General features: G+C 44.2%; 13 protein-coding genes and 3 gene segments (V, D, J or C); 7 read left to right on the top strand and 9 right to left on the bottom strand.

Annotated features, from left to right (window-relative positions):
* Positions 1-46,591: 46,591 nt before the first annotated feature.
* On the bottom strand, positions 46,592-47,053 carry LOC311274073 (Ig kappa chain V region 3547-like). The segment is given in 2 exons: positions 47,008-47,053; positions 46,592-46,899 (listed from the first exon to the last, which is right to left on the bottom strand).
* Positions 47,054-90,236: 43,183 nt separating this feature from the next.
* On the bottom strand, positions 90,237-90,695 carry LOC311274072 (Ig kappa chain V region 120-like). The segment is given in 2 exons: positions 90,650-90,695; positions 90,237-90,541 (listed from the first exon to the last, which is right to left on the bottom strand).
* A 9,002-nt stretch (positions 90,696-99,697) lies between these two features.
* On the bottom strand, positions 99,698-100,159 carry LOC311274071 (Ig kappa chain V region 3547-like). The segment is given in 2 exons: positions 100,114-100,159; positions 99,698-100,005 (listed from the first exon to the last, which is right to left on the bottom strand).
* A 9,822-nt stretch (positions 100,160-109,981) lies between these two features.
* LOC311273820 (serine/threonine-protein kinase PAK 2-like) lies at positions 109,982-123,958 on the bottom strand. Of its 4 annotated transcripts, none has more exons than XM_084381067.1 (15): positions 123,708-123,958; positions 118,166-118,359; positions 117,978-118,084; positions 116,562-116,709; positions 116,453-116,469; positions 116,234-116,347; positions 115,874-115,997; positions 115,712-115,775; positions 115,535-115,583; positions 114,610-114,722; positions 114,406-114,523; positions 113,361-113,460; positions 113,078-113,274; positions 112,809-112,946; positions 109,982-112,657 (listed from the first exon to the last, which is right to left on the bottom strand). In XM_084381067.1, exons 2-15 carry the CDS (start codon positions 118,341-118,343, stop codon positions 112,571-112,573), a joined length of 1,554 nt encoding a protein of 517 aa, XP_084237193.1. In that variant the 5' UTR covers positions 118,344-118,359; positions 123,708-123,958; the 3' UTR covers positions 109,982-112,570. The 4 variants fall into 4 exon arrangements, with proteins under 4 accessions (XP_084237193.1, XP_084237194.1, XP_084237196.1 ...); XM_084381068.1 differs by lacking the exon at positions 123,708-123,958 and adding an exon at positions 121,561-121,673; XM_084381070.1 differs by lacking the exon at positions 123,708-123,958 and adding an exon at positions 120,162-120,434.
* A 569-nt stretch (positions 123,959-124,527) lies between these two features.
* Positions 124,528-133,594, top strand: LOC311274514 (helicase-like transcription factor). 2 transcript variants are annotated; one of them, XM_084382243.1, is made up of 25 exons: positions 124,528-124,640; positions 125,341-125,543; positions 125,634-125,800; positions 125,963-126,108; positions 126,256-126,347; positions 126,683-126,754; positions 127,190-127,381; positions 127,630-127,704; positions 127,872-127,932; positions 128,049-128,106; positions 128,354-128,418; positions 128,743-128,790; positions 128,897-129,007; positions 129,106-129,197; positions 129,335-129,484; positions 129,626-129,758; positions 129,871-130,006; positions 130,677-130,856; positions 130,986-131,101; positions 131,514-131,695; positions 131,794-131,916; positions 132,190-132,302; positions 132,392-132,572; positions 132,898-132,978; positions 133,193-133,594. In XM_084382243.1, exons 2-25 carry the CDS (start codon positions 125,346-125,348, stop codon positions 133,334-133,336), a joined length of 2,916 nt encoding a protein of 971 aa, XP_084238369.1. In that variant the 5' UTR covers positions 124,528-124,640; positions 125,341-125,345; the 3' UTR covers positions 133,337-133,594. The 2 variants fall into 2 exon arrangements, with proteins under 2 accessions (XP_084238369.1, XP_084238370.1); XM_084382244.1 differs by lacking the exon at positions 124,528-124,640 and adding an exon at positions 125,176-125,263.
* Positions 133,595-134,221: 627 nt separating this feature from the next.
* On the bottom strand, positions 134,222-144,007 carry LOC311274515 (glycogenin-1-like; the record flags this gene model as incomplete). The annotated part of the gene is made up of 7 exons (XM_084382245.1): positions 134,222-136,588; positions 138,125-138,362; positions 139,023-139,149; positions 140,179-140,341; positions 140,558-140,732; positions 140,829-140,964; positions 143,866-144,007. The coding sequence occupies 7 exons, from the start codon at positions 144,005-144,007 to the stop codon at positions 136,421-136,423; spliced, it is 1,149 nt and encodes a 382-aa protein (XP_084238371.1). The 3' UTR covers positions 134,222-136,420.
* A 1,486-nt stretch (positions 144,008-145,493) lies between these two features.
* On the top strand, positions 145,494-155,769 carry LOC311273715 (plastin-1-like). The gene is made up of 18 exons (XM_084380924.1): positions 145,494-145,677; positions 145,796-145,997; positions 147,635-147,833; positions 148,841-148,932; positions 150,693-150,853; positions 150,942-151,071; positions 151,247-151,379; positions 151,776-151,857; positions 152,541-152,706; positions 153,040-153,182; positions 153,266-153,361; positions 153,475-153,670; positions 153,958-154,036; positions 154,379-154,493; positions 154,586-154,719; positions 154,802-154,925; positions 155,024-155,157; positions 155,243-155,769. The coding sequence occupies exons 4-18, from the start codon at positions 148,863-148,865 to the stop codon at positions 155,379-155,381; spliced, it is 1,902 nt and encodes a 633-aa protein (XP_084237050.1). The 5' UTR covers positions 145,494-145,677; positions 145,796-145,997; positions 147,635-147,833; positions 148,841-148,862; the 3' UTR covers positions 155,382-155,769.
* An 817-nt stretch (positions 155,770-156,586) lies between these two features.
* On the top strand, positions 156,587-173,508 carry LOC311273966 (serine/threonine-protein kinase ATR-like). Of its 2 annotated transcripts, none has more exons than XM_084381317.1 (48): positions 156,587-156,787; positions 156,938-157,029; positions 157,340-157,492; positions 157,610-158,514; positions 158,611-158,750; positions 159,018-159,194; positions 159,350-159,513; positions 159,745-159,897; positions 159,990-160,188; positions 160,266-160,522; positions 160,626-160,822; positions 160,953-161,053; positions 161,267-161,438; positions 161,600-161,755; positions 161,876-162,070; positions 162,480-162,575; positions 162,683-162,772; positions 162,918-163,013; positions 163,168-163,298; positions 163,482-163,625; positions 164,773-164,866; positions 164,966-165,091; positions 165,207-165,413; positions 165,500-165,613; positions 165,706-165,821; positions 165,903-166,023; positions 166,287-166,424; positions 166,516-166,687; positions 166,919-167,085; positions 167,236-167,400; positions 167,647-167,738; positions 167,913-168,004; positions 168,105-168,282; positions 168,381-168,566; positions 168,773-168,932; positions 169,140-169,319; positions 169,506-169,648; positions 169,744-169,841; positions 169,928-170,157; positions 170,469-170,603; positions 171,020-171,220; positions 171,329-171,472; positions 171,598-171,748; positions 171,843-171,999; positions 172,152-172,305; positions 172,480-172,631; positions 172,827-172,932; positions 173,077-173,508. In XM_084381317.1, exons 1-48 carry the CDS (start codon positions 156,735-156,737, stop codon positions 173,248-173,250), a joined length of 7,824 nt encoding a protein of 2,607 aa, XP_084237443.1. In that variant the 5' UTR covers positions 156,587-156,734; the 3' UTR covers positions 173,251-173,508. The 2 variants fall into 2 exon arrangements, with proteins under 2 accessions (XP_084237443.1, XP_084237442.1); XM_084381316.1 differs by having other exon boundaries at positions 168,102-168,282.
* Positions 173,509-173,785: 277 nt separating this feature from the next.
* LOC311273725 (endophilin-B1-like) lies at positions 173,786-180,286 on the top strand. Its single transcript, XM_084380939.1, has 10 exons — positions 173,786-174,644; positions 174,760-174,901; positions 176,067-176,195; positions 176,293-176,426; positions 176,552-176,644; positions 176,807-176,890; positions 176,995-177,018; positions 177,319-177,408; positions 177,498-177,598; positions 178,023-180,286. Exons 1-10 carry the CDS (start codon positions 174,588-174,590, stop codon positions 178,597-178,599), a joined length of 1,431 nt encoding a protein of 476 aa, XP_084237065.1. The 5' UTR covers positions 173,786-174,587; the 3' UTR covers positions 178,600-180,286.
* Positions 180,287-185,331: 5,045 nt separating this feature from the next.
* Positions 185,332-187,172, top strand: LOC311273924 (pentraxin-related protein PTX3-like). Its single transcript, XM_084381218.1, has 2 exons — positions 185,332-185,512; positions 186,453-187,172. The coding sequence occupies exons 1-2, from the start codon at positions 185,377-185,379 to the stop codon at positions 187,055-187,057; spliced, it is 741 nt and encodes a 246-aa protein (XP_084237344.1). The 5' UTR covers positions 185,332-185,376; the 3' UTR covers positions 187,058-187,172.
* A 2,466-nt stretch (positions 187,173-189,638) lies between these two features.
* LOC311273509 (solute carrier family 35 member G2-like) lies at positions 189,639-195,231 on the bottom strand. Its single transcript, XM_084380616.1, has 2 exons — positions 194,846-195,231; positions 189,639-191,219 (listed from the first exon to the last, which is right to left on the bottom strand). The coding sequence occupies exon 2, from the start codon at positions 191,197-191,199 to the stop codon at positions 189,829-189,831; it is 1,371 nt and encodes a 456-aa protein (XP_084236742.1). The 5' UTR covers positions 191,200-191,219; positions 194,846-195,231; the 3' UTR covers positions 189,639-189,828.
* A 10,103-nt stretch (positions 195,232-205,334) lies between these two features.
* Positions 205,335-249,028, top strand: LOC311274121 (cohesin subunit SA-1-like). Its single transcript, XM_084381542.1, has 32 exons — positions 205,335-205,546; positions 235,968-236,175; positions 236,409-236,529; positions 236,677-236,832; positions 237,059-237,155; positions 237,260-237,336; positions 238,762-238,966; positions 239,104-239,255; positions 239,401-239,474; positions 239,583-239,706; positions 239,844-239,942; positions 240,064-240,143; positions 240,271-240,378; positions 240,551-240,665; positions 240,860-240,977; positions 241,145-241,248; positions 241,477-241,569; positions 241,862-242,155; positions 242,273-242,343; positions 242,556-242,724; positions 243,365-243,457; positions 243,788-243,962; positions 244,079-244,218; positions 244,881-244,982; positions 245,102-245,250; positions 245,863-245,991; positions 246,127-246,329; positions 246,441-246,609; positions 246,695-246,811; positions 246,950-247,064; positions 247,180-247,260; positions 247,401-249,028. Exons 2-32 carry the CDS (start codon positions 236,147-236,149, stop codon positions 247,422-247,424), a joined length of 3,783 nt encoding a protein of 1,260 aa, XP_084237668.1. The 5' UTR covers positions 205,335-205,546; positions 235,968-236,146; the 3' UTR covers positions 247,425-249,028.
* Positions 249,029-249,990: 962 nt separating this feature from the next.
* LOC311274046 (propionyl-CoA carboxylase beta chain, mitochondrial) lies at positions 249,991-256,767 on the bottom strand. The gene is made up of 15 exons (XM_084381463.1): positions 256,433-256,767; positions 255,022-255,141; positions 254,831-254,899; positions 254,667-254,723; positions 254,353-254,466; positions 254,116-254,226; positions 253,794-253,902; positions 253,348-253,468; positions 253,156-253,237; positions 252,936-253,059; positions 252,653-252,760; positions 252,214-252,314; positions 251,996-252,094; positions 251,799-251,898; positions 249,991-251,678 (listed from the first exon to the last, which is right to left on the bottom strand). The coding sequence occupies exons 1-15, from the start codon at positions 256,676-256,678 to the stop codon at positions 251,557-251,559; spliced, it is 1,683 nt and encodes a 560-aa protein (XP_084237589.1). The 5' UTR covers positions 256,679-256,767; the 3' UTR covers positions 249,991-251,556.
* A 679-nt stretch (positions 256,768-257,446) lies between these two features.
* On the top strand, positions 257,447-262,878 carry LOC311274258 (E3 ubiquitin-protein ligase MSL2-like). Its single transcript, XM_084381792.1, has 3 exons — positions 257,447-258,303; positions 259,243-260,645; positions 260,910-262,878. Exons 1-3 carry the CDS (start codon positions 258,162-258,164, stop codon positions 261,210-261,212), a joined length of 1,848 nt encoding a protein of 615 aa, XP_084237918.1. The 5' UTR covers positions 257,447-258,161; the 3' UTR covers positions 261,213-262,878.
* Positions 262,879-263,384: 506 nt separating this feature from the next.
* On the bottom strand, positions 263,385-269,780 carry LOC311273644 (tumor necrosis factor ligand superfamily member 10-like). The gene is made up of 6 exons (XM_084380780.1): positions 269,543-269,780; positions 267,786-267,926; positions 267,305-267,350; positions 267,095-267,211; positions 264,953-265,185; positions 263,385-264,290 (listed from the first exon to the last, which is right to left on the bottom strand). Exons 1-6 carry the CDS (start codon positions 269,654-269,656, stop codon positions 264,081-264,083), a joined length of 861 nt encoding a protein of 286 aa, XP_084236906.1. The 5' UTR covers positions 269,657-269,780; the 3' UTR covers positions 263,385-264,080.
* A 4,842-nt stretch (positions 269,781-274,622) lies between these two features.
* On the bottom strand, positions 274,623-280,189 carry LOC311274148 (neutral cholesterol ester hydrolase 1-like). The gene is made up of 5 exons (XM_084381588.1): positions 279,879-280,189; positions 277,937-278,192; positions 277,779-277,848; positions 277,473-277,644; positions 274,623-277,397 (listed from the first exon to the last, which is right to left on the bottom strand). Exons 1-5 carry the CDS (start codon positions 280,017-280,019, stop codon positions 276,789-276,791), a joined length of 1,248 nt encoding a protein of 415 aa, XP_084237714.1. The 5' UTR covers positions 280,020-280,189; the 3' UTR covers positions 274,623-276,788.
* Between the last annotated feature and the right edge of the window lie 6,307 nt (positions 280,190-286,496).

Below are 286,496 nucleotides of genomic sequence, written 5' to 3'. Positions count from 1 at the left end.
ACCAGAGGAGACAGTTGACTCCCTTTTGTCCAACTACGTTACCTTAAAACAGAAAAATACAACTTCTGCCCTGAGACCAGGAGGGATTCACCTGCCCTCAGACGATTTCTGCCCTGAGACCAAGAGAGATTCACCTGCCCTCAGACAACTTCTGCCCTGAGACCAAGAGAGATTCACCTGCCCTCAGACAACTTCTGCCCTGAGACCAAGGGAGATTCACCTGCCCTCAGACAACTTGTGCCCTGAGACCAGGAGGGATTCACCTGCCCTCAGACAACTTCTGCCCTGAGACCAGGAGGGATTCACCTGCCCTCAGACAACTTCTGCCCTGAGACCAGAGGAGACAGTTGACTCCCTTTCGTCCAACTACGTTGCCTTAAAACAGAAAAATACAACTTCTGCCTGAGACCAGGAGAGAGTCACCTGCCCTCAGACAAAGTTGTGGGAAACAATGGTCTCTGCCCTGGGACCAGATGAGACTAAACAGCCATGAGGAAAATCCTACAAAACAACATCTTCCCTGAGACCAAAGGAGACAGTGGACTCCCTTTTGTCCAACTACGTTACCTTAAAACAGAAAAATACAACTTCTGCCCTGAGACCAAAGGAGACAGTTGACTCCCTTTTGTCCAACTACGTTACCTTAAAACAGAAAAATACAACTTCTGCCCTGAGACCAGGAGGGATTCACCTGCCCTCAGACAACTTCTGCCCTGAGACCAGAGGAGACAGTTGACTCCCTTTCGTCCAACTACGTTGCCTTAAAACAGAAAAATACAACTTCTGCCCTGAGACCAGGAGAGAGTCACCTGCCCTCAGACAAAGTTGTGGGAAACAATGGTCTCTGCCCTGGGACCAGATGAGACTAAACAGCCATGAGGAAAATCCTACAAAACAACTTCTGCCCTGAGACCAGGAGGGATTCACCTGCCCTCAGACAACTTCTGCCCTGAGACCAGAGGAGACAGTTGACTCCCTTTTGTCCAACTACGTTACCTTAAAACAGAAAAATACAACTTCTGCCCTGAGACCAGGAGGGATTCACCTGCCCTCAGACGATTTCTGCCCTGAGACCAGGAGGGATTCACCTGCCCTCAGACAACTTGTGCCCTGAGACCAGGAGGGATTCACCTGCCCTCAGACGATTTCTGCCCTGAGACCAGGAGAGATTCACCTGCTCTCAGACAACTTCTGCCCTGAGACCAGGAGGGATTCACCTGCCCTCAGACAACTTCTGCCCTGAGACCAGGGGAGACAGTTGACTCCCTTTCGTCCAACTACGTTGCCTTAAAACAGAAAAATACAACTTCTGCCCTGTGACCAGGAGAGATTCACCTGCCCTCAGACAACTTCTGCCCTGAGACCAGAGGAGACAGTTGACTCCCTTTCGTCCAACTACGTTGCCTTAAAACAGAAAAATACAACTTCTGCCCTGAGACCAGGAGGGATTCACCTGCCCTCAGACAACTTCTGCCCTGAGACCAGAGGAGACAGTTGACTCCCTTTCGTCCAATTACGTTGCCTTAAAACAGAAAAATACAACTTCTGCCCTGAGACCAGGAGAGATTCACCTGCCTTCAGACGATTTCTGCCCTGAGACCAGGAGAGATTCACCTGCCCTCAGACAACTTCTGCCCTGAGACCAGGAGGGATTCACCTGCCCTCAGACAACTTCTGCCCTGAGACCAGAGGAGACAGTTGACTCCCTTTTGTCCAACTACGTTACCTTAAAACAGAAAAATACAACTTCTGCCCTGAGACCAGGAGGGATTCACCTGCCCTCAGACGATTTCTGCCCTGAGACCAAGAGAGATTCACCTGCCCTCAGACAACTTGTGCCCTGAGACCAAGAGAGATTCACCTGCCCTCAGACAACTTCTGCCCTGAGACCAAGGAAGATTCACCTGCCCTCAGACAACTTGTGCCCTGAGACCAGGAGGGATTCACCTGCCCTCAGACAACTTCTGCCCTGAGACCAGAGGAGACAGTTGACTCCCTTTCGTCCAACTACGTTGCCTTAAAACCGAAAAATACAACTTCTGCCCTGAGACCAGGAGAGAGTCACCTGCCCTCAGACAAAGTTGTGGGAAACAATGGTCTCTGCCCTGGGACCAGATGAGACTAAACAGCCATGAGGAAAATCCTACAAAACAACTTCTGCCCTGAGACCAAAGGAGACAGTGGACTCCCTTTTGTCCAACTACGTTGCCTTAAAACAGAAAAATACAACTTCTGCCCTGAGACCAGGAGGGATTCACCTGCCCTCAGACGATTTCTGCCCTGAGACCAAGAGAGATTCACCTGCCCTCAGACAACTTGTGCCCTGAGACCAGGAGGGATTCACCTGCCCTCAGACAACTTGTGCCCTGAGACCAGGAGGGATTCACCTGCCCTCAGACGATTTCTGCACTGAGACCAGGAGAGATTCACCTGCCCTCAGACAACTTCTGCCCTGAGACCAGAGGAGACAGTTGACTCCCTTTCGTCCAACTACGTTACCTTAAAACAGAAAAATACAACTTCTGCCCTGAGACCAGGAGAGATTCACCTGCCCTCAGACGATTTCTGCCCTGAGACCAAGAGAGATTCACCTGCCCTCAGACAACTTCTGCCCTGAGACCAAGAGAGATTCACCTGCCCTCAGGCAACTTGTGCCCTGAGACCAAGAGGGATTCACCAGCCCTCAGACGATTTCTGCCCTGAGACCAGGAGAGATTCACCTGCTCTCAGACAACTTCTGCCCTGAGACCAGGAGGGATTCACCTGCCCTCAGACAACTTCTGCCCTGAGACCAGGGGAGACAGTTGACTCCCTTTCGTCCAACTACGTTGCCTTAAAACAGAAAAATACAACTTCTGCCCTGAGACCAGGAGAGAGTCACCTGCCCTCAGACAAAGTTGTGGGAAACAATGGTCTCTGCCCTGCGACCAGATGAGACTAAACAGCCATGAGGAAAATCCTACAAAACAACTTCTGCCCTGAGACCAAAGGAGACAGTTGACTCCCTTTTGTCCAACTACGTTACCTTAAAACAGAAAAATACAACTTCTGCCCTGAGACCAGGAGGGATTCACCTGCCCTCAGACAACTTCAACTTCTGCCCTGAGACCAGAGGAGACAGTTGACTCCCTTTCGTCCAACTACGTTGCCTTAAAACAGAAAAATGCAACTTCTGCCCTGAGACCAGGAGAGAGTCACCTGCCCTCAGACAAAGTTGTGGGAAACAATGGTCTCTGCCCTGGGACCAGATGAGACTAAACAGCCATGAGGAAAATCCTACAAAACAACTTCTGCCCTGAGACCAATGATGACAGTGGACTCCCTTTTGTCCAACTACGTTACCTTAAAACAGAAAAATACAACTTCTGCCCTGAGACTAGGAGGGATTCACCTGCCCTCAGACAACTTCTGCCCTGAGACCAAGAGAGATTCACCTGCCCTCAGACGATTTCTGCCCTGAGACCAGGAGAGATTCACCTGCCCTCAGACAACTTCTGCCCTGAGACCAGAGGAGACAGTTGACTCCCTTTCGTCCAACTACGTTGCCTTAAAAGAGAAAAATACAACTTCTGCCCTGAGACCAGGACAGATTCACCTGCCCTCAGACGATTTCTGCCCTGAGACCAGGAGAGATTCACCTGCCCTCAGACAACTTCTGCCCTGAGACCAGGAGGGATTCACCTGCCCTCAGACAACTTCTGCCCTGAGACCAGAGGAGACAGTTGACTCCCTTTTGTCCAACTACGTTACCTTAAAACAGAAAAATACAACTTCTGCCCTGAGACCAGGAGGGATTCACCTGCCCTCAGACGATTTCTGCCCTGAGACCAAGAGAGATTCACCTGCCCTCAGACAACTTGTGCCCTGAGACCAAGAGAGATTCACCTGCCCTCAGACAACTTCTGCCCTGAGACCAAGGGAGATTCACCTGCCCTCAGACAACTTGTGCCCTGAGACCAGGAGGGATTCACCTGCCCTCAGACAACTTCTGCCCTGAGACCAGGAGGGATTCACCTGCCCTCAGACAACTTCTGCCCTGAGACCAGAGGAGACAGTTGACTCCCTTTCGTCCAACTACGTTGCCTTAAAACAGAAAAATACAACTTCTGCCTGAGACCAGGAGAGAGTCACCTGCCCTCAGACAAAGTTGTGGGAAACAATGGTCTCTGCCCTGGGACCAGATGAGACTAAACAGCCATGAGGAAAATCCTACAAAACAACTTCTTCCCTGAGACCAAAGGAGACAATGGACTCCCTTTTGTCCAACTACGTTACCTTAAAACAGAAAAATACAACTTCTGCCCTGAGACCAGGAGGGATTCACCTGCCCTCAGACGATTTCTGCCCTGAGACCAGGAGGGATTCACCTGCCCTCAGACAACTTGTGCCCTGAGACCAGGAGGGATTCACCTGCCCTCAGACGATTTCTGCCCTGAGACCAAGAGAGATTCACCTGCCCTCAGACAACTTGTGCCCTGAGACCAAGAGGGATTCACCTGCCTTCAGACGATTTCTGCCCTGAGACCAGGAGAGATTCACCTGCTCTCAGACAACTTCTGCCCTGAGACCAGGAGGGATTCACCTGCCCTCAGACAACTTCTGCCCTGAGACCAGGGGAGACAGTTGACTCCCTTTCGTCCAACTACGTTGCCTTAAAACAGAAAAATACAACTTCTGCCCTGAGACCAGGAGAGATTCACCTGCCCTCAGACAACTTCTGCCCTGAGACCAGGAGGGATTCACCTGCCCTCAGACAACTTCTGCCCTGAGACCAGGGGAGACAGTTGACTCCCTTTCGTCCAACTACGTTGCCTTAAAACAGAAAAATACAACTTCTGCCCTGAGACCAGGAGAGAGTCACCTGCCCTCAGACAACTTGTGCCCTGAGACCAAGAGGGATTCACCTGCCCTCAGACGATTTCTGCCCTGAGACCAGGAGAGATTCACCTGCTCTCAGACAACTTCTGCCCTGAGACCAGGAGGGATTCACCTGCCCTCAGACAACTTCTGCCCTGAGACCAGGGGAGACAGTTGACTCCCTTTCGTCCAACTACGTTGCCTTAAAACAGAAAAATACAACTTCTGCCCTGAGACCAGGAGAGAGTCACCTGCCCTCAGACAAAGTTGTGGGAAACAATGGTCTCTGCCCTGCGACCAGATGAGACTAAACAGCCATGAGGAAAATCCTACAAAACAACTTCTGCCCTGAGACCAAAGTAGACAGTTGACTCCCTTTTGTCCAACTACGTTACCTTAAAACAGAAAAATACAACTTCTGCCCTGAGACCAGGAGGGATTCACCTGCCCTCAGACAACTTCTGCCCTGAGACCAGAGGAGACAGTTGACTCCCTTTTGTCCAACTACGTTGCCTTAAAACAGAAAAATACAACTTCTGCCCTGAGACCAAAGGAGACAGTTGACTCCCTTTTGTCCAACTACGTTACCTTAAAACAGAAAAATACAACTTCTGCCCTGAGACCAGGAGGGATTCACCTGCCCTCAGACAACTTCTGCCCTGAGACCAGAGGAGACAGTTGACTCCCTTTCGTCCAACTACGTTGCCTTAAAACAGAAAAATACAACTTCTGCCCTGAGACCAGGAGAGAGTCACCTGCCCTCAGACAAAGTTGTGGGAAACAATGGTCTCTGCCCTGGGACCAGATGAGACTAAACAGCCATGAGGAAAATCCTACAAAACAACTTCTGCCCTGAGACCAGGAGGGATTCACCTGCCCTCAGACAACTTCTGCCCTGAGACCAGAGGAGACAGTTGACTCCCTTTTGTCCAACTACGTTGCCTTAAAACAGAAAAATACAACTTCTGCCATGAGACCAGGAGCGATTCACCTGCCCTCAGACGATTTCTGCCCTGAGACCAAGAGAGATTCACCTGCCCTCAGACAACTTCTGCCCTGAGACCAGAGGAGACAGTTGACTCCCTTTCGTCCAACTACGTTGCCTTAAAACAGAAAAATACAACTTCTGCCCTGAGACCAGGACAGATTCACCTGCCCTCAGACGATTTCTGCCCTGAGACCAGGAGAGATTCACCTGCCCTCAGACAACTTCTGCCCTGAGACCAGGAGGGATTCACCTGCCCTCAGACAACTTCTGCCCTGAGACCAGAGGAGACAGTTGACTCCCTTTTGTCCAACTACGTTACCTTAAAACAGAAAAATACAACTTCTGCCCTGAGACCAGGAGGGATTCACCTGCCCTCAGACGATTTCTGCCCTGAGACCAAGAGAGATTCACCTGCCCTCAGACAACTTCTGCCCTGAGACCAAGAGAGATTCACCTGCCCTCAGGCAACTTGTGCCCTGAGACCAAGAGGGATTCACCAGCCCTCAGACGATTTCTGCCCTGAGACCAGGAGAGATTCACCTGCTCTCAGACAACTTCTGCCCTGAGACCAGGAGGGATTCACCTGCCCTCAGACAACTTCTGCCCTGAGACCAGGGGAGACAGTTGACTCCCTTTCGTCCAACTACGTTGCCTTAAAACAGAAAAATACAACTTCTGCCCTGAGACCAGGAGAGAGTCACCTGCCCTCAGACAAAGTTGTGGGAAACAATGGTCTCTGCCCTGCGACCAGATGAGACTAAACAGCCATGAGGAAAATCCTACAAAACAACTTCTGCCCTGAGACCAAAGGAGACAGTTGACTCCCTTTTGTCCAACTACGTTACCTTAAAACAGAAAAATACAACTTCTGCCCTGAGACCAGGAGGGATTCACCTGCCCTCAGACAACTTCTGCCCTGAGACCAGAGGAGACAGTTGACTCCCTTTCGTCCAACTACGTTGCCTTAAAACAGAAAAATACAACTTCTGCCCTGAGACCAGGAGAGAGTCACCTGCCCTCAGACAAAGTTGTGGGAAACAATGGTCTCTGCCCTGGGACCAGATGAGACTAAACAGCCATGAGGAAAATCCTACAAAACAACTTCTGCCCTGAGACCAATGATGACAGTGGACTCCCTTTTGTCCAACTACGTTACCTTAAAACAGAAAAATACAACTTCTGCCCTGAGACCAGGAGGGATTCACCTGCCCTCAGACAACTTCTGCCCTGAGACCAAGAGAGATTCACCTGCCCTCAGACGATTTCTGCCCTGAGACCAGGAGAGATTCACCTGCCCTCAGACAACTTCTGCCCTGAGACCAGAGGAGACAGTTGACTCCCTTTCGTCCAACTACGTTGCCTTAAAACAGAAAAATACAACTTCTGCCCTGAGACCAGGACAGATTCACCTGCCCTCAGACGATTTCTGCCCTGAGACCAGGAGAGATTCACCTGCCCTCAGACAACTTCTGCCCTGAGACCAGGAGGGATTCACCTGCCCTCAGACAACTTCTGCCCTGAGACCAGAGGAGACAGTTGACTCCCTTTTGTCCAACTACGTTACCTTAAAACAGAAAAATACAACTTCTGCCCTGAGACCAGGAGGGATTCACCTGCCCTCAGACGATTTCTGCCCTGAGACCAAGAGAGATTCACCTGCCCTCAGACAACTTCTGCCCTGAGACCAAGAGAGATTCACCTGCCCTCAGACAACTTCTGCCCTGAGACCAAGGGAGATTCACCTGCCCTCAGACAACTTGTGCCCTGAGACCAGGAGGGATTCACCTGCCCTCAGACAACTTCTGCCCTGAGACCAGGAGGGATTCACCTGCCCTCAGACAACTTCTGCCCTGAGACCAGAGGAGACAGTTGACTCCCTTTCGTCCAACTACGTTGCCTTAAAACAGAAAAATACAACTTCTGCCTGAGACCAGGAGAGAGTCACCTGCCCTCAGACAAAGTTGTGGGAAACAATGGTCTCTGCCCTGGGACCAGATGAGACTAAACAGCCATGAGGAAAATCCTACAAAACAACATCTTCCCTGAGACCAAAGGAGACAGTGGACTCCCTTTTGTCCAACTACGTTACCTTAAAACAGAAAAATACAACTTCTGCCCTGAGACCAAAGGAGACAGTTGACTCCCTTTTGTCCAACTACGTTACCTTAAAACAGAAAAATACAACTTCTGCCCTGAGACCAGGAGGGATTCACCTGCCCTCAGACAACTTCTGCCCTGAGACCAGAGGAGACAGTTGACTCCCTTTCGTCCAACTACGTTGCCTTAAAACAGAAAAATACAACTTCTGCCCTGAGACCAGGAGAGAGTCACCTGCCCTCAGACAAAGTTGTGGGAAACAATGGTCTCTGCCCTGGGACCAGATGAGACTAAACAGCCATGAGGAAAATCCTACAAAACAACTTCTGCCCTGAGACCAGGAGGGATTCACCTGCCCTCAGACAACTTCTGCCCTGAGACCAGAGGAGACAGTTGACTCCCTTTTGTCCAACTACGTTGCCTTAAAACAGAAAAATACAACTTCTGCCATGAGACCAGGAGCGATTCACCTGCCCTCAGACGATTTCTGCCCTGAGACCAAGAGAGATTCACCTGCCCTCAGACAACTTCTGCCCTGAGACCAGAGGAGACAGTTGACTCCCTTTCGTCCAACTACGTTGCCTTAAAACAGAAAAATACAACTTCTGCCCTGAGACCAGGACAGATTCACCTGCCCTCAGACGATTTCTGCCCTGAGACCAGGAGAGATTCACCTGCCCTCAGACAACTTCTGCCCTGAGACCAGGAGGGATTCACCTGCCCTCAGACAACTTCTGCCCTGAGACCAGAGGAGACAGTTGACTCCCTTTTGTCCAACTACGTTACCTTAAAACAGAAAAATACAACTTCTGCCCTGAGACCAGGAGGGATTCACCTGCCCTCAGACTATTTCTGCCCTGAGACCAAGAGAGATTCACCTGCCCTCAGACAACTTCTGCCCTGAGACCAAGAGAGATTCACCTGCCCTCAGACAACTTCTGCCCTGAGACCAAGAGAGATTCACCTGCCCTCAGACAACTTCTGCCCTGAGACCAGGAGGGATTCACCTGCCCTCAGACAACTTCTGCCCTGAGACCAGAGGAGACAGTTGACTCCCTTTCGTCCAACTACGTTGCCTTAAAACAGAAAAATACAACTTCTGCCCTGAGACCAGGAGAGAGTCACCTGCCCTCAGACAAAGTTGTGGGAAACAATGGTCTCTGCCCTGGGACCAGATGAGACTAAACAGCCATGAGGAAAATCCTACAAAACAACTTCTGCCCTGAGACCAGGAGGGATTCACCTGCCCTCAGACAACTTCTGCCCTGAGACCAGAGGAGACAGTTGACTCCCTTTTGTCCAACTACGTTACCTTAAAACAGAAAAATACAACTTCTGCCCTGAGACCAGGAGGGATTCACCTGCCCTCAGACGATTTCTGCCCTGAGACCAGGAGGGATTCACCTGCCCTCAGACAACTTGTGCCCTGAGACCAGGAGGGATTCACCTGCCCTCAGACGATTTCTGCCCTGAGACCAGGAGAGATTCACCTGCTCTCAGACAACTTCTGCCCTGAGACCAGGAGGGATTCACCTGCCCTCAGACAACTTCTGCCCTGAGACCAGGGGAGACAGTTGACTCCCTTTCGTCCAACTACGTTGCCTTAAAACAGAAAAATACAACTTCTGCCCTGTGACCAGGAGAGATTCACCTGCCCTCAGACAACTTCTGCCCTGAGACCAGAGGAGACAGTTGACTCCCTTTCGTCCAACTACGTTGCCTTAAAACAGAAAAATACAACTTCTGCCCTGAGACCAGGAGGGATTCACCTGCCCTCAGACAACTTCTGCCCTGAGACCAGAGGAGACAGTTGACTCCCTTTCGTCCAATTACGTTGCCTTAAAACAGAAAAATACAACTTCTGCCCTGAGACCAGGAGAGATTCACCTGCCTTCAGACGATTTCTGCCCTGAGACCAGGAGAGATTCACCTGCCCTCAGACAACTTCTGCCCTGAGACCAGGAGGGATTCACCTGCCCTCAGACAACTTCTGCCCTGAGACCAGAGGAGACAGTTGACTCCCTTTTGTCCAACTACGTTACCTTAAAACAGAAAAATACAACTTCTGCCCTGAGACCAGGAGGGATTCACCTGCCCTCAGACGATTTCTGCCCTGAGACCAAGAGAGATTCACCTGCCCTCAGACAACTTGTGCCCTGAGACCAAGAGAGATTCACCTGCCCTCAGACAACTTCTGCCCTGAGACCAAGGAAGATTCACCTGCCCTCAGACAACTTGTGCCCTGAGACCAGGAGGGATTCACCTGCCCTCAGACAACTTCTGCCCTGAGACCAGAGGAGACAGTTGACTCCCTTTCGTCCAACTACGTTGCCTTAAAACCGAAAAATACAACTTCTGCCCTGAGACCAGGAGAGAGTCACCTGCCCTCAGACAAAGTTGTGGGAAACAATGGTCTCTGCCCTGGGACCAGATGAGACTAAACAGCCATGAGGAAAATCCTACAAAACAACTTCTGCCCTGAGACCAAAGGAGACAGTGGACTCCCTTTTGTCCAACTACGTTGCCTTAAAACAGAAAAATACAACTTCTGCCCTGAGACCAGGAGGGATTCACCTGCCCTCAGACGATTTCTGCCCTGAGACCAAGAGAGATTCACCTGCCCTCAGACAACTTGTGCCCTGAGACCAGGAGGGATTCACCTGCCCTCAGACAACTTGTGCCCTGAGACCAGGAGGGATTCACCTGCCCTCAGACGATTTCTGCACTGAGACCAGGAGAGATTCACCTGCCCTCAGACAACTTCTGCCCTGAGACCAGAGGAGACAGTTGACTCCCTTTCGTCCAACTACGTTACCTTAAAACAGAAAAATACAACTTCTGCCCTGAGACCAGGAGAGATTCACCTGCCCTCAGACGATTTCTGCCCTGAGACCAAGAGAGATTCACCTGCCCTCAGACAACTTCTGCCCTGAGACCAAGAGAGATTCACCTGCCCTCAGGCAACTTGTGCCCTGAGACCAAGAGGGATTCACCAGCCCTCAGACGATTTCTGCCCTGAGACCAGGAGAGATTCACCTGCTCTCAGACAACTTCTGCCCTGAGACCAGGAGGGATTCACCTGCCCTCAGACAACTTCTGCCCTGAGACCAGGGGAGACAGTTGACTCCCTTTCGTCCAACTACGTTGCCTTAAAACAGAAAAATACAACTTCTGCCCTGAGACCAGGAGAGAGTCACCTGCCCTCAGACAAAGTTGTGGGAAACAATGGTCTCTGCCCTGCGACCAGATGAGACTAAACAGCCATGAGGAAAATCCTACAAAACAACTTCTGCCCTGAGACCAAAGGAGACAGTTGACTCCCTTTTGTCCAACTACGTTACCTTAAAACAGAAAAATACAACTTCTGCCCTGAGACCAGGAGGGATTCACCTGCCCTCAGACAACTTCTGCCCTGAGACCAGAGGAGACAGTTGACTCCCTTTCGTCCAACTACGTTGCCTTAAAACAGAAAAATACAACTTCTGCCCTGAGACCAGGAGAGAGTCACCTGCCCTCAGACAAAGTTGTGGGAAACAATGGTCTCTGCCCTGGGACCAGATGAGACTAAACAGCCATGAGGAAAATCCTACAAAACAACTTCTGCCCTGAGACCAATGATGACAGTGGACTCCCTTTTGTCCAACTACGTTACCTTAAAACAGAAAAATACAACTTCTGCCCTGAGACTAGGAGGGATTCACCTGCCCTCAGACAACTTCTGCCCTGAGACCAAGAGAGATTCACCTGCCCTCAGACGATTTCTGCCCTGAGACCAGGAGAGATTCACCTGCCCTCAGACAACTTCTGCCCTGAGACCAGAGGAGACAGTTGACTCCCTTTCGTCCAACTACGTTGCCTTAAAAGAGAAAAATACAACTTCTGCCCTGAGACCAGGACAGATTCACCTGCCCTCAGACGATTTCTGCCCTGAGACCAGGAGAGATTCACCTGCCCTCAGACAACTTCTGCCCTGAGACCAGGAGGGATTCACCTGCCCTCAGACAACTTCTGCCCTGAGACCAGAGGAGACAGTTGACTCCCTTTTGTCCAACTACATTACCTTAAAACAGAAAAATACAACTTCTGCCCTGAGACCAGGAGGGATTCACCTGCCCTCAGACGATTTCTGCCCTGAGACCAAGAGAGATTCACCTGCCCTCAGACAACTTGTGCCCTGAGACCAAGAGAGATTCACCTGCCCTCAGACAACTTCTGCCCTGAGACCAAGGGAGATTCACCTGCCCTCAGACAACTTGTGCCCTGAGACCAGGAGGGATTCACCTGCCCTCAGACAACTTCTGCCCTGAGACCAGGAGGGATTCACCTGCCCTCAGACAACTTCTGCCCTGAGACCAGAGGAGACAGTTGACTCCCTTTCGTCCAACTACGTTGCCTTAAAACAGAAAAATACAACTTCTAACTACGCCTTAAAACAGAAAAATACAACTTCTGCCTGAGACCAGGAGAGAGTCACCTGCCCTCAGACAAAGTTGTGGGAAACAATGGTCTCTGCCCTGGGACCAGATGAGACTAAACAGCCATGAGGAAAATCCTACAAAACAACGTCTTCCCTGAGACCAAAGGAGACAGTGGACTCCCTTTTGTCCAACTACGTTACCTTAAAACAGAAAAATACAACTTCTGCCCTGAGACCAGGAGGGATTCACCTGCCCTCAGACGATTTCTGCCCTGAGACCAGGAGGGATTCACCTGCCCTCAGACAACTTGTGCCCTGAGACCAGGAGGGATTCACCTGCCCTCAGACGATTTCTGCCCTGAGACCAAGAGAGATTCACCTGCCCTCAGACAACTTGTGCCCTGAGACCAAGAGGGATTCACCTGCCTTCAGACGATTTCTGCCCTGAGACCAGGAGAGATTCACCTGCTCTCAGACAACTTCTGCCCTGAGACCAGGAGGGATTCACCTGCCCTCAGACAACTTCTGCCCTGAGACCAGGGGAGACAGTTGACTCCCTTTCGTCCAACTACGTTGCCTTAAAACAGAAAAATACAACTTCTGCCCTGAGACCAGGAGAGATTCACCTGCCCTCAGACAACTTCTGCCCTGAGACCAGGAGGGATTCACCTGCCCTCAGACAACTTCTGCCCTGAGACCAGGGGAGACAGTTGACTCCCTTTCGTCCAACTACGTTGCCTTAAAACAGAAAAATACAACTTCTGCCCTGAGACCAGGAGAGAGTCACCTGCCCTCAGACAACTTGTGCCCTGAGACCAAGAGGGATTCACCTGCCCTCAGACGATTTCTGCCCTGAGACCAGGAGAGATTCACCTGCTCTCAGACAACTTCTGCCCTGAGACCAGGGGAGACAGTTGACTCCCTTTCGTCCAACTACGTTGCCTTAAAACAGAAAAATACAACTTCTGCCCTGAGACCAGGAGAGAGTCACCTGCCCTCAGACAAAGTTGTGGGAAACAATGGTCTCTGCCCTGCGACCAGATGAGACTAAACAGCCATGAGGAAAATCCTACAAAACAACTTCTGCCCTGAGACCAAAGGAGACAGTTGACTCCCTTTTGTCCAACTACGTTACCTTAAAACAGAAAAATACAACTTCTGCCCTGAGACCAGGAGGGATTCACCTGCCCTCAGACAACTTCTGCCCTGAGACCAGAGGAGACAGTTGACTCCCTTTCGTCCAACTACGTTGCCTTAAAACCGAAAAATACAACTTCTGCCCTGAGACCAGGAGAGAGTCACCTGCCCTCAGACAAAGTTGTGGGAAACAATGGTCTCTGCCCTGGGACCAGATGAGACTAAACAGCCATGAGGAAAATCCTACAAAACAACTTCTGCCCTGAGACCAAAGGAGACAGTGGACTCCCTTTTGTCCAACTACGTTGCCTTAAAACAGAAAAATACAACTTCTGCCCTGAGACCAGGAGGGATTCACCTGCCCTCAGACGATTTCTGCCCTGAGACCAAGAGAGATTCACCTGCCCTCAGACAACTTGTGCCCTGAGACCAGGAGGGATTCACCTGCCCTCAGACAACTTGTGCCCTGAGACCAGGAGGGATTCACCTGCCCTCAGACGATTTCTGCACTGAGACCAGGAGAGATTCACCTGCCCTCAGACAACTTCTGCCCTGAGACCAGAGGAGACAGTTGACTCCCTTTCGTCCAACTACGTTACCTTAAAACAGAAAAATACAACTTCTGCCCTGAGACCAGGAGAGATTCACCTGCCCTCAGACGATTTCTGCCCTGAGACCAAGAGAGATTCACCTGCCCTCAGACAACTTCTGCCCTGAGACCAAGAGAGATTCACCTGCCCTCAGGCAACTTGTGCCCTGAGACCAAGAGGGATTCACCAGCCCTCAGACGATTTCTGCCCTGAGACCAGGAGAGATTCACCTGCTCTCAGACAACTTCTGCCCTGAGACCAGGAGGGATTCACCTGCCCTCAGACAACTTCTGCCCTGAGACCAGGGGAGACAGTTGACTCCCTTTCGTCCAACTACGTTGCCTTAAAACAGAAAAATACAACTTCTGCCCTGAGACCAGGAGAGAGTCACCTGCCCTCAGACAAAGTTGTGGGAAACAATGGTCTCTGCCCTGCGACCAGATGAGACTAAACAGCCATGAGGAAAATCCTACAAAACAACTTCTGCCCTGAGACCAAAGGAGACAGTTGACTCCCTTTTGTCCAACTACGTTACCTTAAAACAGAAAAATACAACTTCTGCCCTGAGACCAGGAGGGATTCACCTGCCCTCAGACAACTTCAACTTCTGCCCTGAGACCAGAGGAGACAGTTGACTCCCTTTCGTCCAACTACGTTGCCTTAAAACAGAAAAATGCAACTTCTGCCCTGAGACCAGGAGAGAGTCACCTGCCCTCAGACAAAGTTGTGGGAAACAATGGTCTCTGCCCTGGGACCAGATGAGACTAAACAGCCATGAAGAAAATCCTACAAAACAACTTCTGCCCTGAGACCAATGATGACAGTGGACTCCCTTTTGTCCAACTACGTTACCTTAAAACAGAAAAATACAACTTCTGCCCTGAGACTAGGAGGGATTCACCTGCCCTCAGACAACTTCTGCCCTGAGACCAAGAGAGATTCACCTGCCCTCAGACGATTTCTGCCCTGAGACCAGGAGAGATTCACCTGCCCTCAGACAACTTCTGCCCTGAGACCAGAGGAGACAGTTGACTCCCTTTCGTCCAACTACGTTGCCTTAAAAGAGAAAAATACAACTTCTGCCCTGAGACCAGGACAGATTCACCTGCCCTCAGACGATTTCTGCCCTGAGACCAGGAGAGATTCACCTGCCCTCAGACAACTTCTGCCCTGAGACCAGGAGGGATTCACCTGCCCTCAGACAACTTCTGCCCTGAGACCAGAGGAGACAGTTGACTCCCTTTTGTCCAACTACGTTACCTTAAAACAGAAAAATACAACTTCTGCCCTGAGACCAGGAGGGATTCACCTGCCCTCAGACGATTTCTGCCCTGAGACCAAGAGAGATTCACCTGCCCTCAGACAACTTGTGCCCTGAGACCAAGAGAGATTCACCTGCCCTCAGACAACTTCTGCCCTGAGACCAAGGGAGATTCACCTGCCCTCAGACAACTTGTGCCCTGAGACCAGGAGGGATTCACCTGCCCTCAGACAACTTCTGCCCTGAGACCAGGAGGGATTCACCTGCCCTCAGACAACTTCTGCCCTGAGACCAGAGGAGACAGTTGACTCCCTTTCGTCCAACTACGTTGCCTTAAAACAGAAAAATACAACTTCTGCCTGAGACCAGGAGAGAGTCACCTGCCCTCAGACAAAGTTGTGGGAAACAATGGTCTCTGCCCTGGGACCAGATGAGACTAAACAGCCATGAGGAAAATCCTACAAAACAACTTCTTCCCTGAGACCAAAGGAGACAGTGGACTCCCTTTTGTCCAACTACGTTACCTTAAAACAGAAAAATACAACTTCTGCCCTGAGACCAGGAGGGATTCACCTGCCCTCAGACAACTTGTGCCCTGAGACCAGGAGGGATTCACCTGCCCTCAGACGATTTCTGCCCTGAGACCAAGAGAGATTCACCTGCCCTCAGACAACTTGTGCCCTGAGACCAAGAGGGATTCACCTGCCTTCAGACGATTTCTGCCCTGAGACCAGGAGAGATTCACCTGCTCTCAGACAACTTCTGCCCTGAGACCAGGAGGGATTCACCTGCCCTCAGACAACTTCTGCCCTGAGACCAGGGGAGACAGTTGACTCCCTTTCGTCCAACTACGTTGCCTTAAAACAGAAAAATACAACTTCTGCCCTGAGACCAGGAGAGATTCACCTGCCCTCAGACAACTTCTGCCCTGAGACCAGGAGGGATTCACCTGCCCTCAGACAACTTCTGCCCTGAGACCAGGGGAGACAGTTGACTCCCTTTCGTCCAACTACGTTGCCTTAAAACAGAAAAATACAACTTCTGCCCTGAGACCAGGAGAGAGTCACCTGCCCTCAGACAACTTGTGCCCTGAGACCAAGAGGGATTCACCTGCCCTCAGACGATTTCTGCCCTGAGACCAGGAGAGATTCACCTGCTCTCAGACAACTTCTGCCCTGAGACCAGGAGGGATTCACCTGCCCTCAGACAACTTCTGCCCTGAGACCAGGGGAGACAGTTGACTCCCTTTCGTCCAACTACGTTGCCTTAAAACAGAAAAATACAACTTCTGCCCTGAGACCAGGAGAGAGTCACCTGCCCTCAGACAAAGTTGTGGGAAACAATGGTCTCTGCCCTGCGACCAGATGAGACTAAACAGCCATGAGGAAAATCCTACAAAACAACTTCTGCCCTGAGACCAAAGGAGACAGTTGACTCCCTTTTGTCCAACTACGTTACCTTAAAACAGAAAAATACAACTTCTGCCCTGAGACCAGGAGGGATTCACCTGCCCTCAGACAACTTCTGCCCTGAGACCAGAGGAGACAGTTGACTCCCTTTCGTCCAACTACGTTGCCTTAAAACAGAAAAATACAACTTCTGCCCTGAGACCAGGAGAGAGTCACCTGCCCTCAGACAAAGTTGTGGGAAACAATGGTCTCTGCCCTGGGACCAGATGAGACTAAACAGCCATGAGGAAAATCCTACAAAACAACTTCTGCCCTGAGACCAATGATGACAGTGGACTCCCTTTTGTCCAACTACGTTGCCTTAAAACAGAAAAATACAACTTCTGCCCTGAGACCAGGAGGGATTCACCTGCCCTCAGACGATTTCTGCCCTGAGACCAAGAGAGATTCACCTGCCCTCAGACAACTTGTGCCCTGAGACCAGGAGGGATTCACCTGCCCTCAGACGATTTCTGCCCTGAGACCAGGAGAGATTCACCTGCCCTCAGACGATTTCTGCCCTGAGACCAGGAGAGATTCACCTGCCCTCAGACAACTTCTGCCCTGAGACCAGGAGGGATTCACCTGCCCTCAGACAACTTCTGCCCTGAGACCAGAGGAGACAGTTGACTCCCTTTTGTCCAACTACGTTACCTTAAAACAGAAAAATACAACTTCTGCCCTGAGACCAGGAGGGATTCACCTGTCCTCAGACTATTTCTGCCCTGAGACCAAGAGAGATTCACCTGCCCTCAGACAACTTGTGCCCTGAGACCAAGAGAGATTCACCTGCCCTCAGATAACTTCTGCCCTGAGACCAAGAGAGATTCACCTGCCCTCAGACAACTTGTGCCCTGAGACCAGGAGGGATTCACCTGCCCTCAGACAACTTCTGCCCTGAGACCAGGAGGGATTCACCTGCCCTCAGACAACTTCTGCCCTGAGACCAGAGGAGACAGTTGACTCCCTTTCGTCCAACTACGTTGCCTTAAAACAGAAAAATACAACTTCTGCCCTGAGACCAGGAGAGAGTCACCTGCCCTCAGACAAAGTTGTGGGAAACAATGGTCTCTGCCCTGGGACCAGATGAGACTAAACAGCCATGAGGAAAATCCTACAAAACAACTTCTGCCCTGAGACCAAAGGAGACAGTGGACTCCCTTTTGTCCAACTACGTTACCTTAAAACAGAAAAATACAACTTCTGCCCTGAGACCAGGAGGGATTCACCTGCCCTCAGACAACTTGTGCCCTGAGACCAGAAGGGATTCACCTGCCCTCAGACGATTTCTGCCCTGAGACCAAGAGAGATTCACCTGCCCTCAGACAACTTGTGCCCTGAGACCAAGAGGGATTCACCTGCCCTCAGACAACTTGTGCCCTGAGACCAGGAGAGATTCACCTGCTCTCAGACAACTTCTGCCCTGAGACCAGGAGGGATTCACCTGCCCTCAGACAACTTCTGCCCTGAGACCAGGGGAGACAGTTGACTCCCTTTCGTCCAACTACGTTGCCTTAAAACAGAAAAATACAACTTCTGCCCTGAGACCAGGAGAGAGTCACCTGCCCTCAGACAAAGTTGTGGGAAACAATGGTCTCTGCCCTGGGACCAGATGAGACTAAACAGCCATGAGGAAAATCCTACAAAACAACTTCTGCCCTGAGACCAAAGGAGACAGTGGACTCCCTTTTGTCCAACTACGTTGCCTTAAAACAGAAAAATACAACTTCTGCCCTGAGACCAGGAGGGATTCACCTGCCCTCAGACGATTTCTGCCCTGAGACCAAGAGAGATTCACCTGCCCTCAGACAACTTGTGCCCTGAGACCAGGAGGGATTCACCTGCCCTCAGACAACTTGTGCCCTGAGACCAGGAGGGATTCACCTGCCCTCAGACGATTTCTGCACTGAGACCAGGAGAGATTCACCTGCCCTCAGACAACTTCTGCCCTGAGACCAGAGGAGACAGTTGACTCCCTTTCGTCCAACTACGTTACCTTAAAACAGAAAAATACAACTTCTGCCCTGAGACCAGGAGAGATTCACCTGCCCTCAGACGATTTCTGCCCTGAGACCAAGAGAGATTCACCTGCCCTCAGACAACTTCTGCCCTGAGACCAAGAGAGATTCACCTGCCCTCAGGCAACTTGTGCCCTGAGACCAAGAGGGATTCACCAGCCCTCAGACGATTTCTGCCCTGAGACCAGGAGAGATTCACCTGCTCTCAGACAACTTCTGCCCTGAGACCAGGAGGGATTCACCTGCCCTCAGACAACTTCTGCCCTGAGACCAGGGGAGACAGTTGACTCCCTTTCGTCCAACTACGTTGCCTTAAAACAGAAAAATACAACTTCTGCCCTGAGACCAGGAGAGAGTCACCTGCCCTCAGACAAAGTTGTGGGAAACAATGGTCTCTGCCCTGCGACCAGATGAGACTAAACAGCCATGAGGAAAATCCTACAAAACAACTTCTGCCCTGAGACCAAAGGAGACAGTTGACTCCCTTTTGTCCAACTACGTTACCTTAAAACAGAAAAATACAACTTCTGCCCTGAGACCAGGAGGGATTCACCTGCCCTCAGACAACTTCAACTTCTGCCCTGAGACCAGAGGAGACAGTTGACTCCCTTTCGTCCAACTACGTTGCCTTAAAACAGAAAAATGCAACTTCTGCCCTGAGACCAGGAGAGAGTCACCTGCCCTCAGACAAAGTTGTGGGAAACAATGGTCTCTGCCCTGGGACCAGATGAGACTAAACAGCCATGAGGAAAATCCTACAAAACAACTTCTGCCCTGAGACCAATGATGACAGTGGACTCCCTTTTGTCCAACTACGTTACCTTAAAACAGAAAAATACAACTTCTGCCCTGAGACTAGGAGGGATTCACCTGCCCTCAGACAACTTCTGCCCTGAGACCAAGAGAGATTCACCTGCCCTCAGACGATTTCTGCCCTGAGACCAGGAGAGATTCACCTGCCCTCAGACAACTTCTGCCCTGAGACCAGAGGAGACAGTTGACTCCCTTTCGTCCAACTACGTTGCCTTAAAAGAGAAAAATACAACTTCTGCCCTGAGACCAGGACAGATTCACCTGCCCTCAGACGATTTCTGCCCTGAGACCAGGAGAGATTCACCTGCCCTCAGACAACTTCTGCCCTGAGACCAGGAGGGATTCACCTGCCCTCAGACAACTTCTGCCCTGAGACCAGAGGAGACAGTTGACTCCCTTTTGTCCAACTACGTTACCTTAAAACAGAAAAATACAACTTCTGCCCTGAGACCAGGAGGGATTCACCTGCCCTCAGACGATTTCTGCCCTGAGACCAAGAGAGATTCACCTGCCCTCAGACAACTTGTGCCCTGAGACCAAGAGAGATTCACCTGCCCTCAGACAACTTCTGCCCTGAGACCAAGGGAGATTCACCTGCCCTCAGACAACTTGTGCCCTGAGACCAGGAGGGATTCACCTGCCCTCAGACAACTTCTGCCCTGAGACCAGGAGGGATTCACCTGCCCTCAGACAACTTCTGCCCTGAGACCAGAGGAGACAGTTGACTCCCTTTCGTCCAACTACGTTGCCTTAAAACAGAAAAATACAACTTCTGCCTGAGACCAGGAGAGAGTCACCTGCCCTCAGACAAAGTTGTGGGAAACAATGGTCTCTGCCCTGGGACCAGATGAGACTAAACAGCCATGAGGAAAATCCTACAAAACAACTTCTTCCCTGAGACCAAAGGAGACAGTGGACTCCCTTTTGTCCAACTACGTTACCTTAAAACAGAAAAATACAACTTCTGCCCTGAGACCAGGAGGGATTCACCTGCCCTCAGACAACTTGTGCCCTGAGACCAGGAGGGATTCACCTGCCCTCAGACGATTTCTGCCCTGAGACCAAGAGAGATTCACCTGCCCTCAGACAACTTGTGCCCTGAGACCAAGAGGGATTCACCTGCCTTCAGACGATTTCTGCCCTGAGACCAGGAGAGATTCACCTGCTCTCAGACAACTTCTGCCCTGAGACCAGGAGGGATTCACCTGCCCTCAGACAACTTCTGCCCTGAGACCAGGGGAGACAGTTGACTCCCTTTCGTCCAACTACGTTGCCTTAAAACAGAAAAATACAACTTCTGCCCTGAGACCAGGAGAGATTCACCTGCCCTCAGACAACTTCTGCCCTGAGACCAGGAGGGATTCACCTGCCCTCAGACAACTTCTGCCCTGAGACCAGGGGAGACAGTTGACTCCCTTTCGTCCAACTACGTTGCCTTAAAACAGAAAAATACAACTTCTGCCCTGAGACCAGGAGAGAGTCACCTGCCCTCAGACAACTTGTGCCCTGAGACCAAGAGGGATTCACCTGCCCTCAGACGATTTCTGCCCTGAGACCAGGAGAGATTCACCTGCTCTCAGACAACTTCTGCCCTGAGACCAGGAGGGATTCACCTGCCCTCAGACAACTTCTGCCCTGAGACCAGGGGAGACAGTTGACTCCCTTTCGTCCAACTACGTTGCCTTAAAACAGAAAAATACAACTTCTGCCCTGAGACCAGGAGAGAGTCACCTGCCCTCAGACAAAGTTGTGGGAAACAATGGTCTCTGCCCTGCGACCAGATGAGACTAAACAGCCATGAGGAAAATCCTACAAAACAACTTCTGCCCTGAGACCAAAGGAGACAGTTGACTCCCTTTTGTCCAACTACGTTACCTTAAAACAGAAAAATACAACTTCTGCCCTGAGACCAGGAGGGATTCACCTGCCCTCAGACAACTTCTGCCCTGAGACCAGAGGAGACAGTTGACTCCCTTTCGTCCAACTACGTTGCCTTAAAACAGAAAAATACAACTTCTGCCCTGAGACCAGGAGAGAGTCACCTGCCCTCAGACAAAGTTGTGGGAAACAATGGTCTCTGCCCTGGGACCAGATGAGACTAAACAGCCATGAGGAAAATCCTACAAAACAACTTCTGCCCTGAGACCAATGATGACAGTGGACTCCCTTTTGTCCAACTACGTTGCCTTAAAACAGAAAAATACAACTTCTGCCCTGAGACCAGGAGGGATTCACCTGCCCTCAGACGATTTCTGCCCTGAGACCAAGAGAGATTCACCTGCCCTCAGACAACTTGTGCCCTGAGACCAGGAGGGATTCACCTGCCCTCAGACGATTTCTGCCCTGAGACCAGGAGAGATTCACCTGCCCTCAGACGATTTCTGCCCTGAGACCAGGAGAGATTCACCTGCCCTCAGACAACTTCTGCCCTGAGACCAGGAGGGATTCACCTGCCCTCAGACAACTTCTGCCCTGAGACCAGAGGAGACAGTTGACTCCCTTTTGTCCAACTACGTTACCTTAAAACAGAAAAATACAACTTCTGCCCTGAGACCAGGAGGGATTCACCTGTCCTCAGACTATTTCTGCCCTGAGACCAAGAGAGATTCACCTGCCCTCAGACAACTTGTGCCCTGAGACCAAGAGAGATTCACCTGCCCTCAGATAACTTCTGCCCTGAGACCAAGAGAGATTCACCTGCCCTCAGACAACTTGTGCCCTGAGACCAGGAGGGATTCACCTGCCCTCAGACAACTTCTGCCCTGAGACCAGGAGGGATTCACCTGCCCTCAGACAACTTCTGCCCTGAGACCAGAGGAGACAGTTGACTCCCTTTCGTCCAACTACGTTGCCTTAAAACAGAAAAATACAACTTCTGCCCTGAGACCAGGAGAGAGTCACCTGCCCTCAGACAAAGTTGTGGGAAACAATGGTCTCTGCCCTGGGACCAGATGAGACTAAACAGCCATGAGGAAAATCCTACAAAACAACTTCTGCCCTGAGACCAAAGGAGACAGTGGACTCCCTTTTGTCCAACTACGTTACCTTAAAACAGAAAAATACAACTTCTGCCCTGAGACCAGGAGGGATTCACCTGCCCTCAGACAACTTGTGCCCTGAGACCAGAAGGGATTCACCTGCCCTCAGACGATTTCTGCCCTGAGACCAAGAGAGATTCACCTGCCCTCAGACAACTTGTGCCCTGAGACCAAGAGGGATTCACCTGCCCTCAGACGATTTCTGCCCTGAGACCAGGAGAGATTCACCTGCTCTCAGACAACTTCTGCCCTGAGACCAGGAGGGATTCACCTGCCCTCAGACAACTTCTGCCCTGAGACCAGGGGAGACAGTTGACTCCCTTTCGTCCAACTACGTTGCCTTAAAACAGAAAAATACAACTTCTGCCCTGAGACCAGGAGAGATTCACCTGCCCTCAGACAACTTCTGCCCTGAGACCAGATGAGACAGTTGACTCCCTTTCGTCCAACTACGTTGCCTTAAAACAGAAAAATACAACTTCTGCCCTGAGACCAGGAGGGATTCACCTGCCCTCAGACAACTTCTGCCCTGAGACCAGAGGAGACAGTTGACTCCCTTTCGTCCAACTACGTTGCCTTAAAACAGAAAAATACAACTTCTGCCCTGAGACCAGGAGAGATTCACCTGCCCTCAGACGATTTCTGCCCTGAGACCAGGAGAGATTCACCTGCCCTCAGACAACTTCTGCCCTGAGACCAGGAGGGATTCACCTGCCCTCAGACAACTTCTGCCCTGAGACCAGAGGAGACAGTTGACTCCCTTTTGTCCAACTACGTTACCTTAAAACAGAAAAATACAACTTCTGCCCTGAGACCAGGAGGGATTCACCTGCCCTCAGACGATTTCTGCCCTGAGACCAAGAGAGATTCACCTGCCCTCAGACAACTTGTGCCCTGAGACCAAGAGAGATTCACCTGCCCTCAGACAACTTCTGCCCTGAGACCAGGAGGGATTCACCTGCCCTCAGACAACTTCTGCCCTGAGACCAGAGGAGACAGTTGACTCCCTTTCGTCCAACTACGTTGCCTTAAAACAGAAAAATACAACTTCTGCCCTGAGACCAGGAGAGAGTCACCTGCCCTCAGACAAAGTTGTGGGAAACAATAGTCTCTGCCCTGGGACCAGATGAGACTAAACAGCCATGAGGAAAATCCTACAAAACAACTTCTGCCCTGAGACCAAAGGAGACAGTGGACTCCCTTTTGTCCAACTACGTTACCTTAAAACAGAAAAATACAACTTCTGCCCTGAGACCAGGAGGGATTCACCTGCCCTCAGACGATTTCTGCCCTGAGACCAAGAGAGATTCACCTGCCCTCAGACAACTTGTGCCCTGAGACCAGGAGGGATTCACCTGCCCTCAGACAACTTCTGCCCTGCGACCAGGAGGGATTCACCTGCCCTCAGACGATTTCTGCCCTGAGACCAAGAGAGATTCACCTGCCCTCAGACAACTTCTGCCCTGAGACCAAGAGGGATTCACCTGCCCTCAGACGATTTCTGCCCTGAGACCAGGAGAGATTCACCTGCTCTCAGACAACTTCTGCCCTGAGACCAGGAGGGATTCACCTGCCCTCAGAAAAACTTCTGCCCTGAGACCAGGGGAGACAGTTGACTCCCTTTCGTCCAACTACTTTGCCTTAAAACAGAAAAATACAACTTCTGCCCTGAGACCAGGAGAGATTCACCTGCCCTCAGACAACTTCTGCCCTGAGACCAGAGGAGACAGTTGACTCCCTTTCGTCCAACTACGTTGCCTTAAAAAGAAAAATACAACTTCTGCCCTGAGACCAGGAGGGATTCACCTGCCCTCAGACAACTTCTGCCCTGAGACCAGAGGAGACAGTTGACTCCCTTTCGTCCAACTACGTTGCCTTAAAACAGAAAAATACAACTTCTGCCCTGAGACCAGGAGAGATTCACCTGCCCTCAGACGATTTCTGCCCTGAGACCAGGAGAGATTCACCTGCCCTCAGACAACTTCTGCCCTGAGACCAGGAGGGATTCACCTGCCCTCAGACAACTTCTGCCCTGAGACCAGGAGACAGTTGACTCCCTTTTGTCCAACTACGTTACCTTAAAACAGAAAAATACAACTTCTGCCCTGAGACCAGGAGGGATTCACCTGCCCTCAGACGATTTCTGCCCTGAGACCAAGAGAGATTCACCTGCCCTCAGACAACTTGTGCCCTGAGACCAAGAGAGATTCACCTGCCCTCAGACAACTTCTGCCCTGAGACCAGGAGAGATTCACCTGCCCTCAGACAACTTGTGCCCTGAGACCAGGAGGGATTCACCTGCCCTCAGACAACTTCTGCCCTGATACCAGGAGGGATTCACCTGCCCTCAGACAACTTCTGCCCTGAGACCAGAGGAGACAGTTGACTCCCTTTCGTCCAACTACGTTGCCTTAAAACAGAAAAATACAACTTCTGCCCTGAGACCAGGAGAGAGTCACCTGCCCTCAGACAAAGTTGTGGGAAACAATGGTCTCTGCCCTGGGACCAGATGAGACTAAACAGCCATGAGGAAAATCCTACAAAACAACTTCTGCCCTGAGACCAAAGGAGACAGTGGACTCCCTTTTGTCCAACTACGTTACCTTAAAACAGAAAAATACAACTTCTGCCCTGAGACCAGGAGGGATTCACCTGCCCTCAGACGATTTCTGCCCTGAGACCTAGAGAGATTCACCTGCCCTCAGACAACTTGTGCCCTGAGACCAGGAGGGATTCACCTGCCCTCAGACAACTTGTGCCCTGAGACCAGGAGGGATTCACCTGCCCTCAGACGATTTCTGCCCTGAGACCAGGAGAGATTCACCTGCCCTCAGACAACTTCTGCCCTGAGACCAGAGGAGACAGTTGACTCCCTTTCGTCCAACTACGTTACCTTAAAACAGAAAAATACAACTTCTGCCCTGAGACCAGGAGAGATTCACCTGCCCTCAGACGATTTCTGCCCTGAGACCAAGAGAGATTCACCTGCCCTCAGACAACTTCTGCCCTGAGACCAAGAGAGATTCACCTGCCCTCAGGCAACTTGTGCCCTGAGACCAAGAGGGATTCACCTGCCCTCAGACGATTTCTGCCCTGAGACCAGGAGAGATTCACCTGCTCTCAGACAACTTCTGCCCTGAGACCAGGAGGGATTCACCTGCCCTCAGACGATTTCTGCCCTGAGACCAGGGGAGACAGTTGACTCCCTTTCGTCCAACTACGCTGCCTTACAACAGAAAAATACAACTTCTGCCCTGAGACCAGGAGAGAGTCACCTGCCCTCAGACAAAGTTGTGGGAAACAATGGTCTCTGCCCTGCGACCAGATGAGACTAAACAGCCATGAGGAAAATCCTACAAAACAACTTCTGCCCTGAGACCAAAGATGACAGTGGACTCCCTTTTGTCCAACTACGTTGCCCTGAGAACAGAAAAATACGACTTCCTCACCTGCCCTCATACACAATTCTGGGAAACAATGGTCTCTGCCCTGTGACCAGATGAGACTAAAAAGCAAGGGCATACATTTGGTCTCAGCTTTGGTAGGGACACTGACCTGATTTTCAGGCTGATATCATTAAATTTGACCATTACAGCAGGGAGAACGCATCCTGACAGCTTGTAATATTACTGTCAGATACTGTTCCCCCTCTGTTCAATAGGAAGGAGGCTCACACATCTTTCAAATTCATACTGCTGACTTCTTTCCCCACAACAGATAAGTCCTGTGATTTTCAGGTTGATATCATTAAATCTGACCATTACAGCAGGGGGAACTCATCTTCGGGCCATTTTGGACGGGAGCGGGACGAGGGGAAACAAATCTGGACGAGGAAACAGAGCTCGATACAACATCGGCAAACATTACAGAACCCACAGTCAGTTAGCTTCAATACTAGCCTACGTTCACTACACTAACACCCTAATAACACTTTTCCATAGTAGAATGAGTGTTAATGTTTGGCTAGGAGGCTTGCATTGTGTGTGTGTGGGTAGTTAGCTAACAAACAACAGCCTAGCAGCTAGGCTACTACTTATGGTGAAGTAGCTTCGGATGTCTCTTCGGACGTCTCTTTCCCTGAGAACAGAAAAATAGGACTTCTGCCCTGAGACCAGGAGGGATTCACCTGCCCTCAGACAAAGTTGTGGGGAACAATGGTCTGTGCCCTGGGACCAGATGAGACTAAACAGCCATGAGGAAAAGCCAAATTTATGAATTAGACTACACTGCCCTAAATAGCCATTGTTTGTTTTTTTAATAGTAGTACAGTAAAGCTTCATGCAATGTACACTGACAGACAAGCTTTCTAGCTCACCTGATTAGCTTGACTAGCGAGCCAGCTTAGCTAGTGCTTATGGTTAACATGTATTGGCAGACATAATGTTGATAGCACTAGCTCATTAATACTGAAAACGTGATGTTTTCTGAATTATCTTGTTCTTCTACCTTTCTGTGATAAGAACCAGTTACATAAGTTATGTAACAGGGTTTTGTATATTTGGATTTATATGTGATACACTTTTCATATATTTAGCTTATTTCAGATCTTGAAAATATGAGGTGAAAATAAACATTGTGGGATGTTGGTTATCATAACAGTGTTAATTTTGAATGTGATATTTTATATATTAATATATTTATATTAATAAGTATTGTGTGCTTGGTGAGGCTCCTGTCAGCTCTGTGTTCAGTGGTCTGTGTCAGAGTCTCTTCCTCTTCAGCAGCTGCAGTCGGTTCCTGCTGTAACAGCTCAGTGTCTCTGCAGTCTGACTGAGGGAGGTTTTTGTACGACGACAAATCACTGTGTGAACACAACATCACTGCTGATATAATGGGCACTCTGACAGTAATAAACTGCTGCATCTTCAGTCTGAACTCCACTGATGGTCAAACTGAAGTCAGTCCCGCTTCCACTGCCACTAAACCGAGCTGGTGTTCCTGATTCACGTGTGCTCACAAATTGTATTAGGAGCTTTGGAGTCTGTCCAGATTTCTGTTGATACCAGTGCAGACGATTACCACTGTAAACAGCTGGGTTGGTCTTACAGGTGAGAGTGACAGTGGATCCTGGAGCAGATGTCACTACTGGAGGCTGAGTCACAGTCACCTGACCGCTGCATCCTGCACACAAAAACAAATCATTGATTTATCAGCAGAAATAAATGAGAGAAAAGGCAGCACATCATGTCTGAAATGTTGCTGAGTGAACCAACCTGTAAAACAGCAGCAGGCCAGCGTCCAGATGAGGATGGTGATGAGAGTCATGGTGGTTGTGCTTTCTGCTGTGTTGACTGACAGATCTGAGTCCTGCAGTGTTGAACTCACAGGACTATAAACCTTCTCAGTTCACTGGAGGATCAGCTGACCATGCAAAGCCTCCTCTCTATGGAAATCATTTCTCTGCTCTCAACACACTGAAGGCAACGTGGGACACAAAATCAGGAGAAATACTGCTTGGATTTACACCATCTATGATCTTAATGGAACAGAGGAAAATATTTATATTAGAAGTGCAGTTGAGGATTTAAGGATGAGTTTGTGTCCACTGTGGTTGGTATGATATGTCTGTTTGTCTGCCTTTCATTTACTCACAGGGTTTACTGGAGATAAATAACATATTTAATATCTGTTTAATATGAGTTATCAGTAAATTATGATTATTTAAAAAGCATCATGTTAATTTAACCATGTATCAACTGATATAAACTGTGAAGAAATGACTTTGTTTCAAGGAGACTGTGATCGTTTCTCTGTCAGGAGTAGAAAAGTCAAGAAAAATGAAAGAAATGATTCTTATTTATTCAATATTTTCAATCCATAACATTGAACAATCTTTATAGATTCAACAAATTTAAATATTTCTGTGTTATTATGAAAAGCAGAGAGTGTTTTCAGTGGATAGATGCTTGTTCACAGTGCAGGAGGTTTTTGTACGGCCACTTAATGAGTTTGTATCACTGTGGAGGACTTTTGGTGGAGGAACCAAACTCATCGTTGACTGTAAGTACCAGAGATTTTTATTTTATACAACATGTAGCAAATATAACTTTTATCAAATATTGAACAAGATTCTGATCAAGTTTAATGTTTGTATGTTATTGGAAATGTTTATTTTTATCTGAAGTGAGGCTGATCTCTCAGTCTGAGACAAAAGTTTGCTGAAATCAAAATGTATTCAGTGTTCAGTATAATTTTGAGGAACATAAAACTGCTCAGATATTTTTATATTCTTCTTTATCATTACTTTGAATTGGTTTCTGATTAAAAATGTTCAAATTATGTTTTTTTCATTAGGAAAACCTTAAATGCTCAAAACATGAATCAATTTCTGAATTTAATTTAAATGTTTTTACTTTAAAGATTCAAACTGTTTTAGAATAAAATCTGATTCCTGTTTAACACAAATAAGATTTTATCGGTAAATGCAGCTTATCTTTGTGTTCATGCTTCATTCATTCTACATGTGGTTAAAAGGAAGTGAAAGAGACAGATGACAAAGGTTTGAACTGTGTTCACATGAGTGTTTCAGCTCTGTCAGCTTCAACAGAAGAAAATCATCACAGGGACGAGTTATTCACTGTCACACATTATGAAACACACATGAAGATGTCGTCAATAATCATCATCAGTGAACCTTTTTAGTTGCATTTCCACTTGAATCATGTGTCTGATGGTCTGATACTGAGTGATTTATGAGAGCAACAGCAGCACAACTTATTCTGTTTGATCTGATCAAATATAAGAAATGAGCAGTTTGTCATGTTTCTTTATTACCAAGCCTTCACTCTCATGACTTTGTCTTCTCTCCCCCTCTCCTCCCCCCTCTCTCTCCTCCAGTGGGTGTGGTGCGGCCCACCCTGACCGTCCTCCCCCCCTCCAGTAAGGAGCTGCAGCAGGGCAGTGCCACACTGGTGTGTCTGTCCAGCGGGGGCTTCCCCTCCACCTGGAGGCTGGGCTGGAAGGTGGGGGGCAGCAGCAGCTCCTCGGGGGTGTCACACAGCTCGGAGGTCCTGGGGAGTGACGGCCACTACGGCTGGAGCAGCACCCTGAGCCTCTCTGCAGACCAGTGGAGGAAGGCGGGCTCAGTGAGCTGTGAGGCCAGTCTGAATGGACAGAGCCCTGTCACTCAAAGCCTGGAGCCTGAGCGCTGCTCAGAGTAGAGCTTCAGCAACACTTCCTGTCTGGAGATGATGCTGCTGCTTTGATAGAGATCTTGATGAAGCTACAGATCTCCTCTGTTCACATGTTTCTGCAGGTTTCACAGCTCTCTGCTCAGTGTTTCAGTCTGCATGTTGCTGTCTAATACTGATCTTCTGCATATTCTTCTTCATCTTCTTTACTTTCAAACTGAACATGATCAGTTTCACTCCAAGAGAAACTTCATCTGTGAACTATCATTTAATAAAACAGTGAATAATGAAGAGTCAGTGTCTTTGTATTTCTTTTATTGTATATTCATCATGAAAAATACCTTCTTGTTCATCTCAGTATAGCTGATATTATTGCACACTGAAGAGTCCAGAAAATTATAATTTTTTTATTTCTTTCTGACAATTAAACACAAAATCATAGATTTTGAAAATGAAATCATTTGGATTAATACAATGAAATGTATTAAATATAAAAGACAAAATGTGTTCCTACATGTTGTTATTTCAGACTGTTTTGTGTCGCTGTCAGAAATGATTTTGTGACATCACTGGTTATAGTCCAACAAGAATTTAACTTTCACAGCTTATTTATGAAGAAACTGAATGAACTGACAGGAAAATAGAGTTTAAACTGTATATGGAAGAGTGTCTGTGAGTCTGTTTCAGCTTTATTTAGATTCATCGTGGTTCTGCTTGATGACTCTTGTGTTCACTGGACCAGTTCTCCTCATCACAGTCTCTTCACCAACCCTCTGCACCTGCAGCAGGCCGTTTTCACTTCAGTCAAACTGAAGGAGGTTTTTGTACGGCTCTGAATCACTGTGTGAACGTGAGATCACTATGGTAGCCCAGACAGTAGTAATCTCCTAAATCTTCAGCCTGAACCCCACTGATGGTCAGAGTGTAGTCAGAACCAGAATAGCTGCCACTGAATCGAGACGGCGTTCCAGAGTTTAGAGATGTTGAAGAGTATATGAGAAGTTTGGGAGCCTGTCCAGGTTTCTGAAGGTACCAACTGAGATCAGCATCAATATCTGAACTCCCTGTGGCGCTGATGGTCACAGTCCCTCCAAGACTAACAGACTTGGATTTGTCAGCCTGAGTCAGAAAATTGTTTGCAGAAGACTCTGAAATGTGAAATGACAAATCTTGTGAATAAAAATCAAACAAGTTAAACAAAAAATAAGTTGAAGGAACAAACTGAATTTGCACCAAACGTTTTCAAAATGTCTCACCCTGACTCAGAAAACCCAACATGACAATCAGAGTTATTGGCGACATCATCCTGATGCAGTTTTCAGTGTGAGTGCATGAAAACAGTTCAGACTCTCTGTGACATAAGAACTTAAACTCTGAGGAGCAATGATGCATTAAAATCATGCAAAATATATTTAAGAAGGCAAACACACACCTGTTCATGTGAAACAGAAAAAGAGGAGGTGAGGTGGAGTGACAGCTCATCATCTTGAGGATCATTGGACAGTTTAAAGTCCATCTAGAAAATTTAGACTTTGAGCTGTTTTACATTTCTACTCCTCATTTTAAACATCCTGCATTTCACATCTTTATGATCTCACATGACTTTGTCCTCATTAACAGGTCTATATCACCCCCTGCTGGCACATTTCAGCTTAGCTTAGCTTAACACTGAGGCTGATAACATGTGGAAACAGCTGGCATGTCCCTATAGGCAAGTAAATCTGACCATCAACACCTCTAAAGCTGTCGTGGTCCTGACATTTCTTTCTGCTTTCATTGTGTGTTCTGGATGTTTGTGGTCTGTCTGCACTTTGTTTCCCTCCTGTGTTCCTGTGCTCCTCCCCGGCCTGCTTTTCCCTCCACACCTGCCCTGCTTCAGCCTCGTTAGCTCTGCCCTGTTCCCAGTGTTTTCACCAGCCAATCAGCTCCTTTCCTGTTCTCCTGTTTCTTCACCTCATTCTCCTCACCTGAGCTTCTCCACCTGTCTCTCCACCTGCAGCTCATTACATCTTCAGTTTTTTTTTCCATTTGCGTCCAGTTTTCAGTTTCATGTTTGAGGAGTTGTCTGCCTGTTCTTGTGTCAGGGTTTTAGTTTTTTTATATTTGGTAATTTCAATGTAAATGTGGATTTTCTAGCACTTGGATCGAGCCAAGCAACCTGTGTCCCCCTACTTTCTGTCTTCATGCTAAGCTAAGCTCACCAACTGCTAATGGACTGATATAAGAGTGATATCAGTCAGCACACGTCTGAAAATTTTGAATGTATAATTTTAAAGTTTTGTAAGAGGGTTTTGTATATTTGGATTCATATGCATGTCCAAACAAGGAGCATGGACCAGGTGGGACCATGCAGATCCCCGCAAGATCACCTGGGCAGAGCTCTGGAAAGCAGAACCATCTCGCATCAAGTTTCTCGTCCAGTCAGTTTATGACGTCCTCCCAAGCCCGGACAACCTGCACACCTGGGGCCTAGTAGACACTCCCGAGTGCAAGCTGTGTCAGAAGAGGGGCACCCTGGAGCACATTCTAAGCAGTTGCTCGAAAGCGCTAGGGGAGGGCCGGTACCGCTGGCGCCATGACCAAGTGCTAAGAGCTTTGGCGTACTCCATCTGCACAGCGATCCAGCACAGCAAGACCCAGGCAACCCCCAAACAGTCAATCACCTTCATTAGAGCGGGGCAAAAGGCACAACATCACCAGTCTAGCGCTACAGGGGGGCGCCTCTCTCCCGCTCGTGACTGGCAGCTTCAAGTCGACCTCGAAAGAAGAAGTTCCCAGAGAACATCGCAACCACTGCTCTCCGCCCAGACATGGTACTAACATCAGAGTCCACCAAGCAAGTGGTCATCTTGGAACTGACTGTGCCTTGGGAAGACCGGGTTGAAGAGGCCAACGAGCGGAAGAGGGCCAAGTACGCAGAGCTCAGCACAGAGTGCCGGTACAACGGCTGGAAAACCCACTGCCAGCCAGTCGAGGTTGGGTGCCGAGGCTTCGCTGGCTACTCACTTCTGCAAACCCTCAAACTCCTGGGAGTGAAAGGACTGCAATCCAAGAGAGCCATCAGGAACATCTTAGAGGCCGCAGAGCGGGCCTCGAGGTGGCTGTGGATCCGTAGGGGGGATCTGTGGAGCAACACGCCACTTGGACACAAGCCGGGGACTGATCACCCCCGGCTGGGTGGCCCGGGCGAGGGTGTATGAAGATTAAAGACCCGAAACACCCTATGGCCCCGGGTCCTTCACTGATGACGTGTCCAAGTAGCACCAGAAGGTGTATTCAAACCCTATATCTGATAGACTTTTCCTATATTTTGCTCATTTCATACCTTGAAAATGTAAGGTGAAAATGGACATTGTGGAATGTTAGTTATCATAAGTGTTAAATTATTATTAAGTATATAACTCCTGTCAGCTCTGTGTTCAGTGGTCTGTGTCAGAGTCTCTTCCTCTTCAGCAGCTGCAGTCGGTTCCTGCTGTAACAGCTCAGTGTCTCTGCAGTCTGACTGAGGGAGGTTTTTGTACGACGACAAATCACTGTGTGAACACCCAAGCACTGTTGATACTATGGAGACTCTGACAGTAATAAACTGCTGCATCTTCAGTCTGAACTCCACTGATGGTCATCGCAGCATTCACCCCATCTCCTCTGCCAGAGAATCGAGATGAAAACTCACTTGTAGGATTTTTACCCAAGTTGATGACCAATTTGGGGGCTTCTCCAAATTTCTGTTGGTACCAGTGTACTCTACTATCTCCATCTGAGTAAACATGGAACTGTGGGTTTACTTTACAGGTGAGAGTGACAGTGGATCCTGGAGCAGATGTCACTACTGGAGGCTGAGTCACAGTCACCTGACCGCTGCATCCTGCACACAAAAACAAATCATTGATTTATCAGCAGAAATAAATGAGAGAAAAGGCAGCACATCATGTCTGAAATGTTGCTGAGTGAACCAACCTGTAAAACAGCAGCAGGCCAGCGTCCAGATGAGGATGGTGATGAGAGTCATGGTGCTTGTGCTTTCTGCTGTGTTGACTGACAGATCTGAGTCCTGCAGTGTTGAACTCACAGGACTATAAACCTTCTCAGTTCACTGGAGGATCAGCTGACCATGCAAAGCCTCCTCTCTATGGAAATCATTTCTCTGCTCTCAATACACTGAAGGCAACGTGGGACACAAAATCAGGAGAAATACTGCTTGGATTTACACCATCTATGATCTTAATGGAACAGAGGAAGATATTTATATTAGAAGTGCAGTTGAGGATTTAAGGATGAGTTTGTGTCCACTGTGGTTGGTATGATATGTCTGTTTGTCTGCCTTTCATTTACTCACAGGGTTTACTGGAGATAAATAATATATTTAATAAATGTTTAATATGAGTTATCAGTAAATTATGATTATTTAAAAAGCATCATGTTAATTTAACCATGCATCAACTGATATAAACTGTTAAGAAATGACTTTGTTTCAAGGAGACTGTGATCGTTTCTCTGTCAGGAGTAGAAAAGTCAAGAAAAATGAAAGAAACGATTCTTATTTATTCAATATTTTCAATCCATAACATTGAACAATCTTTGTAGATTCGACAAATATGAATATTTCTGTGTTAATATGAAAAGCAGAGAGTGTTTTCAGTGGATAGATCCTTGTTCACAGTGCAGGAGGTTTTTGTACGGCCACTTAATGAGTTTGTATCACTGTGGTGGACTTTTGGTGGAGGAACCAAACTCATCGTTGACTGTAAGTACCAGAGATTTTTATTTTATACAACATATAGCAAATATAACTTTTATCAAATATTGAACAAGATTCTGATCAAGTTTAATGTTTGTATGTTATTGGAAATGTTTATTTTTATCTGAAGTGAGGCTGATCTCTCAGTCTGAGACAAAAGTTTGCTGAAATCAAAATGTATTCAGTGTTCAGTATAATTTTAAGGAACATAAAACTGCTCAGCTATTTTTGATATTCTTCTTTATCATTACTTTGAATTGGTTTCTGCTTAAAAATAATCAAAATGAACGTTTCGTGAAGAAAAATAAAAAATGCTCAAAACACAGTATCAATAGTTTATTTTAATTAATTAATTTTTAACATTTAAAAACTTTTTAGATTTAAAATCTGATTCCTGTTGAACACAAACATGATTTTATCGGTAAATGCAGCTTATCTTTGTGTTCACGCTTCATTCATTCTACATGTGGTTAAAAGGAAGTGAAAGAGACAGATGACAAAGGTTTGAACTGTGTTCACATGAGTGTTTCAGCTCTGTCAGCTTCAACAGAAGAAAATCATCACAGGGATGAGTTATTCACTGTCACACATTATGAAACACACGAAGATGTCGTCAATAATCATCATCAGTGAACCTTTTTAGTTGCATTTCCACTTGAATCATGTGTCTGATGGTCTGATACTGAGTGATTTATGAGAGCAACAGCAGCACAACTTATTCTGTTTGAGCTGATCAAATATAAGAAATGAGCAGTTTGTCATGTGTCTTTATTACCAAGCCTTCACTCTCATGACTTTGTCTTCTCTCCCCCTCTCCTCCCCCCTCTCTCTCCTCCAGTGGGTGTGGTGCGGCCCACCCTGACCGTCCTCCCCCCCTCCAGTAAGGAGCTGCAGCAGGGCAGTGCCACACTGGTGTGTCTGTCCAGCGGGGGCTTCCCCTCCACCTGGAGGCTGGGCTGGAAGGTGGGGGGCAGCAGCAGCTCCTCAGGGGTGTCACACAGCTCGGAGGTCCTGGGGAGTGACGGCCACTACGGCTGGAGCAGCACCCTGAGCCTCTCTGCAGACCAGTGGAGGAAGGCGGGCTCAGTGAGCTGTGAGGCCAGTCTGAATGGACAGAGCCCTGTCGCTCAAAGCCTGGAGCCTGAGCGCTGCTCAGAGTAGAGCTTCAGCAACACTTCCTGTCTGGAGATGATGCTGCTGCTTTGATAGAGATCTTGATGAAGCTACAGATCTCCTCTGTTCACATGTTTCTGCAGGTTTCACAGCTCTCTGCTCAGTGTTTCAGTCTGCATGTTGCTGTCTAATACTGATCTTCTGCGTATTCTTCTTCATCTTCTTTACTTTCAAACTGAATATGATCAGTTTCACTCCAAGAGAAACTTCATCTATGAACTATCATTTAATAAAACAGTGAATAATGAAGAGTCAGTGTCTTTGTATTTCTTTTATTATATATTCATCATGAAAAATACCTTCTTGTTCATCTCAGTATAGCTGATATTATTGCACACTGAAGAGTCCAGAAAATTGTAATTTTTTTATTTCTTTCTGACAATTAAACACAAAATCATAGATTTTGAAAATGAAATCATTTGGATTAATACAATGAAATGTATTAAATATAAAAGACAAAATGTGTTCCTACATGTTGTTATTTCAGACTGTTTTGTGTCGCTGTCAGAAATGATTTTGTGACATCACTGGTTATAGTCCAACAAGAATTTAACTTTCACAGCTTATTTAAGAAGAAACTGAATGAACTGACAGGAACTCAGAGTTTAAAACTGTATATGGAAGAGTGTCTGTGAGTCTGTTTCAGCTTTATTTAGATTCATTGTGGTTCTGCTTGATGACTCTTGTGTTCACTGGACTGGACTGGTTCTCCTCATCACAGTCTCTTCACCAACCCTCTGCACCTGCAGCAGGCCGTTTTCACTTCAGTCAAACTGAAGGAGGTTTTTGTACGGCTCTGAATCACTGTGTGAACGTGAGATCACTATGGTAGCCCAGACAGTAGTAATCTCCTAAATCTTCAGCCTGAACCCCACTGATGGTCAGAGTGTAGTCAGAACCAGAATAGCTGCCACTGAATCGAGACGGCGTTCCAGAGTTTAGAGATGTTGAAGAGTATATGAGAAGTTTGGGAGCCTGTCCAGGTTTCTGAAGGTACCAACTGAGATCAGCATCAATATCTGAACTCCCTGTGGCGCTGATGGTCACAGTCCCTCCAAGACTAACAGACTTGGATTTGTCAGCCTGAGTCAGAAAATTGTTTGCAGAAGACTCTGAAATGTGAAATGACAAATCTTGTGAATAAAAATCAAACAAGTTAAACAAAAAATAAGTTGAAGGAACAAACTGAATTTGCACCAAACGTTTTCAAAATCTCTCACCCTGACTCAGAAAACCCAACATGACAATCAGAGTTATTGGCGACATCATCCTGATGCAGTTCTCAGTGTGAGTGCATGAAAACAGTTCAGACTCTCTGTGACATAAGAACTTAAACTCTGAGGAGCAGTGATGCATTAAAATCATGCAAAATATATTTAAGAAGGCAAACACACACCTGTTCATGTGAAACAGAGAAAGAAGAGGTGAGGTGGAGTGACAGCTCATCATCTTGAGGATCATTGGACAGTTTAAAGTCCATCTAGAAAATTTAGACTTTGAGCTGTTTTACATTTCTACTCCTCATTTTAAACATCCTGCATTTCACATCTTTATGATCTCACATGACTTTGTCCTCATTAACAGGTCTATATCACCCCCTGCTGGCACATTTCAGCTTAACTTAGCTTAACACAAAGACTGATAACATGTGAAAACAGCTGGCATGTCCCTATAGGCAAGTAAATCTGACCATCAGCACCTCTAAAGCTGTCGTGGTCCTGACATTTCTGTCTGCTTTCATTGTGTTTTCTGGATGTTTGTGGTCTGTCTGCACTTTGTTTCCCTCCTGTGTTCCTGTGCTCCTCCCCGGCCTGCTTTTCCCTCCACACCTGCCCTGCTTCAGCCTCGTTAGCTCTGCCCTGTTCCCAGTGTTTTCACCAGCCAATCAGCTCCTTTCCTGTTCTCCTGTTTCTTCACCTCATTCTCCTCACCTGAGCTTCTCCACCTATCTCTCCACCTGCACCTCATTACATCTTCAGTTTTTTTTTTCCATTTGCTTCCAGTTTTCAGTTTCATGTTTGAGGAGTTGTCTGCCTGTTCTTGTGTCAGGGTTTTAGTTTTTTTATATTTGGTAATTTCAATGTAAATGTGGATTTTCTAGCACTTGGATCGAGCCAAGCAACCTGTGTCCCCCTACTTTCTGTCTTCATGCTAAGCTAAGCTCACCAACTGCTAATGGACTGATATAAGAGTGATATCAGTCAGCACACGTCTGAACATTTTGAATGTATAATTTTAAAGTTTTGTAAGAGGGTTTTGTATATTTGGATTCATATGCATGTCCAAACAAGGAGCATGGACCAGGTGGGAGCATGCAGATCCCCGCAAGATCACCTGGGCAGAGCTCTGGAAAGCAGAACCATCTCGCATCAAGTTTCTCGTCCAGTCAGTTTATGACGTCCTCCCAACCCTGGACAACCTGCACACCTGGGGCCTAGTAGACACTCCCGAGTGCAAGCTGTGTCAGAAGAGGGGCACCCTGGAGCACATTCTAAGCAGTTGCTCGAAAGCGCTAGGGGAGGGCCGGTACCGCTGGCGCCACGACCATGTGCTAAGAGCTTTGGCGTACTCCATCTGCACAGCGATCCAGCACATCAAGACCCAGGCAACCCCCAAACAGTCAATCACCTTCATTAGAGCGGGGCAAAAGGCACAACATCACCAGTCTAGCTCTACAGGGGGGCGCCTCTCTCCCGCTCGTGACTGGCAGCTTCAAGTCGGCCTCGGAAGAAGAAGTTCCCAGAGAACATCGCAACCACTGCTCTCCGCCCAGACATGGTACTAACATCAGAGTCCACCAAGCAAGTGGTCATCTTGGTACTGACTGTGCCCTGGGAAGACCGGGTTGAAGAGGCCAACGAGCGGAAGAGGGCCAAGTATGCAGAGCTCAGCACAGAGTGCCGGTACAACGGCTGGAAAACCCACTGCCAGCCAGTCGAGGTTGGGTGCCGAGGCTTCGCTGGCTGCTCACTTCTGCAAACCCTCAAACTCCTGGGAGTGAAAGGACTGCAATCCAAGAGAGGCATCTGGAACATCTTAGAGGCCGGAGAGCGGGCCTCGAGGTGGCTGTGGATCCGTAGGGGGGATCTGTGGAGCAACACGCCACTTGGACACAAGCCGGGGACTGATCACCCCCGGCTGGGTCGCCCGGGCGACGATGTATGAAGATTAAAGACCCGAAACACCCTATGACCCCGGGTCCTTCACTGATGACATGTCCAAGTAGCACCAGAAGGTGTATTCAAACTCTATATCTGATAGACTTTTCCGATATTTTGCTTATTTCATACCTTGAAAATGTAAGGTGAAAATGGACATTGTGGGATGTTAGTTATCATAACAGTGTTAAATTATTATTAAGTGTATAACTCCTGTCAGCTCTGTGTTCAGTGGTCTGTGTCAGAGTCTCTTCCTCTTCAGCAGCTGCAGTCGGTTCCTGCTGTAACAGCTCAGTGTCTCTGCAGTCTGACTGAGGGAGGTTTTTGTACGACGACAAATCACTGTGTGAACACAACAGCACTGTTGATACTATGGAGACTCTGACAGTAATAAACTGCTGCATCTTCAGTCTGAACTCCACTGATGGTCATCGCAGCATTCACCCCGTCTCCTCTGCCAGAGAATCGAGATGAAAACTCACTTGTAGGATTTTTACCCAACCTGATGACCAATTTGGGGGCTTCTCCAAATTTCTGTTGGTACCAGTATACTTGACTATCTCCATCTGACCAAACATAAACCTTTGGGTTTGTCTTGCAGGTGAGAGTGACAGTGGATCCTGGAGCAGATGTCACTACTGCAGGCTGAGTCACAGTCACCTGACCGCTGCATCCTGCACACAAAAACAAATCATTGATTTATCAGCAGAAATAAATGAGAGAAAAGGCAGGTTCTGCTTGATGACTCTTGTGTTCACTGGACCAGTTCTCCTCATCACAGTCTCTTCACCAACCCTCTGCACCTGCAGCAGGCCGTTTTCACTTCAGTCAAACTGAAGGAGGTTTTTGTACGGCTCTGAATCACTGTGTGAACCTTCCACTGCCATGGTAGCCCAGACAGTAGCAATCTCCTAGATCTTCAGCCTGAACCCCACTGATGAATCGAGACGGAGTTCCAGAGAAGAGAGTTGATGAAGAGTATATCAGGAGTTTGGGAGTCTGTCCAGGTTTCTGAAGGTACCAACTGAGGTAGCTACCAATATTTGAACTCCCTGTGGCGCTGATGGTCACAGTCCCTCCAAGACTAACAGACTTGGATTTGTCAGCCTGAGTCAGAAAATTGTTTGCAGAAGACTCTGAAATGTGAAATGACAAATCTTGTGAATAAGAATTAAACAAGTTCAACAAAAATTAAGTGGAAGGAACAAACTGAATTTGCACCAAACGTTTTCAAAATCTCTCACCCTGACTCAGAAAACCCAACATGACAATCAGAGTTATTGGCGACATCATCCTGATGCAGTTTTCAGTGTGAGTGCATGAAAACAGTTCAGACTCTCTGTGACATAAGAACTTAAACTCTGAGGAGCAGTGATGCATTAAAATCATGCAAAGTATATTTAAGAAGGCAAACACACACCTGTTCATGTGAAACAGAGAAAGAGGAGGTGAGGTGGAGTGACAGCTCATCATCTTGAGGATCATTGGACAGTTTAAAGTCCATCTAGAAAATTTAGACTTTGAGCTGTTTTACATTTCTACTCCTCATTTTAAACATCCTGCATTTCACATCTTTATGATCTCACATGACTTTGTCCTCATTAACAGGTCTATATCACCCCCTGCTGGCACACTTCAGCTTAGCTTAGCTTAACACAAAGACTGATAACATGTGGAAACAGCTGGCATGTCCCTATAGGCAAGTAAATCTGACCATCAGCACCTCTAAAGCTGTCGTGGTCCTGACATTTCTGTCTGCTTTCATTGTGTTTTCTGGATGTTTGTGGTCTGTCTGCACTTTGTTTCCCTCCTGTGTTCCTGTGCTCCTCCCCGGCCTGCTTTTCCCTCCACACCTGCCCTGCTTCAGCCTCGTTAGCTCTGCCCTGTTCCCAGTGTTTTCACCAGCCAATCAGCTCCTTTCCTGTTCTCCTGTTTCTTCACCTCATTCACCTCACCTGAGCTTCTACACCTGTCTCTCGACCTGCACCTCATTACATCATCAGTTTATTTTTTTATATAAGTTCAGTTTTCATTTTACTGTTTGAGGAGTTGTCTGCCTGTTCCTGTGTCAGAGTTTCAGTTGTTTTATATTTGGTAATTTCAATGTAAATGTGGATTTTCTAGCACTTGTAGCCAAGCAACCTGTGTCCCCGACTTTCAGCCTTCATGTCAGGCTAAGCTAATTGACTGCTGATGGACTGATTGATATAAGAGTCATATCAGTCAGCACACTTCTGATGTATAATTTTAAAGTTGTGTAACAGGGTTTTGTATATTTGGATTTATGTGTGATACACTTTTCATATGTTTTGCTTATTTTATAATTTGAAAATGTAATGTGAAAATGAACATTGTGAGATGTTAGTTATCATAACAGTGTTAATTTTTCATATGGAATAAAGATGTATAGAAATTATAAAATATAATATATTTATATTAATAAGTATTGTGTGCTTGGTGAGGCTCCTGTCAGCTCTGTGTTCAGTGGTCTGTGTCAGAGTCTCTTCCTCTTCAGCAGCTGCAGTCGGTTCCTGCTGTAACAGCTCAGTGTCTCTGCAGTCTGACTGAGGGAGGTTTTTGTACGACGACAAATCACTGTGTGAACACATAAGCACTGCTGATTACATGGAAACTCTTACAGTAATAAACTGCTGCATCTTCAGTCTGAACTCCACTGATGGTCAAAGTGAAGTCAGAGTTTCTTCCACTGCCACTAAACCGATCTGGTGTTCCTGATTCACGTGTGCTCACAAGTTTTATTAGGAGCTTTGGAGTCTGTCCAGATTTCTGTTGATACCAGTGCAGATCATTACCACCGTTAACAGCTGGATTGGTCTTACAGGTGAGAGTGACAGTGGATCCTGGAGTAAATGTCACTACTGGAGGCTGAGTCACAGTCACCTGACCGCTGCATCCTGCACACAAAAACAAATCATTGATTTATCAGCAGAAATAAATGAGAGAAAAGGCAGCACATCATGTCTGAAATGTTGCTGAGTGAACCAACCTGTAAAACAGCAGCAGGCCAGCGCCCAGATGAGGATGGTGATGAGAGTCATGGTGCTTGTGCTTTCTGCTGTGTTGACTGACAGATCTGAGTCCTGCAGTGTTGAACTCACAGGACTATAAACCTTCTCAGTTCACTGGAGGATCAGCTGACCATGCAAAGCCTCCTCTCTATGGAAATCATTTCTCTGCTCTCGACACACTGAAGGCAACGTGGGACACAAAATCAGGAGAAATACTGCTTGGATTTACACCATCTATGATCTTAATGGAACAGAGGAAAATATTTATATTAGAAGTGCAGTTGAGGATTTAAGGATGAGTTTGTGTCCACTGTGGTTGGTATGATATGTCTGTTTGTCTGCCTTTCATTTACTTTAATAAAACAGTGAATAATGAAGAGTCAGTGTCTTTGTATTTCTTTTATTATAAATTCATTTTGAAAAATACGTTCTTCATCATCCAAGTATGATAACTGATCAAACTATACTTTAGAGTAATTTGTTTCTGCTTTGGACTGTATTATTTCAGACTGTTTTGTGTCGCTATCAGAAATGATCTTTTGACATCACTGGTTAACAAGAATCTAACTTTCACAGCTTATATATGAAGAATTTGAACAAACTGACAACTCAGAGTTTAAAACTGTATATGGAAGAGTGTCTGTGAGTCTGTTTCAGCTTTATTTAGATTCCTTGTGGTTCTGCTTGATGACTCTTGTGTTCACTGGACCAGTTCTCCTCATCACAGTCTCTTCACCAACCCTCTGCACCTGCAGCAGGCCGTTTTTCACTTCAGTCAAACTGAAGGAGGTTTTTGTACGGCTCTGAATCACTGTGTGTACGTCTCCCTGACCATTTTTCCAGCCCATACAGTAGTAATCTCATACATATTCAGCCTGAAAACAACTGATGGTCAGAGTGTAGTGAGAATCAACCTTGGTTGATAACCTTGGTAACCTTGGTTCCGTGAGTGAAGCAACTATCTGTCCGCTTCACTCTCTTTAAGACCACGAGAGGAGACGGTGCAGCCCACAAGCCAAAAAACAAATATGCAACAAAAGAAGTATTCACAAATATCCACTATTACATACAAGCTGATCAAGGCCCAGCCTGAGAGGCTGAGGGACTGCTGAGGTCAGGGGGACACAAGACTGGGAACAGAGTGGCCTCTCAGATCAGCATGTTGCTAACTGACCGAGGGAGTCAACAAATGTTGGAAAAGGGGCATTGACTAATCATCTCCCATGGAATCAGATCCAGCACTCAACCCCCAAAGAAGGGACTTGCTGCTTCATTTAGAAAGCAGAATCTTAACATGTGCTGCACATGTGGTAGAGAGAGAGCCAGATGACTGGAGTCGAAGCAGATGGAGAGTGGGAAATAAACATTGTGGTATTGTTATGATAGCAATGTTACTTTTGTGACAATAAAGGAAAAATAAATACATTAACAATTTGAAATATATATGTATATTTTGTCAATAAGTATTGTGTGCTTGGTGAGGCTCCTGTCAGCTCTGTGTTCAGTGGTCTGTGTCAGAGTCTCTTCCTCTTCAGCAGCTGCAGTCGGTTCCTGCTGTAACAGCTCAGTGTCTCTGCAGTCTGACTGAGGGAGGTTTTTGTACGACGACAAATCACTGTGTGAACACTCCACCACTGTGGTAACTCTGACAGTAATAAACTGCTGCATCTTCAGCCTGAACTCCACTGATGGTCAAAGTGTAGTCAGATTGTGATCCACTCCCACTAAACCGAGCTGGTGTTCCTGATACACGTGTGTTTACAGATCTTATTAAGAGCTTTGGAGTCTGTCCAGATTTCTGTTCATACCAGTGCAGACATTTATTGCTACCACAATTCACATTAACACGTTGGCTGGTTTTACAGGTGAGAGTGACAGTGGATCCTGGAGCAGATGTCACTACTGGCGGCTGAGTCACAGTCACCTGACCGCTGCATCCTGCACACAAAAACAAATCATTGATTTATCAGCAGAAATAAATGAGAGAAAAGGCAGCACATCATGTCTGAAATGTTGCTGAGTGAACCAACCTGTAAAACAGCAGCAGGCCAGCGTCCAGATGAGGATGGTGATGAGAGTCATGGTGGTTGTGCTTTCTGCTGTGTTGACTGACAGATCTGAGTCCTGCAGTGTTGAACTCACAGGACTATAAACCTTCTCAGTTCACTGGAGGATCAGCTGACCATGCAAAGCCTCCTCTCTATGGAAATCATTTCTCTGCTCTCAACACACTGAAGGCAACGTGGGACACAAAATCAGGAGAAATACTGCTTGGATTTACACCATCTATGATCTTAATGGAGCAGAGGAAAATATTTATATTAGAAGTGCAGTTGAGGATTTAAGGATGAGTTTGTGTCCACTGTGGTTGGTATGATATGTCTGTTTGTCTGCCTTTCATTTACTCACAGGGTTTACTGGAGATAAATAACATATTTAATTTCTGTTTAATATGAGTTATCAGTAAATTATGATTATTTTAAAGCATCATGTTAATTTAACCATGTATCAACTGATATAAACTGTGAAGAAATGACTTTGTTTCAAGGAGACTGTGATCGTTTCTCTGTCAGGAGTAGAAAAGTCAAGAAAAATGAAAGAAATGATTCTTATTTATTCAATATTTTCAATCTATAACATTGAACAATCTTTGTAGATTCAACAAATATGAATATTTCTGTGTTAATATGAAAAGCAGAGAGTGTTTTCAGTGGATAGATGCTTGTTCACAGTGCAGGAGGTTTTTGTACGGCCACTTAATGAGTTTGTATCACTGTGGTACACTTTTGGTGGAGGAACCAAACTCATCGTTGACTGTAAGTACCAGAGATTTTTATTTTATACAACATGTAGCAAATATAACTTTTATCAAATATTGAACAAGATTCTGATCAAGTTTAATGTTTGTATGTTATTGGAAATGTTTATTTTTATCTGAAGTGAGGCTGATCTCTCAGTCTGAGACAAAAGTTTGCTGAAATCAAAATGTATTCAGTGTTCAGTATAATTTTAAGGAACATAAAACTGCTCAGATATTTTTTGATATTCTTCTTTATCATTACTTTGAATTGGTTTCTGCTTAAAAATAATCAAAATGAACGTTTCGTGAAGAAAAATTAAAAATGCTCAAAACACAGTATCAATAGTTTATTTTAATTAATTAATTTTTAACATTTAAAAACTTTTTAGATTTAAAATCTGATTCCTGTTGAACACAAACATGATTTTATCGGTAAATGCAGCTTATCTTTGTGTTCACGCTTCATTCACTCTACATGTGGTTAAAAGGAAGTGAAAGAGACAGATGACAAAGGTTTGAACTGTGTTCACATGAGTGTTTCAGCTCTGTCAGCTTCAACAGAAGAAAATCATCACAGGGACGAGTTATTCACTGTCACACATTATGAAACACACATGAAGATGTCGTCGATAATCATCATCAGTGAACCTTTTTAGTTGCATTTCCACTTGAATCATGTGTCTGATGGTCTGATACTGAGTGATTTATGAGAGCAACAGCAGCACAACTTATTCTGTTTGAGCTGATCAAATATAAGAAATGAGCAGTTTGTCATGTGTCTTTATTACCAAGCCTTCACTCTCATGACTTTGTCTTCTCTCCCCCTCTCCTCCCCCCTCTCTCTCCTCCAGTGGGTGTGGTGCGGCCCACCCTGACCGTCCTCCCCCCCTCCAGTAAGGAGCTGCAGCAGGGCAGTGCCACACTGGTGTGTCTGTCCAGCGGGGGCTTCCCCTCCACCTGGAGGCTGGGCTGGAAGGTGGGGGGCAGCAGCAGCTCCTCAGGGGTGTCACACAGCTCGGAGGTCCTGGGGAGTGACGGCCACTACGGCTGGAGCAGCACCCTGAGCCTCTCTGCAGACCAGTGGAGGAAGGCGGGCTCAGTGAGCTGTGAGGCCAGTCTGAATGGACAGAGCCCTGTCGCTCAAAGCCTGGAGCCTGAGCGCTGCTCAGAGTAGAGCTTCAGCAACACTTCCTGTCTGGAGATGATGCTGCTGCTTTGATAGAGATCTTGATGAAGCTACAGATCTCCTCTGTTCACATGTTTCTGCAGGTTTCACAGCTCTCTGCTCAGTGTTTCAGTCTGCATGTTGCTGTCTAATACTGATCTTCTGCATATTCTTCTTCATCTTCTTTACTTTCAAACTGAATATGATCAGTTTCACTCCAAGAGAAACTTCATCTATGAACTATCATTTAATAAAACAGTGAATAATGAAGAGTCAGCGTCTTTGTATTTTTTAAAATTATATATTCATCATGAAAATACCTTCTTGATCATCTCAGTATGATAACTGACATTATTGCATAAAATAAAAAGTGTATTAAATATAAAAGACAAAATGTGTTCCTACATGGACTGTTGTTATTTCAGACTGTTTTATGTCGCTATCTAAAATGATTTTGTGACATCACTGGTTATAGTCCAACAAGAATTTAACTTTCACAGCTTATTTATGAAGAAACTGAATGAACTGACAGGAACTCAGAGTTTAAAACTGTATATGGAAGAGTGTCTGTGAGTCTGTTTCAGCTTTATTTAGCTTCATTGTGGTTCTGCTTGATGACTCTTGTGTTCACTGGACCAGTTCTCCTCATCACAGTCTCTTCACCAACCCTCTGCACCTGCAGCAGGCCGTTTTCACTTCAGTCAAACTGTAGGAGGTTTTGGTACAGCTCTGAATCACTGTGTGAACGCTCCACCATGGTTGCCCAGACAGTAGTAATCTCCTACATCTTCAGCCTGAACCCCACTGATGGTCAGAGTGTATTGAGAACCAGATCTACTGCCACTGAATCGAGACGGAGTTCCAGAGAAGCGATTTGATGAAGTGTATATCAGGAGTTTGAGAGCCTGTCCAGGTTTCTGAAGGTACCAATCGAGAGTGCTACCAATATTTGAACTCCCTGTGGCGCTGATGGTCACAGTCCCTCCAAGACTAACAGACTTGGATTTGTCAGCCTGAGTCAGAAAATTGTTGGCAGAAGACTCTGAAATGAGAAATGACAAATCTTGTGAATAAAAATTAAACAAGTTAAACAAAAATTAAGTGGAAGGAACAAACTGAATTTGCACCAAATTTTTTCAAAATCTCTCACCCTGACTCAGAAAACCCAACATGACAATCAGAGTTACTGGCGACATCATCCTGATGCAGTTTTCAGTGTGAGTGCATGAAAACAGTTCAGACTCTCTGTGACATAAGAACTTAAACTCTGAGGAGCAGTGATGCATTAAAATCATGCAAAATATATTTAAGAAGGCAAACACACACCTGTTCATGTGAAACAGAGAAAGAGGAGGTGAGGTGGAGTGACAGCTCATCATCTTGAGGATCATTGGACAGTTTAAAGTCCATCTAGAAAATTTAGACTTTGAGCTGTTTTACATTTCTACTCCTCATTTTAAACATCCTGCATTTCACATCTTTATGATCTCACGTGACTTTGTCCTCATTAACAGGTCTATATCACCCCCTGCTGGCACATTTCAGCTTAACTTAGCTTAACACAAAGACTGATAACATGTGAAAACAGCTGGCATGTCCCTATAGGCAAGTAAATCTGACCATCAGCACCTCTAAAGCTGTCGTGGTCCTGACATTTCTGTCTGGTTTCATTGTGTTTTCTGGATGTTTGTGGTCTGTCTGCACTTTGTTTCCCTCCTGTGTTCCTGTGCTCCTCCCCGGCCTGCTTTTCCCTCCACACCTGCCCTGCTTCAGCCTCGTTAGCTCTGCCCTGTTCCAGTGTTTTCACCAGCCAATCAGCTCCTTTCCTATCCTCCTGTTTCTTCACCTCATTCTCCTCACCTGAGCTTCTCCACCTATCTCTCCACCTGCACCTCATTACATCTTCAGTTTTTTTTTCCATTTGCGTCCAGTTTTCAGTTTCATGTTTGAGGAGTTGTCCGCCTGTTCTTGTGTCAGGGTTTTAGTTTTTTTATATTTGGTAATTTCAATGTAAATGTGGATTTTCTAGCACTTGGATCGAGCCAAGCAACCTGTGTCCCCCTACTTTCTGTCTTCATGCTAAGCTAAGCTCACCAACTGCTAATGGACTGATATAAGAGTGATATCAGTCAGCACACTTCTGAAAATTTTGAATGTATAATTTTAAAGTTTTGTAAGAGGGTTTTGTATATTTGGATTCATATGCATGTCCAAACAAGGAGCATGGACCAGGTGGGAGCATGCAGATCCCCGCAAGATCACCTGGGCAGAGCTCTGGAAAGCAGAACCATCTCGCATCAAGTTTCTCGTCCAGTCAGTTTATGACGTCCTCCCAAGCCCGGACAACCTGCACACCTGGGGCCTAGTAGACACTCCCGAGTGCAAGCTGTGTCAGAAGAGGGGCACCCTGGAGCACATTCTAAGCAGTTGCTCGAAAGCGCTAGGGGAGGGCCGGTACCGCTGGCGCCACGACCATGTGCTAAGAGCTTTGGCGTACTCCATCTGCACAGCGATCCAGCACAGCAAGACCCAGGCAACCCACAAACAGTCAATCACCTTCATTAGAGCGGGGCAAAAGGCACAACATCACCAGTCTAGCTCTACAGGGGGGCGCCTCTCTCCCGCTCGTGACTGGCAGCTTCAAGTCGGCCTCGGAAGAAGAAGTTCCCAGAGAACATCGCAACCACTGCTCTCCGCCCAGACATGGTACTAACATCAGAGTCCACCAAGCAAGTGGTCATCTTGGAACTGACTGTGCCCTGGGAAGACCGGGTTGAAGAGGCCAACGAGCGGAAGAGGGCCAAGTACGCAGAGCTTTACAAACCCACTGCCAGCCAGTCGAGGTTGGGTGCCGAGGCTTCGCTGGCTGCTCACTTCTGCAAACCCTCAAACTCCTGGGAGTGAAAGGACTGCAATCCAAGAGAGCCATCAGGAACATCTGAGAGGCCGCAGAGCGGGCCTCGAGGTGGCTGTGGATCCGTAGGGGGGATCTGTGGAGCAACACGCCACTTGGACACAAGCCGGGGACTGATCACCCCCGGCTGGGTCGCCCAGGCGAGGTTGTATGAAGATTAAAGACCCGAAACACCCTATGACCCCGGGTCCTTCACTGATGACGTGTCCAAGTAGCACCAGAAGGTGTATTCAAACTCTATATCTGATAGACTTTTCCGATATTTTGCTTATTTCATACCTTGAAAATGTAAGGTGAAAATGGACATTGTGGGATGTTTGTTATCATAACAGTGTTAAATTATTATTAAGTGTATAACTCCTGTCAGCTCTGTGTTCAGTGGTCTGTGTCAGAGTCTCTTCCTCTTCAGCAGCTGCAGTCGGTTCCTGCTGTAACAGCTCAGTGTCTCTGCAGTCTGACTGAGGGAGGTTTTTGTGCGACGACAAATCACTGTGTGAACACCCAAGCACTGTTGATTTGATGGGCACTCTGACAGTAATAAACTGCTGCATCTTCAGTCTGAACTCCACTGATGGTCATCGCAGCATTCACCCCGTCTCCTCTGCCAGAGAATCGAGATGAAAACTCACTTGTAGGATTTTTACCCAAGTTGATGACCAATTTGGGGGCTTCTCCAGATTTCTGCTGGTACCAGTGTACTCTACTATCTCCATCTGACCAAACATAAACCTTTGGGTTTGTCTTGCAGGTGAGAGTGACAGTGGATCCTGGAGTAAATGTCACTACTGGAGGCTGAGTCACAGTCACCTGACCGCTGCATCCTGCACACAAAAACAAATCATTGATTTATCAGCAGAAATAAATGAGAGAAAAGGCAGCACATCATGTCTGAAATGTTGCTGAGTGAACCAACCTGTAAAACAGCAGCAGGCCAGCGTCCAGATGAGGATGGTGATGAGAGTCATGGTGGTTGTGCTTTCTGCTGTGTTGACTGACAGATCTGAGTCCTGCAGTGTTGAACTCACAGGACTATAAACCTTCTCAGTTCACTGGAGGATCAGCTGACCATGCAAAGCCTCCTCTCTATGGAAATCATTTCTCTGCTCTCAACACACTGACGGCAACGTGGGACACAAAATCAGGAGAAATACTGCTTGGATTTACACCATCTATGATCTTAATGGAACAGAGGAAAATATTTATATTAGAAGTGCAGTTGAGGATTTAAGGATGAGTTTGTGTCCACTGTGGTTGGTATGATATGTCTGTTTGTCTGCCTTTCATTTACTCACAGGGTTTACTCGAGATAAATAATATATTTAATATCTGTTTAATATGAGTTATAAGTAAATTATGATTATTTAAAAAGCATCATGTTAATTTAACCATGTATCAACTGATATAAACTGTGAAGAAATGACTATGTTTCAAGGAGACTGTGATCGTTTCTCTGTCAGGAGTAGAAAAGTCAAGAAAAATGACAGAAATGATTCTTATTTATTCAATATTTTCAATCTATAACATTGAACAATCTTTGTAGATTCAACAAATATGAATATTTCTGTGTTAATATGAAAAGCAGAGAGTGTTTTCAGTGGATAGATGCTTGTTCACAGTGCAGGAGGTTTTTGTACGGCCACTTAATGAGTTTGTATCACTGTGGTTGACTTTTGGTGGAGGAACCAAACTCATCGTTGACTGTAAGTACCAGAGATTTTTATTTTATACAACATGTAGCAAATATAACTTTTATCAAATATTGAACAAGATTCTGATCAAGTTTAATGTTTGTATGTTATTGAAAATGTTTATTTTTATCTGAAGTGAGGCTGATCTCTCAGTCTGAGACAAAAGTTTGCTGAAATCAAAATGTATTCAGTGTTCAGTATAATTTTAAGGAACATAAAACTGCTCAGCTATTTTTTTATATTCTTCTTTATCATGACTTTGAATTGGTTTCTGCTTAAAAATAATCAAAATGAAAGTTTCCTGAAGAAAAATTAAAAATGCTTAAAACACAGCATCAATAGTTTATTTTAATTTATTCATGTTTAACATTTAAAAACTTTTTAGATTTAAAATCTGATTCCTGTTAAAAACAAATAAGATTTTATCGGTAAATGCAGCTTATCTGTGTGTTCACGCTTCATTCACTCTACATGTGGTTAAAAGGAAGTGAAAGAGACAGATGACAAAGGTTTGAACTGTGTTCACATGAGTGTTTCAGCTCTGTCAGCTTCAACAGAAGAAAATCATCACAGGGATGAGTTATTCACTGTCACACATTATGAAACACACATGAAGATGTCGTCAATAATCATCATCAGTGAACCTTTTTAGTTGCATTTCCACTTGAATCATGTGTCTGGTCTGATACTGAGTGATTTATGAGAGCAACAGCAGCACAACTTATTCTGTTTGAGCTGATCAAATATAAGAAATGAGCAGTTTGTCATGTGTCTTTATTACCAAGCTTCACTCTCATGACTTTGTCTTCTCTCCCCCTCTCCTCCCCCCTCTCTCTCCTCCAGTGGGTGTGGTGCCGCCCACCCTGACCGTCCTCCCCCCCTCCAGTAAGGAGCTGCAGCAGGGCAGTGCCACACTGGTGTGTCTGTCCAGCGGGGGCTTCCCCTCCACCTGGAGGCTGGGCTGGAAGGTGGGGGGCAGCAGCAGCTCCTCAGGGGTGTCACACAGCTCGGAGGTCCTGGGGAGTGACGGCCACTACGGCCGGAGCAGCACCCTGAGCCTCTCTGCAGACCAGTGGAGGAAGGCGGGCTCAGTGAGCTGTGAGGCCAGTCTGAATGGACAGAGCCCTGTCGCTCAAAGCCTGGAGCCTGAGCGCTGCTCAGAGTAGAGCTTCAGCAACACTTCCTGTCTGGAGATGATGCTGCTGCTTTGATAGAGATCTTGATGAAGCTACAGATCTCCTCTGTTCACATGTTTCTGCAGGTTTCACAGCTCTCTGCTCAGTGTTTCAGTCTGCATGTTGCTGTCTAATACTGATCTTCTGCATATTCTTCTTCATCTTCTTTACTTTCAAACTGAATATGATCAGTTTCACTCCAAGAGAAACTTCATCTATGAACTATCATTTAATAAAACAGTGAATAATGAAGAGTCAGTGTCTTTGTATTTCTTTTATTATATATTCATCATGAAAAATACCTTCTTGATCATCTCAGTATGATAACTGATATTATTGCAAATAATTAAAAGTGCATTAAATATAAAACACTAAATGTGTTCCTACATGAACTGTTGTTATTTCAGACTGTTTTGTGTCGCTATCAGAAATGATTTTTTGACATCACTGGTTATAGTCCAACAAGAATCTAACTTTCACAGCTTATTTATGAAGAAACTGAATTAACTGACAGGAACTCAGAGTTTAAAACTGTATATGGAAGAGTGTCTGTGAGTCTGTTTCAGCTTTATTTAGATTCATTGTGGTTCTGCTTGATGACTCTTGTGTTCACTGGACCAGTTCTCCTCATCACAGTCTCTTCACCAACCTTCTGCACCTGCAGCAGGCCGTTTTCACTTCAGTCAAACTGAAGGAGGTTTTTGTACGGCTCTGAATCACTGTGTGAACGTGAGATCACTATGGTAGCCCAGACAGTAGTAATCTCCTAGATCTTCAGCCTGAACCCCACTGATGGTCAGAGTGTATTGAGAACCAGATCTACTGCCACTGAATCGAGACGGAGTTCCAGAGTTTAGAGTTGATGAATCGTATATAAGGAGTTTGGGAGCCTGTCCAGGTTTCTGAAGGTACCAACTGAGATCATCTTCAATATCTGAACTCCCTGTGGCGCTGATGGTCACAGTCCCTCCAAGACTAACAGACTTGGATTTGTCAGCCTGAGTCAGAAAATTGTTTGCAGAAGACTCTGAAATGAGAAATGACAAATCTTTTGAATAAAAACTTTAAAAAGTTAAACACAAATTAAGTTGAAGGAACAAACTGAATTTGCACCAAACGTTTTCAAAATCTCTCACCCTGACTCAGAAAACCCAACATGACAATCAGAGTTATTGGCGACATCATCCTGATGCAGTTCTCAGTGTGAGTGCATGAAAACAGTTCAGACTCTCTGTGACATAAGAACTTAAACTCTGAGGAGCAGTGATGCATTAAAATCATGCAAAATATATTTAAGAAGGCAAACACACACCTGTTCATGTGAAACAGAAAAAGAGGAGGTGAGGTGGAGTGACAGCTCATCATCTTGAGGATCATTGGACAGTTTAAAGTCCATTTAGAAAATTTAGACTTTGAGCTGTTTTACATTTCTTCTCCTCATTTTAAACATCCTGCACTTTATGATCTCACATGACTTTGTCCTCATTAACAGGTCTATATCACCCCCTGCTGGCACACTTCATCAACACTGACCTCACTATGAACTGACACCATTATTGACTGATTTTGAATGCATACACTTTTTCCCTGAATCTTGTTATTTAGACTTCTTTCTCACTAGTTGTGACTTGTGATAGCATAGCATCCTTTTCCATGATGGAAACATAGAGCTGTGTGAATCTTGTGGCAGTGAGACACAACTATCACAGGTTATAGTGAGAAAAACACTGAATCTCATTTGTATCTCCAGGTCAAGATGCATCAGAAAAATATCATCATTCTTTAAAATAAAACAAGAGAAAGCCTGAGCCCTGTCCTTAGTCAGGAAATTGAAAGTGCAAGAGGTAGGTTATCTTAATTCAGATTTACGGTAGCTTAGCTTCACATAGACACTGATACATGTGTGTTGTGTCGACACACTGTGTGGAAAAACTACCTCGGGTGAAAAACGACAGAGAATCCAGGCTAGCGAACGTTAGCTTCTTCATTGCCCGACTGCTGGGAAGAACACCGCCATCAGCACAAGCGCCCCCTATAGGCATGAACAGGTTACAACACAGCACCCTGTGAACATCAGTGGCAACACAGTACAAAAGTACCTTCTTCTCACTGTTATACTTTTTATCTTGCTTTGTTTCTTTTAAACACCACAGCTCCTCCCCTGTAGCTTAGACTTAACACATTTTTTTTCTTTTAAAGTTCCCTTCTTTTGAACAAAGTTCACCGTACAAGGTAAAAACATCAACGCAAACCTCAGATACTTACAAGGTCTCTAACTTAACCACCTTGTGTGAAATAGGATCCATGTCCATAGTATGAGACTTTGAGTCCCTTTCTCGAAGTCCATTATAAGTCCAAACGTTGAGGAGGACGCACATTTCTTTTAGGGCGCTCCATGCATCCTGAGCTTGAGGAATCATTCAGAGCTCGGTCAGTCTCCACTGAGCTGTGGTGATCCTCAGGGATCTGCTCACAGACCACAGTGACAGTCTCAGTGTCTCCAGGATCAATGGGGTAATCCCAGACTCCTTCAGTGTTAGTCACAGTTTGTTCTGGAGTCACATTCTTTCTCTTTGCATCCAGCATCTGATTTACATTTCTTTTTACACATGTACACCAAATATGTTACCGGACCCAAAACATCAGTTACTACACCATCCAACCACTTCTCCCCTCCCCTGTAGTTCTTTACAAGCACTCATAGGCTCCGGCCAGTGTCAAGTCTTTAGTATGGGCGGCATTCAGCATGTGGTCGCGGAGCTCTGCACTTTAACCCCCGCACACAAATAAGCTCCACCAACTTGTGCTCGGACTGTTTTAATGGCGCACACAAGTCCATCAGCAAAGTATGATTCTTTTTTGCCCACAACTGTCGGGAACACGGCTTTTAACTTATCATCCCCATCACTTCTGCCCTGAGACCAGGAGGGGTTCACCTGCCCTCATTGTGGGAAACAATGGTCTCTGCCCTGAGACCAGATGAGACTAAACAGCCATGAGGAAAATCCTACAAAACAACTTCTGCCCTGAGACCAGGAGGGATTCACCTGCCCTCAGACAACTTCTGCCCTGAGACCAGAGGAGACAGTTGACTCCCTTTTGTCCAACTACGTTGCCTTGAAACAGAAAAATACAACTTCTGCCCTGAGACCAGGAGGGATTCACCTGCCCTCAGACGATTTCTGCCCTGAGACCAGGAGAGATTCACCTGCCCTCAGACAACTTCTGCCCTGAGACAAGGAGGGATTCACCTGCCCTCAGACAACTTCTGCCCTGAGACCAGAGGAGACAGTTGACTCCCTTTCGTCCAACTACGTTGCCTTAAAACAGAAAAATACAACTTCTGCCCTGAGACCAGGAGAGAGTCACCTGCCCTCAGACAAAGTTGTGGGAAACAATGGTCTCTGCCCTGCGACCAGATGAGACTAAACAGCCATGAGGAAAATCCTACAAAACAACTTCTGCCCTGAGACCAAAGGAGACAGTTGACTCCCTTTTGTCCAACTACGTTGCCTTAAAACAGAAAAATACAACTTCTGCCCTGAGACCAGGAGGGATTCACCTGCCCTCAGACGATTTCTGCCCTGAGACCAGGAGGGATTCACCTGCCCTCAGACAACTTCTGCCCTGAGACCAGAGGAGACAGTTGACTCCCTTTTGTCCAACTACGTTGCCTTAAAACAGAAAAATACAACTTCTGCCCTGAGACCAGGAGGGATTCACCTGCCCTCAGACGATTTCTGCCCTGAGACCAGGAGGGATTCACCTGCCCTCAGACGATTTCTGCCCTGAGACCAAGAGAGATTCACCTGCCCTCAGACAACTTGTGCCCTGAGACAAAGAGAGATTCACCTGCCCTCAGACGATTTCTGCCCTGAGACCAAGAGAGATTCACCTGCCCTCAGACAACTTGTGCCCTGAGACCAGGAGTGATTCACCTGCCCTCAGACAACTTCTGCCCTGAGACCAAGAGAGATTCACCTGCCCTCAGACAACTTGTGCCCTGAGACCAGGAGGGATTCACTTGCACTCAGACAACTTCTGCCCTGAGACCAGGAGGGATTCACCTGCCCTCAGACAACTTCTGCCCTGAGACCAGAGGAGACAGTTGACTCCCTTTCGTCCAACTACGTTGCCTTAAAACAGAAAAATACAACTTCTGCCCTGAGACCAGGAAAGATTCACCTGCCCTCAGATGATTTCTGCCCTGAGACCAGGAGAGATTCACCTGCCCTCAGACAACTTCTGCCCTGAGACCAGGAGGGATTCACCTGCCCTCAGACAACTTGTGCCCTGAGACCAGAGGAGACAGTTGACTCCCTTTCGTCCAACTACGTTGCCTTAAAACAGAAAAATACAACTTCTGCCCTGAGACCAGGAGAGAGTCACCTGCCCTCAGACAAAGTTGTGGGAAACAATGGTCTCTGCCCTGGGACCAGATGAGACTAAACAGCCATGAGGAAAATCCTACAAAACAACTTCTGCCCTGAGACCAAAGGAGACAGTGGACTCCCTTTTGTCCAACTACGTTACCTTAAAACAGAAAAATACAACTTCTGCCCTGAGACCAGGAGGGATTCACCTGCCCTCAGACGATTTCTGCCCTGAGACCAAGAGAGATTCACCTGCCCTCAGACAACTTCTGCCCTGAGAGCAAGAGAGATTCACCTGCCCTCAGACAACTTGTGCCCTGAGACCAGGAGGTATTCACCTGCCCTCAGACGATTTCTGCCCTGAGACCAGGAGAGATTCACCTGCCCTCAGACAACTTCTGCCCTGAGACCAGAGGAGACAGTTGACTCCCTTTCGTCCAACTACGTTGCCTTAAAACAGAAAAATACAACTTCTGCCCTGAGACCAAGAGAGATTCACCTGCCCTCAGACGATTTCTGCCCTGAGACCAGGAGAGATTCACCTGCCCTCAGACGATTTCTGCCCTGAGACCAGGAGAGATTCACCTGCCCTCAGACAACTTCTGCCCTGAGACCAGGAGGGATTCACCTGCCCTCAGACAACTTGTGCCCTGAGACCAGAGGAGACAGTTGACTCCCATTCGTCCAACTACGTTGCCTTAAAACAGAAAAATACAACTTCTGCCCTGAGGCCAGGAGAGATTCACCTGCCCTCAGACGATTTCTGCCCTGAGACCAGGAGAGATTCACCTGCCCTCAGACGATTTCTGCCCTGAGACCAGGAGAGATTCACCTGCCCTCAGACAACTTCTGCCCTGAGACCAGGAGGGATTCACCTGCTCTCAGACAACTTGTGCCCTGAGACCAGAGGAGACAGTTGACTCCGTTTTGTCCAACTACATTACCTTAAAACAGAAAAATACAACTTCTGCCCTGAGACCAGGAGGGATTCACCTGCCCTCAGACGATTTCTGCCCTGAGACCAAGAGAGATTCACCTGCCCTCAGACAACTTCTGCCCTGAGACCAAGAGAAATTCACCTGCCCTCAGACAACTTGTGCCCTGAGACCAGGAGGGATTCCCCTGCCCTCAGACGATTTCTGCCCTGAGACCAGAGGAGACAGTTGACTCCCTTTCGTCCAACTACGTTGCCTTAAAACAGAAAAATACAACTTTTGTATTTTTGTTGTCTCACCTGCCCTCAGACAACTTGTGCCCTGAGAACAGGAGGGTTTCACCTGCCCTCAGACAACTTCTGCCCTGAGACCAGAGGAGACAGTTGACTCCCTTTCGTCCAACTACGTTGCCTTAAAACAGAAAAATACAACTTCTGCCCTGAGACCAGGAGAGAGTCACCTGCCCTCAGACAAAGTTGTGGGAAACAATGGTCTCTGCCCTGGGACCAGATGAGACTAAACAGCCATGAGGAAAATCCTACAAAACAACTTCTGCCCTGAGACCAAAGGAGACAGTGGACTCCCTTTTGTCCAACTACGCTACCTTAAAACAGAAAAATACAACTTCTGCCCTGAGACCAGGAGGGATTCACCTGCCCTCAGACGATTTCTGCCCTGAGACCAAGAGAGACTCACCTGCCCTCAGACAACTTCTGCCCTGAGACCAGGAGGGATTCACCTGCTCTCAGACAACTTCTGCCCTGAGACCAGAGGAGACAGTTGACTCCCTTTTGTCCAACTACATTACCTTAAAACAGAAAAATACAACTTCTGCCCTGAGACCAGGAGAGATTCACCTGCCCTCAGACAACTTCTGCACTGAGACCAGGAGGGATTCACCTGCTCTCAGACAACTTCTGCCCTGAGACCAGAGGAGACAGTTGACTCCCTTTTGTCCAACTACATTACCTTAAAACAGAAAAATACAACTTCTGCCCTGAGACCAGGAGGGATTCACCTGCCCTCAGACGATTTCTGCCCTGAGACCAAGAGAGATTCACCTGCCCTCAGACAACTTCTGCCCTGAGACCAAGAGAAATTCACCTGCCCTCAGACAACTTGTGCCCTGAGACCAGGAGGGATTCCCCTGCCCTCAGACGATTTCTGCCCTGAGACCAGAGGAGACAGTTGACTCCCTTTCGTCCAACTACGTTGCCTTAAAACAGAAAAATACAACTTTTGTATTTTTGTTGTCTCACCTGCCCTCAGACAACTTGTGCCCTGAGACCAGGAGGGATTCACCTGCCCTCAGACAACTTCTGCCCTGAGACCAGAGGAGACAGTTGACTCCCTTTCGTCCAACTACGTTGCCTTAAAACAGAAAAATACAACTTCTGCCCTGAGACCAGGAGAGAGTCACCTGCCCTCAGACAAAGTTGTGGGAAACAATGGTCTCTGCCCTGGGACCAGATGAGATTAAACAGCCATGAGGAAAATCCTACAAAACAACTTCTGCCCTGAGACCAAAGGAGACAGTGGACTCCCTTTTGTCCAACTACGTTACCTTAAAACAGAAAAATACAACTTCTGCCCTGAGACCAGGAGAGATTCACCTGCCCTCAGACAACTTGTGCCCTGAGACCAGGAGGGATTCCCCTGCCCTCAGACGATTTCTGCCCTGAGACCAGGAGAGATTCACCTGCCCTCAGACAACTTCTGCCCTGAGACCAGGAGAGATTCACCTGCCCTCAGACAACTTCTGCCCTGAGACCAGAGGAGACAGTTGACTCCCTTTCGTCTAACTACGCTACCTTAAAACAGAAAAATACAACTTCTGCCCTGAGACCAGGAGGGATTCACCTGCCCTCAGACGATTTCTGCCCTGAGACAAGGAGGGATTCACCTGCCCTCAGACAACTTCTGCCCTGAGACCAAGAGAGATTCACCTGCCCTCAGACAACTTGTGCCCTGAGACCAGGAGGGATTCACCTGCCCTCAGACGATTTCTGCCCTGAGACCAGAGGAGACAGTTGACTCCCTTTCGTCCAACTACGTTACCTTAAAACAGAAAAATACAACTTCTGCCCTGAGACCAGGAGAGAGTCACCTGCCCTCAGACAAAGTTGTGGGAAACAATGGTCTCTGCCCTGGGACCAGATGAGACTAAACAGCCATGAGGAAAATCCTACAAAACAACTTCTGCCCTGAGACCAAAGGAGACAGTGGACTCCCTTTTGTCCAACTACGCTACCTTAAAACAGAAAAATACAACTTCTGCCCTGAGACCAGGAGGGATTCACCTGCCCTCAGACGATTTCTGCCCTGAGACCAAGAGAGATTCACCTGCCCTCAGACAACTTCTGCCCTGAGACCAAGAGAAATTCACCTGCCCTCAGACAACTTGTGCCCTGAGACCAGGAGGGATTCCCCTGCCCTCAGACGATTTCTGCCCTGAGACCAGAGGAGACAGTTGACTCCCTTTCGTCCAACTACGTTGCCTTAAAACAGAAAAATACAACTTTTGTATTTTTGTTGTCTCACCTGCCCTCAGACAACTTGTGCCCTGAGACCAGGAGGGATTCACCTGCCCTCAGACAACTTCTGCCCTGAGACCAGAGGAGACAGTTGACTCCCTTTCGTCCAACTACGTTGCCTTAAAACAGAAAAATACAACTTCTGCCCTGAGACCAGGAGAGAGTCACCTGCCCTCAGACAAAGTTGTGGGAAACAATGGTCTCTGCCCTGGGACCAGATGAGATTAAACAGCCATGAGGAAAATCCTACAAAACAACTTCTGCCCTGAGACCAAAGGAGACAGTGGACTCCCTTTTGTCCAACTACGTTACCTTAAAACAGAAAAATACAACTTCTGCCCTGAGACCAGGAGAGATTCACCTGCCCTCAGACAACTTGTGCCCTGAGACCAGGAGGGATTCCCCTGCCCTCAGACGATTTCTGCCCTGAGACCAGGAGAGATTCACCTGCCCTCAGACAACTTCTGCCCTGAGACCAGGAGAGATTCACCTGCCCTCAGACAACTTCTGCCCTGAGACCAGAGGAGACAGTTGACTCCCTTTCGTCTAACTACGCTACCTTAAAACAGAAAAATACAACTTCTGCCCTGAGACCAGGAGGGATTCACCTGCCCTCAGACGATTTCTGCCCTGAGACAAGGAGGGATTCACCTGCCCTCAGACAACTTCTGCCCTGAGACCAAGAGAGATTCACCTGCCCTCAGACAACTTGTGCCCTGAGACCAGGAGGGATTCACCTGCCCTCAGACGATTTCTGCCCTGAGACCAAGAGAGATTCACCTGCCCTCAGACGATTTCTGCCCTGAGACAAGGAGGGATTCACCTGCCCTCAGACAACTTCTGCCCTGAGACCAAGAGAGATTCACCTGCCCTCAGACAACTTGTGCCCTGAGACCAGGAGGGATTCACCTGCCCTCAGACGATTTCTGCCCTGACACCAGAGGAGACAGTTGACTCCCTTTCGTCCAACTACGTTGCCTTAAAACAGAAAAATACAACTTCTGCCCTGAGACCAGGAGAGATTCACCTGCCCTCAGACGATTTCTGCCCTGAGACCAAGAGAGATTCACCTGCCCTCAGACAACTTGTGCCCTGAGACCAGGAGAGATTCACCTGCCCTCAGACAACTTCTGCCCTGAGACCAGGAGGGATTCACCTGCCCTCAGACAACTTCTGCCCTGAGACCAGAGGAGACAGTTGACTCCCTTTCGTCCAACTACGTTGCCTTAAAACAGAAAAATACAACTTCTGCCCTGAGACCAGGAGAAATTCACCTGCCCTCAGATGATTTCTGCCCTGAGACCAGGAGAGATTCACCTGCCCTCAGACAACTCCTGCCCTGAGACCAGGAGGGATTCACCTGCCCTTAGACAACTTCTGCCCTGAGACCAGAGGAGACAGTTGACTCCCTTTCGTCCAACTACGTTGCCTTAAAACAGAAAAATACAACTTCTGCCCTGAGACCAGGAGAGAGTCCCCTGCCCTCAGACAAAGTTGTGGGAAACAATGGTCTCTGCCCTGGGACCAGATGAGACTAAACAGCCATGAGGAAAATCCTACAAAACAACTTCTGCCCTGAGACCAAAGGAGACAGTGGACTCCCTTTTGTCCAACTACGTTCCCTTAAAACAGAAAAATACAACTTCTGCCCTGAGACCAGGAGGGATTCACCTGCCCTCAGACGATTTCTGCCCTGAGACCAAGAGAGATTCACCTGCCCTCAGACAACTTCTGCCCTGAGAGCAAGAGAGATTCACCTGCCCTCAGACAACTTGTGCCCTGAGACCAGGAGGGATTCACCTGCCCTCAGACGATTTCTGCCCTGAGACCAGGAGAGATTCACCTGCCCTCAGACAACTTCTGCCCTGAGACCAGAGGAGACAGTTGACTCCCTTTCGTCCAACTACGTTGCCTTAAAACAGAACAATACAACTTCTGCCCTGAGACCAGGAGAGATTCACCTGCCCTCAGACGATTTCTGCCCTGAGACCAGGAGAGATTCACCTGCCCTCATACGATTTCTGCCCTGAGACCAGCGGAGACAGTTGACTCCCTTTCGTCCAACTACGTTGCCTTAAAACAGAAAAATACAATTTCTGCCCTGAGACCAGGAGGGATTCACCTGCCCTCAGACGATTTCTGCCCTGAGACCAAGAGAGATTCACCTGCCCTCAGACGATTTCTGCCCTGAGACAAGGAGGGATTCACCTGCCCTCAGACAACTTCTGCCCTGAGACCAAGAGAGATTCACCTGCCCTCAGACAACTTGTGCCCTGAGACCAGGAGGGATTCACCTGCCCTCAGACGATTTCTGCCCTGAGACCAGAGGAGACAGTTGACTCCCTTTCGTCCAACTACGTTACCTTAAAACAGAAAAATACAACTTCTGCCCTGAGACCAGGAGAGAGTCACCTGCCCTCAGACAAAGTTGTGGGAAACAATGGTCTCTGCCCTGGGACCAGATGAGACTAAACAGCCATGAGGAAAATCCTACAAAACAACTTCTGCCCTGAGACCAAAGGAGACAGTGGACTCCCTTTTGTCCAACTACGCTACCTTAAAACAGAAAAATACAACTTCTGCCCTGAGACCAGGAGGGATTCACCTGCCCTCAGACGATTTCTGCCCTGAGACCAAGAGAGACTCACCTGCCCTCAGACAACTTCTGCCCTGAGACCAGGAGGGATTCACCTGCTCTCAGACAACTTCTGCCCTGAGACCAGAGGAGACAGTTGACTCCCTTTTGTCCAACTGCATTACCTTAAAACAGAAAAATACAACTTCTGCCCTGAGACCAGGAGAGATTCACCTGCCCTCAGACAACTTCTGCCCTGAGACCAGGAGGGATTCACCTGCTCTCAGACAACTTCTGCCCTGAGACCAGAGGAGACAGTTGACTCCCTTTTGTCCAACTACATTACCTTAAAACAGAAAAATACAACTTCTGCCCTGAGACCAGGAGGGATTCACCTGCCCTCAGACGATTTCTGCCCTGAGACCAAGAGAGATTCACCTGCCCTCAGACAACTTCTGCCCTGAGACCAAGAGAAATTCACCTGCCCTCAGACAACTTGTGCCCTGAGACCAGGAGGGATTCCCCTGCCCTCAGACGATTTCTGCCCTGAGACCAGAGGAGACAGTTGACTCCCTTTCGTCCAACTACGTTGCCTTAAAACAGAAAAATACAACTCTTGTATTTTTGTTGTCTCACCTGCCCTCAGACAACTTGTGCCCTGAGACCAGGAGGGATTCACCTGCCCTCAGACAACTTCTGCCCTGAGACCAGAGGAGACAGTTGACTCCCTTTCGTCCAACTACGTTGCCTTAAAACAGAAAAATACAACTTCTGCCCTGAGACCAGGAGAGAGTCACCTGCCCTCAGACAAAGTTGTGGGAAACAATGGTCTCTGCCCTGGGACCAGATGAGACTAAACAGCCATGAGGAAAATCCTACAAAACAACTTCTGCCCTGAGACCAAAGGAGACAGTGGACTCCCTTTTGTCCAACTACGTTACCTTAAAACAGAAAAATACAACTTCTGCCCTGAGACCAGGAGGGATTCACCTGCCCTCAGACGATTTCTGCCCTGAGACCAAGAGAGACTCACCTGCCCTCAGACAACTTCTGCCCTGAGACCAAGAGAGATTCACCTGCCCTCAGACAACTTGTGCCCTGAGACAAGGAGGGATTCACCTGCCCTCAGACGATTTCTGCCCTGAGACCAGGAGAGATTCACCTGCCCTCAGACAACTTCTGCCCTGAGACCAGAGGAGACAGTTGACTCCCTTTCGTCTAACTACGCTACCTTAAAACAGAAAAATACAACTTCTGCCCTGAGACCAGGAGGGATTCACCTGCCCTCAGACGATTTCTGCCCTGAGACAAGGAGGGATTCACCTGCCCTCAGACAACTTCTGCCCTGAGACCAAGAGAGATTCACCTGCCCTCAGACAACTTGTGCCCTGAGACCAGGAGGGATTCACCTGCCCTCAGACGATTTCTGCCCTGAGACCAGAGGAGACAGTTGACTCCCTTTCGTCCAACTACGTTGCCTTAAAACAGAAAAATACAACTTCTGCCCTGAGACCAGGAGAGATTCACCTGCCCTCAGACGATTTCTGCCCTGAGACCAAGAGAGATTCACCTGCCCTCAGACAACTTGTGCCCTGAGACCAGGAGAGATTCACCTGCCCTCAGACAACTTCTGCCCTGAGACCAGGAGGGATTCACCTGCCCTCAGACAACTTCTGCCCTGAGACCAGAGGAGACAGTTGACTCCCTTTCGTCCAACTACGTTACCTTAAAACAGAAAAATACAACTTCTGCCCTGAGACCAGGAGAAATTCACCTGCCCTCAGATGATTTCTGCCCTGAGACCAGGAGAGATTCACCTGCCCTCAGACAACTCCTGCCCTGAGACCAGGAGGGATTCACCTGCCCTCAGACAACTTCTGCCCTGAGACCAGAGGAGACAGTTGACTCCCTTTCGTCCAACTACGTTGCCTTAAAACAGAAAAATACAACTTCTGCCCTGAGACCAGGAGAGAGTCCCCTGCCCTCAGACAAAGTTGTGGGAAACAATGGTCTCTGCCCTGGGACCAGATGAGACTAAACAGCCATGAGGAAAATCCTACAAAACAACTTCTGCCCTGAGACCAAAGGAGACAGTGGACTCCCTTTTGTCCAACCACGTTACCTTAAAACAGAAAAATACAACTTCTGCCCTGAGACCAGGAGGGATTCACCTGCCCTCAGACGATTTCTGCCCTGAGACCAAGAGAGATTCACCTGCCCTCAGACAACTTCTGCCCTGAGAGCAAGAGAGATTCACCTGCCCTCAGACAACTTGTGCCCTGAGACCAGGAGGGATTCACCTGCCCTCAGACAACTTCTGCCCTGAGACCAGAGGAGACAGTTGACTCCCTTTCGTCCAACTACGTTGCCTTAAAACAGAACAATACAACTTCTGCCCTGAGACCAGGAGAGATCCACCTGCCCTCAGACGATTTCTGCCCTGAGACCAGGAGAGATTCACCTGCCCTCATACGATTTCTGCCCTGAGACCAGAGGAGACAGTTGACTCCCTTTCGTCCAACTACGTTGCCTTAAAACAGAAAAATACAATTTCTGCCCTGAGACCAGGAGGGATTCACCTGCCCTCAGACGATTTCTGCCCTGAGACCAAGAGAGATTCACCTGCCCTCAGACGATTTCTGCCCTGAGACAAGGAGGGATTCACCTGCCCTCAGACAACTTCTGCCCTGAGACCAAGAGAGATTCACCTGCCCTCAGACAACTTGTGCCCTGAGACCAGAGGAGACAGTTGACTCCCTTTCGTCCGACTACGTTACCTTAAAACAGAAAAATACAACTTCTGCCCTGAGACCAGGAGGGATTCACCTGCCCTCAGACGATTTCTGCCCTGAGACCAAGAGAGATTCACCTGCCCTCAGACAACTTGTGCCCTGAGACCAGGAGAGATTCACCTGCCCTCAGACAACTTCTGCCCTGAGACCAGGAGGGATTCACCTGCCCTCAGACAACTTCTGCCCTGAGACCAGAGGAGACAGTTGACTCCCTTTCGTCCAACTACGTTGCCTTAAAACAGAAAAATACAACTTCTGCCCTGAGACCACGAGAAATTCACCTGCCCTCAGATGATTTCTGCCCTGAGACCAGGAGAGATTCACCTGCCCTCAGACAACTCCTGCCCTGAGACCAGGAGGGATTCACCTGCCCTCAGACAACTTCTGCCCTGAGACCAGAGGAGACAGTTGACTCCCTTTCGTCCAACTACGTTGCCTTAAAACAGAAAAATACAACTTCTGCCCTGAGACCAGGAGAGAGTCACCTGCCCTCAGACAAAGTTGTGGGAAACAATGGTCTCTGCCCTGGGACCAGATGAGACTAAACAGCCATGAGGAAAATCCTACAAAACAACTTCTGCCCTGAGACCAAAGATGACAGTGGACTCCCTTTTGTCCAACTACGTTACCTTAAAACAGAAAAATACAACTTCTGCCCTGAGACCAGGAGGGATTCACCTGCCCTCAGACGATTTCTGCCCTGAGACCAAGAGAGATTCACCTGCCCTCAGACAACTTCTGCCCTGAGACCAAGAGAGATTCACCTGCCCTCAGACAACTTCTGCCCTGAGACCAGGAGAGATTCACCTGCCCTCAGACAACTTCTGCCCTGAGACCAGGAGGGATTCACCTGCCCTCAGACAACTTCTGCCCTGAGACCAGAGGAGACAGTTGACTCCCTTTCGTCCAACTACGTTGCCTTAAAACAGAAAAATACAACTTCTGCCCTGAGACCAGGAGAAATTCACCTGCCCTCAGATGATTTCTGCCCTGAGACCAGGAGAGATTCACCTGCCCTCAGACAACTCCTGCCCTGAGACCAGGAGGGATTCACCTGCCCTCAGACAACTTCTGCCCTGAGACCAGAGGAGACAGTTGACTCCCTTTCGTCCAACTACGTTGCCTTAAAACAGAAAAATACAACTTCTGCCCTGAGACCAGGAGAAATTCACCTGCCCTCAGATGATTTCTGCCCTGAGACCAGGAGAGATTCACCTGCCCTCAGACAACTCCTGCCCTGAGACCAGGAGGGATTCACCTGCCCTCAGACAACTTCTGCCCTGAGACCAGAGGAGACAGTTGACTCCCTTTCGTCCAACTACGTTGCCTTAAAACAGAAAAATACAACTTCTGCCCTGAGACCAGGAGAGAGTCACCTGCCCTCAGACAAAGTTGTGGGAAACAATGGTCTCTGCCCTGGGACCAGATGAGACTAAACAGCCATGAGGAAAATCCTACAAAACAACTTCTGCCCTGAGACCAAAGATGACAGTGGACTCCCTTTTGTCCAACTACGTTACCTTAAAACAGAAAAATACAACTTCTGCCCTGAGACCAGGAGGGATTCACCTGCCCTCAGACGATTTCTGCCCTGAGACCAGGAGAGATTCACCTGCCCTCAGACAACTTCTGCCCTGAGACCAGGAGAGATTCACCTGCCCTCAGACAACTTCTGCCCTGAGACCAGAGGAGACAGTTGACTCCCTTTCGTCTAACTACGCTACCTTAAAACAGAAAAATACAACTTCTGCCCTGAGACCAGGAGGGATTCACCTGCCCTCAGACGATTTCTGCCCTGAGACCAAGAGAGATTCACCTGCCCTCAGACGATTTCTGCCCTGAGACAAGGAGAGATTCACCTGCCCTCAGACAACTTGTGCCCTGAGACCAGGAGGGATTCACCTGTCCTCAGACAACTTCTGCCCTGAGACCAGAGGAGACAGTTGACTCCCTTTCGTCCAACTACGTTGCCTTAAAACAGAAAAATACAACTTCTGCCCTGAGACCAGGAGGGATTCACCTGCCCTCAGACGATTTCTGCCCTGAGACCAGGAGAGATTCACCTGCCCTCAGACAACTTCTGCCCTGAGACCAGGAGGGATTCACCTGCCCTCAGACAACTTCTGCCCTGAGACCAGAGGAGACAGTTGACTCCCTTTTGTCCAACTACGTTACCTTAAAACAGAAAAATACAACTTCTGCCCTGAGACCAGGAGGGATTCACCTGCCCTCAGACGATTTCTGCCCTGAGACCAGGAGAGATTCACCTGCCCTCAGACAACTTCTGCCCTGAGACCAGGAGGGATTCACCTGCCCTCAGACAACTTCTGCCCTGAGACCAGAAGAGACAGTTGACTCCCTTTCGTCCAACTACGTTGCCTTAAAACAGAAAAATACAACTTCTGCCCTGAGACCAGGAGAGAGTCACCTGCCCTCAGACAAAGTTGTGGGAAACAATGGTCTCTGCCCTGGGACCAGATGAGACTAAACAGCCATGAGGAAAATCCTACAAAACAACTTCTGCCCTGAGACCAAAGGAGACAGTGGACTCCCTTTTGTCCAACCACGTTACCTTAAAACAGAAAAATACAACTTCTGCCCTGAGACCAGGAGGGATTCACCTGCCCTCAGACGATTTCTGCCCTGAGACCAAGAGAGATTCACCTGCCCTCAGACAACTTCTGCCCTGAGAGCAAGAGAGATTCACCTGCCCTCAGACAACTTGTGCCCTGAGACCAGGAGGGATTCACCTGCCCTCAGACAACTTCTGCCCTGAGACCAGAGGAGACAGTTGACTCCCTTTCGTCCAACTACGTTGCCTTAAAACAGAACAATACAACTTCTGCCCTGAGACCAGGAGAGATTCACCTGCCCTCAGACGATTTCTGCCCTGAGACCAGGAGAGATTCACCTGCCCTCATACGATTTCTGCCCTGAGACCAGAGGAGACAGTTGACTCCCTTTCGTCCAACTACGTTGCCTTAAAACAGAAAAATACAATTTCTGCCCTGAGACCAGGAGGGATTCACCTGCCCTCAGACGATTTCTGCCCTGAGACCAAGAGAGATTCACCTGCCCTCAGACGATTTCTGCCCTGAGACAAGGAGGGATTCACCTGCCCTCAGACAACTTCTGCCCTGAGACCAAGAGAGATTCACCTGCCCTCAGACAACTTGTGCCCTGAGACCAGAGGAGACAGTTGACTCCCTTTCGTCCGACTACGTTACCTTAAAACAGAAAAATACAACTTCTGCCCTGAGACCAGGAGGGATTCACCTGCCCTCAGACGATTTCTGCCCTGAGACCAAGAGAGATTCACCTGCCCTCAGACAACTTGTGCCCTGAGACCAGGAGAGATTCACCTGCCCTCAGACAACTTCTGCCCTGAGACCAGGAGGGATTCACCTGCCCTCAGACAACTTCTGCCCTGAGACCAGAGGAGACAGTTGACTCCCTTTCGTCCAACTACGTTGCCTTAAAACAGAAAAATACAACTTCTGCCCTGAGACCACGAGAAATTCACCTGCCCTCAGATGATTTCTGCCCTGAGACCAGGAGAGATTCACCTGCCCTCAGACAACTCCTGCCCTGAGACCAGGAGGGATTCACCTGCCCTCAGACAACTTCTGCCCTGAGACCAGAGGAGACAGTTGACTCCCTTTCGTCCAACTACGTTGCCTTAAAACAGAAAAATACAACTTCTGCCCTGAGACCAGGAGAGAGTCACCTGCCCTCAGACAAAGTTGTGGGAAACAATGGTCTCTGCCCTGGGACCAGATGAGACTAAACAGCCATGAGGAAAATCCTACAAAACAACTTCTGCCCTGAGACCAAAGATGACAGTGGACTCCCTTTTGTCCAACTACGTTACCTTAAAACAGAAAAATACAACTTCTGCCCTGAGACCAGGAGGGATTCACCTGCCCTCAGACGATTTCTGCCCTGAGACCAAGAGAGATTCACCTGCCCTCAGACAACTTCTGCCCTGAGACCAAGAGAGATTCACCTGCCCTCAGACAACTTCTGCCCTGAGACCAGGAGGGATTCACCTGCCCTCAGACAACTTCTGCCCTGAGACCAGAGGAGACAGTTGACTCCCTTTCGTCCAACTACGTTGCCTTAAAACAGAAAAATACAACTTCTGCCCTGAGACCAGGAGAAATTCACCTGCCCTCAGATGATTTCTGCCCTGAGACCAGGAGAGATTCACCTGCCCTCAGACAACTCCTGCCCTGAGACCAGGAGGGATTCACCTGCCCTCAGACAACTTCTGCCCTGAGACCAGAGGAGACAGTTGACTCCCTTTCGTCCAACTACGTTGCCTTAAAACAGAAAAATACAACTTCTGCCCTGAGACCAGGAGAAATTCACCTGCCCTCAGATGATTTCTGCCCTGAGACCAGGAGAGATTCACCTGCCCTCAGACAACTCCTGCCCTGAGACCAGGAGGGATTCACCTGCCCTCAGACAACTTCTGCCCTGAGACCAGAGGAGACAGTTGACTCCCTTTCGTCCAACTACGTTGCCTTAAAACAGAAAAATACAACTTCTGCCCTGAGACCAGGAGAGAGTCACCTGCCCTCAGACAAAGTTGTGGGAAACAATGGTCTCTGCCCTGGGACCAGATGAGACTAAACAGCCATGAGGAAAATCCTACAAAACAACTTCTGCCCTGAGACCAAAGATGACAGTGGACTCCCTTTTGTCCAACTACGTTACCTTAAAACAGAAAAATACAACTTCTGCCCTGAGACCAGGAGGGATTCACCTGCCCTCAGACAACTTCTGCCCTGAGACCAGGAGAGATTCACCTGCCCTCAGACAACTTCTGCCCTGAGACCAGAGGAGACAGTTGACTCCCTTTCGTCTAACTACGCTACCTTAAAACAGAAAAATACAACTTCTGCCCTGAGACCAGGAGGGATTCACCTGCCCTCAGACGATTTCTGCCCTGAGACCAAGAGAGATTCACCTGCCCTCAGACGATTTCTGCCCTGAGACAAGGAGAGATTCACCTGCCCTCAGACAACTTGTGCCCTGAGACCAGGAGGGATTCACCTGTCCTCAGACAACTTCTGCCCTGAGACCAGAGGAGACAGTTGACTCCCTTTCGTCCAACTACGTTGCCTTAAAACAGAAAAATACAACTTCTGCCCTGAGACCAGGAGGGATTCACCTGCCCTCAGACGATTTCTGCCCTGAGACCAGGAGAGATTCACCTGCCCTCAGACAACTTCTGCCCTGAGACCAGGAGGGATTCACCTGCCCTCAGACAACTTCTGCCCTGAGACCAGAGGAGACAGTTGACTCCCTTTTGTCCAACTACGTTACCTTAAAACAGAAAAATACAACTTCTGCCCTGAGACCAGGAGGGATTCACCTGCCCTCAGACGATTTCTGCCCTGAGACCAGGAGAGATTCACCTGCCCTCAGACAACTTCTGCCCTGAGACCAGGAGGGATTCACCTGCCCTCAGACAACTTCTGCCCTGAGACCAGAAGAGACAGTTGACTCCCTTTCGTCCAACTACGTTGCCTTAAAACAGAAAAATACAACTTCTGCCCTGAGACCAGGAGAGAGTCACCTGCCCTCAGACAAAGTTGTGGGAAACAATGGTCTCTGCCCTGGGACCAGATGAGACTAAACAGCCATGAGGAAAATCCTACAAAACAACTTCTGCCCTGAGACCAAAGGAGACAGTGGACTCCCTTTTGTCCAACTACGTTACCTTAAAACAGAAAAATACAACTTCTGCCCTGAGACCAGGAGGGATTCACCTGCTCTCAGACAACTTGTGCCCTGAGACCAGGAGGGATTCACCTGCCCTCAGACAACTTCTGCCCTGAGACCAGAGGAGACAGTTGACTCCCTTTCGTCCAACTACGTTGCCTTCAAACAGAAAAATACAACTTCTGTCCTGAGACCAGGAGAGATTCACCTGCCCTCAGACGATTTCTGCCCTGAGACCAGGAGGGATTCACCTGCCCTCAGACAACTTCTGCCCTGAGACCAGGAGGGATTCACCTGCCCTCAGACAACTTCTGCCCTGAGACCAAGAGAGATTCACCTGCTCTCAGACAACTTGTGCCCTGAGACCAGGAGGGATTCACCTGCCCTCAGACAACTTCTGCCCTGAGACCAGAGGAGACAGTTGACTCCCTTTCGTCTAACTACGCTACCTTAAAACAGAAAAATACAACTTCTGCCCTGAGACCAGGAGGGATTCACCTGCCCTCAGACGATTTCTGCCCTGAGACCAAGAGAGATTCACCTGCCCTCAGACGATTTCTGCCCTGAGACAAGGAGAGATTCACCTGCCCTCAGACAACTTGTGCCCTGAGACCAGGAGGGATTCACCTGTCCTCAGACAACTTCTGCCCTGAGACCAGAGGAGACAGTTGACTCCCTTTCGTCCAACTACGTTGCCTTAAAACAGAAAAATACAACTTCTGCCCTGAGACCAGGAGGGATTCACCTGCCCTCAGACGATTTCTGCCCTGAGACCAGGAGAGATTCACCTGCCCTCAGACAACTTCTGCCCTGAGACCAGGAGGGATTCACCTGCCCTCAGACAACTTCTGCCCTGAGACCAGAGGAGACAGTTGACTCCCTTTTGTCCAACTACGTTACCTTAAAACAGAAAAATACAACTTCTGCCCTGAGACCAGGAGGGATTCACCTGCCCTCAGACGATTTCTGCCCTGAGACCAGGAGAGATTCACCTGCCCTCAGACAACTTCTGCCCTGAGACCAGGAGGGATTCACCTGCCCTCAGACAACTTCTGCCCTGAGACCAGAAGAGACAGTTGACTCCCTTTCGTCCAACTACGTTGCCTTAAAACAGAAAAATACAACTTCTGCCCTGAGACCAGGAGAGAGTCACCTGCCCTCAGACAAAGTTGTGGGAAACAATGGTCTCTGCCCTGGGACCAGATGAGACTAAACAGCCATGAGGAAAATCCTACAAAACAACTTCTGCCCTGAGACCAAAGGAGACAGTGGACTCCCTTTTGTCCAACTACGTTACCTTAAAACAGAAAAATACAACTTCTGCCCTGAGACCAGGAGGGATTCACCTGCTCTCAGACAACTTGTGCCCTGAGACCAGGAGGGATTCACCTGCCCTCAGACAACTTCTGCCCTGAGACCAGAGGAGACAGTTGACTCCCTTTCGTCCAACTACGTTGCCTTCAAACAGAAAAATACAACTTCTGTCCTGAGACCAGGAGAGATTCACCTGCCCTCAGACGATTTCTGCCCTGAGACCAGGAGGGATTCACCTGCCCTCAGACAACTTCTGCCCTGAGACCAGGAGGGATTCACCTGCCCTCAGACAACTTCTGCCCTGAGACCAAGAGAGATTCACCTGCTCTCAGACAACTTGTGCCCTGAGACCAGGAGGGATTCACCTGCCCTCAGACAACTTCTGCCCTGAGACCAGAGGAGACAGTTGACTCCCTTTCGTCCAACTACGTTGCCTTCAAACAGAAAAATACAACTTCTGTCCTGAGACCAGGAGAGATTCACCTGCCCTCAGACGATTTCTGCCCTGAGACCAGGAGGGATTCACCTGCCCTCAGACAACTTCTGCCCTGAGACCAGGAGGGATTCACCTGCCCTCAGACAACTTCTGCCCTGAGACCAAGAGAGATTCACCTGCCCTCAGACAACTTCTGCCCTGAGACCAAGAGAGATTCACCTGCCCTCAGACGATTTCTGCCCTGAGACCAGGAGAGATTCACCTGCCCTCAGACAACTTCTGCCCTGAGACCAGGAGGGATTCACCTGCCCTCAGACGACTTCTGCCCTGAGACCAAAGGCGACAGTGGACTCCCTTTTGTCCAACTACGTTACCTTAAAACAGAAAAATACAACTTCTGCCCTGAGACCAGGAGGGATTCACCTGCCCTCAGACGATTTCTGCCCTGAGACCAAGAGAGATTCACCTGCCCTCAGACGATTTCTGCCCTGAGACCAAGAGAGATTCACCTGCCCTCAGACAACTTGTGCCCTGAGACCAGGAGGAACTCACCTCCCCTCAGACGATTTCTGCCCTGAGACGATTTCTGCCCTGAGACAACTTCTGCCCTGAGACCAGGAGGGATTCACCTGCCCTCAGACAACTTGTGCCCTGAGACCAGGAGGAACTCACCTCCCCTCAGACGATTTCTGCCCTGAGACGATTTCTGCCCTGAGACAACTTCTGCCCTGAGACCAAGAGAGATTCACCTGCCCTCAGACAACTTCTGCCCTGAGACCAAGAGAGATTCACCTGCCCTCAGACAACTTGTGCCCTGAGACCAGGAGGGATTCACCTGCCCTCAGACAACTTCTGCCCTGAGACCAGAGGAGACAGTTGACTCCCTTTCGTCTAACTACGCTACCTTAAAACAGAAAAATACAACTTCTGCCCTGAGACCAGGATGGATTCACCTGCCCTCAGACAACTTGTGCCCTGAGACCAGGATGGATTCACCTGCCCTCAGACGATTTCTGCCCTGAGACCAGGAGAGATTCACCTGCCCTCAGACAACTTCTGCCCTGAGACCAGGAGGGATTCACCTGCCCTCAGACAACTTCTGCCCTGAGACCAGAAGAGACAGTTGACTCCCTTTCGTCCAACTACGTTGCCTTAAAACAGAAAAATACAACTTCTGCCCTGAGACCAGGAGAGAGTCACCTGCCCTCAGACAAAGTTGTGGGAAACAATGGTCTCTGCCCTGGGACCAGATGAGACTAAACAGCCATGAGGAAAATCCTACAAAACAACTTCTGCCCTGAGACCAAAGGAGACAGTGGACTCCCTTTTGTCCAACCACGTTACCTTAAAACAGAAAAATACAACTTCTGCCCTGAGACCAGGAGGGATTCACCTGCCCTCAGACGATTTCTGCCCTGAGACCAAGAGAGATTCACCTGCCCTCAGACAACTTCTGCCCTGAGAGCAAGAGAGATTCACCTGCCCTCAGACAACTTGTGCCCTGAGACCAGGAGGGATTCACCTGCCCTCAGACAACTTCTGCCCTGAGACCAGAGGAGACAGTTGACTCCCTTTCGTCCAACTACGTTGCCTTAAAACAGAACAATACAACTTCTGCCCTGAGACCAGGAGAGATTCACCTGCCCTCAGACGATTTCTGCCCTGAGACCAGGAGAGATTCACCTGCCCTCATACGATTTCTGCCCTGAGACCAGAGGAGACAGTTGACTCCCTTTCGTCCAACTACGTTGCCTTAAAACAGAAAAATACAATTTCTGCCCTGAGACCAGGAGGGATTCACCTGCCCTCAGACGATTTCTGCCCTGAGACCAAGAGAGATTCACCTGCCCTCAGACGATTTCTGCCCTGAGACAAGGAGGGATTCACCTGCCCTCAGACAACTTCTGCCCTGAGACCAAGAGAGATTCACCTGCCCTCAGACAACTTGTGCCCTGAGACCAGAGGAGACAGTTGACTCCCTTTCGTCCGACTACGTTACCTTAAAACAGAAAAATACAACTTCTGCCCTGAGACCAGGAGGGATTCACCTGCCCTCAGACGATTTCTGCCCTGAGACCAAGAGAGATTCACCTGCCCTCAGACAACTTGTGCCCTGAGACCAGGAGAGATTCACCTGCCCTCAGACAACTTCTGCCCTGAGACCAGGAGGGATTCACCTGCCCTCAGACAACTTCTGCCCTGAGACCAGAGGAGACAGTTGACTCCCTTTCGTCCAACTACGTTGCCTTAAAACAGAAAAATACAACTTCTGCCCTGAGACCACGAGAAATTCACCTGCCCTCAGATGATTTCTGCCCTGAGACCAGGAGAGATTCACCTGCCCTCAGACAACTCCTGCCCTGAGACCAGGAGGGATTCACCTGCCCTCAGACAACTTCTGCCCTGAGACCAGAGGAGACAGTTGACTCCCTTTCGTCCAACTACGTTGCCTTAAAACAGAAAAATACAACTTCTGCCCTGAGACCAGGAGAGAGTCACCTGCCCTCAGACAAAGTTGTGGGAAACAATGGTCTCTGCCCTGGGACCAGATGAGACTAAACAGCCATGAGGAAAATCCTACAAAACAACTTCTGCCCTGAGACCAAAGATGACAGTGGACTCCCTTTTGTCCAACTACGTTACCTTAAAACAGAAAAATACAACTTCTGCCCTGAGACCAGGAGGGATTCACCTGCCCTCAGACGATTTCTGCCCTGAGACCAAGAGAGATTCACCTGCCCTCAGACAACTTCTGCCCTGAGACCAAGAGAGATTCACCTGCCCTCAGACAACTTCTGCCCTGAGACCAGGAGGGATTCACCTGCCCTCAGACAACTTCTGCCCTGAGACCAGAGGAGACAGTTGACTCCCTTTCGTCCAACTACGTTGCCTTAAAACAGAAAAATACAACTTCTGCCCTGAGACCAGGAGAAATTCACCTGCCCTCAGATGATTTCTGCCCTGAGACCAGGAGAGATTCACCTGCCCTCAGACAACTCCTGCCCTGAGACCAGGAGGGATTCACCTGCCCTCAGACAACTTCTGCCCTGAGACCAGAGGAGACAGTTGACTCCCTTTCGTCCAACTACGTTGCCTTAAAACAGAAAAATACAACTTCTGCCCTGAGACCAGGAGAAATTCACCTGCCCTCAGATGATTTCTGCCCTGAGACCAGGAGAGATTCACCTGCCCTCAGACAACTCCTGCCCTGAGACCAGGAGGGATTCACCTGCCCTCAGACAACTTCTGCCCTGAGACCAGAGGAGACAGTTGACTCCCTTTCGTCCAACTACGTTGCCTTAAAACAGAAAAATACAACTTCTGCCCTGAGACCAGGAGAGAGTCACCTGCCCTCAGACAAAGTTGTGGGAAACAATGGTCTCTGCCCTGGGACCAGATGAGACTAAACAGCCATGAGGAAAATCCTACAAAACAACTTCTGCCCTGAGACCAAAGATGACAGTGGACTCCCTTTTGTCCAACTACGTTACCTTAAAACAGAAAAATACAACTTCTGCCCTGAGACCAGGAGGGATTCACCTGCCCTCAGACAACTTCTGCCCTGAGACCAGGAGAGATTCACCTGCCCTCAGACAACTTCTGCCCTGAGACCAGAGGAGACAGTTGACTCCCTTTCGTCTAACTACGCTACCTTAAAACAGAAAAATACAACTTCTGCCCTGAGACCAGGAGGGATTCACCTGCCCTCAGACGATTTCTGCCCTGAGACCAAGAGAGATTCACCTGCCCTCAGACGATTTCTGCCCTGAGACAAGGAGAGATTCACCTGCCCTCAGACAACTTGTGCCCTGAGACCAGGAGGGATTCACCTGTCCTCAGACAACTTCTGCCCTGAGACCAGAGGAGACAGTTGACTCCCTTTCGTCCAACTACGTTGCCTTAAAACAGAAAAATACAACTTCTGCCCTGAGACCAGGAGGGATTCACCTGCCCTCAGACGATTTCTGCCCTGAGACCAGGAGAGATTCACCTGCCCTCAGACAACTTCTGCCCTGAGACCAGGAGGGATTCACCTGCCCTCAGACAACTTCTGCCCTGAGACCAGAGGAGACAGTTGACTCCCTTTTGTCCAACTACGTTACCTTAAAACAGAAAAATACAACTTCTGCCCTGAGACCAGGAGGGATTCACCTGCCCTCAGACGATTTCTGCCCTGAGACCAGGAGAGATTCACCTGCCCTCAGACAACTTCTGCCCTGAGACCAGGAGGGATTCACCTGCCCTCAGACAACTTCTGCCCTGAGACCAGAAGAGACAGTTGACTCCCTTTCGTCCAACTACGTTGCCTTAAAACAGAAAAATACAACTTCTGCCCTGAGACCAGGAGAGAGTCACCTGCCCTCAGACAAAGTTGTGGGAAACAATGGTCTCTGCCCTGGGACCAGATGAGACTAAACAGCCATGAGGAAAATCCTACAAAACAACTTCTGCCCTGAGACCAAAGGAGACAGTGGACTCCCTTTTGTCCAACTACGTTACCTTAAAACAGAAAAATACAACTTCTGCCCTGAGACCAGGAGGGATTCACCTGCTCTCAGACAACTTGTGCCCTGAGACCAGGAGGGATTCACCTGCCCTCAGACAACTTCTGCCCTGAGACCAGAGGAGACAGTTGACTCCCTTTCGTCCAACTACGTTGCCTTCAAACAGAAAAATACAACTTCTGTCCTGAGACCAGGAGAGATTCACCTGCCCTCAGACGATTTCTGCCCTGAGACCAGGAGGGATTCACCTGCCCTCAGACAACTTCTGCCCTGAGACCAGGAGGGATTCACCTGCCCTCAGACAACTTCTGCCCTGAGACCAAGAGAGATTCACCTGCTCTCAGACAACTTGTGCCCTGAGACCAGGAGGGATTCACCTGCCCTCAGACAACTTCTGCCCTGAGACCAGAGGAGACAGTTGACTCCCTTTCGTCTAACTACGCTACCTTAAAACAGAAAAATACAACTTCTGCCCTGAGACCAGGAGGGATTCACCTGCCCTCAGACGATTTCTGCCCTGAGACCAAGAGAGATTCACCTGCCCTCAGACGATTTCTGCCCTGAGACAAGGAGAGATTCACCTGCCCTCAGACAACTTGTGCCCTGAGACCAGGAGGGATTCACCTGTCCTCAGACAACTTCTGCCCTGAGACCAGAGGAGACAGTTGACTCCCTTTCGTCCAACTACGTTGCCTTAAAACAGAAAAATACAACTTCTGCCCTGAGACCAGGAGGGATTCACCTGCCCTCAGACGATTTCTGCCCTGAGACCAGGAGAGATTCACCTGCCCTCAGACAACTTCTGCCCTGAGACCAGGAGGGATTCACCTGCCCTCAGACAACTTCTGCCCTGAGACCAGAGGAGACAGTTGACTCCCTTTTGTCCAACTACGTTACCTTAAAACAGAAAAATACAACTTCTGCCCTGAGACCAGGAGGGATTCACCTGCCCTCAGACGATTTCTGCCCTGAGACCAGGAGAGATTCACCTGCCCTCAGACAACTTCTGCCCTGAGACCAGGAGGGATTCACCTGCCCTCAGACAACTTCTGCCCTGAGACCAGAAGAGACAGTTGACTCCCTTTCGTCCAACTACGTTGCCTTAAAACAGAAAAATACAACTTCTGCCCTGAGACCAGGAGAGAGTCACCTGCCCTCAGACAAAGTTGTGGGAAACAATGGTCTCTGCCCTGGGACCAGATGAGACTAAACAGCCATGAGGAAAATCCTACAAAACAACTTCTGCCCTGAGACCAAAGGAGACAGTGGACTCCCTTTTGTCCAACTACGTTACCTTAAAACAGAAAAATACAACTTCTGCCCTGAGACCAGGAGGGATTCACCTGCTCTCAGACAACTTGTGCCCTGAGACCAGGAGGGATTCACCTGCCCTCAGACAACTTCTGCCCTGAGACCAGAGGAGACAGTTGACTCCCTTTCGTCCAACTACGTTGCCTTCAAACAGAAAAATACAACTTCTGTCCTGAGACCAGGAGAGATTCACCTGCCCTCAGACGATTTCTGCCCTGAGACCAGGAGGGATTCACCTGCCCTCAGACAACTTCTGCCCTGAGACCAGGAGGGATTCACCTGCCCTCAGACAACTTCTGCCCTGAGACCAAGAGAGATTCACCTGCTCTCAGACAACTTGTGCCCTGAGACCAGGAGGGATTCACCTGCCCTCAGACAACTTCTGCCCTGAGACCAGAGGAGACAGTTGACTCCCTTTCGTCCAACTACGTTGCCTTCAAACAGAAAAATACAACTTCTGTCCTGAGACCAGGAGAGATTCACCTGCCCTCAGACGATTTCTGCCCTGAGACCAGGAGGGATTCACCTGCCCTCAGACAACTTCTGCCCTGAGACCAGGAGGGATTCACCTGCCCTCAGACAACTTCTGCCCTGAGACCAAGAGAGATTCACCTGCCCTCAGACAACTTCTGCCCTGAGACCAAGAGAGATTCACCTGCCCTCAGACGATTTCTGCCCTGAGACCAGGAGAGATTCACCTGCCCTCAGACAACTTCTGCCCTGAGACCAGGAGGGATTCACCTGCCCTCAGACGACTTCTGCCCTGAGACCAAAGGCGACAGTGGACTCCCTTTTGTCCAACTACGTTACCTTAAAACAGAAAAATACAACTTCTGCCCTGAGACCAGGAGGGATTCACCTGCCCTCAGACGATTTCTGCCCTGAGACCAAGAGAGATTCACCTGCCCTCAGACGATTTCTGCCCTGAGACCAAGAGAGATTCACCTGCCCTCAGACAACTTGTGCCCTGAGACCAGGAGGAACTCACCTCCCCTCAGACGATTTCTGCCCTGAGACGATTTCTGCCCTGAGACAACTTCTGCCCTGAGACCAGGAGGGATTCACCTGCCCTCAGACAACTTGTGCCCTGAGACCAGGAGGAACTCACCTCCCCTCAGACGATTTCTGCCCTGAGACGATTTCTGCCCTGAGACAACTTCTGCCCTGAGACCAAGAGAGATTCACCTGCCCTCAGACAACTTCTGCCCTGAGACCAAGAGAGATTCACCTGCCCTCAGACAACTTGTGCCCTGAGACCAGGAGGGATTCACCTGCCCTCAGACAACTTCTGCCCTGAGACCAGAGGAGACAGTTGACTCCCTTTCGTCTAACTACGCTACCTTAAAACAGAAAAATACAACTTCTGCCCTGAGACCAGGATGGATTCACCTGCCCTCAGACAACTTGTGCCCTGAGACCAGGATGGATTCACCTGCCCTCAGACGATTTCTGCCCTGAGACCAGGAGAGATTCACCTGCCCTCAGACAACTTCTGCCCTGAGACCAGGAGGGATTCACCTGCCCTCAGACAACTTCTGCCCTGAGACCAGAAGAGACAGTTGACTCCCTTTCGTCCAACTACGTTGCCTTAAAACAGAAAAATACAACTTCTGCCCTGAGACCAGGAGAGAGTCACCTGCCCTCAGACAAAGTTGTGGGAAACAATGGTCTCTGCCCTGCGACCAGATGAGACTAAACAGCCATGAGGAAAATCCTACAAAACAACTTCTGCCCTGAGACCAGAGGAGACAGTGGACTCCCTTTCGTCCAACCACGTTGCCTTAAAACAGAAAAATACAACTTCTGCCCTGAGACCAGGAGAGATTCACCTGCCCTCAGACAATTTCTGCCCTGAGACCAGAGGAGACAGTTGACTCCCTTTTCTCCAACTACGTTGCCCTGAGAACAGAAAAATACGACTTCCTCACCTGCCCTCATACACAATTCTGGGAAACAATGGTCTCTGCCCTGTGACCAGATGAGACTAAAAAGCAAGGGCATACATTTGGTCTCAGCTTTGGTAGGGACACTGACCTGATTTTCAGGCTTGACCATTACAGCAGGGAGAACGCATCCTGACAGCTTGTAATATCACTTTCAGATACTGTTCCCCCTCTGTTCAATAGGAAGGAGGCTCACACATCTTTCAAATTCATACTGCTGACTTCTTTCCCCACAACAGATAAGTCCTGTGATTTTCAGGTTGATATCATTAAATCTGACCATTACAGCAGGGGGAACTCATCTTCGGGCCATTTTGGACGGGAGCGGGACGAGGGGAAACAAATCTGGACGAGGAAACAGAGCTCGATACAACATCGGCAAACATTACAGAACCCACAGTCAGTTAGCTTCAATACTAGCCTACGTTCACTACACTAACACCTTAATAACACTTTTCCATAGTAGAATGAGTGTTAATGTTTGGCTAGGAGGCTTGCATTGTGTGTGTGTGGGTAGTTAGCTAACTAACAACAGCCTAGCAGCTAGGCTACTACTTATGGTGAAATAGCTTCGGATGTCTCTTCGGACATCTCTTTCCCTGAGAACAGAAAAATAGGACTTCTGCCCTGAGACCAGGAGGGATTCACCTGCCCTCAGACAAAGTTGTGGGGAACAATGGTCTGTGCCCTGGGACCAGATGAGACTAAACAGCCATGAGGAAAAGCCAAATTTATGAATTAGACTACACTGCCCTAAATAGCCATTGTTTGTTTTATTAATAGTAGTACAGTAAAGCTTCATGCAATGTACACTGACAGACAAGCTTTCTAGCTCACCTGATTAGCTTGACTAGCGAGCCAGCTTAGCTAGTGCTTATGGTTAACATGTATTGGCAGACATAATGTTGATAGCACTAGCTCATTAATACTGAAAACGTGATGTTTTTCTGAATTATCTTGTTCTTCTAACTTTCTGTGATAAGAATCAGTTACACAAGTTATGTAACAGGGTTTTGTATATTTGGATTTATATGTGATACACTTTTCATATATTTAGCTTATTTCAGATCTTGAAAATATGAGGTGAAAAAAAACATTGTGGGATGTTGGTTATCATAACAGTGTTAATTTTGAATGTAATATTTTATATATTAATATATTTATATTAATAAGTATTGTGTGCTTGGTGAGGCTCCTGTCAGCTCTGTGTTCAGTGGTCTGTGTCAGAGTCTCTTCCTCTTCAGCAGCTGCAGTCGGTTCCTGCTGTAACAGCTCAGTGTCTCTGCAGTCTGACTGAGGGAGGTTTTCGTACGACGACGAATCACTGTGTGAACACTCCACCACTGTGGTAACTCTGACAGTAATAAACTGCTGCATCTTCAGTCTGAACTCCACTGATGGTCAAAGTGAAGTCAGAGCTGCTTCCACTGCCACTAAACCGAGCTGGTGTTCCTGATTCACGTGTGCTCGCATATGTTATTAGGAGCTTCGGAGTCTGTCCAGATTTCTGTTGATACCAGAACAGATAACTACCACCGTGAACAGCTCGGTTGGTCTTACAGGTGAGAGTGACAGTGGATCCTGGAGTAAATGTCACTACTGGAGGCTGAGTCAAAGTCACCTGACCGCTGCATCCTGCACACAAAAACAAATCATTGATTTATCAGCAGAAATAAATGAGAGAAAAGGCAGCACATCATGTCTGAAATGTTGCTGAGTGAACCAACCTGTAAAACAGCAGCAGGCCAGCGTCCAGATGAGGATGGTGATGAGAGTCATGGTGGTTGTGCTTTCTGCTGTGTCGACTGACAGATCTGAGTCCTGCAGTGTTGAACTCACAGGACTATAAACCTTCTCAGTTCACTGGAGGATCAGCTGACCATGCAAAGCCTCCTCTCTATGGAAATCATGTCTCTGCTCTCAACACACTGAAGGCAACGTGGGACACAAAATCAGGAGAAATACTGCTTGGATTTACACCATCTATGATCTTAATGGAGCAGAGGAAAATATTTATATTAGAAGTGCAGTTGAGGATTTAAGGACGAGTTTGTGTCCACTGTGGTTGGTATGATATGTCTGTTTGTCTGCCTTTCATTTACTCACAGGGTTTACTGGAGATAAATAATATATTTAATATCTGTTTAATATGAGTTATCAGTAAATTATGATTATTTAAGAAGCATCATGTTAATTTAACCATGTATCAACTGATATAAACTGTGAAGAAATGACTTTGTTTCAAGGAGACTGTGATCGTTTCTCTGTCAGGAGTAGAAAAGTCAAGAAAAATGAAAAATGATTCTTATTTATTCAATATTTTCAATCCATAACATTGAACAATCTTTGTAGATTCAACAAACATGAACATTTCTGTGTTAATATGAAAAGCAGAGAGTGTTTTCAGTGGATAGATGCTTGTTCACAGTGCAGGAGGTTTTTGTACGGCCACTTAATGAGTTTGTATCACTGTGGTGGACTTTTGGTGGAGGAACCAAACTCATCGTTGACTATTAGTACCAGAGATTTTTATTTTATACAACATGTAGCAAATATAACTTTTGTCAAATATTGAACAAGATTCTGATCAAGTTTAATGTTTGTATTTTTTTGAAAATGTTTATTTTTATCTGAAGTGAGGCTGATCTCTCAGTCTGAGACAAAAGTTTGCTGAAATCAAAACATATTCAGTGTTCAGTATAATTTTAAGGAACATAAAACTGCTCAGATATTTTTTTATATTCTCCTTTATCATGACTTTGAATTGGTTTCTGCTTAAAAATAATCAAAATGAACGTTTCGTGAAGAAAAATTAAAAATGCTCAAAACACAGCATCAATAGTTTATTTTAATTTATTCATGTTTAACATTTAAAAACTTTTTAGATTTAAAATCTGATTCCTGTTGATCACAAATAAGATTTTATCGGTAAATGCAGCTTATCTTTGTGTTCACGCTTCATTCATTCTACATGTGGTTAAAAGGAAGTGAAAGAGACAGATGACAAAGGTTTGAACTGTGTTCACATGAGTGTTTCAGCTCTGTCAGCTTCAACAGAAGAAAATCATCACAGGGATGAGTTATTCACTGTCACACATTATGAAACACACATGAAGATGTCGTCAATAATCATCATCAGTGAACCTTTTTAGTTGCATTTCCACTTGAATCATGTGTCTGATGGTCTGATACTGAGTGATTTATGAGAGCAACAGCAGCACAACTTATTCTGTTTGAGCTGATCAAACATAAGACATGAGCAGTTTGTCATGTGTCTTTATTACCAAGCCTTCACTCTCATGACTTTGTCTTCTCTCCCCCTCTCCTCCCCCCTCTCTCTCCTCCAGTGGGTGTGGTGCGGCCCACCCTGACCGTCCTCCCCCCCTCCAGTAAGGAGCTGCAGCAGGGCAGTGCCACACTGGTGTGTCTGTCCAGCGGGGGCTTCCCCTCCACCTGGAGGCTGGGCTGGAAGGTGGGGGGCAGCAGCAGCTCCTCAGGGGTGACACACAGCTCGGAGGTCCTGGGGAGTGACGGCCACTACGGCTGGAGCAGCACCCTGAGCCTCTCTGCAGACCAGTGGAGGAAGGCGGGCTCAGTGAGCTGTGAGGCCAGTCTGAATGGACAGAGCCCTGTCACTCAAAGCCTGGAGCCTGAGCGCTGCTCAGAGTAGAGCTTCAGCAACACTTCCTGTCTGGAGATGATGCTGCTGCTTTGATAGAGATCTTGATGAAGCTACAGATCTCCTCTGTTCACATGTTTCTGCAGGTTTCACAGCTCTCTGCTCAGTGTTTCAGTCTGCATGTTGCTGTCTAATACTGATCTTCTGCATATTCTTCTTCATCTTCTTTACTTTCAAACTGAATATGATCAGTTTCACTCCAAGAGAAACTTCATCTATGAACTATCATTTAATAAAACAGTGAATAATGAAGAGTCAGCGTCTTTGTATTTCTTTTATTATATATTCATCATAAAAAATACCTTCTTGATCATCTCAGTATGATAACTGATATTACTGCAAACAATAAATAGTGTATTGAATATAAAAGAGAAAATGTGTTCCTACATGGACTGTTTTGTGTCGCTGTCAGAAAAGATTTTTTGACATCACTGGTTATAGTCCAACAAGAATTTAACTTTCACAGCTTATTTATGAAGAAACTGAATGAACTGACAGGAACTCAGAGTTTAAAACTGTATATGGAAGAGTGTCTGTGAGTCTGTTTCAGCTTTATTTAGATTCATTGTGGTTCTGCTTGATGACTCTTGTGTTCACTGGACCAGTTCTCCTCATCACAGTCTCTTCACCAACCCTCTGCACCTGCAGCAGGCCGTTTTCACTTCAGTCAAACTGAAGGAGGTTTTTGTACGGCTCTGAATCACTGTGTGAACGTTGAACCAAGACCCATACAGTAGTAATCTCCTACATCTTCAGCCTGAACCCCACTGATGGTCAGAGTGTAGTCAGAACCAGAATAGCTGCCGCTGAATCGAGTCGGAGTTCCAGAGTTTAGAGTTGATGAATCGTATATCAGGAGTTTGGGAGCCTGTCCAGGTTTCTGAAGGTACCAACTGAGATCATCTTCAATATTTGAACTCCCTGTGGCGCTGATGGTCACAGTCCCTCCAAGACTAACAGACTTGGATTTGTCAGCCTGAGTCAGAAAATCGTTTGCAGAAGACTCTGAAATGAGAAATGACAAATCTTGTGAATAAAAATCAAACAAGTTAAACAAAAATTAAGTGGAAGGAACAAACTGAATTTGCACCAAACGTTTTCAAAATCTCTCACCCTGACTCAGAAAACCCAACATGACAATCAGAGTTATTGGCGACATCATCCTGATGCAGTTTTCAGTGTGAGTGCATGAAAACAGTTCAGACTCTCTGTGACATAAGAACTTAAACTCTGAGGAGCAGTGATGCATTAAAATCATGCAAAATATATTTAAGAAGGCAATCACACTGTTCATGTGAAACAGAGAAAGAGGAGGTGAGGTGGAGTGACAGCTCATCATCTTGAGGATCATTGGACAGTTTAAAGTCCATCTAGAAAATTCAGACTTTGAGCTGTTTTACATTTCTTCTCCTCATTTTAAACATCCTGCATTTCACATCTTTATGATCTCACATGACTTTGTCCTCATTAACAGGTCTATATCACCCCCTGCTGGCACACTTCAGCTTAGCTTAGCTTAACACAAAGACTGATAACATGTGAAAACAGCTGGCATGTCCCTATAGGCAAGTAAATCTGACCATCAGCACCTCTAAAGCTGTCGTGGTCCTGACATTTCTGTGTGGTTTCATTGTGTTTTCTGGATGTTTGTGGTCTGTCTGCACTTTGTTTCCCTCCTGTGTTCCTGTGCTCCTCCCCGGCCTGCTTTTCCCTCCACACCTGCCCTGCTTCAGCCTCGTTAGCTCTGCCCTGTTCCCAGTGTTTTCACCAGCCAATCAGCTCCTTTCCTGTTCTCCTGTTTCTTCTCCTCATTCACCTCACCTGAGCTTCTCCACCTGTCTCTCCACCTGCACCTCATTACATCATCAGTTTTTTTTCCATTTAAGTCCAGTTTTCAGTTTTGTGTTTGAGGAGTTGTCTGCCTGTTCCTGTGTCAGGGTTTTAGTTTTTTCATATTTGGTAATTTCAATGTGAATGTGGATTTTCTAGCACTTGGATCGAGCCAAGCAACCTGTGTCCCCCTACTTTCTGTCTTCATGCTAAGCTAAGCTCACCAACTGCTAATGGACTGATATAAGAGTGATATCAGTCAGCACACGTCTGAAAATTTTGAATGTATAATTTTAAAGTTTTGTAAGAGGGTTTTGTATATTTGGATTCATATGCATGTCCAAACAAGGAGCATGGACCAGGTGGGAGCATGCAGATCCCCGCAAGATCACCTGGGCAGAGCTCTGGAAAGCAGAACCATCTCGCATCAAGTTTCTCGTCCAGTCAGTTTATGACGTCCTCCCAAGCCCGGACAACCTGCACACCTGGGGCCTAGTAGACACTCCCGAGTGCAAGCTGTGTCAGAAGAGGGGCACCCTGGAGCACATTCTAAGCAGTTGCTCGAAAGCGCTAGGGGAGGGCCGGTACCACTGGCGCCACGACCAAGTGCTAAGAGCTTTGGCGTACTCCATCTGCACAGCGATCCAGCACAGCAAGACCCAGGCAACCCCCAAACAGTCAATCACCTTCATTAGAGCGGGGCAAAAGGCACAACATCACCAGTCTAGCGCTACAGGGGGGCGCCTCTCTCCCGCTCGTGACTGGCAGCTTCAAGTCGACCTCGGAAGAAGAAGTTCCCAGAGAACATCGCAACCACTGCTCTCCGCCCAGACATGGTACTAACATCAGAGTCCACCAAGCAAGTGGTCATCTTGGAACTGACTTTCCCCTGGGAAGACCGGATTGAAGAGGCCAACGAGCGGAAGAGGGCCAAGTACGCAGAGCTCAGCACAGAGTGCCGGTACAACGGCTGGAAAACCCACTGCCAGCCAGTCGAGGTTGGGTGACGAGGCTTCGCTGGCTACTCACTTCTGCAAACCCTCAAACTCCTGGGAGTGAAAGGACTGCAATCCAAGAGAGCCATCAGGAACATCTTAGAGGCCGCAGAGCGGGCCTCGAGGTGGCTGTGGATCCGTAGGGGGGATCTGTGGAGCAACACGCCACTTGGACACAAGCCGGGGACTGATCACCCCCGGCTGGGTCGCCCGGGCGAGGGTGTATGAAGATTAAAGACCCGAAACACCCTATGACCCCGGGTCCTTCACTGATGACGTGTCCAAGTAGCACCAGAAGGTGTATTCAAACTCTATATCTGATAGACTTTTCCGATATTTTGCTTATTTCATACCTTGAAAATGTAAGGTGAAAATGGACATTGTGGGATGTTAGTTATCATAACAGTGTTAAATTATTATTAAGTGTATAACTCCTGTCAGCTCTGTGTTCAGTGGTCTGTGTCAGAGTCTCTTCCTCTTCAGCAGCTGCAGTCGGTTCCTGCTGTAACAGCTCAGTGTCTCTGCAGTCTGACTGAGGGAGGCTTTTGTACGACGACAAATCACTGTGTGAACACCCAAGCACTGTTGATTTGATGGAGACTCTGACAGTAATAAACTGCTGCATCTTCAGTCTGAACTCCACTGATGGTCATCGCAGAATTCACCCCGTCTCCTCTGCCAGAGAATCGAGATGAAAACTCACTTGTAGGATTTTTACCCAAGCTGATGACCAATTTGGGGGCTTCTCCAGATTTCTGCTGGTACCAGTGTACTCTACTATCTCCATCTGAGTAAACATGGAACTGTGGGTTTACTTTACAGGTGAGAGTGACAGTGGATCCTGGAGCAGATGTCACTACTGGAGGCTGAGTCACAGTCACCTGACCGCTGCATCCTGCACACAAAAACAAATCATTGATTTATCAGCAGAAATAAATGAGAGAAAAGGCAGCACATCATGTCTGAAATGTTGCTGAGTGAACCAACCTGTAAAACAGCAGCAGGCCAGCGTCCAGATGAGGATGGTGATGAGAGTCATGGTGCTTGTGCTTTCTGCTGTGTTGACTGACAGATCTGAGTCCTGCAGTGTTGAACTCACAGGACTATAAACCTTCTCAGTTCACTGGAGGATCAGCTGACCATGCAAAGCCTCCTCTCTATGGAAATCATTTCTCTGCTCTCAACACACTGAAGGCAACGTGGGACACAAAATCAGGAGAAATACTGCTTGGATTTACACCATCTATGATCTTAATGGAACAGAGGAAGATATTTATATTAGAAGTGCAGTTGAGGATTTAAGGATGAGTTTGTGTCCACTGTGGTTGGTATGATATGTCTGTTTGTCTGCCTTTCATTTACTCACAGGGTTTACTGGAGATAAATAATATATTTAATAAATGTTTAATATGAGTTATCAGTAAATTATGATTATTTAAAAAGCATCATGTTAATTTAACCATGTATCAACTGATATAAACTGTGAAGAAATGACTTTGTTTCAAGGAGACTGTGATCGTTTCTCTGTCAGGAGTAGAAAAGTCAAGAAAAATGAAAGAAATGATTCTTATTTATTCAATATTTTCAATCCATAACATTGAACAATCTTTGTAGATTCAACAAATATGAATATTTCTGTGTTAATATGAAAAGCAGAGAGTGTTTTCAGTGGATAGATGCTTGTTCACAGTGCAGGAGGTTTTTGTACGGCCACTTAATGAGTTTGTATCACTGTGGAGGACTTTTGGTGGAGGAACCAAACTCATCGTTGACTGTAAGTACCAGAGATTTTTATTTTATACAACATGTAGCAAATATAACTTTTATCAAATATTGAAGAAGATTCTGATCAAGTTTAATGTTTGTATGTTATTGAAAATGTTTATTTTTATCTGAAGTGAGGCTGATCTCTCAGTCTGAGACAAAAGTTTACTGAAATCAAAATGTATTCAGTGTTCAGTATAATTTTAAGGAACATAAAACTGCTCAGCTATTTCTTTATATTCTTCTTTATCATTACTTTGAATTGGTTTCTGCTTAAAAATAATCAAAATGAATGTTTCGTGAAGAAAAATTAAAAATGCTCAAAACACAGCATCAATAGTTTATTTTAATTTATTCATGTTTAACTTTTAACATTTTTTAGATTTAAAATCTGATTGTTGATAACAATTACAATTTTATCGGTAAATGCAGCTTATCTGTGTGTTCACGCTTCATTCATTCTACATGTGGTTAAAAGGAAGTGAAAGAGACAGATGACAAAGGTTTGAACTGTGTTCACATGAGTGTTTCAGCTCTGTCAGCTTCAACAGAAGAAAATCATCACAGGGATGAGTTATTCACTGTCACACATTATGAAACACACATGAAGGTGTCGTCAATAATCATCATCAGTGAACCTTTTTAGTTGCATTTCCACTTGAATCATGTGTCTGATGGTCTGATACTGAGTGATTTATGAGAGCAACAGCAGCACAACTTATTCTGTTTGAGCTGATCAAATATAAGAAATGAGCAGTTTGTCATGTGTCTTTATTACCAAGCCTTCACTCTCATGACTTTGTCTTCTCTCCCCCTCTCCTCCCCCCTCTCTCTCCTCCAGTGGGTGTGGTGCGGCCCACCCTGACCGTCCTCCCCCCCTCCAGTAAGGAGCTGCAGCAGGGCAGTGCCACACTGGTGTGTCTGTCCAGCGGGGGCTTCCCCTCCACCTGGAGGCTGGGCTGGAAGGTGGGGGGCAGCAGCAGCTCCTCAGGGGTGTCACACAGCTCGGAGGTCCTGGGGAGTGACGGCCACTACGGCTGGAGCAGCACCCTGAGCCTCTCTGCAGACCAGTGGAGGAAGGCGGGCTCAGTGAGCTGTGAGGCCAGTCTGAATGGACAGAGCCCTGTCACTCAAAGCCTGGAGCCTGAGCGCTGCTCAGAGTAGAGCTTCAGCAACACTTCCTGTCTGGAGATGATGCTGCTGCTTTGATAGAGATCTTGATGAAGCTACAGATCTCCTCTGTTCACATGTTTCTGCAGGTTTCACAGCTCTCTGCTCAGTGTTTCAGTCTGCATGTTGCTGTCTAATACTGATCTTCTGCATATTCTTCTTCATCTTCTTTACTTTCAAACTGAATATGATCAGTTTCACTCCAAGAGAAACTTCATCTATGAACTATCATTTAATAAAACAGTGAATAATGAAGAGTCAGTGTCTTTGTATTTCTTTTATTATATATTCATCATGAAAAATACCTTCTTGATCATCTCAGTATGATAACTGATATTATTGCAAATAATAAAAAGTGCATTAAATATAAAAGACTTTATGTGTTCCTACATGGACTGTTGTTATTTCAGACTGTTTTGTGTCGCTGTCAGAAATGATTTTGTGACATCACTGGTTATAGTCCAACAAGAATCTAACTTTCACAGCCTATTTAAGAAGAATTTGAGTAAACTGACAACTCAGAGTTTAAAACTGTATATGGAAGAGTGTCTGTGAGTCTGTTTCAGCTTTATTTAGATTCATTGTGGTTCTGCTTGATGACTCTTGTGTTCACTGGACCAGTTCTCCTCATCACAGTCTCTTCACCAACCCTCTGCACCTGCAGCAGGCCGTTTTCACTTCAGTCAAACTGAAGGAGGTTTTTGTACGGCTCTGAATCACTGTGTGAACGTTGTACCAACACCCATGCAGTAATAATCTCCTACATCTTCAGCCTGAACCCCACTGATGGTCAGAGTGTAGTCAGAACCAGATCTACTGCCACTGAATCGAGACGGAGTTCCAGAGAAGAGAGTTGATGACCTGTATATCAGAAGTTTGGGAGCCTGTCCAGGTTTCTGAAGGTACCAACTGAGAGTGGTACCAATACTTGAACTCCCTGTGGCGCTGATGGTCACAGTCCCTCCAAGACTAACAGACTTGGATTTGTCAGCCTGAGTCACAAAATCGTTTGCAGAAGACTCTGAAATGAGAAATGACAAATCTTGTGAATAAAAATGAAACAAGTTAAACAAAAATGAAGTGGAAGGAACAAACTGAATTTGCACCAAACGTTTTCAAAATCTCTCACCCTGACTCAGAAAACCCAACATGACAATCAGAGTCATTGGCGACATCATCCTGATGCAGTTTTCAGTGTGAGTGCATGAAAACAGTTCAGACTCTCTGTGACATAAGAACTTAAACTCTGAGGAGCAGTGATGCATTAAAATCATGCAAAATATATTTAAGAAGGCAAACACACACCTGTTCATGTGAAACAGAGAAAGAGGAGGTGAGGTGGAGTGACAGCTCATCATCTTGAGGATCATTGGACAGTTTAAAGTCCATCTAGAACATTTAGACTTTGAGCTGTTTTACATTTCTTCTCCTCATTTTAAACATCCTGCATTTCACATTTTATGATCTCACATGACTTTGTCCTCATTAACAGGTCTATATCACCCCCTGCTGGCACACTTCATCAACACTGACCTCACTATGAACTGACACCATTATTGACTGATTTTGAATGTATTCACTTTTTCCCTGAATCTTGTTATTTAGACTTCTTTCTCACTAGTTGTGACTTGTGATAGCATAGCATCCTTTTACATGTTGGAAACATAGAGCTGTGTGAATCTTATGGCAGTGAGACACAACTGTCACAGGTTATAGTGAGAAAAACACTGAATTTCATTTGTATCTCCAGGTCAAGATGCATCAGAAAAATATCATCATTTTTTAAAATAAAACAAGAGAAAGCCTGAGCCCTGTACTTAGTCAGGAAACTGTAGTGTGATCTGCTCACAGACCACAGTGACAGTCTCAGTGTCACCAGGATCAATGGGGTAATCTCAAACTCCTTCAGTGTTAGTCACAGTTTGTTCTGGAGTCACATTCTCTCTCTTTGCATCCAGCATCTGATTTACATTTCTTTTTACACATGTTCCATTTACCGACACCAAATATGTTACCGGACCCAAAACATCAGCTATTACACCATCCAACCACTTCTCCCCTCCCCTGTAGTTCTTTACAAGCACTCATAGGCTCCCGCCAGTGTCAAGTCTTTAGTATGGGCGGCATTCAGCATGTGGTCGCGGAGCTCTGCACTTTTAAACCCCGCACACAAATAAGCTCCGCCAACTTGTGCTCGGACTGTTTAAATGGCGCACACAAGTCCATCAGCAAAGTACGATTCTTTTTGCCCACAACTGTCGGGAACACGGCTTTTAACTTATCATCCCCATCACTTCTGCCCTGAGACCAGGAGGGATTCACCTGCCTTCGTTGGGAAACAATGGTCTCTGCCCTGAGACCAGAAGAGACTAAACAGCCATGAGGAAAATCCTACAAAACAACTTCTGCCCTGAGACCAGGAGGGATTCACCTGCCCTCAGACAACTTCTGTCCTGAGACCAGGAGGGATTCACCTGCCCTCAGACAACTTGTGCCCTGAGACCAGGAGGGATTCACCTGCCCTCAGACGATTTCTGCCCTGAGACCAGAGGAGACAGTTGACTCCCTTTCGTCCAACTACGTTGCCTTAAAACAGAAAAATACAACTTCTGCCCTGGGACCAGGAGAGATTCACCTGCCCTCAGACGATTTCTGCCCTGAGACCAGGAGGGATTCACCTGCCCTCAGACAACTTCTGCCCTGAGACCAGAGGAGACAGTTGACTCCCTTTTGTCCAACTACGTTACCTTAAAACAGAAAAATACAACTTCTGCCCTGAGACCAAGAGAGATTCACCTGCCCTCAGACAACTTCTGCCCTGAGACCAAGAGAGATTCACCTGCCCTCAGACAACTTGTGCCCTGAGACCAGGAGGGATTCACCTGTCCTCAGACAACTTCTGCCCTGAGACCAGAGGAGACAGTTGACTCCCTTTCGTCCAACTACGTTGCCTTAAAACAGAAAAATACAACTTCTGCCCTGAGACCAGGAGGGATTCACCTGCCCTCAGACAACTTCTGCCCTGAGACCAGGAGGGATTCACCTGCCCTCAGACGATTTCTGCCCTGAGACCAGGAGGGATTCACCTGCCCTCAGACAACTTCTGCCCTGAGACCAGAAGAGACAGTTGACTCCCTTTCGTCCAACTACGTTGCCTTAAAACAGAAAAATACAACTTCTGCCCTGAGACCAGGAGAGAGTCACCTGCCCTCAGACAAAGTTGTGGGAAACAATGGTCTCTGCCCTGGGACCAGATGAGACTAAACAGCCATGAGGAAAATCCTACAAAACAACTTCTGCCCTGAGACCAAAGGAGACAGTGGACTCCCTTTTGTCCAACTACGTTACCTTAAAACAGAAAAATACAACTTCTGCCCTGAGACCAGGAGGGATTCACCTGCTCTCAGACAACTTGTGCCCTGAGACCAGGAGGGATTCACCTGCCCTCAGACAACTTCTGCCCTGAGACCAGAGGAGACAGTTGACTCCCTTTCGTCCAACTACGTTGCCTTCAAACAGAAAAATACAACTTCTGTCCTGAGACCAGGAGAGATTCACCTGCCCTCAGACGATTTCTGCCCTGAGACCAGGAGGGATTCACCTGCCCTCAGACAACTTCTGCCCTGAGACCAGGAGGGATTCACCTGCCCTCAGACAACTTCTGCCCTGAGACTAAGAGAGATTCACCTGCCCTCAGACAACTTCTGCCCTGAGACCAAGAGAGATTCACCTGCCCTCAGACGATTTCTGCCCTGAGACCAAGAGAGATTCACCTGCCCTCAGACAACTTCTGCCCTGAGACCAAGAGAGATTCACCTGCCCTCAGACAACTTCTGCCCTGAGACCAGGAGGGATTCACCTGCCCTCAGACGACTTCTGCCCTGAGACCAAAGGCGACAGTGGACTCCCTTTTGTCCAACTACGTTACCTTAAAACAGAAAAATACAACTTCTGCCCTGAGACCAGGAGGGATTCACCTGCCCTCAGACGATTTCTGCCCTGAGACCAAGAGAGATTCACCTGCCCTCAGACAACTTCTGCCCTGAGACCAAGAGAGATTCACCTGCCCTCAGACAACTTGTGCCCTGAGACCAGGAGGAACTCACCTGCCCTGAGACAACTTCTGCCCTGAGACCAGGAGGGATTCACCTGCCCTCAGACAACTTGTGCCCTGAGACCAGGAGGAACTCACCTCCCCTCAGACGATTTCTGCCCTGAGACGATTTCTGCCCTGAGACAACTTCTGCCCTGAGACCAAGAGAGATTCACCTGCCCTCAGACAACTTCTGCCCTGAGACCAAGAGAGATTCACCTGCCCTCAGACAACTTGTGCCCTGAGACCAGGAGGGATTCACCTGCCCTCAGACAACTTCTGCCCTGAGACCAGAGGAGACAGTTGACTCCCTTTCGTCTAACTACGCTACCTTAAAACAGAAAAATACAACTTCTGCCCTGAGACCAGGAGGGATTCACCTGCCCTCAGACGATTTCTGCCCTGAGACCAAGAGAGATTCACCTGCCCTCAGACGATTTCTGCCCTGAGACAAGGAGGGATTCACCTGCCCTCAGACAGCTTCTGCCCTGAGACCAAGAGAGATTCACCTGCCCTCAGACAACTTCTGCCCTGAGACCAGGATGGATTCACCTGCCCTCAGACAACTTGTGCCCTGAGACCAGGATGGATTCACCTGCCCTCAGACGATTTCTGCCCTGAGACCAGGAGAGATTCACCTGCCCTCAGACAACTTCTGCCCTGAGACCAGGAGGGATTCACCTGCCCTCAGACAACTTCTGCCCTGAGACCAGAAGAGACAGTTGACTCCCTTTCGTCCAACTACGTTGCCTTAAAACAGAAAAATACAACTTCTGCCCTGAGACCAGGAGAGAGTCACCTGCCCTCAGACGATTTCTGCCCTGAGACCAGGAGGGATTCACCTGCCCTCAGACAACTTCTGCCCTGAGACCAGAGGAGACAGTTGACTCCCTTTCGTCTAACTACGCTACCTTAAAACAGAAAAATACAACTTCTGCCCTGAGACCAGGAGGGATTCACCTGCCCTCAGACGATTTCTGCCCTGAGACCAAGAGAGATTCACCTGCCCTCAGACGATTTCTGCCCTGAGACAAGGAGGGATTCACCTGCCCTCAGACAGCTTCTGCCCTGAGACCAAGAGAGATTCACCTGCCCTCAGACAACTTCTGCCCTGAGACCAGGATGGATTCACCTGCCCTCAGACAACTTGTGCCCTGAGACCAGGATGGATTCACCTGCCCTCAGACGATTTCTGCCCTGAGACCAGGAGAGATTCACCTGCCCTCAGACAACTTCTGCCCTGAGACCAGGAGGGATTCACCTGCCCTCAGACAACTTCTGCCCTGAGACCAGAAGAGACAGTTGACTCCCTTTCGTCCAACTACGTTGCCTTAAAACAGAAAAATACAACTTCTGCCCTGAGACCAGGAGAGAGTCACCTGCCCTCAGACAAAGTTGTGGGAAACAATGGTCTCTGCCCTGCGACCAGATGAGACTAAACAGCCATGAGGAAAATCCTACAAAACAACTTCTGCCCTGAGACCAGAGGAGACAGTGGACTCCCTTTCGTCCAACCACGTTGCCTTAAAACAGAAAAATACAACTTCTGCCCTGAGACCAGGAGAGATTCACCTGCCCTCAGACAATTTCTGCCCTGAGACCAGAGGAGACAGTTGACTCCCTTTTCTCCAACTACGTTGCCCTGAGAACAGAAAAATACGACTTCCTCACCTGCCCTCATACACAATTCTGGGAAACAATGGTCTCTGCCCTGTGACCAGATGAGACTAAAAAGCAAGGGCATACATTTGGTCTCAGCTTTGGTAGGGACACTGACCTGATTTTCAGGCTTGACCATTACAGCAGGGAGAGCGCATCCTGACAGCTTGTAATATCACTGTCAGATACTGTTCCCCCTCTGTTCAATAGGAAGGAGGCTCACACATCTTTCAAATTCATACTGCTGACTTCTTTCCCCACAACAGATAAGTCCTGTGATTTTCAGGTTGATATCATTAAATCTGACCATTACAGCAGGGGGAACTCATCTTCGGGCCATTTTGGACGGGAGCGGGACGAGGGGAAACAAATCTGGACGAGGAAACAGAGCTCGATACAACATCGGCAAACATTACAGAACCCACAGTCAGTTAGCTTCAATACTAGCCTACGTTCACTACACTAACACCTTAATAACACTTTTCCATAGTAGAATGAGTGTTAATGTTTGGCTAGGAGGCTTGCATTGTGTGTGTGTGGGTAGTTAGCTAACTAACAACAGCCTAGCAGCTAGGCTACTACTTATGGTGAAATAGCTTCGGATGTCTCTTCGGACGTCTCTTTCCCTGAGAACAGAAAAATAGGACTTCTGCCCTGAGACCAGGAGGGATTCACCTGCCCTCAGACAAAGTTGTGGGGAACAATGGCCTCAGCCCTGGGACCAGATGACACTAAACAGCCATGAGGAAAAGCCAAATTTATGAATTAGACTACACTGCCCTAAATAGCCATTGTTTGTTTTTTTAATAGTAGTACAGTAAAGCTTCATGCAATGTACACTGACAGACAAGCTTTCTAGCTCACCTGATTAGCTTGACTAGCGAGCCAGCTTAGCTAGTGCTTATGGTTAACATGTATTGGCAGACATAATGTTGATAGCACTAGCTCATTAATACTGAAAACGTGATGTTTTTCTGAATTATCTTGTTCTTCTTACTTTCTGTGATAAGAATCAGTTACATAAGTTATGTAACAGGGTTTTGTATATTTGGATTTATATGTGATACACTTTTCACATATTTAGCTTATTTCAGATCTTGAAAATATGAGGTGAAAAAAAACATTGTGGGATGTTGGTTATCATAACAGTGTTAATTTTGAATGTAATATTTTATATATTAATATATTTATATTAATAAGTATTGTGTGCTTGGTGAGGCTCCTGTCAGCTCTGTGTTCAGTGGTCTGTGTCAGAGTCTCTTCCTCTTCAGCAGCTGCAGTCGGTTCCTGCTGTAACAGCTCAGTGTCTCTGCAGTCTGACTGAGGGAGGTTTTTGTACGACGACAAATCACTGTGTGAACACTCCACCACTGTGGTAACTCTGACAGTAATAAACTGCTGCATCTTCAGTCTGAACTCCACTGATGGTCAAAGTGAAGTCAGAGTTTCTTCCACTGCCACTAAACCGAGCTGGTGTTCCTGATTCATGCGTGCTCACATATCTTATTAGGAGCTTTGGAGTCTGTCCAGATTTCTGTTGATACCAGAACAGATAAGTACCACCGTTAACAGCTCGGTTGGTCTTACAGGTGAGAGTGACAGTGGATCCTGGAGCAGATGTCACTACTGCAGGCTGAGTCACAGTCATCTGACCGCTGCATCCTGCACACAAAAACAAATCATTGATTTATCAGCAGAAATAAATGAGAGAAAAGGCAGCACATCATGTCTGAAATGTTGCTGAGTGAACCAACCTGTAAAACAGCAGCAGGCCAGCGTCCAGATGAGGATGGTGATGAGAGTCATGGTGGTTGTGCTTTCTGCTGTGTCGACTGACAGATCTGAGTCCTGCAGTGTTGAACTCACAGGACTATAAACCTTCTCAGTTCACTGGAGGATCAGCTGACCATGCAAAGCCTCCTCTCTATGGAAATCATGTCTCTGCTCTCAACACACTGAAGGCAACGTGGGACACAAAATCAGGAGAAATACTGCTTGGATTTACACCATCTATGATCTTAATGGAACAGAGGAAAATATTTATATTAGAAGTGCAGTTGAGGATTTAAGGATGAATTTGTGTCCACTGTGGTTGGTATGATATGTCTGTTTGTCTGCCTTTCATTTACTCACAGGGTTTACTGGAGATAAATAATATATTTAATATCTGTTTAATCTGAGTTATCAGTAAACTATGATTATTTAAACAGCATCATGTTAATTTAACCATGTATCAACTGATATAAACTGTGAAGAAATGACTTTGTTTCAAGGAGACTGTGATCGTTTCTCTGTCAGGAGTAGAAAAGTCAAGAAAAATGAAAGAAATGATTCTTATTTATTCAATATTTTCAATCCATAACATTGAACAATCTTTGTAGATTCAACAAATATGAATATTTCTGTGTTAATATGAAAAGCAGAGAGCGTTTTCAGTGGATAGATGCTTGTTCACAGTGCAGGAGGTTTTTGTACGGCCACTTAATGAGTTTGTATCACTGTGGAGGACTTTTGGTGGAGGAACCAAACTCATCGTTGACTGTAAGTACCAGAGATTTTTATTTTATACAACATGTAGCAAATATAACTTTTATCAAATATTGAAGAAGATTCTGATCAAGTTTAATGTTTGTATGTTATTGAAAATGTTTATTTTTATCTGAAGTGAGGCTGATCTCTCAGTCTGAGACAAAAGTTTGCTGAAATCAAAATGTATTCAGTGTTCAGTGTAATTTTAAGGAACATAAAACTGCTCAGCTATTTTTTGATATTCTTCTTTATCATTACTTTGAATTGGTTTCTGCTTAAAAATAATCAAAATGAACGTTTCGTGAAGAAAAATTAAAAATGCTCAAAACACAGCATCAATAGTTTATTTTAATTAATTAATTTTTAACTTTTAAAAACTTTTTAGATTTAAAATCTGATTCCTGTTGAACACAAACATGATTTTATCGGTAAATGCAGCTTATCTTTGTGTTCATGCTTCATTCATTCTACATGTGGTTAAAAGGAAGTGAAAGAGACAGATGACAAAGGTTTGAACTGTGTTCACATGAGTGTTTCAGCTCTGTCAGCTTCAACAGAAGAAAATCATCACAGGGACGAGTTATTCACTGTCACACATTATGAAACACACATGAAGATGTCGTCAATAATCATCATCAGTGAACCTTTTTAGTTGCATTTCCACTTGAATCATGTGTCTGATGGTCTGATACTGAGGGATTTATGAGAGCAACAGCAGCACAACTTATTCTGTTTGAGCTGATCAAATATAAGAAATGAGCAGTTTGTCATGTGTCTTTATTACCAAGCCTTCACTCTCATGACTTTGTCTTCTCTCCCCCTCTCCTCCCCCCTCTCTCTCCTCCAGTGGGTGTGGTGCGGCCCACCCTGACCGTCCTCCCCCCCTCCAGTAAGGAGCTGCAGCAGGGCAGTGCCACACTGGTGTGTCTGTCCAGCGGGGGCTTCCCCTCCACCTGGAGGCTGGGCTGGAAGGTGGGGGGCAGCAGCAGCTCCTCAGGGGTGTCACACAGCTCGGAGGTCCTGGGGAGTGACGGCCACTACGGCTGGAGCAGCACCCTGAGCCTCTCTGCAGACCAGTGGAGGAAGGCGGGCTCAGTGAGCTGTGAGGCCAGTCTGAATGGACAGAGCCCTGTCACTCAAAGCCTGGAGCCTGAGCGCTGCTCAGAGTAGAGCTTCAGCAACACTTCCTGTCTGGAGATGATGCTGCTGCTTTGATAGAGATCTTGATGAAGCTACAGATCTCCTCTGTTCACGTGTTTCTGCAGGTTTCACAGCTCTCTACTCAGTGTTTCAGTCTGCATGTTGCTGTCTAATACTGATCTTCTGCATATTCTTCTTCATCTTCTTTACTTTCAAACTGAACATGATCAGTTTCACTCCAAGAGAAACTTCATCTATGAACTATCATTTAATAAAACAGTGAATAATGAAGAGTCAGCGTCTTTGTATTTTTTAAAATTATATATTCATCATGAAAAATACCTTCTTGATCATCTCAGTATGATAACTGACATTATTGCATAAAATAAAAAGTGTATTAAATATAAAAGACAAAATGTGTTCCTACATGGACTGTTGTTATTTCAGACTGTCTTGTGTCGCTATCTAAAATGATTTTGTGACATCACTGGTTATAGTCCAACAAGAATTTAACTTTCACAGCTTATTTATGAAGAAACTGAATGAACTGACAGGAACTCAGAGTTTAAAACTGTATATGGAAGAGTGTCTGTGAGTCTGTTTCAGCTTTATTTAGCTTCATTGTGGTTCTGCTTGATGACTCTTGTGTTCACTGGACCAGTTCTCCTCATCACAGTCTCTTCACCAACCCTCTGCACCTGCAGCAGGCCGTTTTCACTTCAGTCAAACTGTAGGAGGTTTTGGTACAGCTCTGAATCACTGTGTGAACGCTCCACCATGGTAGCCCAGACAGTAGTAATCTCCTACATCTTCAGCCTGAACCCCACTGATGGTCAGAGTGTATTGAGAACCAGATCTACTGCCACTGAATCGAGACGGAGTTCCAGAGAAGCGATTTGATGAAGTGTATATCAGGAGTTTGGGAGCCTGTCCAGGTTTCTGAAGGTACCAATCGAGAGTGCTACCAATATTTGAACTCCCTGTGGCGCTGATGGTCACAGTCCCTCCAAGACTAACAGACTTGGATTTGTCAGCCTGAGTCAGAAAATTGTTTGCAGAAGACTCTGAAATGAGAAATGACAAATCTTGTGAATAAAAATTAAACAAGTTAAACAAAAATTAAGTGGAAGGAACAAACTGAATTTGCACCAAATTTTTTCAAAATCTCTCACCCTGACTCAGAAAACCCAACATGACACTCAGAGTTACTGGCGACATCATCCTGATGCAGTTTTCAGTGTGAGTGCATGAAAACAGTTCAGACTCTCTGTGACATAAGAACTTAAACTCTGAGGAGCAGTGATGCATTAAAATCATGCAAAATATATTTAAGAAGGCAAACACACACCTGTTCATGTGAAACAGAGAAAGAGGAGGTGAGGTGGAGTGACAGCTCATCATCTTGAGGATCATTGGATAGTTTAAAGTCCATCTAGAAAATTTAGACTTTGAGCTGTTTTACATTTCTACTCCTCATTTTAAACATCCTGCATTTCACATCTTTATGATCTCACGTGACTTTGTCCTCATTAACAGGTCTATATCACCCCCTGCTGGCACACTTCAGCTTAGCTTAACACAAAGACTGATAACATGTGAAAACAGCTGGCATGTCCCTATAGGCAAGTAAATCTGACCATCAGCACCTCTAAAGCTGTCGTGGTCCTGACATTTCTGTCTGGTTTCATTGTGTTTTCTGGATGTTTGTGGTCTGTCTGCACTTTGTTTCCCTCCTGTGTTCCTGTGCTCCTCCCCGGCCTGCTTTTCCCTCCACACCTGCCCTGCTTCAGCCTCGTTAGCTCTGCCCTGTTCCAGTGTTTTCACCAGCCAATCAGCTCCTTTCCTATCCTCCTGTTTCTTCACCTCATTCTCCTCACCTGAGCTTCTCCACCTATCTCTCCACCTGCACCTCATTACATCTTCAGTTTTTTTTTCCATTTGCGTCCAGTTTTCAGTTTCATGTTTGAGGAGTTGTCCGCCTGTTCTTGTGTCAGGGTTTTAGTTTTTTTATATTTGGTAATTTCAATGTAAATGTGGATTTTCTAGCACTTGGATCGAGCCAAGCAACCTGTGTCCCCCTACTTTCTGTCTTCATGCTAAGCTAAGCTCACCAACTGCTAATGGACTGATATAAGAGTGATATCAGTCAGCACACGTCTGAAAATTTTGAATGTATAATTTTAAAGTTTTGTAAGAGGGTTTTGTATATTTGGATTCATATGCATGTCCAAACAAGGAGCATGGACCAGGTGGGAGCATGCAGATCCCCGCAAGATCACCTGGGCAGAGCTCTGGAAAGCAGAACCATCTCACATCAAGTTTCTCGTCCAGTCAGTTTATGACGTCCTCCCAAGCCCGGACAACCTGCACACCTGGGGCCTAGTAGACACTCCCGAGTGCAAGCTGTGTCAGAAGAGGGGCACCCTGGAGCACATTCTAAGCAGTTGCTCGAAAGCGCTAGGGGAGGGCCGGTACCACTGGCGCCACGACCAAGTGCTAAGAGCTTTGGCGTACTCCATCTGCACAGCGATCCAGCACAGCAAGACCCAGGCAACCCCCAAACAGTCAATCACCTTCATTAGAGCGGGGCAAAAGGCACAACATCACCAGTCTAGCGCTACAGGGGGGCGCCTCTCTCCCGCTCGTGACTGGCAGCTTCAAGTCGACCTCGAAAGAAGAAGTTCCCAGAGAACATCGCAACCACTGCTCTCCGCCCAGACATGGTACTAACATCAGAGTCCACCAAGCAAGTGGTCATCTTGGAACTGACTGTGCCTTGGGAAGACCGGGTTGAAGAGGCCAACGAGCGGAAGAGGGCCAAGTACGCAGAGCTCAGCACAGAGTGCCGGTACAACGGCTGGAAAACCCACTGCCAGCCAGTCGAGGTTGGGTGCCGAGGCTTCGCTGGCTACTCACTTCTGCAAACCCTCAAACTCCTGGGAGTGAAAGGACTGCAATCCAAGAGAGCCATCAGGAACATCTTAGAGGCCGCAGAGCGGGCCTCGAGGTGGCTGTGGATCCGTAGGGGGGATCTGTGGAGCAACACGCCACTTGGACACAAGCCGGGGACTGATCACCCCCGGCTGGGTGGCCCGGGCGAGGGTGTATGAAGATTAAAGACCCGAAACACCCTATGACCCCGGGTCCTTCACTGATGACGTGTCCAAGTAGCACCAGAAGGTGTATTCAAACTCTATATCTGATAGACTTTTCCTATATTTTGCTCATTTCATACCTTGAAAATGTAAGGTGAAAATGGACATTGTGGAATGTTAGTTATCATAACAGTGTTAAATTATTAATAAGTATTGTGTGCTTGGTGAGGCTCCTGTCAGCTCTGTGTTCAGTGGTCTGTGTCAGAGTCTCTTCCTCTTCAGCAGCTGCAGTCGGTTCCTGCTGTAACAGCTCAGTGTCTCTGCAGTCTGACTGAGGGAGGTTTTTGTACGACGACAAATCACTGTGTGAACACCCAAGCACTGTTGATACTATGGAGACTCTGACAGTAATAAACTGCTGCATCTTCAGTCTGAACTCCACTGATGGTCATCGCAGCATTCACCCCATCTCCTCTGCCAGAGAATCGAGATGAAAACTCACTTGTAGGATTTTTACCCAAGTTGATGACCAATTTGGGGGCTTCTCCAAATTTCTGTTGGTACCAGTGTACTCTACTATCTCCATCTGAGTAAACATGGAACTGTGGGTTTACTTTACAGGTGAGAGTGACAGTGGATCCTGGAGCAGATGTCACTACTGGAGGCTGAGTCACAGTCACCTGACCGCTGCATCCTGCACACAAAAACAAATCATTGATTTATCAGCAGAAATAAATGAGAGAAAAGGCAGCACATCATGTCTGAAATGTTGCTGAGTGAACCAACCTGTAAAACAGCAGCAGGCCAGCGTCCAGATGAGGATGGTGATGAGAGTCATGGTGCTTGTGCTTTCTGCTGTGTTGACTGACAGATCTGAGTCCTGCAGTGTTGAACTCACAGGACTATAAACCTTCTCAGTTCACTGGAGGATCAGCTGACCATGCAAAGCCTCCTCTCTATGGAAATCATTTCTCTGCTCTCAACACACTGAAGGCAACGTGGGACACAAAATCAGGAGAAATACTGCTTGGATTTACACCATCTATGATCTTAATGGAACAGAGGAAGATATTTATATTAGAAGTGCAGTTGAGGATTTAAGGATGAGTTTGTGTCCACTGTGGTTGGTATGATATGTCTGTTTGTCTGCCTTTCATTTACTCACAGGGTTTACTGGAGATAAATAATATATTTAATAAATGTTTAATATGAGTTATCAGTAAATTATGATTATTTAAAAAGCATCATGTTAATTTAACCATGCATCAACTGATATAAACTGTTAAGAAATGACTTTGTTTCAAGGAGACTGTGATCGTTTCTCTGTCAGGAGTAGAAAAGTCAAGAAAAATGAAAGAAACGATTCTTATTTATTCAATATTTTCAATCCATAACACTGAACAATCTTTGTAGATTCGACAAATATGAATATTTCTGTGTTAATATGAAAAGCAGAGAGTGTTTTCAGTGGATAGATGCTTGTTCACAGTGCAGGAGGTTTTTGTACGGCCACTTAATGAGTTTGTATCACTGTGGTACACTTTTGGTGGAGGAACCAAACTCATCGTTGACTGTAAGTACCAGAGATTTTTATTTTATACAACATATAGCAAATATAACTTTTATCAAATATTGAACAAGATTCTGATCAAGTTTAATGTTTGTATGTTATTGGAAATGTTTATTTTTATCTGAAGTGAGGCTGATCTCTCAGTCTGAGACAAAAGTTTGCTGAAATCAAAATGTATTCAGTGTTCAGTATAATTTTAAGGAACATAAAACTGCTCAGCTATTTTTGATATTCTTCTTTATCATTACTTTGAATTGGTTTCTGCTTAAAAATAATCAAAATGAACGTTTCGTGAAGAAAAATAAAAAATGCTCAAAACACAGTATCAATAGTTTATTTTAATTAATTAATTTTTAACATTTAAAAACTTTTTAGATTTAAAATCTGATTCCTGTTGAACACAAACATGATTTTATCGGTAAATGCAGCTTATCTTTGTGTTCACGCTTCATTCATTCTACATGTGGTTAAAAGGAAGTGAAAGAGACAGATGACAAAGGTTTGAACTGTGTTCACATGAGTGTTTCAGCTCTGTCAGCTTCAACAGAAGAAAATCATCACAGGGATGAGTTATTCACTGTCACACATTATGAAACACACGTGAAGATGTCGTCAATAATCATCATCAGTGAACCTTTTTAGTTGCATTTCCACTTGAATCATGTGTCTGATGGTCTGATACTGAGTGATTTATGAGAGCAACAGCAGCACAACTTATTCTGTTTGAGCTGATCAAATATAAGAAATGAGCAGTTTGTCATGTGTCTTTATTACCAAGCCTTCACTCTCATGACTTTGTCTTCTCTCCCCCTCTCCTCCCCCCCCTCTCTCCTCCAGTGGGTGTGGTGCGGCCCACCCTGACCGTCCTCCCCCCCTCCAGTAAGGAGCTGCAGCAGGGCAGTGCCACACTGGTGTGTCTGTCCAGCGGGGGCTTCCCCTCCACCTGGAGGCTGGGCTGGAAGGTGGGGGGCAGCAGCAGCTCCTCAGGGGTGTCACACAGCCTGGAGGTCCTGGGGAGTGACGGCCACTACGGCTGGAGCAGCACCCTGAGCCTCTCTGCAGACCAGTGGAGGAAGGCGGGCTCAGTGAGCTGTGAGGCCAGTCTGAATGGACAGAGCCCTGTCACTCAAAGCCTGGAGCCTGAGCGCTGCTCAGAGTAGAGCTTCAGCAACACTTCCTGTCTGGAGATGATGCTGCTGCTTTGATAGAGATCTTGATGAAGCTACAGATCTCCTCTGTTCACATGTTTCTGCAGGTTTCACAGCTCTCTGCTCAGTGTTTCAGTCTGCATGTTGCTGTCTAATACTGATCTTCTGCATATTCTTCTTCATCTTCTTTACTTTCAAACTGAATATGATCAGTTTCACTCCAAGAGAAACTTCATCTATGAACTTTCATTTAATAAAACAGTGAATAATGAAGAGTCAGTGTCTCTGTATTTCTTTTATTATATGTTCATCATGAAAAATACCTTCTTGATCATCTCAGTATGATAACTGATATTATTGCATGCTTAATATTTTTTTTATTTCTTTCTGACAATTAAACATGAAATCATACATTTTGAAAATGAAATCATTTGGATTAATAAAATGAAGAGTATGAAGAATAAAACACTGAATGTGTTCCTACATGGACTGTTGTTATTTCAGACTGTTTTGTGTCGCTGTCAGAAATTATTTTTTGACATCACTGGTTATAGTCCAACAAGAATCTAACTTTCACAGCTTATTTATGAAGAAACTGAATGAACTGACAGGAACTCAGAGTTTAAAACTGTATATGGAAGAGTGTCTGTGAGTCTGTTTCAGCTTTATTTAGATTCATTGTGGTTCTGCTTGATGACTCTTGTGTTCACTGGACCAGTTCTCCTCATCACAGTCTCTTCACCAACCCTCTGCACCTGCAGCAGGCCGTTTTCACTTCAGTCAAACTGAAGGAGGTTTTTGTACGGCTCTGAATCACTGTGTGAATGTTGAACCAGCACCCAGACAGTAGTATTCTCCTACATCTTCAGCCTGAACACCACTGATGGTCAGAGTGTATTGAGAACCAGATCTACTGCCACTGAATCGAGACGGAGTTCCAGAGAAGAGAGTTGATGAACCGTATATCAGGAGTTTGGTCGCCTGTCCAGGTTTCTGAAGGTACCAACTGAGATCAGCACCAATATGTGAACTCCCTGTGGCGCTGATGGTCACAGTCCCTCCAAGACCAACAGACTTGGATTTGTCAGCCTGAGTCAGAAAATCTGCAGAAGACTCTGAAATGAGAAATGACAAATCTTGTGAATAAAAATTAAACAACTTAAACAAAAATGAAGTGGAAGGAACAAACTGAATTTGCACCAAACGTTTTCAAAATCTCTCACCCTGACTCAGAAAACCCAACATGACAATCAGAGTAATTGGCGACATCATCCTGATGCAGTTTTCAGTGTGAGTGCATGAAAACAGTTCAGACTCTCTGTGACATAAGAACTTAAACTCTGAGGAGCAGTGATGCATCAAAATCATGCAAAATATATTGAAGAAGGCAAACACACACCTGTTCATGTGAAACAGAAAAAGAGGAGGTGAGGTGGAGTGACAGCTCATCATCTTGAGGATCATTGGACAGTTTAAAGTCCATCTAGAACATTTAGACTTTGAGCTGTTTTACATTTCTTCTCCTCATTTTAAACATCCTGCATTTTACATATTTATCTCACATGACTTTGTCCTCATTAACAGGTCTATATCACCCCCTGCTGGCACACTTCAGCTTAGCTTAGCTCAACACAAAGACTGATAACATGTGAAAACAGCTGGCATGTCCCTATAGGCAAGTAAATCTGACCATCAGCACCTCTAAAGCTGTCGTGGTCCTGACATTTCTGTCTGCTTTCATTGTGTTTTCTGGATGTTTGTGGTCTGTCTGCACTTTGTTTCCCTCCTGTGTTCCTGTGCTCCTCCCCGGCCTGCTTTTCCCTCCACACCTGCCCTGCTTCAGCCTCGTCAGCTCTGCCCTGTTCCCAGTGTTTTCACCAGCCAATCAGCTCCTTTCCTGTTCTACTGTTTCTTCACCTCATCCTCCTCACCTGAGCTTCTCCACCTATCTCTCCACCTGCACCTCATTACATCATCAGTTTTTTTTCCATTTGAGTCCAGTTTTCAGTTTCGTGTTTGAGGAGTTGTCTGCCTGTTCCTGTGTCAGGGTTTTAGTTTTTTTATATTTGGTGATGTGGATTTTCTAACACTTGGATCAAGCCAAGCAACTTGTGTCCCCCTACTTTCAGACTTCATGCTAAGCTAAGCTCACCAACTGCTAAATAACTAATATAAGAGTGATATCAGTCAGCAAGAAAGCGAATAAATAAATTTCTGAACATTTTGAATATATAATTTTAAAGTTATGTAACAGGGTTTTGTATATTTGGATTTATATGTGATGCACTTTTCATGTATTTTGCTTATTTCATATCTTGAAAATGTAAGGTGAAAATGAACATTGTGGGATGTTAGTTATCATAACAGTGTTAATTTATTAATAAGTATTGTGTGCTTGGTGAGGCTCCTGTCAGCTCTGTGTTCAGTGGTCTGTGTCAGAGTCTCTTCCTCTTCAGCAGCTGCAGTCGGTTCCTGCTGTAACAGCTCAGTGTCTCTGCAGTCTGACTGAGGGAGGTTTTTGTACGACGGAAAATCACTGTGTGAACACATAAGCACTGCTGATTTGATGGAGACTCTGACAGTAATAAACTGCTGCATCTTCGGTCTGAACTCCACTGATGGTCAAAGTGAAGTCAGAGTTTCGTCCACTGCCGCTGAACCGAGCTGGTGTTCCTGAATGACGTGTGCTCAAATTTTTAATTAGGAGCTTTGGAGTCAGTCCAGATTTCAGTTGATACCAGTGCATACATATATTGCCACTACAATACAGAGTAACACTTTGGCTGGTCTTACAGGTGAGAGTGACAGTGGATCCTGGAGCAGATGTCACTACTGGAGGCTGAGTCACAGTCACCTGACCGCTGCATCCTGCACACAAAAACAAATCATTGATTTATCAGCAGAAATAAATGAGAGAAAAGGCAGCACATCATGTCTGAAATGTTGCTGAGTGAACCAACCTGTCAAACAGCAGCAGGCCAGCGTCCAGATGAGGATGGTGATGAGAGTCATGGTGCTTGTGCTTTCTGCTGTGTTGACTGACAGATCTGAGTCCTGCAGTGTTGAACTCACAGGACTATAAACCTTCTCAGTTCACTGGAGGATCAGCTGACCATGCAAAGCCTCCTCTCTATGGAAATCATTTGCTCTCAACACACTGAAGGCAACGTGGGACACAAATGCATTCCTCATTTTGTGTTATTTCCCGACTGCTTAAAAATGTACAGCACTAATCTATGTCACAGAGTGTGCTTTAGATTCTGTTTTGACACTTTTATCTTAGTGAACAAGACTGGATGCATAATTGAACATCTGGAGCTGCAAAAAGGGAACAAACTGACTATGAGGGACATGGAAATCTAAGTTTCAGTTCTCCTTTGACTGACGATGAGCTACCATAAGTTCCTGTAAGTTGTGGTTGTGCTTTGGGTGACTGGGCTATTTTCAGGTGAGCAGTGGTGCGTATCAGAATCTCTTGCAAAGGGTCACAGCTGCAACTACTTTGAGGGAGGTTTTTGTACGGCTCTATATCACTGTGTGCGGAGGCCTGTATAAGCTCCCATGCAGTAGTAATCTCCTGCATCATCTGCCTGGAATCCACCGATTGTTAGAGTGAACACAGGTTCAGATCCACTGCTGATGAAATGACTCCGTGTACCAGACTGACGGCTACTTATTTTGTAAAACAGCAGTTTGGGAGTCTGTCCAGGTTTCTGCAGGTACCAGCTGAGATCATCATCGACTCCTGTACTGGCTGTGCAGTTCAGAGAGATCGTCTCTCCCACACCAACAGACTTTGACGCAGGAGACTGAATCACAGTTGGACTGGCTGTTGATCCTGCAGAAAATAAATGACATTTCCAATGTAAAAATGCAACTACAACTCTGCATCAGTTATAGAAAGGTCAGCGCAATTATCTCACCCTGAATGTGGGCTGCCAGTATCAGCAGGAATACCAGTGACATCTTCAATATGGATGTGTGTGTTTGTGTGTGAGAAAATGATAAAATTGTGGCTTACTCTGCACAAGACTTGGTGCCTTTAAAAACATGTGATGTGGGAGGAAGCACAACAGATATTCAAATTATAATGTCTTATTCCTGTGAGAGTTGTGTGTGCATTTTGGCCGCGTAAAGACGAATGCTGCTCTCTTGTGGCAAAACAGGAAAATGTCACTTCATGGACGAGATGATGAGCCTCTAAGGGCACAGACATGTACATTCCCACCATCTCTCTTTTATAGGGGAAAGACTATTGGTAGTTGTATTTCTTTGCGATGGTTTTGTATATTTATGGTTGTTTCACATCTCTTTGTGGCCGATATGCTTCAGTTTGTTGTGTTTTTGCATCTCCGTCATTGTTTTGTCTCTCTTTGAAGTCACCTTGAGATTGTATTGGATCTCTTTGAGGGCGTTTTATGTCTTTTCTGTGTTTTGTTTGGATCTTTGAAGTCTTTTGCATCTCCCTTGTTCTGCATCACTTTGTAGTTGTTTTGAGCTTCTTTGAAGTTGTCTGCATCTCTTGGTGGTTATTTTGTCTAATTGTGGTCTGTTTCTGCTTGTTTTTCATCTTTTTGTGGTCGTTTTGAATCTCATTTTGTCTATTTTAAGTTGTTTAACATCACTTTGGTGCCATTTTGCATCATTTTGTAGCGATTTTGCATCTGTGTCATTGTTTTTGTGTCTCTGAAGTCACTTTGAAATTGTTTTATATCGCTTTGAAATTGTTTTATATCTCTTTGAAGCTGTTTTTATATCTCTTTGGTGTCATTTTGAGTCTCTTTGAAGTCATGTTTTGTGTCTCAGCTGTCGTTTTGCATCTCTTTGAAGTTGTTTTGAGTCTCTTTGTGCTTTTTTTATGTCTCCTGATGGTTGTTTTTGTCACCCTGAAATTGTTTTGCATCTCTTCAAAGTAGTTTTTTGTCTCTTCATGGTCATTTTGGATCGTCAGATTCATTTTGCCTCTAAGTTGTCTTGTGTTTCTTTATGTCATTTTGTCTGTGTGTGTAATCATTTTCTTGGAAGTCGTCTTGCATCTCTTAGGTTATTTTGTTTCTTTGTCTTCTGCTTGTGGTTATTTTTCAACTCTTGTAGTCATTTTGAATTCATTTTAATTTGCTTTGTGGTCTCTGACTATTTTCTGTCTCTTTGAAGTTGTTTGACATTGTCATTTTTAGCTTTGTAGCTGGCTTTCACCCCTCACGCCCTTTAATAAACCAGACACAAGCCTATTTAGGTCCACGTTTAATAATAATTTACAAACTGTATGGATTGTATTCAACACCAGAAGTTGTGGGTTTCATGATGAACATAACACATTCATTTTAAAGTCTGCAATAACTCATATTACATGTAAAACTGGAATGTGTGTTCTGGTCAAAAGCCACACAACTGTGTCTTCCGGCCTGTTAATATTATATGCAAGTACTCAGTGTTTGTGTCAACCTGTTGAGTACCATACGTTTTAAAAAGGCACATTTAATAAGCATTTTTAAATGCTTTCCAGTGATTGTCTAAACTTATAGAAAAAATAGGTGTAAACCAATCACATGTGGTACTCCAAGCAGGTTAAAACAAACAATAATTCCCAAATACTGCTTGACTCAGGTCTGGCTTGAGTGTCTCAGGCTTATCGATACATTTTATGGTTTGAGTCCATAAACGCAAAGTTCAGGGAACTGAGGATGAATTGGTTCACAATGACAAGTTGAAAACACATATTTGTCTTCTGTTTTGTTAGTTACAAATATAAAACAATGATATACATACTTTTTCAAAGCTGTTAAAAAATACAGGACATCACCAATACATAATATACAAAACAAAATGCGAAGTCTTCCTCCAGTTCGACACATACAGACAGACGATTTCAAACAGTATTTGTGCTGCACTCGCACCAACACGCTGACAGTAAGGCAAAAGGCACAGCTAAAGACAAACAGAAGAAGAAACATCATAGTAATAGAAATGTGACTTTTTTCTTTTCCGATCAGTGTTCAGATGGGTTTGCATAGTTTGCATAGCATAGTTTGATAGCAGAAGTCTGACTCATTTTAAAGGTGCAATTTGTTAGATTTTTTGTCTATAACTTTCAAAAATTAAAGAGTTTTGATGTTATTTATTGTGTCTCAGACATATCTACTGAAGTTAGCGTGCTCACCAGCTAGACGCAGGCCTGAAAAACCTATTTTCTCACTCCTGTGCTAGTGTTAACACCAACATGGCAGCTGCATGGCTAACTGAGCTAACAAGCTAACAGTAACTACAATCGTGGATGTATAAACAGAATGTAGTTAGCAGCATTTAGGAGCTATACTCATATAGGCTGCCCTAGTATGAATTTAACAGGAGGCCAAATTTTTACATATTGCACCTTTAATGATAGTGTGTTTTGGTGCCTGGTAATACCCCAAACTGCCAGCAGGGGCTGAAACTCTCAACTTACAAAACCTTGACACTCTACTACTATTTAAAAAAAAAAGTTTCATGGACAAAAACAAACTCGAATCCCATTCCTTTGACTGGAATGGTTTTAATTTTCAGTGAGATACAGGGTCAAACAAGGACACTTGTATGGCTTTTTCCCCCGAACAAAGATCATACTGTCCAATGCTGGGCCACAGTACAGCACAGTATTGGCACATTTTAGTTTTCCATGCCAGTTTCACAACTTTTTGGACCCTGACACATGTGTAACCATCGCAACAACGACCAGTAAACAATTGCAAAGGTCACAGTCTCTCCACACACCAAAGCGATAATCCTCTTGATCGTCATCTCTCATTTCTCATCACCTATATTCCTTATTCACAATACATCCTAAAGCTGAAAGCACCTCGTAACTGGACAAGTTAAAAGAAGAAACTGAACATTGAGCTGTGTCTGTCCACACTTTAAGACCTGATGTTTTTGTCCAACAGCAGTTCACAGAGAAATTCGGCGCTAAAACTAGCTCCTTAGTCCGTAACGGATTAAGAGAAGGAAGTTCCCAACCTCTGGCCGATGGACTGGGTCTTGGGTTGTTCAGTACGGGGGCCGCGAAAACCCAGCAGGAACTAAGAGATTTTATGTACTGCATTGTGTTTTGTTATGTATTTTCCTGGAAATGGTGACCTACATACATATCACAAGGCAGATAATTTACCTTTAACATCAAATGTTGCAAAACTGATTTTATTTACGTAACAGTGTAAGTATGACAATGAAAACATTTTGCTGTTCATGTCACGTATGGGTCACACACGCCCACCTCCTGGGCTGCCAGAAAAATTATAGCCCATGTCTGGTCCATGTTTTCAAAAAGGTTGGGAACCCCTGGTCTAGAGCAATAAACCAATCACTGCAGAGATATAAATTCAATTAATTTATTAAATATGATGTCATCAGTGGCAACATTAGGAGTTCCTCTTTTATTCAGTAAAGGCTGCATTCAGCAGCTTTGTGAACAGGTAACTCCTACAGGTGAGATGAGATCATTTGTTTTTTATGGCTTTTGGTGTGTGAAGAGTCTTGAACCTTTGCAACAGTGATCACACATTCCTGATAATGCATACTGTAGCAACCAGTGTCAACATCAACAACACACACGTGCTCTGGCTGCAAGAAATAGAAAAACACATCATGGCTGTGTGCAGCTTTAGAACAAGGCACAAAGGAGATACATCTGGCATCAGTACAGAAACACTGGAAAGAGTGGAGAGGCATTTTGTGAATCTTTGAGAAGGTCGCTGATGGTCGTCATACGTAGACCAGCAGATGATGATGGCTGGTCTGGCTGTCAATGGCATTAGCACTTATAGTCTTTAGAGACTGGGATTTAGCGGTTGCTCCTCATGGCGTCCTTGGCTGCCAGGATGAGCGGGGTGAGGCTGGACAGAGGCTTGGCCACCTTCAAGAATGGATGCTACAGAGAGACAGAGTGAAAGAGGAGTGAAAACATGGACATCAGTTATCTTAATATCTTTATGTGTTGGACTGTTGGTCACACACACAAAAGTATAACTGAGTATTGAAAGCAGCCCTAATGTTCGGTATGAGTGTGTGGCCTCTTCTACCTGCAGCAGTTCTCTGCCTGATCCTCGTTTCTCCACGTCCATCTCCAGACAGCGGGACAGGAAGGCTCTGAAGACAGGGGACAGCTTCTCTGGACTCTGCAGCTCAGGAGTCCCATTGGTGGCGATTAAATACAATGCCTACGACGAGCACAACAGCATGGTGAGAAAAGCAGTGTAAAATAATCCTGAAGCATTTTAATTTCATTCTGTTTTCTTTCCGTATCACCACGCGGAAGATTTATTACAAACATCAAAATCCACACACTCACCCTGAGAGGGTTCTCGTTGAGATACGGAGGCTCTCCCTCCACCATCTCTATCGCCATGATCCCCAGAGACCAAATGTCCACTTTGGGTCCGTAGGCTTTCCTGGTCACCACCTCTGGAGCCATCCAGTACGGGGTCCCCACCATGGTGCTGCGTTTGCTCTGCTCTGGAGTGATCTGGGCGCAGAAGCCGAAGTCAGCTGCAGAGAGAGAAAGAAATGTCTGTTAAGATCAATTTGTTCACGGCCACGTTCATGCGTTCATCTTCGCCGGTGCTTTCTCTTACTAAGTTTGACAGATCCGTCCATCCCCAGCAATACGTTGTCACTCTTGATGTCTCTGTGGATGACCTGGTTGGCATGAAGAAACTCCAGAGCCTGGAGGACCTGGACGCAGAGAGGGAGAAAGGTGAGGATCCACAAAAGTTAAAGCATTGTACAAACAAGAATTACTAACGATATGTCCTGTTAAATACAAAAAATGAAAGGTACTCTAGTAGCACTCTGGAACAATTCAGACTTCAGTCTAGCAAATTGGAGACCCGCTCACGTTATATGAAACACATTCCTGACAATCGTCTCACACTACTCTAATGACCTACAGATGGCAGTAAAGCACAAATAAACACATCAACGTTGCATCAAAGGCAGAGAAGACAAAGAAGAACGCAAACTAATAATTGAATGTAAACAACGCAGGCTTCAAAATGTAATAAAGTTGATGCATTCAACGTGTTTGTTAGATCTAAAGGATACATGCAATATGTTTTTTGGTAAGTAACTCAGAATTAATGCAAATCTGACGTGCTGTAACAGCTATCAAGGTTTGGTTTCTAACTGCAGAAATCGTAAATGTTTATAGCCACAAAACGTTTGCAAAGCTGCCTTCTTCCTGTTGACACGACAAAACGGTATCTTTCAACAACATTTCATAAATGAACATCTCTCCTCCTGTGGTATGTGTGCACATGTCTCTGCTGTGTCCTGACAAATCCTAGCAGGGTAGGGCACCTCTGGAGCGCTCCTAAGCATTGAAAAGACTAATTTCCTAACCAAGTTCAGAGAGTTTACAAAGTGATTTCACTTCTATAACTCGAAGTAGGAGAAAAAAATATGTCCCTGAAAGTGTTTGGCCTGTAAAGCTTCTTTTCTATCTCTGACAAATTGATAGGTAAGTGGTTTATGTGTCACATTGCAGTACAAATAGGTTTCATTGTTCTATAAAATGACAAAGGAAGTTTTGAGCCGTTCATTTGATACATGTGACCTTGATTGTGTGACGCAGGTGCTTTGACAGGTTTTGTAAGTTCGGCTGCCTGAAAAGAATCCTACCTCCCTGCAGACGGCGGCGATCTGAGCTTCGTCCATGCACGTCTCCGTCACGACATCGGTTAGGGAGCCACCAGCCAGGTACTCCATCACCACGAAAAGCTCGTCTCCTACGAGGAAACTGGAAATACACATGCGCACAGTCAAATCACAGTTGGTGCTATGCGTGTTTACTGTGCGTGTTTGTCAGTGCGGTGACGGCGTTACCTATCTACGAAGTTGACAATGTTGGGGTTCTTCAGCTCCTTCATGACCAGGATCTCGTTGATGATCAGCTCCTTCTTTGGCTGCTTCTGCAAGTTGATCTGTTTGATGGCCACCTGCAGAAAACACAACATCCTGTAAATCAAGTACCACCAATACACGCAATGTACAGAAACTAACTAACCTTCAGTGCTACTTGTCAATACTGTAAGCATACTTTGAACTCGTTTTTTCCGAAGATTTAAGTTGCCAAGAGAAATCACAGATAAATCAGGTTTTGTTAAATATAACTCTATTAAGACTTCTTCTCCAAAACTGTAGTTATTCTTCTATGCAACTATCGTGCTAAAAGGCTCACCTTAAAATGTTGTAATTACGGTAATATAACACGATCACCACTTCAACCTACCGACCAACTTCTTCCAGTTACTTTTATAGCAAAAAAAGGAAACTTACAGTCCAGCTGTGGGTTTAAATATTGTTTATAATATGTTTGAACAAAACAGATTGCAAAAGTAAATTGTTCCATTACTCAAAGTAGGGAAGCAACACACCCGCGTGACTGCATGCCACAGGATATCCTTCTCTGCAGCACCGCACTTTACTGTAATGTCAATGTATTAAAACTAAGAATGTTAAGTTTTTCTAACTTAAAAAAAATCTGCTTTTAAGAAGAATTGTTGATCTATTACGACATGAACAAAATAATAAAGAATAAACAGAACCTTATAGTTAGTTATCTGTTGTTTTTAGTTGAAAAGAAATCAATTATGCCAAGAAAAAGAACGATACATTCACAGGAGGTAAAAATGTTTAAATCACAGGTACTCCTTCAGCCCTTCTACTAATAATTGGGATTTTTTTAAGCTCAGTCCAACCTTCACATCACAATGAGGGGAAACCAGGATGACTGTTGAAGTAACCTTACCTCTTGACCCGTGGAAACATCTATGGCTGTGTAAACTGTGCCTGAGGCCCTGAAAGTTAGAAACAAAAATGGTGGAGGTGAAATAAATTGATTTTCCATGTTTGTTTTTCCGACTATTAAAACTATTGGCACAGCAACCGGCTAAACAGACTCCTGTTGCCCTGAATTCTGACTCACCCCTGGCCGATCTTCTCATAGCGAGTGTATTTCTTCTTAGGATCTCCAATACTGACAATAGTTCCTAGGAGACATAGAAAAAAATTGTTAAGTCAGCTCAACTGGAGCCTAAAATAGCTGTGGTTCTGCCTGCGATGTGTAATTTCCGATGTTTAGACATACTGAGTTTGTCCATGATCTCCTCATCGGTCATCTTGCCTCCCTTCTTCTTCTGTCTGTCGGCTGCCTTAGAGGCGGCATCTCCCTCTGGAGCTGGGATTGGGTCTATCACCGACCTCGTGTACACCTGACACAGAACAGGAAAAGAAAAATTGAGCAATACTGACTTTGGGTGATCTTGCCCTTATTGCTTTTGGCAGCTTGTGAGTTTTGGCAGTTTATTCACTTACTTTGATGTAAAAAAAGACTAAAATCAACTCTATACAACTGATTCCATGTTCTTAATTTTGTAAATATTGTTCAACATATATAAATCCTGCATTTTCAAGTATTCAAAAACACAACCGTGTTACGTTGACTCACTGATTTTGTGTGTTCTGGCCGCGGTGCCACGATTGGAGGCGGTGTATCGTCATCATCATCGTCGTCTCCACCCTTGCCACCTGTTGTCGAGGTCGCTGTACCCTGCTTGCCTGACTGCAACAGCAAACACACGCAGATTAAACAGAATCTCAGTCAGAAATCGACAAATGTGTTCAATGTTATGCTATTAAAGCAGAAGTGATGGATGGAAGTACTCACCGACTGTGAGTCTTTATCTGTAAGAGATAAAGTATAAGGACAGAGGAGTGAGCGTGTGCAGTTGCAACATCACATTTTTCATTATCTGTTGAGCAAAAGAAAAACTGACCTGAGGCGGAAAGACTGAGGTATTTCTGTTTTCCACTGGTGGAGTCGTAGAACTTGAGGATGTCGAGGACGGCCTGAGGATTCTGCTTCTGTTCTGATTTGCTGATGTTGGAGGTTTGAAGGAGACGGGCCCACTGCTCCGGCATGCCCTGGAACAAACAAACACACACATACACAGTGAGAAACACACACAAAACTCGACCCATGAAACAAAAGAAGATACTGTGAATGCACCAAAACGACACAGGTGGAGCTCCTCTAGCCAAGTCTTAAGTGTTAACTGCAGTGGTTGGGTTTATTTTCTTTTTCAGAGATCCTTTATTGATGTGTTTGGGGCAAGAGGGTTCACTCTGGAGAGATTTGAGGAACCAGACTTTGTAACAATCTGAATTTCTATCTTATCTCTCCTATCTTTTTTTTTTGTTGTTGTTATCAAAAACCTAATCGTATCAGGGATTTGGAGATAAGTGACACCCCTTTTAAAATACGTATGCCTACTGGACATAAAAAAATACATAAAAAAGTAAAGCTGCATGTGTGAATTTGTTTTCTGAATCACTTACATAAGCTCATGTTGCCTTCACTGGATTCACTAATACAACTGTAATAATCTCTTGGCACAACTAGAGCTGCAAATATATTGGTTGTTAGTTACTCAAAAGTTATCTGAAGTCTGTTGCAACAGCTTTGCCTACGTTCAAACTTAGCCAAGTTAAAGCACAAGTGCTTATTAAGTTGAGATTTTACACGTCACCAAATTAAAACAAGTTGCTGGACACAAAGTAGATCTCTGTTAAGAGTGAAGAACGAAAGAGGAATGTTTCAGGCCAAACACGTTAGACTTGATGATCAAATAGCGTCAGCTATTGATCATCAAGCACAAACTGATGTCATGCCAAACTGTATTATTAGTACTTACTCTCAAACACGTTTCTCTAATTTAGTTTAACACATAAGTTTCCTGGTATACCGGTTCTTTCTTGGATCTATGTCGCAGCTTGTGATGCTACACTGACTGCATCATTCTTTTGATTAGACCGAGCACTAGATGTTTCCTAGCAGCATTAAGGTGTAAAACTATAATAATATTTTGGAGTCCCTTTGGTAAATACACTTTGCTTGCTTGCTGTAGTTAGATGAGTATTCTGATATGATTTTTATTTCTGTACGGTAAATGAGTGAAACTTTGGAAAGAGCCAGGCTAGCTGTTTCCCTCCGTTTCTAGTCTCTATGCTAAGCTAAATGAATGGTGGCTTGTACATTTATGGCCGTCCAAGCATATTTGGCGACCCATTTTAGCATTTTATACGACGACATCCACAAGTTTTGCTTGAAATTATTCTTTATCTGTCTGTAGTCTGTAAAATGTCCCATATCTGAACGAGCACACTGCACAGCTTTAAGGTCAGATACTCACAGTGAACTCTCCAGTGACAGCATCAAAGCCCACATGGATGGTGTGTTCGAAGTCAGATGGTGAGGAGATCTCAGGCCTGTCCTTGTCCCGGTCCTTCTTCCTGCCTCCTGCAGGTAAAGGTCAAGGGGTCAATGCGCTGATCAACCCCTGCAATGTATGTCTTTTGTGTCAAACTTGATACCTCTCACCTTTCTCTGAGGCAAACATTGAGATGATCTTGTTTCTGGACTTCCTCTCCTCCGGTACAGACGGCAGTGGCCGAGAGCTGTGATTGGCTGACTGTGAGTCCTTTGGTCCTCCTCCTTGGCTGCTCATCCTGACAGGGGGGGCGGGGGGCTTGTCCTCACACACTCCGCTGTCACACATCTACACACACGTACACCTGCACGGACGAGAAGAGGTGACAATGGCGCACAAGAAGCACAGTAAGTCCGTTGCATGCTCAATCACTCGTTCCCTTCTTCCTGTTTTTTTTTTTTAGTTCTCACAATGCTAGCAAAAGCTTTGAGCTAAAAATGCTCCTGAGAAAAGGGTTCAGATCAAGCCTACCTTATGAAAAGACAGAAACAACACAACAACAAACCAAGAAAAACTCACGCAGAGTTAACTAGTCCATCCATGCCACGATCTGGGGATCGGCACGGAGTTTTGGAGCGAAGGGAACAGAGAGTGTGAACAGGAAGCAGCGCTGAACGGGCAAAGTGACGTGTTGAGTCTCGTTCAGTGTTACAAATTAATGAGGAAGGAAAGGAGGCAGAGAGACACAGAGAGAGAGACACAGAGAGACACAGAGAGAGAGAGCGAGAGAGAGAGAGAGAATGGTATTGTAACAGTGACAGTGTTCAGTTAAAGGGAGAGGAGTGAAGAAGTCTGGGTAAAAAACCTCAGAATCGTGATAGAGACAACAGTCAAGTACTGTACTCAGTAAGTGCAGGAGAAGCTTATAAAACACAATGATTGTTTCACATTAAACAATGGCTTCTTTACTATCTGCTAAGCTTCTGCCCAGCAGCAGCTACTGTCCCCTCATTGTTCAGATGTCTTTGGGGTTGTTAGCCAAGGGGACACTTTAGCCCTCTAGACTCTGGGGGAGTGTGGAGATGTTGCAGTTATTAGTTCAATGGTGTTCACAAACGACATTGCTGACATTGGCAGGTTAAGCGAGCCCAAACATTTACATTACACTGAGCCACATGTAAAGACAGTGTGAAATCCATTGTGCCTGTTATTGTGGCTTCTTCTGATGTTGATACCAGGTCTGAACAGGGCCTTAGTTATTGATGAATCAGTATGAATAACCTAATAATGTCACACAACATATCAATCACAGCATAGTACTTGTGTGCTTTCACTTAACTTGGATTTTAAGTGTAGCATTTTCACATGTATGTATTGGTTCTTGATTTGACTACTTCTTCCTCACTCTCTGTGTTATCCATTACCCTAATATGGTGAAAACTGCCATTGTAGACACACGCGCACACACACAGACACACACAAATGCACGCTCAACCACAAAAGCACCTCTTTCAGTCTTGCAGAGCAAGCAGTTCGATCCACTCTTGAGCTGCAGCCTGCTTTTTTTGGTGACATCACAGACAGGAAACAGGAAGCAAACAAAGGTTTCCTCACTTCCTGCGTCTGACCGCTGATGACACAGCTCGTATTAAACCGGGATAACAGACGTGGCTCAGGTTGATATGTCTGTGTGACCTCCTTTTCACACATGAAGCTTGCATCTGCAAGAGCTCAGCTGGTCTGACTCAGCCGTGACACGAAACACCGCAAAATCAATGAAATTAGGCTCCACCTGGGAAGATATCTTGCCACACACACTTTCCTTAATGCTTCAAACAACACACACAACACTGGGCCTTTGGGGTTATCGAAAAAAGCCATTTTACACAAGCTGATGTGTTCCATGTTATAACCAAGACTCCAGGCTACAAGTTAAAGACACATCAGCACTAACTCGACTCAAGGCTATATTTTCATCTCCCTGCATATTTTCCGAAGCGATCCCAGCAATCACTGCTACTGACAAGTACTTAAACACCATAATGAAAATACAACCACACAAGCCAGTCCACCTACATTGAATGAGACACTCCTCTAACGCTCTTTACGCCCCCAAACGTCTTTTCACTCCCTTCGCCTCCTCCACAGAAGCTGCTAAGTACTCACCTGTTTGTGCCTCTTCTGCGTCTTACAGAAGACCAGGTAAACAATGAAAAACTGTTGTATTCCCAGCAAGCGCATGCAGCTCCTTCTCTGGCGCTCATCTGCCGACTTAGCTCTCACTGTTTCCTTACTCTTCTTTCCTTCTTTTCAGGCTTCTCTGGGCAGGTCTTAGCAGGCTGCCTCATTCCTCAGCGATCTGGGATGGGACAAGTGTATTCTTGCCCCGACAGGATAAAATTAGCCCCAGTGGTCCAGCCTTAATGTGCATTTTCGAAGTCAGTGTGTGTGTGTGTGTGTGTGTGTGTGTGTGTGTGTGTTGGACTGAATGTTGGGTGCTGGCTGGCCAGGCAGAGACAAGTTGTCTCTCAGTAGGAATTTCATAGCTGCAGGGCTGCAGGGGTTGGGCGTGCTCTCCTGTTCATCCCTGTCTCTCTCTCTCTCTCTCACACACACACACACACACACAGACACACACACAGACACACACACAGACACACACACACACACACACACACAAGGCTCCTCCTCTTGCACGCCCCATCTCACACACACATTCCCTGCTCTAAAACACACACTCCCCTTGCCAACAGGGGCTCCATTGTGAGCTCTTGAACATCTTTTATGTAGCTCGGAGCCAAGCTTGCTGAGCGCAGCAGAGAAAAGTTTTGAGGGGAGCAGGCAGGTGCACATCAGCCCTGGAGGCTACACTCTTCAGTGTTCTGTATAAATTAACACTCCCTATTACTGCCAAAATGGTTTTATTGAATCAACAGACAGTGCTAACCCTGACCCAGTCATTCAGCAAGAAGAAACCTCAAAGCTAGTTACAGAAAGAGGTCACTAGATATATCTGAGAGGTCACAAGAGTAATAGAGAGTCAGATATATATTCATTTTACATAGACTTGCGTTCATTTTTTCACTTTTTTGGATAGTTTTACCCTTTTAAGCCAAAGCCAAAGTGTACACATTGGCCCAAACACACTTTTCCCATAGACTTATACCATTTTTACAGACTAATTAGTGTGTAAATGTTGGACTTTTTAAACGTTTATACCCACTAAAAAGTAGTTGATTGTCTCCTTTCACGTTGCCAGTAGACAAGTTTGCCTTTCTGTTGTATTTTTTTCCTGTGTGTGACATTTGTCGTCACAAAAACGGCAGAAAGACGAGTCCGTAGAACGCAGCCGATCAGACTCCATCCAGAAGATGTTAAAACTTGTTTTAAAAAGTCTTAACTGACAGCCTTCTGACATAAGACACACTGTTTTTACCGGAGCTGATGATGGAAGTTGCTAAGGAGTGAGACATCCCGCTTCTTTCTCATCTCTGTTGAGAGCTGCACATGCACATGATACTAACAAGGCTAGTGTGGCGACAAGGAGGCCGTAAACGACGTTTACCTTCTTAATATCTTGTCCTCTAGTCTGTCTTTCAAACTCAGTGCTGATGGAAGGATGTCCGAGCGCTGCTTGAACAGAGACGGATGAAAAAGTATGAACAAGCCAGCGGCCTTAACTTAATTGAAACAATAAACACAGTAATAAGGGCGTTTATGAAAGTGAAACCACAACATGTCTTGCTTAAAAAGTCACTCAAATAATTCTCAATTCTCAATGACTTTAATGTTACTCCACATATCAATGTATTGAGTAATCAGCTGTATTAATGTGGATATGTTCCCTTTGCAACTGCAGGCTGTGCTTTCCCTTCAAATCCTTGTCTCCACGCTTAATTTATCCCCTCCAACCCTGCGTGCTTGCTCACCACACACACTATTTTACATCCAGACGGCGTCCACATAGATCTCCCGTCTGTTCTCAATCCACAGACCTCTCTTTTCTCACCATCGCTGTGCCTCGGAGCCTGTCACATCCCTCTGCCCGTTATAGTCTCTATTCCTCATTCTCCTCTCTCTCGCTGCTTCTGAACACTTTCTATTCCCTGTGGCTGACCGCCATCAGGGGAAGCCCACTTCCTCATCCTGGAACTCCCCGAGCACCAGAGGGTCAGAGGACCCAACCGGCCAACCAGAGCGCAGCAAACACAGCCGCCGAGCTGTTTACAGGAAGTGGACAGCAAGCCTTTTGTATTCGGCTTCTATAAAAGGAAATTCTGCGGAGGACTTCCTGGAAGGAGTGATGAAGCTGACACACACATTCACACACACTCTAGCCCCTTTCATTCACTTCCACATAAACATACAGGTATAAAAGCACACAAATATGTACTATAAGTACACACACACACACACACACAGTCACTACCTTCTACAGTCACTGATTATAGGTCTGCTAGTGAGTGAGGCGTAAACACACTGCCCAGCTGCACACCCACACTGAACACCTTATCCTGTTATTCAAACAGCTGCCTCACGCCTGTGTCAACATTTGGACGAATCAAATCACCAACCTGGCAACCTGAAGGCCCAGGCTGCTGTCAAAACTTGACTCTCCAGCTTGGACCACGTACAAAACTAGCCTCAGCTCTCACAGTTGAAGTCTGTTGGCTTCAGGGTCTAGCAGTGTATGAATGACTGGTTCAGTGTACCTGCAGGATTACAGGCTGGACTGTCACAGCCTATATCGATGCATTTGCATGCATGCTGATGGTCGAAATTTTAGAAATCAGGAGGCCATAACTCCAAACTCCCCCTGAAAAAACCCAAATTATCACCTCCAAATGAAATTAAGGTACATTTTTTAGGATAACGATACTTTTCTGACCGCTTCTAAACGTTTCTGCTCACTGCTTCTCTTAGCTGAAGAAGACTATGAACTAAGAAGTTGTACAATATGTTTAGACTCGGGCCTTTTAGGCTATATGGCGATAGATAGGGACAGGGATACCAAATATCTCCATATCAATACTGCGACAATATTATAGGGAAGATTACTGGTACTTTTACAACATATAAACACTGATATTTCTGATAAATACACATCAGTGGTGTGTGTTTAATGGCCGAAGTGGGTAAAGACGAGTAGAAGGGATCACTTTACTGTATTACAGCCTTTAAAACACAAAATCTCATATGATATATCGTCTCGCATCACAATAATGATATAATATCGACATATTACCCACCACTAGTTCATAAACAGGTGTGTACTGCAGCTACACATACAATACACTGTATCCATGTTGTACTTTGCTGCACAGAAAACACTGTGACTTTAAAATGACATTTTATTATGAAAGTGCTACTCTGATATTTAAAGGCCTCTCCACTGGCTGTTGTTACAGATGTTTTGTATTAACATCACATGTTATTACAATACTACAGTGTCCCTGTAGGCTGTCATTACTTTGGGTTAAATTAAAAAGGAGGGCAAACCATAGATCCCACTAACACTAGGATGTGGATCTCTGGCCTGGTGTACTTTTATTTTTATCCCCTCAAGAGACCAGAAAGAAGAGTCTCCACAACAATTACGCAGGGAGATGTCCCTCAGTCTGAGTGCCAAGGAAACGTTAGTCAGCTATTATCAAATAAGCAACTTTTTATGTTAACACTGGCTGTGTTGAATGAGTAAATCTTAAAACTCACCGGTTGCTGTCAACCGCAAAAGTATCAAGCTCACTCCGGGCAAACTCTCCCGAAACTCCGCCCCGTCTCGGCTGATGTCCTCTCCGGTCACAGCCCAGATTCAGCGCCGAGATTTGTCAGACTTCCCCGGGGAGATGGAACAAAAAGATATCGTCTTTTTATCGTACACTCTTCATTCCTCTTCACTTTCCCCCCCAATGTACTCTCAGCCTGGCTCTCCTTGCTCGGCCCGGGCGGGGAGGAGCTGGCGGAGAGGAAGCGGAACGTCGTAGTCGAATCGGAACCTCGCGGCTTCCGTAGCGCTCATTGGGCGAAACGCACGGCGCGCACAATGCAAGTGGCGAAAAAAAGGGCTGAAGCAGCCTGCGTGCGCTGCGTTGAGCTGTGAAGTTACACGCACGCAACACAGGAAACAAAGGAGCTTTGATTTCAGATTTAAATATATTCTTATAGTAATATTTCTTATAGTCAGTAATAGAGGCTTCAACAAATTATTATTATTATTATTATTATTATTATTATTTAGTATTTTATTTTTTTTCTTGTTGTTTTCTTGATTGACATATTCCGATTGCTTATTATTCAAAATCCAAAGATATTCATCAGCTGCATATTTTATTGAGATAAAAGTATAAACAAAAATACAATATTCATCTAAAACCAAGCCAAATATTAAGCTGTAAAATGAGTATTACATTACACATACAATACAAATGATACTTAAGTACATTTAATGTCTGATACTTTCAGACTTTTACTCAGGCAGTACTTTAACATGATATGTTTACTTTTATTTTGGAGGCTACTACCGGAAGTTGTATTATAACTGTCACTTGATGCTTCGAGATTTAAAAACATTAGCAACAGAAACGGAGCTGAGGCACCAAATTACGGTCCTCTTTTGAAAAGTCGACAACCACCGAGGAGAAGGAGGTAAGACGTTGTTTATAAGAGATAAATTACACACTCTGTAATTGTTTATATGTACATTTATAGTAGAAATAGCCCACGACCAGCTAACAGCCTCAAACCCCTATTAACCCAAACGTTAGGTTAGCTAGCTTCCAAGTAGCGTTAATGTTAATGTAGTTTTCTTTATGTTATATTAACTAGCTAACATTAGCCGACCTTATCTGAGCGGTTATGCACCACAGTTGTGACTGAATAGCTCATAAGCCTGTAGGGAAACACATGTAAGGCATTTGGCCAGCTTGCTTTGCTGTTCAACAACATTTTGTTCCAGTGTAGGGATAAATTCATGCTAGTTTCTGCATGTAAACCTCATACTATGTGTCTAATGTGAAGAAGTATGCACCAGCTTCTTCAACTTTTCCTACAGTCTGCCCACCCAAAGGTTAGGTGGTCATGGCTTGTGTCATCAGCTGATGCTGCTCTATCTTAAAGCATCCTCATGTGACTTTTTGACCTTAAAATAACATAAAATCATGTTGATGGTTCAGTGTCTTGTATTAGGATGAATGGTGTCTCTGTCTCAGCCACTCCGCCCCAACATCACTTGTTTCTGCACTATTCAGTGAGAGGGTAGGATCACAGTGGTACGTACATGTTTACTTCAACATACCTATGACCTTCTGTCTGCCTGTTTGTGGATGTGTTTCTGTGTGTGCTCCAGGTGCCATGTTTTCCGGCAGGTGGAGGTTCGGTTCGGACAGGTCCGGCGAGGTGGACCTCTTCACAGACCCCCATGAGAACACTACAGAGACTCTCTTACAGCTCCTCAGAGCTGCGGTATCTCAGGAGCCGGAGGCCGATGGCAGCGTGCTCTTTGGCCACCTAAGAGGCACCGTGGTCGGCCTTAGATATTACACAGGGGTGGTGAGGATCAATCAGAGTCACTGATGAAAATGTATTTACCACCTAGTGGAGGTTGACCAAACCTTAAACTCATCTGTGTTTCACTCGTAGGTAAATCGAGGGGAAATGGTCGGTTTAGTGCGACAGCCCCAGAATCAACATGACAGGAATGCCGTGATGGTCGCCAACATTTATGGCAACCAAGTAGGTCACATCAAGCGGGAGCTGGCAGCAGCTATGGCCTATGTTATGGACAACAATTTGGCTAAAGTAGAGGGGTGAGTAGATTGTCAGACAGACGGACAGAAATGGCTGCTATTGACAGCTAAAAATGAATATCTGTTTATCGTTCAGTGGTTTTAAGATGATATCTAAGCTCAAGTCCATCATGATTACAGTGGGAAGAAAACAGTGTGTGATTTTGTGCGGATACTTTTCAGGGTGGTGCCCTCGGGGACAAACAACTCGTTCACCATGCCAGTGATGTTGTCATTCTGGGGCAAAGAAGAGAGCAAAGCAACTGTGAATGAATTCATGGCACGTCGAGGATTTAAACTGAACACAGGTGGAAGCGGAGGTACAACAGGTACAAACACACTCAACCGTCTGAATCTCACTTTCCTCCTGATGTAAAAGCGCTCATATTTATCCGTGTAGCTCACATTGTTGCATTAAAAACAGTCAGTTTTCAGTCACAGTCACTGTTTATTTGTGTGTATGTGTTTGATTTCAGGTGCAACTCAGAAAACCTATAATAGTATGAATCAAGGTGTCCTTGCATTGCTGTCAAAAAAAGGCTCAACAATCCCACTGACTGCACAGGAGGTAATATACTAATGATGCACTTACATGGATTCAGGCAAACGGTAGACAGCAAACTGGATTTCGGTTTAGTGGACAGTAAAATTGGGTAACAGCACTGCCAGTTAAAATATTTACAGTCAGCTGAATGTATAAACACATCATTGTTAGTTAACTGCAGCTTTCAAAATCCTGTTATTGTTTAGACTTTTTAGTGCATAAAGAATTCATTGTTGTTTTTATGCTGAAATTATGTGGGATGACTTTACATTTGCAGTTTTATTCCAAACATTGTGAAACAGACTTGCGTAAAGCATGAGCCAGCAGTTTTTTTTACACACATCGTCTTCTCTTTTCAGCTGAGAAATTCATTTGACAACCTTTTTGAAGGCTTAATGGAGAGTAAAGATGGAGAGAAAGAAGCAGCCAAGGTATTTATTTGATCTGTCTGCATTGTGTGTATCTCTTTGTGGTCAGCATTTGGGTCATTAACGAATGATTGCATGATGTTTCTTATCGTTTTTAACCACGGATTCTTTATTATGTCCAGTTAATTGAAAACAGTGCCCAAAAGTCTGTTTTAAAAGAATGAAACTGTCTCAGCTAAGACTCCTTGCTGCTGGTCGTTTGTAATGCTGCTAAGGCTTAATCTAAAATTGGGCACATTGAAGGTGACTGTGGATAATAGCATCAGCTGAATGTCTGTGACATAATTGAAACAAACTATGCATGTCTTCTTCGTTCCTCCCTTCTCTTTCTTGCTCAGTTTTTGGAGAGACTGCTTCTCACCTCTTAGTCTGAAAGTTGCTGTGCATTTCTATCAGAGTGCAGCTTTAATGTGAACATGCAGCCCTTTTTCTCTGCAGGCCGTTGGTACTCCTCTCCTGCCTCACCAGAAGCAGGCGCTGTCCTGGATGTGTGCTCGAGAAAACAAATCGGGGCTGCCACCCTTCTGGGAGAAGAGAGGCGAGCTTTACTATAACAGCCTCACCTGTTTCTCTGCCAAAGAAATACCAGAGAGAGTTCGTGGGGGGATACTGGCAGATGACATGGGACTGGTGAGTAACACACACACCCACTTTCTAAATGTGTTCCTTTTATGTGATGTAATATCATTACAGTTAAAAAGAGGTTAATTGGTGGATTACAAGTTGATTTGTACATTAGCCCGTGATGTGATTTGGTCAGATTATCTCCAATTAAATGAAGAAAAGATGAAACGACATTTACCACAATAACGGTATTCACACTGCTGCGATCTAAGCTGACCTAATTCAACGCTAAAGCCCCTGTTCGTGTTTCCCAGGGAAAAACTCTGACAACCATTGCTCTGATCCTCACCAACTTTCACCAAGGAAAGCCTCTTCCCGTGGAGAAATGTGTAAGTGTAGCTGTTTGTTATTTTTTCTGTTTTAGATGTGATGATTGGGCTTTGAGAGTCTAGAAATATTTGGTTATGGTACCTTGAAGTGCTTGAATTTTCTGTACTAACCATGTCTTAGTGTCTTGCGTTCAACCATTATAAATCGTTTGTTTACATGTGTGCAGGAGGAGCAGGCCTCGCCCACCAAAGCCAAAACTAAATCACAGATGGCCTCCAAACTGGAAGGTATTCACAACTTCCCATAAGTTAACTGCCGTTGTTTGTTTTTTTTCTGCCTCATGCCTCAGTCTTCCTTTATTTTTCTTTGTGCCTGTGTGTGTGATGTTGCATCTTTGTTTCAGGAAGCACCAGTGCAGGAGCGAGTGATACAGCAGCAGCTGGTTCTCTACGCTCAGACCTGTAAGTGTTATTTGAAAAAAAAAAATGCAAAAGAATCGCATCTGAACTTATTTCCATTAATTTTCCCATCAGTCTTTCTATACAAGTGCACTCCTGATCTGTAAAATGTAACAATGATTGAGGCCATTGAGTGGTATTATTAATTTAGCTCCCTTCATCGCTTTTTGTATTTTGTCTCTCTGAATTTCTTCACTGGAATCAGTTAAGTTTCTTCTTACTTGGGCTGATATTGTCCTGTGTGGGTCAGTCGTCAGGTGGAGGTGATATCTGATGATTCAGATGTAGTGGAGATTGTGGACAAGCCAGATAAAAGTAAGTAAGAACCAATTCTCATCTCCATGTTTTAGTTTAGTTGATTTATTTGACATGGACACAACAGTAACATTGGTGCTGCAATATACAACCATGCACAAGCACCAGATGTACAAGTTAGTTATAGAGAGATGATAATTTGCAACATTAGTCCACAGGAGGCTTTTTCAAAGAGTAAAGAAAAGAAACAAAAAAGGACATCGGATGTGTCATCTCTATGTATATCACCTTTTAACTGTTAAATGTCTGTACCTGCTGTTTGCATCTTTTGTCTTGTTCCGCAGATTTTGTGGTTTATGTTTTACCTGACTTCTCCATTTGCAGGTACGAGCAAAGGAAAGATGAAAGCCACCAAGCGAAAGCCCAGTAAAGGTGCAAGACCAGTAATCTTCTTGTATTTGTGCACTGTAATATGTGTATCTTGAAGGCACTATTGTTTTTTTAACATTTTGTTTGAATCATTATTCTTCCTGTGTAGAGGCCCCAGTATTGCTGGAGGATCTGGACTTTGCTGCAGCACTGGGTGGCTCAGCGACAGATGCAGGCCCAAAAAAGAAGAAAACTGCCAAGAAAGCCACTCCAACAATCAGTGAGTTTGAGTATATTTATACCTGCTGTTTTCACTTACTGTATTCATTTATGCTGTTGTGGTATTGGAGATGTTAATGCACTTTTTTGAATGCGCAGGTGTGGAATCCTCTATCATTGAAAGTGCAGAAGACTTATCAGCAAGAACGACTCTCATCATCGCCCCGCTGTCTGTGCTCAGCAACTGGCTGGTAGGAATACAACTAACACCGCAAAACACATGCACTGTCCTGCTAATTCGCTTGATGATACAGGTGGATAAAGTGAAAGCTCCTGGATTCAGCATGCGTCATGTTTTTCTCCTCTGTCCTTTTGTATGTGTGCACAGGACCAGTTTGAGCAGCATGTGCGCCCTGACGTGAAGCTAAATGTGTATCTGTATTACGGCTCAGCTCGCAACAGGAGCAAGAAGTTTCTGTCCTCTCAGGATGTCGTGATCACCACCTACAACGTCCTCAGTGCAGACTTTAGCTGCAAGGTGAGCCAATGTGTTCAAATGGGAGACAAAGCTAATGTGGTGGTGCAGACTGTGCTGATCCACTGATCATTTAATGGACTGTATGTTTCATTCATGTCACTCTTCAGTTGAGAAATGTTAATATGTTCATTTCCCTTTCAGACTAAGAGTCCGCTCCATGGGATCAATTGGCTGAGGATTGTGCTGGATGAAGGACACATTATAAGAAACCCCAATGCGCAGATGAGTAAGGCTGTGCTCGAATTAAAAGCTCAGCGGCGCTGGATTTTGTCAGGTATTACTGAACCTTAACACACACATAGATAGTCCAACATATAAATAAACGAACATTCTTGGGCTCGAGGATTATAATCCACCATGAACAGACTGACTGTCCATCCCTCCAGGTACGCCAATCCAGAACAGTGTGAAGGACCTGTGGATGCTGCTGGCCTTCCTGCGTCTGAAGCCCTTCGATGTGAAAGAGTGGTGGAACAGAGTGATCCAGAGACCTGTTACTCTGGGAGACAGGGCCGGCGTGCAGTGAGTGCCCGCAGATATATCATGTTACACTGCTGCAGAGTAGTAATAATACAATAGAGGGCGCTATTTGCTGTAAGCGAACAGTGACGAGCAGATTTTTTTTGGGGGGGGGGGCAGATCCTTCAGGCTTCTGGCCATAGCTCTGCTCGCTCACCACCGTCCAAGCCTCGTCAAGGTTGATGGCGGTAATGTCTGATATTCACCTTACCAAAGTACCCCAGATGATGTTAGAGGTTGTTGAAGTTTATTGTGTGGTGATAACACCAGCATAACCATGACCTCAGGATGCTTTCTGTAACTCTTACTCTTGCCAATGTGACCATGTCCATGGCTGACATGCCCTCTGAGCTTCCACGGTCTTGGCCCTTTGGAGGCATCTTGGAGGTTATTTGAGAGGAACCGGAAAGAGGAAGGGGATTTCCAATGTGCTGACTGTGCTGCCTACACTTTTTTTCATTTTAGATGGTAGAATAGTCGATGTTAACACTTCAAGTTGTAACATTACTACTGAAGACATTCAAAAGTGTTCCTATGATTATGACTTGTTTGCTGTTTTAAAGGGCACCTGGATATGCTAATAAACACTCATCCTGAGCGAGGGTAGGATGAAATGTTGTAATTGTGGTCAACATGCAAGCATATGTCATACTACAATTGGCACTGTGCGCAGGAACCTTCAGACCCTGGTGAAGTGCATCACTCTGCGGCGGACCAAGACCAGTGAGGTGAATGGGCGCCCCCTGGTGTTCCTGCCTGAGAAGACAGTCTGTGTGGAGCAGGTCGAGCTGAGTCGGACGGAGAGAGAGGAGTACGAGCTGGCACGCAATGAGGGAAGAAACACCATCCGCAAGTATGTGTCATTGTTTACGAACATATGCATTGAATGAATCGACGACATGACGGAAATCATCAGTTACAAAAATAGTTAGTTGATGAGGCCATATTAACATAGTTGTCTTAACGGTTTGTGTGTGTGTAGGTACATGGCTGAAGGGACAGTCTTGAGGAATTACGCTGACGTGTTGGCCATCCTGATGAGGCTTCGACAGCACTGCTGCCACCCAGACCTGCTAGCAAAAACACTCTCAGACCTGGGTACAGTATAGCTTCTGAACCCTGGATCTGGTGGAAAAGGCAGAATACATTCACATACAACACATAATTTGTTGAAAATCACCTGTCACATGCTTGTCTTTGCTTAACAACTTTAGTTCTTCACTTCTTGCAGCTGATAAGAGAATACAAAGTTAAAATTGAGGCATATTTCTTATCAGCCCTGTTTAATGAGCATAGAAACTGTGAGGAGGTGAATATGTAATGCCAACCCAGCATGTATAATATGTGTAATCCCGGACTATAAACTCCTTGTCATGTCATTGTAAACCTTCAAATTTGACATCAGTGTCCTCAGTTGTGGCTACATCTTTGGCCTCTATACATGTTTCGGAAAGGTTTCTTTCCTCTGTCATCGTTTTAACGTTTAAATGTATTAATCTTTTGTCTATAGGTGCTGCAGCGACGCCTGCAGAACTGCGGGAGCGTCTCATAGAGAAGCTACGGTTGGTGTTGGCCAGCGGCTCTGATGAAGAGTGCTCTGTGTGTCTGGACTCAGTCAGTCTACCCGTCATCACACACTGCGCCCATGTTTACTGCCGGCCCTGCATTGCCCAGGTTATCAGCACCGAGCAGGTACATGTGTTACTCTCAGTGGATAATCTTTACCTCAGTTTCCCAAGGCTGCTGATCATTAACAGATCCATCTTTTCCTTTTGTGTCTCTGTGCGTAGGAAACGGCGCGCTGTCCTCTCTGTCGAAGTGAGATCAAGACCAGTGAGCTGGTGGAGTTTCCACAGGAGGAAGTGGAGGAAGAAAACACTCCAAACTCTGAGAAGTGGAGGACAAGCTCGAAGGTACACTGCATATTCTCTACTGAGGCTGCAGAACTGACAAAATAATGTGAAAACACTGTAGACTTCTAAAAAAAAAATGCAAACCGCCATTTTTCATAACTTGTTGCCCATTTAGTAGCTCTTCTGACACTGGTATTTTTTGCGACTGTCCCTAATTCTCGTCTCAGAATCATTCAAAAAGTCATTTTCAGCAGTGTGACAGCAATGGAAAATGGGTACTGTATGCTACCGCCTGATAGCCGTGTTGTTTCATGTTTGTTTTTGTCCCTGCAGGTGCAGGCTCTGATGGGAAACCTGCTCAGGCTGCGATGTGAAGATAGCAGCATCAAATGTTTGGTCGTCTCCCAGTTTACACGCTTCCTCACCATTCTGGAGACTCCACTGAGGTAATACACGCATTCAGAGTGGAGGTTAAGGCCTTTTCAGAGGTCTAGAGATCTGATAGCAGTGCAGTAATTGTCCTTCTCTTCACCAGAGAGCATGGTTTCAGTTTTGTGCGCTTGGATGGCACCATGAGCCAAAAGAAGAGGACTCGGGTCATCGAGGAGTTTCAGAGCACTGAGGCAGACAGTCCTGTCATCATGCTTCTGTCACTCAAAGCAGGAGGGGTGGGGCTTAACTTGACGGCCGCTTCACGTGTTTTCCTCATGGACCCTGTAAGTACTAGTTCAGGCCCTTCTGGGACTTTATTTATACACACAGCAGTAACAACAAAGCTGGAATGCACAGTGCATACTTGCCGCCACTGTTTACAGAAACGTATCGTTCATCTGTGTGAAAGCCCACACCGTTATCATTATCGTTATCATCGTAGTAATCTTTCTTGGTGTGGACAGCCATTAAACAAAGATCACCTCCTGATTTTAAGGCCATTATCTACACAATCTTGATCATAAAAAAATGAGATCACACAGAAAGAGATGCTGAATAACAAAGTGTTTCTGAATTGCATTTTCACTTGTAATGAACTGTGTGTTTTAGGCCTGGAATCCTGCTACTGAGGAGCAGTGTATTGACCGCTGCCACCGTTTGGGACAGAAGAGGAAAGTCGTCGTGACCAAGGTCAGCAAACTACAACACTGTTGTGTTTGTAGTGTTGTTAGGCGCTGCAGCGAAAGCTTAGTGCATTTTGTGTCTGTGGAAAGGCATTCAGGTTTCCTTAGCAAGTTCTATACTGTCCATTTTACTCCATACTTGCAGGTACGTGGGAGACATCACTGACTGGAACATTTTGCTTGTATCTGTATTTTCATTTTGTGTCTGTCTGTTGCTACAGTTCATTGTGAAAGACTCGGTAGAGGAGAAGATGGTGGCGATCCAGAGGGGGAAGCAGGACCTGGTGGAGAAGGCTTTTGGCTCCACGAACTCTGAGAGAAAAACGTCTCGCATTGATGACATCAAGGCTCTGATGGAGCTGTAGATGTCTCAGTTCAAGTTTTTGCACACATTGTTAATTTTGGTTCATATTTTGAAGTTAATATTTTTCTTTCATAGTTTATAATTATTGTTCTATTTGAATTCTACCTGTTTTTATTAACATTTGATAATAACTCATTTACAGGATGCACCACTAGGCAACCTTTTGATTTTGTTCATTTGTGATGGGCCTGTTTGTCTTGTTAAAGATAAAAGTATGTAAGAATTCTGCATAAAAATGTCGGAAAAAGACTAGACCTTTGTTATAGACTTGAAGTGAAGTGTGTGCTTTATCCCAAATGTTTCCAACAATGTTCAAACCCAGAGAAATCTACAAGTTTACTCAAAGTGACGTTCAGTTGGTCGCCCATTGCTACTTCCAGGATAAAGAAGTTGGCGAATGAGACCGAACTTAACACACATAAACGATACTTGTGCAAGTGTTTATTCACCCAAAACAGCCAGATTACTTTACTGTACATCAGCCGTAAGATGGCGAGCAACGGCCAACCCCCTCTCCTCTCTGTACTGTCATTTGTTTAGTTAAGTCTCTTCCCCTCCTGCTCTGGCCGACAGTCTACATTACAGTACATAAACACCTGACAATGGAGGTCACCTCGCTGGATCGCTGTTGCCGTCAGGTTGATAAACACGAGTGAAGATAAATCAACAATAAAAGTAAAAAGGTAATCTCTGAGCTCTCCTCCTGTCGGTTAACAGTGTTGGATTTTGGCAGAATCAGATACAACTGTGTGGTTTCTTCCTCCAGAAAGTCTGGCTTATATCAATTATAATAATTTAAATGAAGCACCAAAAAAATACATTTTAAAAAAGTCACCTTGGGTTCAAACAATGGGAGTGTAAATAAAATTCAACTCATGACAGAAGGGATGGATAAAAGGTGATTTTCCACCTGCTCTTTATTAGCGCTTCAACAGGGATGAACAGTTAACAGCTGGGGAACAGGGCGGACCTGAATTAACCGATGTCACTACAATTATAGTCCACTTCCACACTCATGCATATTCGGGATTTAGCAGGCTGACAAGATTAGAAAATCTCAACCTTGCCGGCCTCTTGTCGGAGTGTGTTTAATGGAGTGAGGAGAGCTATAGTTACTTCGCTGCTAGGAGCTAAAGATTACAGTTGAGTTTAAGGGCACACAGCTGGAGTGAAGCAGAGGAGGTATTAGTAACAAGGAAAAGGAGGACTGAGCAAATTTAGTTGTGCTACTAGCAGCAGTTACAGTAAGTGAGGTTGTTGTAAACAGTGAACGGCAATAAGGCAGCTGGTAACACTACAGACAGGAAGTGATGAAACTGACCATGGCACAAAGATATACTGATGTGGGTCTGGCAGAGACGCAACATGCGGGGCACGCGTACAGATAAAATGTCTTGGAACAAACACAATTACATAAAAAACTGACTATCAACATCGCTTCAGGATGTGGTTGGACTTTTCGGACCCATGTATGAACTCTGTGCCATGCAAATACAACACAACAAAATACCAGACGCCACGAAGCTGAAGTCACAGGGAGCTGGTGAGTGTCGGAGGCACAGATAGGGGATGTTTATCTATGTACTCAGGTGAGGTGAACACTGTCTGATTAAAGCAGCGAGAGCGTGGGACTGTAAGCTGGAAGTGAGCCAGTTACTGCATATCTGCTCGAAAGTGGCTTATTGCAGGACACAACTTTTAAATCTATCGATTTCCCTTTGCCCACGGGCCTTTTCCTCAGTTTGTGTTGCCGTCGAAAGTTTCCACGGGTTAGGAAGACCAAATCCATCTCCATCGGATGCGAAAGAACACTTAAAAGGCATAATATGTAACATTTCCACATTAAAATGACTAGATATAGTGAATGAAACAACAATATTTGATTGAGTTGTGTACTTAACATTTTCCCAAATGATTCCAACAATGTCCAAAATTGTTTTCAAGGTGACGACGTGTTTCATTCGGTCGCGTGTCGCCCTCTGTAGTTTCTCTGTCTTCAAGGGAAACACTGTTAACACTAGACGATACGTCGGACAGTGAGGAAGGACGACGGCTAACTATCTAGCTACGATCCCATGAAGCTTCGCCCCGTCGTCAAACTACAACTTTTGTTATTGTTTTGACTGTGAGACCCCCAAAGCGGCAGAAATTACATACTGTGCGTTTAAGGAATAGTCTGACATTTTGGAAAGTAACATTTCGCTTTCTTCCAGTGAGTCAGATGAAAAGATCGTACCCTCATGTCTGCATGGTGAAGCTACAGCCTGGCACAAAGACGAGACGGGTAGAACAGCTCAGCTGGCCTGGCTCTTTCCGAATTAGGGCTGTCACGATCATATCATGATTTTATGTGGCAGTAGCAGCCGCAAGCTAGCTAGTGAACTGCTGTTGGATAATTTTCTGAACATTTTGGGGAGAATACTACGACTTCACAGTGAACTTGACCTTTGAACTTTTGGATAAAAAATGTCATCACTTCATCATTTTGTCCTATTAGACATTTGTGTAAAATTTTGCCATAATATTTCATATGAATCGTGAGGTCACAGAGACCTTTGACCACCTAATTTTACTCAGCTCTTCCTTGAGTCCAAGTAGACATTTGTGCCAAATCTGAAGAAATTACCTCAAGGCGTTCTTATAAAGCTCGCTCATAGGAATCGGACGGATGTATAGATGGACGGACAATTCAAAAACATAATGCCTCCAGGCGCCGGCCACTGCTATCACCGACGCAGAGGCATATAACAGTATTTGTCACAAATGTCTACTGTCTCTCCAGAATAATACGTTATAAATACGCTATAAATATGAATGAATGGTATCAATCTTCTCTTCCGAACTCTCAGCAAGAAAGCAAATGACTATTTTCCCAAAACGTTGAAGAAAAATGAATGATTAGAGTGTGTGGGAACAGTGTTAAACTCTCTGTCATTCACATACACACTGACAGGATGCAGAGAGTGAGGCTGAACGCTGCACGGAGGCTAATCGAGCCCCCTGTGATTGGCCGAGCAGTGGTTAAATCCCCACCCACACGCAGCTTCCGCCGGTGCTCTCTCTGTCCATCACGCTCCCTCGCCCGCTACTTTAAGAAGGAGTCAAGCTTTCGCTCGATGTTGGCGAAGGAGTCGTCGCCCAAGTAGTCGATCTGGCCCGCTTCCCAGCGCTGCTTCCTCTCCTCTGATGAAAACTTCTGGGGGGGCGGGGCAAAATACGTCGGCTGCTCCCTCACATCCTCATCAAGCTTCCTCTGTGTGAGAGGGAGAGAATGAATGAATCATTACACGGGACAACAGGAATACTTTATAAGGACCGGTTTCTCCGAGTTCAGCCTTGCTCGGCTGAACACAGTTTTACCCTTAAGACACAATCAGCCCAAGCAGGTGTTTCGTCAGAGGAGTCAAAGTACAACTGAGAGACTTTGCAACACACTTGCGGCAGATAAGAGTTTGTAACATGAAGAAAAAGAAAGGTTTGGCTTCCTATAGTAGGTGTACACTCAATAAGTCACTCATCTCTGCGAGAGATACAGATTTTTAGACAAGAAAACACTCTTTTTGAGTAAATATCTGTTTCTGACGTGTTTTTCTTTCCACAAAAAGTGCAAATACCTTGTTAAAAACAATTCTGCTGGAGAGAATCAATGAGTTTAACCGGACGTAAGATGTCTCATACTGCTCCGACAAGTCAGTTCTCATAACATGCACACCGGAGACTTTAAGTTTCCACATCACACTCATTTAAGTTGCACAATCTCACTACCGTGATGTCACAAAATCATGTAACTGCACATACTGTACGTCTTCAACCCAGATTTCGGGTGAGCAAAGTCAATCTTTCCTGCCTTTAGCAGATGTGAACGACAGTCATCAAGCTGTCGGTACAAAGATCATTTTGCACAGTGACGATCAAACACTCAAGTAACAAGCAGCTCAATACGGTTGGAATTTTTGAGTGGTGGGGGATCAATGTGAGTTGAGTGACGTTGACCTTTGACTTCAGGTTGCTTGATAATGATGTCTTTAAAGCAAATGTAAAACTAACTGACTTCTGGGAAGTTATATTAATTGATTTGTGCCATTATCCAATAATTGTCAGTCTTGCTGTTGAACAAAAGTCATCTGACCCTTTAAGCGATGAAAAAAGTCTTCAAGATTTGCTTGAAACTTACGCCTGAGCGAGTGCAAGACTTGAAAGCTTTCTCCGCTGAGCCCGGGGTGTTTGCCTGTATAAACTTGTCAGAGTGACACAAAATGGCACAACTTGAGGCAATTGGGCAAAGCTTCAGGTTTTGGCAGACTTTTTTGATTATTTCACCGCTGTGCTGTCGCAACAGACCACTTGGAAACTTCCTGCTACTTAGTGAAGTGTTTGTTTGAGGTCCGGCCTCCCCCCCTCATGCTTCACTGACAACGGAGAGCTGCTCATGCAGTCAGGACACGACTGAGAGGACTGGAATAACCAGCAGCAACCCTGACAACTTCTGGCAACGGACTGGTGCTGAGGAATGTGGAACCAATTGACTTTTTCTTGTTACTGTGACAACTTAAAAAACTAGCCACCTTTTTTATCTGGAGCTTAAAAAAAAAAAGCTTTGTTTCACCACTTGGTAATTGCACTCGATGATGGATTTACATATTTTAAATACACCTCACAGAAAGGAGAGATAAACATTGTAATCAGTGGTTTGGACACAGCTGGGGCATGATGGTTTTGCAACACACCAAACGTACAGTCACAGCCATACCCATTTATGTCTCAACACATGCACGACGCGCTGACTTACATCCTCGTGCGCCTCCACGCAGCCGCTGCTGAAGGGAGTGTCCCCGTAGGCCTGCTGCAGCAGGGGCAGCACGGATTTGGCGTACAGCTGCCACCACATGAGCAGGTAGTCGGGGTGCAGCTGGCACTGGTCAGGGGACAGCGAATGACCTCTGACCTCGCCGCTCTGAGCGTCGTAGGAGTGGCTCCACGGCTTCACCTTGCCCAGGAAGTGCACGACTTTGGCGTCACGGCCGTACCTGTGGAAAGGCGAAGAGAGCGTCAGGTGGGAGGAGAGAGTGAAAGAGGCTCAAACACGCAGACTCTTGACTCTTGTGGTCTTAAAAAATCATTTGTAAAGAAGCTTAACTCAATATTAACTCCTTTACGACTTACAGGAATCCTGACTAACTGGGGAACATGGCACAAATGCAATTTCCCCCTAATGACATTAAAATATAACTGGTAACTGTCACCACAAGGCTGAAATCCAGAGACCTTTTCACCAAATTTGCAGCACACAAGAAAAGAAAACCGTGCGCACACAAGTACCGGAAGTTTGGTGTCCATCATTAACACGATATCAATAAATATCGCGGTTATCTTCCTTACCGGTGAATTGCAACACCCCTGATCGACTAGTCCTTGCAGCTGTGCAACTTACAGTAGCTCTTCTTTTCTTGAGGCAGGATGTGTGTTGTTTCATTGGCCTCTTGTAATTCAACACCCAACCACAGAAATACACAACCTTTGAACTGACCTTGGATACATTTTATGCCTCCTCACACACAGACACCCTGAAGTCTCACAAGGAAAGCTACAGAATCGGGGCAATAATGCGGCTGCACAGGAAGAAACCCTGGATGCACTGATCGTGAATGTGTGTTTGCATGTGTGTGCGTGTGTGTGAGTGTACTGACTGTTTGAAAGCTGGCAGGTAGGAGTAAATGGCGATACTGCTGAGGTTGTAGATGAAGGGAAGGTGTTTGGAAATATCCGCCGTCGCCCAGGTGTTAAAGAAACTGTTGAGGACCCCCTGATCTCCACCTGCAGACACGGACACACGCACACGCATATTTTTAGACGTGACATAGTGAGAAGCAGCTGGGAGCTCTCGTTTGGCATTTAAATACAACAAACCCTCATTCAAGACGTTAACAGTCATGTGAAAACCATTCTGTGTTCTTGCTGCGAGCGACGAGAGGGGATTCAAAGACACAAAACAAGATAATGAATGAAATTAAACTGTTTTTGTGGACTTTCTAAAAGAGTTATAATTTTCCATTCTCATAACATTTTCCTCATCTGGCCTCTCTGCTCGGGCTCTGAAATCCAGACTGACACACTGCAGCACATACCTGACTGGTCAACGCCTCACACACACACACACACACACACACACACATACCGTACATTCCCACAGACCGTGTCCTTTCTCGCAAGTATAAATAGAAAAACCGAAACGTGTTGACAACGCTGGGAGAGGATGCTGCACACAGTGAATTACAGCATGTACAGATGTATGTGACACTGTTGACGCAGGCAAAGGTCAGGGGTGAGCTGGTGGTGTGAGGACGAGGTCGGACCAAGTCAGGGTTAAGACGAGGACACACTGAATGAGCCTGAGGAAGCATGCCAATGCTTGTCATAGAGTTGCTCGCATGGCTGCAGACTGAACAAGAGGAAACCAACTTTGCATTCCTACCTTTACTTCCTTTACTGGCTGTTTTGACGTTAAGGCTTATAGAGGGGTGTTTCTATCGGTGTGGCTGCCTTGATAGGTAACATGAAGCTTCAGTCCTCAGTCAGGATGGTTGTTGCTTGGCTATGAGAAGTGATTTACGAGCAAATTGCTCAAACTCCCTCCAGAAATCTCTGGTTGTGGTCACACGAGTTATCTGGTGTAGACAAGCTACGGTAAGAACCCATTATCAGTCAAGAGATTGACTGATAATGGTAAAGACTAGACATCAGGTACCAGCATCTGTCTCCCTGCGTTTTTTGGTGTCATTTCCTCTTCAGATCACTTTCTCGCTTTTAATGAGCCGTGGGAGATAAAAAAAAACACGGTCTCACCGTCAAAGCTGCCGTTTTCACTGCAGAACTCGAGCAGCTTCTCGTGCGTCTCGTTGGACGGTCTGAAGACGAACACACCCGAGTTGAAACAGTCTGGCCAACCTGGATCCGGCGCTGCAGATAGTTCCTCCCTCTCAAAGAGTTCATCTATATTTGACAGAACCTGAATACATTCAAACAAATGTTACTTACTCAGATATATCTAGTTTCATCTTTCCTGTTTCCGCAATAGTGATTCTTGACAAATGCAGAAGTCTAATGTAGAGAAAAAAATCAATTCAGGTGTTTCAACTTGTAGCTCAAATGTTATATCTAACTCTAGGTTGATTTTTCTTTGCCGAGGTGGATGTTTTCTGCTGTCTTCAGGTCTGTTTCTCACCAGTGTGTCTGCGTCCATGAACACACACTTGCTGTAGTGCGTGAGAGTCCAGCAGTGCAGTTTGGTGAATGTCACTCCCAGATCCGGACGCTTCATGAGGGACAGATGTGCCGAATCTCCCGAGTCCATAACGTCCACCACACGCACCTCGTCAAAAATGGAGCGTAGAGCATCTCTACAACACAGACAGTAGGATTTGCGATGTCAGTGGGTGTGTCGGATATCGTTGGACACTTTTGTCATCCAAAGCCTCACTGGCTCTGTGTGTTACCTGCACGGATCTGCAACATGAGGCCCCACCAGCGCGACCAGTTTCTTGGTTGTGTTGTGGTTTCGTAACGACTGGCCGAGAACCATCGCTCCCTTGGCGTAGCTGTCGTTTGTCGCCAGCGTCACAAAAGCCTCGTCTGTTTGGAGAAGCACACAAAACACACACTGTGATCAGCCACGTGACTGGAATGTTATCATATCAGTGTCACTCATGTGTCTTCTGTCTTTAACCCGTCAATTATCTGCCTATCAAAGTCTCTTATTAGCTTTAGCTTTTTAGTAAGACACACCCCTACAAGCCAGTCCGATGACCTAAACAGTGGATTTTATAGTGGATGTTACAATAATTTCATACAATAGAGCTGTTAACTGCTAAATTAAGCTGCTTGCAAGCATTATAACAAATAAATTACACAGTACACTCTTTACAGCCTCTTGCCCCTTTAAGGACAGTGGGGTACAGGCAAACTTTGTGTTGGTCAGATCTCTGTATCATCGCAGTAGGACGGGTCAAAACCAAGCATGATTATTCATTTTGCTCACCAGCACCAGGGTTATTGATGTGCTGACTGTCAGTCGGTTCATGTTAAAAACTGGGCCGAACTGCTTCCCCGACTCTCACTGACACTGCTTTTGTTGTCCAGCATATATCCTGTATGCTGAAGTGTTAAAGTAACGGATGACCTATTAATCAGGCTGGTGGTGAAGATAGACAAATTGGCACCAGACTTCATCTGCAGGCCCATTGTGTGAACTCCAGTGTCTGACGTGTCCCTCCATGAATACATTAGCGACAGCAGGGGGCACACTGTGTTGCTGCTACAGTGAAAAAGCAGGCCCGGAGCCAGCAGATAGTATTCATCAAGTCGAATGTGTGTCTAGCGAGGGGGTTTCTGGGAAACCTGATCGGAGAGGCGGTGTTGTGCGGTTGCTAAGTTCTCTTTCAAGGAACTATAGTGACTAACGCAAGAGTGTGAGGCGTGTCTCTAGTACAAGGCCGTACAGGAAGCATGTGTTGTTTTCCCACAGAGTAATCAGAAGCCACATACAGTACAACCTACACACCTGCACCTCCACTGGGTCTGACATGCCTCAAATTATGAAGAGATATTTATGAATAACAGATTCTGGTAAATCTGTTTAAAATATCAGTGAATGGTGATAATGGAGCAGGATTGTACAAGATAATGAAGTAATAATCTGATTAAATATTTATTTATTCATATTCTAATGTCAAATTTATGGTTGTATGCAGATAAAATGTAAAGAGATGCTTGTAAAGTGTTTATGAAGAACAAATAAACTATTTCCTGTATTCAATTTCATGTTAATATGATGCAAAAATGTAAAACTCTCTGCCATACAGTTTATTACACAGTAATTATTTATAGTCGTTTAAGGGACTACATTAATAATAATAGAAAATAGAGAGTGTGACACTATAAGCCTTATATAGTATTATAAAAGGCCACAGACTGTGGCGCACGTAGGCACTGAGAACATCCAGTCAAGGCAATGAAAGACCTCACATTAACCCAGGAAGTGAACAGCATGGTCTTTAAAAAATAAAAGCCCACATGAGCAATGGAAGAAAGTGAAGTTTTAAAGTTTTTCTTGAGCTCAGACTTGATTTCAGCACAGCAGTAAGTAAAATAGACTGAATATGAACATATTATTCTTAATCCAAGTCTTTTTGCATTCTTAACTTTCAGACAATCTTAGAACAAACGTCTTAAAGTCGGATCATCGGTGTCCAAACACGAATTTGGACCCTGGCAAAGTCACCAGGGTGACACCAAGGACTTCACTTGAGTCAAGTCAAAGAATCTTATTTTGAAAGTACCAGATAATCCATTTACACTAAACACAATACCAGCTACATTTTCTTTTATCTATATATAAGATTATTACACTTGGTAAGATCTTCAGTTTACGCAGTGTGTGCATGAAGAAATCAATGTTGGTAATTTCAACTGGCCCACTTTGTGACACCGGGACGTGCAGTGTCACAATCCACACTCTGACTTCACTGTGGCTGCACATCCGACTCAGACCTCAACATTAGCGCTAGATCCATATTTTAGTATTAAAGACCTATATGACCTAAAACTGACAGCAAAAATAACGTAAATTGTCCAAATATCCAATGATAGAATGTAACTAAGTACATTTACTTAAGTATCGACTGCTTTACAAGTTTACAAGTTGTGCTTTACTTGAGTATTTCCATTTTCTACTACTTTACATTTCTAATCCACTAAGTTTTGGAGGCAAATATTGTACTTTTCACTCACTACATTTATCTGACAAGAATCAAGCAGCTGGGGGTTGTTTTGTTTTGTTTTAATAATTACTCGAGTAAAAAAAAAAACACTGACTGATAATCAAAAAATCCTTAATTTCAGATCCAATAATCAGTTCACCCATAGCTTACTGTATATACAGTACATACATGTAAATATAGGTATTCTTTACTTTTATTATTACTTTTGATACTTAAGTACATTTAATATCAGATACTTAAAGACTTTTTCTAAAATACTCTCCATATGGGCGACTTACTATACTTTTACCTCAGTAATATTTTATACAATATCTTTACTTTTAGTCAAAATCCTATAAGCATTTTTGAAAGATCTTCATCAACAAATCTGTTAAGAGATTTAATTCTCCTATTTTCTACATTTTGAGTTTCTCCACCAGTTGCATAAAACACGCTTTAACTTTGAAAATTACAACCGGAAGTGCTCTTCCTGTCGCTCGCCAGCTTCACTCTGGTCCAAACCACTGCAGCAGCTCATCACATCCAAAACCAAAACCTCTGAAAACGCTCCCATCAGTAACTAACATTACAACCCCCGCCTCGTGTCCACACTGCAGCAGCACTGACTGCAGCAGCAGCTGTTTTTCTGCAGCCTGCACATAGAAATCGCGATGTTTCGGGAGGTGAGTGCAGTGCGCGCAGCCCCGGTCCGGTCCGGAGTGTGGCCGTGTTCCGGTGCCAGTGCGGCGGCCGTGAGTGTCGTCGGAGCCCTTACCTGACATGGTGCCGTGAGGAGAGCCCGACCGGGTCGCGGGGGTCGTGATGCGGCAGATGTAGGGTTTGCACTGCGAAGGGCAGAGCTTCAGCAGCTGGGAGCAGTCCAACACAGGAATTAAGCCCCACATTTTCCGGGTCATGTGACCACTGACAGCTGACACGCCCCCCAGCCTTCTCTCTCTCTGTCTCTCTCTCTCTATTTCCAGTTTATCTTGATCACTTTATCATGAGTGATGGGATAACAGAGGAGATTAGGCAACACTGGCAGGCTGTTCTGCAGAAATGATACTGAAACCATACAGGTGGAGGGAAGCGGTACCACAGTGTAATAATGCTCTGTTACAATTAAAAGCAATGTGTTTAATAGTCTATAAACTGCACATTAGCATCAAAATATACTTTAATATATATATAAATATAGATATACTGTAATTAATCATAAGTAAAAGTACTAGTCTATTCTTCAGAGCGTTCATGTTGCAGCTGCTGACAAACTGCTGGTTAGTTAAATCTATAAATAATCTTTTATTTGTTTATAATATTCTCCATTAATGACATAAATCTAACTTAATATTAAAAAAGGTAAGTAGTGGGGCCTTTAAGTAGATATATGTTGTATTCACAAGGCAACAGGCCTCAAAGTTTCCCCTTGTTAAAGAGTAAAGCTACCTATGAAATCTGAGATCAGTGAAAAACAGGAAGCCACAAAACTACTTTTACTCTTCACACTTTTGCTTTTTGTTTTATTTTACTTCCTGTGATATAATTATTCAAAACAAGTGTCCTGTTTGCTTCAGTTTAAGAAGTATGCAAACTATGTCGTCTGCGGCAGCCCAGCAGCAGGATGACCTTCGGTGCAGTTTACTTTTCTAAGAAAACAGGAAGATCCTCTTACTCCATCAGTCTGAGTCAGCGCTGCCCCTGTGTGGCCATGGCTTTGCATTACAGCCGAATGAAGCGTCAAACTTTGACATGCATTAATCTCACACACAGCTGTAACTACATCCAGTATGTATGAGAAAAGATAAAAAACAAAATGTGCAGTGAAGCGCTCTTCTTCTTCTGTTTTCTTAGACGGCTTTTCTTTGCTGACGCTCGGTGCAAACTCATCAGCAGTTTGAGATGAGTCACAGAGGAAAAGATGTAAGAAGCGATCCTTCCTTTCTGCTGCTGTCACAGCATTTAACACCCGTATCCATCCGTGCAATCATTAACTGGTGTAACAGTATGTGAATGACTAATTCTGCCTTTCTCTTCTTCTGAAGGTCTTTTGGTTTTTGCTCTTGTACGCACCTCTGACCAAATACATTTCCTCTTTCAGATAATAAAGGAACATTTGATTTTCACAGAAAAGGGGAATTTCATACACCAGTGAAGTGGGAACAACATTTGTCTATGCAAATAATACTTTTAAGGTCAAACTATGTCTATAAATCCAGACTGTATCGCCTCTTTAATAGTCAACACTCAGTTTTCCAAAACAGATGTGGCAAGACCCAAAGCACTCAAACAAATGACATAAATCCACCTTGTGTGCATTTTGTGTGTGTATGTCTGTGTGGTTTTTTTCCACCTCCCTGCGCATGTGCTCCAGGATGCCAGTGAATAATGCAGGAGGCTTATGAGAAAGTCTTTGGCCGACCGTTACAACTTTTACACCAGCAACAGCTGATCCTGGCTCAGGGTCCGCAACCTGCTGCATCAACGGCTGGAGGTGGAGCGCTTACCTGAGAGCGGCGATGAGGAGGAGAGGGTAACCGGAGAGCACCTCAGAGTCACAGAGTGAAACTGGGCTGATCAGGTGTCTCAGGTGAGGAGGAAAGACATGATGGAGGCGTGCGGGCTCAGAATTTAGTCCTGTGTTACTTTGTTGTGAGTCTTGTGTCTTGATTTTAGGCTTGATTATGGGACCGTTTGTGTCTTTTTAGAGGTGAAGGGAGAGGCTGACAGGGGAGACGTGAAGAAAAGGAAAAGGTTAGGAGAGAGGGAAAGTGAGAAAGAGGGGCTTGGGAAGGAGAATACGGAAGAAAAGGCCCCAAAACCGATTCTGAGTCGGCAAAAAGCTGATTTACTACTTTGGATTGGCCCCGCTCCGGACTGTAAGCCCCTTCAGCCTGCCTGCAACTGAATGTAAGCTCCTTACTTCTCTTGTTTCTTTACATTATACTTTACCATTCTCAAAATTCTCAACTTTTTTGCACAATGTCAAGTCGGCAAACTCAGCTCAACAGGCAAAAGTTGCCTGGAGGTTCGAGGGTCAAATGACACAGATCCAGGACTAAAAAAGGCACAAAGACAAGAAAACGAAATAATCAGCAACGGTTTTAAACTTTTCTGTGTGTTGGAATAAAGAGTGAACGCTGGGGTAAGTGTCACTGTCGCTGTGAAGTGGGGTAGTTTAATCTAAGTGATGCAGTTGGCTCAGTGCCTCAGGTTACAAGGCATTGTGTGACAGTGAGGCAAGCGATGCAGACAAACACAGGCCTCATGTTTTAAACATGTCCGACAGAAATAAAAAATGTGCGCCACACTAGGAACACTAACTTCATACTAAATACTATTTTCCCACAAAATGCAACAAGAGGACAGACACAATGTAGTTAGTGTTGTTTATTTATTCATTTATAAAATCAACAAAATTGACTGCTTGAAATCTGTCAGTGCCCTGAGCTGCGTCTTACAGGCAGCACTTAGCTTACTCTATTTTTCCCACATTGTATTTTAAAATGCTGTTTATCAATGAGTCATTCTTTATGAGAATATTAATCTTTATAAATAACTTTTTTGACCATTTGGACCGATTTATTCACTATATTTGTTGTTTTTTCAAAGTAATGTCATGGTGATGAATGACTGATGTCATAGTACAGTGATGTCAGAATGATGTTTTAGTAGAATGATGTCATAGTGATGTCATAATGATGTCAGAGTGATGCCAGCAGGCCCTCTGGCAACCTGCCAACACTCCTATCTGCTTTTATGTCTCCATTATGGACCAATTAATTAATTGCCTCATGTTTTGTTCTGTGTTGTTGGTAGTGGCTACTGATCCACACCGCTTGGAAACAGTGAGGAAAAGTTGTCCGTCTTTAATATAAAGGAAACAGCTAGCCAGTCAGTCACATGGTAACAAAGTCTGTCGACCCGCACCACAAAAGCTCACTTACCAACACGTTACATCTGGTTTGCATCATCCATGCAAAAAAACACAGTACAGAAAAGAAAGTTTTGTGGATTTTCCAGAGGAAACTTCAGGAAGTCGCTGCACCTGGATAGCTGTTTCCACCTATTTCTAGTCTTCATGCCAAGTTAACCATCTTCTCATATTCATGTTCAGACATGTTGTGAGAGTCCGTCTTTCGATCTAAATCTTGGCAGGGCAAATAGCCCTTTAAATTGTATATGGATAAGTCTTGGGCAATGTTTAAGGCTTAAGATAAAATCAATCTGATAAAAGAGCAAATTTGTTTACAGCTTCAGAGATATGACGGCCTGAGACATGATAGCAGCACACTGACAAGTTGGTGGCATGCCAGGTGGTAAATTTGCCACACAAGCAGTATATTAAAATTGATCTAGTTCTTTACTTTTTATTTTGATCTTTTAGGGTTGAAATGTATAGATGCACTGTAAGTCAGATGTTAACTTTAACTGCAGATCAGCTGGCCAGCAGAGACAAACGGATGAAAACGTCTCTCTCTATAGACAACAACATGATGACACAGCTGAGGTGTTAAATGTTAACTGTCTGACGACGCCTGTCCCAGGGTCCAGGCAGGCCAAAGGTCCTCTCTGCGCCTCTCCTGAGTGACTCCTCCTAGGAGAGATAACCAGCTCTCCAGACTCTCTGGGATCCAGCTTCCGCTCTGTCCCTGGAGCTGTGGAAGACTCGACTCCTGTAGCCAGCCCGGAGGGATCTGCACCGACAGGCTTACAACTCAAGGAAACACACAGATTCTTATGAAGGTATCGGCTCTGTCTCCGTCTCATGTTGTCTTTTCCTTTGTCGTCTCCTCGGGAAACAACTTTATTGCGAAATGCTAAGACCTCAGGGGTTTTATGGGAGACCTCAGGTGTGTGAATGTGTCCGAATGTGTGTGAATAATCGGTGCAGAGTGAAGAAATGTCAGTGCTCTAAAGACAATGAGACAAATCCCAGTCTATAACCTGACACTTTGTGATGTTTCTTCTTCCTTTATGCCATCTCTCAGCTTGTGTTAGTTATGTTTCTGAGGTTGAATGGTTTTAAATCTCTACATCAAGTGTTTGCAGTATTATAAAAATGAAGTCCTCAGATACTCTATTCAGTTAAAGAACCATTACAACAATGTAAAAATCTGTGCCAGTAAAAGTCCTGCACTTAAAATCTTGCTTGGGTAAAAATATAGAAGTATTAGTTGTAAATGTACTTAAAAGATCACAAGTAAAAACATGCATTGTGCAATAAAATCTCCCATGTGACTTATAATATATTTTATAAAGCAATTTAGACAGTAAATACTGATGAATCAATGTATGAGCATCATTTTGCGATTATAGCTGCAGGAGTTGGTCCCAACCTCAGGATCAGGGACCCTCCAAAGGGTCAGCAGATAAATCTAAAGGGTTGTGAGATCATTAATGGGAGAATAGAAGCAAAAACGTTCTGACACTCATTCATTTCACTCGTTCATTTTTTGAACTTTGGGCTTGGACTGATATTTGCTTTTTTGGAAAAAATATGAAAAGTAACTAGTTACAACAGCTGTCGGATAAATTTAGCAGAGCAAAAAGTAAAATATTCACCTCAGAAGTGGAGTGAAAAAGAAATATAAAGTAGCATAAAATAGAAAGTAAAGGTAAGTAAGGTGCAGTACTTGAGTGGATGTACTCAGTAACTTTCCACATGTTGCTTAATCTTGCAAAATCACCTTCTTCCTTGTGTTCAGTACAATCCAAAACGTGTGTGTTTATCATCTGTGTGCATGTTTCAGGTGTACCAAGGCAGAAGGCACAATGGAGAATCACATCACACAGATTTCCCGAGACAACCTGGACGATCTCAGAGAGGCCTTTAATAAAATTGGTCAGTTTCACACACACACACACACACACACACACACGCCCTGCAAAATGTATCGACAGGGAATTGTGACCCAAGTAAGAGTTTTACAGCCGACCATAAAGTATGAGTCTTATGTAAGAGATTTTTATGGCTCGGGTTGTTGAGTGTATGTACTTTCTGTGTGAGGTATTTTTGAAGGTAATAACGAGACGTTGCCAGATTTTTGTCGGTGTAATTACAGAAAGATGCTGATGATAGTGTGCAATAAAGGTACAACCTTTGTGTCACAGTATGATATGCAAAAGATAAACAGGTGGGTGAGATTTTGTTCAGTTTCAGCTGTAGCACTCCAGTGAACGTCATTTCATACAAAACATCTGACACGTAGCAAAATTAAAAGTAGGAAGGCTTCTTTAAGACTATGTAGCTTTGTACTAATTGTAGGTAAAACCACACAAAATGACAATTTCTACATATTGTTGCTTTAATATCTGGAGGGTGAGTATAATTATCATCTCGTGAGCATTAAACTTTAGGTTTATTTGTGTGATGATGGTGTAAGCAGAAAGATTGAGATTGTGTGAGACATGTGAGATTTATACAGATCTATCATATACAGTATAGTGTTGGATGAGATGTTAAGAATGAGCTAGAGAAATAATACTACAGCACAAGGGGATGTCATTAGTTTTGCAATTATTTACTCATAAGTAGAGCTGCCCTATATGGCCTTAATTATATATAATATTAAGGCTATAATAACCCGATACACGATGTATATATATTGATGTTAATAAAATCTCCTCAAAAGCACTTCATAGATACTCGGACTGTGAGGGAAAATCAAACATCACAATATTTTTGACCAAATACCTCAAAAATGATTGTGCATTATTATTGGAGGGTTGACTATCGGTACTTTAACAAAACATTAGCACAATGAGATTTTTGATAAATATCAGCAATGTGGATATAATGACTAAGTGGGTAAAGACAAGTATTGGAACAAGTAGAACAGTTTAAGTTTAGAAAACGACATTGCTTTACTGTGACGCAGCCTTTAAAACAGGAAAAATGAAACACATAACATATTACCATACACTGATGTCCAAAATCTTAGACAATATGTGGTCTCATGTCATTAAAATGATATAATATCGATATATTGCCCAGCTCTACTGATAAGAATGGGATTATTTGAATATTTGACCTGATTGGGTCATCAGAGGAAAAGTTAGGGGATTAACAAAGTCATTAGAAAATCATCCTCTGGGGATCATGAATGTCCGGATACTTTGACCTCTGCAGGCTTGTAAATGAAAAAATCCAGGAAGGCAGAAAAAACTTGGTTAGTTCAAAAATGTGACATTCGTCCACAGGCAAAATCACAATTCATCACATGGAGAACAATGTGTTCAGGTTTAAATGGAGCAGTAACTATTTATAAAGCAATAACTGTTCATAAACTCAACACAACTAATTAAACTCAAATATTATTCTTGGTTCTCCCTGTAATAAGCACCGAAGTATATAGTTGGGAAATCATTAGGAAATTACAGACCTCTTACTAAAGCATTACCAGGTTTTTGTTTGTGCTAGCGTTTATCGTCTGTGTGCACCCATAAATATTGAGCCCACCAGTTTTAGATTGATATTTGTCAAGCAAATTGACTCACTGGATCTGTGTGTGTGTGTGTGTGTGTGTGTGTGTGTGTGTGTGTGTGTGTGTGTGTGTGTGTGTGTGTGTGTGTGTGTGTGTGCGTGCTTCTCTGTGTGTTCAGACATTGATAAAAGCGGCTTTGTGAGCGACTTTGAGCTGCAGGAGCTGTTCAGAGAGGCGAGCTACTCCCTGCCGGGGTACAAGGTGCGAGAGATCATCGAGACCTTCATCGCCGGGGACACCAACAAGGACGAGAAGATCAGCTTCGAGGAGTTTGTGTCTGTGAGTTCTGATACAAAGATTGCGTGAGCAAATGTATGATCTCGCTCGTCTGACCGCACGTGGAGTGACACAGCCTGTCCATGTTCAGATCTATCAGGAGCTGAAGAGTAAGGAGCTGAGCGAGTCGTTTAGGAAAACCATCTCGAGGAGAGATGGGATCCGCTCCTTCGGAGGAATGTCAAGGATCTCCAGCGAGGGGACGCAGCACTCCTACTCTGGTGAGGGAGAGTATGCATTGTGTGTGTTGGTGTGTGTCCCCCTATTTAGCATTCCTAAGTTGTAATCATTTAAAATATGTTTCACAACAAACTACAATGTAGTTGTAAGCTGATTTAAGTGCTTAGCATGTGTGTGTGTGTGTGTGTGTGTGTGTGTGTGTGTGTGTGTGTGTAGATGAGGAGAAGGTGGCATTTGTCAACTGGATCAACAAAGCCTTGGCAAAGGATGAAGACTGCCAACATCTGCTGCCCATGAACCCTGACGATGAAAGCCTCTTTAACTCTGTCCGTGACGGCATAGTGTTATGGTAAAACACACACACAGCGTGTTACACTTTTGTCTATCAAAGTGATTTATGACAGCCCACCTTCATGTCACTGTTACTTCAAGTACCCTTTCTTTTCTGTTTTATAGATCCCTGTAATTCTTGCCTAAACTATGGTACCTGCAAATGTTAAATAGTTTGTTTTATCTTGGAATGACAATGACAGTAAACTTTATTCTTTCTGTGACATCAAAGGTTAAAGCACGAGTGGTGTGATCGTATTTTATTGCAGTTGTTATTGTAGTTCGCGCATCCTCCTTATTCACTTTCATTCCTTCGCTTCCACGTGACGGACAGAGTACACAGAGATAACACACATCTGAAACGACATTAGGCAATTTGCTGAGACTCACATCACGCTCCGTGTTCTCTTTTCAGCAAAATGATCAACCTGTCTCAGCCCGACACGATTGACGAAAGAGTCATCAACACCAAGAAACTGACCCACTTCAAAATGACAGTGAGTCATTGCTTCATTTATGTTTAGTAAATCCATAACGCCTGCACGCTGCAAACACAGAAGATCCAGAAGCACCAGATCGATCATCAACTAAAGGAATAGTTTTTAGCTTTGGACCGAGCCAGGCTAGCTGTGTCCCCATGCTCCCAGTCTTTATGCTAAGCTAAGCTAACCGGCCGCTGGCTGCAGCTTGAAGATTGATTTAGCCAATAAACTGCAGATTTTATGTTTCTTTAATAGCAGTTAACCACATAATTCCTGTAGCGAACATGTAATAAGTTCTATTACTGTATGTATGGATATCAGCTAAGACAGTAACAATTATAAGTGTGGATCTGTGAGACAGAATATGTGGACTGTGCAGAAACAGCTTGTTATTTATTAACTTTGTACTGCCCACTTCCTTCTTTTTTCTGTTTTATATCGCTTGTGATGCTCTTGCTGCCTCCTCTGAAGAGAAGTAAAGAAAAGAAAATCACAGTCTGAACATACTGGCTCTTTTAATTCTCGCTGGATCATATTTATCCATAAAAGCCATCCCTTTCCTAAAAGGAGCAAGAATATAGTGCTGCGTTTTATTTCTAATAAGTTAGTTATTATTGGATTCAGGCCACGAGCCTGTTTTTGCTCAGCTGTTGAATTGCTGAACCAAAAACGAACCCACGATTCATTTGCATTCGTAGGAGAATCTGGTCCTGGCTCTGAACTCAGCCTCAGCGATCGGCTGCATGGTGGTGAGCATCGACGCCCATGATCTGATAGCTGGGAAACCCCATCTGGTCCTGGGACTGTTCTGGCAGATTATCAAGGTCGGCCTCTTTGCTGATATAGAGCTCAGCAAGCACGAAGGTCAGTGCACACACACACACACACACACGCACACACACTGAGATTGTAGGACGAGTCAGCCACGATCCCAAAGCATCAGTACGTGACTTCCTCCTTTGCAGTTGTAATAATAAGCATGGCCACTAGAGGTCACCGCCTAAAAAAGAAATGCAAATATGGGTCGTAATAAGCTTTCACAGTCAACCTACAGCTCGTTTTTCATGATGAGGATGTGCTGTATAATTCAAGCCTTCATGTCAAGTTGGCACATTGATATATTAATAGAAAAATCACTACACAAGCAAACATGATCATTTGCATTTTGTATGAGAACATTTTCACGTGTGTTTGTAGGTCTGATCGGCCTCCTGTCAGATGGGGAGCAGCTGGAGCGCCTGCTGTCTCTCTCCCGTGAGGATATTCTGCTCCGCTGGGTCAACTATCACCTACAAAACGCAGGAACAAACACCATCAGCAACTTCAGCGAGGATATTAAGGTACACTTCAGAACACACACACACACACACAAAATTACACAAACACATGGGTTTTAACCCCTTCTTGTACTGTACCACTGTAGGACTCGCGAGCCTACTTCTACCTGTTGGACCAGATTGCTCAACATCAAGAGAGCGACTTCAAAATGAAAATCAAAATTGACATGAGCGGGCTCAACGTGAGTCAGTTTGTCTTTTTTAAAGGGTTACTTTGAGCGACTGATGCTGGCAGGATTACATGATGTACATAATGTCTGTAACGTCCCTGTCCATGTTTCATGTGTACGTGAAGGAGCATCATTTGGACCATAGGGCTGAGCTGATGCTGCGACAGGCGGCCCGGCTGGACTGCAGACAGTTTGTTTCTCCTCAAGACGTCACATCTGGAAACAGCAAGCTCAACTTGGCCTTCGTAGCCAACCTGTTCAACATGCATCCTTCTCTGCAGAATGCTCAGATCAACGGCCTGGAGGGTGCACATTTCGAGGGTGAGACGCACATACAACTCACTGAGCAACTAGATCTTCTACGGGAGTGACAAACACACAGACACACACATACCAGAAAGTGAATCATAATGTGAATGTGATGCAATTCTCAACACACATTGAGTCTTAGCCCAGTAAAAAGCCCAAGGCAATAAATGTTTAAAGGTGTGACAAGTTATGGCAGCCATAAATCCGTATTTACCGTGAGCTATAGCCGAAACCTAAAACATTCTGATCAGCTGACAGCAACTGTATGGCTCCTTTATCATGTCCTCATGTCTCACCAGCTGAGACCAGAGAAGAGAAAACGTTTAGAAACTGGATGAACTCCCTGGGCGTCGCTCCATATGTGAACCACCTGTACAGGTAGGTCATCAGTTACATGCCAATGTGGTAAACCTTATCAAGGAAGCAGGGTTGGATCCTTAACATTCCTACAATTATTGAGTTATAACCAAGGGCCATGCCGAGCAAACGCACAGTATGTTCTACAGTACACATGCTCTCATGAGTATATTCATGGTTTTATCTGATCTTTATTGCACCGTTTGATCATGTTTTTGAAAAATCTATTTTTTATTCTAATGGGTTTCTTTGAACGTGCGCCTGTTACTAAAAATGAAACTGTTGCAGCAGTGATACTTGGATCTAACTCTGTAGAGCTCCTGAGAGATGTCCACAGTACCTCACGTTCTCTGTCCTCTACAGTGACCTGTGTAACGGTTTGGTGATCCTGCAGCTTTTTGAGAAGATAAATGTGCCTGTGAACTGGAAGAAAGTCAACAACCCGCCTTACCCTATCCTGGGGGGCAACATGAAGAAGGTGTGCGTGCTATGCATACATATTAAAGAAACAGAAAGCTTGCGATGGGAAAGTAAAAGGGCCATAACGTTGTTTTTCTTCGTGTGTCTTAGCTGGAGAACTGTAACTACGCTGTGGACCTGGGCAGGCACCTCGCTCAGTTCTCTCTGGTCGGCATCGGAGGAGATAACCTGAACCAGGGGAGTAAGATGCACACTTTGGCGCTCGTCTGGCAGCTGATGAGGAGGTACGGGAACAGTCTGAGGCTTCGGGACATGTCACCTGCTGTTAAGTGGTTTCAGTCGTTTATTTTGCTTGTCATCCCTCAGGTACACAGTGCGGGTTTTGTCAGATCTGGGTGATGGAGAAAAGATTGGAGATCTGATCATCCTCAACTGGGTCAACACCACCTTGAGCCAGAAACGCAAGGACACACAGATCAAAAGCTTCAAGGTGTGTGTGTGTGTGTGTGTGTGTGTGAGAGTGCTTGTTGTATTTGAGTAAACACAAGGCTGCATTTGCATTTGACGCCGCCTCTCTGTTTCCCGCAGGACCAACTGATCAGCACCAGTCTGCCAGTAATCGATCTGATCGACGTCATTGCTCCCGGTACCGTCAAGTGGGACATGGTGAAGAGAGTAGAGAGAAGAGTGATGACGGCGGACGACAAACTCAACAATGCCAAGTAAAATAATTGTTTCTCCTCCTTCAACATCTTTCTGACGAGGTCTTCATCTCCTAACTCCTCCCTCTTCCTGTTCCTCTCCTAGGTACGCAATCTCATTGGCTCGTAAGATCGGAGCTCGTGTCTACGCGCTGCCGGACGATTTGGTGGAGGTGAATCCCAAGATGGTGCTGACGCTGTTCGCCTGCCTCATGGGCCACGGTTTGAAAAAGGCCAACCACTGAAACCGACACGAACAAACCAAATGGAAACCAACCACCGACATTTATCCCACTCCTATACGCTTTTCATCTTTTTCTCATCATTGTAATTTTCCTTGTTTTGACCTTTATTTAACTTTTGCATGATCACCAGAGAGAGCAGGACAACCTCTCACTCTCTGTTAAACAATAAGCCTGCCTAAAGTTCAAAATAATCTCTCATGGGCAAAGCCATCGCATTTGTTTATCCGCGATTGTATTTAATAGGAAATTACGTCCATTTACTTCTTCTGTTATATGACAAGAGAACAAGATATGTCAGAAGGAAAAGCAGAATCACACATCCGTGCTTTATTTCTGTAAATGTTGTGCATTGAATATTGCTATTTAATTATTAAAGAGAATCTCTTAATTTTTCTTGTGTGTTGTCTCCGGATACAAAGTATTTCAGAACTCTCAGAAGTTAAACCAGGTAGATCACAACATCTGTTAGTCCATAAATACATAAAATATAACTGAAGCCATGTGTTATTTGTGTAATGATTAATCAATATAAATCAGACACGGTGTCCCTGAAAGCTCCACGGAGAAAACAACCTTGAAATGAGAGGCAATTAATTGATTCCCCTATTATATAATAGTGGTTGCAAGAGAATAAGGCCACAATTTCCAACTCAAGTACTACAAACTCTTTCTTTTACCATTAGTTTAATTTTGCATATGCATCAGAAAATCAGAATCTAATGGAACTTTTGCCTGGTTTGATAAACAATATACTCACATGTTGAGTTAAAGATACTGAGCTACATTTCAAGGAAGAATTGAATGTGACCCTGTGAAGTGAGCTTATTCTCTTTTATTCTACAACATACCGTGAAGTGATTTTAAAAATACGCAACTTAAGGAAATGTAAAAGTCAACTTTCATTAGTATTAGTAATTTTTGTGTACATTTGCATTAAGGAAACAAACATTTTTGTTGCTGGGGGCTTAAAAGAATACTGTATGTGATACTGGGCTGTATAAAAACAATTGTTTTGACAAAAAAGTAGTATATATAAAAGGCACATTTTCATTCATTTCAAAAGTACTTTACTTGAGTAAATCCAAGGAAAAGGAGTATTTCTTCCACCACTGTAAGTCATTAACAACTCCTCCGCCAGGGGGCGCAGTGTAGTTCGAGTTTTTCTTCAGGTGTAATGGCCCTCGGTGGCTGCCGTATCAAAACACACAACGTCATTTTGGAGCGAAAGTTTTCGAAAGACCTGACGTGATGGACAGGACGTGGAGGCGTATGCTGCTTAAAATAACCTGACAAATCCGTCATGTTATATTTTTAAAGACGTCGTTCAGATAGCGACACGAAGCTGCTGTAAAGATGGAGGGACTGGAGATGTCTGCGATGATACCGGCTCTTCAGGAGCTGGCCAGGTGAGGAAAGTTGGCTAAGCTAACCTGCTAGCAGTAGACTCTGAAGCTGCTCTAAGTTGAAGTTAGCCGTATAAACCTCAGTTAAGTTGATTAAAACCTTCGCTGTGTCACGTTTCCATAAATAACCTTACACTCTGTCGGTGTGTGCAGTGCCAGCGCGGCTGAGTACGACCAGGCGGTGCAGAAACCTCGACAGATCCTCTGTCAGTTCATTGACAGGATACTGACGGATGTGGACGTCGGTAAGTCCGGATGAGGTGGACAACCTCAACAATATCAGATACACCTGACAGTAAAGCCCAGTACAGAGGTCGAACACAGCTTAGTAAATCTATAAAAGCTTCAAGAATGTGTCTATTTAACTTTGAATCGTTCAAACAATCCTTGACTGCATGTGGCTCCGCAAAGCAAATCAATGTCTATTTCAGCCCTCTTGCTGCAGGTTGAATTAAATATTAAAGCAATAAAAGCACACAAAAAACACATTTCTCTTTCTTTTCTGACTGCATTTGATCATTTTGTGACTCGAAGAATTGTTTGTGTGTCTTCCAGTTGCCCTCGGGCTGAACAAGAAGTCCAGTTCGGAGCCGGCCTGCGTGATGCTGCTGGACTTTTTGCAGCATATAATCAAATCCTCGTCACTGATGTTTGCCAACCCTGCCTGCCAGCCTGCCGAGTACCCAGACACCACGCAGAGCTGCACCGGTACGAGTTGCTCTTCAAAAATCTGATTTAAAAATGTGAAAAATTGCTATTTATGTTAGAATCGTATGCGTTTTCTTTCTCCACCTCTGACATCTCCTCATTCCTTCCTTGATTCAGACTTCAGTAAGTGGGTGGCGGTGCGTTTGCTTCGTGTGGCAGCAGCTCCAGACTGTGACGTGATCCACAGGCGGGTCTCTGCGGTGCTGTGCTCCTTACTTCACACTCTGAGAGTTCGGGCGCCGTTCATCTGCAGCGGCCTCTCTCGGGACCTCATTTTTCTGTGCCAGGAACTCGGCGACATCCTGTACACGCATGTTGCCACGCTGGCAGGAAAGGGACACACTCGCACACAAAAACAGTGGCCCGTAACACTTGAGTGCTTCAGGATCTCCTCCGTTTGTGCCTCCACGTACCTCACCCCCTCAACCCTTGCGCTCTCCTCTCCTGCTGCCCTGGAGTCGCTCTCTGCCATGACGATCGCAGTCGTAACTGACGTCCTGAGGGGGGTGGTCTCCCGTCGTGATGTCAGTGTGGCCTGGGAGACGGCTTGTGCCTTCCTGGCCAACGGCAACACCAGGCTGAGGAAGACCTCCATGGTGATGCTGAGGAACCTGGTGGAGCTGGGAGGGTTTCCTCAGATGCAGTGCCACGAGTTCTTCACGGCCTACCTTCACTTGCTGGAAACACACTCCTACACACACGCAGCAAACACAGACTTGGATGGGAAAGATCTCTATGAAGGAGAGCTGCTACACCTGACTCGCTGTGTGTTTCAGTCGTCTGGTGTCTCTCACTCACACTTTGAGCCCATCTATCTCTCGCAGGTGTTCGAATGCGTTTGCACTCTTGGCGGGGCAGGCGTCAAATTGGGGACAGAGGTTAAAGAATCACTCTGCTGGCTCTTCAGCTTCTTGCTATCTGTTGGAGCAGTTTACGAAAGTGCCGTTTTGTTAAGAAGGCAGCGAGTCACCGAGGTCTGCCGGATGCTGGCAAGCACCGTCGGAACAGAAAATCAAGCAGAAGTACGATTCTCTTCTTCATGTTTCTTTGTAAAATCTCTTGCTTTTACGTTTGACAACATTGGTCACAAATTTACTCTCACTCTTCGTGTTCTTTAGTGCGTGGAGGGATTTCTCCAAGCTGCGCTGAAGGCTGAGACTGTGGCTGTGGTGCAGAAGTCAGGAGACGGAGAAACTCCTGCGAAGAAATCCTGCAAATCTGCCACCACTGACAGCAAAACAGCCAAATCAATATCAGAGTGAGTTTATAAACATTTACATCGATAATAGCCTATCACAGATATATCGGTACCAGCATATATGTTGTCCTATATGCACCGATATGAAAGAGATTATTATTACTTGAAAAATGCGGTTTTAGGTTGTCTAATAATGTGTAACTTTCACTTACTCAGATAGTGGTTTGAAGCAAATTAAAATCCTTACAAACCTGTATTGTAAAGCTGTATTACTAATCAATAAAACTTCCTGTGAATATTGAAATGTTTATGTGTCTCTGTCTTTAGTGAGGTTGACATGCGTGTTCACAGTGAGGTCTGGGCTGTGGTGAACAGTCGGCTGGAGGAGCTGCTGACCTTATTAAACTCTGACTCTGGGGAACAGGAGACCACACAGACTCTCGCTGCCCTGCAGGGTGTGGCCCTCATCCTCCACCTGGCAGCTCTCTGCTGCTCTCCCACCTGGTAATACGCAAACATTTAGTCATGCTCTCTTTCTTTAACATACTCTTTTCCTTTCTTACACACTAAAATTCAAACTTTGTAAGAATGACTACCTTTGCAGGCTGCAGTTTTGTGACATTCTTTCACTGAACTTAATGTACTTTCTTTCTTTACAGCCCTTCTCCTCTTCTCTGGGTGCCCCCTGAGACTCTGGGCAGAGCCTTGAAGAGCTGTCAGTCAGTGTTGGAAGGAGGCACTCAACCCATCTCAAACCGGGACTACTTCCAGTCCGCTGTCCAGACTACTGTTGGGATCTTGGACTCCATCCTCTACCTGACGAGTAAGGATGTATACTCAGAAAAATTACATTATACATGCTGTTCCTATGTATTTTATTTGCTTGCTTTGGTATTATAAGCCATTTATTTATTCATGTCATGACAAAAGCATATTGTCAGTTATTTTTGACATTATTTGCCATGATTGAGTGTAAAAACAAGCTTTACTTCTTTTCGAGTAGAGTTTATTGATCATTATCTACTTGTATCATCATGTGTGACTTTGTGTCTAGTGAGCAGCCACAGTGAGGACAGGATCCAGTCGCGAGTGTGTGTTCTACTCTCTCTTCCCTGGGTGTGTGAGAACAAGTCTGTGTCAGCCTATAAGAGTTCAGGATTCCCCTCCTGGCTGCCCACCTTTGCTCAAAGACTAAGCTTCTGCTATTGTGAGTATTTGACTTCACTGGTCCACCAGTTCACTAGTCAATTTCCATTGTAAAAACTCCAAATTGACATCAAACTGTGTGTTTCTTTCTAGCATCTGAGATCCAGGCAGACTGTGTGTCACTCCTGGCCCTCCTGCGTCCTGGTGTGTGTGACACGTGGCGCGTGTGTGTATTTTCCAAGACGTTGCAGAGTGCAGATGAGGTGGTGAGAGCGGCAGCAGTCAGGGCCTTTCCTCTTCTTCTTCACCACCTGGGAAAGAAACACCACAACCTCATCGGGACTACTCTGCTGTACGCACATTTAAAGTTATAACATCACAAGCACAATCGCAGACTTTTGTCATCATGTTCATGGTGTGCGTTTGCAGTTCCAGGCTGGAGGACGGTTCAGAGAAGGTGAAGACGGAGCTAGCCAGGATCATTGGTCAGCTGAGTTGTATCCAGTCAGGGCTCTCCCAGCTCAGTGACACCCGCACAGAGTTCAGTCGTCCTCCTGAGATCCTCTGCCACCAAATCAGCCTAGCAGCAGAGCATGCTGGGAACACCTCGCCATCCCTCAGGGCGAATGTTGTCAAACCCTTCCTGCCACTGCTCAGAGGGCAAGCTCCAAGTAGTGTTAAACAAGGTACTTTTTTTGTTTGTTTGTTTGTTTGTTGTTTTCTTCCATTATAATCTTGCAGAAAGCATTAAAAAAAACGTATACTTACTTTTTCATTTTGCTTTCTTAGCTTTCCTAGAAGCTCTGCCTCACCTCTGCCGGCACGTAAACCTGGCTGGTGGAGACAGCGACTCCCGGGCAGTTCTCTGTGCTCTGATTGGTCTAATGGAGGACTCAGATCCAGTGGTCAGGATACGCTTCAGCCAATCAGTGCGTTTCCTGCTGACAGAGACCACCAGGAACTCCGAGCAGGACTCTCTGAGCGAGGTGAGAATTACCAGTGAAATGACTCAACATGTCTGTACTTTACACATCTAAAAGACCTCACAATATTGGGATTATTTCTTATAAAAATGTTTTTTTGATGATGTGTTTGTGTGTCTTCTCGCTGTTCAAGCTTCTGGTTGCCCGTCTGAAAGAGGCATTCAACAATGCTAAACTCAACAGAGACGACGAGCTGCGTAACACTCTCATCCTCACTACTGGAGAGATTGGCAGGTACGAGTCACCTTTTGTCTATACAAAGGGGGATAAGTAGCATCACTAGCTGTGTTGTCATCACTCAGATATACCTTAATTTGCTCAGCATAAAAAGTATGTTTATTTATGACCAAAACAAGAAAGCAGGGACAAGAAACACGAAACTTTAGACTATGCAGTAATCTAAAAGATATTGTGTTGGTTGAATTCATTTCTCTCCTCTTCTGTTAGAGCGTCTCAGGGCAGCTTGGTGTCGTTCTCTCTGCTGCGGCTGCTCCACTGTCTGCTGTCCAAGTCGTCCCCGGTGTCTGTGGCTGCGTACGCTCAGATCAGAGCCCTCGCCACCGCCAAGGGTCTCAAGCTTCAGACCCTCTTCAGCCAGTACAAGAACCCAATTTGCCAGGTAGAAAATCTTAATGCTGCTTCAATAAACTTGGGCTATAAGACAAAGTGTTCAATTTACACATTTTGTCACCTGAATACTCAATCCATAATATTATAGATAATAATTAGTTATTATATAAACATACTGGTTTTAATTTGTTCTTTCTTCGATGCGTTTAGTTCCTGGTGGAGTCGCTACATTCACGTCATGCGTCAGCCTTGCGGAGCACTCCTGATCAGGGCAGTGAATCAGCCAATCAGAGAGAGCTGGCCCTGGACATCCTGGCTCAGATCGCACATGCTTTTGATTTCCCGGACCTCCACCGCTTCCTCACTGTATGTCAAACACTGAACTATACAAAATCAAATGGAGTGATAGTACATTAATACTGTATTATGTATATGTGCATGTGTGTACGTGAGTTAATACGTTTCTATCCCTACTTGTGCATGTAGAGGACCCTGCAGGTGCTCCTGCCCTACCTGGCAGCCAAGGCGAGCTCCACTGGCTCCGCCCTCATCCGTACCCTGGCCAATGAGCTGAAGGCAAACAGGAGAGAGATCCTGATCAACAACTTCAAGTACATCTTCAGCCATCTGGTCTGTTCCTGCACCAAGGAGGAGCTGGAGAGGGCTTTCCACTACCTACAGGTATTAATCTGTCATTGTCTGAACATCGATGCTACAGCAAAGTAATTGTCAACAGAATCTACATTTCTCAGCTCTCATCCCCATCGAAAATAACCTGCATATTAATAGAAGAAAGAAATCATATAAACGAAAGACAGATTTCATTATTAAGTGTCACTGTCACCAGAATTAATGAAACAGCTTGTATGATTTAAATCACGGGGGCAAAGCAACCTTTGGAAGAAATTAATATTAAGGTCGGCCAAAACTCTCAAGAGCATTAATCAGATAATGACACTTTGGCAGTGGAGTGAGTCCCAGCTGTGTGACAAGGCTGATAAATAATCAATGGTGCTGAAATGGCTTTGCTCCATAGTAATGAATAAGTTTAGCAGACTGATTTATGTTTGTTTTCCTAATGATGTGCCAGAGTGAGACAGAGATTGAACTGGGCTCTCTGCTGAGGCAAGACTTCCAGGGTCTTCACAATGAGCTGCTGCTGCGCCTGGGAGAACACTATCAACAGGTCAGAAAGTTCAACTACCAATCCAGCCTTTCTCAGCATATCTTCCTGCAGCACTTGACTGCATTCTTCTCAGTAATTAATTATCTTGATGTGGTTTACCATTGCAGGTGTTCAACGGACTGGCGATCCTGGCTTCCTTTGCGTCCAATGACGACCCGTATCAAGGTCCCAGAGACATCACTATACCAGAACGCATGGTATGTGTGAGTGAGATATGGTGCAGCTTCATCTTGTGCTTTGACTAAGGCCTTGTCCACGTGTACTGGGGTATTCAGGGGAACAGGGTTTTAAAACAAAAAGGATCAATGATATCAGGAATCTGTATTTTTCCTCGTATGACAGGCGGACTACCTTCAGCCGAAGCTGCTGGGAATTCTCGCCTTCTTCAACATGCAGCTGCTCAGCTCCAGCGCAGGAGAGAAGGATCGCAAGAAGCTGGTGTGTGATCCACAGCTGACAACTCATTTAATACCTTGTATTTTAAAATATGTCCTGTCAGTGAGAGGATTCGCAGAGTTCCTGTTAGAAGCCAGTACTAGTACAGTCTGCTTAGCTTGTGTAGTGTAAAAGTGTCCACCTCTTTTGTGTGCAGGCGTTGACAAGTGTGATGGCTCTAATGCGACTGATGGGCTCCAAACACATCAGCTCTGTCAGAGTAAAGATGATGACGACGCTCCGCACGGGCCTCCGATACAGAGAGGACTTCCCTCTGCTCTGCTGCCAGTCAGTGAACGCACTCACACACACTCAACCTGACATGTTACCTTTTTTTAGTTTATTGAAAACCAAAGACTGACAATTCCTAACTTTTAACTGTTAAATACTTGATTAACTAACTGATACTGTGATTTACACAAACGCCTGTGTCTGATTCTGTGTATTAAATCCGTCCTCCTGTTTGAACAGGACGTGGGAGTGTTTTGTGAGGAGCGTGGAGCCGACACACTTGGGCCCTCTCCTGAGTCATGTTATCGTTGCACTCCTGCCCCTGATCCCACTGCAGCCCAAAGAAACTGCTGCTATTATCCGCTTCCTGATACTGGACAACAGGTAACACACTAAAGCACCGTCATGTATCGGCTGTCATATCGGCAGAAATGATCATTTCAGGCCGATGCTGATATTTCATTTTAAAGCCTTTGTTCACTGATACGACAAATTGCCGATATTATCATGCATCCCAAATAAAATTAAGATGAATGTGGAAAAATGACCAAAGAAAGCCTGTTGAGAATGTTACACATCAAAACTTGTAAAGTTCAGAACCAAAATAATTGTCATTGTTTTCATGCTTTAGTTTAAATGTTACTTTTTACGTCAAAGCAACATTTTATAACCTCAAACAATAGTACCTGAGTTTTTCTACACTGAAAAATAAATTGAATCAAATAAATACAAAACTGTGGAAGCCCTAAACGGCCATGCATTCATACATTTTATTTCCTCCATTTTCCCGTGATAACGAGTTAATTTCATTTGTTTCCTCGAGATCTCGAGTTATTATCTTGAAATAACAACTGCCGTTTTTCCCGAGATAACAAGATAATTATCTCGAGATCACGAAACTTTGTTTTCCCGAGATAATGATATAATTAATTTTAGATCTTGAGATAACGAAACTTTGTTTTCCCGAGTTAACGTTATCGGCTATGTAGTTAACAACGACATCAGGCTCACTTAGATTGCTCCGCCGATATAGCTGAAGCCTTGCTAACCGTCTCTTTAGATTACGCACACTAATGTGTATATTATCTGTAATAGCAAGGCGTAATGCTATTTCAGCCTGTCAGGCCTTGATTGAAAAGATATGTGATGTGGTGATCGATATGCTCCTGCTCCTCTGACATTGCTACACAGAATGATATTTCCTGCAATGATTTTATATACTACACTATCGTTTTGTTTTCTCAAGATCTCAAATTAATTATATTGTCTTGGGAAAACAAAGTTTCGTTATCTCGAAAAAATTATCTTGTTTTCTCGGGAAAACAGCAGTTGTTATTTCGAGATAATAACTCGAAATCTCGAGAACAAATTAAATTAACTCGTTATCACGGGAAAACAGAGGAAATAAAAAGTATGAATGCATGGCCCTGTAGGGCTTCCGTACAAAACAAAGCCCATGTTTTGATTTAGAAATGAGCAGACAATTAAAGACTCCCGACAGCAGAGATCTAATTCAGTCATTTTCCCACAGGGAAGAAGTGAACGACTACCTCCATGAGATTTACTTCCTGCCAGACCACCCTGAGCTGAAAGACATCCACACTGTTCTGCAGAACTACAAGAAGGTTAGTATGGACAAGAAGGCGGTCGCGATGAAGTAAATGAAGGATGCTGATGGTGACATCATCAGTGATGTTAAAGATATAATATGCGATTCCCTGCAGCTGACAGCCAGCAGCAGTGACCTGGCCGCAGCGCTGCAGCTCTCCATGAGAGCCGTGCAGCATGAAAACGTTGACGTCAGGATTCATGCACTGACCAGCCTCAAAGACATGATGCACAGCCAGCAGGTACACAGACATACACACACATTTTAAGACAGCCACCTCAGAAAGGACCAGAGCTCAAGCTTCTTGTTTGCAATCTTTGATCCGCTACCATAAATATTACTTTTCGTGTGTGCAGGAGTGGCTGCTGCGGCAGGTGTGTGCGAGTGAGGCGGTGGAGCCGGTCATCTCCAACCTGGTGTCAGTGCTGCTGAAGGGCTGCCAGGACTCAGCCCCAGAGGCCCGGCTCCTCTGTGGAGAGTGTCTGGGGGAGCTGGGGGCCGTGGACCCCGGACGTCTGGACCTGTCACACACACACACCCATGGTGACCGCAACACCTTCGTGGTAAGCTAGACAAGACCGAAGCTGTACGTGCAAATAGGGCAAACATTTGTTTGATTGAGGATAAAAGTCTATTTTTCTTTATACAGAGTGGGGTTGATGATCCCAACTTCGCCTACGACCTTCTGACTGAGCTGACCAGAACATTTCTGGCTTACGCTGACGACGTGAGAGCACAGGACTCTGCTGCTTATGCAATACAGGTACACACACACACGTGGTACACTCATACTTGACACTGTGTGTGCCCTTTGGTAGCTTTTTTGTGCTCATGTCATGTGTTGGTGCACCGCAGGAGCTGCTGTCCATCTTTGAATGTCGTGAAGGTCGAACTGACTCACCAGGGCGCCGTCTGTGGAGGAGATTCCCAGAGCAGATTCAAGAAATACTGGAACCACACCTCAACAGCAGGTACTAGAGTTTACATACACACTCTGATCCACATAATTCAGCAAATCAAATACGAATTATCTTTTCCCTCTCTGTCTTTAGGTATAAGAGCAGCCAGAGGGAGGTTAACTGGTCCAAACTGAAGAAGCCAGTGTACTTGAGTAAGGCAGGCAGCAAGTTCTCTGATTGGTCGGCCACCTGGGCTGGATACCTCATCAGCAAGGTCAGCTGATTTATCCTTCACTTTTGAAAGGCCAAACGGATGCACATCAGTGGGATCATGTATCATCTCTTCCAAATTGTCAGATATTTAGCAGTTTTGTCACATTTTATAGGATTTATACCTGCTTTCTGTAGGCCTTTTTTCACAGATTATGAAGATGAAGACCAAAAACAAAATAAACACATTTAAGGAAAATAATTTAACATTTTTTATGCATTTGTTGTCAATTTCCCACCTTTTATTAAAAAAATTTCATTTTGTAGGTGAGACATGAGCTGGCCAGCAGAGTCTTCACCTGCTGTAGTTTCATCATCAAACACGACTACAAGGTCACGATCTACCTGCTGCCTCATATTCTGCTCTACATGCTGCTGGGCTGCACACCTTCAGAGCAACGGGAGGTGAGGAAACATCTGCATCACGTGCACTTGCACAAGAAGTTCCTGCAGATCTGGCTGAGTTTTTAAGTAATAATAACACGCCTGCTTCCAGGTAACGGAGGAGATGCTGGCCGTGTTGAAGGACGGTGATGGAAGAGGAGGAGGGCGGTGTCAGGAGACTGCCTCCAGCCTATCACAGCTCAGCATTCAGACTGTGTTCAGCATGTTGTCCCACCTGATGCAGTGGAGTCGCCACATCCTGTACTCCAAACCCAAAAACAACGGTTAGAGACCAAAACAATAACAAAAACATACTCTTTTCTTCCTTGGTTCATATCATGAGTGTTATTCAAAGAGATCTGAAGACTGTTCTGAAATCATCTGTGTTACATAAGTCAGCGACAACAGAACAGACAATTATTTAGATGAAAATATGGAAAATATTTACACATCTGCATGATTACATTCATGATTAATAAAGGCTTGAAGTAACAAACAAACATGTTTTATTGCAGAGAGTGGGGATTATCAGCGTGTGGTGGCCTTCCTGAAGGGTATCCCACAGGACGTTCTGGCGAAGGCCTCTCTGCGCTCCAAAGCGTACACTCGTGCCCTCATGCACTTTGAAGCCTACATCTTAGAAAACAAGGAGAACATCCAGGACCATCTCACCTTCCTGCAGGTCAGACAACAAATTGATGGTCATTTAAATCTCTTTCCTGGATAACGTGTGTGAGCGCATTTCTTTTCAAGCAGGATCATATATTAACTAATCATTAAATATGTACTAAACTAAAATGTTATTTATTTATTTATTTATTTAATTTTGCAGACTCTGTACGCTGCGATGCATGAGCCCGACGGAGTAAGGGGGGTCAATGCCCTGAGGCGGGAGGAGCCGTCGCTACGGGAACAGATACTGGAGCACGAGAGCATCGGGCTGCTCCGAGACGCAACTGCCTGCTACGACCGAGCCATACAGCTGGAGTCAGACCAGGTACACACACACACAAGCTCACACACACAAAAACACTATATTTTAGTGGGTTTTTTTTACTTTTGGGAAACCAGTGCTTAAGAATCATCATTGCTTTTATTGTTTTTATTGACGCCTGTGAGTTTTATCAAGGCATGCCAGAGCTCATAGAAAGCTCTGTGTTGGAAGATAACTGTGTGCTGTTAGCTGTTGAATCTTTCTGTGGTTCTTTCACTGTTTCATTGCCATTTCGCCTCTCGTGTATAGATTGGTCACTATCACGGGGTGATGACCTCTATGCTCGGCCTGGGACAGCTGTCAACAGTCATCACTCAGGTCAATGGAGTACTGGCCAACAAGTGAGAGGCACACACAAAAACACAAACACCAACACCACCATGAGGAATACATTGTTTTTTGTTAATGTTAGTCTTGTGACTTGACTTCTTGATGGTTTCTTATTAGACCTTTTTTTTACCTAAAGAGTAAGTCAGTTATGGTCCACTGAATTTAGCTGTGTCGTACACATTTAGGCAGCAGTGGAAGTCGGAGCTGAACACCTACAGAGTCGAGGCCGCTTGGAAGCTCGGGCAGTGGGACCTGCTGGAAGATTATTTGAGCTCAGGTAATAAAATACACAGATGTCTGTTGGTGGCAGCAATAGATATCTACTGCTAAAAAAAAACAAGTTAATGCTAATTTTTGCACTACTGTTGTGTCAGCAGACCGTCAGTCCAGTACCTGGGGTGTGCGGCTTGGCCAGTTACTCCTGTCGGCTAAGAAGCAGGATGGAGAGACTTTCTACGAGAAGCTGAAGCTGGTGAGGAAGGAACAGGTCGTCCCTCTATCAGCTGCCAGTTATGAGTGTGGGACCTACCAGAGAGGATACGAGTACATCGTCAGGTCTGTCTGCGTATTCATGGACTCGGTTATGTTTCCTACTTTGTCCGAGGCATTAACTTGTGAATCCAAAATCTGTGTGTGTGTGTATATCTGATAAGGCTCCACATGCTCAGCGAGTTGGAGCACACTTTCACTGAGCTCCAGAAACAGAGGGAACGCTCCGCCCCCAGTCTCAGCCAGCTGCCTCTTCATTGGTCTGACCGCCTGGAGATGACCCAGAATTCATTCAGGGCCAAGGAGCCAATCCTGGCCCTCCGTCGTGCCCTGTTCAGCCTGGGACCACAGTAAGGATGTAGAAAATGGCTGCAGCCAAAACAGCTATTAGCTTAGTTAACCATAAATAACTAAGTTGTGTTATTTCAAGCAACTGTGTCTTTCTTGTGTACTGTGGAATAAAAGCCATCTGAGCTCCTGATGAAGATATACATTTGAACAAAACCCAGTGTCAATTAGGCCAAATCACAAATCGGGCCTTGTGTTTGCGCTGCAGGCCGATGAGCACGGAGCTGGTCGGGGAGTGCTGGCTGCAAAGCGCCCGGGTGGCCAGAAAGGCAGGACATCACCAGACTGCCTTCAATGCACTACTGAACGCGGAGAACACACACCTGGCCGAGCTGGTCACAGAGAAGGCCAAGTGGCTTTGGTCCAAGGTAAAACCAACCTGTAAATTCAGCCAATTAACAACAAGAAGCAGATAAAAAAATTACATATATCCTTTTGCACTGCATACTTTGGATTCTTGATTTCTAAGTAAACTCTCATAAGTATGCATCATGCATTCAGATACTTTGTAAGGAAATATGATTTTTAACCATACAAATACACAAAACAACACCACTGTGATGATCTACTTTCAGGGCGACGTACATCAGGCCCTGATCGTGCTGCAGAAGGGCGTGGCTCAGTGTTTCCCTGACGATCAGCCACTGACGGACCCTCGCAGCCTGCAGACTAAAGGCAAGGCCATGCTGCTGGTGGGACGCTTCATGGAGGAGACGGCCAACTTCGAGTCCAACGCCATCATGAAGGCATACAAGGTAAAAGCTATGATTTTTGTATGATAGTAAACTGAATTTCTCCAGGTGGAAAAATTTGATGGTCATTTTTCAAAATGTTCTGACATCTTATAGACCAGTTAAGTAATTGTTTAATAAAAATAATTACCCAGTAGTGCAGAAAATGTTAGTTGCAGCTCTATTTTAAAAGTGTTTTGTGTGTTTTAGGATGTGACCAACCTTCTGCCTGAGTGGGAAGATGGAAACTTCTACTTGGCCAAGTACTATGACAAAGTGATGCCAATGGTGACGGATAACAAGCTGGAAAAACAGGGGAACCTCATCCGATACATTGTCACATACTTTGGAAAGTAAGTTGATGTTATCGCTTCTGATACCCAGCCCTTTAATTGACCACAGACTCATTAGTTTCATCCTTAATAATTTACTTGGGTTTCCCTTCCAGAGCTTTGCAGTTTGGGAACCAGTACATCTACCAGGCCATGCCTCGCATGCTGTCTCTCTGGCTGGATTTTGGAGCCAAAGTGTGCGAGTGTGAGAAAGGTGGGTGGTGAATAATAATTGTAACAGCTGAGACAGAAAAATATGTAAACACATTCAAATGTTGTCTACCTTATCCTCCACCACAGCCGGGCGGGCTGACAGACAGATGCGACAGGAGCTGGCGAAAATCAACACGGCGGTGAGCGAGAACTGTGCCAACTTGGCACCATACCAGTTCCTGACCGCCTTCTCCCAGCTCATCTCCAGAGTGTGTCACTCCAGCGACGAGGTCTTCAGCGTCCTCATGACCATCGTGGCCAAAGTCTTCCTGGCGTACCCCCAACAGGCCATGTGGTTAATGACTGCTGTTTCCAAGGTAGGCGTGTGTGTCGGTGTGTGTTTCTGTCTCCTCAAAACAATCAGGGTTTTGTGTACTGAATCTTTGCACTTCCATTTGTCAGGGCATGTTCAAGAACTTTCAAAATCTAAACTACCATGTAATTGTATGTATGTCACTGTGTGTGAACAACACATTTCATTCATTTCCTGTACAAACATAAAAAAGTTGTGTGATTGAATGACCAAATGTTGTGGCACCTGCACAAACACGCAAGACTACTGAATTGTTTTTATGAAAATACCTCATATATGTACTCCTGACTGTGTGTTTTGTTGTGTTTTGTTCAGTCTTCCTACCCGATGCGCATGAATCGCTGTAATCAGATCCTTAAGAAAGCCATCAGTCTCAAGTATTCTTTGGAGAAATTCATCGGAGATGCCAACAGGCTGACGGACAAGCTGCTGGAGCTCTGCAACAAGCCGGTACACACACACACAAATTCATTTTTTAACTCAAGATGACAAATTGATAAAAAATTCTCAATATGGATTAGTGTTGATAAATGTAAGTTCATCATAAAAGTGATAAAGCGTGTGTTCACACTATGTTCTTCTGCACGGTTAATGTTACTACTATTTTGATAAATGCCTGTTTTAAAGGCCTACAATGGGATTAAAAAGCAACAATCAATTTTAAATTTCTGATAATTACTTCTGCATGGCGATGCATCTAAGAATTGTTTATTCCTCAAATCCTCAGGACCAACATTAGACGAGATTAGATTATCATAGATCAAATAAACATGTATTGATCCCCTTCAGGGACAGGAGTGTTTGCAGACGGATAAAACAAAAGAAAGGGAGCACCAGGTTGATGTTTGCGTGAATGTGTCTTTCAGGTGGACGGTAACAGCACCACCCTCAGCATGAGCGTTCACTTCAAGCAGCTGAAACGTCTGGTGGAGGAGCCCACCTTCAGCCAGATCCTGATCCCGCTGCAGTCAGTCCTCATCCCCACGCTGCCCTCTACCAGCGGGGCGAACACACAGCATGATGCCTTTCCCGGACACTGGGCGTACCTGGACGGCTTTGAAGACATTGTAAGAAAAAGGGGGAACAGATAAGAAAATCAGATTTTAAGATCTTGAAAGTCATCTTGAGGTGGAACAAGCCTCATAAACCTGACCTGTGTGTGCGTGTGTGTGTAGGTGGAGATCTTGGCTTCCTTACAGAAGCCTAAGAAGATCAGTCTGAAGGGTTCAGATGGGCGGAGCTACACCATGATGTGTAAACCTAAAGATGACCTGAGGAAGGACTGCAGACTCATGGAGTTCAACTGCCTCATCAACAAGGTGGGTGATATTTTAATAAGATTTATTGGTTTACAAGGATACTTGTACACTCTTTTTTTTTATCATTCATTAATGTGTTAATAAATCAATATTTTTATTTTATTCTACTGTATGTGTGTGTGTAGTGCCTACGTAAAGATGCAGAGTCCAGGCGGAGGGAGCTACACATCCGAACCTACGCTGTGATTCCTCTCAATGAGGAGTGCGGCATCATCGAATGGGTCAACAACACCGCCGGACTTCGACACATTCTCACCAAGCTTTATAAGGAGAGAGGTATTTTCCTACATGAAGATAATAAATAGAAGAGAAGATTAACAAACTGTCAGCTTAACCATTGTGCTGAATTATATTTGTATGTGTGTTCAAGGTATCTACCTGTCAGGCAAAGAGCTCAGGAAGCTTATTCTGCCAAAAACGGCTCCCTTTGAGGAAAAGATTCGAATCCACAAGGAGGTGCTGTGTGCTCGACACATCCCCGTCTTCCACGAGTGGTTCCTCCGGACTTTCCCTGACCCCACGTCATGGTGCGACCCACTCCACAGTTCTTTCTGCAATTACTATACATGTTTGAGGTCCACTGTTTCACTAGCAAAGTCGATAATAATAATTTGAGAGGAGCAGTCTCAACTCTGGATGTACTGTATATATGTAAACCACTCATTGCGTGTGTTTGCAGGTACAGCAGTCGCTCTGCGTACTGTCGCTCCACTGCTGTGATGTCCATGGTCGGCTACATCCTGGGTCTGGGAGATCGCCACGGAGAAAACATCCTCTTTGACTCTTTCACTGGGGAGTGTGTTCATGTTGATTTCAACTGCCTCTTCAACAAGGTTTGTGTTTTTCTCAAATCGTCTTAAAGTCTAGATTAATTATGAGGAATTTATATCATAAATCTTTAAACAGAAATCAGGGAAATCGTTTTATATATTGTTTCTATGAACTCCCATTTTTTCGTCTCCCTTTTTCCACATTTCTCTAATGCTCCTTCTCTCCCTCTCCACTAGGGGGAGACATTTGATGTGCCAGAGGTGGTTCCTTTCCGTCTGACCCAGAATATGGTCCACGCCATGGGGCCCATGGGCACCGAGGGTCTCTTCAGACAGGCCTGTGAGGTCACCCTGAGACTGATGAGAGATCAGAGAGAACCACTCATGAGGTACACACGTAAATACTTCATGATTATCAAATATTCCTTAAAACCTAGTTTATAACCTGTGTATAGTTTTACGATGAGTTACTTAAATAAAACCAATGGATTTCTAATTGACTTGACTCTTAAAACATGATTATATATGTAATGATGTCACAGAAACTTAATGAGTAAACTTGGTTATTTGATTTGTCTCCCAAGTGTGCTGAAGACCTTCCTTCATGACCCACTGGTGGAGTGGAGCAAACAAGCCAAAGGACTTTCTAAAGCTCAGGCCAACGAGACCGGAGAGATAGTTAATGAAAAGGTGTGTGTATTTCTTTGATTTTGCCACTGGAAGTATGTTTACATACATTTAGAGCAGCATGCATGTCTAATATAACCTCTAAATGTCATATTTTTAGTGTAAGTAGTACCATATTGTCTTACCTTTCCCCTTCTTCTCTGCCAGGCTAAAACCCACGTTTGCGACATCGAGCAGCGTCTGCAGGGAGTAATAAAGAGCAGGAATAAAGTGCTGGGTCTACCGCTGTCTATAGAGGGACACGTCCACTACCTCATACAGGAAGCCACAGATGACAAACTGCTCTGCCTGATGTACCTGGGCTGGGGGCCCTACCTGTAAAACATGCACTGAAGTTAAAAAAAAAAAAAAAAAGAAAGGGAGGAAAGTCATTTAAAATGCTTTCCTATGATAAAAGAAAGAAATTAATTACAACACAAAAACTTTAATTTACCCATGAATGTTTGTTGAAGGCTCTTTCGAGTGCCAGTTTCTGCTACAGCACTTTCATCACTGTTTAGTTTCCTGTTTTCTGGAAACGATGGTTACTTGTTTTGCATTTCTGTTCATTCTGTCATAATAAAGGATGTGTTTTGCAGATTTGATTTTGCCAGTAAATGTGTCTGTGAGACCTGTGTCGTCTAATCTCTTAACCCTGCTTAGATTCTCTTAAGCAGTCGGTTTAAATCTCCTCTCGGTGTGTGTGTGTCTGTGTCTGTGTGTGTGTCTCTCCTCTTGCACATACCTAACGGTCCAATCAGCTCACCTTTTTCACAGGAGCACCAATAGGAGCTAAGTGTTGCTTGTGAAAATCCTTATGAGGCTGAAGACTAGGTGAAGTTGGTGGTGTTGAATATCTTTACAGCGTCCAGTCATGGGCTCCGACACACAAAAAGTGGCTGTGTTTTTCATCATGGTTTTTCTCATTCTTGTTAATGCATGGCTGCTTTTGCAGGTTGCTTTTGGATAGAAGGCTTTCAAACCGGAACTGGATTACATGCATTTTTTGGAGGCTGGGAATGAGTGACTTCTGTGTTTTTACATCATGCAGCATGGCAACAATATGCTGGAGCTATTCTTTGGGATAACAATGACCTGTGAGCTGTACAATGATGTGGCTTTGACTGACGAAGGAGCGTTTTTATTAGAACAATTATCAATACGGAAAACTACTGAACGTTAGTTGCATTTTTTTGCATCTGATTATCTTGTTTTTTATGTTTAGTCATTGTGTAGTGCAGGCTATGCTTTTATTTTGAAGGCCTTCGCCGGAAGTATGGGATGCTCTGCTTTATCCATCATTAAGATATATATTTTTTTCATCTTTTTGTCAGTATTTTAATGCAGTTTAAGACGGCTATCAAGGTCTAAAGGTTGACGGCTGTTTTGCTGTGTAACACCCTGGTGTCTGGAGCATCCAGCATGGCCGGAGGATAAACTGAGCAGCACACGCAGGTGCCTCCACTTGCGTCGCCTTCGTCTATGTGCGGGGCTGGTCGGCGTTAACGGGCTGTAATCTGGCTAAGGTTCATAGAGAAGGGAGGCTGAGAGGCCATGACGAGGTCGACTGGCTGCTGTTGCTGTAGTTGTCGTGGGTTAGCGGGCTTTTTATAGCTGACGCCAAGCTCCGTCCTGCTGGACCACCGGGGAGGACGCAGCGCGACCTTGCAGACGCAGACATGGACCTGACGCGGCTGGCTGTGGATGCGGGTCAGTTCATCAACCGTGCTGTTCAGGTAAAAAAATATATAAAACACTCTATTGTATTCAATTCGCGTCGAGTGTCTGCAATACTGTCGTTTTTTTTAAGTGGTTGCATGGTGTTAATCTCAGTCTGTAATCCCGCTCCAGTACACCGGGGAGAGTCTTGGTCAGGCGGATAAGACAGAGTTGGACCCCGGGCTGGAGGAGCTCCTGGCCCGGGCAGACGCCACCAAGACCTGGACGGACAGGATAGTCTCCCAGACTGAGGTTTTACTGCAGCCCAGCCCCGGTGAGATATTGTTCATCTGTGCGTATTTATTCATTGAAGTTGTCTGCAGCTGCAGTGCTTCATTTATTAAGTCTTAAAGGGGCAGTCTGTAGATTTGGAGAAGAAATTCAAACCCAGAGATTTATTGTTTACAATGTTAATGACAACATAATAATATTATAAACAAGCTGTTCTCAGAGGTCAGGTCCCCAGATCACAGTCTGAATTTAGAAAGGTGGCAGGGTCCGCCACATATAAACAAAGTGAAACAGTATGAAATTGGCTATTCAGTCTATTCAGTCCTGAAAACACAGTTTGTTTATGTAGTTTGTTTAATAAATCAGTAAATGAGAATCTTTCTTTCCCTAAAACTACATAGTGCACCTTTAATTCATCCTCGCGACCCTTTAGAAATTGTCCTACATATTAATTGTGCAAAAATCGTCTGATTATCACTGAGTATATGCAGTTTATAAATCCATGATGTTTTCAACAATACTTGCACATTCAAGACGTTGTGTTGTACACGTAGACACGTTTGCATCACACCACGACCACTCGTAGACGTCACCAACAAGTGGGCTCTAGCCATCGTGGTCTCCTTAAAACCACTGAATGATGACGACCATGAGTCTTCACCTCTGCCCCCCCAAGCCCAGTATTTCAGCTCTGTTTTTTGCCATCCTACAATATATGTGCTCTTCTGTTTTGCTTTGACTGTAATTGGCCTGTTGTGATGAATAGGAACGGTCATTCTTTTGCCTGTTTGAATCCAATTACCTCAGCTAATGGATTCATGAGTGGATGGGGTCTGTAATCTATCAAATAAGAGGAGCATTCAGCTGCCAGAAGCAATAATCTCATACGTCGATTTATTAAGGATGTGTTTGCAGATCATGTCTTTAATCTCTGTGAGGAGTCATTTTTGTTTTCTTGTACACATGGGTTTCTGACGAGGGATTGCAAACTGTTTTTTTCACATTATTTTATAAAAATGTCGGTTTTTATCACTTGTCCTTGTAGATTGAAATATTGATTCTATACAGGGAGTTAGGTAGCTTGATTAGTGGTGTGTTAATAGCATGCATTGTACTGACATCTGCTTTGACACCCATGTTTTGTCAGTGGCTTTTTAGAAAGGATAACCCTTAAACCTGAATATAGCTCTCTGATCCCTGATGAACAGGAGCGCGGTTAGAGGACCGACTGTATGGGCATCTGGATTGGACCGTCCCACCACGGCCTCGTGCAAATGAGGCTCTGGGAGACCAGATGATCCAGGCCGGGATGGAGTTTGGGACCAATACACCCTATGGTGAGTATACGTGAATATGGATAATGTTGATTCCACTTTTCTTCTCCAGTACGGACATGTTGAAATGTTCTGAGACAGCAGCATGTTCTTTGTTCAGGTACGGCTCTGCTCAGATGTGGAGAAGCTCAGAAGCAGCTTGGCGAGGCAGAGAAGAAGTTCGTCCAAAGCACCAACATCCACTTTCTCAACCCTCTGAGGAGGTTCTCTGAGGGGGAGTACAAAGCTATACAGGTGACACACATCTGAACTCATACCTGTACACACCACCATTGTGATTGTATGTTTGGTCTGTTGTTTACAGATTGTTTGTAAACATGGTTTATTAAAAAGTGTGTGTGTTTTGTTTTCTTTCATAGGATGAGCGCAGGATGTTGGTAAATAAGCGTTTGGACTTGGACATCGCTATTGCCAGAGTGAGGAAAGCCCACGAGGCTGACCGAGAGGCCCGAGTGAGTTCCAATAACCTTTTCTTATTTAGAAACGAGAACAGTTTTTTTTAATACCTGTTTCATACTGGGATCGATCCAAAAACTGACACTCTTTTTTTTTAATCATGCAGTACATACAGTATCTTCTCATCCCATCTTCATGCTTTTCCCTGTCTCTGTCAGAACCTGAATGCAAACCCCCTGGATGACGACTACATCGCTCATGTCTCCTACATGTTCAGCTTCCTGCGTGTTAAATGGCTGAAGGTCAGTGACGCTAAAGTGACATGAACATCCACAGGCACACTTAAGCTTGCTGTTTGGTCATTGATCAAGTCATTTGTCCCTCTCCGTCTCTCTCATCCAATCAGATATGGGCTCAAGAAATCTCTCAGGTGAGTCCATGTTTATCTTCGCTTGCACATTGTTTCTGCTGTAATAGAGTGAGACTACTTTGACTCTTCCAGCAGTTATTCTGTGGAATTGAGTACGGCCCTGTTAGTTGCAGTAATAGTTTTCTGTTGTTTAGTTCATTTAGAGTTAAGCCCTTCGGGGATATGGGTTTTGCTAATGGGAAATTTTCAGAAAACTAGCCGGGCATAATTGGAAAGACCATAAAAGGCTTAGTGTGTGTGTGTGTGTGTGTGTGTGTGTGTGTGTGTGTGTGTGTGTGTGTGTGTGTGTGTGTGTTGTAGGCTGAGATGGAGCTGAGGATCTGCCAGAGTTTGTTCGATCGTCAGTCGGAAATGACAAGACAAGTTGCAGAAGGAATCAGCAACATTCACGTATGTATAGAAAATGTATGCGATAACATTTGTAACATGAACTTTAAAATGCCCAGCAAAATGCTATTGTTGTGTCTTTTTTATTCCAGATCAACCACATGCGGACCCTGACTGACTTCGTGGAGGCTCAGGCCTGTTATTTCGACCAGTGCCACCAACATGCTCAGGACCTTCAGAAACAGCTGGCCAGGTCTGTAAACAACCTGAAGACTAAATCTTTAGTAGAGCTAAACTAATGCAAGGAAGTCCCTCATTGCGTAGGAAATACCAACATTGTTTTTTTTTTCTTTTTTATGCCTCAGGTATTTTAAATGAATTATGAATGAAGTTTTTTCACAGTTTTCCAACAAAGCATTACCGAGCTAAAATTCGGAGCTGAGGTATGAGTCTTTTATTGGACACTGACAAGATTGAAAAGCAAATGTAGTACAACATAGGATCCATTTTTTTCATCCAGTCAACGCTAAAACCCAGTTGGCAAAGAAGATGCCCAATTTTTACCATTTCTAGGAGCCAAGACATCTGTGCTCACAGAGAACACAAGACTATTGAGAATAAGTTTTAAAGCAAAAATACATTTTTGGTTGGTTATGAATTTGTTTTTCTCCTTGCAGCATTCCAGCAGTCCTCTGCTCCAATAACTGGCAGTCAGCAGTTAATGAGCCATCAACAAGCAACCATGTAGCCAATGAGGCCGTCGGGTTAAATCAAGTCACTCCACTTCCCGTAATCGTCCACCAACTTCCAGAATTCAACCAGGACTCGTGGACCGTGAATCCAGCAGATTCCTCTGTAAACACACAGCCAGCTAATCAGACAAATAACAACAATAACAACACCCTCTTCACCGGTGGCCAGGCAACCACCAGCTGTTCAGCGAGCGACCATCATGTCTGTACATCAAACCTGGATGGTAACCCAACAGATCAGATCTCAACACTCAGCAGAACCAACGGTGCAGATAGTCTAACAACAACAGCTTCCCCACCTTCTGAGCTCAGTGGAACGTCAAACGAGTCTCAGACAGCAGATACAGCCGCTAGTGAGACCGTAACAACCGCTGACATGGATCCGGAGAATTCGACAACCAATGGCACGGCTACTGAAACCCAAACAACCAATGGTACCACAAGCGAGCTGCCCACCATTAATGCAGAAGATGTGGGTTCAGTTCAGTTCAGTAGAGACTAATGTCTGGTGGCGGGGGATGTGACATGGCACTCCATAAAAACTTTGTATTTCACCTGAAACAGTGCCTGATGTGCATTCTTGTCGGCTCAGATTGGGTATATTGCCACCTGTCAAAGAGATGATTTTTATTTTGTTGTGATCAGTCACTCATCATGTCCCGAATGACCCAAAAGCTAAAGATTTATTATTATTTTTATCCAAACCATGATGTTTCTCACTAGTTTTGTTGCTTAAACCTAACCAAACTGCAACTGAAAACTAAAAAAAATCAAACACCTCTAGCCACATATGGGACACAAACTCCAGCTGCATGGAAGTCGTATGCAAGATCTGTACGTCCAGCACTACTTGTCCACTTTTATACCATATCATACTTTCCTAAAGGCTTTCCAGCAGATAACTTCTCATATGACCACCCAAACACAGATGGGATGAGGTCAAATAACCAATTGATTGAAAAATTTGCCCTGAGCACGGGCTGAGACGGTCACCACGCCCATCCAGGCGAAATACCAAGTTTTTTAGTGAGAGCTGATGTGACATCGAGCCAAAGACACGTCAGCTGCGATGGACTTTGATTGGAGAATACGGACTGTATTAGAAAGGCGCAGATACACAATCATTATTAACATGTCGTGTGATTAAGAAAACATTAATTAATCCCATAGGGAAGATGATGTGAAGTGGTTGTAAAAGTGCTTATTTTTCTAAACGTGATATAGTGCCACAATAACTTTTAGCCTTTAGCCAAATTCATATATTATTCATGTTGTGTGAAAATGCTGACTGTTGAGTATCAGTCCCCTCTTGTGGCAATGGACGTCTACCCTTGTAATATCTCCTAGCCTGTGGCTGGGAGACGAGGCCTGACTGACTGTTATATTTGCAATGTGCGATTTATGAAAAGTTGTTTTTCAGTCCGTGAAACTAAATCTTTATTTTTACATTTAGCTAAACGAGAGAACTAACAAAGCTTTGTGCCAACTGTATGTTTGTATATTTGTCCGTGTGAAAACGTCCGTTCACGTGCGGGCGTCTGTATGTTTGTGTTCATGTCTGTCAGTGACCCGTGTGCACTCACCTGTGTTTACAGCGCCCCCAAACCTGTGACACCTTGAAAGAGAGGTGTGTGTATATATATGTATGTGACTGCCACCTCTTGACACATGTTTCTATAAGCTGAGGTCATTTTCCATATGAAACATGCCACTTATGTGTGTCGGGAAGTCCGAGCTGAACAGGACCTTTATGCCGGGTTTTAAAATATGTCTCCCCACCAACACACAGTCAAATCACATATTCACTTTTACCCTTTTACCCCCTTAAAGCCCCCACTAGATGAAATGGGTAGAAGTTTCCAAGTCCAGATGTTGTTAATTTTCCTTCATGAGGGCAGCCCTGCTCTACTGTGGTGCCGGTCTACTCTGGGGACCCTGGATGGAAACACACATATTAATGTAGCGCTGGTCCTACTGATGTAATCGCCCACCAGCTCTAAGCTCTACGCTTTTGTCCCAATACGTAAAGGTGTGTGTGTATGGATGACTGCAGTATACACAGTTGTAGCTGCTGCCAGCTTTAAATGCAGTCATTACTGAGTCACATGTACATTGAGCCGATGTCAGCGTGAGGTCGGAGTTTTCACTTGATTCATGTAAAGATGTGGAAATAAATATGCAAACAGTGATGTCAAGGTGTTTTTGTTATTTCCTCATTCTGCTGCTGATGCATTTGTTATAGCAGCCAAACCTCCTGACCTAGATTTACAAACAACAACCATTTCCAGGCTGAGGTTTTGATCAGGCTTCCCAGGCCAAGTCTGGTAATATTTTAAAGGTGCAATATGTAAGAATTGACATTTATGCAACACATTGCATAGACGTCTTTGACACACGCCCCCCACCAAATCTGAAACAAGTTCAGGTTCTGTAACAATTAATCAATTAAGTCCCGGTGCCCATTCTGACCCCGCACCTGAAGACCTCCCCCTCCAAAGCCGCTGTGAGCAGAACTAACTCATAGCTACAGTACGCAGTGGTTGCTTTCAGGAAACTCAAAGGAAGGCAGAGAAACTGGAGAACAGAAAACATTTTTTCAGTATAATATGATCCAATTTCACCAAACTCATTGGCTGAGTCACTATTCACCCTAAGCAACACCAAAATGATTTTGAAGCTGTTATTTTGATGTGAAATGGTTACGTAATGTTGCTAAATCGGTAAATGCTTTAAATCATGCTGACACACTATGAATCTTCACTGAGTGCAGTGCATTATTAATTATATTTATCATATATATATATATATATATATATATATTATACTAATTAATTATAACAGGATCGTTAACTTTCACCACCATAACCTGAACACATGCACACATCCTAAAGATGCTTCTTCAAAAACCCTAAAGGAAATGGTGTGTGTGTGTGTGTGTGTGTGTGTGTGTGTGTGTGTGTGTGTGTGTGTGTGTGTGTCCCATAATGGGCTCCCTCTTCTTCACCTCTTTCCTGTCTGAGACTGTGCAAACAGATTAGATGGATTAAGCGCAGGTTGGAGTGATATCGATTCGAGTACAGTGAGGAGGCCCGTGGTTCAATAACACCATAAAGACTTATATCACGCCACTATATCGGCTCTACGTTTTTATGAGAGGCCTCACAGGAGGCACATGGCCTGTGCTTAAAGGCTGATTAAATCGTGTTTCGTTCATGTTGATTTCCTGTGACTCAGCAAAACAAGAATAGATTCTGCTCAGTCTGTCCCTGTTCTGTTTCCAAATTATTTTTATAATTTCCTGTATGCGCCCTGTCTGTCAGCAGCTCCCTCTCTCTCTCTGTCTCTGGTCTTCATGTGATTTTCTGCTCATGTGTGTTACAGGAAGGATGCAGAAGATGGGATGATGTTTTGCAGGTCTGGTTGACATGAGTGAGTTATGAAAGCAGATAAAGGGAATTTAGATGTTTCTAATTATGTTTTGGCTTGGTCCTTTCTTCTAGCTGAGGGGCACAGACAGACAATATTTTTATGGATAAGTACAGTATGTTATTCTATTTGTCATTTAATAACCAGGTAAATCCCGCAGAGGATATAAACCTCTTTTGCACGGGAGACCTTGGCAAGACGATGGCATAGAAAAATGCAGACAAAATGTACAAAATCAGACAGAAGGTAAAAGAAATACCAGCTACAGATTATAATACAGAAATAAATGTTATTATAGGCAAATGTACAGGAGTAGACACAATATATATCAGTTGGCCAATAACATATATTATCAGATTCCCACTGATGTCATTTAAGACAATACATTTATTGTTCAACTATAAAATCTCCTGCCTCTGTTACATATCTGTCAATAGTTTTTGATAACCACATTTGAGGGATCACTGCAAAAAATATGCGTGTATCAGCTGATATATTCATATCAGATTTTTATTCCCCCTAATTTCAGTATCTGCATCAGCCACAAAAAACTGAGTATCAATGAGTTGAACTCTAACAATGAATATTAGCGTCATGCTCATTAACATCTTAACTATTTATGTAAAAAGAAAATAAAAGTGGGCCAAGTATAGAGCCTTGAGGTACTCCGTTTAGTAATATACAGTAAGCCACTTTGAACTGCATGCCCTGACTTTGACACATGGAGTAATACCCGAGAGGTAATTGATAAACCACTCTACTGCCAGATCACATTACCTTATAAAGCAAAAGGGTACAGTCACACAAATGCAAATGCAGATAAATGACCTTCGCCTGGTGACGCTGAATGTGTGCAGTGCAAGATGTGAGAAAGACAGAACTCAGTTTGATGGTTTGTGGTCCGTTTTAGGGGTCAACCACAAACATGTATTTGCTTTTCGTTGTGGCTGCAACAATGTTTTATATGCCCCTTCACTCGTAACGAATGGAAGCAAACCGAGGTGAATATTCGTCACTGTTTATTTCCCATATATGTAACCGTGCCCTTATTCAGCTGGGCATATTCCACAGTATCAGACTTTTTCCGAGCTCAGATATCAATTATCTTGAATCCTGTGTCTCTCACTGTGCTATTTTTAGAAAAAACATTGAGCCATAACATAATCATCAACTAATGAATCCATTTTAACATCATTATACATCATTATAAGTGGGCTATATTCTGACAATGGCTCCATTGTTTTTTCCCCATGCGGTATTTCAGTCATATCTCCATGTTTTCCTCCTCGTCCTACATACTGAGGATAAAACAGGGACACACCCAGTTCTCATAAAACTGGCCTGTGTTGGCTGACTTGGTTGCTATGTTAGTGGTACTATGTGGTTTGTTCATCAGTAAAGTCCTGTTGCTGTTTTAAACCATCTGTTTTTAGCCAGTTTAAGTTGTGCTGACACCACCCATTGTCCCATTTTCCATCGCATCCGTGGTTTCGTCAGGATCTATTTCTCTTCCAATTCTCTCTACTGTGAATAAACTCAATGCAACTTTTATGCTCTATCCCTCTTTCTTTTCCCTTCCCGTCTTCCTCTCTCTGTCCATCCTTCATCTGTCATCACTCCTCCTCCCCCTCACTGCTGGCTTGGACTGTTTTGGATGACAGCTAAACTGTAGGTGTGGTGTGCAGGTGGGGGTGGTAAACAGCGTCTGGTGGCTGCTGATAAATGTTGCTCCTCTTTTATAGAGCAATGACCTAAATAGAAAGATGACCTACGGCGAGAAGTAAATGGTGGAAATGCATCAGATGGGCACCAAAGAGGACAAGGTGACGACACCAACGGATTCTGACATGCATACACACAGATACATTTATTGCTGTCCTGAAGGGATCCTAATTACTTGCATTTTTTATGGAAATTAGCCAAGGAGGTGCACACACTCGAGCTCACAGTGAGGTATTTTTGCTGCAACAAGGAAAGGAAAAAATAATCAAAATTTCCTCCACCTCTCCCAACTCTCTTAATGTCCATCTCTTCCTCTGCAGATTCTCTCTTTTCCTGAGATAAACCTGTCCACTCTCACCAAAAGTAGTCCCTCTGCTGCCATTACAGCCTGCCAGACAGAGAAGACTGGCAGACATGCTGACATATGCAGGGGGAGCTCAGTCTGGAGGTCTGCAGAGAGAAGAAAGGTCGGGGCTTTTCCTTTGACCTTGACATGTCCTACTTCTGCTGCTTAACCCCAACACCTGTTGACCAGAGCTCTCAGTCTATAAGAATAAGGTCATGTGGCCTTGCTAGGAGTCCAATAAATCTTGATGCTTCCTTGGGGAATGTTTCATCAACAAAATAAAATCGCAGCCAGAAGCAAGTTCACACAATCACATGGCAACAAAATTAAGTTTCATGTGGTAAAAACAAACTAATCGAAGGCTTAAAACAAAACCCCATTTCTGCAATGTTGCAACTTATTTTTATGTTAAGGGATTTGGTGTTGTTGCACAGAACAGGGTGTGACTCTGACTCATCAGTAAAAAGGTTAAAAAGGTCCCAGAAAAGAGTATGGACTGAAATGTCCTGTGGAAACAATGTTAATATGGCTGTTGAGGCTTTAAGAATGAATTTCTGCAATTTCTTTTAATCATAAACATGAATATTTTTAGGGATCATTGGATTTATGTCATTGTCAGAAAAGAAGAAAACCACAATTCAAATTTGTAGGTCAATACATACGTTTCCTAGTACAGTATTTTTCTCCTTCAGTGCTACAACTACTTAAACATTGTCCTTCCATGTTCTATCTACATAAATGTATAAATATTTACCCTGTTATGATTAAATTTCTTTGTAATATTTTTGCAATTACTGTTTGTGAAGCATAAAGGCACAACTGCATTTCATAGTGCAATTCTCTGCTGTATAATAATAACGAAGCTGAACCTTTACTGGTTTTAATGCTTGTGATCCAGGTCTTGGGAGCCCTAAAATCCCAAACTGATTTAAAAAGGAATTATTTACACCTTTTTAAAAAGCCCAAATCTTCACTTTAACGCATACCTCGTCTGAAGTGGGTGCACCAGCTGAACTTAAGTTTTAAAACAGTTCCCCATCTACTTCAGTTGTTTCGGATAATTCTCCAACGCTATTTTGCTGTGAAGCTCCAGAAATGTTTCGTGGACTTCAAACTTCATCCAGCTTTCCATCAGCATGAGGATGAGTATTCTTTTTTTTTTTTTTGGTGAACTTATCCTTGTTCTTCCTGATGGTCTTGTTTGCTTATGTAGGTCATATAGAGGTATTCAACTGAGACTGTTTCATAACTAGTAAAAAGCTACTTGAAGTACAATTAAAGTTCGATACCTTTTGCAGACTTTAGCCACCATAAGCTACAGGTCGGGCCTGACCAAGTAATGCTACACAGGAAATGGTCATTTCTCAAATATTACATAGTCTTGTTTCAATAGAAAGTTTTCTCAAGCAACTGAAACCTAAATACATTTAAACTGTTTATGTTCAGCCTGGTGGGTCTTCCTTTTCTCCCGTGTTTTCTCTTTCCTCTCCTCCCTCCATCCCTTTCTTTTCACCCCAGCTTTGTAACCCTGTAATGCTCCTCTTCGGTATAATGCCCCTATTTCCCACTCAGTTTGACTTTTGACACGTTACCTCCACTGAAGCAAACCTCCACAGAACCCCCACCTCTGTCCCAACCCTCCTTTGCCTCCCGCCTTCTTTCCTCGTTATAAACTCAGCACCCGCAACAGTTGGCTCAGTGTGAGGAGCCTTGCATGTGGTGAAGGGCACGGAGAAGAGATTTGTGATTTTTTTTTTTTAAAAGCAACACATTCAGCGTAACATCATGCATGTGTTCGGGGTCTGGCATGTGCTGTGTGTGCTTGGTTTGGTGGGTGCATCACTGTGTGGGAACGAGGTGGAGTATGAAGGGAACTACGCCGACAGCTATGACAACGAGATCTCTCAGGACCAGCAGGGGGGTGAGTTTTGTTTATTTATCCTTTTGCCTCTTTTATTCCCTGCTTGTTTGAACAGATGGCTCATTGTGAAGAATCAGCTGCCATGCCGGATTTCACTAAGCCAATAAAATAAGTCTTATGTGTTTTGATTAAAAATTCACCAGCATACACTGATTTGTTTGTTTCCTTTAGTTAAGTAAAGGTGGCCTGCAGGCGTCTATTCTTGGTGCACTTCTATTCACTACATGAGCCTTGCTCCCAACAAACTGTTTGGTTCAGTTCAGTTCACATTTTGTTAAACATACGAACAGTTGTTTTTGCCTTTCCATTATCTTAAATTGTGGATGTTACCAAAAGAACGAAAAGCTTGTTTCCTTGTTGTATTAACCAACCACACTTGTGCGCCGTATAGCTGCAAGTAGCGAGTGTGAAGCAATGCAAACCGGATCTCACGTTTAGGTACAGTTACCACGTTATGTACTGTTCAAGGGTTACTATACTGAAAATACATTGGTGGAAACAAGGCTTAAAAATACATCTGTGCCGGTCCACGTTGTAATGTACATTTTTATGCAGATGATGCCATCTTTAGCTGTCATGGAAGTGATATGCATTTTACTTCATTTATCTTAAAAATTCCCAAACTATAGTTGCTTTCAGATAACATCAAAACAGAATGTGTAAGAAAAAACAAGTGTAATGTCAGGTCACAGGTTATTCAAACTTTAACGCCAAAAAGAGCTAGGGAAAGCTAGTTTTAATGGTATCGTTTGCAAGAAAAGTTGGCTTCTTGGGATGGCAGCCAGCCCGATGTACAATACCAAAGCGTCAGTAATCCTATAAAACTATGAAAATATTTTAGATTTGTTAATATTTTTGGTAACATTTGGTATTTGATAATAACTTTTCAACCGACAGTGGGACTTGTATAATTAATACCCCCTGTGGTTTTTGTCAACAGGGGAAACTCCAACCACCCCATGCCAGACTGCAGACTTTTCCCACTGGGACAAGCTGTTCATCGCTCTTGAGAACTCCCACATGAGGCAGAACATGCTGCTGGACTCTCTTGAGCAATGCTGTGGAGGAATGTCCTCTCTTAGGACGCAGGTGGACAGGCTGGCTAAGGGAACATGCCACCAGTGTCTGCCCAGCCTGGAGTCAGTGTGCAGGGCGCAAGCGGAGCAGGCGAGAGTCAGGCTGCAGCAAGGCTTGGTGGAGCTCAGACAGGAGGAAGCAGCGAGGGACAGGAGCTTGAACACTACCTTGCAGCAACTCCTGCACAGTAGCCATGAAGGTAACGCTCGGCTGAAGCGGCTGGAGGAAACATCAGGACCATCAGACAGCAGGTTCGGACACCAACCGACGCAGAGACCGGGAGGTTTAGGGGGGATGAAGTCATTCCCATCTCTCCTGAAGGAACAGGAGGTGACTTCACCAACGGACATGGCCACAATGGAAATGGCCCTGGTTGCCATAGCAACAGAGCTGCAGAAGGTTCACCTGCAGCTGAGCAAAGTGATCGAGCAGGCAGGAACAATGAGGAAGGACAGAGGAGACACATGAATTGCCCACAGGGAAAAAATAATAAAAGATAAGCTGGGGACACTCCAGTGATAACGATTTTGCACATACTCATTTTTAAGGGCCTTTTTTAAAAAAAATATGTGAGTTTGTTTATTTCTGGTGACAATAAACTTAGATGTACCGTAAATGTTGTGGGTTCACTTTAATGAATAAAAACTTATTAAACAACCTAATCAGCCTCATGGAAAGGTTTCCTCCCTCCTCCTACACAGCAATCAACTCATTTACAGAGCTAATGTTTTCATGCACATGCCTACACTTTCATCTGTCTGACTCATGTGCATGGACACTATGCTTTCCTGCACATGCCAGAGTTGACACCACCACCACTACCTCAGTGTTTGTGTAGTTGTGGTGATGTCTGCAAATACCCACAACCGCATAAAGTGTGTGAAAGGTTTTGGAGCGTGTTTTAATTGTGGGCAGGTCTCGCCCTCTCATTAGCTGCTTTAAGGGTCTGTATGCTAAGAGAAAGCGACTTACGATCCCCTGACTGTTTATGATTTATGAAACCCTGCCCTGCCAGAGCCATTAAGCTGCCGCCCATCCCTCCTACAGCCGCACACACACAATCATTCATTGTTATGAACCCACACAGTGGCTGGTGTTGATTGGAGGTACTTTCCATGTCTTTTACAGTCATCATTCATTTTTAAAAGTGCTTATATTTTTGTTTTGTGAGAGTTGGAAGGGAAATTCGACAAATGAGAAACCAGAAAGAGCGAGAAAGAGAGAAAAATCAGTGATTAGTACATTTACTCAATCACTCTACTTAAGTATAATTCTGAGATAATTGCACTTCACTTGAGTATTTCCACCTCCTGCTACTTGATACTTCCAGTCACTAAATTTTCAAAGTGTTGTACTTTTTACTCACTACATTTATTTGATATCTTTAGTAACTAGTTAGTTTGCAGATTGTTTGCTACATGCAGAGCCAAAATAGCGCATTATTAAATGAATGTATTTAATCTGCAATTGGATAAATAAACACTTATTCTGATAATCGTCCAGGCCATTTTATATCTTAAATTAGTAGCTCAAGGCAACACTTTGTATGAAGTCCATATCTATAATGATTTATGACACATTATGAGCATACTTGTAATGCAGAATAATGCACTTTTAACACATTAATTCTGTATATCAATAATCATAACTCCTTATGACGCCGATGTCTATAAACCATTAACAACAAACTTATATTGTGTTTTAGAGTGCCTTTTGATTATAAACAATTATAAATATTCAATAAGTGGTCATTGTTTGCTTTAAGTAAAGTGAAAAAATATATATTGAGACAACATGCCGTGAAACAGATATTATTCTAATAAAATATAGTTCATAAAGAATTATAGAAATTGGTGTGATAGTGATTATTCTTATGATTATTCTTATAAAGAATCGTGTTACCTAACCAGTATTTATAGCTGTCAGATAAACGCCATGGATTAAAAAAGTTCAACATTTTCCTCTACAAAGTTATAAAGTAGTATGTAATATGGAGCGGCAATAATGGAAGTAAGGTAAAAGTCATAAGACGCGCTTCACTAAATGTACGTAATGACTTTCCACCGCTGAGCAAAGTGTTGCATCAAAAGAACATATGAACCGTATGTGAGTTTAATTAGGCCAGCGCACTGACATCACACAAGTATTCCCACTAATGAAAGGCTTACAGCCGAAGCATGAATGCATACTTTGTGTAAGTGTGTGTGTGTGTGTGAGTGTGTGTGTGCACCTTTCCTTATAAATCTGTAGCGTAGTGGAGATTTTCATGCAAGATCAGATTTTTATATTTACATTTTTTCTGGCCTATTTTTTAAATGTCTAAACTAACAAGGAGGATGGAGTAACAAACATAGTAGCTATAGCTCATGTCCAGACTGCCAACAACACCTGAAAAAACTCGCACACACGCACACATACATGCTGGTGGTACTTGTTTTCATTAAAAGTCTCCATCTGTGCTGTGTGCGCTTTATTGTATCATCTCGTTTTTTTTTTTATTTTGTTTTTGCTTCATTAATTTTTGAACCTGAGAAAAAGAGAAACAGGAGGCTAATGATGAGGAAAATACAAGAGGAGAGACCCAGAGAGTGACAGTACTTATGTGTCTGACAGGTAGTTATTAGACGTAATGACTGCTCCCTTCACACAGAACAGTGTTTTTACCAGCCAGCTGGCGAGACGCGGCACAACACCCAGCTGCCATCAGCCTCGCTTTCTGCCCCGGCTTCCTTCTCTTTCATCTCCGTTTCGTCATCTGCCATCACTCTCCTTTCTCCCCCTGCTTCTTATCTGTATGCCAATCCCATCATCTCCTCTCCCTCTGCCCCCATTTATCTTCCTCTGATTGTGTGTCTTGCTCTTCTCTCCTTCCTCCCATCCCCTGTTTTTCCTCTCTCTCTCGCCAGCAGCTGAATAGATGGCATCAATCCTTGGCTAACCCTCAGCTGGCTGGTAAGAGTGACTGTTGTGAAATGTAGCCAATGTACGCACACACGACGCACACTCACTCTTACGGAGGCGAGATACTGATTACAAGTGGCTTCAAGAATGTGTTTGAGAGATTTTAATATCACATCACAGGTACTGGAACAGACGACAACAATATTGGCACTTTCCCAAAAGCAAAGAGGACAATACAAAATAGATAAAGCTCCAATAAACATTTAGCAGTCTCTTATGTACACTGGAAACAATCTCATGAGGTGACGGGAAGAGATGGAGGCGGTGTGAAGAGAAGTCTATTTAATGGGTGAGTCCAGAATCTCCTCATACTCCTCCCTCTGGCGGCGCCCTGCCCCGCGGGAGGGTAGCAGCTTCATCGCCACCAGCCAACCGACGCTCAGTATGACCATCACGTTCCCGACGACCTCCGGCGCAGTGGGAGCCAACGGCAGCACGGCCAGATGCAGCAGCATGGCGACCGGTATCTCCAGGCTCTGAGAGGCGGAGACCAAAGCCGGGTGGAGTCGTGTGAGGGCGTGCGTCATACCCAGGAAGGCGGCAACCGAGCAGGCGACCAGGCCAAGGACGAGACCCCAGGCTTGGGCACTCGTAGGCCAGGACCAGCCTTCCTGGAGTAGAACCAAGGAGGCCGGGGCGAGCAGGCAGCCCGTCCAGCTGACTGTGAACAAAGCCGTGCCCACTCCCACCCTCTCCTTCAGGGAGCGATACCCGACCAGCGCCAGAGCCATCCACAGCCCTGCGAGGGCCGCGAGAGACCAGCCGAACGCACCCCTCCAGAACACGACCGGGTCGGTCGGTGCGTCTGAATTGCTCTCGTCATCTGTGGGAAGCAACACAAGCCCCAAACCGCACAGTCCTGCAGCTAAGGTGATCCCATCAGCCAATCCCAGCCTCTCCTCCAGGAGCAGGAAGGCCAGGGTCGCCGACAGCGCCGTGGTTGCTAGGCGCCACATCGTTGTGCCATTTCCAGGAGAGACGAAGGTTAATGAGGAGAAGGCGCAGCAAAGGGAGAGAGAATAGGCGATGCCGTAGCAGAGGAGACGTAGGCGGTAGCCCTCTGGTCCAAAAGGGTTCTCCCCCTTGTGCAGTGGTACAGCCACAGACAGCAGCTGGACGATGGATCGAACCAAAAGCAGAAACAGGGGGCCCAGGCTGAAGCGTTCAGAGGCGAGGCGGGTCAGGACGATCAAACAGCCGTGAGCCAGCGCCGCACCAACCAGCCCCACCCAGGTGAGCCGGGACGCCGACACAGACGCCTCCCCGAAACTGGCCAGCTGTTCCCCTACCCCTCTCCCTGACCCCTTTGCCCCTCTGGCTGCCCCCTCACCTCCATCTCCTCCCCCAGCAGCAGCAGCAGCAGCAGCCTGAGGTTTGCTGCTCGTGTCCTTGTCTTTGGAGCCAAACAGAGTCAAAGGCCACTTCTTGGACTCCGTCAACTGTTTCTTGTCTGACGTCTCCTCCAGGAAGGAGCCAAAGTCCTCAAAAGACGGAGCATCATCGTAGCCTTCGTCCCCGGGTTGAGGGAAGTGTGTGTGCACCCCAGGTTGTGGGGAGTAGGGGGTGTGCGTGGCATATTTGGCGGTGACAGTGTGAGGGTGGATCTTTACTCTCTTCTTAGAGCTGCCCAGGAGGTGAGTGGACTCCATTTTTAAACCTCAATGAAGACCTGCGAGGGAGGAGAAAGGACACTTTTAGAGCCACATACAACATAAATTTTACACAACTGTTACCTCTCTCTACTTTCACCCTCCAGCAGCCTCTCTCTCTCTGGGATGTTGCCTGATATCTCATATATCTTTAATATCCCAGATAATAATAGCAGGAGATGTGACTCACATCTTCCCATGTGCCCCGCATGTTTGACAGGGGATGCACGTAAGCGCTGCCCGTCTGAGCAATCACAAGTATAATTGTTTTTTCTGTGTGCTGAGAGTTCACACTGAGTTCATTTTAGCAGATTCATACAGAACCAGAACGACAGATTAGCAAAGCCATTATTGCTCCTTTCAGTCTTCTTAGACACCGCAACCTTGAAGGGGGGTTAGAGATTGCTGGCAATGACAGTTACATAAGGAAGTGCTGACTGCCTCATTTGTCTTTTATCTCTCTGTGTCTAACTGTTTTCTCCCTCTGTCTTCTTCCCTTTCTCTACACATTCAAGCACTGAAAATCAGAACTATAATAGTCTATGAATTGTGCATCCCATGTCTCATCTTAGCTCTCCTTCTCCTTTCTCCTCTCCGTCTCTTCAACTTTTCCCCTCAAGGTCCTCCCGCTCCACGGATGACTAACCTATTACCGACGTAGTAACAGCCCTCTGCAGCAGAACAATATGGTCATGCAGGTGCTGTATGGCACACTGCTGCATTTCAGCTTGTAAAACTCTCAGCAGTCCACCGGTTTCTCTGGGAACGGGGAATACTTTCACACGGTGTAATGTTTATTTTTCATGTAAAGGCATATGGAGCACAGTGCTCAGTTATTTCCCAGGAGCTGCAAAGTAAGCCATTACTCAACAGTAATTTGGCCTCTTTTCTTGTCTATATTGAAATTTAAAAAAAGCCTTATATATGTACAATAAGTGTACAAGCATGTCCTCTATGGACACTGACAGCGCTTGCACTCTGTAGAATTGCTATGAACAGAAATAAAAACATTGGCTTTTTCTTGCAATAGTTCTTCTTCTTGAACTGAATGCGACACAACCACAGCAAATAAACCACATCGTCGCTTGACTTTTTGATATACTGAAGCTTCACACACAATCTAAGTGGCCATTCACACTTTTATCACAACATGTCCGCAATAATTCAATGACGAGACTGACGCCTGCTTAACAGCCTGCATGAGCCACACAGTGCGCATCATCCAGAGCGTCGCCTATTTTTCTGCATCAAGAATGCGGTTCTCAACCAAAATAGACCTGAAAGTCATATACAGTATATCTAGTCATATCAACATCTAACCAAATAAAATAGATATGTTTTTGACAGTATTGCATGTTAATTTAAGTCAGTGTAAGCAAAACAAGGACATAAACTTAATATAATTGTGGATCTGAGCCATTGTGTGAAGCAGTTTTGTCCAAATGGAGGTTGTTGGGTAAAATGTACCAGATGTTGGGGCAGGTTCAGCCAAAGGACTACTTTTTTTTTGATCGGTCATTGTTATGAAGCCATCATAGTTAGATAACTTGTTATAATTTCCATGGGTACACAACAACCTGAGGTATACATAGTAACTATTATTTGAAACAATTACGCTTTTATTTTGCAGCAAAATAATCAAATGTAAAAAGTGGCTCATCTTACCCCTTTGTCCTCTACTTAGGCAGAGATACACGCTAATGTCATCGTGCTAACATGCTAATTAAACACCTGAAACCAAAGTACTTTATCACATTAATGCAAAAGTCACGTTAAAAAAACAATGACAGTCCTGCACATCGACTGCCCACACTGACCTCATACTGGCGGAGTTGTTCAGGGACACTACAATATAACCTGCATCTACTCTCTGACGTCATCTCCTCATATCACCCAACTCTGACAATTCCAATACATGCCAGACAAAGTCACATTTTATCAGACTAGTGAAACAGCTCTTCAGTTTCACTATATTTTTTCCTGCTCAGCCTAAAGGTCTGGATGAACGATCTGACTGCAGCAGTTTTAGCAGCTCGCTGCTGTTTCTCACACTCTCGGTGGTGCAGTCTGTTTGATTCGGTGGAAGCAGGAGGACGCGAGTGAATCTGTGGCCAGCTAGGAGGCCTTTACCCTCTCTGGAGGTGTCGAGTAGTCCCACGGATGAGCCTGAATTATAAACAGACAGGAGGGTCATGGTGTGGAGTGCTGTTTTAAATCATACCATAACATCAATTATTTTAAGTAGGATATAAATACTTGTCTTTGAAAATATTGGTTTTGAGGAAATTGAACATTTCAGCTTTAATTACTCTCTTCTTAAATCTCCCAAACTTGTAAATCTGTGCCTGCGCTCAAACGATGAATCTGGACTGAATGAAACTGTGGCTTCGATTACACAACTTCTCAGCCCGCTGAATGAAGTAAAAAATAGCCACAGGCTTGAGTTTGCACTGGTGACATTTGAGAAGATGTAGTCATTCGCTTCTCAAAGGTAGACGGAAAGATAGAAGCCTGATCTGCTGCTCAGGAGGAGCAAAAAAGAGATCAGAATGTTCCTGTGTGACTCTTTGCTTCTCAGTCGGTAATATTTACGGCTGTGGATGATGCAGCCTACCTCTGCAATGCCGCTGCTGCTGCTGCTCTCAAAAGCTTGTTTCACACCTTACACAACCCTAAAGTGAGCGGCTACGAGCCAACACCAAAAAAAGAAAAGAAAAGGTGAGCCCAGCAGCAGAAAAACCTAACTGTACACTGTCCTCCTGGTGTATTTATATCCATCTCCTACTATATTTCATTTGACTAACATCCTCTAAAGACTCCCATGCTTTTACGAGCAATAACATATTTGATATGGACTATTAACAGGCTAATCAATTTGTCACTGGTGCTCCTGAGCAGCCTGAAAGCTTTATGCAGCTGTCATATCTTATTTATGTCTGTAGGTTATTGTGGAGGTAAATATATACATTAAAATTATATATTTATGTGGGTGGGTGTGTGTTCTTTGCTGAGGGTTACTGAATGTTATGTAAACCCGTGTGTGTGTGTGTGTGTGTGTGTGTGTGTGTGTGTGTGTGTGTGTTTAAGTCAGTGGGTGTCTGGCTGGAGATGTTATTCTCAAGGTTATCTGGGTTCCTGAGTGATGCGCCCCAGTGACGCCAAGGGACGGACACACACACACACACGGAGGCAAACAGAGGGGTTGTGCAGCATGTGTTGTCGCACTCAAATTCAATAAAATGTCACAAAACAAATAAATATAGCATCATATCTCTGCTGGTCGCCTGCAAAGACCGCTGTTCGATCCCCGCCCCTGGCACACTCTGTAAGGTGTTTTACAGCATGTATAAAACAGCATGTGTGTGTGTGTGTGTGTGTGTGTGTGTGTGTAATATTGTAGCCTACAATGACAGCCAGACCCGTGACCCATGACGAATTATTGAATGGAGACAAGCGCGCACTCGCTTGCGCTCTGCATGCGCCCGCAGATCGGCACACGGTGGCTCAATCGATGAACCCTCAGTCCTCAAACGGTTTTCCAGATCAGTCACCTGCCACTGAATCTCGTGTTATATCTACATAATATAGTCCGATCAATAAACCACCAGGTGGATCGTTAATGGTGACACAGAAAGCCTCAGCTCACCTGCTTTCCCGCAAACCAGCGGATCCCGCCGGGTTGAACTTCACTCTCGGTCAGCCTCAGTCATCAGCCGAGCATCTCCAAAAGCTCCATCACCTCTTCTTCTCCATGTCTTCTTCTCTGTCCTGCGGCAAGTCTCCTGCTCCTCCTCCTCCTGCTTCTCCTCAAGGGCACCGCGACGGACGGACGCGCCTCTCAGCCCCGGCCCGACCGCGACACCTGCGGTCACCTCACCTCACTCAGCTCTGCGGGAGGAGACCGTGCGTTTTATGGCGACCTGCTGCCCGTCCATCCCTCTGTGCACTGATACAGATGCTCCTCCTCAGCTCGGCCAGAGAGCGAGACGGAGAGAGAGAGACACACAGACAGAGAGGGAGAGGGAGAGGGCGCGAGAAGAGGGGGACTAATCATAACGTCTGAGCATGCGTGACATGCTCTAACACCAGCGCTACACACCCCTCATCATTGTGTCACTGTATGTTATCTGCCAACCCATGTGTGTGTGTGTGTGTGTGTGTGTTTGAAATATTCATTTGTTTCCATAACTGAATAAACAAGCTGTTCCAATGTTTTCCCAGTTTGGTTTGGATGAACTTGACTGGTCTGCAGAGAGCCCAGACCTCAACCCCATCCAACACCTTTGGCATGAACTGGATCAATGAGCCAGTCAGCCACATCGCCCAACTTCTTTGACTGACCTCATTAATGCTCTCATGGCTGCTTGGCTACTAATCCCGTGCTACCAGGTTACAAAATCTTGTGGAAAGCCTTTCATGGAAAAGATGAGGCTGTTACAGCAGCATCTTGGGTTTTGGAATAATATGTCAACTATTATAGATAGATATCATGTTTGGGTGTCTGTCCACTGACCTTAGGTTACGTAATGTAGTTTAAAATTCAGCAAAGACTAAATATCGGCAATGTAGGTGTCTGCAAACCACTTTTATGTAGAAACTTTACATTTCTTAGGTTGAATTTACAATTTTACCTTGTAACCTTGTAAAAATTACATGGTTAGGGTTCGGAAAAGATCATGTTTGGCTTAAAATACCTGTTTTGGTTTTCACAGACGCAGCTTGAGATGTCTCCAGGTCTCTACAGAGACATTTTCAAGTTGAGTTTGGAAGGACGACTAAAAAAAACTTACAAATGTTGAAACACAGTACTGAACTGTGGTCACTGGCTTGGCAGCCTTCTCATTTGTAACTCCACTCCACCATAGCTTACCATCTCCTGATGTGATTTTATCCTGGCGATTTGGATGTAATAGCGATAATGGTGGTGAGACGAGATTGAATAAAGAGAGAACGGAGCTCAGTTTCTTCACTTTCTTTCCTCTGTTCGACTCACAACCGCAGAAGAATCGCTGACACTTTCATCTTTCTGCAAGCTAACAGTAATTGCTTTGACATTTTGCTGCCAAAACACTTGCGTGCTCTGCTGTATTCCGAGCAGTATTAACCTTTGTCAAATACACCTGGGTTCACTGTTGTTAGGTTGGACCATCGTACTGTGAAACGAGAAGCCTCCGGCTGCTGCTTCGCTGTTAGCGCGGGAGACTGACTCCTCCACTGGGACCACTGGGAGATGCAGAACAGTCAATAACAAGATCAAATACAGTATGAACCCATGAGCATATGATGGGAAGAAAGACATCTTTCTGTTGACTAATTGCCCCAGATATTTGGATTGTACAAATAATACAGCCAATAAATGTCAGTAACATTTGTTGGAACAAACCGTTTCTGCGCTACATGTTGTGCTTTTTCTATTTCTGTGTTGTCCAAGTGAGCACCATGGAGAGTCTGCAGGTTTCTTTGCCAACCAATTAATGGAGATTTCACTAATTAGCTCATCACTCTGTGACGATGCCAGTGCAGATACCACTGTCACTTTATATTTGCAAACACTTAACGGATAATCTGTGCTGCAGGCTATTGTCTATTGCGGATAATGAGGCAACTTTTACCACTAAGCAAACAGTTGCCTAATTACACATTAAGCAGACACAGTGCAATGTTAGCAGTTATTTGGAGTCATGTCTCTGACCCCCCCAACAACTGTAAATCCAATCTTAATTTCCCTTCAAACTCTGGTTGAGCTTTAATAATTCCTTAAGGGAGTTGTCTGGCTCGTTAGCAGCTTAATGCTCTACTATGTTCACCAGCTAGTTGCTAAATTTGTCTGTCCACTGTTTGGTTGTGAGCAGGCAGTGCACAGTCAGGGTTTACCGAATACAGCTGCCTGTTGTAGCTGAAAATGCATTTGTCAAGACCGGTGAGACTGAACCAAAACAGTGAACTGATGTTACAGATGCTAAAATGCTCCTTAGAGCTGAGGAGAACTGAGTCAGGTGATAATTCTCTGTGGGTTTGTCACTACAATCGACCCCTTCTGAATTACACATGGTCACTTGAGCCATTATTGATTTAAAAATATTGATAAGTGCAGCTTTAAGTTGCTCAAGTGTGTGAGGATGCCATTTTTAGATCACTTCCATGCGTTGCAAGCCTCTTCGCACTGCTGCTTTAAAGCTTTCTCTGTAAACGCTGGTCACATTTTTACTGTTGACTGAAGCTGGGGTTGGTAGGATTCTAGAAACAGCAAGAGCAAGCTAAATTTTGATGAATCAAACTGAAAGATCCTTCAGAGAGACTGCCGTATAGCTCTTGCTGGCCAGCAGGATGGTGTGTTAGCGGCTAGTTCACTTTACGCTTTTTAAGTCTAAAAATTACATAAATTAACAACTCTGTTAGCAAATTAGCTGTCATTAACATACCTCAGTCCAAAAGGCTACCCGACGCGACAGTTAATATGTACTGAGGAAGGTGTGTGCTTCGTGCTTACAGGGTAAGCCATGCTCAGGGGCTGTGTGTTTTGTGCTAACGTTAGCCGCTGAACAATGCTGTTACTGTCGCTCACTCATTCTACGACTCAGGGGCTGAGTGCTTTGTGCTACTGATTGCTGAACAACCAGCTCAGCGGCTGTGTACTGTGAGTGCAGCGCATTGTTGTCATCGCTAACCATATCCAACTACCTCATGTGTCACGCACATGGCAAAAAACACCTCACATTATTGTGATGAACGAACATGGCTTTTGTTAGGATTCACCGCTGTCAAGCTAGCTTGTTAGTAATTTGGACATTTTTGCTGCTCTTTCTCTGCCAGTGTTGTGCGGCTAGCTTGCTAATAGCTTTTGCAAAAATATCCACCTAGCCTTGTGGAAGACTCCAGTCATGCATTTTGAGTACAGAGCGCCAGGAGGCAGAAAGGTACGTGGGCTGACAGACAGGCAGCCTTGTCCAATCTTTCCATACAAGCTGAATGAGATGATTGTATGGGCTTCTTAGAGGTCTGCAGCCATACACATATCACAAAAAACGCTTCGAGAATATCTTATCAACCCTTCAAAAGATCTGCTGTCTGGTTGGATTATAAAAGGGATCATGGGCGATCATTTAAAGACAAATTTAAGCTGGAGCTCAAGAATACTGTGCGTCATCTCATTCAGAATACAGAATCTGAGCTTACCCTCAGGAGGCCCGCTCTCCTTAAAAATCACGAATAGCATTATGTAAATCAGGGACGTCAGACTCTAAAGTTGTGCTGTTTACTTATTTAACACAACGGGGGTGAAGTTATCACATAATTGGCCTGGAAATGCCACCCAAATTGGCTGTTCAAAATGAGTTCAATATGGACAAATGGAGCACTGGTAGAAAAAGTTAATGTACTCGTGAGCTGGCCCTGGTCCTGGGGCTGTTTTCATAGCGGCAATGCTCCTCGGAGAGATGCATGGTGGTCCAGAATTTAACTGACAACAATTATTTTTCTTTCTTTCCTTCTTTCTTTCTTTCTTTCTTTCTTTCTTCATATCATCCGTGCATTTGCTTTCAGCTGTTTCTCTGAGGATGAGGAGGAATATCTAGTGTTTCCATGGTTACGATGAATAAGAGACACATCTATTTAGGGCATTGTATAAATCCCATCCATTACTCCGCGGCCAGGTTTTGGGAATCGGTTCATCATATCCAGAACTCGGAGGTGCAGCCTCCGGGGAGGAGTTGGTGACTTGCTGGGATAAGAATATGCTAAGTGAAGCAGAGATGAGCTGACAGCAGGGAGGAAGTGGAGAGAATGAGGGAGGCAAGAGGAGGAGGGGAGGGGTGGAGAGTTTGAGAGAACCAGAATCAAGAAGCTCTCTGCCTCTCTTTACTCCATGTCTGCTCAGGATGAGATGAATTATAGAGTGTGGTAGGATAGAGCCGCAGCTGGAAGGGGAAAAGTCGACTTTCGTTGCGCTAAATTTGGCCTTTTTGTTTAGTGTCTTTCACTTTTTTGCTGCAACCTCATCTGTGTTTTCATGCATGAAACCACAAACACATATTATCTGTCTGTTTTTCACTTATGTTCACACGTTAGCACATGTAGGCTGGGATGTTTCTCTATCAGTTTCACACTTGTTGGCCACATAATGATTCTCAGACTGTCAGTCATATATTCATGGTATGGAAGCCCATTCCTGCCAGTTAAAGGAAAAAAAGTGATAAATATGTATACCATATCAGTATGGAAGTATGGAATAAAAAATTCATAATCGAGATAAAAAGTTGAAATCGTGACATAAAAAGTCAAAATGATCATATAAATTTAACTAGCTGAAATAGGCTCCCATATCATGGACGTTAAATTTACAGTTTAATTAACAGTGATGCTTTCTATAATAAATAAACAGGAGCTATTCACTGATGTATCAATCAATATCCTCTCGCCCTGACTGCCACAGGGGATTAAATGGGCCTGTTTTGGGGGTGTTCGGTGTTTATGAAGCATAACCAGGATGCCATTATTCAAAGCTTGGGTCCTTGGATGTCTGAGCGCTTGTTCTCATTACAGCATGAGCTGATGAGAGCAGAAATAAGCGAACCGCAGCCGCAGACAGGTCACATTCATCAACGAGCCTCCGCGGTGGAGGGGAGGAAGACGGGAAGCAGGAAAGAAAAGTGAACAGAACACCCCTGTTGAGATTAAGATGAGGATCTTCTGCAAAATTAGGAGCCTTATGGGCTGGTGGTGTATGACACACACACACACTGCAGCAAAAAAAAAAAAAATCTTGGCTCTGTCCACTAGACCATCTGTAAGTGTGTGTGTGTGTTCCAGTGAGGGAGGTGGATGTGACTTCCTGGTTCACAAGTGAGGTTTGTGATAGACTGTAATGGCTTTTTCCCAGCTAATATAGCACTCAGCCTCCTCATACATTTTGCATCACTACAGTGGTGGAAAGGAGGAGAGAGGGCAGAAGGACAGGAGTTGGAAACAGGGTGTCAGAAAAGCAGCGGACAAAAAGAAAAAGCCTTGGGGGAAAAGCTGCGAGCAAGGTCAGAGTAAAAAATTAAAAATAGAACAGACGTAGAACGGCCACGTAAAGCCTCTCAGTTAGTCAACAGCCTCGGCAGAGATGAGACAGAGCAGGGGATAAAACAGACCTCTCACTACGTCAAGCGAGAGTGTTCCTGCATACATAAAGAGCCCATGCAGGCGTCATCACCTCCCCCCGCGGACACCTGTGTTTTGAGATGTTTGTCAGTCCTCTTGACTATTGGAGTGATAACCTGTGATTACCTTGACAGCCTAAAAGGGTTTCGCTGCGCTGACACCGCACCAGACAGCCTCTGTTGCCATGGCTACAGCCCTGGGATAAGTTTTGTAGATTATGGAGGATGCTTCTGATTGAGTATGGCAAAAATTGTCTCTCGCAACCCAGACGTTTGGATGCAGACACCGTGGAAGTCTACCGGTTATGTAACCCCGACACATAAACACGCGCCATGCATGCTTAAAAGATAAGGTGTAGTCTGAATGTTAGCGCCTACATTACTGGATGGATGTGAATCAGATTAACCTTGATATTAACAAGTGTTGGCAGAATGAGTTTAAGAGGTAATGTTGAGGATTTGGGCCCAAGGGGACAATGAAAAGCTCATAACTAAAGATAAACCCTGCAATACATTGCAACACCCTGCACAGACAGCCCCCTTTGCTAGGTTTGTGTGAACATGGTTGAAAAAAAAATGCACAAGAAGATATTCAGCCAGACAGTCTCGCACAAGTAGTGCATATAGGTTAGACATTAACTGTGTAATCGCACAGACGTAAACGAGAGAATGCAGCAAGAGGTTAAATGTGCAGGGTTATAAATATGCAACTAAATTATTCATCTGTTCATGAATGTATGTTGGTTCAAACTGCATCGATGCTGTGGGTCAATATGTGTAAGTGTAGTTTTACATTTAGAACATACAGATATTGATTATGTTCAATAATGACACTCCTGGTCTCAAAATTGATATATTGTTGAAGATTTCTTAAGGTACAATGTCATTATTCGAACCTGGGTCAAGAAACAACTTCTACATGTGCTGAGGATTAAATATTGTTGAATAAAAATTGTGTGCAGATGGTTTCAGAACACAGCTGATACAAAGATATTTTAGCATCTTATCACTGATACTCCGACATGCACCAGATCCTCCTCCAGCCTGGCGAAAAACATCAATTTCTGGCACTGATGTAACTCATTTTCATGGACAAAGACATCATGGTGACCTCTCCTGTTCTGACCCAGTTCTTGCATCTTTGGTTCCTCTGGTTGTTGAACAGAATGTAATTTGCTCTCGAGTGGGATATTCTTTCATCGGGAGCAGCTACCTTGAGATTTGAGGATTAGTGAATTAATGTTTTTTTCTTTTATGGATCATATAACCTGCAAAAAGATAAAAACAAGCTAACGATAAACAAGTCATCCACCATCTGAGCCTCAGACCTGCTGAATTGATCCGGCGTAACACTGGAAAAACGACACATCAAAAACTGAAATAAACAATTAACACAAGCTATTTCTTGTTTGTGATAAGTAAAAAGAAATCTGCCAATGGAACAAGTGAAAATGGTTTAATAACAGCTCCCATATATCTCACTGAAGTGCTTCTTTCTAGGTGATTGCATCTTATATTAAGTGCTATGAGAAGGTATTGACTACAAATCAGTCAAATACGCTCCGCTGACCTCTCAGTAATTAGAGGAAAGGGGAAGGGCTGTGCTGTTTTCTTTATGTGAATCAACAGAGCACGTCAAGACAACAGACATGTGGATTATTCCACTGGTTTGGATCTCCAGAGCAACTGAGGAGATATAAATGTTGGCCATCAATCACTGAGGCGTTCCCTGAAGTGGCCTTTCACGTGGCACTTGTCCATAAAGCTCCAGACAGCAGGCTCTTGTGAGTGAACCGGTCTTCTGTAAATGAGCATGTGTACTCGGCAGAGACAGAACAGGTATTTAAAGTGTCATATCATTCACATACTATATATGTTAAGGTTAACTCTGGTATTTTTTAAGCACTGGCCCTATTTTTTTTAAAAATGGTTGGTGTGTAAGTCTAACAAGTAATGAAAAACAGCATTTGAAATTGGCCCAGTGGAGTGCTTCAGACAGCAGCCGTGAAACAGGATCCAGCGGCTGCAACATAATGTTGTGGGGCAATTGTCGTCTTAGTCCGCCCACTAACAGTGTTTGTTTTTGCCACTGAAAGGCTCAAACTGTTATTCTGAGTGTTTGACAACAGGACCATTTTGCTAAAGAGTCAAATCCTTTCTGTTCAACCAGAAAACAGCTATTATATCGCTCTTTTCAAAGCCACCAGACTCCGTGGACAAAATCAGGCATTTTACCAAGCAGAACATGTGAGTTGCTGGTCTACCGCTGCCTGGAAACCTTTAGTTTGTTGTTATTGTATGTCTTATAAAAGGTTAGTTTAGACCCAAACTAACCTTTTAATGCACGGTAACTTTTACAAAACTTTTGCACCTATTAGTCTTTCAGACACCAAAATATGTAAAAAAAAAAAAAAAAAATACTCTTTAATGCATGAGCAGGGTTTTCAGAACAAACAAAATAAACAATAAATATTTTATAACATCTTTTTCCCATTTGTTTTGTCAGAATATACACACATTATTTTGGAAAATGTTAATCAAAGGATTATTCAAAAGAATTATGAAAGGAGCAGCTTTGTAATTGCTTTTTGTATCGTTCAATGCGCACGGCACCTGTGGAATGCCTCATTACCCAGAATATCAGACAATAATAATGTCTGAATATTCGTGTGTGTGTGTGTGTGTGTGTGTGTGTTTCTGTATGTGTGTGTGTGTGTGTGAAATAACCCTGAGGGGAGGATCTGGCTGCAGCTTTTATGAGGAAGACGTGCTGTTGCTATGGCAAAACAACAGTGCGTCCGTCAGATGAAGCACCACCCGGTACACTTGCGTGTGTTTGTGTGTGCGTCATTGCTTTATCTATTACAAAGATACATGGAAATAAAAAAGACTTTTTGTCATCCTTTGTTTTTTCTCATTCACCCACACACACACACACACACACACACACACACACACATACACACACACACATTCATAATGCAGGTGTTTGATTTCTGCTTAATGACTCTCAAGTGGGAATAATATAATTAACTGAAGCCTCTCTGTCTCTATCTCTCTCTTTCTGGCAGTATCAGACCATCGTGAGCGGGTCTGAGTAATGTGCGCACATCCAGACTCTGTAATTGGGTTTATGCGCATCCAATTCCAGCCCAAAGACCTCATGGAGACGAATGGCATAGGAGTTTGGCCATTGGCACACGCTCACTATTTACTTTTTCCTCTCTCCATTTAATGTTGAGAGACATAGGTGGAAGAAGACGGAGAGAGAGAGAGAGGTGGAGAAAGCATCAAACATAAACCTCAGGTCAAAGGTCGTTGATGCACTGATGTGCTCTGCAAGCTGGGTGAAAAATCCTTCATATCTCTATGCGGACATGCGCCCAGTGAGTTTATTAGAGCTGCAGTGATTAGTCGAGCGAAAATTAAAAATTGATCTGCATCTACTTAGATAAATAATTCATTGTTTCAGTCACTTTAAAAATAACAAACGTTTACTGCTTCCAGCTTCTTCAGTGTGAAGTTTTGCAGCTTTTCTTCGACATAAATAAAACTTCTTGGGGTTTTGGACTCAAATCAAGACATTTGAAGACCTCACTTTTGCCTCCGTAAAAGTGTGATTATTGTTTTTCACTAGAGAACGACCGATATTAGATTTTGGGGCTGATGCTGCTCCCAATTTTAGGTAGCAAAAAAAGAGATATCGATATATTTGCTGTTATATACTAATTGTTTTGCAATGATACCTCAAATAACAATAAACTTTTTGTTTTTTAAAGATGATGTTTTAGCTTTATTTAAGAAAAAAATGTTTCACAGGAAATTGGGCAGAGACAGAGAGAGAAGATGATATGCATCAAAGGGCCACAGGCTGGAATCGAACCCCAATGCGCTGAAACACGAAAATTACTGGGATAACTAATTTATAGTCGCTACAAGAATTTTTAAAAATGATGCATATCGGGCAACATTTCCAGATACCAATATATCCGTAATAAGCCATACCCAGCCCAGTCGCCATGCAGGATATAATGTTAGGAATTAACCTTTCTGCAAAAACCACAGATACATCCAAGGTTGACATTTGTATCAATCACGGTCTCATTATATACTTATCGGCTGACTTTTACATCCGGACATGGAGGGGACGGCGGTGGCGTCGTTGCATCCAACAAGGCCGCTAAATGGCAGACGGCAGTCCGAGTCACACAAGGGGGATATTTTTAAGGACACCTGGGGTTATTGTTTATGCGGCTGTTTTTCATGGGAAGACGGACCATGCTTACATGTGACTGCGGCAAACAAAACAGGCATTTTCAGCCAAACCATGATGTTTTCCTAAGCCTGACCAAGGGGTGTTTGAGTTGTGACGAGAGAAGGAGAAAATTCAACCTAAATAAAGATTGCAACATAAAGAAACAGAAGAAACAGAAGAACACAGGAACGTTTGAACTTACCTGTGGTTTTGCAAAAGATGATTGCAAGGCCGGTCGATAATATTGGCCAACATATATATTGATTGGGCTCTATTTTTCTTTTTTATAGCATTATAACACGCTAAATGATAAATGGAGAAATTAAAACACAGATAAAGAATAAAACCATAATTATTTGCAGCCCTGCAGTTTAGACAGGCTCTATTATATCTCATGAATATATCTTTTAATCTCCTCTGGTGTTATTTAAGGATTTTGTGACTTATTTAAAGCCACAGTGGTTTTATTCTAATACAATGTGTATTAAAGGTAATAACCGCGTGTTGTTTTTCTGAGTCACACCCTTCAGAGTGCTTTACATTTCAATTAGACAGCCTTGACAAATTAATAATTGAGCTGAGAGAGAGGGAGAGAAAAAAGGGGGGAGCCTCTCTTCTCCTGTGCGCGTCCCCGCGAGTGTTGTGTTGCGGGGTCTTTGCGGTCCCTCCCTTTTCCCGTGCTCGTGCACCCCCATCCTGAGGCGCGTGCCCGACGCGGCTCAGTGTGTCCGCCAGGGGGCAGCTGTGTCTCGGTCTGAGGCTGCGCCGCTCCCGCTGCATCACAGAGAGGAAAATACCACCAGATGGCGGTTTAGGATTGCTGCTCTTCTCTCAAGGCGCGGTTCCGCTCGCACGGCCAATTTTCAATATTAAAATACGCACAATATTAAAACGAAAATCGATTTATTATTCCGGAAGGTGATAATCGATTCGGGGATGGTCGTTAAAGGTGAGTGTCTTGTGTTTTTGTCGTGTTTTGTGCGGTGGGAAGGGAGACGGAGCACAGATTAAAGATGGTGGACGCAGACAGGGGAAGACTGGTTGGTTGGGGGATGGGCATTAGCGGCTAACGGAGGTGAATGTGCTTTCTCGCTCTTCCTCAGTTACATTATAGCCTAGCAGAGCCATTAGCTCCGGGAGCTAGCCCCTACAATTTCGGGCAAGGCAACTTGCAAGAGGGGGCAAGTAAGCTGCCGCAGCACCGGCCTGTTATTAACCCCCCCAAATTTCCATCCGGCGCTGGAGTTTGGCTTGTCAACAAATAAAGAGCCATGCGGTGTGACGTGTTTTCTTGCTCTTTGCGAGGCAGGATTCAGAGCATCACCTTCTCTCATTTGCACAGCCAGTATTATGATTGTACGCTACGATGCGGCGCGTCCTCTCTTTGCTTTGGTTTGTCATCAGCCTCAGATGCAACAACCTTGTTGCTCACTTTAGTTCCCAGCAGCCTCGCCAGGTAGTTCGTCCCCGTGCACGCTCAGAAAGATGTGCAGGCAACAATATAAAAGACACATGGACGTTGCTCCTTGTTGCTACTTTTTCTCGTGTCAACATCCCCCCTCTTGCCTTCCAAGTTTTTTAGAGTAGTGGTGACTCCTCACACGCCTCATAAAAGCATGTTGCTTTTTCTAATGAATGACAGCACGTGATTGCTTTTTAACACAGTGTTTGCATTATTATTATTATTATTATTATTATTATTATTATGGCGCTTCTTTCCCCCCCTCTTCCCGCCCCCTTCTGTGCGGGAAGCAGGCAACACTGAGCGGGGAAACATGAGTCACATCAGGGGGGATGGGCTCCACCAGCCGTCCCCACAGGTCTAAATGGGATCCAGTTTTTTTTTTTCTTTTTTTTTTTTTTTGTTGTGACCCACCCTCCCCATCCCACACTCAGACCCTATGTGCAGCTCACCCTGTGCTGTGCAGCTATGGGATGGTTCATAGTGGGTCAGAGAGTGCCTCCTGGCAGTGTGCATGAATCTCAGATTGTTGCATAACTGCTTTGTTTACAGTCAGCCATGTGATTTCTCATCCAGGCTGTCTTGGATTGCTATCTGCGGCCCGCTTGCCTGCCAACTTGTCTTCCATTATCACTCAGTGTTTCCACCCCACACTGCACAAGTCATTTTTTATCCCTCATCCTCGCAGAACCTGTTAAGCAATGCATGTGAAACATTGTGAGAATTTAATTTCCCCCCTCTAGAAATACTTTTATTCCTTTTGCTGTTGAAAGGGATACACATTTAAAGCAATTTCTTTAAATTGAAGTCTGCTGCCTCAACTATCGGTTAATCATTGATCATTTTTTTCATTTTCCCCCACTTTTTCTCACTACAACACAGTTTTAACCACTGACATGATCTATGTTTGATTCAAAATCAGATTAGGTTATGTTCGGAGTAAGTAAATACCAATTTTCTTTAATAGCGAACTGAATAATGCAAAAATAATGACCTTTTTCTATAACAGAGCTCTCTTTTGTCGCTATTCAAAAACTGGCCCAACAAAATCCAACCCATATTCAGGCTACCAAAGGGCTACGAATTATTTGCATTTTAATTACGTACGTTTTCTCATACCAGTATTTTGGTTGTATTGAAGCCCATCTCTGATTGTCGGAACAGGCGGCTGAATAACTTTACGAATGAGTGTTATCGGCAAGATAACATCTTAAGTAGTAAACCTCTCCATGACCATAATATGAGAGCAGTTTCGCTTCCTATTGAAGGCGTAACCAATATAGATAAAACCCACTGTCATGATATTATTTTGCATCAACTGAAACATTTAATGTGTTTTTTGCAAATCCAGCAACTAAACACCTGACAAATAGATTACTTCAGAAGCAGTGCTGCTCATTGATTTGCAGCATTACACAAAATGGTCTAATACACCAAGACATGTTGAATGAAATGGGGAAGCTACCACAGTTGAAACTGAATGGAAAAAATCTTCGATGGTTAGTAGTTTTAAATCATCAGATTTCCATTCTTACATTAACGTTGGAATCTAGCTTTCGAAATCCCCAATGTCGCCAAGCATAATATCCAAATTGGAGGAACTTCAGGTTATTGATAAAGGAAAAATGTGTAACAAAGACATACCATTATAAATGAATCATTGTGGTCCATTAGAGATGCCTGGTCGTACACATCATATTCTCCTGATGTAATGTAAAAAGCTTGTTTGAAAAAGAGCCCAGCAAAAATCACATCAGCATCATTTTTATTGATTTTTTTTTTTTCAATGAAACTTAAATGCAAATGCAAAATGACTCATATCCCAATCACAGCATCTGTGACAGTGGAAGTGAATATGATTTTATTTATTTTTTTACTTCCTCCTAGAGTCTGTCAAGTGCAGTGTTTGGCTTGATTATTACATTATTATATCATGTCCTGTTTCATCGTCATTCGTTGCACAATATTATTAACTATGACCCACTTTTCCCACACAGAAAATGTATAAATAAATTGCTTACGCAAATTAATTTATCTCTCCTCAGAAATGGGTTCCTGTATTTATTATAGGCTACAAGAATAATTTAATATGTTTGCATGCAGGGTGCAAAATTGTGAATTATACCAGCCACCCAATAGATTACCTTTGTTTTTTGGCTGGTGAGTAAAGCAAATCCACCAGCCAGTTGCATACTTTACCATCTGGCTTGTGGCTGGTGCTTATCTTGAGCCTTGTTTGCATGTATTGAAAACTCTGCTTGAATAGTGTGGTCATGTGCAAAGATAAGATCTGAATACAGCTCTGAGTAGACTGAGTAGTTAGCTGGAAAAATCTTGGGTTTTCTCTCATTGCCTTATCAGGATTCTTCAGTGCGATATGTATAAAGATATTTGAGATCCTCAGTTCCCACACACAAATAGCACACAACGTGACCTTTGCCCCTCCTCCATGTAAAGATGCACAACAGGCCCCATGAGCACATACAAGTCACATTACATTGCGGATGTTGTTCACTTTTTCAAGCAGGAGCATTTTTTATGGCCTATTGTATGCTGCCGTAGTACTTGGACTCACTAAAACACAATTATAGTTGTGTTATAGACATCCAATGTTATGAAACACAGTATATTTGGTGCACAAATTGTTGCTTTATACATCACATAAATAAAAATGTGTATAGTTGGTCTTGCTAACCTGAAAGGAGATAGTGTCTAAGTTTTCCTTTCAGTTTGTGGAATACAGTAATAAATATTTATTTACACGCCAGCCTGTCCTTTCCTTGGGTTAGGGAAGTGAAACAGTTTGAAGCGTACATCTTGTGGCATTTCTTGCATAACTCTCTAAAGGTGGTTGATAAGAGTGGGCCATTGTTTAAACCTTTAGAAAGCATTCAGGGTTAACAAAAAATGGTGACAGATCCCTCCTCCCTTCTTTTATCCTTTGAATTGCTTGGCTGTTTGCCCTGGCTCTTCCCATAGTAAAAGTCTGAAAATGGTTCTTATTAGTAGGACATACACATACTGTTGTTTGTTGTCATTTTAAAGGTAATTATGGGCAGATGTGAATATGTAATGTGTTTGTTTTGGGGCAGCTGCTATGAAGGAAAGAAAATAGCTAGACCATTTACTTTATGAATTAATCTCAATGAAAGCAGAGATACTGTTAATTGTTTTAAACATAAAGGTATAAACAAGTATTAAGACAATGAATAATGCATAATGAAGTGTGCCATCTAATAGTCACTAAGCCAGAAGCTCTCAACACTCAACTGCAGTGTGCTTTTTGTTCGAGCCATATGCTTATAATGACACAGCCAAGGAGATTATGTAATGGCTTTGACATTTGTCAGAGCCTATTACACGGTGACCTTGATTCAAAATGTTGGCCATAGAGAGAATATTTCCTCCAGCCTTTGGCATGTTTTTAGCACAGTAGAAGGAATGTCAAAGAAAAAATGGATACTGAAGATAGAGATTTGAGTTAATTCCACACAATATAACATCAATACAGTATAGTTTTCTTCTATAAAACTATTAGAATAAGGCAGATATAAGAGATTTCCCCTTTAACTCAATAGCGTGGTGCTGCTGTGAAATACATTATGCTAATGCATGTGACACCTTATTGTCTAGGTGAAATGATGCTGCAATTATTATCAGCCCTGAAGTCTGCTCTTGTTAGTGTGCAAACAGACCCGCGTAAAGCTTTCTAAAATAGTTCTGTCACCCCTGGCTGGTGTTAAGGCGTTCCTTGTAATGTGGTTTCCTGTTGTGTAATTAACTGCGTTGCTGTTGTCACTTTTTTGGTGCAGGGCAACTAAGGTCAGGTCAGCAATAAGCTTTGTGTAAAGCTGGGATGAGTTTGTTTACTTAATTCTAGGCTGCTGAAATGAGATCCAGCAGGAGTTCAGAGCATTTTTTCCCCGTTTTTATACATCCACAGTTGTAGAGAAGCAGCATCACAGGCGAAATAAAAAACATAATCACATTAGAGACTGAAAACACTAACTTTACTTTGAACTTTGAATCTTTTTGCACTTTAAAAAGCTGGGAAACTGTAGCTGGTTTCTTTGTTTTGGCACGTTTCATTGTGTTACTGCTTCAACATAATGTACTGTAGATTCATTGGCCTTAAATCATTTCTTTGCAGCCTCATTACAACGACATTAGAGGGATGTCACCTACTTGTTCTGACCTTTTCAAAGCTATTACACTTGCACAGAAAACTCAGGCGCCATCAAGGAAAATATTGATTGTTTGGAAATGTTATGCACAGCAGAGTGTGATCAGCAATGAGGAGGTACCAAAGTGTGAAGAGCTGCTGACCAAGATGTACATTTAATTACCCCTGCCAAGAAGGTTGTGTTTTCGCCCATGTCCGTTTGTTGGTTGGTTGGTTGGTTGGTTTGTCAGCAGGATTATACAAAAACTACAAAAACAGATTTCCACAAACTTGGATGGAGGATGGATCTCAGCCCAGAATAGACTTAATTAACTTTTGGTACGGATTCGGATAAAGAAACAGATCCAGGAGCCTTTTCTCACTTTCTTTAACATTGTGAGATAGGGCGTTTTTTCAAATTCTGTTAATTTCTCAGGGAATAAAGCATGGATCCCTAAGGAAAAATCTGGCGTATTTAGGTGGCTGGCGGGTATGCGCTTAGCTGAGTGCCATTTAGTTAACTATGAGATGTGTGTATTTGGAAGTATGATATATGGCAACATTGCTATTGCTTTTATATACAAATCCATTAATAGAGTCATAGAGTTGCAGAGATTAGCCAATTAATCGATGGTTTATCCGAAGAAAGTTGGTTGCCAACTATTCTGATAATTGATCAATCATTCAAGTCCATTTAAAGCAATTTTAAAACTGGTACCAGCTTAAATGTAGGGATTTGTCATGTATGACAGTAAACAAATAGCCTTTGGATTTTGGACTGTTGGTTGGACAACAGAAGCAATTTGAAGACAACACTTTGGGCTCCTCGAAAATGTGAAGAGCTTCTTTCACAATGTTTAGACCTTCAGAAGAGAGTGACTAAGTGCAGCTGGTACTGATATCGATACTTCTGAAAATGAAACTGTTTCAGTCATGATTCAGCATTGGTCTGTATCAATATACTGATATTTTTCACATACAGTTGTCGAGCCCTCCATAAATCAAAAGTACAACAAGGTTACAGTAACAGCTGCCGACCGCAGCATGTGTACAGGCTGGGAAGTTTCCCCCTGTAGATGTTTATACACACATTTAAAAGGATTACACTGATCTCTGGCTTGTGTTCAAAGTGATAATGCGTGCTAGCTGTGCTTAACACATGGCCGGGGCTCATCTTTTACCACACCACCAGTGGTGTTACAATGCTGAATTTTACTAAGAAGAGTGTGTTGGATATTGCTAAGGAAATTGGGAAGGAAAATTGCATGTTGTCAGATATCAAACTAATGCAGTGTTGACACAATGATGGTTCAGTTAACATGAAATTTCCAGTATGACAAGAGCAGTAGAATCTGCAGTCAGATGATAGTTGTTAAAGTAATGCTCTTCAGCTGTCAGGTTGAGCAGTAATGAGATGAGGTACGTCATGTCTCGTTTGTGTGTGTGTGTGTTACAGGTTTGTGATGTCTCTCTGGTATTCCTGCATGGCTCAGTGGTTGCTAGGCTGAGCAAGCTGCTTTTACCTGCAGCTAACGCACAAGTGTGTTTGCTGATGCAGCCAAGCCACCAGCTGCCAGTGGCTATTACTAGTTTAATGAAGAGTCAAGAATGTGGAAACAAGACTATGGTTTTACTTTCCATCGTCAAGAAAGACACTTCTTTTTTTCATAAAACCCAGTCCTGGATCTGACTCAAACATACTGCTGCTGTAGTGCAATTATGAGTCTCAGCCAAAGCCTTCTGCTCCTGCTGATCTAACTATTCTGACTCCTCTGGCCTTGAAAATTGGTTTCAGAGTTGGATGGCTGGCTTTACACTGTTCTGATTTGCTCGGCTGCTCAAGCATACACAAATGCTCCGTAAATCATTTGTCCTGTGTTCTCCTTTGAAAGAAACAATCAGAAACCAGAAGCGAGAAACTTATGTTGTATATTTTTTTTGGTTTCATGATGTCGCCCCCTAGTTCTGTATTTATTTGACAGAATAGGTTCCCCATCTATGTATAGAGAGACTGTCTTTCCACAAGTCTTTCCACTCAGCAGCCATCTTGGCAACAACCCCATGTTATGTTTGAATTACGACACCCTTCTATGTAATTCTGTGCAGTAGCGTGATATCCTCATCTTCCATGCTCATTAGGAGTCTGTCTCCAGCTGCACCATATCTGTTGAAACTGTCGCGAATCTCCTCTCTTATAACGCCTCTGACCGCATTTCAATACAGCCATCGAATCTTCTATAAATCAGTAACATTGGCATCGATCACAGGCAGAGCAGGCGGTCAGACTGAGCCAGGCAACACAAGTACCACAGATTTTAAACAGCAACCCACGTTAGCATTCCTGCTAAAGTCTCCTTCTTATCTAACTGACAAACATTACCATGTCTCGTCCTGCACCGTAGCTCGCTGAACGAGTGACAAAAAAAATAAAAAATCAGTGAAAAGTGCTCTGCTAACTAGGGCTGTAGCTATCGATTCTTTTTGGAATCGATTAATCTAGCACTTTATCGATCGATTAATCGATTAATCGTATATATATATATATATATATTTTTTTTTTTGCATTTTTAAACAACCAAAACAAATAATGCATGACGAAAATGATGTGGCTGTAAAATGATCAACCATTTGGCTTTTATTTCTTAAAAAAACAGAGGTATTTCTTACAACTCAAACATTTGGCTCCAAAACTTTATTGCAATTTACCCATTTAGTGCAAGTGCAAACAATTAAATAACAATACAGTTTCAACTTACTGTAAAACATGTATAACATGTAACACTATGAATCAATACAAACTTAAATAGCAACGGCCATTTTGCCTTAGTGTTGTCTTATACAACATTACAAAAAGGGATTGCACCTTCTAACCACCTACTAACAAATAATATATAATCTCTGGGATAGGCCTATTTGCTATGGTAACCTAGCAACCTATGTGTGTGCACGCATGCTGTGTTATATATAATTTTATGTTATACACAGCACCAAATCACAACAGAAGTCATTTAAGGTCACTTTTCCTATAGAACCGGTCCGGACCGTGTTCGTTTAATTAATAATTTCTTCATCGTCGCGCATCTACAATTCTCCTCCGCTCTGTTTTACGAAGGGAGGAGCTCCGGACCGACGTAAACAAACACACGTGCACACACACTTACAGACAGACAGAGAGAGAGAACATGTCACGTCGGTCTCAACTGTCTGTAAAGCAGATATCATATCTACGTTTTTTAAACGCGCACAAACTGATTCTGCTCTGGCATGTCATCTCGAGCCTTCGCAGTTCTCCGTCGTGGTGGCGGATACGCAATGCAATCCCCCCCGGGCTGCTGGAGAACCAGCGTGAGGACGTGAGTTTAGAGGACCAATCACAGCCCTTGCCGTCTCCGTTTCCCCTCGACGGAGTGACGGACACTTAAAAAATCTTTCATGCGACCCGGAGAGGCTCTCCGTCAGGCTCTCCGACGATGGCTCTCTGTGTCCGTGTACGGCACTTTACGCAGTAGTAACAACGGTCCGTGTGGAACATTCAAGATCCCTGCGAGTCATAGGAATTTAACGACGCTTCGAGGCAGAGTTTTTGCCTCGACCAATTTTTGTAATCGAGTAACTCGAGTAACTCGATGAATCGTTACAGCCCTACTGCTAACGGCATTTAGCTAGCCAGATGGCTAATAAGCTGCACAGCTAACAGCATGTAAACATACATGAAAATACCTCTGTTGACTAGTTAGGTTCCTGGGTATTTTTGAAAAGAGGGTTTTATATGTGATATACAATATGATGTATTGTTGGAGGTTAAACTAGCAGCATATGCGAACACTTTAACAGCTACAACATTAAGAAATTACTGTTTAAACCGTGAAAGTGTTCCGATACATTATACTTTTGACTCTGAAATGTATTTTGCAGCCGAGAGTTTTGCTTATCGTTACTTCACTTGGATTCTCGCCCCTCAGCGCCTTAAGTGATGTATGTGCAGAGTTTGACGCTAGAAGGCTATTTTCACATTCAACTGCTGACAGAGGAAAGTTTCTCTGTGCTCGCCTTAAATCTGAGTTTAAGCTTCTAAACTGAGAAACATTTGCACACTCATGTTCAGATTCTGGATTTTTCACCATTGTCTGTGCTCTCATAAAAGCCTCTAATGAATCATAAATCTCAACCACACAGTGGCTCAATAGGATGTAAATCCATGGTAACACAACCCAAAAATAACCAAGGTAATTAGTGTTATTCTGAATGGTGTTAATGTGATCTGTGATAATGTGTTAATTTGCTATCTTTTCATTTTGTTAAAGCCCACTGCAACCACAAACTTGCCTCTCTCTGGCAGCATAATAGGTGAAACTGTGTTGCCATTTCCTTTGCTTGAAAAACATCCAATTAAAATGCCAAAGCATGTGGTATGGTTCCTGCAACAGTTCAGCTTATATAAAGGAATATAATGACTGCTATTATTGGCCTACTTGCATCAGATATGTTATATCTTGGGCATGAAAACAGGTACCACAGATATATTAACAGCCACTATTTGATGAAAATTGCTCATGAAATGAATCATATTAGATAGTCAAAAGATTGAAAATGGTGTGTTCCTCACTTTTTTATAAGATGTTTGAATGTTGGTGGGCCGTTAGGACAGCGAGGAAGTGATGCTCCAGTCTGTGTTTGGATTGCCTGCTCTGTCGAGACTGACAGCAGTTCATTTTTACATCAGCGCTGTAAAGTGGAGCTTTGTAGACTGGAACACCTTATTAAAGACTGAGCCTCAGACAGACGGCTCTAAGAAAAAGGCTGCCACCAGCGCTTCACTCACATTCAAAGCAGGGGAGAGTTTGAGGTCGTATGAACACTGAGCTTTTGTGTGAAGAAACAGATGCAGGTCTCCATACATTTACTACAGTACTTTGAACACAGTAAGACGGTGGTTCCGATCATTTTTTGTAAGACATTGCCCCACAGCCCTGTCAGATTATCTCAAGTAACCACTTAGACTTATACTGAGCCCCTTATAATAGTGAATGTTGCAATATTTTCATGCATTCGTACTACCGCATGAGTAGTATCTTGATAACTAGTTTTCACACACTGTTACTTGCAATTCAAATGTGTTAAAAACACCCAAATTAATTGTTAAAGCTAACCCAATTAGGGGATGTATTCTATAATTCAATTTATTAATTCCTTATTTTATATTTCAGCTTTTTTTTTCAGCTTTTGGCACTGTAAATCTCTCAAAAATAAAGTTTAACTAGAATGGCACTCAGTAGAGTGCATACCTCTGCCAAGGCTCAACACTTGTACTCACTAGATACCAGCCAACTAAGTATGGCATGGCAAGTATTTTTTTGTCAATATCCATGCATTATTCCCTTGTGAAATTAACCAAAATGTCAAATGTCTCACAATGTTGGAGAAAGTGGGAAAAAATTCCTGGATCCATCCTTTTATCTGGATCCGCACCAGAAGTCAATGTAGTCTATTCTGGGCTGAGACCCATCCTCCGTCCAAGTTTCATGGAAATCCGTTCTGTAGTTTTTCTGTAATCCTGCTGACAAACAACCAACAAACGGACATGGGTGAAAATATATCCTGGCAACAGCAGAAATACCTCTGGTTGGGAACAACTGCTGTAAGAAATACTAGAAAAGACTACAGACATTGTGCATAAACTTAATTTACTCTATTTGAAAACCTGCCCCCTATTATAAGACGATGATTCATAACACATTAAAATGTAGCCGTAGTCGGATATAAGGACATTTTAAGTCTTTATTTATCACTTTGTTGACAGCTTTTACTCCTCCATTGAGGCATCCATATGTGGAATAAATGTGGAGTAATATGAGTTAAACCTGCTGGTAAATACTGTCCATAAATAGATGCTTGTTAGTCATTTTTCACAGGACTGTATTACAATGTGCTATTAAGTGATGAAAAATAAAAGACAATAACAAATGCATAAATAATCAAACATTTGAGTGAAAAGCCAGGCTGTAGAGCTGCTTGACAATCATCTGGCAGGCTGATCCAGCATGAGAACTCAATGCTAGCTCACCAAATAACTCCTGGGTGGAAAGAATTTCTTTTGGAGCATTGGCCAACAGTATGGTAGTGAAGTGAAACTCCTGGATTTCCAAAAACATTGATTGAAAATTGTGTCTGTGTCTCCGTTGGGAATGGGTTTTTATGAATGGAAAAGAAAGGCTATGATACATTATTGATCTCTTTGTGGGGCATTAAAGGGTTCCTCCAGTTTCAAAGGCTGATATTTGAAATGTTGCGCTTAGACGCTCGATGTTTGGGGTGGTTAGTAAATTCTCGCCATGGCTTCGTAAGCTTTGGACTTGTTATTTGAATTTATTTTAGTTGTCAGAGCAGCCAGATCTAAGTTTGGCACCAGTTCAGACCCGCAAATCCTCTAGGTGTCATTTATACAGGCGAGGTTAACAACCAGCTTCAAGCACCAGCAAATACCACCTCCTCAGCATCAGCTGTGGCTGTGTGTGTCTCAGCGGTCAGTGTTATTTGTACACACTCTTATTTAATATTGATTCACTGGCCTGTGCCAAGGCAGTTCTGTGGTTTTACAGAGTGAAAATGAAGTGGTCGCAAGATGAAAACAGAATTTCTGCAAAGTGTGCTCTTGACAGGGCTTCCTTGCAGGTCTGGAAGCTGTAAATGTGCAAATATTTTTTAGGATTGGAGACGGACATCACGAAAAACTCTTTACCATATTAAAAAAAACAATTGATAGTCTCTCAAAAGCTTCTCTGAATAAAACTGAGGTCTGGAAAAGCCTTGTAAAGCAGCAAATGAAAGAAAGTTGGTTTGATGCTTGGACTGTATCAACAAAGCTGTGTTATCTAGTGAACATGTTTCCGTGGACTTCAGATGAATCTCTTTGAGGTCTCCTGCTAGTGGAGATGTGACGGGCTAGATTTCCTCCCAAACCTGCCCTGAGACATCATTAGTTTGTATCACTCAGACCCCATCTGCTGTTTCAGCCTGTGTACAGAGGATTAAGGGGTTTCCCTGCCCGCTCTGGCTGACTCCAACAGATTATTTACCCATAAACCTCCTTCCTTATTCCCCACTGACTGCACTATTCCTGCCAACATTATCCGCGTGTAGCACAACAGTTGGACACAGCATCAGACAAACCTGCTGCGAACAGTTTCCTAAAACTGTTGACAGTTTTAGTCAAGGTTGAAGCCTTAATTGAACACCATCTACACCGATTTATGGACTGTAACTGCCAAGACTTGATTAAGATTTGACAAATATGATCCATTTAATTGTCTTTACAGAAAGAACGGAAAGATTTCTACTTCTTAAGATTATTTTGCATGTTCATAGATACGTTGATGGATCCTACCTAAATGTTACACAATGCCTCACGAAATAATGCATGTTCATCTTGGTAGCAATACCCGTTTTTCCATCTTATTGTTAAATGAATTTGAAGCAGACTTTCGAAATGCCACAAAAAATGAAATGTGAATTAAGCATGTTTCCATATGCTAGCTTGGAGCAAAGAAGCCAGGCTAACCAATGCGTAGTTTCATCAGACAACTTATTCGCAAAAGGTGTTGCCACCCCCTAGTAAGCGCGTGAATACTGTTTTTTTGTGAGTGTCAAAGCCTTTTTGTGAAATTGAGGACTTTCTTTTAATTTTGCTATTTCCGTCAACCTTTTCTAATGCGATACTAGGGAATATGGAAAGAGGAAACACCTCAGGTTTTTGGGTTTGGTGTTTACATATTATAAATGACAGAACGGATGAAATGATTATCATCAATGTTGTTAACTACATTTTCTGAAATTTGACGAATCGGTCTCGGCTCCACTCTGAAGTAACAATCTCTTCTTTATGTGATTGTCTAAAACGAACAAACAGCTCCCGACACACAAGACTGTTGCAACTCCCCCAGCAGGAGACATTCATCTCAAAACATTATTGAATGTACCTCTCACTATGATTCCTGCGATTTTCTTTTTTAGTCACGCTCCTTCTCTATGTATTGCCGTTTGTGTCAGACACCTGACTGGGATTTTAACACATCACATCTTCGAAGCATTGTTTTAAATCAGCCATCTGCTTCATCCAAAGCTCTGTAGCCTCTTCTTCTTGTTCCCTCACACTCAAGTCTATATCTGGGCAGTCCCCATTATTCCCCTCAGCTTGCCTCTACATTATCGCTACATAACACCATTTTTATTTTTTTTGCTCTGACTGTTCAGATTAGCAGGCTTCTCCTGCTCCTGTGAAAATCTTCGACGTGCCGCGAGATCATTAGGTAGTAATAATGGGTGTGAGAACTAATGGCCTCCGCAAGGGCTGTGTGTAAGCCTGTGTGTTTGTGTGTGTGTGTGTGTGTGTTTGTGAGTGTGTCTGCCCCTCTATTACAAGTGAATATGAGGCAGACTGAAAATCGGGGCCAAGGTGAGAGAGGGAGCCCAGACAGATGAGAAGAACAAATGAGTCTCTCCTTCTCTTCTGCTGCTCTTCCCCTCTGTGCTGCTGTCACACTTTCTTCCCCCTGTTTCCCCACCTTACCCCTCCTCCCATTTGCCCCCTCACTCTTCCCCTCCTCATTTTCCTCCCTGCTCTCACGGCTCCATTTTGCGTCAGCTGCAGCCAAGCAGGCAGCCATTGCACCGAGAGGGGGAGAAACATCCGCTGCCTCCTCTATCCGTCTCTTTTATGCCGTTCCATAGCCTTGCCCTTTTTTTTTTTTTCCTTTATGATCTATTTATCCTTTATTCACAGAGGTAGTTCTCAGGAGATTGTGGGGGGGGGGGGGAAATCTATTTTTCAACACAGATTTTATCAGTTTGTGCAGTTTCACACAGCATCCTTCCCCTCCCCTGCTTTCTGCTAAGATCAGGCTTTGTGTGCTGCAGAGAACGAGTGTACAGTAGTTTGTAGCAATAACAGATGGCTGTGCATTGCTTGTGAGTTTGTTTGTGTGTGTGTGTGTGTGTGTGTGTGTGTGTGTGTGTGTAGGAACATGACGATGTGTCTGACTCTGTGACTCTGTGTCGGATGGGTAATCTCCCGTGTGACATAATCATAATCTGGTTAAACCAGACGGCTACAGTCGGCCTCAAGGCTGTTACACTGTATAAGGCCAAGGCACTTCGTTTGCAGTATGTATGGAGGCTGGCAGCATGATAAAGTGCAATTATTGTCTTGGTGGTTCAGCTCGTAGCGGTGGCCCGGAGGGACCGATTGTGGTACAAGCACACAAGTCGGGCTCTGGATGGCCTTAATTTTACATTGGTTTTGGAAAAGCACGAGAGCTTGCTGATTCTTTTCAGTTTAGTAGTTCAGAGTTGTATGACTGTCCTGCTTAGGGCCTAGTAATTAATCAGAATATGACATGAAATCCCAATATGACAATGAAGTGCAACATCGAATCATCCTCTTCAAGCGTGAGGGAAGAATGAGGAAAACATTGCTTTTTTTAGGTTCAGACAACAGCAACAAACACATCACCATCATCATTTTTATATCTTTTTCAGTCAAATTGAAATGCCGCTAAAATAGTGACCATATCTCATTTGCAATATTGCCAAAAAACATTTTTTTAGCTTGACTGTTGACGTGCCTCATGTGGCCTGTGTCTGGGCCACTGTAACTGTACACTGTAAAATCTAAGTCTGTATTCCTCATTCAAAGAGGGAAACCAGAAGACTTGTGTTTGCAGATAAACAAACCGCGTTTTTTGTCCCTACTATGCTGATACAACCAATGACACTGGCGAATAAAGGGAGAAAACACGCTAAACACAAGTGTCAGAAAAGCCGCCAATTAGTGCCGACAGTGTGGGACGTTAGATATGCGCGTGGATACGGACGGAGCCTTCTCGTCGTACTCTGCATTCATTTCGTCCGTATGTCTTCACCTTTTCTGAAAGCTTACGGATACGGACCAACGGAGCAGTACCTCCGGTAGTCGTCGGGGGCAGTGTAGCAGTGTAGCCAATAGTTCAAGCGAGACACAACCACAAGACAAGAGGACGAAGTTTTTAAATAAACTTTTTTTTTGAGGCAAGGTTATGTGAGTTGTTGGGAAGTTGTAAACATCTGTATGACGTTACTTTGCCCGGGCACAGAGTATTTAAAAGGAGCATAAATGAGCTTAAGACCACAGAAGCTCCCCAATGGCCACGTCATTGGCCGACTGTGGTGTGTCGGGGCACTTAGTAAGTGATTGTCGGATAAAAGTTTAGCTTGGGCGTAGTCAATAGTCAAATATTTGTTCCGTGATAAAACTTTGTCTTTGCACACGTTTGTGGTGCATAAGTCAAACATGTACATCCTTATTTTTTCCATCCAGATCGGTGATGACACACTCTCCACGTCTGGCCCTAAACACATTCAGTTACATATTTTCCAGGGAGGAGGAGAGAGCAGACTGCCGTTGTGGCAGCAGGAATGATTTAGGTAGTCTTTAATGTGCTGTTTACCGAGGCACTCTTAATGCTAAACGCTGTTGTAATGTACAGTAGGTTCAGCGAGGGGATCAAGAAGGTGCACACAATACAGTGTTAAAGTACTATGGATGATTAACTCATGGCTGCAATCTCTATGTCTGGCTGCCTTGTATCAGTTTTTACCACATGGTTTTTGAATTGTGCAGAAGTGAAAGCCATGTGTTTAAACTAGTATTTGCCCTGGGTCGTAAAGATGTTAACATCACTTTATTACCGTTTTAATTTGAGCTGGCAGGTGCTAGAGTGAATGCTTCATCACACCGAACTTGAACTCTCCCAGCTCTGCCTTTCTGCAGTTGACAGGACTTAATTTCTGCAGCCACAGAGAGCCCTGTTGAGAATAAGTATGCATGGTGTCAAGCAGTTAAGGTTGAGAAGTGATTATGAACTGAAGCTATTGCAATTATGTGACATATGCCTCTGGTCTGCTGAGTCACAAGACAACTCAAACTTCCTGTTTGTAGTGGGTTATTGTTGCAGCATGTACAGATCATGCAGGTTACTGCCTGCTGTTGCCATCTCTTGTTTCTGTTCCCTTTATTCACAAACAGATCAGTCGCGTCTGATCTTCCAGTAAATCTCTACCTGTTTGGTTTGCATCTGTCTTGATATTTCTTCCCTGACACAAATGCTTTGTGCTGACTCGCATACTTTTTCATCTGAAGCAATTGTAGTTCACACATTGACATCTGAACTGTGGGCACACAGGAATATAAATTCAAAGCCCCTCTCAGACATACGCTCCTTTATGTTAATCTGACAGCAGTTTAACCTGCTCCTAAATAAGGACCCTGGTCACTTTTAAGTGTTGTCACAACAACGATTTTACTAAGCCTTCAAAACATCACACACATTTGAATTAAATGCCCTGAGATTGACGTGAAGGCTGCATCAGCTCAAGGTGAAACATGCAGAGAGAGGCAGATTAAATGCACGACTTGTACTAGCTTCTAAGATCATTGTTATAAATGTATTTTCTCAATCTGTGAGGGAAACACTGTGAACAGGTTGATTTTAAGGTGGTGAGGAGATGTACCTCCTCATATCAGATCAGCATGTAAAAACTATTTTCCCTTCACAATGCAACTGGGTCAAAAGACCAACAGCCTCTCCAAGAATTTCCATGTTCATTAATGCCAACTGTGTGGATGATTAAATGAACATCCTGCAAAACACTTCACATACAGCATGCGAGCAAATGGAAACAACTAAACATCCTTTCATTCAATGCTTGTGCACGGTCTGGTGTTGTAAAAGAGGCAACAGTATTTGCTGTTTAATAGATTTAAACGATGACACTGATAAGAAAAAGTACCAGTAGTTTCACTGTATTCAAATGTCAGAATGGCAAAACGCCAACACTTTAACAGATTGATGAAGCCGGCAGTGTCACATATTCTTTGTCTGAAAAGGTCCTAAGATGTAGCATTACCTCCTACAAGATGCAGTTGGTGTGCCAGGGCATATGTTTTTCAAAAATCATACACTTTCCAAGTTTTTCTTTGCCTCATACACAAAGTAGCCATTTCTGTATTTGACACCTGTTCGAAACCAGAAAATGTATTTCTGTGAATGCAAACAGAGTGAGACCGAAACTGAAACCTATTCTGGTCCATTGGAAAATATCATTCTGAGCTGCTCATCATAAAGTATTATATTGTATATTATTATATCGTTATCATGATGTAAGAATATATATACTCAATCAATATAGACTGAAGTATTTGTTCAAAAGTATCATGATATTTTATTTTGTCGCCCAGTCCTGGTATTAATGAAGTGCTTTTAAGGAGATTTCAAAATATTATGAGCATCCTGATATAGCCTAAAAATATCCTAATTTTATTTTAAGGCAATGTTGCCATATTCTGGCTGTTATTTAACTTTAACACAACTTTTAAACCAGTCCTATCTGTAAATGAACACTGGCCCATAGTTAGTTTGCTTTATTTGTACTGTTAAATCTATTATCATTAAATGAATGCACTACTCTGTCTATATGAAAATGCTCCATTAACACATCTAGGTTGTTTGCTTTGCCATTTATTTTTTTATTTCTTTGCATAGTTTAGTTTCATCCTGTGGTTTGCATTTACTCACATGCTCAAGAAAGGTCACTTCTTTCTTCTCCTAACACTCCACCTAATAGGGCTTGTGGATATTCATCACACTGAAGAAAGACTCGACTCTCTCAGTTCCCCTCTCTTACTTTTTCGTATGAATGAGACATTTCCTGCAGCCCGCTCTACTTTTCACACATTAACTCAATTACCAAACATATCATGTAAAGTCAGACTGTAAGAGAACCATAAAGGCTTTAATTGCAGTGTGATCAGTGTCGGGTTATGCGCGTCAACATACTGGCTGACTTATTGAGTAAGAGAGTAGAAGTACCACTGACCTTTATGTAATAACATTTCCTCCCTCTGTGAGTATTATAATCACTACATATTTAAGTCAGCCATTTAGTTCACATTTTAACTCTGTATATATGAAAGCTACTCAAACATGTCCATCAGTATTTGTCCCAGCGCATGATTTTTTTCCCTTTGATTTATTTCTCAGATCTTGAACTGAATGGCCGGTCCATTGCAATCAGACACCAGCATTAAGATTAAGATCTGCCCTGTGTGATGCAGCAGGACTTTTTCGGTGTGAAAAACAGGAAAAAGAAAGAAATAAAAAAACTGGTGCTGGGGCTCGGTATGACAAGCTGAAGGGTCTGGGATGACTGAAATATTTAAAGATGGCATGTTTTACTAATCATACCGTTGCATGGACCTCGTTGGCCCTGCAGCCCCAGAATGTTTAAAACTGAGCAGCTTACTCTGAATGGATGCTGGTCCCTCGCCAGGGTGTCTTGTAGAACAGAAAAGTCCTCAGATTTAACAGTTTTTCCTCCAGTGGTTTGTGATGACAGGCTCTCTAGTATTACATTTAATTATAGAAGTACATCATTTTTGTCAGTTACAACCGCTAGATGCCGTTCACTGTGCTGCTTAGCCATTCCTCTGAGTGCTTCTGCCGTTAAATTATATTTATATAGCAGCTCACAGCTTTTCTCGCAGACATAAAGCACATGACCTTGGCCAGTTTATTTAATGCAATTCATAATGTACAGCCTGAGTGAGGCTGTTAGAAGCTGCCTGAAAAATACAGTTGTCAATATTTGATTCTGGCACAAACACATCTTTGATTATCGAAGCTGCTTAATGTAATTTATGAGCAGCAGACACATTACTCAATTGCCCATGAATTATGAACTAGAGGAAGGTGTTGAACATTTGTATTTTTACCAAATTGCATCAAATATCAAAATTGTCCTATCAGTATCAAAATGCATTTTATGTAGTAGGGCTTTAGGGCTGTCTATCCATGGCTTATATTTACCTTGCGGTCTCACGCACTCGCAGACTTGGCGTGATGACAGTGAACAAGTCACAGTATGTGCAACTGGCGCTTGATGCAGTTTATCATTTGCTAAGCGATAGTTAAACATACTCCTGCACAAATCCCTTTCGTCCTGGAAGCATGTTTGGGAAGATCTCAAACACATTTTCTATTGTCCCTGAGTCGGTCGTGACACTCTTAGTCTCAAACCCTGATCAGGTTTTGTAAGGACCAATGAGAGATTGTCCTAACTCGCATGAGATAAACTGATGTTTCGTAAGAACAACAATAACCCTTTAGGTGTGGCAAGTAAAGACCTGAGTTCACAGTGTTTTATTATCAGAGTAAGCAGCGATAGCTGTTAGGAAACTGGTTCTTCCTGAATTGTTCTGCAGCTCAGATTTACACATGCAGCTGTCTGACTTGATTGCAGGCCATTTGTCTTACTTTAAGCTGCTGTGATGTATTTTACAACACATACTGAAGATGCCTGGGGGGCTGCATGAGAACTAAACAGGTGGTTCCTCTCGCATTTACAGGAAACGGCTAATTCAGCTCTGACAGACATCGTCAATCTAATTATGGATTTTCTTTTCCTGAAATAAATTGATGAAGGCCTCTTTTCTTCCTCTTTCCATCACATTTGTTTAATTTCACACTGTTTTATGCACACTGGTTTTCCTTTTAATTCAAAAACACACTCAGTCAGACGGCTCAAAGCACAGTATGAAGCATTTGCTAAGTTCTTGGTGCTTTCAGGAGACTTTGACCTGCCATCTAGAGGATTGACCCTCTCATTTTCCATGTCATGGGATGATCCCTCAGGCCAGCAGGTCAACCAAGATTCAGGTTAATTGAATCCGTTTAAATCCATCCGGGTTAAACTAGACCGCTACCCTCGAGTTCTCAGCGTTCACCTTTTGCTCTTCAGTGATACACCACAAATCAATGAAGATTAGAGACACCTCTCTCTGCCTCTGCCTCCTAACAACATCTGAACGCTGTGACAAATTGAGGTGGTGAAAGTACATCGAGCAGACCAAAGCCTGCCAGGGAGAAGAGGAGATAACACAGCATGGTTTACAGTTCCAGATAACAGCTGAGGCTGATTTGGGTCAAACTCTCCACAAGCCAAAAGTGTCAAAATAAACAGTTTTTTGAGAAGATAATAAGTGGTAGATGACCGCTGAGCAGAAAATGCCTCGAGGTCTGTGTCGGGTTGGTATGTTGCTATGGAAACCAACCTTGTAAAGACAAGTGTTTTGAAAAGGGGCTCACACCTATTTGCTCAGACAGGTCCATCAATCAGTTTTTATGTGATTGGGCCTCCCAGATTATTGTTGGTATGTCTTTAAATAGAGCAACATATAGAACAAGAGAAAGAGGTGTAAAAGTTAATCCACTTCAGCCCGAGCTGAGTGTAACATCAGTACTGTACAGTGTCAAGAGACTGGAGGGACAAAGTTAAGCAGCTTTAGCTTGTGCCAGTCAGTTAGAGCTCTACAGAGCAGTGCATTAGCTCTAATCTAAAGGGAGATAATAACCTCCCGGTTTCTTCAGCTTGAATTTCCTTTAGTGTAACCCCTCAGCGGTTCATTAAGTAATGTAGTGGATAGTTTTCCTCTTAAGTGGCTTTTTATCTTGCACAGCCTTTGTTTGCTTCAAGGACAGCGATTTGGTCTTAATACAAACCATTTGTTTTGAGGCATGTTTATAAATCTCCCTTAATATCTTTTTTTGGCACATAAAGTTTAGCTTTTTCGCGTCTGTTTTTGAAAAGCTGAGGAGATTTCGAGGGAACACACTGCTTGTGGCATTCAGTCGTCTTGTTAGCCGTGCTTGACCGCACCCTTTACTTGAAGAGGCTTAGAGGAGTCATATTATTTTGCAGATATGTTGAGGAGTGGAAGTAATGATGCATGATATTGTGGTAGTAGGGAAAAGGCTGTAAAGCTGCAAGGAAATGTTTAGTGGTAAACTCTTAAATTAGTACAGTATGTGTGGGGTTTACGATTGTCAGCACCTCTTGTATGGGAACAAGGAACCTAAAAAAAAAGGAACGGTGACCAAAGCGAGTTTCAGTGATTTAATGGCTTCCTTCTTTTTAAGGTTCCTTGTATAATAACCCAGATTGAGGAAATGTAGTTCTTCTCTACAGTCATTTATTAAAACAAGAACTACAGATGATCATTTTTGTATTATCGTTATCTACCTTGGTTGGTTCTTGAAGGTATTATTGAGGCCATTCCTGGAGAAATCTCACACCAGTTTGAGTTGAGAAGTGAGCTGGATAGAAAAAAACACAATTATGACTTCCTTTCTATTCCTGTATGTTATGTGTGTTTTCTATTTTTATTTTTTCCCTTCCTACACTACTCTATATGCCTTTGCTACCGCCCCTCAGGGACAAATATAATGATTTGAATTTAACTAATTTGAATAATCCTGATTTACAAATGACAATTGTGGTTTCCCTTACCAGAATTTGGGTGTTAGTTCATTCTTCTGAAATGTCCTGCACGTCTTTTGTTTTGTGCGGTTTAATGCATTTTTAATGAACTCGTGGGGCGTCCTGTTGACACTCTGTCCTCTTGTGGAGCTTGAATCTCTTTGTGCTTTCACAGGCAGCACACTTTGATGTTTTGCATTGTGCCCGCTGCCTACCTGAGGCCACACAGACACTGTAAAAAAAGGGCTAATTATGCATTGTAGCTTAATTACCATGACAATAAAGGCATTGACTTGCAAACAGCTGGTAACTGTTTGACAAAACACACTGAATCCAGCTTATACACCAGCACAATGAATCTAATTAATATTACTTTGTGCACTTTATTAGAATACATTTTTCTCTGTCAGGGTGTCTTGAGTTTTTTTTTTTTTTCATGTAATTTTCATAAAAGTGACCGACATGTTTTCTGGATTATTCTCCAAAAAATGTCTTTCTTTCTGTGATTTTTGTGTCTGTTTTATTGACTTTGTTCTTTCCTGTTATAAATGTACACATTATGGGGCATAGGTGGCCCCAGTGGGAAGTGTTAATACCCAGCTTTACTCACCAATGCAGGATTTCACATACTGAAATATTGACTGTAGAGACAGAAATAGTGCGCGAGCCTCGATTGGCTTTATTGATGGCGACACATCCATAAGGACACGTTCTGCATCTGGACAACCATCCGTTTTTAAAGTCTCGTGCTGTTTCCCTCCTGATGTTATTAGTGGTGAATCTTGGTCTTCTCCGAGTTTTTTATTCTATTCAAAACGCTGCACAGTCGTAGCCCACAGTATTGGATACAGGGGCTCACTACTGTCTGTCTCAAGAGATAACGGCCAATTATAGCAGACGCGGTGCAGGTTATAGTTGTCAAAAGAATCGGCCGACAGGGACCATGACAGCAGGAGTGTGTGTGTGTTTGTGTTAGCTGAGTTTTTAGAAAGATTTGCAAGACGAGCTCATTCTGCAGTCATCACCTTATTGTTATCACCTGTTAAATCCTCTTCGTGCTGCTTTAAAATCTTAATATTGTAAAGAGAATTAAAAGGGAATGATTTTACAGTGCTACAATCAGTTATCCACCTGCAGTGAAAATGTTAAGCCCCCCTCGGCTACTGGCATCCACCTCGCTGAAGTGTCACCATTACAAGTGCTCAATCATAACGAGCTGCAGTGGCACTGTAGTGTGATTGACCCTGCACTCTCTGATCTCCCTGTAGCAGGAGGGAGAGAGGTTTCCTTCAGGGATCGGTGAAATAACACCTCATAATAAGCTGTGGGCTATATTCTCCCCATGTCGCCATAATGGTTTAGCTGTTGCTTCAGTACAGAGCTGTTAAGACGTGTTGTGAACTTGTTATTTTGCTAATCGGTGGACATACTGTGTGTTTCTTTCATGCCATTGCAGTTGTTTTGTTGAAACGGGAGCAGATTTTAAATGTAAGAAATGAGAAAGACAAGTTATTCAACACTGTTTTCACAGTTGAAGGGCATGAAGTGACCATGAAAGACTTAGCTACAGTGAGAGGTATTTTTACAAAACTGGATTAATGCTTTTCTGTCAAGGTGTGTTGGCTGTCTCCCCATACAAGCCTCTGGCACTAGAATTGATTTATTACCTTGAAAAGGATTTCATCCATTCATTGTCATAGCACCACTGCATCACTAGCTGGATGCGTCATACATAATCAGGTAGTGTCGTGCATGCATTGTGTTGACTCTCTAACATTTGCTCAGTAATAAAACGTTTGTCTCTGCAAATTGTTTCGCCTGCTAGAACAGAAGTTTGTCGAGCTATTACAAAAGGAGTCTATTGCTATGTTGTAACTTTTATAGCCAAAGTAATCCTGTTGCTTTACTTCACTTCATTATAGTGGCACTAGTGGTGAGGAGAAACTATGCACTGGAGCTTGAGTTGGTCTGCAGTACTACATTTCAAAACAAAAATGGGATTGTGTCAGGTATTGGTGAGGTCTGTCTGAGTAACGCATCTAGTAGTTTTATGCTCATCAGATGACAAAACAAAGGTTGTATTATTGCTTTATTCTATTATCATCACTATCTTATTGCTGCTGTTTACATACACCCTGTTTATGTGTATTTTTATATCAATAAAAGTAAATATGTTTACATAATCAAAGTGTGTATTTCTGTAGCATAAATGAGGTTACAAACTTTCATGTCATTATGCAACCCTGTGTTGTGTAATGACGAATACATTACCGTGTACCTTGTAACTTATTCCCTTGTCACAATAATCACAAGGTAGATAGAAGAAATGAGAGCCCAGCACATACTGTAGGGGCCGATAGTGATATGAGGATGAATACACATTTTGCCTTGATCCCTCAAATGTGTTTTTGAAACACTTGTATAAGATAAGAAAGTAATGGAGGCAGGCTATTTTACAGTTTAATAATAAACTTTATTGTCTTAAATGACATTACAGACCTGAAACTGTAAAACTCACTGGAAATTTTATAATTATAATTTACCCCAGGAATCCTTTTCTGCATCACACTATGTGGAAAAAAAAGTTTTCATATCAGCAGTTATTCGACAGCATAGATGCTGATACCAATATCTGTCATAGGCCAATACGGGCAGATAATATCGTCTGACTGATATAACAGTTGGGCTCTGATTTAAATAGACTACATCGTGTTGCAGCAAGGTAAGCTCGGTTCAAACTTCATAACTTGGCAACCCTCTGTTTTTTGTTTGTTTTGTTTTTTGGCCTTGATGAAATGAATGAAGCGGCTGAGTTTCTTTTTCTTTCTTTTTTTTCTTTACACTGTGGTGTTGTCTGTCCGAATGTGGCTACGTAACAGGCCTGTGTCTAAACAATGCAAGGAGCTGCACTGTAAGCGGTGTGTTGTTTTAGGTACTGGTGAGACAATGAAGTCCAGAAATCCAGGAAGCCCGGTTTAAAGAAGAGGCTACCAGAAATGTGTGCTTGCACGCCTTTTGATAATGTTCATGTTGCGTTCAAGTAAAAGTTGGGCCAGGTTTTGCACGATGTGTCTGCATTTTTTTACTTGAGCCTGCTGTTTGTGGCGCTCTAGCTTTTATTTTTTAACTTTTACTCATAGTTGTTGCAAAGTTTTAGCAATGTCATGAATGGGATTGAATGGTGACTATAAAGAACTGAAGTAGCAGGCTTATTTAAACAAGCTGTGTGACAAATGTGTGTGGACACCTACATAATTGTCTGAGAGAGAGGAACTAATCTGACAATAACTTTCCTCAGCACTGTTGGAGTCCTGTAAGAGTCTATAAGTCAGGTTTCACTGATTGGATCTGTAACTGGTCCCGTTCTGTTCTGCCCCCCCCTCTCATACCGTGGGTCCCTCCTGTCTCCACTCAGCCAATCAAATATGCCGTCACCGCCGGGCTTATGACCCACACCAGTTGCTATAGCAACGCCGGCCTGCCTCCTAGAGAACATGTCATGCATGTTAAGTGGTTCTCAGATGCTCGCTCGTTGTCTCTCTGTCTAACGCTCTCTCTTAAGTAGACACACACACACTCACACACACACACACACACAAATCTCTGCAGACCAGAGATAGTTAACACGAGGGTTTGTTTCTAGTTCCTCTGAAGCAGCACTTGTAACCGCACCACCTGACCCACGCTGTTTGTTTAAACATGAGTGTCTACAGTTACCTGCTGAACATCTTGCCACTTCGTCTGAATTTTGTACCAGTTGTAAAATAGAGAAAGTTTTGAGTATGAAATCAGACTAAAGCTTACCTGCCTGTGCGTGTTTAGTCCGTCCAGTTCTCACAGCAGTATAAAAGTTTTTACTGTTCTTCTAACATCCAAGTAAAATATACTTCTTTTCTGTCTGTGTTCAAAGTTTGTTCAGTTTTTGGACTGGGTTTTAGAGATTTTAAGATGCTCATCAACACCTCTGTGTCAAAACCCGCACACATTATTATTTGTTCAGAAGAAGAAAGAAGTCCATTTTCCATTTTCTTTGCACTATTAGCTCTTAATGTTCCCTATAAACCTGGCAACATTTCTATTGGCTCAGTCTGTGCGTTTGAAGTGGCTACATGAAGTTTTATTATTCCAACTGGGCCATTTTTCTTTTTATTTATTTAGGGATTTATAGTTGATTCAGCCCAGGTGAGTTTCAGTACAGTGCTATTAAAGATCCAGCTCCCTCGAGACGAGCCATACAGGCGGAAACATAGTCTTTCACACCACCTGGTATCTCAGGGTAAATGAAGCTGCCCAGCTACCGACCTTCTGCCCTCCTATTGCCAGAATTAAACTCCTCTACTGGCAGAGTTGTAATTATATAAGTGTTAAAAAGTTAGAGCATTTTTCATATCTATACTGTGCTCCACATTGAGAAGCATGAATGGTTTCAATATGACAGGACGCCTTGATGAATTATGGGGCTTTCCAAATGACTATTTAGTGGTTTGCGCTTCTTACCTGCAGCTTTCCATTTAAACAACTGTCTTTTTAAAAAAAATTTTATAGCTTTTCTCCCTTTCAGTATTTTAAACTATCCCATTTGCAAAAAAAAGTGCTGAAAATGTGTATTCTGTAACTAATGGATCAACAGTGAACAAAGAAAACATGAGAGGTAACTACTTTAGATTAAAGCTATGCAGAGCTGCAATAAGTTCTCCACTTTCAAAGGCAAAACCAGGAGCAGGGGGGCTGACGTGTGTCAAAAACTTGCACTTGAACACACCGCAAAGACTGTAGAAGCAGAGTAGGGGTTTCTGGTACAACTTCACCCACTTCCAAGTCACATGGAGAAGGTAAAAAGTCGAAAGAGGTCGAAACTCCAGCAACACTTGCATCTACAACAACTTTAATGTTAAAGCAACACATTTCCGCTTGTGGCCTTCAGGATGACCCTGATGAAGTCCCCATTAGTGATGTTTTGACGTCTTTATGCCAACCAGCTCGTACGTTCTGCAACTGTGTGAAACTCTCTATACTACCAGGTGGAGGTGGTCTGTATTTGTCATTCAAAAAGGGAAACTGGAAGACTCAGGACTGTGTACATACAAACTGTTGTTATCATAAAGCAGGGTTTGCCGATGATTTTCATTGGACACTCATTGGAGGCCAAAATCAATTCCATTGATTGACTGACTTGCTCAGACACTCTGACTGCCTTGTTCAGAGTCTGAATACTTTCCTTTTTTTCCCCTTTTTTTTGCTAGAAACATCTGGCGAGCCAAACTACGTGCTCCACTGTGGGCAGCCCTGGCTTAACTGGACAGCCAATCAGAGTGATTTTTCTCACTGATGGGCTCTGCCACTGATTCAGCTTGCTCAGTCGGCTGAAAAGCCATCAACAAGGGCCGATGATGCCTGGCATATCGCAAAAATTAGGCTTTCAGACTCTCACCAACGGCTGGACATTAGCTGGTGACTGTCTGCCTGGTGTTTCAGGGCCCTCAGTTTTCTGTAATTTTTCTCTACGAGTTTCCATGATCACACATGTCGATCAGTTAACAGGGACAACACAGCTCAGTTTAGGGCAGAGACGATCACAGTGCAGCCAGAAATGTACTAAACTGAGTCAACAGGAAAGTGGCTTTACATGCATAATTCATTTTTCTGCTTTGGCAGTAATTGCTGTTATTTATTGGGGGAGTTTGTTTCTATTCATGCCATTAGAGTAAATGGTATCGAGCTGAGAAAAGGGGGAGAGAGAGGTGCAAAGTAAATGCAATTGGCTGCTTCTATCCTGTCTAAAATTGAGGAACAGTTCAGGAGACTCTCTGCAAATTATTCATAGCCTCCTGTTGAAGCTGCTACAATCTCTGTGTGTGAGTGTGTGTGTGTTTGTGTGAGGAAGCCAGGGAGAGTGCCAGTGTGTCGAGAAAACGAGAAAAGCCAACATGCAACAAGGATTATTTAGTTGTTGGTCGATAATGGGTCAGACGGACTCATAGTTTTCTCTCTCTCACACACACACACACCCTTTTCCTGTTCCTCGAATTCTGTGTAGCTCAGGACCGAGTGAAAACATGACACAAGGAAGTTGGCTTCCTCTTTCCCTTCGGAGAAAGATAATCGGATGATGAGAGCAACTCAGAGGCATGTTGGGGTTCAAAATAAGAGCAGGCAGCTGAGATATAACAGTCTGTGAAGTGGAGAGGGAGGAGGGTGGAGGTGGAGGTGGAGGGGGGAGTTAGCAGGTGGGACAGTGGTGAAATTACATAATAAGAGCGATCTCGCTGCCTCCGCTGTTTGGTGCTCCGCTGCCGCTCGACTGTGGCTTCAATCCAGTTACATTTTGTGATGACATTAATCAATTATTAATTAGTTATAAAGTAGAGCTAATAGCCAGTCTCAGGAGTCAGTCACTGGAGGAGAAATCATTTTCACTGTGTGTTTTAGTGTCTTGTATCGACATCCTGACTGTTTTCAGTTACAGCTGGCTCTCTAAATGATGTGTGAAGCCTTTAAGTGGGATTCATCTGCAAATTAAAATCACTCAAGCTGATTAGACAAGGTTAAATGACGTGATGATTCATTAACACAAGCATCTTCGGTCGTTGTCTTGTCAATTACTTCACTAATTCTTTTCCTACTTCTACAATATCCACAATATGGATAATTTAGAGTTTAATATTTACTTTAGTTTGTATTTGACAGAGAAACCCTCTATGTTTTGTAGGTGCTCCTATCTCTTTGTTTGTTTGCTCGTTCACATCATATTCCTGTGTTGCAATTCAAATTCTTCAGTTCGTTCTGTATCAGTGGCCCGTTGCCGTAGTGGGTAGGCTTTGTAGATTACATCACAGCCTAGATGAGGGAATATAATATATTATGTAAATGATTGTGAACAGGATTAATTGTGCAGATCAATGTTTTCTTAATTTAAATAACAGAAGAAATCTTTACAAAGTGCTGATGTTAAAAATGTTTAACAAACTCTTATGTTTTGTAAAAACATGAATTCATTAAAAAATTGTTTAGTTTAAACTTAGTGTTAAGATTATAGTATTTACTTTAGTGTTAGTTTTTTGTTGTTTTGTTTGTTGCTTTTTCAGCACGTGCAACCAAAACAGTCACACTCTGCAGCCCTGGAGCTGCAACAATTTCTCAAAGTATTAATTAGTTATAAACAATTAAATTAATGCCAACTATTCTGATAATTGATTTATCCATTTGAGTAATTTTTGAAAGAAAGAAATGGCAAAATTCCTTAATTACAGCTGCTTAAAATGTATGTTTTCTGGTTTCTTTTCCTCTTCTGTGACAGTCAACTGTGTATATCTTTGGTATTTAAGGACGTCATCTTGGGCTTTGTTGTTCTTCATTCTTATTGACACACAAGTCTAAAAATGTCAGCACCACATGTAACCCTCATTTTCACCCACTACAAAATGTAAGGAATTGATATTTCTTTTATTCTAGTTTTCTATGTCTGTTTCTTTGCCCTTTCCCCCAGATCACACGCCAGCATCTTATTTAAAGACATTTATTTAGACACAACTTGCAGCATACTTTTGAGCTGTCTTTGTATCCAGAGTTTGTTTTCCTGGATGTCAGCCTTTGCACATTTTATCCCATTTCATGAAATATTCTTCTAATGCTGCTGACACTGACAAAAGCTTGCGTGTGCAGCTTCAGGCATCGTATAAAGATTTTAAAGCGCAGCTGGATTTGTCATCTTTATTGTGGCAATTTGTGCGAGTTAATATTTCTGCCTCGTCCGTTCGAGTTTTGACATGCCGTGCAACAGACGGACAGGAATTATTTTCCCTCACCGGCCGTGTCAGCAGAATTGGGGCTTCTCTATCCTTTTTTGTAGGTTTAATAAATGCGGCGAGAATATCAAGCACCGAATCGATGGGGAGCTTGTGTGCATGCAAGCAGGTCAAGTCCCAGCCTGTGGCCTCTGCCTGTGGAAGTCTGAAAAACTTCAGATTTCATTTAATATTACTACAACCAGCTAGACACCACACATCTTTAAAAATAGACACTCAGGTTGCAGTGATTGAAATCCTGCCTTCACCTTGACCTCCTTTCTCACAGTATTGCTGTTTGCTCAGATGACTGTGTAAGAGCTGTGTGTTTAAGTGTGTGTGTGTGTGTGCAGTTCAGTGTGGTGAAACAGGGGGCTCTCCTGCCCATGCTATTCCTCAGTACAAACACTGTGTGGAAGACTGTATTTAAATACATACTCTCTTAGCCTGCCCCCTACTGTTGCCCAGACCTACTTTCAAACACACACGTATACACTCACACACACTCTGGGGAAAATACACCCTTAAAACAGTCCGTAGGTGGACAGAACTGGACTGGAGCTGAGCTGGGAGTTAAATGAGTGTTTTGGTGATTTTTCTGAGTCCACTCGTCCCAGTTAAAACACAATGAAGCAGTTTGGAGATAGACTTTGAGCAGAGGACTTTGTGGATCATACTGCCTCTTGTGGCGAAGAGCGGCATTGCTCCTCCTCTGCTCTTTGCCCTCATTAGCATATGAACAGGTTAATAACTGATATGATAATTGATTTAGCTGTCAGTCCTCTGAGGGAGAATTTAGCCACAATTTAGCTGTGACTGCAAGGCATTTTGGGATCGTTTTATTGAGTTTGTATCATTTGTGGCACGTGGAAATTTCACAACTTCTTTCAGATCTTTTCTGAAAATCATATTTAATCTCCACATTTTGTCTAAAGTAACACTATACTTCACTTTTTAACTAGAGGGCAAAGCTTTGATTCTACTTTCACGAAGTTTAAAATTGTGTAACGTCACACTTTAAGATAATCTTAGTCTTAATTTAATACATTTTAAAAAAGGAAGCTTACTCGACTGAGGTACTGTGGTCAGTTTTTAACACTTTACAGGGTGTTTCTGAAATTGTTTTATACCAAAAACACTCCTGTGTACAAATCCTCACTAAACACCCCACAATATTTTGATGTTGTAGTTCTCAAAGTGACCAGTTGGTGTCTTCCTCTCCCCGTTTCCACCTCCACAGCCTGATTGACCAGAGTGAAGGATTGAACTGTCTCTCTCTGCTTTCAGTGACATTTTTACTGTTGTGACACTTTGGAAACTGGGTCATTACACATCATATAAACTGTCAGGGGTTAAGTAAGTTATAAAAAAGTTAAAGCAGCCACTTGTCATAGCTGTATCTAATAAATCATCAGCGATTTGAGGCCATCACTTTATCACCTCATTTAAAACTTGACCGCTTTCATGTCTAAATCAGGTGTTTGTGTCTGTGCTCATGCTTAACTGTTGCAACAGCACCTGCATCATGGATGGTTATTACTGTTGGATGTGCTTTGAAATGCATGTTTTAATAATAATTTCCTTCTTTCTCTGCCTTTTTTTTTTCTATTTCCAGGAGCTGAAGAGAGTTAAGTGCCACCAAGTTGAGTGCAGTCCGTCCTGGAGCCTCTCCTCCCTGCCCTCTCCTGAACCTTCCCCCAACTGAGCCACTGTCTAGCACCTCCAAACACACTCAGTCTTGCAGACGCACATAAGACAGAGTTACACACCCCACCGCCACCCCCATAAACCAGAATGATCACGTCGGAGCTCCCTGTCCTGCAGTGAGTGAAACACACACTTAACATAAAAAGAAGATTGCATGCATTTACAGTACTCTATGAAATACGTGTTTATACTTGACTAAAACAAGTCATTTGATTTGCTATTCATCCCTGTAGTTTCACTGTTGTAAATAGCGTTATCTGTCATTTTGGAGCTAAACATTTCATCTCTTCTATGGATGAATTAAAGCTTTCAAATGCATGTGAGTTATATGTGTGTTTTGTTCTCTTAGGGACTCATCCAATGAGTCTGGGGCAACAGATGCAGTGGGCTTAAGTATGAGCATGAGTGAGATGGAAGATCCAGAGGTGAAAGGCAAAAAGAAGAGAGGGAGGCCTGGAAAACAAGCCCCGGTATGTGCCTTAATCTGTAGATGTGTGTCAGACGTTGTGTCTCTGCCTTCTATCGTTTGAGTGGGTGCATAAATCTGTGTCTGTGTGAATATGAGTGTTTGGATGATTTGTTTCCTTCCTGTTTGATTGACATCTCCGTCCCCACAGACATCCAATAAGAAGCCTCGGAAGTCACCGACGGACAAGGCAGTGGGCGTAGCAAGAGGGCGAGGGAAAGCCAACGGTGTGGCTCAACATAATGGAGACGGGGGAGACCCCGTCACTCTGTTTGAGGTGGTCAAACTGGGCAAGAGTGCCATGCAGGTGGGTGAATGACGCTTTTCATTTTTAGAGGTGTCCATACTCAAACTATTAACTTGTTCTATTTAGTTAAAATTGAATATATTTAATTGTCTGTGCTTATATCTCACAAGATGTTTCATCTGTGCTCCTGTAGTTTGAACTCAGATTCTACCTTGTAAAATATGTTTTCTATCTGAGGAGGAGACATTTAAAAATCTAATTTTACTTTCTCGGTGTGTGCGCGCAGTCTGTGGTGGACGAGTGGATCGAGTCGTATAAACAGGACAGAGACTTGGCGCTACTGGACCTCATCAATTTTTTCATCCAGTGCTCAGGGTGCAAAGGTAAGAGTCATAAATTTAACTGCTGCAGCTTCATGAAATCAGTTCTGCTGTGAACTTCAGTCAAACATCTGGAATAAATCGTGTTGTTATTGTTGTGTAACCAGGCACGGTGAGGATTGAAATGTTCAGGAACATGCAGAACGCAGAGATCATCCGCAAGATGACTGAAGAGTTTGATGAGGTAATGAAATGTTACGAATATGACTTCTGTTCCTCGAAGGAAGGGTACATATAATATGGGATATTACGCCTCTGCGGGGCCAGGCTGACCATTCTGTATGCGATGTACTGTATAAACATAAAGATAAAATTATTAAATACACCTAAAAATGTATACTTAAAAAAAAGATAAAATATAAGATAATAATAAAAGTCTTGATGAAATATAATAGAATAAATGGGAATGAAAATAAATGAATGTGCAATGGTAAAAATTAAACTCTTGAGTTTGCTTCTTGTTTATAGTGTTTATATTGTTTTAACTGTTTCATGTTCCTCTTGATCATATCTCGCTTTTGTACTAATTTATTATTTATTTGGTCGTTTATTGATACTTATGTCTATTTTGCTATCCCCTTTGCTGCTGTAAGAATGCATATTTTACAGTTGTGGTACTAATAAAGGATCACCTCATCTTATCTCATCTTAAATAAAATAAAATAAGTATAAACACGGCTGTAGCTCAGTGGGTAGAGCAGGTGACCAGCGACCAGAGACCAGAAGGTCGCTGGTTCGAACCCCGGCTCCCCTGGGCGGAACCGAGCTACATGTCGCAGCATCCTTGAGCAAGATGCTGAACCCCGACATTGCTCCTGATGCGCAGTTGGCACCTGGCGACTCATCCAGGGGTGTACCCTGGCCTTCGCCCCTTGAGTACTGGATTAGGCCCCAGTAGCCCCGCAACCCCCCCGAGAGGGGAGGATAAAGCAGCAACACCCCGCGACCCAAACAGGAAAAGCCGACAAGACAATGAGATGAGATGAGAAGTCTAAACACTAAAACCATCAAATCATAAAACGCGACATAAAAGACGGCCTGAATCGATAAATTTTAAGTTTACTTTTAAAGGTATGAATATTTCCATCCCCTCTCAGATCCTCCCGAAGGCTGTGCCAACAAATTTGACACTTTCATGTCTGTCAAGAGATTAAACCTGTTTCTTTTTATATTTAAGTTCATAAGATTTTTAAATTCTGAACAGAAAATACTGGATGATTTATATGGCACAATAAAAGATGAAAGTCACTCTGGAATCTCACATCAGTTCAGTTTTTATTTGTTTCAAGCCACTTCACTCCACATGACACATTTTTGGACAGAACTGAGAGTAACAAACAAATAGCAGCGGTGAAACAGATAAAAGTGGTTCTGGTCTCCTTCATCTGTAACGAGAAAGAAAGTCAAAACAGAATGAATAAAAGATCATAGAGTTCATAGAGTTCGCCTGCTGTCAGAGTACAAGAGTACTCTGACATTGAAGTGAATGATGGTACGGTTTATTTCCATCAGTACCTGCAGGAATTTTCTTTTCAATTTTCAAAAGCCAATCAGATTTGACCATTTTAATGAACGATATTTAAGCCTCTCTATGTTTTTTCGTCCACAGGACAGCGGGGATTATCCTCTCACCATGCCAGGGCCCATGTGGAAGAAGTTTCGCTACAACTTCTGCGAGTTCATCAGCGTTTTGATCCGCCAGTGTCAGTACAGCATCATCTACGACGAGTACATGATGGACACGGTGATCTCACTCCTCACCGGGCTGTCCGACTCCCAAGTGCGAGCCTTCAGACATACGTCCACATTAGCAGGTAATGACACCAGCTTCGTGACCACTGCACTGCTAAATCTTAAAGCGGCAGGAGATGGCAATAGATTAATGACTGCTAACTCCATGCTTCTGTGTTTATCACCGAGTCTATTCATGTGCATTTGTGTTCCTGCATAGCGATGAAGCTGATGACGGCGCTGGTGAATGTGGCGCTGAACCTGAGCATCCACCAGGACAACACCCAGAGACAGTACGAGGCTGAGAGGAACAAGATAGCCGGCAAACGAGCCAACGAGAAGCTGGAGCTGCTGCTACAGAAGAGGAAGGAGGTCGGTCAGATTTGATACTTCACAGTGTGGTGCCAAATTGAAGGCTTTATACTCCAAAACATCAAAATTGTTGTGCTATAGATCTAAAATGTTAAGAAAACGTCTACAGACTGTCTTGCCTGTAACTCGATTCTTCACTTTACAGCTTCAGGAAAACCAAGATGAAATAGAGAACATGATGAACTCCATCTTCAAGGGAATCTTTGTGCATCGCTACAGGTAACACTTATCAGACATGATCATTTTGTGTCAAATATTGTCTGTCCTAGTGGTTCAGAGCCTTGTTTGTCATCATGACAAAAATAATGTCTCTTTTTGTTTTCCTAGGGATGCAATCGCTGAAATCCGAGCCATCTGCATCGAGGAGATCGGAGTGTGGATGAAGATGTACAGCGATGCTTTTCTTAATGACAGTTACCTGAAATATGTTGGTTGGACACTACACGATAGGGTGAGCACACATCACATTTGTTATCACATTTCTTCAAGACTTGGTTGATATTTCTTTTAAAAACATTTCAGTATATTCTGATACTGACACAAAGACTGAGCCCACCAGGACTAACTGACTAACTCTGTCTCTTTCAGCAAGGAGAGGTACGTCTAAAGTGCCTGAAAGCTCTGCAGAACCTGTACACAAACAGAGAACTGTTCCCAAAGTTAGAGCTTTTCACCAACCGCTTCAAGGTAACAGCTGCAAGAATGCAAACAAGAACATTTACTGCTTTTAACTGAGTTTTTTTTTTTTTCTGATTTCTGTTGCACTTCTGCTTACTAATCCCAGTTCTTTTCCTGTTCTGTTTGACAGGACCGCATCGTGTCAATGACACTGGATAAGGAGTACGATGTGGCTGTGGAGGCAATCAGACTGGTTACACTCATCCTGCAGTGAGTAACTTTATATATTTAATACATTTAGTTTCGTGTAACTCTTAAAGTAAATAAAAACTTTATTATGTTGGATTCTGTTTTAAACTGTGTGCTGAGTGTGGCTCATTATGGTTATCTGCTGCAGGGGCAGTGAAGACGCCTTGTCCAATGAGGACTGCGAGAACGTGTACCACCTGGTTTACTCTGCTCACCGACCGGTGGCAGTTGCTGCTGGAGAGTTTCTGCACAGGAAGTGAGTCCATCTTGATTTATCTTAAGATCATTTTGACTTGAAATAATGACAATCTTTTTGTTTAGTTGGATCTTATTTGTCATTTAACAGTGTTTTTTAACACCTACCTTATCCTTTCCTACTGATTCATCCTCTTTTTCTTCTCTCTCTCTCCCCTCTCTTTGTATGTCAGGTTGTTCAGTCGTCATGACCCGCAGGCAGAAGAAGCGCTGGCCAAGCGCAGGGGGAGGAGCAGTCCCAATGGGAATCTCATCCGCATGCTGGTGCTCTTCTTTCTGGAGAGCGAGGTAATGCTTAGACACCCACACACTGTCACTGTTATTACCCTGATGTACTTGTGACAAATTGTATATACTGTGTATGCACAAAGGTGAGATAAAGAGTTACTTGATTTTGCTCTTTTTCAGGGATTTCAGCTATAACTTTTCACACAATGCTTGTAAAACTTGATCATGCTCACAGTTTCTTTCTGTGTGTGTAGCTCCATGAGCACGCAGCTTACCTGGTGGACTCGCTGTGGGAAAGCTCTCAGGAGCTGCTGAAAGACTGGGAGTGTATGGCTGAACTGCTGTTGGAAGAGCCTGTGCAGGGAGAGGAAGGTAAGACACACACACACACGTTCTGTAAGCCTGTCAGCTACAAGAGGTGATGCAATGAAACCTTGTTCATTGAAACTCTGTGTCTGACCTTCGTTGACATTCTGACTGTTTCTTTCTCTCTCCTTTGCTCTAACTCTGTCTGTCTGTCTGTCTGTCTGTCCCTGCAGTGCTGTCAGACAGACAGGAGAGTGCTCTGATAGAGCTGATGGTGTGCACCATCCGACAGGCAGCAGAGGCACACCCACCTGTCGGCAGAGGCACAGGCAAACGGGTAGGTCAAGTATATGAAAACTTTGAAGGTGAGACTGATGTGATTAGACGGCAGCTCTGGACGGAAGTAGCAAAAGAAGAAGTTTTCTCCCAGTGATTAATTTTGCCAGTCATATTAAGAGGACAGAATATTCCATCCAACACAAAATCACCACTTTACCGTCGCTTTCCTGCCTATTTTTACACCTGAGGCTACATTTGACTTTAAATTTTGTGTCTGTGTGTCCAGGTGCTGACAGCGAAGGAGAGGAAGACCCAGATAGACGACAAGAACAAACTGACAGAGCACTTCATCATGGCTCTGCCCATGCTTTTGTCCAAGGTAAGACGTTCTGAAATCCAACCCAAACAGATCCATCACCAGACAGGCCAGTGACACTGAGTAATGACTCGGCTGGAGCGACTGATCTGTTTGTCGATATAATTGATCAAAGTGTTACTTATATAGTCATGAGGAGTGTTATTGAATGGACGCCACTCTAGACAAGTATGTTGGCTGACTTAAAATGTAATCAAACAGGGATACAGTAACAAGTATTAGCTGTTGATTGATGCCTCTTTCTATTTTCTGCATCTTCATCTAATTCCTGCCTCTCCGTCTCCGCCCTCCACAGTACCAGGCAGACTCAGAGAAGGTGGCCAACCTGCTGCAGATCCCTCAGTTCTTTGACCTGGACGTGTACAGCGCCGGGCGTATGGAGAAGCACCTGGACGCCTTGCTGAAGCAGATCCGGCTGGTGGTGGAGAAGCACATCGAGATGGACGTGCTCGAGGCCTGCAGCAAGACCTACAGCATCCTCTGCTCTGAGGAGTACACCATCATGAACCGCGTGGACATCGCCCGCTCACAGCTCATCGACGAGATGACGGATCGCTTTGCACACTCTGTGGAGGAGCTTCTGCAGGAGGTAAGAGGGGAAGGACAAGTCGTGGGGAAATGTGTCAAAGTTGTAGCTTTTTATCTGTGCTTTTAGGAAGACATATGAGTCTTGTCTTTGTGCACTAACACGTTTGTTATTCTGCAGGCTGAAGAGGCCGATGATGACGATATCTACAACGTTTTATCTACTCTTAAGAGACTGACAGCTTTCCACAAGTAAGACTTTCTCTTTACCTTTTTCTGCCTATCTGTTTAGGCCTGCAACAACCAAATATTTTCATTTTTGATTAATATTTTTGTTGTTTACTCATTTAATCATTCAGTCCATATCAGAAAATGGTTGCTAAAATGTTCCTCCACTACATAAACTTGATGACTTAACTCACTGAACAAAATCAAATGTATTTTCCTCTTATTCCTTGCCTCAGTGCCCATGACTTGACACGGTGGGATTTATTCGGGAGCTGCTACCGGTTGCTGAAGGCGGGCATCGAGCAGGGCTCCATGCCGGAGCAGATAGCCGTTCAGGCCCTGCAGTGCTCGCACTACTCCATCCTGTGGCAGCTGGTCAAGATCACAGAGGGGGCTCCCAGCAAGGTGCTGGATTCACTTCACTAACTGGGCTTTAACAGCACACACTCACAGATCCAAACAGGAGCTTATCTGTATTTCTGCAGAGAGCCACCCGCCGATTCAGAGGCTTACCCCCAATCTATCTAATTTAACACTTTAAATCTGCACAGAGGCGTCAGATCCCAGAGCTGTTATTTTGTGGTGGAGCGAAGCTGGAACCTTCAAGACAGCTTAGCATCTAATCGACTGCTGGGAAATTTCTTACAGCGCAGCATCACAAGTTGAAGGATGCTGTTTTTAGCATCAATAATTCTGCTCTCACCCGCAGTACGTTAAAGATCCCCCATGTACAACCATTATATCTCACTAAATTCTTCACTGTTGACTAGAGTTGTCACAAAATGAATGGAAATTGAAACTGAAGGGGATAAAAATAATATAATGATAAACTTGATCATCAGTAGTCGTGCCGCCTGAGCCCTCTGACAGACTCCACCAGTGTCAACACAAAGCGTATCGATTCTTCTGCCTCAGCTGGGTTAGCTGATGATTAATTATAATCATCAAAGTTCGATTGCTTCATTGGTGCAGTTAGCACAGGCGAGACATTTAGCCTGACAGTATTGATTTCTGTGTGTGGCTAAAAGTGTGTGTCTGTGCGCAGGATGACCTGATGGCTCTCAGGAGAGTGGTGAAGTCTTTCCTGGCTGTTTGCCAACAGTGCCTGTCCAACGTCAACACACCAGTCAAAGAACAGGTAAGAACACACAGCTGATATCACCTGCTCAGTAGTAAGTGTGAACGGTATTGTCACAGACGTGTTTGGAGAGCGGATGACAAAAACAGTGCCACAGTGTGCGATGTGTTAGGACAGCTTGATTTATGAAACAACTTCTAGTCCTGGAGATTTAAGAAAATGTAATTATGGCATCAAAATAACACTTCAGGACTGGCATTGTCCAAAAATGTGGGATGAAGGAAGCATTAGAAATGTTTTTCTGTCATCTCAAGAAATCAGTCTTTAGTTCTGTTGTAAAATGAACAGGTTTTTTTAAATCATTCCTCCTCATTTGTGCCTCTTGTCCAGGCGTTCATGCTTCTCTGCGACCTGCTGATGATCTTCAGTCACCAGCTGGTTTCCGGCGGCAGGGAGGCCCTCCAGCCGCTGGTTTTTAACCCCGACAGCACTCTGCAGAACGAGCTGCTCAACTTCGTCCTGGACCATGTCTTCATCGACCAGGACGATGAGAGTCAGAGCATGGGTGAGGATGAGGGGAACACCTTTTGGGAATTAGATAAGAATGACGTAAGCTTAAAGATGGTTTAGAGAAAATCAACAAAACCCGCCTGTTTATTTGATATTTTCCTCTGCCTGCAGAGGGAGACGAGGAGGACGAGGCCAACAAGATCGAGGCGCTCCACAAAAGGAGAAATCTGCTCGCAGCTTTCTGCAAACTCATCATCTACGACATTGTTGACATGCCCGCTGCTGCCGACATCTTCAAACACTACATGAAGGTAGATGTTCATATATATTTGGCATAAATATTGACATCAACACCATCAACATAAAAAATCAGGCAGTATGAAACAAATGAAAAAAAAATCAGAAGTCTGCAAATCATTTGGTCAAAATAAGATGATGACAAAACCGATAATGTGATTAGAAAATTGGTACTGAGACACCATTAAAACTCTATTCACTATTCAAAGAGATGATTGGTTGATCAATAGTCTGATTAGCCTGGTAGCAAAAATGCGGAGTAGATTGCAGGAGAGATTTCGCAGCAATTTTCTCTTGCAAGTTCTTTGATTTCCTATAATAATGCCATGATAAAGTATTCTCAAGTTTGTGGTTGTTAAATGTGAAAATGAGGCTCTTAAGGATGCTCTAGGACGTAGTTTTATCTCTGTAGTCATTTTTAGTTTTCAGAGATGAGTCACAGAAGTGAACTGGCAGCAGTCAGTAAATACAATGATAACCAAATAAAGGAGGAAAGAACTGTTTCAAGAGTGAATAAATTAAAAACACAAGGAGCTTTGGAAGATTCAGGAAAAATACATCTTTTAAATATACAAAAAAGTAAACTAGTTTGTCAGGACATCAGATTTTATTCACATAAGTTGCACTAAACTGTGTCATCTTGCATGTTTTTAACCGTTTGGTTTTCTGCCCTTAGTATTATAACGATTATGGCGACATCATCAAGGAGACCCTGAGTAAAACCAGACAGACCGACAAGATTCTCTGTGCCAAGACCCTCATCCTCAGTCTGCAGCAGGTGAGACGCTGATGAAGACTGTATGACAGGCTGCATACACAGCTCCCCGGCCTGAAATATTGTATGCTTTGATTTATGTCTGCTCAAACACCTTGTCAACATGTGTGTGTGTGTTGCAGCTGTTCAACGAGCTGCTGCAGGACCAGGGACCCAACCTGGACCGGACATCTTCTCACGTCAGCGGCATCAAGGAGTTGGCCCGCCGCTTCGCCCTCACCTTCGGTCTGGATCAGATCAAGACCAGAGAGGCTGTTGCCACGCTGCACAAGTAAGACCAGACTGGACTTACAGCTGTAATCAGGAAGTTAAGAACTGTTACAGACCATGTGGGTTTTTAGAGTTTGCAGACCACAGTGCTTCATTTTAATGATGCTGATTTCAAACTGTAGATAAAAAATGTGAATGTTGGCTGCAGGGTTTATATTCAGTCATGCACGTAGAGGATTTTTTTCATGTATTCTCAATATAAACACTTTAATAATAACCCTTTTTGACGTGATTGTGAAATGCAGCTAAGTCTGACCAAGAAAAAGGCAAACTGATTATTATTTTAGACTGAAAACAACATAGGAAACGGAGCCATAATACAGAGCCACTCTTCAGGATTTCAGACACTACTACACCACTACAGTCTCCACTCTTTGGTTGCAAACTTTGGCTGCTTTTACATATATAGGCAGCTGTAGGTGAATTTCACCAAATCTGCTTCTGTGCTGAGCAAAACTGAAACGAAATACTGGTGAAAGTGGATGTTTAAATATTTTAAGACAAGCTGGAAAAAGTCAACCCAACATCCAATAAACTGAAGTCAAGACTTTGAGTTTTGTGTTGTGACGATACTGGATTTCTAACTTGGATACAAAACCTTCTGTTTCTTCAGGGATGGAATAGAGTTTGCATTTAAGTACCAGAATCCTCGAGGACCAGAGTTTCCTCCCATCAACTTGGCCTTCCTGGAGGTTCTGAGTGAATTCTCCTCCAAACTAATCCGCCAGGACAAAAAGACAGTGTAAGTACCCCCTTCCATCTTCTCTCCTTCTCTCAGTCAAAACTCTTTAACGCTTTAAACTTCGATCTTGCCATTTCAAAATAAAATCATCATTTATCATCATAAATCATGTTAAAATGCTGCGTGTCTCCTCAGCCACTCGTACCTGGAGAAGTTCATGTCAGAGTCGATGTCGGAGCGTCGGGAGGACGTGTGGCTGCCGCTGATCTCCTACAGGAACAGCCTGCTGACGGGAGGAGACGAGGACCACATGTCTGTCACATCGGGCTCCAGCAGCAAGACCGGCTCAGTCCGCAGCAAGAAGGGACGACCGCCGCTACACAAGAAGCGCATAGAGGGTGAGGAGACGGGCGCACACACACACACACACACACACACACACACACACAGATCAGGGTCACTCGGTTTATGAATCTTCTAACTGAACTCTTTCTCTGTGTTCATTTCAGAGGAGAGTAGTGTGGAGGGCTCTTGGCTGTTGCGTAATGACACTCTTCAGACACCGGGGGCGCTGCAGACTCCTCAGCTCACCTCAACAGTCCTCAGAGAGAACAGACCAGCAGAACACATGCCAGACCCGGACTCAGAACCCGGATCAGAGAACGACTTCGTACACAAGTGAGTGTTGCTCATCACACAATGACACACAATGAAACATTACAGAGAGCACGGACTGGAGGAAGGTGACTCTGTTTGTCCTCAGTCCTCAGATGCAGATGTCGTGGCTCGGCCAGCAGAAGATGGACGAGGTGAACAGGAAGGACAGGACGGGCATGAACTACATCAAGTCACGCAGCAATCAGGGCGTCCGGCAGACTGTGTAAGTGTGTTAGGATTTTAAAGCAGCAGCACGAACTGATGACTTAATTATTCTTAACGAATTTACAGCTGATAAACGGGTAGATTTGCTGCTTCTTCTCTAATTGTGTGTCTTGTCGCACCCTTAATTTCCCTTCAGGCGCGGGCTGATGGAGGATGACGCAGAGCCCATCTTCGAGGATGTGATGATGTCATCGCGGGGTCAGCTCGAGGACATGAACGAGGAGTTTGAAGACACTATGGTGATCGACCTGGTGAGTAAAGTCACAACTGTGAAACTCAACAGAAGAAATAAAGATAATGAGTTATTCACCTAATTCATTGTTTATCTTTGTTAAATGTCTTCATTTGGGCTTTTGTCCTTCGCAGCCGCCATCGAGGAACAGACGTGAAAGAGCAGAATTAAGACCAGACTTCTTTGACTCTGCAGCGATGATTGAGGACGAGTCGGTGAGTAAAACTGTGACAGTTTGAGTCCTAGTTCGAACTTTTGCCGTGGATTGCGAAGAGATGATCGATGTTATTCCCTTCAGTGGTTGTAATGTTCAGTCTGATCAGTCTAACAGTCGATCTCCTCTCCACTGTTCCAGGGTTTCAGCATGCCCATGTTCTGATCTGGGAAAGAGGCAACGATCCTGAGATCAGGGTCCTCGTCAGGAGTAAACACAAGGGGAGGGACGTCTTAACCCACATAACCTGCCAATCAAACTCTTAAGAAGAAGAAAAAAAACATTGTTGAAGTACTTTTCTCTTTCTATAAGACATGATGGACGGATGTTTGTCAAGTGGATCTACTGATGGATCCCACATCGGCTGGATCTCACCTGGAAGTGTGAAGCGCGGACCGGCTCTGTTCTTTCAGTTCAGACGGGCCGGAGGATTCGGAACCTCGTCCGGATTATTCGAGAGCTTCGTCTTGCTCCTAATCTCCTCCTCCTCCTCTTCCTTTCCAGCCTGTCGGTTTAGCTCTTGTTAGCGGTAGCTCTGATGGCTGCCGGCCGACGAGCACTCTCAGTTTTTACGGTCCCCCTGTAACACAGATGTACAGTTGTTTGGTTCGGCTTCCGATCAGCGTGAAACTCTGTACAGCCCGCCCCTCTTCCTTCTCTTGGTGTCGCACTTCGATCAGTCTGATTAAATCCAACATAGAGAGGTTCTCAATACTAAATGTTCTATATCTTTGCTCTTATTACCACCCACCGACCCCTCCCCTCTCTCTCTGTTCACCATCTGAGTCCGTGTGTGTGTGTGCGTGTGTGTGTGTGTGTGTGTGCGTGCGTGCGTGCGTGTGTGTGTGTGTGTGTGTGTGTGTGTGTGTAAAAGTGTTGGTGGTGATGGTGGTTGAGTAGTCGCACATGCACACTGAGGTCAACAGCTATAGGAGGAAGTGATGTAACTGTCTTGTGCGTGATGTCCAAGCAAAGCGAGTGTTGAAGCCACACACCCGCCTCCCCCCCGAACAGACCCCCGGACAGGCGCTCCACTCTCTCAGATCTCTGACATGTTCTGCACACACCCTCGAATAAAAACGGCTTTTTGAAGTTAAAACGTTTAAAAAAAAGACAATAAACATATTTTGAATTCTGTAGCTTTAGTACTAAAGTTTTAAATCGAGTGTGTTTTTGTTTTTGTCCGATGTTTGTACAGCTTTTTCTTGAATATGTATCTTGTTTGTTGCCAAATTGTGGCCTACATACTTAAAGTATATTCCAGCCCCTTCCCCTACACTTGTAACTCATATCTAACGGTTACCAAGCTCAGATTGTTGCTGTGGGTTAGCAGCTTTTTCAGCGCTGTATGGTCTGATTGTAATCGTGTCACGGTTCAGTATTACAGCAGATTATCTGTTCGGTTTGTTCATTTTACAGGTCAGATCAAGTTAAGTTTTTTAACACTTGCCTACAGTTTTAACTGATACGAGAAGATTTGTTGTTCATATCCAGTGCAGTGATGGATCTCTACGTCTGACAGATTTGTTTGAATGTGTTCTGAATGTTTCCAGCCATATCGTCGTTCGCCCAACGTTTGTTTATCAATCATTTACCTTTTCCCTCGGCTGGCTTGGCAGTCCTGTAAATATCAGAGACAATTGGATCTTTTCTGCAGTGCAGTTGACATCAGTTGCCCTTAAAATGCTCTAAAAGCCTGTTTTGTTTTTGTTTTTTTCTGTGAACCTAAATTCTTTTTAATAAAATAAAATCTGTAATCGATTTATGGACCAGTGTTTGTGTGTGTGTCTTTGTTTCACAACAGTCATTGTTGTTCAAAACAGCTGTGTTTCTGCACGGCTTCGCCAAGGTTTTCATAGTTGAGCAGAGCTGGACGGCTCATTTACGACCTGAGAAACAACCACAGTCTCGAGCCAAGCTTCACTTCACACTCATGCTGGAGTTTACAAGGCTTTCACATGATCCCTCTCGGCCGTCATGGCAATAAAGATTTTAAAACCTTCCATTATTTTTATGAGCTCCTCCTCTTCTCATCCATTGAATGACGATTTTGACTGTTGAAAAGATGGAAAGTTCCACATCAATCCAACTTTCATCTGCTGGTGAGGCCCATGAAAAGGTCAAAGGCTCCAAAAAAAGAAAAAGTAAACTTTGAGTTCAGAAATATTTTGTCAGATGACAGTGAACAGTTTTTACAGTAATAAAAAAACTGAAGTTTCAGGAAGAAATAATAACAGTAACCAGATTTGCATTAAACGTATCCTGAGCCTGAACTTTTCATTGCTTCCTCCATTTTATCTCCTATTGAAGTATTTCTTCACAAACTTTCAAGGACGCGTGGGAACCCTGATTCTCACCAGAGTGAGATGATAAGATTGATGTGACTCAGACGATGTCGTCTTTGTTTCTCAGTTTACAGTCTTTGTGCTAAGCTAACTGTCAGCTACCTGTAGCTTTCCCCCTTTAAATCATCTCTCACATCAGCACAGCATTAAGTATTTTTTCCGAAACTACTCAACCTGACTTCTACAGCTTGAGCTTCACCAGAAAACTTGGTTGTACCTCCAGACACACACACAGTATAAAGCAGCCACTTTAAACCATCTGATTTTATTCTGAAAACCAATACTACAAGGGAATTACATCATATATATTTGTCACATCTTTTAAAAACAACTGGCTACAGGTAGAAACTATTGCATCAGTAAAAGTCAAGAAAACACACATGGTATTGAGTCCATGATTTATTTTACAAATGGCAGAGCAGAGGCTGCCAGAGAGAGAAAAGGCACAGTTCCAGGCTGCAAGGTCGACTTTTTCTTGACCATAACGGTGGACATTAAACACAGGGAGTGCATCTGAAAGAGCAAACTACTATACACACCACAAACCCTTAGGACTAAATACAGTACAGTAACAACTCCAGAAACACTTTACAAGGCAACAGACTACAGTATTCTTGCATTTTTCACTAAAACTGCATTTATGGGCGTCACAATTCTCCAAATTCATGATTTTATTTTGATATTTTTCAGCACTGACAGCTATTCAATTGTTACTCTGTCATCTGTGTTACTGTCATTGTTCTTTTGGAATGTACCACACTAAGGTCATATGGTCAAATTTAAATTATTGATTTAAAATGTAATGACAATGTTTCACCAGTCAATTCCTAGAAGGGTACTTACATATCCCACACGTTTTGCAAATGTTTTTCTTCAGACGTGTGCCGGACACACAAAAAGCAGGCAAAAATAGACGGGAACAAAATTGTGGGAGTATCGCCAATCCCATTTTTGATTTCAATAATTGGAACTAATTGCTCACTTTGATCCATTTTCAATTGAGAATTGAATTTGTGACACCCCTAGTTGCATTTTATAGTGTCCCAGGAATGAGTTAGCATTCTTGAGGTCAATCCGTTTGCACGTTTTGTTCTATGACATGAAATCGGTCATTAATTACCAGACTCGTGAATTTTGACACGGCTTTTAAAAAGGTGATTGCTAACAAGTGGCGAAATGAGACGACAGAGGTCGTCAGGGACATTTAACATCATCACAACCACACACGGAGACTCATCTTCTCACTTGCAAACTGTTTTAACTTCAACTTTTTAACTTGATATTTCCATTCATAGTTGATGTCATGCGACTGTGGTGTAGTTCATTTATAGCCTAACGTTAGCTTCAAAAATCATAAAAGTGGTGTTCATCTGTGAAGATTTTCTTGCTGAACAAAACATGTAAGATTCATGAAATGTGTTTATCACGGAGCTCATTTTCTGCTAGACCTGTCGGGGTTGGCCTACAAAAATACATTAGCGATATGTAATCTGCCCTTTCAGACACAATCTTGTTCTCAAAATGTCAAATCATACCAACAATAGTGACCAATATGGCCACTACTGACATGACGATTAGCTTAAATGTGTGTGACCACTGTAGTATACTGTTCAGGTACCGTAAAGTGGATTTTCCTATCAATATATTGCATATCATTGGTAAAGATACACGCTCTGATTTTGTTTACAGGCCACCAACATTTCCTGCACATCTTTTTACAGCCCGAGGTTGATGCTTTAACAGTTCATAGTTCAAGGAAGGAAAATTTGGGGCCGTTATGTAGCACTCACAAAATCAGGGGGTGTATCTCTATGTCCTGCTTTTTGGAGTGGTAAATGACAGTTATGACAACAAACATCTGCTTGGCAGGTAAGTCGTTGTCACAGGGTACCACCGCACTTCATTTGAATGTGAAGCCTTTACATAGTGTTAATGTGGACAGTTTGGGTGCTTCACAGAGGAATGTTGGCGTGTTTCTTCCAGGGGTTGACCTGCTTCTTGCTGGCCAGCACCTCCAGATCTCTGCAAATCTTCTTGCGAGTTGTCGACGGCTCAATGATGTCATCCACGAAACCTAAAACAAATATTTGGCCGGTCAGAGATGAGTGCATAATGTGTTATATTGTTGTATCTGGTTTGAACGGACGGAAAGATGAGCGTGCAGAGAGAGCTGTAAAGGTGTGAGATTGTTCACCTCTGACGGCAGCTGGGAAGGGGTTGGCGAATTTCTCCACGTATTCCGCCTCTGCCTCCGCCTGGTTCTCCTTTCCTCTGAAGATGATCTGCACAGCACCCTGACAAAGAAACGGATGATAGACACTGTCAAATCAAAAGGAACGAAAGAGGGAGAGAAAGAAAGAAAGACAAACAGGAAAATGTGTGTGTTTGTACCTTGGCACCCATGACAGCAACCTCAGCTGAGGGCCAGGCGTAGTTCACATCTCCTCTCAAGTGTTTGGAGCTCATCACGTCATAGGCTCCTCCGTAAGCCTGCGATACACACACGATTTTTTTTTATCTTTTCATCACTTCATCACAAATAAGTCAAACCTTAATCCTTTATTATTTTCCCTTCTAAGGGCTTTCTATATCTTTTTGTTCACACACACCTTTCTGGTGATGATGGTTATTTTCGGGACAGTGGCCTCTGCAAATGCATACAGCAGTTTGGCTCCGTGTCTGATGATGCCTCCGTACTCCTGAGCGGTACCTGGTGACAACAATCACAGCAGTTAAAATAAGTGCGAGTGTGCACAAATGTAACAGGTGTGTTTCAGTGCAAGGAAAATGTCTTCTTACGTGTACAGTAATCAAGTTTTTGGTTCATGTTAGCCAATATTTCTGAGTATCTGTCTTTAGATACCTGGCTTACTCCATATCCAAACTTGTAACTGTGTTATGTATTTCTTATTGCTACGAGCTTTCTTATTTCTTTTCTCTGACAGAATGAGAATCATCGTTCAATAGCCTAACCTAGTTAGGTATGGCCAATAGCTGGATTAATCCATGGATGTAAACAGAAGAGTTTATTAAATGATTTAAGAATACCTGGCAGGAAGCCGGGCACATCCACAAAGGTAATGATGGGAATATTGAACGCATCACAGAAGCGTACAAAGCGGGCGCCCTTCACTGAAGAGTTGATGTCCAAGCAACCTGATAACGACACAGAAATTATGGACTAAACAGCAAAACTAAAACACATCACAGTAGATTATTAATCAAATAATAATCCCTTTGTTCCAAAATGCAAAGAAAGAAGCAAAATAAGCTTATTCAGATAACACTGATAATGTGTCCCTTATGACTGCCCCTCAATTATTTTACTTACCAGAAGCCACTTTGGGCTGGTTACCCACAATGCCTACAGTGCGTCCGTTCATGCGGGCGAAGCCCACCACAATGTTTTTGGCGTAGTTGGGCATGATCTCAAAGAAGTCCCTCTCATCCACTATCTGAACAGATGCATGAAGAAAGGCAACTTTTACTACTTGCAGAAATTAAATGAGATGTGGTTACACGTGTTAGATTCTGAGTGTTTGTGCACATACTGTGTGAATGATGTCCAACATGTCATAGGCTTTAGTCGTCTCAAACGGGACGATGGTGTCCAGTGAAGTTACCAGACGATCGCTGATAAGGGAACCAGATAGAAGACATTGAGTTGAAATAATGCAGATATTCTCCAATGAAGAGGAAGTGATTGGTCGTTTGGTCAAGTGGAGGTCAAGGTGATTGGTTACCTGGGGTCGTGGCACTCCCTAATTGGGGCGGGATCTTGATTGCTGAGTGGCAGGAAGTTGAAGAACTCTCGCATGTTGAGCAAGGCGTCAACATCATTCTCAAAAGCATGGTGGGCCACTCCTGAGAACAAAACAGGAGACACAGTTGAGACCCTAAAGACAATTTTTCAACTTCAAACCAATCTCAGATGAGTAACTGTGTAGTGATGAGACAAGTATTCATGGATCAAAGGTTCTAGAAATATGGCCACTGGGATGCAACTGTGACACTGCCAAAGGGAAAATGCTGGCACAGGAAACAAAACTTTTGGCTGCTACAGCTGAATGTTTGCATGACAACAGCATTTTGAGATTGATTTTGAAAACCGAAAATAATTAATAAAACTCCTCAAAAAATGAAAACAAGAAAACCAGGAGTAATGGAAAGCTTTTACAAACAAACTAACCAGACACAGTGGTGTGAGTTTTGGCTCCACCGAGCTCCTCTTGAGTCACGTCTTCATTGGTGACAGACTTCACAACGTCAGGTCCTGTGATGAACAGGTACGATGTGTCCTATCGAACACAAACGCATGCACAGTTGTCAGGCTGGGGCGAGAAAGAAAACAATCTTAAGCTGCTCATACACAACCTGGAACTGTTGCGTCTTTATCCTGCAGTGTTCTGTATATATAATAAAAGGTACAAAGGCGAAATGGGGGGTCATTGTTCCACCTCTGAGCCAGCAGCAGATAGAGCAACAAAGTCGAGCCATGTTTAGTCCCATACCTTAACCATGAAGGTGAAATCTGTCAGGGCGGGCGAGTAGACAGCTCCTCCTGCACAGGGACCCATGATGAGGGAGATCTGAGGGACGACTCCAGAAGCCAACACATTCCTCTGGAAAAGGAGGAAGTTTTGTTATGACTTTTTCACTCATAATGTCCAAAAATGATTTACCTCCAGTCAAATAAATGTTGATAATGTTAACATTTTCCACTCGACAAGCAGCCACTCAGCCCATACCAGGAATATATCTGCATATCCAGCCAGAGACTCTACTCCCTCCTGGATCCGAGCTCCTCCGGAGTCGTTCAGCCCGATGACCGGGGCTCCAACTGTCATGGCCTGGTCCATAATCTGAACACAGAACATTCAAATGTTTTACATTCAAATAAGGTCAAAACATGAAGAACCACCGACAAAATACAACAAAGTAAATGCATGTTAAACACCACGGTTGGGGCATTTTTCTATTTTGTCAGTGCTTGTTTCAGACATTGATACATAGGCACAGACATGCGCTCACACAGACATCTCAGTGTCTCAGCTCGGTTTACCTTGCATATCTTCTGTGCATGAGCTCCGGACAGACTGCCACCAAACACTGTGAAGTCCTGAGAGAAACAAAAAGTGCAAGACAGAAAGAAGATGATACAGATGAAACCAAGCTGCCGTGTATTGCCACAATGTAGGATCCTTACAGCATACGTTCACACTGTACCTGACTGAATACATAAACCAGCCTGCCATTGATCCTGCCTCGACCTGTCACGACGCTGTCACCGGGGAACTACGGCAAAGACAAAGATATGATAAGAAACATTTAAAACCCCAGATAAAGAAAAAAAGTTTCTTATTTCCAGTGGATGAATGATGAAGTTGCGGAGTTGTAGCCTGTGTGCAACGTGTTACCTTGTTCCTATCCTGCTCCATGCCGAAGTCAGAGCAGCGATGCTCCACGAACATGTCCGACTCCACAAAGGACTCGGGGTCCAGCAGGAGCTCCACTCGCTCCCTGGCTGTCAGCTTACCCTGAAAAACAAAACACCAAGTTACTACACAATGATAAATACTATGACAAATGTGTCAACAAATCAGAAAAAGAGCCCAACTAATATTGCATGCTTGGGGCCGATGCCGATATTCTGTATATCAGCCGGTTTGGGAAGCTGACTACCCCACAATAACACCTTGTCTTGAAGCAGTTTCTTATTCTGTATGAAAGCCGAGATCTCTATTCTGATGCTTCAGATAAAAACATTTTAAATACAGATATTTATCAGCCAGTGTACACACAATTTCTGCAGTGACCCCTTACATGTGGTTATCAAACACTGTGACACAAAGATGAGCAATGAAGGCAGGATGTTAAAGGATAACTTCACCCAAAGTTAATATTCGATCATTATGTACTCCCCTCTATGCCGATGAAAAGTCGAGTAAAGTTTCTTCGTCCACAAAACATTTCTGGAGCTTCACAGCAACACAGTGTTGCTGCATTCTCCTAAACAACTGAAGTAGATGGGGACTTGTTTCAAAATGTATAAAAACAACAGAATAACAAGCATAATCCAAGTCTCCGCAAGCTCTTAAATCCCAAACTGATTTGAAAAGACATTATCTTCACCCTTGAGGTGTGATTGAGCTTGTGCACCCACTTCAGACAGGGTGCTTATCAGCTACAGTGAAGGTTTTGGCTCAAACAAGGGTGTAAATTATGTTTTTTCAAATCCATTGAGGCTCTCTGGGCTTCAAGAGACTTGGATTAAGCTGAAAGAGCTGTATGGAGCCATTTCATGGTTATTTTTCCAATGTTTTTTTATGTTTTAAAACAAGTCCCCATCTACTTCAGTTGTTTCAACAAACACTGTTTTGCTGTGAAGCTCCAGAAATGTTTTGTGGACTTGAAAACTTATGAGTGGATAATGACTGAACTCTCATTTTTGGTTGAGTTAATTGCTCCTCTTAGTACATTTTGTACCTGCAAACTACAGCTTCCACCTGAGGTAGCAGAGGATTTGTACCCTGCTCAAGGGCACAGGAAATCAAGATGGATGTTTACCCACATGGGACACTGCTGAAACTCCAACTGTTAAAAGTTAGCTAGGCTAGAAAGTTGGTTTTTAAAGGTCACTTGAGTGTGTGAGGACTAATCAACACTCCAGCAGCAGCCACTGACATGACTCAAGCCCTTGAGCAAGGCAGTTCACACCCCTACTACTCCAACAGTCAGTGGAAGCTTTAAGTCAGGAATAAATGCACACATGCTAGCCTAAGTGCAGCTTACATTTAAATTAAAACAGTCAAAGTTAGCTGACTTTACCCTTTTGTGCTGTGCATCTATTCTGTTCTGACCTCCTCCGACCAGCGCCGCATTTCGTTTCTTGTCAATCCGCTCCTTCACGGACAGGTGGCCGACAGAGTACCGGCGGCAGTCCGGTAGCAGGCTCCTCTGCAGCACCGCAGCAGCGACCGCGCCATGTTTCACCGGCGCCAAACTCCTGAAAGACACCCTCAACCCATTTATCAGTCCGCAGCTGCTCCGAGCCACACTGAAGGCCGCCATCATTGTCCTGCGTGTTCTCGGCTGACAGCGGGCGGAAATGAAGCGCAGAGATTTGAGCCAATAGCGAGCGGGGGGCGAGCTCTCACGGCCAATGAGAAAGAAGGAATTTGTAGCAAAGCCGGGTGGGCGGGACCTTGAAAGGTATCATGTTTCCCTTTGGTACATCGCGGCCTGTCATCTCAAAGTCAGGTGTTGCTGCTTTTTCGCCCTGAGCTTAGCCTGTCAGGTAGACCGTCCTCACAGCTTGGGGTCTCTCCTGCTGCGTGGTTTTTGTCAACCTCAAACATTGCTCTAAACTTGTGTAATAGCATGCCAATTTCATCGGTAGAGCTTGTTGGAGACCCAAGGGCAAGGACTGCCTGACTAGTACAACTCAGGGGAAAATACCCACTTTCAAAATACTATATTTTTTAATGACATTTAAATATTTTAATATCTTTACTCATGTCTGCATTCATGAATGTAGTGTGGTGCATATTTGTTGTTTTTGAGTGTTATTTTGTAGTATTTTGATAATATAACATGTATGCACCGTTGTATACAGTTCGTACAGTACGGTAACCAGGGTAACTAGGTGAAGTCTCGCGTGATGATCATGCCTGTCGAGAGGGGTTGATGCGAGGAAAACTGGAAAATCAAATGATTGATGCATTTGTAAAACGGATAGTTAGCTATGTTCCGGTCGCTGCTCGCCAACCATTGTTGTAAAACGTATCCAAATCGCAGGATTACAATTTACAGCTTGCATTTCCCTCCTTCGCTTGAGGTATAAGGCGGCCCGAGGGGGTTAGTGATACCGTTGAATTTTCGCTAGCTAACTTTGCTAGCCATGCTAGTGCTAGCTGGTTAGCTTTGTTTACATCAAGTGCGCGCCTGGGATCTGGTGGCTAATTGCTAACCAAACGAACTTGTGATCTTAGGAGAAGCTCTTCGCTCAGTTGGACACCGACAAGGAGACACTGTTGGATAGTAAACGGGCTCAATGGCCAACTTCGACCATCTCTCGTGTAAAACGTTTGGTTGATGTCGTAAGCTAACGCTAGCTGCATAATGCTAACCTTTTGATCATGGGTCGTGTGATCATTTGATTCACTCTTGGCCCCTATACATCGCTGGGGATAATGTGAGTAATTAAAACCCATGGTGTAGTTGGTCCGAATCCAGAGAAACTTAAAAATTGATCTGAAGGATCTCGGTGGTGAATTGGAGAGGCTACCAACCGGTGATGCTAACGTTAGCTAGCCGCCTGCCGAGCTAACGTTGTGCGCGTTTAGTGATAACCGCTTCAGCATGTTCGTTGTCTATTATTGTGTCTATTACTAATTCATATGCCTGCATTGACACACTGGAGTGGCTGATTGTTGCTGCACCAGGTCAGTTTATATTTCCTCCATCCACCCTGAGACTTGGCAATCTCTAGCACCGTCGCAGCGGCTGGATTTTTTTTCCCGGGCCGTGTTTCCCTGAGTCTGCGGAGTACACCGCTATGAACCCCGTTAATGCAACAGCCCTGTACGTGTCCGCCAGCCGGGCCGTGCTGCAGTGTGACCCGAGGCAGCCTCACACCTTCTCAGACATGTACACGCTACTGCCCTTCTTCCGACAGTCCCTCGCATGCCTTGTCTGTGGTAAGCAACCTGATTTATTAGTTTATAATAGCAATGCAGAAGCAGTCGCTCCAACGATGCTTTATATCACCACATTGCAAGCTTATCAGTGCTTTCGTACCGCAAATCAGTTTCACTTCACTCAAATGAATGGGTGTTTCATAACCTATTTATTCATATGGGCTGAAGTGTCCGTGGGTGTGCAGCAAGTGACACGATTTGATGTGCTCACCGCCACCACAGTGTCCTCAGCAACTGAGGCTGAGCCCCAGTCATCTGTCCTCCTGTCAAGACAGATGACTCCTTTGTTGTTGTGTCTGCTGCAGAGCCATGTGTTTTCTATTCATGCTTTATTTACTCAGCTCTCTCTTAGCTTGTGGAATATCAACAGCGGCACAGCTCACATTTAGACATGAGCAATGTTGACAGGATGATCTGTGACAATATCTCTGACATCTGTTGTTTGTGTGATGGTGATTTTGGCTTGATTATTTTGTGCTTTCATGCAACATTCAACAAAAACTACGGGTTTGGGGGATGTGATCAGTAAAAACTCAGTCATGTGAACATATGATTACACGCCTTTTTTGTTTATTTGACTTAACTGGGAAGTTTACATTCATAAATTAAGTCCAAAATCACCAACATTGATTCACTGATTATGATATGTCATTAATTTTCCTGTTCTACTTGAAATGCATCAGCTGGTACTGAAACAATTAGTGGATACATTGATTAGTTTACTGACAGAAACTATCATGGATATTGATTAGGTTGTTTTTCAAGGAAACCCCCCAAACAAAAACCAAGCTGTTAATTGAGAAAATAACTGGCTCATCAGTTCTGATGGTTTTTGAAAGTGTTTCCAGAGGCATGATGATGAATGTAAATGACCTTAAAGTGTAATTAAGCAAAGTGGATAAACATATGGATTAACAGCTCCCTCCTGTTTTCTCTCAGGTAAACTCCTGCAGGACCCTATTTCCCCAACACATCTAGAGTGTCAGCATTACGTCTGCCTGGGCTGTAAAGGCCAGAAGATGCAGATCAGGCCGTCGTGCAGCCGCTGTAAGGACTATTCCTGCTTCCAGGAGAACAAACAGCTCTCTTTGCTCGTGCAATGCTACAGGAAGCTCTGCCTCTATGTAACTAATTCGCCGTTGCTGCAGTCAATCAGCAGCCATGTAGGAGGCTCTCCAGAGATTATGGACTTGCTAGAGGAGGTGCTGATGTCTCACGAAGAGGAGATAGAGGCAGAGGACCAAAGCCTAGTGCTAGAAGATGTGAATCCCTCTGCCCCAGAGTCCCGTACCCCCACAGAGGCACCACCTGCTCCTGCAGAGCTCTCAGCTGTCCCACAGAGCTCCTCCTCTAACCCTCCCTGTTCCAATGGACCGCAGGAATGCAACGGAGAAGTGCTGGAGGACCTGGATCCCTCGTCTCCTGAGCTGGAAGTATGTGAGTTGGTAGAGGAGCAGCCACAGGCAGGCCTGTCTGTGTCCAATACTGGTTGTGGTGGTCTTGAACTGAGTCTGACCACTGGACCTTTAGCCCCAACTCCAGGCACTGTGTGCTCACTCAGGGATGGGGAATCTAGCAGCAGGGAGCTGGAGGAGGGGGAGGTGTTGCTTCTCAGTGTGGAGGAGGTGTTACAGACTTTAGATCCCCTTCAGCCCGGTCGAGATTCTCCTCATATACAGCCAGAAAGAACTCACACACACATAACAGACAGAGCACATGCTCAGATGTACATACAGCTGGACGCAGCTCACAACTACACACAGAATCGAACAGACAGGACTAACACAGTTGTAGGCCACGGTGCCCACATAAACACATCCTCCTTCGATCCTCCTCCAACCTCAAAGCCCCCGCCAGTCCGCCTTAAACGTAAACGATCCCGGTCAGAGAGCGATAGGGAAAAGGTAAAACCCCTCCCTATCGCCTCCATCCTGCAGGGCTCCTCCACCCAACTACACACTCCAAACCCCTCTCAGACACTGCACACACAACCACCCCCACCCTCCTTGACTGTACCAGCACACACATACTCGTCCCTTCCAAACGGGGCGCCTCCCAAGCCCAATCGCCCTGCACCGAACCACAACAAAGGTGCCAGGAAGCACGTCGATCCGGGCCCTAAGAAGCCCCATGCGAAGGCCCGCAGCGGTGGAGGCTCAAAGACCAAGGACGGAAGCAAAGACCAGCGGTTGATGTCAGGCTGCCTTGTGCCCCCAGCGCCTGTCCGGCCTCCATATAAGAAGCCGGTGGAGAAGAAGGGCTGCAAGTGTGGCAGGGCTACCCAAAATCCATCTGTGCTGACCTGCAGGGGGCAGCGCTGTCCCTGCTACTCAAACCGCAAGGTTAGACTATGACCACAGCATGTGTGGAATATTTGGTAGTCAGATTGTCATTGATTTAACTGACCACACGCTGAATTTTGTGTCTTATTTCCTGCTTTATATAATTACACTCTTACGCTGTCCTGACACAATCCTGACTACATTCTGCAAATAACACGTAATGTTAATTGGGGTGTTGGAGCAGAAATAACTTTGCAGCATTCATGTGACATTGGTGACGCGAATGATAATGATCCTTGTCTATTTTTTTGTCATGTTTCTCAGGCATGCTTGGATTGTATCTGCCGAGGTTGCCAGAACTCCTACATGGCCAACGGCGAGAAGAAGCTAGAGGCCTTCGCCGTGCCAGAGAAAGCCTTGGAACAGACGCGGCTCACGCTCGGCATCAACCTCACCAGCATCACGGCAGCCGCGGCGCTCCGCAACCCGGCGACCACCAGCATCCGCGCGAACACCCTCCTCAACGTCGCCACAGCAACGGGGACCCCCGTGACCACGGCCTTCCTGTCCCCCAGCCCCCCGCAAGATCCCAACTACGAGGACAGCCTGGAGCTGCTGATTGGATGAGAGGCTGGGACTCCAAAAAAAAACAATAAACAGACAGCTCGGTGCTGATTGAATGTGATGGCTGATCATTGTGTCTGTCAGACAACCTGTGCCTCCCCCCCCTCCAGAGGGGAGGCAATCTAAGGCAGCTATGGGTCTGTCCTGTCCTGTAACCTGCTCTTCTTCTGTGTTGGAAAATGCTGAGTAGTAAGACTAGCATGGGTGTGCCAAAGCCTCCTGTATTGTGCCTGTGTGCCGGTGTGTTCTGTTGCCTGCCTGTAGTTAAACACTTATACTCGGTTCCAAGGCTGTTCTGTACTTCAGAGGTGCTTTTTGTTAATAGACCACAGACATACTGTAAGAGGCAATAGGAACCCATCCCAGGTTTTTGTGTTCGTTGATGTGTGCGCACAATTATAGATTTGTGCATACGTGTGATTTTTGGAGCATCGTAGTAACAAAAAAACGGCATCACTATATCTCGGTCACCTGTCACAGCATTTTCCATGTATGAGTATTACTCCATGTATGTTTAAGAAATGCATAATTGGTATTAGGACGGCCCTTACTAACCCTTAACCCTGTATGTGTTCACACCTTAATTGTGAAGTATGACTAATCTATGGAGAAGTTCTGTCTCACACAAGACTGTATGCCTTTTCTACGTCGTTAACTCTCTCAATCCAAGTACTGTCGACTGATAACGAATTTGTCTTAATGAACTTGACTGATGCAGGCATTTGTACTGTACAGGCAGCGAGATAATGTCAAAGCACTTGGCTGGCTCCACGGTTTCTGTGTGTGTGTAAGAGTGTGTGAGTGTGTGCGTGCGCCTGCTGAGATTTACTGTAATGTCAGCGGGGAGGCGGATGGTGGGTTGTAAGCACTTAGACTGATTGATTGGCCAAATTACAAGTAAAACCATTCTTGGTTACCATAGCAATAGGAGCACCGACAAGGAGCCTCCCAGCTCTCGTGCGCACACGCAGTTGTTTACAGTATTGCCATTTATTTAGGCTATAACTGACTGTCTTCTAAAATATTACACCATTTATGTTTTGAGTGTGGGATTGTACATGACTGTGTGCGTGTTTAGGTAAACTGAAGCCATAGGTTGTCATTAACAAGACAAAAATATCCTCTGTGTGTGCATTTCTTCCCCTGTCGTAGTGTCCCGACCGATTAGGAGACCAACTCAGAGACTATTTTTGATACCAAGCGTTCGAGATTTGGTACCACTTGTCTTTTTGTTCTGTGTTTTGGTTAAAGCACCTTGAAGCCCTCCTATAACTCAAGAGGCCGTGTATATGTCTGTGTTCACGTTTACCGTCTCAGCTGTAACTACAACATGTTTGTCAGTCCAGTCATGGTGACCAAAAAGAGACTGAAGGACAGAGAGAGGACTCGGCAGACCAAACAAACACCTTGGTTCTCCACTCGTAAGACCAGAAAGTAGCAGGTGGATTACAGTAAGATCAGCATATATGATCTATCTTCCTGCGCGCGTGTGTATGTTTCAAAATGTATTTCTGTTGGGCATTACTTGAACCCTGATTAGTTTTTGGTATTGTTTTTTTTTTTGTATGTATAAACTCTTGTTTGAGGAGTGACTCTTATTATTGCTGAAACATTCACTGCCATAATATGGAAACATGTAATACAACATGAATTAAATGATAGTTTTTTACTTTTTCAGTTGTGTGTCTTTTTGTGTAGAGGGGACGTTTGACTTGAGTTTGCTTTAAAACTTGGTCGGTGCACACAAATGGCTCAACACGTTATCAACCATAACACAGCAATGGAGAGAGATATGTGGTTGAGGCTAATATAGGCTTTTTTTCCCTTTTTATATTAGTAATTAAGGATGCGCAATGTGTATATTATTGACTTTTTATTGGTATCAGTGAGATTCTAAAAAATCTGACATGATGATGAAGCCTACAGGAAGGCGAAGGCATCATCAAAGTTGCAATCCTGAGGGGAAGTTGCTGACATGTTTCACTCAAAACCATAAATGTGGAATTAGGATTCATCGTCCGTGAACCATGAATGTTGCTGAAACACTACCGTTCTGCTCGCTAGCGTGGCTAATAAGTGATTGAATATGTGGGATGGTTTACGCTCTTCTTTCACTGGATAAAGAAGCGCAAATGTGTCAGAAAACACTTTTAAATACTCAGTCCATTCATACTAGACGGTTCTTATCTTTAAGCCCGCAGGACATCCAGATCTGTGTCGTGCCACATATTCATTCATCACATTGCACAAAGAGGAAATTCAACCAGAAGTAAAGAGGCCTGCTTTAAACAAACAAACAAAAAAAAGGTTCGTTCATGATATCAAACATCTAAAATCTTGTCCTGTGGCATTTTTGATTTTTAATAAAGGACGAGTTAAGTGTCATGTGTCCGACAGCGCTGTCATTTCCTGGGCAAGGACAAGCCCGGCTGTTGACTGTTGGACCCGCGGGCGAAACAGCTCACTCCGTTCTCAATGGAAGTCATTCACACACGAGAGCACAACATTCAATCTGCATCTATTGTGCTGCTCCAGATGACCTGGACCCTGAATGCACCACGTAATCCATGTTTGCTCTGTTATAGCAGTTCATTCTGTTTACCAGAGTTAATGACCTGTGTGAGGTTTAACTGTGACCGCTGCTCGAGTAAATACACAGCAAATGGCTTTTCTTCCATGCCATTTCAGGCCACCAAGAGTCTGCCACCGCGGTCGGTTTGATCATATCCTAACTGCTCCACAGTCCCGAAGAAGTCCTTTGCAGTCCATTCTTCTGCTGTTGATATGAGGAAGCAAACCCCTTTCATTCGGGTTAACTTTAGCCGATGTCTATATAAAGTCATCACAGTCCCGGACACTTCTTTTTTTTCTTTAGCCCACGAGGAAGGCCCCAAAGTAGCTCGCCCTCCCGTCCATCTCCATGGTGCTGGCATTGCTGACGGTGACGAAGAGGCGGTCGGCAGGCTGAAGGAAGGCAGTGCCGGCCTGATGCAGGGAGAAGAGACCAGGCTCCTGCCCCCGAGGCCAGCAGGCGCTCCGGGACGACTTCATCAGCAGGATGGGCACGGGGTAGGAGCTCATCTGTGGGCCACATATCACATATCAAAACAAAGCTTTATATATTAGCACATGACATTGATTTGTTGTAGCTTTATTCTTACTTTTTGGTGCGTTTAAGGACATTTGAGGTTTTGAGAGTCATCAAAAAACTCATTAGCCACAATAAACACGTCTGACACGTGTCTTCTGTAGAAATGCACTATATTTGGGCCCCGAATAATCAGCCATTTGTTGGTATCTTGTAAAATTAAAGCCGTTAAATAGAGCGGATAAATTGCGTTTCATTGACTTGATAGGCGCGGCATCGACACTCTTTCCGACACAGAAGCTTCACAGTTGGTTTGCAACCGCCGATGACCACAGACCAAAAAGGAGAAGCACGTTGTTGTCCTGCTCGTGACGTCAAACTGCTGCCCCAGTGGACTAGAGAGCCCAACATGTACTCGCTGATGGGGACATTTTTTTACGCAATTTGCAATCCATGTTCCACAAGGGTTTGGAGAGCTCGACACGCTTTTAACACAATAAATCTTATTAGTGCAATGGAAATACTAAATCATCCCTCTTGCCTTTTAAGGGTGGGTCAGCTTTAAGAAACAGGTAATTAATCGATATGCATCCCTACTTTATATTGTGCATTTTAATCCATTGATACTATGTGTCTATGTTGTTTCTTGCCTTACCTTCTTATAGATATACTGGACAAGCTGTGCTCCTTCCTCCTCCCTTGCCTCCCCGTCCGTCTCCCCCGTGGAGGGCAGTCTGAAGTAGGTCTGGCCGTAGATGTAGTAAAGGCCTGCTCTGGGCACCAGCAGCTCTCCCCCCCTCAGCTCCATGTTCTGCAGGAAGGACAGACCTCTCTGGCCCTCCCACGCTCTGATTCGCTCGCCCAGGTATCCCCTGCTGCTCCGTGAGCCTGCGAGAGCATATAAAATACACCCAAATGAGCAGAAACGCACACATAAACGCAACAATAAAGGTCATTCGCCCGCTTCAGGGGTGGAGTGTTGACTGAGTATCAACAGCCACTGCTTTTCAAATAAGAACCAAATGTTAAAGAGACACTCAGTCTGTAAATAAAGCTCACAGATGTGCTGACAGACCACTGGCTTTTGACCACAGTCTTAATAGGCACCAGAAGGAACAAATGTTATTAAGCTGTCCTGAGGTATGTACAGCCAACCGTCTAGTTTTATGGCATTCGGGAAATATATTCCTCATTGACAAAGAAATACAGATTGTTTGTTTGTCAAAAAATGTCTCATCCCCAGGTCATCAAATACTGGTGTTTTGAGTTAGCGTCATACCCACGCTGCCAGCCCAAAGTGTCAGTATTTGACCATCTGGGGATGAGACTCAAAAAACAACTATTTTCCCAGGAAGTTATAATTTGTTGCTTTAAAAAAAGGCGGAATAATCTCCAAAAATAGATGGGCACTGTAGTTTTACACACACTTCGTTCATACAGGAGTATATGGGGAATTTGTTGGGACTATTTTCTGCAGCGAATTAATACACAGTAGTACACATTTTTTTCATAATGAAGGAACATAGTGCAGCAGTGTGGTGTGTTTATCACAGTATTTGGTAGGGATGCACAATATATGCTGGGCCAATACTGGGAAATGTATATTATTGGCTATTTATCTGTATTGTCGAGTATTTGGACAACAATCGGGCTCTATGGCACAGATGAATAAGATATATCAAGTTTTGAGTACATGGCCAGTATTAGGAATAGATAAGGTCATTCAATCAGGTTTATTTACTATAAGAAAAACATTACCTGACTCATCTAATAAAGCTAATATGGGAGGTCATGTGGCTTGGGCACCACTTGGCGGCGCCTTGGCCTGCTGAGTCGTCCTCCTGAATTGACACTTGTATCAAATATTTTGTCATTGTGATCAGTAAACTCTGTGATTTTGTTGATCTGTTGTGTACACGCGACATCTATCGCATGAGGGAACCCTCCTCTGTGGCTCTTCCTGAGGTTTCTTCCATTTATTCATCCCTGCTACAAGGGTTTTTTGGGGGGGAGCTGTTCCTTACATGAGGCAAGGGGTGTAAGGACGGAGAGTGTTGCTCAGTGTACAATGTGATTTCTGATTTTGGGCTACATAAATAAAATTTAACCTGACTTGACTTGTGGAATTAAGAAAAACTTTGACTTTGGCGTCCCCTACTGGCAGCATTAAAAGTGGAAAACATCCCTCCTCCTTCCTGCAGACCTCCCAGGGGAGATGAATGGTCTGAGGGCAGCACAAACACTGCACTAATTACATTCAACAATTTTGAAATATAATGGGCTTCGAATGGAGTGAAACTAAATGTATTTGTAACTCGCTCAACCAAATGAAAAATAAAAGCTAAACACAGCTTGCAACTAATTATAATGGTTGAACAACCTTGTGATTTTGCTGCAATTACAGTAACTTGATTTAATGACTTGAGCTGGAATGCTTTTTCCTCCTTATTACAGATGTGTGCCTCCCAGCATCTGGGGATAAAACAAACATCTTCTGAGTAACAAAAGTTTAAGACTTTCGCACTCCCGAAATTTCCGAAGATACGGTAAATGTTTGTTTAATATCGGGACAAAAAAGCAACTGAGACCTGCCGACAGGACAACTGAAGGACGGAGCAGCTGCACATCAGCAGGTCCTGACAAACATGCAGGTCTGAGAGAAGCCCTGAAGCACATTCCTCACCTCTGCCCCCCGGAAAGGTGCGGGTGGAGCCTCACAGCAGTCGCAGGCGTCTTGAGCATTGTGATTATCCTGCGTCTATGGCGTACATGCAACATGTTTTATTTCTGTCCTCACCCTCTGCTGTTGGAGGCTCCGTGGGCAAGCTGACACCGGTCACATGGGCGGCGACTTTAGGAAGAGGGACCCCTCGGACCCCAGGGTCCAGGACAGGCAGCACTCCTGTCAGCTTATCTGTAAAAGTACACACAAGACGTTTTTTAGCGGAAAAAGACATACTCGCTCTGATTAGTAATGCTTGATAGTCAATGGAGGCATTGTTCTCACCTCTCATAGCCGTGGATATCTCCTTCTGGAATCTGTCAGCCATCGTCTGAAGAAGAAGAAGGAGGAGTGAACAGGCAGCAAGGCAACGTAACTTATCCTCTTCAGTTAGGGCTATTACGATATCTTTCCATCTTTAAATCTAAAAACAACAACAGTAATCCACCTGGGACCTTGCCATCATTCAGTCCCCTCTCCGGGTCAACAAATATGTCATCCGGTGACCTGAAATAGCAGTATTCCCTTTTGGGCGAGTCAGTATTGTTTAGCAGTGATGTAGAGTGACATCATTTTCCCCAATTCAATCAGAGGTGCCTGGGTAACTGTGTGCAATGTCATAAAAAATATAATTACTAGGTCTAATTTCTGAAAACATTGTGGACAGAATACTGGGTGCACATACAGTCCTGTAAAAAAGCGACCACTGGTGTCTTAAATATATGGAACACAAATTAAAAATTAGATTAAGAAATAAATCAAAAACCTTCTCTATGTGGTAGTGGAGCTGTTGCGTGACTTGCCAGCAGGGGTCGCTCTTCTTGTCCTCTGCTGAATCTTCCGACATAGAGAGCAGATTTGCGTTAATCAGACAGGACACGCTGCTCCGGGAGAAACTCTCCTGCATCTGTCGACGGAAAGGAAGTAAAACACACAATGCAAACCAATTATTGTTTTATTTTTTCTTGATAAAATCTTGATGCCAATCTGATTTTTCTATAAAATGTCATAAACAATGCCAGTTATATCGTCTCAGTTATTCAGATTGGTATTGTTTTGTCTCCTGGTTGGTTGGTGGTACCAATGTGCAGAAAGTCATGATGCATTCATGGTGAAATGGTTCCTTTTTTGGGTTTTGGGCAGCTTATATAGCCGAGCATCGTATTTTCTGCATTTTAAACGGCACCAATTACTTCTGCCGTAAACCAGCCCGTCCTCATGTGACAAAAGAGCATATAGATAGACTGTGAAAGCAGCTTATTACGTCCCATATTCAAGTTTCTTGTTAGGCGACGACCTCTAGTGGCTATAGTTGTTATTACGGCAGCAAAGGAGGAAGTCACATGAATAGGGAGGAGATCGTGGACGGATGGTTGGGTCAAACAAGCACAGGACTTTCACTCAGGAGGCAGTGATTTATTTTAACTTACTAATTTAGTTAAGTTTCAGCACGTTGATATGTAACTCAAGTCACGTACGTAAAGTAGGTACATTGGTAACTGAAGTTGCATAAGTAACAAAGTAGAAGTAAGTCAAACCAAGTAGTTTTAGTGGCTGAATGAACCAAACTGAAAGTGTACGACGAAGCCTATCAGTCACCAACCGGTCATTAATCTGCTTAACTATGAGGATGTGTTGGACTAATTGTGTCAGCTCTACAACATACAACACACAGTATTGGAATATAAGTAGACAAGTACGCATCAATATGAAAATGTTTTATTTGAGAGATTATAATGCAGAAAAAGTTGCTTGGCGTCATTTATGATCATTAAATCCCAAGAAAGTTACCATTTCAGTCAGTTAGGCCTCCAACACATCTTTATCACGACTACATTTGAAGGATCATTGCAAAGAACGCCTACATTGACCAATATATATCAATGTTTACTCCCTAATATCAGTAGCAGCATCACAAATGCAAAGCAGCCTGTGCTAATGTGCAATTATCTCTGCTGAGGGAGTCTTTCGCTGTCACTCAGCCAATCAGAGCTCAGCACCGGATCCATCAGCTTTTATCTGCTTGTCATAATATCTGCTCAAAGTCTGAAACATGTTGCTTTAGGGTGTCACAGCCTCCCCAGTCCTAAATAGACTCATTTCCTGCCTTTGTGTTCTGTTATCTACTCTGCCAACTTTCTCCTGTCTCACTGTGCGGCCTTAGAATGACACAAATTCTTGTATAACTGGGACTTTAACCTCAAATACACTGTTCAAAAATAGGATTCCTGCAAAATGAAACACTCAGAGGAACAAAAAAAGTGTGTTTCATGGTTTTACCAGACCTCCTTTAGTTTTATATTGATTGCATATTGATATCTGGGCTGATAAGTAGAGCATCAGGGTATCTTTAAAGTCATATGGAAACTCTTGAAATATGTAATCCCTGTAAAACAAATGGTGGATCATCATGAAGCTCATCTGTCATCAGTAAAATATGGGTCACACCCGGTCATCTTGCGGTCAGCTTGATGCTGTCATCTGTTGGATGAAGGGGGTGAGAAGACAAAACGCACATCTTACCGTGTTCAGGACTCTGTTGAAGTACATGAAACTGACGGCGACCGCGATGGTCTGCAGGAGGATCGCAGAGAGTGTGATGAGCCCCAGACACTGGAGAGAGACAGGAATGGCCATATCACAGCGTGAGGACGGCGACCCGAAATAAGTTCCGAGCGGGGAGGAAAGCGCTTCCAGCAGGGGAGGACAAGTCAGATCAAGCTCTGCTGCATTTCTGCTCTGGAGGAAGAGACAGGGGGGGAGGACGAGGGGGGAGAGAGGGAGGCAAACAGGGCTACAGTTGAAGGGTAGGTGGAGCAGAAAGGGAGAGAAAGACAGAGGAGGTATGGAGGATTACAACAGCCTCAATAAGTCACTGTTAGCAGACTGAAACGAGCTGAGGGCTGCATGCTGCACTGCACAGACAACTTCAGGACGCGTTCACGTACCGTCGGAAATGTGCAAACTCTGAGTTCAGTGCACAGGTAGGCCACAACCAGTGGTGGAATGTAACTGAGTACATTTACTCAAGTACTGCACTGAAGGACAGTTTTGAAGTACTTGTACTTTGCTCGAGTAATTCTATTCTATTCTATTCTATTCTATCTAGGCAAATATTGTACTTTTACTTATTTATTTGATACATTTAGTAACTAGTTACTTTGCAGATTGCATGCTGCATCAGAGACAAAGAAGTACAGTTTGAAGTAAAATGTATTTTATTGACAATCTGCAAAAAACAAAGTAAAAATACTGATTTGGAAAATCTGAAAAATGCAATTTCGTACTAATATCAGTCGATCCACAGTATAAACATATATATGTATAATTTACTTTTACTTGTACTTTTTATACTCATTTATTGCCAGAAAATTACTTTTGATACTTAGGTACATTTAATATTGAATGCCTTAATACGTGTTTCTCAAGTAGAAATCGTACGGGTGATTTTTGCTTTTACCAAAGTAATATAAGACAATATCTTTACTTTCACTAAAGTATGATTTTTTTGGTCTTTGGACAGCTTCAGAGATGACAGGAAGCAGGATGGGAGGGAGGGGGGGTGACACACAGCAGGGGGCCCTAGGCCGTGACTCAAACCCGGGGCCGCTGCAGTGAGGACAAAGCCTCTGTACATGGGACACCCACTCTACCAACTGAGCTAATGGGCTCCCTGAAGTATGACTTTTGACTTCTTTTTACAACCTTAACAAGAGGCTAATACTACTAATAAAGACCATGTGGGCTGTCTGAGTGTGACATTAGAAAATCAGATGAGCACACTGGGGGACTCCCTCTACAGTGGTCCAATGTGCAAGAAAAAATGATGTAACAAGTGTTTCACCATCGATGCAGCGTTACTCTCTGGAGCAGCCGCAGCCCTTTTTATTTGTATTTTTTTCGCCCCTGAGCTTCAGACAGCTGGAGTCTGGGGAGGACAAGCAAACTGCACACAGAAGGGCCAGTAATCAAACCCAGGACCTTCTTGTTGTGAGCCGACAGTGCTTAACGCCCATCAGCCTGATGTCATTTCTGAAAGTTTTAAGTAAAATTAAGCTTTTATTATATTTATATTGCATAATATATAACCAAGATTTAACATTTTCTTAAAATGATTTAACAAACATTTGTGAGTATGTTGATCAGACAGGAGCTTTACACGGATCAAAAAAGTAGGTTGTTTTCTGATCAGTTTAGAAAAAGTCTAATCTTTTTATCTGACGTTAATTTGTAAAAAAAAAAAAAAAAAAAGAAAGAAAGAAAATCATGTGAAGCAGATGTTAGGAGGCGGCGGTCTTTCAATATATGACATTGTTTACTCCTTTCTATGGTTGAAAGTAACTTTGGTCCAGCTACATTCCAATGTTGCAACATCAAACACAGTTTGCCTTCATTTTCTGATTACTTCCTGCCAGAAAAACTTCACTGCATTATACATCTTTACAACTGCTGGTCTCTAAATTTGGAGCCCCCGAAGGCAGCGAAAAATAACTGTTGGTTGATTTTAAGGAGAGCGTGGCGGCCCTGGAAACAATCAGGGGCTCAAAGTGATGTGTTTTATTAAGATATTTGGTCGTATGTCTGTATTTTTTTCTGTCTACTTTCACTAAACATTTTCACGATTGTCTTTATAAGACTCGTACGTTCTCTTCCAGCTGCAGATAAAGCACTTCAAATGCTGCTGCAGGTAGCACATAATCAGCATCTGAAAGTAAGATGAAAAAAGCCAATTTTTCCTTCTCTTTCCTGCTATTGTGCAGTGATCTGAGTGAATGCTGGCCGATTAGTGCCAAATGACCCGCCATTGTTAGTGGTTCAGTGTAACTCTAAGTAGTATTTGTCACGGGGGAGTCATTCAATCTGCAGAAGTTAACCTTGAGTGGTGGTTCCTTTACTTTCATTCCTTTACCTCTAACCCCTGCTCCATTGTCAGCGTACGGAAGTGAATTAGATGTGCTGGACCCTCCCGTGTGAAACATATTCCCCCTGGCTCATGTAGTGTTCGCACAGGTTGGTAGCGCTGCACCAGATCAAACTGAAAAAAATGTTGGGAGCGAGAACAACAGCTGAGGAAAAAGAAGTATTCGGTTTGTTTCCGTCACTGATTAGAATCTGAAAACGCGGAAGAGAAAGATAAGAAGTTCCTGCCGTCCCTTGAGCGAGCAAATTCCCAGGCTTGTCAGAGACAAGTAGCGGGGAAGGTGAGTAATATGTGAAGACTGTCAGGCCTGAGGCAGGGAAGATGACACCCTGAGAGACATGCCTGTCTACAGTCCCATGGTGAAAAGCCAGAGAGAGGGAGAGAGAGAGAGAGAGAGAGAGTGAGTGTTTTTGGAAGTATTGCAGAAATTATTGTTCTTCATCTAAAACCATTTTCATCATCATCTTTCCTATCATGTTGCTGTTATCTCCTTGTCTTAAGTTCAATCAGTCGGCGACCTTTGACCTCTGTCCAACATGTCCACATGCAGCAGGCTCTGACCGGCTTTAATCCTCGTTTTGAAGCTTAAAGCAATAGTTTGAAATTTTTAGAAATTTCCTTTTCTTGCCAGGCGTTCAATGAGCAGATTGATTTAGCTCTTCTTGCAAGCCCCGTCCTGTCTGCCTGTGATTGGTTGGCTTCATTGGCAACATTCACTATGTTTCACTCAAACTGTTAGCTCACACGGTTACATGCTGCTATTCCGACATGCCGCTATTTAGACAGTGACCTCTAAATGTCGGAATAGCGGCTTTAAAGTTATTTTTCAAGCGTCCCACTATTTCGACATTGTTTTTTGTCATTGTCGGAGACATGTCGGAATAGCGGCATGTCTAAATAGAGACATGTCGGAATAACGGGCGGACCCCACTCACACAGTAGCTCTGGTTATTCCCGTTTTCCTTGCGGTTCTGATTCAGTGGTTTATAAGCTGTAGTTTCCTGGGTAAACACAACGACCCCTTTAGCCACAGGGGTCGGTGTGTTTACTGGGGATACTACGGCTCACGTAACGCTGTATGAGCTCCACCGCTGGCTGTTGGTTTTACAAACCAACCACGAAAAAGGCACAGGCACAATCTATTAACACCAGACAGCCAATGTTAGGAAATAACATGCTAGCTAGCTAATTCTTATCTCTTTTGTGGTCTATTTAAACAGTTAATTCAATACCTCTCGTTGCCCAGTGGACTACCAGGGCCACGAACGTCTCTTTTCTTGCCTTGTCTCGTCAAAATGCTTAATAAATGTAATTAGCAATGAAAACTAATATAAGGAACATTAAATACAAAATGTGAATATGTTGAATTGCTGTTGCTGCAAAAATACAGACAACAAATAGGTTCAAAACTGGGGTTTATTACATAAAAATCTTACTGCTTACAAGCGTCAATTTACAACAAAAGTTGTCTGCATGACACTTTTCAATTCCAAATTCCAATTTCAAAACCCTGAAACTGGAACATAACTTTGGTTAACACCAAAATCATCATTGTGCGAAAACTCGCAGCATGGTGTGACTCTCAAACCCAAAAATCTGAAATCAGTTATGAGAACAGTTGGAAACCTGAAAGCCCACAGAGAAACACTGGAAGTTAAAGCAGTTTTCCACTGAAGCGAAGAGCTAGAATAATTTCCAGAAGACACACAATGGCTTTAGAGGACGGATCATGCACCATCCGCCCTTTTCTGTCCTCCACTCCCCTTTTCCCTCCCTAAAGTCATGGAATCTCCCTAAATTCCCATCTGAGCACGACAGCTGTTCATTGTCTCATTTATAAAACAAAGACTCGTGCTTAAAATTGCTACAGCAGCACAATGCACACAGACAGTTGCCAGTGACTTAGCGTGTCGGTGGAAGGGTGGTTCCCTGATAGGAAACAAGTGTATGTGAATGTGGGAGTGTAGAAACTGAGACAAAGCACACAGGTTAATATTTACATAACACAAGCCTCCATTTCTATCCAGTTAATCAGGCACTGATCTATAAATACTGTTTAAGACGGTTAGACTGAGGTTAGAATTAGAAGTTATGAATATTATTATCAGGGTTAGTATTGATCGGTGTTATGAAAGGATGTGTTCAATGACCTCCAAATATAATATACACAGGGGTTATGTGCAGAATAAAATAAAAATATACATCGGGTGACATGTAGACGAACGACTCATGATTTGAGTGTGTCATTATGGGATTTTGGTCTCAATGTGTCAGCTCAAGACCAAAGAAGGGCCATGTTGTTCCCAGTCCACTAGAGGGGGTTGTTGCATTGATTATTGGCGCTGCTGGATCTATTGGCCCATAAACGCTGGAGAGCGGTCTGATCTGGGAAAATGATTGAAAGCCTGTCAGATGTGGCTCAGCTATAATGTTTTAGTCCCCAACTACTTCAGTTGTTTAGGAGAATGCTGCAATGTTGTTTTGCTGTGAAGCTCCAGAAAAGTTTTGTGGACTACGAAACTTCACCTCTGACTTTCCTTCCACACAATAACCGAATTTTTCATTTTTGGGTCTTTTCCTCAAAGATATTTGGTGTTTTTTTTTTTTCTCCTTTATATTTCAGTCATTTTTTGTACAAACTTTGTAATTTTGTACTAACTTTTGTAAATGTTGCAGCTGAAACTCAAATACAGATGCAGATGAGTTAAGCAATGAACAACATGCCCTGTCCCACACATTCCTTTAATCATCATTTTTATGCATGACGAGCATTTGCTTCTTATGACCCACTGCAGCTGAATGCTACCCTGTGTTGCCATCATACCGAGCAACAACAACAACAACAACAACAACAACAAGGTATAAAAAAAAGGCATCCTGCGAAACATGAGGGAGATCGAGCAAAAGCAGGTCCAATTCAAACATGAAAAGTAAAAGTTACAACATAATGTTTGACACATTTGATGTTGAATATCACTGCATCTGGAAATATACTTTGTTTTTGCAAAATAAACAACAATTTATGTTTCATGAGAATGACTTCTTGGTTTTTTATTAACACCCTTCATTTGTTTTTACGTAAATCACAACAATGGGCAGAGCAGAGACATAAAGGGGACTCTGCATCCCACATGAAATGTTTAAAAGACATTAAAATGAAATTTAAAAGTAAAATGATATCATCCGAAGCCCTTGCAGAGTACCAGTTTAAATACATACATCTCAGAAGCGAGTGTTGCCCCTCAGATGTCCTCCATGTCGCTGTGAAAACAACAACGTGGTTCTGTACATGTAGACATCCGAGAAAAACTTAAATAGCCAACTAATTTTGACAACTTCAGTGATTCATTTATGCTCCACAGGTACCACTTTTCAGGCATTTAAATCACAAAACATTGTTAAGATACACAGAATATCAAACACAATGTGAAAAACTAATGGAATGAAACTTAAGGAAGTAGTGCAATAAGATTGTCAAGTGCCAGCGTCATGCGTCAGGGAAGACGTCACCTTCTTGTGTTGCACGGGGCACAAGATGGAAGATTACTACATTTATGTGAGCTGTCAAACATACGAAGTGTCCAAAAGAAATGTAATGAATTCCCCATTTATAAAAGTAATCAAAGGATATTCTTATATATTATTTCTTTCTTCCTACAACGAGAGTCTACAGCCGTGCTTGCAGCTCCTTCGGGCTGTACTTAGGCACAGCGGTGCTTTTGCGCTAAATGCTAACATCTGCATGCTAACATGCAACACGGAAAATACTGATGCTAAGCAGATAATGTTTCCTTATGTTCACCATCGTAGTTAGGCGTGTTAGCTTGCAAACATTTGCTAATTAGCACAGCTGGGGCAGATGGGAATGTTACTAGTTCTGCAGGTATTTGGTCACATTACTAATCAGTAATTTTCCTGATTATGGTGCTGGATGAAAAGTAAAAGGGATCACCACAGCTATTACAGATGAATCTGAGGTGACCGTGAACACGTGTTTGCCAAATCTGATGACAATCCATCAAGTAGTTGTTAAGATATTCAACCAAAACCCCAAACAGGTGGTTCTGGAGGGAGAAGTCATGGGATCACTCAAGTCGTCAGGAGTTATCCTCTGGGCGACATGACCGTCTGCACAAGATTTCATGGTAATCCATCCAGACAGACGTTGAGATATTAGCGTTAGGCTGACAAACACACTGACATTGGCATCCACTATTAGCATGAACACTGAAACAGTGAACACTGCTGGAATTTCCAGGGTTGCACTTTGTTTTTGTGTTCTCTCACCGCTGGTTATACAATGATTTCTGTGTGAGGCGTCATGATAAAATGTTCTAGGTTAAACTGTGCCACCACTAACATGAACCTATGATCGAGGGTGTCTAATTTACGATTATCCGACTTTTATTTTAAAAGTATAAAATCGATTGCGATCCTTGTGACATACGCTGCTCATGTGTTGGCGGCGCGGATGAATCGGTGCACTGATGTGGTTTTCTCCCAGAGGGAAGCAGCTGATTAGTTTATCCATTAATGGAGAGCTTGTGGCTGTGAAGCGCTTATGTGGATCTATGAAGTATTTTTGTTGGCTGGTAACAGTGTTTGCCCTTCTGCTGTTCAGACCTTAAGAATCCTCTAATTATCATGTAAACTTTATATGCACCGAGGTGGTGTTGTGTGTATCTGCAGGTACACGAGGGGCCCTGAGCTTAGATCTTATATTCTTATACAAAGAGCAGATGTACAAGCCCTTGGCGAGTCTGTGATTCATAAAGCAAGGGCAGTGAAACACACACATGCACGCACCCGTACGACCAAACACAATTTCACCCCCTTGCACGCGCACTCCTACAAGTTGTTCTTGAGCCAGTTGACGTAGCCCCTGATCGCCCTCTTCCCCATTTCAAACTCGAAGGGCCAGGCTATGAAGCTGAAAGCCCCGTGGAAGCCGTCCTCATAGTGGTCGCTGGTAACTGTGACACCTGCGTCCTGTAAGCGCCGTGCGTACATCAGGCCATCATCCCTCAGCACGTCGTTTTCGCACGTTAGGATATACGCCCGAGGGCTTTTAGCCAAAACCTCTGCTCCTGCTAAAAGTGGCGATGCCCTCACGTCCAGCAGCCCCGGCACCTCCTTCGCTAACCCCTGCGCACCTTTTTCCCCAATCACAGGCTTATAGCTCTTCTTGTATTTCGGGGCCAGGAGGACGCTCCAGTCTAGCCGCGCCCTCAGCTCTGGGGTGATGTCGGAGCTGTGGTTGTTTGCAATCAGCTGGGGCTGCAGGGAGAGGTCAGCGCCGAGGTACTGCAGCCAGAAGCGGACCATGAGGGGCCGGTAGAGGACGGGGATGTATTGGTTCTGCAAGTAGGAGGGCGTGTTGAAGTCCAGAGCCTGGAGCACCGGGTAGATCAACGCCTGGACGCTGAATTTCACACTCATGGTGTCATCTAATGCAATCTGGGAAAATATAAAAGGAACATAAGTAAATACATTACTACACACATTCATAAAGGAGATGGCTTCTGTACGTACCTCCTGAGCGACCGCAGCAGCCAGGTTTCCTCCGGCACTGTCACCGGCCACAGCCACGCGCTCAGGGTCGATTGCGTAGCTGGCCAGGACCTCTGGGGACAGGAAGTGCTTGGCAGTAGCAAGGCAGTCTAAGTAGGGCACTGGGAAGTGCACCTCTGGATACAGACGATACCTGCACAGATATCGGTTACAAATGATAATTTACCTGAGGACTAGGAAGCTTTGGGGCTAATGATTGTAAGAAGATCAGAGATGTTGCATGATAATGTTGAAACGGATTAGTGGCGCAGGAGGAGAAGCACTTACTCAACAGAGACCACAACAGTGTTGAGTTCATCCGACACCATCCGGTTGATTGAATCATACGACCCCTTTTCTGAGGAAGTAAGAGAAAGATGAAGGAAAAGTTAAACCTAACGCAACTTTTAACGGTCTCAGTTTAATATCCATGCCTCCCTACTCACTGGCACTGCCGAGGGCCCAGCCTCCTCCGTGGTAATACATCACCCCCCTCCTCAGATGACCCTCCCCTCCAGCCGGGGGCTCGTACACGGTGACCGGGATGCCGGCAAAAGTGGTGTCGCTGACTTTCACCCCGGGCATGACGCCTCCGCCCGACTCAGAACTGAGCGCCACCTTCATCATGTCCTCGAAGCCGTCCGTGCACGACCTGATCGACTTGATGTAGTGGTCAAAGCCAAGCCACGCCTTCAAAGAGGCCTGAAGACAGAGAAGGGAGGGGGAAGATGTTAAAACTTCACCTGGAGAATGTTTTCTCAGGACAAAGGTGAGAGATTAAAGGCGTATTTAGAAAAAGGAGTGGAGAGAACAGGAGACAGACAAAGTGACACATCAGTCGGATACAGTGCAGGAGGACAGAGGTGACTGAGTGAGACAGTTATGTCTCAATTCTCCGACAAGTCATGAACACAGTGTGTCTGCCCTTCTCCCCACAAACATCTCAGACTGTCGCAAGTGTTCAACCAAGGTCAGCAAACGCAGCTGCTTGGCACAGTCATGGCCAGTTACTCAATCACTTAGTCAGAACTAACTGTTGTATAATTATTTATTTTTTTAACAGTTTTTGTTTCAGTGTTTTTCCACCTATATTTATTCTGTATGCTGTTCTTGTGCTGCTTTTTTCAACAATAAAGTTGTATTTGAGTGTAAAATATACATATATATATATATATATATACATATATATATATATATATATATATATATATATATATATAATATATATAGTGAGTATCAAAACATCTTTGCTATATTTATAATACATGAAAACATGATGTTGTGCAAGATGCTGCAGAAAAGAGAAAAAGTGCTATTTTAGCTTCCTCTTCTTGAAACTAGAGGCTGTTGGCACTTTTGTGTTATATTACAACACTTTCATATCATTAATAGACCAATCTGCTATCAGGATTTAAATTAATCTTATCTAAATTGATTTATTCCCCTTCATATCTGGAAAAGAAAGGCTCAGTTAAATATGAGGTGTCTTGTACAAACACTATCTGCTTCTGAACATTAGCCTGCAGCCGGTGTGGCAATAGCTGATCTCATTTCTCTTCACCTACAGTGCCATTTCACAAAAAGTAGAACAAGGGTGAAGGTTAAGAGTTGATTGTCCTCAACACAGGCCCAGAATAACCCCCCCGATGCAACAGATTATCCACCGTACAGACAGCGTGACAGTTTCCGAATCAAACTGTTAAAGCTCTTTCACGAAGTTTGTACATTTCTCGCAGGCTGTTACTAACGAGCCCGAGTGGGTACAAGCATGAATAGGCGCTCTATGACCATGACAGCACATGATGTCGAGGGTGTGATGAGCCTCAGATCTTTGCCTTTCGGCTCTGCATGATTTTTAAAAAAAATACTCAACTTTAAAGGAGCACTATGAGAAGTATCAGATTTTTTATATTTACAATATTAATGAGGTAATAATACAAACTCAGAAAAATTGATTTCTTTCATTACTGCATAAACAAGCTGTTCTCAGAGGAAAACGCTGTCTGAAGCTAGGAAGGTGGCAGGGTCCGCCACATATAAGTGCACCTTTAAATAGACTCATGTAGGTAGGGGTCAAAGTACATGTCTGCACGGGCTAGGTGTGTTACTGTGTTGTAGGTGAAGAGGCGTGTCTTGTACCAATGCCACTTCAGTAGCTGATCATGCACTACATGCAGCTAAACCATTTATATTATTATTATTACTGACTGCTATCAGCAACACTTGTTTTGATTGAGCTTAAAGGGTAAAGCTTTTGTGCAGGTTACATCACAATCACAGCTGAAGTTGCACACCTGCTCCATCACAGCACATGTACCAGAATATATCCTCAAAAAATAATAATAATAATAATAATTAAAAATAATAATTAAACATCTCCTCTCTCACCAGGTGCATCGTTGTCCGGAACACAGCATCCAGCATCATCAACTTCCACGGCTCCTGGATGGAGTCAGGCAGCGGGATGTAAACATAATAAGCCACCGCCACCGTCAGTGACACTGTGACAACAGCCGGCAGCAGCCTCATCTTGTCTCTTCAGAGGACGACCTGTCAGACAGACAGACAGACAGACAGCGGACAGGCAGCAGGACCCGGACTGACTCTGCGGGAGGCGGCTGACACTCTCTGGTTTGTCACTGGAGGGACTGTGACAGCAAATCAGGCTCCAGAGTTACAATTAAGCGCTGACTGAAACACTTCCGCTGAGAAACTTCAAAATAAAACCTTAAATAATAATAATTATAATATCAAAATTAGTAATACAATATTAAATACTGGCAGTAAAATGCTTTGGATGCCAGGCCAGTCCAACCTACATAAATATATAAACAAAAAACAAGTAAATCTAGGGGGGATGCCCAAAGTCTGCTACTTGGACAATAAATCAATAAACAAATGTCTCTTCTGGGTACAATAAACAAATGTGCTCCTACAAGCCCCAGGGAAATAAAATGTCAAACTGAAGGTTTATAGGGACTTAGGTTTCAAGTGATGTGGGCAGCCAAGAAAACACAATAGGGCCTAAACAGACCACATGTAATCTCTGGTAATCTAAGGGGAATGAGCTTCTCAATGGATCAGGGACAGATTCAGACTGAGGGTGAGAGCCCCCTGTGTGCCATTCCCCTCCTCTTTTAAGCCTTCACAAAAAGGGCGTCATCACACCATGATTGGCTGGGAGGGAAATGCCCCAAGCTGCTTCCACTCCTCAATCAGGAGTCAGTCTCCCCCCACCCTGCACACAGGTGATCTGAATCCCCTGCAATTAGTCTCGAGGGAGTTTGGAAAATCAGCCCAAAACAAAGACAGCAAGTCTGAAACAATGAGACTGCTACATACTTATGGCTGCATATATTGACCCATTTGTAAAGCACTCGGTGTGGTTGTCCTCTCTGAACTTGACAAGGCTCATGCTTTTATTTTGAAAGCTGTGTGGCCAACACAAGGGGGCATCTGGGAAATGAGGTTTTTTTTTGTTTTTTTTTATCGTTGGAGCTGCAAGTGCCTACAAAGCTGTATCACACGTATGTGACCACGCAGAGGCAGACTAGAGCTGCAGACTGCAGCCAGCACTCCACACATTAAATATTGTTGCATGCATAGTTCTGTCTGACAAATGTAAAGTTTCTTTTATTTTATTATTATACCTTTATTTTAACAGGAATATTCCAATTGAGTTTCAAAATCTGTTTTATAATTGAGTCTGGTCAAGACGGCAGCAAATGAGAGTATTTAGAGTTCAGGGTCTAAATACTTCTGCTGAGAGTCTTCACAATAAAACCTTTATTGACATCCCTTTTACCCCTTTGAGCCTTATGTCTGAAAACTAAAATCAAACTAATTAATAGCAATCAAACTAAGATTTCAGCACCATGCTTATCTTCCCATGTGAGAGGGTACAGTATGGTGCGGAAGTGTAGTAGACCGGGCAATGCTGTCCCTGAATGCATCATTTCTTGAGTTGCAGGACTTGATATTGTAAACTCATTGTGCAAACATGTCAGTGGACATTTTGCCATGACCAGGACATCAGGAGCAGTTTGGGGTTCAGTACCTTGCCCAAGGACACTTCAACATGCAGACCAGATAGGAATCGAACCAGCGACCTCCTGATTACAAGGCACTGGCTCTACCCCAGAGCCACAGCCGCTTCCTGTTTATGTACATAATCGCCATAACAATATGCTCCTAATGATGTGATAATCCTGCTAACATGCATCTCCCATTAATTAAAGAAACGTAGCAGCTGCAGTAAATAAATAAGTAGGGCAGATATATGTGTATTAACTTCTCGCGATACCAATTATAATTCCTGTTAAGGCTGTAAAGGTCAATTACAACGATTAAAGATGCAATTCAATAGTTCAATATTTACAAGTTTCTTACTGAAAAGTCTTGGAAAACTTGCTGTTTGCATGACTTTGAAATTGGTTACAGCAAAGATCCAGCATGATACCAACCAATTTTCTTGTTTTTAAGTCTATTTTGCGAGCAATTCTGCTTTGATTTAATAGAGTTCAGAAGAGAAAAAGGACAGGAAACACGAGAGAGAAAGGGATTCGTGCCAACTTCAAACCGACGACATTGCCAATACATGTTATGCATCTTTTTTGACCGTTGAAGCCACGGTGATGCCCCGTGACTGATTATAACGATTGGTCTGAATCCAGGTCACAGTCACAGAAAGGAGCAGAGCAGCACAGTGTAGACAGGGCAAAGAGTCTCCGTGTCACTCTCTCTCCCTCTCCGGGCTATTTATTGCCCTGTGTCTTCCCACGGTGTAACTTTTAAATGGACGGTCGGTCCCTGGTGGCCTTGTGTTAGAATATAAACAAACATCAGAGCTGATGAGGATCCGAGTCCTACACAGGGCTGGTTTTCCAAAACACAGCAGCCAGACCACCAGACCATGTCAGATTAGTGTCTTGGAAGACCCGAGTGGGATTCTCAGAAGAAGACACAGGACGGTGGCTGCAGAGGGCCGTGCTTAGACAGGAATTGTAAATGTAAATGTGTGACTGTTCATATTGTAGGTCAACAGGTTGAGGTGTCCAGCAAATACAGAACATAGTCAAAACTTTGAGGAATAGTTTGTCATTTTAGGAATCATGCTTTTTCATTTTCTTCCCAAGATTTAGAATAAAAGATCCATACCACGCTTCAAAGTAAGGCTACAGCTGGTTGGCTTAGTTTAGCATAAAGACTGGAAACAGGGGGTAGAGTTAGCATATACTTGTCTCTGAGGGAAGAAAAGTGTGTGCTAACACTCTTAGCTCTTAGCTAAGCAGCTACAATGAATATTTTGGCCAAAAAGGGGTGAAAATAATGTCTTTTCAGATCAATTTGGGATCTTGGGGCTTCCGCAGACTTAGATTACGCCTCATGAGCCATTTTCTTTACTTTTTTTTGGTTGTTTGTTTAGTTTTTAAAACAAGTCCCCATCTGCTCCAGTTGTTAAGGGGAATGCTGCAGCACTGTTTAGCTGTGAAGCTCCAGAAATGTTATGTGGACTACGAAACTTCACCTGGCTTTCCATAAGCATGAAGGTGAGCAGATAATGGCCGAACTTTCATTTTTGGGTGAACTTATCCTTTAAAAACTTGTCACCATTGAAACAAATGCACCTCATTCTGACCACAGCTGATGTTCGTCAAGAAGCAGATGACCGAGTTGCGCTCCTTCCAAAAGTCCTGTCTGAATGAGAGCGTCAGCAGAAAGCTTAAATTGTAAACGTTAATGTGATATATGTGCTTTCGTGTGTGTGCATGTGTGCGTGTGTGTGTGTGTGTGTGTGTGTGTGGTGTAAAGAGTGTGCATTAAAATTCCCTCTTCCTGCTCCCCCCCCCTCCTGTGTGTTGGTCTGGCGTCTCCCTCCCGTCTGTGGTATGGAGGGCAGAGAGGGGCCTCTCTTGTGCCGCTGACTGGAATTACACTTATGGTCATTTAACATGACTAAACGCATGAGGCAGAAACGGAGGTTTTCCATTTCACGCAGTCCCGTCTCCTGGCTCAGCCTCTTAAACCGCCGTTACATGTGTTTCAGCATGAAATATTACACATGGTAAGACATTTTACCCATAAACAGCACATGGAACTAACTGTTCTGTTTTTAAAAGCCTCGCACTTGAAATGTCACAGGATTTGGTTGAAAAGATGCCTAGCAACAACCTGCTGCAGGGCAAAATTCAAAAGCAGAGAATGTAAGTTGTTATATAATTTGCATTTATGAAAAGCAAATGTTCAAGCAGTTTTATGTCACTTAGGTCTTTTTCCAAAGCACAGTTAGGTCCATTAGCTAGAGACTGAGACACTTTGCACAGATAATTTACATTATCTCGATGTGGCTGATGTGCATGAAAAATCAGGAATGCTCTCGCTGAATATGTCCGAGAGGGAGAGAGAGATTCAACTGGGATGACGATAACTGGGATGAGCGGCTGTGTCACGGTTTGTGTGAATCACCTACAGAGGAAAGATAACAGTGTGCATCCACAGTACGAATCCCAGCTGGGTTCAGGTACAAGGTTAGAAACTAACATTTTCATTCAGTGCAGCAGATTTAAATTATTCTGTCTTTTCAGATTGAGTTTGGGTGGAGATAATAGGCTGATTAAAGAACATTTTGACATGTCACAGAAGGAAAAGCACAGGTTTACATATACAATTAATGATGGCTGAATTCCATTTAGCTGCATCAATTTCATACTGACTCACTGTCATACGGTCTAGTTTCTCTGGGGCACTTTATAATGAATTGTTATTAAAAGTCAAAATGGACTATTTGGAGAATCATTAGGAACCAGCCCAGTCAACAGGTTAAAATACTGGCAGTGGTATATATATATATATATATATATATATATATGTCAGCCTCCCTAGCATATTGGTATTTCTACAATGTGTCATATCATGTTCACATTACATTTAATGACCTGACTGTCATATCAGGAGGTAGAAGGGATGGTGTTGGAGCTACAGACAAGCCAGGAACCACAGTTTGAGACTGCGGTCCAACATTTTTAAGCGTGACTAGACTAGATATTCACAAGGAGACCTCGGGACATCTCCACCCAAAACATGATGTTTTGTTCGCAGTTCAAAAGAGGACCTAAGTGCAGACACACAGAGGCAGGCGGGCTGAAAACAACAAGCGAGCTTTAATGAGCTGGCGTCTGTTGAAATCCAAAAGCCAGAATCCAAAAAAGCAAGTAACAAACAGACAAAGGAAAGCCCGAGGAACAAAACTAAAGAGAAGTACAAAACTGATGACAAACCACAAGGAACAGATCAGGAATGCACAAGGACCAGGGGAACAGGAGGTCAGGAGGCTTAAACACAAACTAAACTAACGAGGAGATGAGGTGCAGGTGGAGAGACACGGGGACATGGCAGTGCTAACGAGTATAATGTGAGACAGGTGTTGGGGGGAAATCAGACGGGGGAGGAGCAGAAAACAGAAAACTGGAGCACAGGTAAGCAGGAAGCAGAGAGTGACAACAAGACACAAGAGGATACAACTACAAAATAATACACTGGCCCTTCACCTAAACAGACCATAAGCACAGGGTTGCCACGCACAACATAAAAAAAACATTCAAAACATAAAGTATTTTTTATTTAATGGATCATTGTAAACATACTTTACATATAGGATATGGATACAATGTGTTGCGCTCTTGTGTAGACGCACACACTCGAGTGACAATAATGTATTGTGGTATTCAGGAATGTCACGGACAGCGGGGCCAGTTGGTGTGCTTCAGCTGCAACACGGACTCTATTTCTGAAATGACAAACAACAACCTGTTGTTATTGTGCCCTCCGCAAGCCAAGGTGTCATGTCTGAAAGAACGGGAACAAAAGCAGGATCGGTTTTGTGCCGGGCGGCATGCTGTTGTTGGTGCGAGGCGTTCAAGTACACATTGTTCTGTACATCCGTTTGGCTTTAGCTGCTGAAGAGACACGCTCATCATCTTAGCGGGGTGCATTTATTTGATTTTTAATCTGTCATCTCTGTTGCAATTTTTCTCACAGAGCATTTGGCTTAGTTGTCTTTTAATTTTCCAGCTAAATACAGCCAGAGCATGTTTGTTGTGCTGGAGTGGCATAAACACTTGTAGAATAGACAATTTGCATAATCTAAATCCAATCACGCAGCGGAGAACAAAAGAGATGAAGGCTGACGTACTGATTGTTCTGCTACACGTGTATAATAAAATTAATTAACAGTCTAATTGACCGGGCCCCGAATTGTTGCAGTCTATTGCAACACAAGATGAGGCTTTGTTCCACTGTCAGTGTGGAAGTGAGGACATGAAACTGAGGAACTGATAATGATGAAATCCAAAGTCTCTTAGACTGAATACATGCATTGTGCTCAGCTATTAACACACGTAATGTGATTTTTCGTTCCCTTTATTTGGTGAATGTGCTGCAAAAGAGATTGAAAAAGAAAAAGATTCCTAATTTTCATCTGCTCACATGCATCCAGTAGAGAAAATATGCACTGCTTTTTAGCCATGCCAGTGGTCTCGAAAATGGAAATGTCTGTGTGATGGCATAGACTATATAAAACATGGACAAAAAGTATAGATTTCTGATGAAGCTCAGTGCGGTGGCTCCAGTCGTCACCATCTTGGCAGTGCAAGTCCACTTAACTCCCAGGTAGTCAAAACATGGGCGAAGAAGTGGAGCGTTGCTGGAGCTGAGGCGGGCTTAATGAAGCAGTCAGTTCACTAGACCGCTAGCAACGAGCAGTCAATCAAAGCACCCATGCTCCTAATTAGTCATAAACTTGAAATCTGAGCATAATCTAAATTAATAGAAATTCCCCAGCCATTACCAGCCAACGCTTATTTTCACCTATTGTAGTGGAAACTACCATAGAAGCAGTTTTGAGTGCTTTGCCAGGTGTTTCTACGTCTGTCTGTCAGACTTTGTCAGCACGATAGCGTCACAGCCGTGCAAGACGCAGTCAGGAAACATCACAGGTGTGTCAAAATG

This window comes from Pagrus pagrus, assembly GCF_965226575.1.
Source record: "Pagrus pagrus genome assembly, chromosome: 18".
NCBI lineage: Eukaryota > Metazoa > Chordata > Actinopteri > Spariformes > Sparidae > Pagrus > Pagrus pagrus.
Note: the sequence above shows the minus strand (reverse complement) of the source record. Positions and strands in the feature narration are given on the sequence as shown.

Coding starts and splice junctions, on each gene's coding strand:
- LOC311274121 (XM_084381542.1), top strand. CDS start 236,147: ATGATCACGTCGGAGCTCCCTGTCCTGCA. Junction 239,256..239,400: donor TGCTACAGAAGAGGAAGGAG/GTCGGTCAGATT, acceptor TTCACTTTACAG/CTTCAGGAAAACCAAGATGA. Junction 245,251..245,862: donor GCTGTTGCCACGCTGCACAA/GTAAGACCAGAC, acceptor CTGTTTCTTCAG/GGATGGAATAGAGTTTGCAT.
- LOC311273966 (XM_084381316.1), top strand. CDS start 156,735: ATGGAGGGACTGGAGATGTCTGCGATGATACCGGCTCTTCAGGAGCTG. Junction 159,514..159,744: donor CTCCATCCTCTACCTGACGA/GTAAGGATGTAT, acceptor CTTTGTGTCTAG/TGAGCAGCCACAGTGAGGAC. Junction 168,283..168,380: donor GGATACGAGTACATCGTCAG/GTCTGTCTGCGT, acceptor ATATCTGATAAG/GCTCCACATGCTCAGCGAGT.
- LOC311273509 (XM_084380616.1), bottom strand. CDS start 191,199: ATGGAGTCCACTCACCTCCTGGGCAGCTCTAAGAAGAGAGTAAAGATC.
- LOC311274258 (XM_084381792.1), top strand. CDS start 258,162: ATGAACCCCGTTAATGCAACAGCCCTGTACGTGTCCGCCAGCCGGGCC. Junction 258,304..259,242: donor CCTCGCATGCCTTGTCTGTG/GTAAGCAACCTG, acceptor GTTTTCTCTCAG/GTAAACTCCTGCAGGACCCT. Junction 260,646..260,909: donor CCTGCTACTCAAACCGCAAG/GTTAGACTATGA, acceptor CATGTTTCTCAG/GCATGCTTGGATTGTATCTG.
- LOC311273820 (XM_084381067.1), bottom strand. CDS start 118,343: ATGTGTGACAGCGGAGTGTGTGAGGACAAGCCCCCCGCCCCCCCTGTC. Junction 115,776..115,873: donor GGAGATCATGGACAAACTCA/GTATGTCTAAAC, acceptor TATGTCTCCTAG/GAACTATTGTCAGTATTGGA. Junction 112,947..113,077: donor TCAACGAGAACCCTCTCAGG/GTGAGTGTGTGG, acceptor TGCTCGTCGTAG/GCATTGTATTTAATCGCCAC.
- LOC311273924 (XM_084381218.1), top strand. CDS start 185,377: ATGCATGTGTTCGGGGTCTGGCATGTGCTGTGTGTGCTTGGTTTGGTG. Junction 185,513..186,452: donor CTCTCAGGACCAGCAGGGGG/GTGAGTTTTGTT, acceptor TTTTGTCAACAG/GGGAAACTCCAACCACCCCA.
- LOC311274046 (XM_084381463.1), bottom strand. CDS start 256,678: ATGATGGCGGCCTTCAGTGTGGCTCGGAGCAGCTGCGGACTGATAAAT. Junction 253,469..253,793: donor AACTCACACCACTGTGTCTG/GTTAGTTTGTTT, acceptor TTTTGTTCTCAG/GAGTGGCCCACCATGCTTTT. Junction 253,238..253,347: donor AGGGAGTGCCACGACCCCAG/GTAACCAATCAC, acceptor TTCCCTTATCAG/CGATCGTCTGGTAACTTCAC.
- LOC311273725 (XM_084380939.1), top strand. CDS start 174,588: ATGGACCTGACGCGGCTGGCTGTGGATGCGGGTCAGTTCATCAACCGT. Junction 176,645..176,806: donor AGGCTGACCGAGAGGCCCGA/GTGAGTTCCAAT, acceptor TGTCTCTGTCAG/AACCTGAATGCAAACCCCCT. Junction 176,891..176,994: donor TGCGTGTTAAATGGCTGAAG/GTCAGTGACGCT, acceptor TCATCCAATCAG/ATATGGGCTCAAGAAATCTC.
- LOC311274148 (XM_084381588.1), bottom strand. CDS start 280,019: ATGAGGCTGCTGCCGGCTGTTGTCACAGTGTCACTGACGGTGGCGGTG. Junction 277,849..277,936: donor CTGGGCCCTCGGCAGTGCCA/GTGAGTAGGGAG, acceptor TTACTTCCTCAG/AAAAGGGGTCGTATGATTCA. Junction 277,645..277,778: donor ACTGTTGTGGTCTCTGTTGA/GTAAGTGCTTCT, acceptor ATATCTGTGCAG/GTATCGTCTGTATCCAGAGG.
- LOC311273644 (XM_084380780.1), bottom strand. CDS start 269,656: ATGGCCATTCCTGTCTCTCTCCAGTGTCTGGGGCTCATCACACTCTCT. Junction 267,351..267,785: donor TCCACTACCACATAGAGAAG/GTTTTTGATTTA, acceptor CTTCTTCTTCAG/ACGATGGCTGACAGATTCCA. Junction 264,291..264,952: donor TCCAGTATATCTATAAGAAG/GTAAGGCAAGAA, acceptor TGTGGCCCACAG/ATGAGCTCCTACCCCGTGCC.
- LOC311274514 (XM_084382243.1), top strand. CDS start 125,346: ATGTTTTCCGGCAGGTGGAGGTTCGGTTCGGACAGGTCCGGCGAGGTG. Junction 126,348..126,682: donor TCCCACTGACTGCACAGGAG/GTAATATACTAA, acceptor TTCTCTTTTCAG/CTGAGAAATTCATTTGACAA. Junction 132,979..133,192: donor GGAAAGTCGTCGTGACCAAG/GTCAGCAAACTA, acceptor CTGTTGCTACAG/TTCATTGTGAAAGACTCGGT.
- LOC311273715 (XM_084380924.1), top strand. CDS start 148,863: ATGGAGAATCACATCACACAGATTTCCCGAGACAACCTGGACGATCTC. Junction 153,362..153,474: donor TTGACATGAGCGGGCTCAAC/GTGAGTCAGTTT, acceptor GTGTACGTGAAG/GAGCATCATTTGGACCATAG. Junction 155,158..155,242: donor GACAAACTCAACAATGCCAA/GTAAAATAATTG, acceptor TTCCTCTCCTAG/GTACGCAATCTCATTGGCTC.